At 42.1% G+C, this 280681-nt stretch overlaps 21 protein-coding genes, 1 long non-coding RNA gene and 2 other non-coding genes across 52 annotated transcripts; 12 read left to right on the top strand and 12 right to left on the bottom strand.

Annotated features, from left to right (window-relative positions):
• Positions 1-4558: 4558 nt before the first annotated feature.
• On the bottom strand, positions 4559-5925 carry dpm3 (dolichyl-phosphate mannosyltransferase subunit 3, regulatory). Its single transcript, XM_037094140.1, has 2 exons — positions 5831-5925; positions 4559-5600 (listed from the first exon to the last, which is right to left on the bottom strand). Exons 1-2 carry the CDS (start codon positions 5907-5909, stop codon positions 5284-5286), a joined length of 396 nt encoding a protein of 131 aa, XP_036950035.1. The 5' UTR covers positions 5910-5925; the 3' UTR covers positions 4559-5283.
• Positions 5926-19663: 13738 nt separating this feature from the next.
• On the bottom strand, positions 19664-35660 carry trim46b (tripartite motif containing 46b). Of its 5 annotated transcripts, none has more exons than XM_037093643.1 (12): positions 35251-35660; positions 31100-31361; positions 30711-30900; positions 30074-30272; positions 28659-28805; positions 28211-28306; positions 26713-26966; positions 25083-25204; positions 24526-24864; positions 22330-22559; positions 21798-21865; positions 19664-21141 (listed from the first exon to the last, which is right to left on the bottom strand). In XM_037093643.1, the coding sequence occupies exons 1-12, from the start codon at positions 35359-35361 to the stop codon at positions 20697-20699; spliced, it is 2463 nt and encodes an 820-aa protein (XP_036949538.1). In that variant the 5' UTR covers positions 35362-35660; the 3' UTR covers positions 19664-20696. The 5 variants fall into 5 exon arrangements, 4 of the variants coding, with proteins under 4 accessions (XP_036949538.1, XP_036949539.1, XP_036949540.1 ...); XM_037093644.1 differs by having other exon boundaries at positions 35263-35660; XM_037093645.1 differs by lacking the exon at positions 35251-35660 and adding an exon at positions 34335-35095.
• A 31-nt stretch (positions 35661-35691) lies between these two features.
• LOC119017165 (ictacalcin-like) lies at positions 35692-39844 on the top strand. Of its 2 annotated transcripts, none has more exons than XM_037093648.1 (4): positions 35692-35735; positions 37786-37833; positions 38507-38648; positions 38858-39844. In XM_037093648.1, the coding sequence occupies exons 1-4, from the start codon at positions 35716-35718 to the stop codon at positions 38990-38992; spliced, it is 345 nt and encodes a 114-aa protein (XP_036949543.1). In that variant the 5' UTR covers positions 35692-35715; the 3' UTR covers positions 38993-39844. The 2 variants fall into 2 exon arrangements, 1 of the variants encoding a protein (XP_036949543.1); XR_005074352.1 differs by having other exon boundaries at positions 35694-37283.
• A 6131-nt stretch (positions 39845-45975) lies between these two features.
• s100a10a (S100 calcium binding protein A10a) lies at positions 45976-47768 on the top strand. Of its 3 annotated transcripts, XM_037093650.1 has the most exons (4): positions 46013-46126; positions 46999-47163; positions 47249-47411; positions 47516-47768. In XM_037093650.1, exons 3-4 carry the CDS (start codon positions 47271-47273, stop codon positions 47675-47677), a joined length of 303 nt encoding a protein of 100 aa, XP_036949545.1. In that variant the 5' UTR covers positions 46013-46126; positions 46999-47163; positions 47249-47270; the 3' UTR covers positions 47678-47768. The 3 variants fall into 3 exon arrangements, with proteins under 3 accessions (XP_036949544.1, XP_036949545.1, XP_036949546.1); XM_037093649.1 differs by lacking the exon at positions 46999-47163 and having other exon boundaries at positions 45976-46126; XM_037093651.1 differs by lacking the exon at positions 46999-47163 and having other exon boundaries at positions 46115-46139.
• Positions 47769-51443: 3675 nt separating this feature from the next.
• On the top strand, positions 51444-53540 carry LOC119016708 (ictacalcin-like). The gene is made up of 3 exons (XM_037092853.1): positions 51444-51596; positions 52873-53018; positions 53262-53540. Exons 2-3 carry the CDS (start codon positions 52881-52883, stop codon positions 53403-53405), a joined length of 282 nt encoding a protein of 93 aa, XP_036948748.1. The 5' UTR covers positions 51444-51596; positions 52873-52880; the 3' UTR covers positions 53406-53540.
• Positions 53541-55709: 2169 nt separating this feature from the next.
• On the top strand, positions 55710-70700 carry snx27a (sorting nexin 27a). 2 transcript variants are annotated; one of them, XM_037092852.1, is made up of 13 exons: positions 55710-56188; positions 58806-59031; positions 59198-59390; positions 59735-59799; positions 60528-60632; positions 60829-60907; positions 61190-61353; positions 62781-62870; positions 63635-63784; positions 64765-64893; positions 65080-65139; positions 65321-65369; positions 65782-66174. In XM_037092852.1, exons 1-13 carry the CDS (start codon positions 55878-55880, stop codon positions 65802-65804), a joined length of 1644 nt encoding a protein of 547 aa, XP_036948747.1. In that variant the 5' UTR covers positions 55710-55877; the 3' UTR covers positions 65805-66174. The 2 variants fall into 2 exon arrangements, with proteins under 2 accessions (XP_036948747.1, XP_036948746.1); XM_037092851.1 differs by lacking the exon at positions 65782-66174 and adding an exon at positions 66855-70700 and having other exon boundaries at positions 55713-56188.
• Positions 70701-77082: 6382 nt separating this feature from the next.
• Positions 77083-96100, bottom strand: chrna11 (cholinergic receptor, nicotinic, alpha 11). The gene is made up of 10 exons (XM_037092659.1): positions 96041-96100; positions 94071-94210; positions 93657-93701; positions 92449-92558; positions 92275-92354; positions 89934-90101; positions 89661-89855; positions 86533-86619; positions 84851-84960; positions 77083-82138 (listed from the first exon to the last, which is right to left on the bottom strand). Exons 1-10 carry the CDS (start codon positions 96090-96092, stop codon positions 81404-81406), a joined length of 1722 nt encoding a protein of 573 aa, XP_036948554.1. The 5' UTR covers positions 96093-96100; the 3' UTR covers positions 77083-81403.
• A 2227-nt stretch (positions 96101-98327) lies between these two features.
• LOC119016629 (small conductance calcium-activated potassium channel protein 1-like) lies at positions 98328-109089 on the top strand. Of its 2 annotated transcripts, none has more exons than XM_037092657.1 (10): positions 98328-98456; positions 101641-102532; positions 103092-103187; positions 104607-104906; positions 105505-105626; positions 105918-106059; positions 106144-106254; positions 106621-106748; positions 108209-108278; positions 108430-109089. In XM_037092657.1, the coding sequence occupies exons 1-10, from the start codon at positions 98392-98394 to the stop codon at positions 108655-108657; spliced, it is 2154 nt and encodes a 717-aa protein (XP_036948552.1). In that variant the 5' UTR covers positions 98328-98391; the 3' UTR covers positions 108658-109089. The 2 variants fall into 2 exon arrangements, with proteins under 2 accessions (XP_036948552.1, XP_036948551.1); XM_037092656.1 differs by having other exon boundaries at positions 98330-98456; positions 108209-108287.
• Positions 109090-109141: 52 nt separating this feature from the next.
• Positions 109142-109271, bottom strand: LOC119017482. Its single transcript, XR_005074446.1, has one exon. It is a non-coding gene; the product is annotated as a small nucleolar RNA SNORA35 (small nucleolar RNA).
• A 168-nt stretch (positions 109272-109439) lies between these two features.
• On the bottom strand, positions 109440-112019 carry rps27.1 (ribosomal protein S27). The gene is made up of 4 exons (XM_037092668.1): positions 111877-112019; positions 111129-111237; positions 110902-111012; positions 109440-109695 (listed from the first exon to the last, which is right to left on the bottom strand). The coding sequence occupies exons 1-4, from the start codon at positions 111880-111882 to the stop codon at positions 109667-109669; spliced, it is 255 nt and encodes an 84-aa protein (XP_036948563.1). The 5' UTR covers positions 111883-112019; the 3' UTR covers positions 109440-109666.
• LOC119017481 lies at positions 110010-110139 on the bottom strand. Its single transcript, XR_005074445.1, has one exon. It is a non-coding gene; the product is annotated as a small nucleolar RNA SNORA35 (small nucleolar RNA).
• A 701-nt stretch (positions 112020-112720) lies between the features above and the next one.
• lrrc71 (leucine rich repeat containing 71) lies at positions 112721-120035 on the bottom strand. 7 transcript variants are annotated; one of them, XM_037092660.1, is made up of 16 exons: positions 119847-120034; positions 118757-118795; positions 118552-118686; positions 118194-118310; positions 117937-118012; positions 117751-117825; positions 116822-116890; positions 116506-116665; positions 116340-116423; positions 116137-116211; positions 115941-116060; positions 115782-115841; positions 115177-115203; positions 114975-115086; positions 114520-114611; positions 112721-113755 (listed from the first exon to the last, which is right to left on the bottom strand). In XM_037092660.1, exons 1-16 carry the CDS (start codon positions 119920-119922, stop codon positions 113639-113641), a joined length of 1434 nt encoding a protein of 477 aa, XP_036948555.1. In that variant the 5' UTR covers positions 119923-120034; the 3' UTR covers positions 112721-113638. The 7 variants fall into 7 exon arrangements, with proteins under 7 accessions (XP_036948555.1, XP_036948556.1, XP_036948560.1 ...); XM_037092661.1 differs by having other exon boundaries at positions 114975-115083; XM_037092665.1 differs by lacking the exon at positions 116137-116211 and having other exon boundaries at positions 119847-120035.
• Positions 120036-120904: 869 nt separating this feature from the next.
• ash1l (ash1 (absent, small, or homeotic)-like (Drosophila)) lies at positions 120905-152145 on the bottom strand. Of its 3 annotated transcripts, none has more exons than XM_037090325.1 (27): positions 151696-152145; positions 150634-150730; positions 146979-147780; positions 141787-146197; positions 138254-138920; positions 137960-138133; positions 137764-137858; positions 137218-137291; positions 137030-137075; positions 136661-136769; positions 136247-136453; positions 135913-136059; positions 132361-132469; positions 132101-132250; positions 131614-131681; positions 131124-131290; positions 130776-130928; positions 130205-130259; positions 129739-129871; positions 127843-128118; positions 127444-127530; positions 127224-127314; positions 126639-126777; positions 126366-126538; positions 125989-126155; positions 124854-125340; positions 120905-123340 (listed from the first exon to the last, which is right to left on the bottom strand). In XM_037090325.1, the coding sequence occupies exons 3-27, from the start codon at positions 147585-147587 to the stop codon at positions 123249-123251; spliced, it is 8886 nt and encodes a 2961-aa protein (XP_036946220.1). In that variant the 5' UTR covers positions 147588-147780; positions 150634-150730; positions 151696-152145; the 3' UTR covers positions 120905-123248. The 3 variants fall into 3 exon arrangements, with proteins under 3 accessions (XP_036946220.1, XP_036946212.1, XP_036946228.1); XM_037090317.1 differs by having other exon boundaries at positions 151791-152145; XM_037090333.1 differs by having other exon boundaries at positions 124881-125340; positions 151791-152145.
• A 458-nt stretch (positions 152146-152603) lies between these two features.
• si:ch211-81a5.1 (E3 ubiquitin-protein ligase RNF115) lies at positions 152604-161871 on the bottom strand. 4 transcript variants are annotated; one of them, XM_037090355.1, is made up of 9 exons: positions 161486-161856; positions 159010-159068; positions 158862-158922; positions 158583-158767; positions 157228-157296; positions 157033-157111; positions 156747-156840; positions 154657-154772; positions 152604-154438 (listed from the first exon to the last, which is right to left on the bottom strand). In XM_037090355.1, exons 1-9 carry the CDS (start codon positions 161606-161608, stop codon positions 154316-154318), a joined length of 909 nt encoding a protein of 302 aa, XP_036946250.1. In that variant the 5' UTR covers positions 161609-161856; the 3' UTR covers positions 152604-154315. The 4 variants fall into 4 exon arrangements, with proteins under 4 accessions (XP_036946250.1, XP_036946249.1, XP_036946247.1 ...); XM_037090354.1 differs by having other exon boundaries at positions 158556-158758; XM_037090352.1 differs by having other exon boundaries at positions 158556-158767; positions 161486-161846.
• Positions 161872-162004: 133 nt separating this feature from the next.
• Positions 162005-170851, bottom strand: scamp3 (secretory carrier membrane protein 3). The gene is made up of 9 exons (XM_037090356.1): positions 170364-170851; positions 169982-170062; positions 168068-168178; positions 167298-167418; positions 167053-167181; positions 164716-164875; positions 164525-164626; positions 164224-164341; positions 162005-162980 (listed from the first exon to the last, which is right to left on the bottom strand). The coding sequence occupies exons 1-9, from the start codon at positions 170415-170417 to the stop codon at positions 162831-162833; spliced, it is 1026 nt and encodes a 341-aa protein (XP_036946251.1). The 5' UTR covers positions 170418-170851; the 3' UTR covers positions 162005-162830.
• A 4826-nt stretch (positions 170852-175677) lies between these two features.
• On the bottom strand, positions 175678-180226 carry crabp2b (cellular retinoic acid binding protein 2, b). Its single transcript, XM_037090683.1, has 4 exons — positions 179576-180226; positions 176643-176821; positions 176221-176337; positions 175678-176044 (listed from the first exon to the last, which is right to left on the bottom strand). The coding sequence occupies exons 1-4, from the start codon at positions 179805-179807 to the stop codon at positions 175994-175996; spliced, it is 579 nt and encodes a 192-aa protein (XP_036946578.1). The 5' UTR covers positions 179808-180226; the 3' UTR covers positions 175678-175993.
• A 118-nt stretch (positions 180227-180344) lies between these two features.
• Positions 180345-183432, bottom strand: LOC119017453. 2 transcript variants are annotated; one of them, XR_005074427.1, is made up of 3 exons: positions 182962-183432; positions 182712-182862; positions 180345-182604 (listed from the first exon to the last, which is right to left on the bottom strand). It is a non-coding gene; the product is annotated as an uncharacterized LOC119017453 (long non-coding RNA). The 2 variants fall into 2 exon arrangements; XR_005074428.1 differs by having other exon boundaries at positions 182489-182601; positions 182962-183431.
• A 24-nt stretch (positions 183433-183456) lies between these two features.
• Positions 183457-185166, top strand: mrps21 (mitochondrial ribosomal protein S21). The gene is made up of 2 exons (XM_037094185.1): positions 183457-183599; positions 184671-185166. Exons 1-2 carry the CDS (start codon positions 183517-183519, stop codon positions 184849-184851), a joined length of 264 nt encoding a protein of 87 aa, XP_036950080.1. The 5' UTR covers positions 183457-183516; the 3' UTR covers positions 184852-185166.
• Positions 185167-188959: 3793 nt separating this feature from the next.
• On the top strand, positions 188960-194972 carry ciarta (circadian associated repressor of transcription a). Of its 2 annotated transcripts, none has more exons than XM_037093791.1 (6): positions 188960-189187; positions 190800-191129; positions 191223-191298; positions 191433-191511; positions 191604-191760; positions 192231-194972. In XM_037093791.1, exons 2-6 carry the CDS (start codon positions 190800-190802, stop codon positions 192594-192596), a joined length of 1008 nt encoding a protein of 335 aa, XP_036949686.1. In that variant the 5' UTR covers positions 188960-189187; the 3' UTR covers positions 192597-194972. The 2 variants fall into 2 exon arrangements, with proteins under 2 accessions (XP_036949686.1, XP_036949687.1); XM_037093792.1 differs by lacking the exon at positions 188960-189187 and adding an exon at positions 189366-189573.
• An 827-nt stretch (positions 194973-195799) lies between these two features.
• On the top strand, positions 195800-212389 carry rprd2a (regulation of nuclear pre-mRNA domain containing 2a). 3 transcript variants are annotated; one of them, XR_005074256.1, is made up of 12 exons: positions 195801-196289; positions 201688-201817; positions 202020-202171; positions 202441-202493; positions 203051-203177; positions 203270-203445; positions 203941-204283; positions 204897-205094; positions 205252-205434; positions 205549-207601; positions 211864-212017; positions 212180-212389. XR_005074256.1 is itself a non-coding variant. In XM_037093055.1 (11 exons), the coding sequence occupies exons 1-11, from the start codon at positions 196115-196117 to the stop codon at positions 207276-207278; spliced, it is 3183 nt and encodes a 1060-aa protein (XP_036948950.1). In that variant the 5' UTR covers positions 195800-196114; the 3' UTR covers positions 207279-208214. The 3 variants fall into 3 exon arrangements, 2 of the variants coding, with proteins under 2 accessions (XP_036948950.1, XP_036948949.1); XM_037093055.1 differs by lacking the exons at positions 211864-212017; positions 212180-212389 and having other exon boundaries at positions 195800-196289; positions 205549-205608; positions 205693-208214; XM_037093054.1 differs by lacking the exons at positions 211864-212017; positions 212180-212389 and having other exon boundaries at positions 205549-208214.
• A 5944-nt stretch (positions 212390-218333) lies between these two features.
• Positions 218334-250822, top strand: celf3a (cugbp, Elav-like family member 3a). Of its 4 annotated transcripts, XR_005074422.1 has the most exons (15): positions 218334-218845; positions 219885-220037; positions 223389-223471; positions 235542-235590; positions 237349-237477; positions 239157-239236; positions 240461-240604; positions 241979-242123; positions 243360-243509; positions 243749-243808; positions 244970-245074; positions 246746-246889; positions 246978-247110; positions 247564-247638; positions 249907-250822. XR_005074422.1 is itself a non-coding variant. In XM_037094133.1 (14 exons), exons 2-13 carry the CDS (start codon positions 219893-219895, stop codon positions 247103-247105), a joined length of 1362 nt encoding a protein of 453 aa, XP_036950028.1. In that variant the 5' UTR covers positions 218334-218845; positions 219885-219892; the 3' UTR covers positions 247106-247110; positions 247564-247639. The 4 variants fall into 4 exon arrangements, 3 of the variants coding, with proteins under 3 accessions (XP_036950028.1, XP_036950029.1, XP_036950027.1); XM_037094133.1 differs by lacking the exon at positions 249907-250822 and having other exon boundaries at positions 247564-247639; XM_037094134.1 differs by lacking the exon at positions 247564-247638 and having other exon boundaries at positions 218335-218845; positions 237352-237477.
• A 2143-nt stretch (positions 250823-252965) lies between these two features.
• Positions 252966-267174, top strand: cers2a (ceramide synthase 2a). The gene is made up of 11 exons (XM_037094135.1): positions 252966-253394; positions 259820-259993; positions 260122-260239; positions 260459-260577; positions 262235-262292; positions 262690-262740; positions 262957-263049; positions 263857-263985; positions 264192-264298; positions 265214-265367; positions 265489-267174. Exons 2-11 carry the CDS (start codon positions 259821-259823, stop codon positions 265633-265635), a joined length of 1149 nt encoding a protein of 382 aa, XP_036950030.1. The 5' UTR covers positions 252966-253394; position 259820; the 3' UTR covers positions 265636-267174.
• Positions 267175-271588: 4414 nt separating this feature from the next.
• LOC119017419 (histone-lysine N-methyltransferase SETDB1-B-like) lies at positions 271589-275535 on the top strand. 2 transcript variants are annotated; one of them, XM_037094137.1, is made up of 8 exons: positions 271589-271877; positions 272218-272319; positions 272442-272678; positions 272813-272986; positions 273233-273434; positions 273752-273825; positions 274168-274358; positions 274472-275535. In XM_037094137.1, the coding sequence occupies exons 2-8, from the start codon at positions 272220-272222 to the stop codon at positions 274577-274579; spliced, it is 1086 nt and encodes a 361-aa protein (XP_036950032.1). In that variant the 5' UTR covers positions 271589-271877; positions 272218-272219; the 3' UTR covers positions 274580-275535. The 2 variants fall into 2 exon arrangements, with proteins under 2 accessions (XP_036950032.1, XP_036950031.1); XM_037094136.1 differs by having other exon boundaries at positions 271591-271877; positions 272442-272708.
• A 392-nt stretch (positions 275536-275927) lies between these two features.
• Positions 275928-280286, top strand: LOC119017420 (histone-lysine N-methyltransferase SETDB1-B-like). Its single transcript, XM_037094138.1, has 6 exons — positions 275928-276249; positions 277499-278014; positions 278487-278688; positions 278843-278916; positions 279037-279227; positions 279307-280286. Exons 2-6 carry the CDS (start codon positions 277504-277506, stop codon positions 279412-279414), a joined length of 1086 nt encoding a protein of 361 aa, XP_036950033.1. The 5' UTR covers positions 275928-276249; positions 277499-277503; the 3' UTR covers positions 279415-280286.
• The last annotated feature ends 395 nt before the right edge of the window (positions 280287-280681 follow it).

Here is a 280681-nt window from a genome sequence, read left to right as displayed (position 1 = left end):
GCAGGAAAATGATAACCTATCATTTTTCAGTCTTGGTTCTCAGCCTGTCGAGATGGATCCGCTCCAAGCGGTGTCACTGAGTGTCTCTAGAACAGTTTTTTTTATAGCGTCTCAAGGTCTCAGAGGGGCCATGCTGCAGGCACAACCCCGTGACCTGACTCTCTCGCTGTCTCAGTGCCCATTAAGATTTGCTTCTCAGCTCATCTCCCAATTTTTTACGATGCCCTGACCTTGAGACTTTGGAACAGAAGGTAAAGAACGTTCTGTGCACATTTGTCATCTTTCCCACAAACCCCAAGAATTCCTGCACAAAAACTGAAGCTACCACTCGATGTTTTCATCAAGGAGATTTCAGATTACAGACGAGCAATTGCACAGACTTGATTACTTTGTGATACAAGAATGAGTGAAAATAATTTGGGTAATTCATGAAAAATAGCCTCCATTCTCCATTGCGAAAAGCAAATGATTGTCAACTCTGGATTTGTGTTATTTGTGGTCAAGTCTAGGTCATGAGTGATGAGTGAATGAATGAATGAATGAATAAATAAATAAATAAATAAGACTGGTCATACCGATCATTTCTATGTGACAAAAATACATCTTCTGAGCATGTAAAAAGATGCACAATGAAAGTATAACTTCTCCTTAAAAACATGATTATGCTGTAAACCGTAGATCAACTATTTTGAAATGATTGTTTTTTTTTTATATCTGTCAAAATTCTGACGGTTTGTTCAGGATTCTGATGGTAGAATTCCTTCAGTATTGTATTGTATGCGCCCAGCGTCCTGTACCGCCCCAATATAAGCTTGCTAGCATTAGCAACATTGATGTTGGCTGGCGTTATAAGTGTTACTGTTTGCTAGCTGGCATGAGCAAGGTTAGCTAGTCTTAGCAACACTAGCTTGAGGGGGGAAGATGATTCAAGCAATGGGGGTGCTGTGACCTGAATGCTACTGTATAGAAGAGTCAATAACACTTTTAAATGCACCAAAAATAATACAGATACTAAATGTATCCATCAATTATTATATGTGACATAAATCGATGTTTCCGCTCTAATTTGCTTGTATTTGATTATTGATTTCTGATTGTGTGTTTCCAGCTTTGAACTCAAAGTGACCTGCTGCAGTCAATGATCTGATGAACGGACTGTGGAAAAGTTTGATTCCCACAGCTACAGTGCTCAGCGTAAATGAGTACACCCCCTTCGAAAAGTAATATTTTAAACAATATCTCAATGCACACAAAAACAATTTCAAAAATGTTGACAAGACTAAGTTTTATATAACATCTGTTTAACATATAACATGAAAGTAAGGTTAATAATATAACTTAGAGAACAAAATTTCCAGTTTTTCTCAAACTAGGATGATGTAAAAATGAGTACACCCTACTGAGAGTCTCTGGAGCAAGGCTAAATTTTAGACTACAAATGTCTAATTTAACAATAATCAAACACAGGTGAGTCTAATTATTCATTAGTCAGGTGTCCAGCAGACAGTTGACTATAAAAGGGGGTAGAAAACCCTCTTCCCATTTCATGTTGTTAGCAATGGCACCACATGGAAGAGAAATGTCTCAAGACCTGAGACCTTTTTTACACTGCACCCGCACACCCATGCTGATAAAGACTGGGACTCTATACTTTGGAGTGATGAGACAAAGATAAATGTTTTTGGAACTGATGGCTTCAAAACTGTATGGCATTGTAACGGTGAGGAATACAAAGAAAAATGCATGGTGCCTACAGTGAAACATTGTGGTGGCAGTGTCCTTATGTGGGGTTGCATGAGTGCTGCTGGTGTCGGGGAAGCTGTGTTTCATTGCTGGCATCATGAATTCACAGATGTATTGCTCTATACTGAAAGAGAAGGTGCTGCCACCACTCCGTGCCCTTGGTCGTCATGCAGTTTTCCAACATGACAATGATCCCAAACGCACATCTAAGGCCACTGTTGGATTTCTGAAGAACAGGGTGAAAGTGATTCAGTGGCCAAGTATGTCTCCTGATCTGAACCCAGTTGAACGCCTATTGGCAATTCTGAAGAGACAAGTTGAGCATTACTCTCCGTCCAGCATCCAGTGCTCTAAAAGAGATCATTTTGAACAATGGAAAAAGACTGATGAAGCAAAATGTTTCCAACTTGTTCATTCCATTCATAAAAGACTTGGTGCTGTCTTTAAAAATCACGGAGGCCATACAAAGTACTAGATACAGTAGTTTTTGTTGTGGGGTGTACACATTTTTTTTTTTATTTGAGTAAAACTGAAAAATGTGTAATCTAAGTCATGTTACTGACCTTACTTTCATGTTACTACTTTAACAGATGTCATATTAAACTTGAATATATTCAACATGTTGGAAATTGTTTTGTGCTCATTGAGATATCATTTAAATTCTAACTTTTCGAAGGGGGTGTGCTCATTTATGCTGAGCACTTTATGGATGAAAGCTAATCTCCACTAGACAAAAATAAAAAATACTCAAGTAACGCCCCAGTCTTGATCAAGGCCGCAGAGATACTGAATTACGGCACAGTTGTAATTATGGCTTTGGCTCAGCGCTCAGGTGCGTCCTGTGGATACTGCCACTGTCACCGCACGGCAGTTGCGATGCTCGTCTCAGGGTTTGCTGCAGATGAAATGCACGGGGATGTAAAAAGAGAGAGAACAGAGTTGTTTTTAGAGCTTATTTGTGATGTAACAGCTTCAGTTACGTCACTGTCTGTGCATCAGATTACTCTTACTCACAACTGCGTCATGAACATGTGGAGGGTTTAGTTTGGGATGAAGCTATAGTATTGTATGTTTGAAGTAAGGGATTAAAAGGGAACATATATGTACTCAGGGAAATCTGATTTGTACTTCTGTCTGGTTGCCTGCAGAAAAAAAAGAACAGATGGATGTCTTCAAAGTTTGATTTAGGGAGAATGATGACAAAGAAAAGTGATTAACTAGTTCACATGTGGCTGCGAGTGAAAACATAACTGCCTACCAACGGTAGCCTTTAGTGTAATTGCCAAAGTGGAAGATTTTTTTTTTTTTCTGGTAAATAACAGGTTGCCTTTCATCCAGTCTGCTCATGCAACAGCTTGCAGACATTAATATGGGGGTGTGGGGGGGGGGTGACGTTGTAAGGCATGATGGGGTCGCAGCCAAACAGCACAACAGGCAGAGCGACGCACACAGAGAACTGTCGACTCTCGCGCATTTGTTCTGAAGTTAGGGGAGCTTTTTGAAACCCTGTAATGATGCCTTTGGCCGGGCTGTGCTTTGTTTATGCACAGCGGGGGGAATCACTGAAAATGAGCAGAGGCAGCCTTTTGAGGCTCACACACAAAGGAACTGTTCTTGCCACCGTCAAGATTACTCCAACGCTCCGTGCTTTGCTTACATTCTCTGATGGGGGAAAAAAAAAAAACTCTATGGAGGGGAGAAAGAAAATGCTGAAAATGCTGTATTATGTATATTTTATATCTCGTTAAAAGATAAGTTCACCCAAACATTTTAATTCAGTCATTATCTGCTTACCCTCGTGCCGATGGAAGCTTCACAGCTAAACAGCATTCTCATAAACAATTGAAGTATGTGCCGACTTGTGTTAATGCGTAAATAACAACCCCCCCCAAAAAAAAAACATGAAATGGCTCCAGCATGCTTTAAGTCACTGGAAGCCACGAGATCACAAACCGTTTTCAAAAGACGGTATTTGCGCCAGTTTTAGGCCAAAGTCTTCAATGAAGTTACTAAGCTAAAAGTGTTAGCGTGCCCCCTTTGTGAAGTGCTTTACCATGGATTGAGGGTGTAAACAACGCAGCATTCATGTCTTTTCAGAACTAAAAACACATAGTTTTTTTTCCGACAGGTAAAATTCTGTCATGTCAGAACAACAACTCGGAGAGTCTGAAAACCTTTTGGTGTTCAAGTTGCTGCGCTGACGTCATATGACACAGAAAAAGTCATGTATTGTGTGGTATTGTACAATTTCCTACAGCTGTCAACGTGTGGTTTACACGTTCTGAGCGATAAAATGGAAACCACTTCCATTTGGCCTCCAAAAATCTGACGTGATGCACATGAACACACCAAAGTCGGAAGAACGACTTCCAAACTAGTGAAGGGAGACGATCCGATGAGTGAGTAAATGCAGCATCAGTTTTTTCAAACCACTTTCAGGGTTCCTGGAGACTTGGATCCTGCCAGACAAGCTGTTTGGAGCCATCTTGGGTTATCAACTTATCTATTTAAAGTTTTTAGGAGAATGCTGCTGTGCTCTGAAGCACCATAAATTATTTTACAATTCTGAGTAGATACTGACTGCATTTTCAATTTCTGGGTGAACTTGCCCTTTAACGACAAAGTGAGACAGAAGAGATCTGTCTCCTTCACAGAGGGAACCATTGAGATATAAAGCCCTCAGGCCATGTGAGTGATGCTTGGAGAAGGAATGCATCACATATGCAGGCACTCGTGCATATACTCGCCCACCTCCTGGCCACTATCTGAAACCCCCTACAACCCACAAGGACAAACTCACATTTGTAGGCAGAAAAAACTGAAGAAAAATAGAATCCTGTTTAATTAAGTCCCAACATCAGCCACGGGCCACATGTCTGAACAATGGAATGTACACTTCATTCAGATACAATCTAGTCCGTCTCTATTGACAAGCAACGATCTCCAGACACACACACACACACACACACAACAGGGTTCACACTGTGCGGAGATGACGCAGATTGAAAGAATTCTCAGAGGAAACACTTCTATAGTCAGACGGCTCCAGTGTGACCTCTGGGGTTCATTTGCTGGCGTTTGAGTGATTGGCAACTGGTTACAGATGATAATTTTGCATACCAGTGACTCCCATGGGTGATTTTTAAGTGCATGTAGCTTGCAACCAAAGACAACACCATGTGTCTTGATCTTTCATCAGTAAAACCACCTGCTACAAACAGACAGATTATAAGTATCATTCAGTAACTTTACAGACGAGGTCTTTAGATGGTGAGAATGTAAACTAACCAAGAAAATCATCCACTGGGTCGTTCATTTTTAATTTCCTGATGCATGTCTGATCATTATCTAATCTGAAAAGACATGTCACTGTGTTAAAACAAACTGATGGACTATTCGCCTAAAGTCTCCTAGAAACAAAACAATTCAAATCCAAAACAAGAGACCCTCAGTTTTTGACAAGTGCAGACACTTGGTTGTGTGTGAAAGTGGTCCATGCCTCCCTCTCAGCCTCTAAAGTTTCTACACAGTCTTCAAGTTCTACATCTTTAATCCCTTTTTCCTCAAGTCCTCTTTGGCTTCCTTTATCTGCTCCTGCAGCTCTCTCGCTGCCTCGTCGCAGTCATTGAACGTGGCCACTCTGTACCCCACCGTGGCCAGGGAGTAGCAGCCAAAGGACACCAGCAGGTACAGGGGCATCGGCCAGGCGACCTCCCTGTACGTCTGCGGCAGGCTCAGGTCCAACAGGTCGAACGTGACCAGAGCCCAGACTGCGCCCACCAGCGACACGCCGAACAGCCACTCCAGAAGTTTGGTCATGGTGAGGGAGGACTTCAGGTGAGCAGCCGGGAAACAACCTGAAACAGAACCGAGCGGTTAACGGGCTATTCAGTCGGTTAGCTTAGCTTTAGCTCACCGGGGTAGCACCGTGTTAGCTGTCACGTTACAACACACGAAGAAGACAAACAGCAAGTGAGTGACTGAAGTACAACAGTCGTAAAGCAACGTGTTTAATGAAATGAGTCGCTGGTTTATGTCGCATTTCGTTCAATAATAGGTTTAACAAGTAATAATCCGACGTGTTTACCTCCTCTCGAACGCCACCTCAGCTCTGCGCGGATGAATGACGTCAAACACCGCGACGCCTTATAGGAAATGTAGTTCATGTTGCGTTACTACAGAAATCACAACAAATCAGCTGATTTAATTGTCAATTTGTCCTCTTAGTTTTTAGGAATTATATCTAAATTACAGTCTAACGCAAAAAACCCGAATATAGTCTTTAAGATCAATATAACATACTTTTAACGTGTTTTGCTAGTCATTTTTGTACTACTAAAGCCTGAGCTATGTGTATTATTTCATGACATCACTATAGTTTTTACATAATGGTGAACTGAATTCATATAATATTCTATATTTCTAGTCTTGTTGCAGTTATTCGCCCCTCATTTGTATGAGAAGAGCGTATGTTTATGTATGTATATACAAACAGTATGTATGAGTGTGAACACTGTATGTTTATTTCAGGATTTTTTTTTTGTACGTCGCACATTTACATGAGCATTTCACAGGTATGCAAACGGATCCAACAGGTGTTTGTGTCTATTTTCTATGTATATTCTATTCTACTTTATCTATTTATTTGAGGATATTTTTATTTTATTCTATTTGTTGTCTTTCTTAAGCAATTCCTACCTCTCGCTGCGCCTTTCTGTATTGTTTTTACACACTGTTTGATCCCTTGCTGCCGTGACAAATTGAATTTCTCCTGCGGGGCACCAATAAAGGTACATCTTATCTTATCTCATCTTATCTTATTTAACGATCCCCATTAGAAGCACTTTGATGTTGCGCCTCTAGTCTTTCTTGGGTCTCGAACACAAAAACACAATGCAGACATGCAGTAAGAAACTATATACAGATTGAACACATTCAGACGAGCTATGCAGACACACAAACATGAGAAATTAAGGACGGCGTGATAGGAGCGTACAAGCAGGCTGTATAGAATCAGAATAAACAGGGGAAAAAACACTTAACATATGTGATATATATAACTATGAACGAAACTAAAGCAAGCAAAACAAACACACCAACAACAATAAGGCGTAGGGCATTTAGCGGTTGCTTATCCTGTTATTTGGCAGGATATTTCTTGATGTGTTTCTTGAAAATGAATTTGTTATTTACTCGTGAGAAGACAGTGGCCAGAGAGATTAATTACTACATTTCCTCCGGGTTGTTTAAACTTCTCAATAAATCTCAATGTTGTAACTGTCTGTGTTTTTCATTAGAAGCCTGCCCTGGACTGTTTTCTGATATATTAACAACACCAGCACCGTGTCGGCTGAGAGAGAGAAAACAATTTATTTCAACTGAGTCTTTAATGAGCCCCCCAGTCAGACGCACATTAGACCCTGTAACTGTTTCTCACAGTCATCCTCTTAATTTAGAAAAGCCATTTTGAAAATTAGATTACCATTAGCAGGGGCTGAAAGCTATCCATAAATACAAATGTTATTCAAGGAATCCAACAACAATTTCATCAGGGGCCGCTGGGAGAAAACGCTGGTGCTTGATCTCAGTGGCTCTTTAGGTGCTGTGGGGCACATCCGCGCATTCAGAGGGGTGAACTGTCCAGGTGCAGAGGGCACAGAGCCCCCCCAGGGTGACATCAGGGGGAGTGGGAGACGTAAACATCATTCAATTAGCTGGAGATGGGGGTCGCAGTAAGGAGCCACTGAGAACTAAACATCATTCTTTAGGGGGGAAAAGGCTGAGTTATTCTTAGGATGGTGGTGTTTATGTTTGTCTGCACCAGTGTTAGTAGTGAAAGTGACGGTGTGTGTTGCCTGCAAGAGCGGTAAACTCCTCTGTTTATGGAGCGACTGGAAGATGGTCAAGGTTTTATTTCTGTTTGCTGAGAGTGCAGATCTTTAAATCCTGACATCAACAATTACCATTCCAAGTTCGCAGCGTACTTTGCGTTTACTGTATCCATGTATGTACTTTGAGGCTTTGTAAAACAGCCATGAGATATACTTTCTCTTTAAATGTCTGTCACAGTTTGCTGCATTTGATTTTCCTGACAGGGCGCTGCAGAACAAGAAGAAATAAACATTGTGACAATGAGTTTTTAAGCTTCCATCATTTAAAGGAACGTCATTTGTTGATTCTGGCAGCCCCCGTCGACAAAAGCAGTACATGCACCATCACCCTGTGTCTGAAGGTCTAATGGATCCATTTGTGCATGTAAGATTAGTAACTGTAATACGACAATAGTGAAACAAAGACAATACTTTTCATTGTATGACTTATCTGGCCCTGGTGAAGTTGGAATCCGACCCTGTGACGGGCATTAAAGGGGAATTCTGGTATTTCTAAACCTGGGCACAATAGTTACATATTTTCATGCGCTAATGATTCACACTTACTGAAAGTTTTAGAGTTGTCCATAAGATCACCTCTCTGCTCATCCCATGTTCTCTTTGTTACAAGAAACATAAGTCACACATTGAAATCTCAGGGCAGTGAGCTGTCGCAGGAAGACGAGGGTGGAAATGTGAGTAAGAGGTGGAGAGGGGAGGTCAGAGCTGCCCAAAGTGGAGCCTGCGGGCTGAAGTTGGCCCGCCATGAGGTTAGATTTGGCTTGCCAGAGTCTAGCAATGAATAAATAATTCAATAAAAGTTAAATTGGCAAAATCATAGTCATTGTTTATGTTTTCTTGATACGCTGCTCTTTAAATATGTAGGATCGTTGAGTGACACTTTGCACAGGTTATCACTCAATTTTTTGCCTTTCAGTTTCAGTTTCAGCCCTCCGAGTTAAAAAGTCTGGGCACCTCTGACCTGGAGCGACTGCCAGTGAGAATGTATTTCCAAAGTCATGGGTGGCTCTTTAACTGCTTTTGAGTTGAGGCAACAACAGTAACGACTCACCTCTTGTAAAGTTTCAGAGTGAAACTTGTGGTCCTGTTTACACAAAGGATTTTAATATTTAACAAAAAAGTTTGTCTCCGTAGGAATCATTGCAGGAATGTTGTCGGACAGTTGGAATAACAACTTCAGCCTGTCAGTGGAAAAAAACAAGCACTTTTAGAGGAAGTAACTTTGACGGTTGCAGCGTTTGCTGCCAGCTGAGGCAATCTACTCGATCAATTCCAAAATGGTTGGCTGTCATTTACACGGCAAAACATGCACATAAAGGGTCAAAGTTCAAAAGTATCAGAATTCCCCATTAAGATTGACTGTAAAGAATAAGCCCATCTTCCTGCTGATGGTGTAATTTTCTTATGTGGGTCATTTAGAGGCATCAGTATGAAATGGAGATTTCTTCATAACAAGTTTAAAAACTTCTTGTAGTATATTTAATAATTTAGGCTGTACACTCTCAGAAAATAAGAAAATATGCCCATTCCCACCAGACCAGCATCTTCACATTCACAAAAATCCAAAGCTATTGACTTTAAAGTGATGCGTAACAGAGAAAAGCATCAGACCCTAACATTTGTTGTTGTTGTTCGAGTTGAAACCAGTAAATGTTTGTCCTACTTTTCCTTGACAGATGATTTTATTAATTAATTATCAGACTGTGGAGGTCAGCTCACTCCGCTGCATCGATAGAACGACCTGAAACCGGTTGGGATTCCCCGTTACATCCTGCATCATGACATATATCACAGTGCGCGCTGTGTCCCGTGGGCGCCGCGCCGCCGTGAGCGGCACTGTGAGCGTGTGTGACGCTCAGTGGGAACAGTGGAGCTGGCTTTTCTCAGTGTGTCTCTCTGCCAGCTCCTGTTCCGTTCCAGTACTCAGGAAACCTGCGCTCCAACCGAGAGGGCCCTGGCAGACACAACACAACAGCCTGCGAGCGGGAGGGGGGACCTGAAACAAGAGAGAACGACAGAGAGACACCAAGAAAAGGCAGAGAGAGAGAAAGAGAGGGAGAGAAGGGGACATGCAGAGGGAGATAAAACAGGAGACAGGCATGCAGGGAACCAGAGTGGGAGAAAAGGGGTGAAGCGGTGGCAGCAGTTACTTTTGATAAAGAACCAGAAAAGAGGGAGAGAGAGAGCAGGGAGGAGGAGGAGGGGATTTCATAGCTGACAGGGCAAGAGAGAGAAAGCTGAGAGGGCCAGGAGTGAAAAGAAAAGGGGTGACCGAGTATGTGGAGGAAAGAGGAGAGGGCAACAGAGAGAAGAGGAGGGGAGGGGAAGGGAGAGCGCAGACAGGGGAAAGAGGTTTAGACAAGGGGGTGAAATCAGGGGATTTGCAGGTGCAGCTTGAACAACCAATGACCTTAATGGTGCATTAAATCCAGCTGTTGCTTATCCAGACTTTCCTTCAATCCCCCCCCCCCCACTAACACCTTCGAGTGCGCAACAGAACTGCATGAAGCACCTTCGTTCCCACAGCGAGTGCAGAGCGAGTGCAGCGGCCGGCAGAGGGAGGGAGGGAGGGGGCGAGGGAGGAGAGGGGAGAAAAGAAAATAAGCCCAAAGACAGTGTGTGTGAGAGGGACTGGTAAGAGACAGAGCGATGGTGGAGGAGATACTCGATCCTCAAGTGCACAAATAGGAGTGACTCTGTGACTCCATCCAGAGAGCAGAGATAAGGGGCGTAGATGAAACAGGAAAAGTGGTAATGGAGAGTTGTGTTGACTCGATCTCCCAGGCTTTGTCAATATTAGCAGAATGAACGGTCCAGATAAGAATGTGTGCTACTAAAGAGCTATAAGGGGGAATCGAGATTTGGCACGATAATAATTGTGTAATATCTCGAGTGTGTGAAGCGGACCGAGGTAGCGAGAGAGAAAGAGAAAGAGAGAGAGAGAGAGAGAGAGAGAGCGTGTACTATGAAAACTGCTGTTTAAGATAACAATAGAGCTCGGACTCAAAAACAGGAACCCTCTGTTTCCTGAGCTCAGGACCAGAGCTGTGTGTTGTGTTGTCATTAGATGTGCATGTAGATGTGTGCGGGAAAAAAGGAAAGGGTGACTAAAAGTGCGTCACAATGTCATGGTTTCTGGGATATCATTGGCGAGAGTCGATATGAGGTTCATGCCTTGGATTTCTGGAAGCGAAATCGCAGACCAATCAGCGAAGCCACATGAGGAACGATGAGGCAACGTCTCGAGGCTCACTGACCTTGTCAAAACCTGTTGAACCTAGACGTTGTTGCTAAAAAAAATATATTTTGCAACACTGTGGCCTATTTCGTACCTCAAACTTAATCAGAGACGGATTCTACTTGGTTCAGGAGAAATTTCAACAATGTAGCCACAAGAAATCCCATGATTGTCTTGTTGGAAAATCTGAAAAGAATGGTAATAGAGCTCTTTTGGGGCAAGTCCAATTAAGTATTCCTGGAAATGTATGTAAAATTATCCTAAAATGTCCATCCCAGCCTAGCCTGGAGTAAATCCAAATCCATTTTTTCAAACCATTTGGATTATTGCCCTGATTTTGGGCTCTTTTGAAAAGTTATAAGCTGGGTTTCTTTCCCAAGCTGTCAGCAACTCTGTAAAAACTGGCTGTTGTAGGCTCTAGGGCGGGCACAGTAACTCCTATCTGCTCAAATGAGCTGTCAATCAGCTGCCATCGCAGGCTCTCCATAGAGGGATGATGGCATCTGCTGTGAAATGAGTGTCTTTTACAGATAAAAGCATGAAAAAGCATCTGTGATCGAACTCTTTTGTCATTTTGTCATCATCAAATCATAGAATACCGTGTTGTTCTTCACCAGGGAGAATTTATTGTAATAAACAGACATATATATGGTACTCTATATAGATGATACACAAGAAGAAGACATTATTCCATCACACAAAGAAACTGCAAACAAACATAAAGAAAAACAACCGTCACAGTGTTATTAAATATCAATACCATGAACAAAAAGAAGGCAAGTCAAGGCCAGAGCAATTTAATCAGGTCTCTGAAAGCTGGCCGTGAAAATGACACAGCGTTTGAACACTTTTCCCTTCAGAGCTGCTTTTTAATAAGCTGAGAATGCAGAGGACTAATATTAGCCCACGCATAATTGCGTGTATTCATCTTGCAATATTAAATATGCATGTGTGGGTAAGCCAGGTCCGCTGCTTTTACCACGTCAATACTTGAGACTTGAATGTGTCGCCCTTGTCTAGTCAGGTCTGTGAGGAGTGTCTGACTCCGATAAGTCTCAAGTGATTTATTTTTGTGACTTCGGTCCGACAGACTTGAGTCGGGCTGGACACGTCGTTCATCCTCTCATTCTGCCCTTTCAAGATGGAAGTATCGAGAAGTGCTTCTGTTCAAGGGGATGACACAAACCTCAAAAGGACTGTTTGCCTGGAAATCAAAAACACACACTGTTGCTCTTGCAATGTAGTGCCATTTATACTGAGTTTTTTAAATGATGTTTTTTAGTTTGAAAATGTAATAAGTTGACTTGAAAACAGATAACACTATTAAATACCGCAACATTTCAAAATAAAACGCTTAAAATGATATACGATTTAGAATAAGTTTTGTCGTGACTGAAGTATTTTTGCTTTAGCCGGCTACATGGTCCATGCATGATACGTGGGCATAGAGCATACGCTGTGACACGTTTAGAGTGGAGAGGGGACACTTCACCGCATTTTGGCCACTGGAGCCTTAGAAGGCACCGTGTCATGTTTCATCTACCGTAGAGACATCCAAGGGGGCATTTCCGTGCCATTTTCCTGTCCTCAGTCCATCAGTGACTTAAGCAGTGCAGAAGTGTCCCCAGCAACTGCTAATGTTTGGGTTTGGCAGAAACACTGCTTTAAATGGATACATATCACAACAGGACAGAGGAAAACATGTGTTTTTGATATCGGACTAAACTGTGCCTTTAAGGGTGAGGTTTGTCGTCTCCTTGAACAAGGCGGCACTCCTCGATCCATCTTAAAACGGCACCGGCCCCTCGCGGTGCTCTGTTGTGCCCGCACGGACCGCATCGAGCGAGCGCAGAGTTTCAGGATGACTTTGCAAGTTTAACGCTCCTCAGACAGGTGAGGTGACCACGAATCAAAGTGGATGCATCAGGGTGGAGAGCCCCCGTGATGCAGCTCATCAGGGGTCCCCGCACTCAAAGCGGGGCGGCTGAGCGTTTTGACGTTGATAAGCAGACTGCTTGCAAAGTATCCTTGAGCCAAGATCACCCACAGACGGGGAGAGTCTGTATTAAATTGCCGAGATAATACTTGTGAGACCCCCGAGCCACTTAGGGCCCTCTTGATGAAGTCTCGGGCTGCTCAGCTGGGTGTAAGGTCAGAGTGTGGTCAAGTGTGACCAGTCTGAACCATGTGAGAGTAGCACTTGTCTTGCCCTCGGCGCCCTGAGTAAAGACACACACCTGTTTCAGCTGCTGCTGTGACGGCCGCGGTGAAACAGCGGAGGAATGCCCCCCCATCTTCCCCCTCCCTCCCTCCCTCCTTCCCCCTCTGCCTCCCTCTCCACACTCTCAACGCTGTCCTAATGAATCTCATCACACGGCCTGTGTTTGTCCCACTAGTGCTTTGTTTGTTGACCTTTATAAGACGTCATTACTTATTATCTTCACGGCTTGTGTAATTCTGCCCCATAACACAACCCCCTCAACATCCACGGGCCCACAGTGTGTGTGTGTATGTGTGTGTGTATCTGTGTGTGTGTGTGTCTGATCAAATGCTTCTTGTCAGTGTAACAGCCATTAACAATGAACAACGGGCATAAGCTTGATGATGTCTCCCTCCTCTCTCCCTCGATCCTCTCCCTCTCACCCCGGAACACAATGTCCTTTAGCATTACCATTATTGACAGTGGAGCTAATTGGCACATGGTTATGAAAGTTCCCCCCCGAGGCCATTTTAAATTGGACTGCACAATTTCCTCCGACGTCTGATAGGGCGAGTCCGCTCACGGGACCCGAGGAGGTATCGATTATAAATGTATTAATGTGGGTCAGCGCTGAGCACACAGCACGGGGCGGATGATGTGCGACTACACGTCTAGACTGGAATAAACTGACCACATCTTATGTTTACATAATGGATGATAATGGGAAGCGGAGGGGAAATCTGTCCTGTAGTTTTATATCTGCTTGCTGCATCGTTTCCGTCCCCTTTGATAGATCTGTGAGGTCTGAAGGGATAGAAGTAGCTACGGTGGAGGTGAATTTGTATCCGCCAGGAAGACAACATATCTGCCACTGTTTGCGGATTGATTTTGGGCCCGGCAGCGCAAACGCATCGACTCATTTCACTGATCTAATGAAGAGGCTCTGGAGAAACTGGGGCATGCGTCCAACAGCCAACCTGAACATGACAGTACATACGAAAACTCATTAAATCCGGCCCCGCTGCTCGATACAAGACATAGCCTTTGGTCCCTCATTACATAGACGATGTCCAGTCTTGCTCCATCGGATTGTGTCCGTTGTTCAGGGCTGAGGTCACGTCGCTCTGCATGTTCAGGGGAATCACGTGGGTTCATCCATCCGGGTGCGTCAATACGCCGCCGATTGACTCTGCAGACTAATTACAGGGCGGTCTGCATCTGAACAAGCTACTGAGTTTAATTACGCTGCAGTATGTCACATGTAGTCAATAAGTGTCCCGCGAAAGGCACTGCTACTTATTTATTTCACATTACAGATCCGTTTTGGAATTGAAATCACACAAATGCGGCGGACATTTGTCGATGCCACTGTGACTGTCATCGACTTTATGCCGAAAATGCAAAAGGTCAAGGATTCAAGGATAATGGATTTGCGGTGCACAGCGGGTAATACCCTGAAAGCTGATTGCGGACGCGGGCGTGGCTGTCCGTCATTACCCGTAAATGAAGTTGATCATGTGAGACTGCTGCTCTGTGGTCCTGTCTATCTCCCTCTCTGGACACTAGCCATATTGTCCACCCCCCCACCATCACCACCACCACTCCGCTGAGCTCATTCCACCCAAAGACTGCGACTGCTCGACCTCTCAGAAATCTGACCCCCTGACTCTTGGCTGCTCCCCCCCCAGGCACCTGCCAACCTCTCACCCCGTCACTGGGTGAGCATCTGGAAGGTGAGGAGGGACAGACGAGGAGGCCGGGGGTGGGCTGTTGTCAAGTATTGACATGGTAACAGATATCACTGTGGAGCCGTCCAACTCCAGAGAGATCAAACACCAACTTTGCTCCTCCCTCCGCCTCATATTCTGACTGTCCGTGTCTGTTGTGTCCGTCTCTTTTTCTGTTTTTAGTTCAGTCTTTTCCTCTGTCCGTTTTTTTTTTTTTTTTATTTCCCTCTTTAACTGTACACACGGATCATGCAGGCTGTGATGTATGCACAGCTGGTCCTTGACAGAGCCGTCCAGGAAACGTGTGGTTTACAGATCCCCTGTTGACACACACTGATTTGACTTGCCTTTCACTTTTCAGAGACCTGGAATTTTAACTGTGCAGGGCCTATTGAGGTTCGACTCAGCATGTTTGACCACGGTGGGGAAAAAAAAAACGCTCAGAATGTGCTGTGTCCTGCCTGACTGACTGACTCGCTGAGTGGATGTGTCACGTAATACGTAAAGCTCAATCAACCGTCGTGGGTTTCCAACCGCACGTGCAGCGGCCCCACACCTGCTCACACCATTTGTTACAAAGAATTCCGTGTCATTAGTCTCGCTAAAATGCTATTCCACACATTCGATTTTATGGAAACAATAATGTCCCCGCCGTAAAGTTACAGACAGAGTGTGAGGACGTATATCTGAAGCTCCGCCAACCTTAAAGTTACACCTCAGGGCCAAAAGCGGCGTAATATAGTTTGGTCCACTTCACGCAGGTGATCCGAGAGACAGAATTTTAATGGTTCACACCAGTGAACTGTTACTTTGGGTTCAGAATGAATGGCTGTTTTCTGCTTTGTTTTGAACCCTTTAAAGTGTTTTTCTTATTTCTTTTTTTTTCACCCCCACTTAGAGAACGTGGAAACAAGTTGTGAATATTGACATATTATCACCTCTTAATGCGGGGAAAAAAACAGCTGCTAATTTATACATCCGACAGTTAAAGGACAACACCATCCTTCATTTGGAGTGGCGTGGCGGGCCGCTGGATGACTTTAAAGGTGCAATTTGTAGAAAATGGAAAGAATTCAAGCGCAACACATCACCAGAGATACAGAGGACCTCTGCTCTTTGCTAACGTAGCTGTGAGACCGATGGCGCTAAAGTCTGTCTGGACCGAGACTTCGGATCACAGGAGGAGTCAGTGAGGTAAATAAGCTAGTCTTAGTTTGGTAGAAGAGATAAACTAGAATTCAGAAGGTGTATGGTTGTATTTTTCCATTTAGAAAATAGACATTAGACATTTTAGAGATTATTTTGTTCATCCTTTAAAGCTAAACTACGTGAGGCTAGGCTTCTGGGGCTAGCTGGTTAGCATGATCTCCCGCAACACAGTACTCAGTGACTTTTGCGTAACGTCAGCTCTGCTGTTTCTTCACGCTCCATTGTTAATGTCAGTTCATTTTTTGAATGAAAACTTTAAAATCCTTGCTATGTCGTTTTAGCTCTGTTGTGGGGGAAAATACCTTTCAATGCGTAAAGTCCCGAGAGCAAGTTGCTAATTATACCCGTCTGCTGTTTGGTAGTGCGCAGGCGGTGTACAGCAGGTTTAAGCCGCAAACATCCGCCCATTGCAGCTGAAGTCAACACAGTGAGAGCAGAGAAAGTGAACCAAAACACTCGTTAGACAATGAGCTAAAACTGGTCATAAAGCTCAGTAAAGCCGAGAGGAGCAGCTAATTCAGGGGATGATTGAAAATGAGAATGAATCCATTGTTAAAGGACAGAGAAACGGCCTCAGATATAACTAAAACTTGTGGTATTTTCCACTTTGGTCCCTGTACCCAGAGTCAGTCTTCTCACCAAACTCTCGGCAAGAAATCGAATAAGCGTATATACCCCAAAACGTCTAATGACTCCTGTAATGTAGCGTTTGATGTCACAGGGCTCTCTGCCCAATTGTTCGCAGTATGCCATTACATTTTTGCAATTATTACACAGCAGTTACATAATACCCGTTGCATCATTAAACAGGGAAAACAAAGTAGCCTTCACAAATCCAGTAGAGTAGAACCTGTCCGTGAAGTGTAAATGTTTAACTGAATTAGCCCTTTTGCCTTCTCTCACAACCCCAGTGCACTGGGTTACAATATGTGGCCATATGGGCTCTATCTAGCATTACTGTCACCCCTCATTTATTATAGTGAGAGAAGATGGCCCCGCCATGCCCCTCAAATCCTCTTAGCCAACATTTGGCTGATTGATTTTTTTCCCCTTCTTCCTCTGTTCAGATTATCAATGCGATAAAAAGCAGGAAGTCGTATATTATTAATGCTATTCAGCCTCATGGGTGGAAGCATTGGACGAGAAGGAAGAAACATAAATGTTTCAGCAGTGGCCACGTCTGGAAGAATAATATCAACGCAGCGTTATTGAATTTAAAGGCAGAGCAAAGTTAGTGGAAAAAAAGAAATGAGTGATGTGCGTGCGATTCGATGCCCTCAGCAAAGCACCTGTTACACGCGGAGAGGGAGTGGATGATGAGTGAAATTAGAGTCCTCACCTCTGGTTCTTATGAAGATGAATAATTAATCTGCTCCTTTAATCAAATGAAAACTCCACAGCTATAAAGCGCATGTAGCTGCAGTCAGATACGGAGCACAAACACATATGTCCATGCCTTTTTTAAAACATTTTTAAACTATCATTTATTTAAGGATTTAAATGTTGCAGGATTCTCCTAAACAACTGAAGTAGATCTAATCCCCATTCCCAGAACTCCAAAGATCCCAAAACTACAGTATTTAAAACCTCAGTGTGCGGTACAGCATGTGCTTTTAGCTAAGCGGCTACTGTAAGGATTTCGGTTTTCAGTTTTTATACGTGAAAATAATGTTTTGGGGTTTTTTTCAGGTGAATTTGTCAACCCGGTGCTTACAAAGTCTTGGATTATGCAAGAAAAGCTGTATGGAGCCATTAAATGTTGTTTTTAGCATTTCTGCATTCACCTGAACAACAGATGTAGATTGGGACTTGTTTTATAATGTCAGACAAATAAAATCAGAAAAGCCTCATACGGCTTTATTGGTGAATCCAAGCCTCAGGAAGCCCTGAAGTCCCCAATTAAAAAAAAACATGCTAATGTGCATGCTAATGCATTTAGCTTGAACATGTGGTCCAGCTCCATGTTGTTGAAGACAGTTGGGGTGGCGGATTCAAACAGCCTCGGCCCCTATGTGTTCTCCAGATGGCACTGCACACTGTCTCTCACAGATTGTATACGGCTCTGAGATCCTTCATACGTTCCGATGAGTCCCCCCCCCCCAGTGCATCCTCTCCCTCTGAACTATCCTAAATGATGATTGTGGAGATTATGTATTAGTAATTCCTGCCAGGTCTTTAAAAGAATGCCCATGCTGTGTGCTTAATACTCAGCGGAGGGATTATGCAGACCCCTACATGTGGTGTTGTGGCTGCATACCTCCAGTCAGACTAAACCCAATCTGTTACAGATTTGGACTAAAGAAGAGAGGTGCAGTAAGCACAAAAGGGAGGGGGGGGGCAGAGGGCGGTGTGGTGCTCATGCTTTGCAGTACATTCCACTTCTTCTATATCATGGGGGATCAGAGCTAAACCTCCCTTTAGAGGCAGTATTTTTATTTTTTTACGTTAAGAAAGAATCTTGGCTCGTGTTGAGGCTGTGCGCTTTATTATTTCTTCTTTCTCGATTCTCCCCTTTTTTCAAGGATTTTTATTTTCCCTTTGTGGTCGAGGCAAACCCAAATCCCCCTACAGTTTCCCCTTGAATGTGGGTCCAATTAAACACACATGTGGATTTTCATATCGATGCTCATAAAAGGTAAACTCCAGCGATTTACATTACATTTACATAAGGAATGCTAAGTACCTACACATGTGAGGTGTTAATATCTCTATCAAAAGCAGATGGTGATCACTATTCATTATTCTCCCTCTAGGTGTTTCATTGAGCAAGAATCTCACAGTCAGGCAGGATTTTTGATTCGTGTAAGTCCCATAACGATATCCTTTCACATCAGGAAAGGATGGATTTTATGCATTTGGAGTTTTTTGACAGATCTGTCGAGTCTGATTTCTGTTTTAAACGTGGTTAGCCGATAGGTGGAGCACTTTAAAGAGCTAAACTGATGTTCATGCAGGACTGAAGGCCACAGATTTTACATCTGTTATTATGTGAACTTTTTGTTCCACGTGTGTAAACATTAAAGTTTGATTTACTCGTGAAATCCATACATAAATATCGGAGGAGCATTTGGCAGTAAAGGTTTTCTGTGGGGTTCAAAACCTGGCATGAGTTGCCTTGTTTCACTTTATAATGGTTGTCAGCCAACATGCGTAAAGGTCCGTGCGCTGTAACATGATCATCAGCGATCAATCAAAGCGTGTTGCTGCATAAATGAATGGTTATTCATAAAAGGGAAGTAGGCAAAGCCAGGAACGGTGCTGTAAATTGGGAACATAACAACTGAAAAAGCAGGTGATCTATATATATTTATATTTCAAAGATCCATAAAAAAGCAAATCTGTAGTTTTGGGAAGGAGAATTCGAAAACGATGCCAGTTTGAGCAGTTTCCAATATTTAACAGCGCATTTCAAAACTGCATGTATGCCAATCCTATAAAGAAGGAGCATTTGTATGGAGAATGGGTCCAATTAGTCTCCTTTCCAAAAAGAAAAAAAAAGAACTGCGGTGTGTTTAGACGGGTGTCCTGCTATGTTTTGCTGCCCCCTAGTGGTGAAACGACAGTAAAGCGTCATCATCACAGTGACTTATGAACAGTAGACAAAATGGAAAAAAAAGCAACAAACAAAAGGAAACAGAAGGTGCTTTTCTTTTTGGTAATTTAAACAAGTTGCTTTTATTCAGTGTTTATTTCCTTAATCCATTTTTTTTTTTATTTCTTTTGCAAACATTCTGCCAGCAGGTGAAGTTTACATGAATCTAATCTGCTAATCGTCTCATAAGAAGCTCATTAACTTACAATCAGGCGAGGTTAAAAACAATTAAAAACTGGTGTTTGCCAGAAAACAACTTTGTACCGTCAGCCAATGAATGAATGAATGAATGAATGATGTTATCAGTCAAACAACACACATACCCATGCGTGTAGGGAGGGGAGGCAAACACACACACACACACACACACACACACACACACACACACACACACACTCGCTTGTGTATTTGAAATACAAAACAGCAATGCACAAACAGAACCGCGGAAACTAGTGATTAGCTGTGCGGCAGAGGTATAATTGGAGCTTCTAATTACAGTATGCCTCATTGTTCTCCTCTACCTCATAATTTACCACATTTACATCCCAGAAAAACAATAACTTTGGTTGTGGGATCGTAACGGGTGAATGACTAGAAAGGAAATCTTAAGTTACAGATAAAACAATATAGTCGAGGCCTTTTCTTTTTTTTATTCACATAATCTCCACATCTCTAAAAACATATGCTCAAGCTTTTAATGTTGAGGACGTGAAATGACAGTAAAAGCTTCTACGGGAGGGGAGAGACATTGTGTGGTGCTGTATCTACATTAGCTTTATAAACGTATGCAATATGGCCTGGCTACAAGTTGCAAGCATTGAAGATTATAATTACATATTAAGTGCTGGAGGTACCAAACACTACTTAAGCAATAGTTCCTGCGAAAAACTGCATGTAACAAAAATGTAAAAAAAAAAAAAAAAAAAAAACTTAATTACATTGCATATTCGTTGCTATAGAAACATTTTCTTATACAAAGAAAATTAAATACAAAACGAAACTTCGCTGAGATGTCTAACTTTTTGCTCTAGCTGAGTAAATACTTCACAATTACCAATTACATTCCAAATATGACCACATGACCTCAGATCAGCTGTCAGTTGTTGTTTAAATTAGAGACCCGGGTTTGGATGGTTACCCTTCTGACCGGGGTCTGATCCGCGTTACGATTGGCTACCAGCTCCTGCAGCTGCAGCGACCCCCCGCCGATGAAACAGAAAGCCGGGCACACGGGGCCGGAGCAATCCACGTGACCTTCCCACAGAGGTCGGAGAGAGTGGGCGTCATAGAAGGTGACGCGACCCTTCTCAAAGTCAAGGGACACACCGAGCCGGGGCGGCAGCGGGTAGGTGAGGCCTGTGGGCGAGGAGGGGCCGTTGCTGATGGGGTCGCGGGCGCCGTTCCCGTGGTTACTGTGGTGGTGGTGGTGGTTGTGTTGGGGCAGGTAGATCTTACCCATCCCCATAGTGAGGAAGCAGAAAGGTGGAGCAGAGTCCAGGGCGTCCTCCGCCCCGCTGTCATGACCGCTGTCTGGGTCGTAGCTGCAGAGGGAGAAAGTTTGATGAATGAGGATGTAAACAACCACTATGATGAGTCATCTCCTCACTTCATTCCTTATTTCCATCCATTATAACATTGAGTGCTGGATGAAATATTCAGATCCTTTGCTTAAGTAAAAGTACCAATACTACAATGTCAAAATACTCCAGACAAAGAAAAAGTGCTTGTTCTGCAGAAGAGTTGTCCCTGTGAGTCATACAGCACATCATTATATAAGACATTATTTGATACTACTGATGCATCAATGTGTAAGCACCTTGTTGTAGCAAGTCAAGCGGCTGTTTTGAACTAATTCCTACAGTACTGCAGTGTTTCCCAACCTGGGGTTCAAGCCCCTTTGAAGGGTCACAAGACAAATCTTAGAGGTTGTGAGACGATCATCAAGGTACGATAAAGAAACGATAAAGAAACAGAAAATAGACAAATTGATATTCCCCTTTTTTCCCTGTGGATGAGATAAATTAGTTATTCAAAGGCCCGTCTTAAAAGTGTAGCTGGAAATGAATGTTTGGTGGAACTGCTAACAACTCTGTTTTTCGTGAGGTGTCACTTTGAATTATTACATGAATTATTGAGTGTGTCTGTGTGTATACAGTACACAGTACAGTGTACAGTATACATATCCTCAGCTACTCACCGGGGACTGGCCATGTCTTGTGGAAGGTGAAACCACTCCTGCAGTTTTGATTCCAGACCAACTCCCACCTGTTCAAAAAAAAAAAATTAATCATCTTTTAAAATTTACTCAACATTACTCTGGTAGTAAATCTTAACATCTCATTATTCAGCAAGGAATCTCTCTTTCCGTCCATCCGATCTACTTCACACTTTGTAGATCTGTTTCAAGGAGGTGCAGTGTCAAATTTGGTGCTATCTGGACATGCAACATGTGAAGACATTTGAAGTTAGCTACACGGGCCTAAGCCAAAAAGCTAATGGTAGCTAAAGTCATGGATGCATAAAAAGAATACAGTTAGCAGCAGTTAGCAGCTACTCTGGTGATATACTGCCCCACATTGGTTAGAAGTATGAATTGAAGTTGGCCGATTATTTTGCATTGCGCCTTTAAAGCAAGAACATTGACTAGCATCAAGAAAAACTCATTGACTTCCTCCACCAATAGCATGTAGTATCCACTACATAAAGTGCTACAACTACAACTATGTTACCTTCACCAGGTATGACCCAGGCTCTACTGAGCATGCCCAGTAGTGTCGTCCCTGTGTAATAGCCACATCTCCCACCAGGAGGTCCGAGGTCAGGTGACAGGAAGTGAGAGCGTGGTCGGCGGCCTGCAGCAGAGAGAGACCGGGGACGCTGCGAGCCCCCCGTTGTTCTTTACTGACCACCAGGCGGTCGGCATGGAGACCCCAGCGAGAGTCCAGGTAGAAGTTGAGCACTGGAGGTGGGGGGGGAGACAAGGAGAGAGGGCACGGCAGAAAAAAAGGAAAGAGAGGGAGGGGAGGAGAAGAAGACGTGAGGGTAGAGGGAACACAAAGGCTCAGGTGCATTCAAAGATGATATAAAGGGTTTTTTTTTTATATGCGACAGCAGAAGTTTGGGAGGCGACAAAGGGAAGGCGTTACAGATTTACAGTAAGAGAAAGGAGAATACGAAGCAATAGAGAGGAGCGACTGGGGAGAAAGGAACAGAGAGCAGGCATGCACCTCCTCCCACCAGCACTGTAAGAGAACAGGACACTGATCTATAAATTGATGACTCGGGGAGTTAAATACAGAAGGTAGCACAAAGACGCTCTGGCTGTGGGGAGTACAGACTTTTTTTTCCAAAGGAAGTACAATTTACAGAGGGAACATACGCAATAAGCAGGAGGGAGAAACACCCGACGGGGAAACGAGGAATTCACCATTCACTCAAATCGACCATTAAAAAGCCCAGGATCTGAATCCGATCCATGTTGTTAAGCCTCACGCCTTAACAAACTGCAAACCTCATCGGCGCTCAGACAGATCTTGCTATAGAGCGGGAGGCAGAGGGGTGAGTGGGTGTCTCTAAATGGGGTGGGGGGTGGAAGAACAGAGGATGCATGGGATGGACCACAAAGAGAAAGAGGAGACGAGATAATCATGTCGCATGGGATGCAGAGGGGGTGGTCAAGAGACATGAGTGCACTTCTTACGTTCCATACGAGGCACGGAGGTTGGCGGCACGGAAGGAGCGCAGGAGAGGGTGACAAGTACAAAGCTGTGAAATGGAGATCACACACACAAGAGAAAGATGGAGAAATAAAAATGGCAAGAGGGAAGTGAGGATGTGTTGAAAGTGGAGAAAGTGGTGGGAAAAAAAAACAATTGGAAAAAGAAAAAAGATGGGGATGGGCAGAAAGGAAGAAGAATGAATTATTAACTTCTCACAGTGGTCACCATCCTAACGCTGTCATTGTGCCAGGACATAATAGTCGGTGTGAGGAGATGAATGTGCTCCTGGATGACAGCAGCTGCAGCTTGATGTAGGGATATAAGGAGATTTTTTTTTTTTTTTTGTGCGGCTGTCGTACACTTGTCCCTGATTAAAGTGGCTATGAGTCATTAACCAAAAATTGTAGAGAGCCTCTTGGGCTTGCTGGGTGGAGAAAACAAAAACAAATGTATAAATGAGACACTTGATGCAGGTTCGGGAGGATCCCTCTGACATTCTGTTCAAGGATTATCCCAGTTGAGCGTACTGACTGTATGTAACCACAATTAGTGGTTAAACAAAATTCTGTGCCAGTTCTGTGGCTCTGGTGTCAGTCTTACCATGTGGACAACAGGAACGTTCCCCCCTGCCAGTAGTTCTGGAGGACAGAATCATTCAATATTCAAGCAAAATTCTACTCTTGTCTTTGGAATAAAATGCCATGTATTTCAGATACGCGCTCAGAGACAACCAATTCAGGCATTCTGTGCCAGCATTTTATCAGCTGATAGGGATGGGTCTCGAAGGCTCACACCCATGAGTCGACAGTTTAGACATGGATAAGGCCATACTTCAAATTTTGCCCGGTGGCACGTTGCCGTATTGTACTCAAAAATTTCCTCTGCAGCCCAAAAAGCGTTTTCTCCACAGGGCAACATTATCAAGAGATGTCTGTAAACTGCAAACAAGGTAGTTTATGACTCTTAACATTATGGATTTTTAATTCGTGGAGGTTTTATACCTGTAAAACTTTCCTTGGGCCAGGAAAAGAGATTTAAAAAGCCTTGACGTGTTAATTGTATAGTGTAGTGTATTATTAACACAGCAGCAAGCACAAGAAGTGGTTTTTGCAAGTATAATTAACTCTAATATTTGGATCGGTTTGTGTGTGTGTGTGTGTGTGTGTGTGTGTGTGTGTGTGTGTGTGTGTGTGCACGTGCTCTCACCTGGTGCCGGTGGGGTGTGCAGGTACACCTCCTCGCTATACTCCCCGTAGCCCGCCTTGTTGCAGCCTCTCACCCGCAGCACGTACACGCTGTCCATCTCTAACCTGTCGATCACTGCGCTGCTCCCGCTCACTTCATCCAATCGCTGCCAGCCCCAGCGGGCTGCAGCCAGGCCGCCTCTGATCCCGCCTCTAGACGCTCCCCCTGGTACCACGCCCCGGCGGCGGTACTCGACGGAGAAGTGCCAGGCGGGGGCGGACTCTTGGGGCAGTCGCCAGCACAGGAAGAGCTGGTCGTAGGCCAGGGTGCGCTGGGTATCAATCACTGGAGCCAGGGGAGCTGTGAAAAATATTTGGTTTAATGTGGAGTTCTGGTGAATATTTCAAGTTGTACATGTTATAGTTGTGCTGCTAACTATATTTCTTGTCTTTATGCTTCATGAGACAGTATACATGAGATAAGAAAGACATAAATAAGCCCCTGTCTTCCACTTTCTCCATCCCCACCCTTTTTTTCCATTCCCCCCCCCCCCTTCCTCTCATCACTCCTCTCCTCACCCTGGATGAAGTTCAACTCTGTGAGGAGTTTGAGTTCTTTGGAGACGTCCAGCTGAAAGTGTCTGAAGGATGGGTCGGCGGCCAAAGTGAAATGCTGGAGATTCTCGATGGCTTTGCTCAACCTGGTGCGGCAAAAACAAAGCAGGGAGAGCAGCGTTGGAGGAATAGAGCGTTCACATGATGCTTCCATCCAGATGGGTGTGAGGGTGGGACAGATTGATGAGGAGGGAGGGTGTATGATTATTTTTAAAAAGATAAGGCTGGCAGCATTCTGTGTTTATCTTATTGTCAGCAAATCCTATGAAGGGAACCAAACCAGTAATACATTGGTCTCTCAGTACCTTCCCTACTGTCAGAGACTGTTCAATTCCAGTGAAGACAGACTAAAAAAATATTGTTAAATGATTAGTCATTTCCCCAAACAGCTGGGAATTACAGCCTCAACTGAACAAAAGAAGCAAATTCATATTACTCCAGTGCTTAAATCTCTTGTTTGAGTCACAGTACAAAACAGAATCACCTCTAAAATCCTATTAATACTTTGTTAAGTCCCCTAATGACACATCTCTGACTGTTAACAATATGATACGACATGATACCAAACAATATGATACAATATGATACGATACGTTACGATACATTACGTTACGTTACGATAAGAAAAGATATACTTTATTGTCCCCATAGGGAAATTTGTCTTGGACTCAAATGCTGCACACACAAATGCTTCCAAATTATGGTAAAATAAACTACAGAAAACAAAACCGCACCAGCTGTGTCAGTCACAACCATAAATTGCTCATAACAAATGTTGCACCCACCCCCATAATAAATAAATAAAGAACACCATGAGACCATTGCACAGTCCCTTCAGCCTCAAGCAGCTTTGTTTAAAAGTTTGATAGCGGTAGCCGCAAAATGAATTTTTAAAACAATCGAGCACAGTGGTGGGGGGGCTCTGTATCGTCTGCCACTGGCTTAAAGATTATGACCAGATCAGGCCTCTCAGGTCATCAGGTGGTGGTCTGCTAGCTGTATCTTGGATTAGATCTGCAATCTTACCTGCAGTATCTGGTCTTTATAAAGAGAAAACTCAATGTATTGGTCACAGCCAGGCCGGTAATGGATTTGTGGGGCTGATGTCAATACTTACATCACAAATTGTGATATTGAGCTATCCTTATGTACACAGAGCATTTACATGAACACACATCAGTGCACTGAAACAGTAATCATCTATCTATCTATCTATCTATCTATCTATCTATCTATCTATCTATCTATCTATCTATCTGACCTATTTCAGGCTTTGGAAATGTAGATAATACATGTCAGTTGGATCAACTCACTGCTGCTTTGGATCTTTTTTATTGGGATTTATTGGCAATAATACAAATATAGAATATCATCATCTAACGTTCTCTGGGACGAAACAATAAACTTACAGGAAACGAATATATTGAACTTTTCTATTTCGAGCTTGTTTTGTTTTCTGCAGAAACTTGACGCGTGAGCGAAACCTCTTCGAACAATGTAGGAAATGAATAAACAGCGACAGACAGGACTAATCTCAGGTCTGCTCGCTCAAAATGATGCGAGAGTGATGCCAGTGAAAAACAAATGAAAAAACCTGTTATGGGTCTGGCGAGAAGCCTGCACGAAGCACGGCTGGTCCGTTTCTTTCAGCAGCTCCTGGGTGAACGCCATGAGCCCCGCGTGTTCCATCAAGCTGCGTCTCTCCGCCACTTGAGCAGCCAGCGCCTCCCCTCGTTTCTGCCGCGCCGCCTCCAGAGCCTGGGTGAGCGAAGCGTGGCGCTCCGCCAGAGCGGCCGTCAGATCCCTGATGCTCTGAGCCAGCTGCTCTCTGGCAGACACGCTGTTTACCTGGTGGTGAGTAACACAACCAACAAGTTTTAGCATCTGGAAAGAACCAGTTGATGCTAGTTGACAACGCTGTTACGTTACGTTGAGTCATGGGGTCTTTCATAGAAAAAGCAAAGCACACACAAAAAACATCTAATCTAGTCGTGTTGTGCAAGGGGAAACATTTCAAGTTGATTTCCTATTTCATGTTGAAAGCTTATCTTCACGTGTGTCACGTTTTACTTTCCACTTCCTGTCTCTGTCTGTTTTCCCACCCTTTCTCCTGCTCACCTGTGTTCCCAGTGTTCTGTAGCCATCTTGTGTTCCTGCGCTCCTCCCCCGCCTTCCCACAACACCTGTCTCGCATCCGCCTCATCAGCCCTGCCCGGTTCCTGGTGTTTTTCCTGCTCCCCCTGCTTTCCTCGACTCATTACCTTCACCTGTCTTTCTCCACCTCTCTCCACCACCTGCATCTCACCCCCTTGTTGGTTTAGTTTGTATTTAAGTCTATCATTTGTTGAGTTTTGGTTGGTTGGTTGGTCCTGGCCCTGTTTGCTCCCCATGTTTTACCTGTGTTCCTGGCGTCATCCTGGCTTTTCTACTTCATCTAGTTTTGCAGTAGCTGTTTGTTCACAACCCTGTCATTGCCTTCCTGTGTCATTTGGCACACAGCTTTAGTTCATTAAAGCTCGCTCTTACCAGAGCAATCTGGTATTTTTATTCAAGGTAACAGTGCATCCGTTTGGTTGCGTGAGGCAACACATCAGAGAGTGACCCTCACATTAATATTATGTTGTAAGTCATGTTAATAGATCTTCGTCAGCAGAGGCATTTTTCTAACTATGAATCCAACAACATCCAGCGTTTTACACTATTTACATATTTTGCTTTGTTTTAATTGAGACACTACACGTCTAAAAACGGCGGTTGTCCTTGTGTGGAGTCAAATATAATCAAACGTTATTACAGCTGTGTTATACTGTTAATCATTCCTTATGGATGCCTCATAGCCTAACTGTTGTTAATGATAGCATTACAGAATTAAAAATGTCCTTAAATCTGCTTATGACCACGTTACAGTGTGTTATAAACATTGTATTATTCATGTTTATAGCATTTAGCAATGGTAAAGGGGGATCAGGGAGATCACAAAGGAAAGTGTGCACAGACACAAGTTGGCTGTCGGTCAAAGAAGCTGTTAGCTGGGTGGCGTTAATTCTGCTGGTATGTCCGGCAACATTTTGTCATCCCAAAGTATTAATCACCTCGGTCTGAGTGATGGAACTCTCCAGCTGGGTAATCTGATCCAGAACTGTGTCCTGGTTGGACAGAATGTAGTTCATCTCCTTCGTAATCTTCTCCTGTCAAACAAACGACAAAAAAACAACATAGAGACGACGAACACACACCAGGCAGCTTAACTGTTACACACAGCTTCACTGTGCATTAACTCTGCATTAGCTTGTGTATTGGACTGTTCTATACTGCGGTATGTGGCTTATCTCTGATATACTGAAAGCTTCTTTTCACCTTTTCAAGCTGCATAAAATATTCATTCGCTCAGTGATTAAACTTGAAATGGTAGGGAAGCAACTATCAGGCGTGCATTCTGTTGAGTAAGCATAATCTTAGATATGGTCCGCCACTGCTTATGTTTATTTAAATGTTTTACATTTTCAGAACCATCCCATGCATTGATCCCTAGAGTCGTACCTTCAGGGCCTGGTATGCATGGGCCACTGGCAGGATCTTGTGTCCGGTGTGGACCCGGCGCAGTTTGCAGAGAGGACAGAGCAGCCGCTGACAGGATCTACAATAGAACTGTAGTTTCTCCTGGTCATGCTCCGGACAGGTCAGAACCTGAGGATAAGAGTGGATTTAAATTGAAATTGTACTTATCTGAAGCACATTTTAGCTGAAGCGAGAAAAAGCAGATCTTTGAATTGTGTGCATGAAACACACAGGTGCCACAGGGCCAGTTTCCATCAGGCAAAGAATAAAGCGTGTAAAGCTGCATTTATAATTAAATGTATACACACATATTTTGTTCCTGTTGTTACAGATAACAGATCTGAAACAACAGTGGCCCAAATCTTTATTCTAAAGTAGGCTACAACACGTTCTTTCACACTGTAAGATCTGTGTCATCACACAAAAATATAATTTAGACAGACTTTGCTCGTTTTACAAACAACGCTTGGTCGTACTTTTTTAATAATGCAGTGCTTGTAAGGGCTTTGCGGATTTTTACTAATGGGTTTATTCTGTTAAAGGCATATTTCCTGAAGGTTTCTTAATCAGTCTATAAGCTGATATGGCTGCTTTTGGGTTGGCAGGTTGTGAAAAGAATCATCCTCCCTCGGGACTGGCTAGATTTCTAAATTATTTTGAATTATTATAGAAACGTACAACCTTTTATGACAGCAGGAGAAATCCATGAGTATTTATTAAAGGTCCAGTTTGTAGGATTTAGGGGGATTATGTTTTCATTGTAATCACCCGAAACCACGAGTTGTTGTGTTTTCGGTACCTCAGAATGAGCCTTACATTTCTACAGCGGGAGCAGGTCCTGCTCTGTGGAACACGCCATTTTACACCGCCGTGTTTCTACAGTAGCCCATGACGGACAAACCAAACACTGACTAGAGAGAAGCCCGTTTTTTATCGGCCAACGAAGACGAGGCTGAGATAAATTGTTGCAATCTGCAACTTCACCTAAAGCGTACACACATTATCATAAACACATAGTTCGGATCACAGCACCAATCAAAGATCATTTTATTTCACAACCTACTAACCCCAAAAATCATTTTGTGAATGACTTATAACTGATCTTAGCTAAGGATAAATTAACCTATGATGAAGACATTAGTTACCACTTTAACATTTACTTTATAAAGGGTGCTGTGTCATAAAGCTCTACTAAATGTTCTGACGTTTTGATTCTTAGAATAACTGGTTCCAACTCTGTAAACACAGTGCACAACTACACTGAATGATCATCTTTGATTCACATGCCATTAGTTAAGAAATTGCAAGGGCATTACTATGCAATTAATCACCTGTAAATTAAAGTGTTACCCATTAAATTACATACTATAAATGAATTTCGTATCCTGATGTCTCACCTTCGGTCTGAAGTTGAGTGTGGGTTGGATGTGTTCGTGCTGTGCTCGTGGCGTCCCCCAAGGGTGATACAGCTTAAAGCACTCATTACAGAAGTTGGCCCTGCAGTCGGCGCAGCCTTTGGTGGCCTCCAGAGCCTGAGGAGGCTTACAGAACTGGCACATCACCGCCACACTGCCCAGACTCACTGTGTGTCTGTACCTGGTGGTGGTAGGGTGGAGGGGGAGCAGGAAGAAACAGAAAGACTGTTTTAGCTTACAACTTTTTAGGGATGAGAGCGATCTGCTGCGGGAAAAAAACAAAGCCAAAGCAAGGTTGTGAAAAACTGATAGAGTGAGACAAACAGCACTGAAGGGGAAATAATGTGGCCATAAAGCAACCAGACAAAGGAAGCACACAGTCAGCCGTGGTGGCTACAGTGTGTTGCAGTGCACACTCTGCAGGACTCAACAGCTCTGCTGCTGCTGAATAATTACACTCAGCAGTGGACGTGTTCACACACCTTCTGTTTTCAGGGCCAAGTCATCTATTCATGCATCGGGCCCCAAACATCAGAATCACTCTGCAGGTTGTTTTTTTTTTGCATATCGCTGCATTTCCTTTATCGAACATATGTGCTTGTGTGGGTAGGCGGCCTACCTCTCTACTATGCGCTCCAAAGTGAGGTTGCGCAGGCAGTCAGTAAGGCCTTTCTCTCCCAGCTCCACATCTCTGCCGCAGGGGACACAGGGAAACATCATCACCAGGGGTGGGCCCTCCTTACGACGTCGCCCTGGATACGTCCCGTAGCCCGGAGATCGAGGCATGGATGGTGAAGGCGGATGGGGACCTCAAATCAAGAAGGAAAGCCAGTTATGAGCAGAGGGAGACAGAAAACGACAGGAGAGGATTTCTCTATCCAACGTAAATATTGCATATTAATCAGGGAAATAAAGGGAGAGGGTTTTAATCCACACGAGACATACAGTAGACATCCCCCCTCTCTCCCAGCTCATCAGATCACATTGATATGAAGAGGTAATCCAAACCTGCCCGCAGAACGCGGTCGATAGGTCGCTGCTCAGCTTTAGGCGTAGGCCTGCGGGCCTGGCGGGGCGAGCGGGTGTTGGGTGTGGAGGCTGGGGAGTTGGGCTCCGGGGGAAGCTCTGGAAGCGGGTAGCCGCTCGCGACTAAGACCTCCGAGGCACACATGAGGCAGACGCTGTGCTGGCATGGCAGGACCACGGGCTGTTTGACGATGTCCTTACACACAGGACAGTGCAGCTCACGCTCCAGGCTCTTCATGTTAGACTGTCGGGGGCAAAGAAACGAGGGGTTATGATCTGCAGAGGTGGCTCAACATTACTTTACTATTCTTACAAAGTATCCAAAGATATCGCAGTTAGTTGAAAATTATAGAACAACAACAGAAGGAAAAAAAAACAGAGAATCTGGCGCAGCTCATCCAGGGAAATGCAAGTCCAATCCCTGAGGTCTCAGGGGAATTTGAAAAGATGTTGACTCGCAAGTCAAGCTTGTGCACCTACTTTCATATGCTAAATATTTTAGCATAGCAGCTACAGGGAAGTTTAAGTTCTCTGGGCTTCGATTTGACTTGCTCGACAACATTTGAGCTGTATGGGGCCATATTATATATTTTTTGGTTTGGTCTTGATCATTTTAAAACAAGTCTCCATCTACTTCAGTTGTCTGGGGGAATGATGCAACGCTGTGAGCCTCAGGAAATGTTAGGACTACAAAACTTCCCCCGACATTACCTAGATTACCTATTTTTTTTCTCTTTTGGGGGGTGAACTGCTCCTTTAAAGCATTTAAAGAAAGGTCAGACTTGCCGGTAAGGTTCAGTATCTTTGACTAAGTAAACTAGATCTTTACCAGTGCTCCAGTGTAAAACTGAGGAGCGACAGCATCACTGACCATTAAGAGACTGAATTTAGAGAGAGGCAGGGAAATAGTGAAGAGCTGTCAGAGTCCCAGACAAGCGACAGAGGCCATCATTCTTGTTAAATATGGATAAAGACCAGGCATTAATTATTCAATCACTGCAACCAGAGTGCATCCCTTATATTGCAGCTCTGCATATGAACATGCTCTTTAGCCAGAGAGATAGTCCAGCGTCGCTCTGAATGTATTTGTGCGCAGCACTCGGGGTGTCACACTTCTCCAAATCTGTGGCTCGATACGACCTGTCAGCACTAAAAGCTATCACAGTGTGAGACTGTCTTGATTTGTGAAGATCAACACATTGTTGGTCTTATGCAAATGTATTTCATATAATCCAATTAGGCTACATGGAGTCAAGTGTGGTACAACTGCCCAGGGCTGGACAATATGTATAATATCATATTGTTTTCATGATACGAGACCATATATAGTCTGAGATTTTGGATATTGTTATATCATGATACTGCCAAAGTGTCCGTCTTTCTACTGGTTTTAATGGCGGCATTACAGTAACATGATGTTCTGAACTTATGAGACTGTTCTACTGGTTCTGATACTTGCCTTTGCCCGGTTAGTCAGATGGACATTATTAAAGAACATTTAGCAAAAATCTCACATGTTAGGAATTTGTGAACGGCACCAACAGAACTTCCTACAACACCGATATCGAAGTAGGGCTTATTTTGTAAAGATTATTGTGATGTTTGATTTGATCTCCTTGTCTGTGCTTTTAAGGAAATTTCAACACATAAAGATATATATCGCGTATCACGGCCTAAAAAAATATTATTATTATTATTGTTGTTGTTGTTGTTTCTCTGGAATGTAGCACCCTAAGGCCATGTCGCCAAATGTAATCATCTATGTAAAAGTGTTTAGGTTTTTGTTGTCGCTTCGTTTTTCTTTGGACGCGTGCCGGACCTGCTCAAGTAGGCGAGCGTGGGGAGAAATAAAACACTGGGAGAAGAACGGATCCTGCTTTTGTTTTCGATAATTGGCATCAAATGCTCAAATTCAGAATTGCAATCGTGACGGCCCTCCTCAACACCATGAGAAGTACATAGTGAGCCATGGCACAGTCGACAAACGGGACACAATTATATGCAAAGACATAAGAAAACAATTATATTTTGTTTGGGGTTTTTTGGGTCATTCACTACATGATGCACACAGCTACGTTCAGTCTACGTAACCACAGTGGACAGTGGTGTGTCACGGTCCAGCTCAAGGACATGGATTCGACAGAAAAGGACACAGGCTGTTGCAGAAACCTGTGACCTCACAGCTACAGTCTGTCCAACCACATGGCCACCCTGCCTCATAAATTATGAGAGGGGAGAGGGACTTGTTCCTTCATCCTTCTCCCTTCGCTGTGATAACTACTCAGAGTCGGTATGTGTTGTCACAGCGCGTTTTCAGTCAGGATAGCCTGATTCTGTTTGCCTCATTGATGCCCTTGACGCACAACCTCAACCTGCAGCCGAAAAAACTGCTGCCGGGCCAGCGGCAGAACATCCTCGTCACTGACGCTGCGAGTTAACCTCAAAACCAGGACAACTGACTGACTGTGCTGCATCGGGGGTTTGGGGATTTTGTCACTGTGGTGTAATGTGATGCAGCATGGGGGACACGCCAAAGCCCACTGTTGAAATCACTGATTCTAGGCCACGCGGACGCAGAATCACATGCATGCTGGGTAAACCCCTCTGCACACCTCGCTTTCACTGAAATGGCCTGACATTTCTCGAGGTGCTCGACGCGCACGTGCTCTCCAATCTGGAGAGCGAGATTAGTAGGCCAGGAGATCTCTGCAGCACCTCACCACTTCATGATGATGCTGCTTTTTTCCACACCTGTCACCTTTTAAATCAATAAATGCATCATCTGTAATATGGATAGTCCACTTCATTTGTTTGTTTGTTTTCTCTTCAGCTCACTGTGCAGCCCTGAAATAAAACAATGCAGCTCCAGACACGTTGCCTGGATGAGACAGAAATAGGCTGCTCGACCCAAACTGAAGCGTTGAAATTGGAATAACTGGATTAATCAACCTACTTTCTCTCTCAGTCCACCCCAGTCTCTCTCTGTGTCTTTCTCCAATGTCAACCCCGGCCTGCCCCTCTCTCCTCCTCCTCTAGCAATTAGCCCCTCGCAATTTCAGGCTTCTTTTTTTAATTTGCGCGTCCACCCGGCCACATATGCACCGCGATGGCTTGTGGGCCTGCCGTAATCCGCCGCTAACGAGCCCAGTGCGCTCTGCTAACGCCGAGCCCGGCGCGCTGAAGGCGTGAAGCAGGCGCTGCGACAGCGCATCCTTACCTTCACCTGGAATCTAGGCGCCATGGCAGGAGGAGACTACGTGTGTGTTTCCAGTCCGGCATCAATACGGCGCTGAATCCTGAAATGAGGGGAGGGGTTTGAGGGGCATCGCAGGAGCCCGACGCGCCGGTGGGATGTGATCCGAGGTGGCTGATATCGTAGAGCACCAAAAGACGTTGTTTCACAGTCCATTCAAAGCATCCCTGCAGGTCACTTCTATATTTTAACCCATTAACGCCGGTGCTACAAGCAGCACACACACACACACACACACACACACACACACACACACACACACACACACACACACACTGCCCCCCTGCATCATCAGCAGCCGCAGCCGAAAGGGTCCTGCATCTCGTCTCCATGGAAACGAGCATCCCGTGAGCTCCCCCCGAAAAAATAGAAGAACAAACGTGTCGTGTCGATCTGTGCACACACTGTTTGGTCTTTTTTTATGATGCCTGACAAGTATGATCAAAGAAAGAGCGTGTTTTTTCTCTCCGGTTCTGAGGAGGGGGGGGCGGGGGGATTCAGCTGGAGTCAGGCATTTTGGGACCTCCAGGAAAAGACAGCGAACCACGGGGCTATGGATTTTCCACAGCAAATGTCGAGTAAAGTCTATGCTTTTTATCGGCTACAGGCAATTTCAACAATTTTATTTCAACAGCCTGCGATTTGGGTGTCGAATGTGAAGGCCCGTTTGAGTGAAACGGTCCGGCAGGTGAAACATGGAGACGTGCCATCCGAGCGGAGACGCGGTCCGCCTCTCTACGGTGTGTAGCTGCCATGAAAATGAGTACGATAAGAATGACGATATTAATAACAATAATTTAAAAAAAAACAAAAAAAAAACACCCTAATTTTATGAGCCATACATCCAGCGACGACACAAACAAACAGACAATATACTCACACTGATACGAACCAGCGCTTCCATCGTTGATGTGGCTGTTTTTAAATCCATCTCCATGTTCAGAAAAGGCTTCCCCCTCTTCCCATCATCTGGATATAAATCGCGATGCATCAAAGCCAAACACCAAACGGTGCATGCCAAAAACTCAAATGTGTAGCCAGTAGTATCTCAAATTCTGCGATTTAAAAAAAAAAAAAGTATTTATTTTGGGTTTTATTTTAAAAAGACACTCGATCTGGACATTTTTACGCACGCAGAGAGCAAAAAAAGGAGCGAGATAGAGCTGCACCACCTTTAAGAGGAAGCTAATAAAAACACACCCAAAAAAATGAAGACATCGATTTCTGAATTTGTTGTGATCGTCAATGTATATCCACGCCGAAGACTAACAGATGCCTGTGGCTTTTATTCCTCACGCAGACATCCCGCCCCCCACCCTTCCCATCCCGCACCGGATGCCTTCAAATGATGTGGCACACAGCAGGGTGAGAGCCTGATGTCACAGGAGGGGAAATTAGTTCCAGTCCTCCATTATAAAACAAACACGGATCTGTGATCAAGCCGTACTGTTGGCCAACATATGTTTAATGCGTCCCCACACTGCTGATAGTTAAAAATGTCCCAGGTGAAAAAAAAATGGCCACTATGCTGCTCAGTGCCTTGGACTTAAAGGGGCACTGTGCAAGATATGGCCAGAATTTGAGTTTAAAACATTCATAAGCTTTTCTTGTTCCAGGAAATGTATGTAAAATTATCCTTAAATGAACTGAATTATTTTTGTTTTTCTTGCCAATTTTTTTTTAAGAAGTCGTATACTGCTAATTTATGGGTTCATACTTTTTACTTATACTTGGGGGACTTAGAGGAATAGATTAACATACTTTAATTTTTTTTTAAAAACACATTATTCTCATGAGCATTACCCAACAGACAGGATGTATCCAATCAGAGGCAGAGTGGGGTGGGTCATGCCTAGTAAGGTAGTGTGATCTAAAATAAGGCAGCTACAGCATTAGCGACTGTTTGTCTGCTGACTGACTGAAGTGTATATATTTTATAATAAATAGATGAAAATAATTATTTACATAGCACCTGTTATACAGCGACGCACATAAGTTATATAAGTAAAGGCTCGACTCCAAACCCGGCACTTCAGGCAGTGCAGGAGCAGTGTTTTCTGTGAGAGAGAGAGTAACTCCCTTTGGTGTGGACTCTGGGTTTTTCATTTTGCAGACCTTTTACATGCACACAAATGCTACATAACACAATAAAGGAAAGGCAAAGACAAAAAAAACCATAGTATGACCTTTTTAATACAAAAATAAGCCTGCAAATGACCTGCTACTGCCCCTCTTCATTGGAAAACACAGTGGGCTCAAAGTTCAAATTAGACAACAATATCACTGAAAATGAACAATGAACACATCTGTCTCTAAGGAAATAAGCTTCAGCTACCCCTGCTTGAGAGTAACTGGCAAAAAATATTGTTCTTTATTTCCTTATTTACACTATCTTTAGCATATAACAGCTGACTGAAAGAGCGAGTCACATTAAACTATACAAACTGGCATAATTTCCAGTTTTGTAGCTGTAAAAATGAATAAACTATAAACAAGTGGATTTGAAATCTCACTGGCTACAAGATGCATCAGTGATCTGCAGGTTGGTGCGAGAGTTGGTCACAAGAAAAGAGAAAGAAGAAAGAGTCGCTTCACTAAATGATCACCCTTTGGCTGTTGTAGGACCTAGGGCAGTCATATATTCTCATATCTGCTCAAATGAGCTGTCAATCAAACGGCTGCCATGTCAGGATCTCCGGTGTTGAGGGGAAAATGTAACTGTGACTGCGGGTTTTCTTCTGTTTTGTCACCATTTATGTAGGGAATCCTTACATTTACATTTAGGGCATTTAGCAGAATACTGTGTTGTGGACTAAATGTTTTACTGAAATCGAACGAGTGGACATTTGGGAATAAGACGAGACAGTCTTGTTGGAGTTTATTGCACTACTGAAACACCCAGACACTTCACTGGTGAGTTATATGTTTGTCTGTTTGTTGATTGCACCTTTCTCATGTGGTTTAATCTTGAGATGGAGAGATTTTTTTTTAATGATGTAAGTCATGACAATGCGCTTAAACTGAGGCATTACCCGGTTCGCTTTGTTGTGCTTCTATTGTTTGGAAAACTAGCCAGTGGTTCATGTAGGATAAACTGAACTAACATTACAAAGACAGCATGAGGGAACAATATGGTTGACATTGTGTCAAAGACATCATGCATTGTGTTGCAGAGGTGTCTGCTGAGATTAGATGCCGTGCAGTCAAGGCTGCACAGCATGTACAAACTTGAGGAAAGTACTGTGTGGATGGAGTGCAAAAGAAAAACCTGTCAGTCTAGTGGTGTAACCCAGTCAAATCAGATTTGATTGGCTGCGACACAAAACCATTTAAAAAAAAATTTAAAAAAATGGAGAGGGTTAAAGGTGTGGAGGTGTATAAAGCATTGTTTTCATCCATTGCTCCGTCACTGCAGCTCTTCCAAGACTGACGCTCACCTGATAACCTCCTCAAGTCACCTTTGGTGAGTAGAGAATCTGAACAACAGTGATCTGTTTGTTGTTTCTTGTCATTTAATGGTTTTAACAATGCACCAAAACTTTTTCCGAAGGAAAATTATTTGAAATCCTAAAACTCGAGAAAAGAAAAAAAAAAGTTTAACTTTTAGATAAATGGTAAATATAATGAGTATTATCTGTGTAAAACACAGCTGTTAAGTTACCAGCTCTGTCTGTGTTTTGTGTCTCTGAGCCAGCTGCGACTTTGCTGGAATGATTGTGAAACCTGGAGTTGCAACAGACGTCGCTCATTTTGGCAAACTTCAGTCTGGAATGTCCTTTTACTGATTCTGAAAACATTCAGAATTTAGCACCAAAACTTAATTTTTACTTATCTTTTACAATCATGTGACGCATGTTTCGTGCTCTCTTCCTCCCTCCACATTCCTTCTGACAACAATTACATGACTGTAGGCATTCAGATTGTGTGCAGACTTATAGCCTGAGTGTTGAATTTGATTGTTCAGTCTTCCAGTGGTGACCACACTGTCACATGATCTGTTGCACTGTGCACCAGTCAAGTTAACAGACTTAGACTTTTGACAGCTGATAACAATCACCAATGCAGGACATGAGGGAAAATTCATGCATCAACAGACTATTTAACTCTTTTTTTGTCTTTCTGTCCTCTTAAACCAGCCATCATCATGACCTAAAAGGGGCTTTGAAAACTGTTAAGGACTTCTTCTATAAATATGCCAACCAGGACGGGGATGCACACAGCATTACCAAGAAAGAGCTGAAAGTGCTGTTTCAGCAGGAACTTAAAATGGAGCTGGAGGTAAGTGACCTCTGACCTCTCTCTCTCACAGTCCTGCACAACCAACACGATGAACACTGGCTTACTGTACACGTGTGCTGTGGTGCATTCAGACATTTAATAGTCAGTGATGCTGAACACTAAACTATGACTCATGACTCAAGAGATTCACATACAAAGAGGAACAATGTGTGTGTCTGAATGTTTGCTGAGACTTTTCTCACCCACAGGGTTGTGAAGGTAAAGAAAAACTGGACAACATCTTCAAGGATCTGGACGACAACAAGGACAACGTCGTGGACTTCAATGAGTTTTGTGACCTTTTTGTGATGATCCTGAAGATCAGTCATTTCTGGCTTATGTGAAACTAGGCGTGCAAGCGCCACAGAGGGTCGGCATAGAGCGCTGTCTTCCCATGACAGGTGCCAACAAGAAATTGAAATGTAACGCTCCCTGAAATAAGCCTCTTTTCCTGTGAGACCCTTGTGCCGCTTGTGTGTTACGGGAGGTCATGGGAACGATGTTTGTGACACTGCTGACTTACAGCTGCATTAACCTCAGGAAATAAAACCTTTTTTTCCTCAGACACCAAAAGTGGTAATCGTCTTGGGCCTCAATATTATTTTTTTAACTAATACAATGAGAGAAAGATGGACCGGTATCAACAAAAACAGACACATTGCCAAACGTCAGATACTCTGCTATTCCTTGCAATTTTCATTTGTCGTTGTCCGAGATTCGGGGAACTCTGCGGTCTGCCTGAACATGCAAGCACTAGGAGTGGCTCAGCCGGGTGTGTTTGTCGTGAATATCCATTTGAAAAACTGGTTGTGCTAGGCTGTCAAAAACAACCAAACTGCCAAATTGCCAAACCTCACACATGTAGTTTATGGCACAACACAGACGGGATCCAAAAAAAATGTTTTAGTTTCTCTCCATTCACTGTCGTACACTTCTGAATTAAAGTCCCTAAATTGAAACTAGAAGGGGCGTGACTCCTCAGGGGCGCCACCGATGAGGAACGACGTCTGAGCTGTCATTAACTATTGTTGTTTAGCGAGTAGAAATAAAAGATTTGTTAGAAAGTGTTTTTTGTGTTTCCTAGAAGTTTTGCACTTCATCCACGCTGCACTTTCTTCTTGGAGTTTCTACATGCTGTGCAGCCGGACCCTGATGTGATTTAATAAAACAACCAAGGCAACGTGTCCTACAGATGTCTTTGTTTTCATCAGTCTGCTGTTGCTCGGTTGGATTTGTCCCTTTCATGCTAACTGTGTCTCGCGCATCAGATCATGAAAACAAATAGAAAACATTAATTATTTTCATTATCAGTAGCTGCTAATGTCCTCCTTCTGGATGCAGTCCTTGCCACCGTAACATTACATATATACAGACTGCCTATTTTTGCATTTTCACTCAATTTACCTCTCATTTTGATTTGAACTTTACAATAAAGCTCCAAATTGTAGCTACAGTTGAATGACTGTTAAAAAGCAGTTACATCTGTAGCCACACACAATGTGCTGATGTAGAAATGTCAGTGTTCACCACTTGTCTCCATGATAAATACTTGCTAGACAGCATACCTCAAACACCAGAGTGTGGGAGTGCCAGCAAGTGTCTTTAAGATATAAACTCAACATTTGAGATCTAAGATCGTTTTAGGTTCATTTTTATGGTAAATTCAGTTAGTCTACATTCCTGTTCTCCATCCTCTTCCCCTCATTATAATCATAATGACAATTTGTTATTGACGTCGGTATTATCTGTCCAAACCTGTACACATTTTAGAATTGGACAACCAAAGTTGTTTGGAAAATATCCACCACTTTTGCATACTGGAGGACTTGACTCCAGCTGGCTAGGAGGGAGCCCTGTGTCTTTTAAGGGTGCATTGTGGTGTTAGATAGTATAGCAACTTGAAACTAAGCTTCTTATTGACTGGGCACTTTTCTTTTTCTTCCAAAGAGATGGACATATTAACATGGCAACAAAGGAAAACATTGTACTACTGATCGTGTCAGTATCTTATTTGACTGTAACTTCTAGGTTTAAATGCAAATATGTTTAACCACCGTCAAGGAATGCATTCTTTTAATGTGCACATGCTATGTTTAAGAAATAAGGTGTACACCTGTCATTAGTACAATCCTGCAGCAGGCTAGAACTGGACCTGCTCCCAGACAATTTTCAAGCAATGCAGTTTAGCATCCAGCCTTTAGTGAACAATGCAAGTCGTCAGCCTGCAGCCATGTTTTGCTCCCCTTGTCTCTTTTCTACCTTTCAGACTATTCATACTCCTTTCAACCTTCTGCTGGAAACTCCACTCAGAATGCTGTTGCTGTTCTTGCTTTGCATATTAGCGCAGGTGTCATTTACACTGGGGACGCTTCAGAAAATGTCCCCATCTCTTTTTGAAATGGCCTGTTTTGTTCCCGATTGCTTCTTTCGAAGCCAAAATTGTCACAGATGATCGATAATGCTATCTAACGAGAATGGATGCTTCGTTCTCCATCGGCACCTGCAGCTGAAACCGGCTGCTGTCGATTCGAGGGTAAACTAAAATTTGTACCCAGGGCAAAATATTTAAAGTTGCTAGGATGGGATAAGCGAGAGTCTGCAACAACTGCAGGAAAACAGTTATTGTTCACTGAATAAAAGATGTGACCAGCTCTGTATTATATTCACATACATACTCTAACAAGTCTGGGCTGTAATTATCTCCTCTGACCACATACCATCTCTTCATGACATTGCCTCAAAAAATGAGGGTTTTTTTTCCTTCAGCACTTTTATGTCCCCCGGACGTTTCAACACAAAGTGACACCCTCGTGTATCTGGATCGACTGGTCGGTGTCTGAACCTCCTCCCCACCTTTGGGTATAAAAGCCCGTCAACAGAGATCATCGACACAGCTTCACCTGAGACCTCACTGCGTCTCCTCGGCACCTGACCGACCCGGACAACACCTCTGCTGCATCTGACGTTACTGAACTCAGGTACCATGCAATCTTACACTTCCGCTGCTGCTGACTGGTTCAATCTTGTAACCGTCTGTAAGATTGTTTTGTTACACTGCTCTTTGAGTCTAAATTCATTCTTTTTCCCCAAAATCTGTTATCTCAGTGGGAGAATAACTAGCATGTTGCTCAGTTAGTTCATTTTCATTTGCACCATAAATTCCAAATTTGTTTTAATGTTACATGGTGCAGGCTTATAAAGCATCTTTTCTACAGAGTCCTCTGTCACTAGAGCTCCTCTTAGACCGACTTGTACTCTCTAATGTCCTTAAAGCACCTTTTTGGTAAGTAGAACATTTCAACAATGTTGATTTTTGACTGCAGCTTTGACTGAGAGCATCATCCTGGAGTAACTTCTCCAGTTTGTTTTTCAGTAATCTGGAGATATGAAGGGGAAAATATTGGTTTAGTCTGATCTGACCTCATTTCACCACAATGTATAAACACCCTGAGGACAACCAATGCAGGGCATGAGGAAAAAGTCCTTGCATTAAAATTTGCATCTCTTTCTGTCCTCTGAAACCAGCCGTCATCATGCCTGATCTTATGACTCTTATGGGCAGCATTGTCGAATGCTACAACGGCTACGCTGGCATGGACGGAGACGCCGGCTCCCTGACTATGAAAGAGATGTCAGATCTGTTTGTGAGGGAACTTCTTCCATGGATGGAGGTGAGTGTCCTCTGACTTCCCTCTGTCTCAGTCCTGCACAACATACAGGATGAACACTGGCTTACCGCACATGCATACCGTGGTGCACTCATAGAGAGAGGATGATGGATGTTCTTGAGCACCTGCCCTGTGGCTTCTCCTCCCTGTTTTATGATCACTAATGCTGAAAACTAAACTCCAAGTAATGACACATAACTAAAGCTGTGTGTCTGAAAGTTGCGTGTTACCAGTCTGCATTTTGGCTAAGACTTTTTTTTCATCTGCAGAGTCTCAAGGACCAGACAGAAGTGAACATGATCTTAGAATCCTTCGGTGACGACATTGAAGCCGGTATGAACTTCACGAAGTTTGGCAAACTGCTCATTGACTTCGCTAATGTAATGCAGAAGACGTCCAGCAAGGACAAATGAGCCACCTTGGGGAGAGCTGCCCTCTTGTGAAGAGGAAAGGGTGTCCACGACTGCTGTTATGAAGATCAAAAACAGATATTGTTGCATGTGTTGAAATAAACCTCTTTTCCCGTGAGACCCCTGTGTACTTTGTGTGTTTCTGTACTGCAGGGGAACAATATTCGTGACAAAACTGGCTCTCGCCCTGTAACACTTACAGCCGGATTAACTAAAGGAGGGGAACAATACTACTGCAGGTTATTCCAGGTGTGTTTCTTGTATCGTGGAGGTGGAGAAACCACAGCTCATTCTCAAAAGAGGGACACACTCGAAAGGAGAAGGTAGTGGATTAGAATTCAATTGAATGCCATAATGGTTGTTTGACTTACGAAGAAACAATAAGTAGGAATAATAAAGTAAAGTAAGAGAAAGATTGTACTGAGGAGCAGTACTTGAGTAAATTGAACCCAGGTTTTTTCATACCTGGTTGTTCGATGTTTTGACACAAAGACTGTCATTATTACCGCAAACGAATATCCTTCCCCAAATGTCCGTTTTCAGTCGCCTTGATTTCAAATAATCTGCATCGGTGTCTCCCCTGAAAAAGCCATGTCGGTGGGTAATTTTTCTTACAACCTTTTACTTTTACTCCCTTCATTTTCAAAACAGGCTTGTAACTTTAGTTTTTAAAGCATATGGGGGGAATTATCGATAATCAATAAAACTGATTCCACCTTTAAGTTTTACAGTCGATGAATGAGATTAATATGCCACAAGGTTCAGTTTACTTTGCACAAAAATGGCTGGATGGATACTTTTTACTTTTGTACTTTAAGGGCATCTCCCCGTCTTTTACACATAAGCATCTTTACTTCTCCTTGAGTAAGTAATGTGTGAACTTTTGCTTCAAATTAAATCACACACTATAACATCGGAGTCAGGCTGCACAGTACGCAGAAACTAAAATTTACATTTACATTTTAGGGCATCTAGCAGAGGCTTTTGTCCAAAGCCGCTTACAGTAATTCATACACTCACACACTGATGGCGGTGGCTGCCATGGAAGGTGCCAACCAGCACATCAGGAGCAGTTTGGGGTTCAGTATCTGTGAGTGAGAGAGTCCACACAGGGTGGACTTTCATCTAGAAGGCCACTCTCTGACCTGTTCAGATCCACGTCTGTGAGTGAATTGAAAAAAAAGAAGAAAAAAATCTCTTGCCTTGTTTAGTTTTGCATTTTTTTTTCCTTGATACAGCATAAAGACGTCGAACGTTGCACTCACAGCTGTTCACAAACGATTGGGACGGTTAATACTAACACCAAGAACAATTATCAACACCGTCACAATATCATCACAGCTTTGGCTTTTAATGTGCGTGTTTATTTTAACATACAAAGTCAGTTTCCCCCGGTGACACAGTGTTGGTTTGTAATATCAACGTTTGACCACAAGAGGACCCACTTACCAAACAGACCAAACTGCATTATACAATGAAGGAAGTTCTCAGATCTTTCACTTCAGTAAACTTATGTACTCAAGTATGAGCAGCAATATTTTGATATATTTTTAGTATACATTTCTCTTAGATTATATATATTTAAATCTGGAAAAGCAAAGGTACTCCTTTTGTAACCTATCTCAGAATATTGTATATCATATATATTATATCATGGATTATGAGAACTGATGCATTAATGGGTTCATCACTATTATTTCTGCTGGTAAGCGTGGAGCCAATTTTCATCTATTTTTACATATGCTGGCTGTCTTGTGAATTCTCCCATGGGAATCAATTAAGTGTCATTGATATAGTAACATCATCATGTATTTGTTTTGGTTTTTTTTTGTTTTTTTACGGCATCTGTATCTGGACAGTGATTAGTAACGACTATTATCAAATGAATACAGTGAAGTAAATGTTAATTCATTATAAGGGAGGAAGAGGAGGGGGGCTGGAAATGACGTGTATTTTGTTCAGTTACAGTCTGCATTCCCTGGTCCTGTTAGAGATACAGCATTACTAAAGCAGTCCCCATATGGAAGACAACACTGTAAAGTCAGTACTAACTGCTGTGCACTTTGTCATTTTAGCCTAGATACAATCACTTGTGTCAGTCACTGATATCAATCACTGAGATCAGTGACTTTGTCTTGCATGGTGATTGGCTTTGCTGCTGATTACGCTGAGCCCTGTTCATTAACTTCATCAAGTTTTGTTTCTCAGTCGTCCAGCAGCCTCTCTTCATTGGCTGTAAATCGTCTACCTATCCTGTGTGTGTTTCTTTCCCTTAATGATGTCATTCAGCATAGTCTTCAAAGACTGCACAAACAGCTGCAGGGACTGGTCTTGTCTTGCAGCATACCAGCAGCGTCAAAGCTGGCAGAAACTGACATATGGCACACAGGATCATTTAGTTTGATATGATAATTAATTATCTAGCATGTTATTGTCACATGTTCTGCTCTGCAGCCTGTCAGTTATTATTAGGCTAGCCCAGGAGTGGGTAGTAACGCTTAACAAGTAACCTACATGGGTAAAAAAGTGTTGTTGTTTGTTGTATTTTTAGGAACAAATACTTTTCATGTTCCTTTTTGTAAACTGTAGCCTACTCAATTGAAAGTAAAAAATATATATATATAGTTAATAAACTCGGGTATTTAACTTTAATTTAACTTTAATTAATTGTTGATTAAGTCAACTTATCGTGTAACAATACTTAATTCATCAGTTTGCTTATCTTGTAGTCATATACTTTATCAATTATTAATCAAGTTTACCTATCTTGTAGTTATATACTCCATTAAGTATTAAGTAAGTTAACTTATCTTGTAGCTATATACTTAATTAATTATTAAGTTTACCTATCCAGTAGCCATATACTTGATTAAGTTAACTTGTAGCTATATACTTGATTGATTATTACATTAACTTCTGTTTTGCAGCTACATACGTAATAAATGACTAGTTGGGTTGATTGATAAGATTAATCAATGTCGATAATTGATAAGTAGCCTAGGCTAGGCTACTTTTACTTGTTGTCCTGCAGTTTGTCAGTACTCCCACCGCTGGTCTCTAGGCTCTTTGTACATCACACTGACAGCTATTAGGAAACTGTTTAACATGTTGTGCATTTTATTAACTATTCATGTTGTAAATGATATGTGTCGTGTGCTTTACTTGTTTGGCTCATTATTAAAGAAGGAACAGAAGTGGTCTTAACTCCCAAACCTAATGTGAGGTTTATATCATGAATCACAGTCTGTCCAGCCCAGCTTGCAGGGTCCATGGTCCATATCGCAGCTTGACTCATCATACACAGCAGCCAGGGCGGCGCCTGACTATAAAACCTCTGCTGCCCTTATTCCTCTGAACATTCCCACTCTTCCTCTGCAGACCACGTCACAGCCCTGCAACGGTAAGAACTAACGGTACTGCTCCTCTTCAACTTTGTCAGGAATTTTAAAAGCCTAACAACAACCCGCAGACACAGCTGGTTGGAAGTGTGGAAGGATTACATTGCATTATTTACTTTTATCATCCATTCAAAACTTTTCTGAGGGGAGGCATGTGGGTGGTTAAAGATTTCTTTAAAGCAGCCTATTGTACGGGAAGTTCCTCTGCTGTTAGATATGTATACATCTGTTGTGTAAGAACGCAGTGTGTTGTTTTCATATGATTGTCCTCTTTTTGAACTCACACTTTCACAGCTTTTACCAAAGTAGAACTAACTCTATTCAACAGGTATTTTAAGATTAATGACACAGTGTTCTAATAATAAATACTACTAATAAGAAATACTATATTTTGCTCTTTTCAGGACCCTCTATCTTCTATTGTTAACACAGTTGAGTCCACTTAACCTATAGATACACTACAGAGGGTGTGGTTGGTTGATGGGCATGTACACACTTGTGCTCTGCTGCTTTAGTGCCCCCCCCCCCACACATTTGCTGAATAGAATTCTACCATTTGCCTGGGACACATTTTTTCCATCATTCAAGATTTTCCGTTCCCTCTTACACACATAACACACAACCCCTTATTTTCCCTCTCGCTTCTCTTTTTTGTTTGAGCTGCTGCAACTCTGCAGCCACCAGGGCACAGTGTGACTAGCATTGTCTGAGCTCTGTGATTGTTTTAACTACCTAATTGCAGGCTGTCTCTCACTTCTCATGAGCATTACTCATCAGTGGGAAGGGCGTCGGAGCAAAGAGCCAAGTGTTGCTTCCCCTTCAGTGGGGGACACCAAATCCTTTTCAAATACAGTGGATCTCCCCTCTATTGCAGGATACAATCTTACTTTTATTTTACCCAAAACATGGAGCACTTGGTGGCAGATTGTTGATACATCAATCCAGCATTTGATTCATGCGAGGAGAGGCTACTGTTCACGCTGAGAGGATCAGCTCCGGCTTTTGAGCTCCCACATGCCCCATCAGATCCTTAAAGAAGGTCACCAGTAGAACATGTTCTTTATACAATGGGGCTAAACTGTGTGATTTAACAAATTCCCATCTATTTGAACTTTGTTTTCCAGCCTAAAAAACACCTCAGCAACCATGCCTTCGGAACTGGAGACAGCCATGGAGTCGCTCATCAAGGTGTTCCATCGTTACGCCTCCAAGGAAGGCAAGACCGGCACGCTCAACCGGCGAGAGCTCAGGGAGTTGATGGAGAACGAGCTGTCCAACTTCCTCAAGGTGAGTTGAGACCTGGGCAAACATGCGAAGTGCATTATCACAGTGTCCAGAATTACATTACTTAACCCGAAGCTTTCCTCTCGGTGCCCCTTTCTTTGACACAGTCCCAGAAGGACCCCGCCGCCGTTGACAAGATCATGAAGGACCTGGACACCAATGGCGATGGCCAGGTGGACTTCGAGGAGTTTGTCTCTCTGGTTGTTGGACTTTCCATTGCCTGTGAGCAGTGCTATCAGATGCACATGAAGAAGGCCTGCAAGAAGTAAAAGATAGAGGCGGAGACTTGAAGAAACCCCAAAGCTTTTTCATTTTTTGTAAAGTTAGTTGTGTCCATTAAATACGCTGAAGAAATTGAAACCTGTTGTGTCTAGTTGTTATTCTGCATGCTGTCACACATTTACTCTCATTTAAATATAAAGGCACATCTGCCTCTTTGAGATTTTGCTTGTGTAAAGGTGGCACCACATCATAGCCTTTTCCTGGCCTTTGGTTTGCGCTAATTTCACACCCCGGCAAAGCCCATTCCAAGGGATCACGGTGTGCGAACTCCCCCGGCAACCGCACCGGCGTTAGAATGAGGTGTGATGATGTAATTCCCACCTGTATTTTATGCATCAAAGGGTGTGAAAGGGCAGATGAACCGCTCCCTCTCTGCTTGATAAAGCGCTTATCACTCATCCGAGGAATCTGCAGAATGTTCCGGGACCAAACACACCTCCCTGTGAATCTCGTGCTGCAACCATCTAAATTCATGAACAGATAAATCGAGTCACAGGGTGCTCTGCGATGGAGTCAGGTTTGTTGCGCTCAGGTCGACTTGATTTCATTTAGCAAGCGATAACGAGGAGGGCCTGATTTCACAAGGGCACAATGGATCAGGTCAACACTGCTTTTCCATGAAATTCTTTTCATTGTGTTTCACGTCTGGCAAAAGCTGGCCAACGCCACTGAGACTGAACAGGATAACCCCCTCCTCCTGACTCTCCCTGAACAGAAAAGAGACTCCTTTTTGAGTCTCTCAGGCAGCACCTCTTCCCCGCTACTGACAAGCTCTATCAGTCAAATGTTTTAGTCGTAAATAACATAGGAGCTCAATGTAGTTTACACCACAGCTGCGGTGAGGGTGTGCCAATCCTTAGGAAGTAGGCAGAACTTTTAATGCTTAAAGTAGGCCTGCCTGGAAGGCTAGACTGAGGGAAAACATGCCTCATGAGCCCTGCACACTCCTCCTCGGGCAGGGTGGTGCTCTGTGGCCTACCAATGTCCATGGTTACTGGGCAAACACTCAAGTTGCTAGGTTACGAATCTCTGGCGGAGTGTGTATGTGTGTGTGTGTGTGTGTGTGTGTGTGTGTGTGTGTGTGGTTCATATTCGCCCCTCAGGTTACACAACCACCACGCCCATGTGACCCACAGCTGAGTTTACTGCCGGGAATTCCTCCTTTCCTCCTGACTGTTTTCTCAATCTCACAGAGTAGATGCACAAATGCATCATGTGGTCCAAAACAATACAGTCATTATCTGTGAGGGCGGTTAACTCTCCAAGTATGAAGCAACAAACCAGATCTGTGAGGTCAATGAGCGGGCCAACGCTTGATCCCTCAGCGTAAGGGACCTTCATCGCGATTTCTGTGACGAACTGTGTCGTCAGCTGGAAGGATCGTGAATACTCTCAGAGTTTTCAGATGCCTGAGTTGCAACACAGCGAAGGTGTGTGTCGGTGTGACTTCAGACCCATGCTCACTAATGCATGCCGCACCTTCACTGTACACACACACACAGCAGGCAGAACAGCACCTCTCTGTGGAGGAGGACAAAGTTGTGAACCTCTCAACCCTTCCAACATCCGGTTTGGAGCTGTTGCCATGGAGAAATGAAATCAGACTGCTGTGATCTTTGTATAGCCGATGATGCAACTTGTAAAAATGTTGAAGTGCTTCATTTCTGTTTCCTTTTTACCACTGGCATGTCACAGTTGGAATTCCCTTTAGTTACTTCAGTTTCAGGTTCCCTGCTCCGATTCCTAATGCGTTTGAATCATTGTTCTAAAGTGTTTTAAAACTGAAGACAAAAGTAAAGGAAAGTTCTCAGTTCAAACAAACAGTGTTATTATCTGGCAATGAATGTACTTATGTATCAAAAGTACAAGTAACAGTAAATTACACATATATTTACATGTGTATACTGTAAACTCAGTGTCAGCTGATTATTGGCTCTGATGTTCAATAATGTTCTGATGATCAGAAATAGTGTTTTATAGGTTAATCAGTTAAGTCATTGCAGTACTTTGGCTCTAATAACAGATAACTTGGTTTACCAGGCGTACATTTTTGTACAAATGTGTCCTGAAATACAGTACCTTAGTAAATGTACTTGCCAACACTGTGTTCATTAGGTTTACGTGTTGGTGGTGGTAGCTCGGGGCATTTGGGTTTCACTTGGGGAAAGGAAAGGGAACACTCTGCTTCTTTGTTTTTTTTCTCCAATGTACTTCGGTTTGACCACTAGATGGCACAATAGAATAACTGCTATCATAATGTTTGCCATGAGCATTTGATTTGAAGTCAATAATGTGACCGCTCCATCTCTATTGCAAATCATTTCTATGAGTCATGGGCTCCATGGATACTCCTGCAACCAATCTGTAGGATCTGGGTGAGAGAGCTCAAGAAGACAGATCTTTGACTAATGGTTTCCATACAGTGAAAAACAGACTCAGATCTCAGAAAACAAACGTATTTTTGACCGTTTTCATCATAAAATCAGCCGAAGAGCACATGAATGTTGGAGACAATGACATGACGTCTAACCTATGATCTGTACTTCACCAGCCTTTGACTGAAGTTGTTAATTAGAGACTAAAACAATTATACCCTCGAAGAGGAGAGACAGGAAAAGACCTTTGATACCTAAGTCAAAGTCATATGGACCACACACACACACACACACACACACACAAACAAATGCACAGAATTGCCACAGTGCTGATTATTTCAATGGCTCTGATTCTGGGTCTCTGCAGTATGAGTCATGAGCTTCAGGGACATGACTCTGAGTCACAGCCTCCACCACCACAAAATTGCAAAGAAGAGAGGACCCACTCAGGACCATAACAATCGACGCTCAGTGAGTCGCTGTGCCCAACGTCTTCGTTTAAGCATCATGTGCATCTCAAACAAGTAAATGAAAATAGAAAAAGGGTCAATTATATACACATAAAAACAGAAATGAGTTGGTACAATATGCAATCATGGGGTCCTCTGATGCACGCTTGGCTTAAACAAAATGCAAGCCTAAAACATACTGTACGTGACTGTAGTCTTGGATCATTCCAGGCAGTAGTGACGCCACATTTGGTGCAAATGTATACGGGATCTGTTGCATGGAAGCACACACAGCAGGACAAAACTCAAAAAGAGAGAAGAAAGAGGGACTGAGATTCAAAACGCACATGCACAAATGTGGATTAAAGTTAGTATTATGGGCGGGGGGGGCAACTTAAAACTTCTTTAAAAACAGATTTTTTTGGAAGTGTATGACATAACTGTGTGTGATTCAGAGCATGTAATAATCCCTCCCTTCCTCTTCCTCTTCCTGCAGACCAACATCTTCAGTGAACGAGAGAAATGCAAATAAATGCGGTTTCAGAAGTTTCTCCAAACAATTTCCTTTAAAGTTGATATACTTTGAACAGAAGAAACAAGGGAAGCAACAGCTAACTTAATGTCCTCAGATATAGTACATCAGAGAGTGGGAAGGGGGGGTGAAAGACTGTTGCATGACTAGGTTGGATAAATCATTATTTAGCTGTAACAAGCATGAAGAGGAATAAAATGTCCACTTATTGTTTTGAGAAAGGACTCTTAAAGTCACAGCACACTACTTCAACTCTTTTTTTTCTTGCAACCAGTATGAAAAATGGTCAGCGGCTGATGATTTTCTAGATAACAATACATAAATACAGTGCTTTTTAAAAAAAAACTTTTACCAAGAGTGATTTGAGAAAAAAAAAGTGAGAAGACACCGGGGGGGAGGAGTAGAAGCAGTTCGAGATGAAGGGAGCATTATGGAAGGAGGGATAAAGGGTGTGGTGGTGTATAAAGCATCCTTTGCATCCATTTCTCCGTCACTGCAGCTCCTCCACGTCTGACTTTCACTGTGTGGTCTCCTTAAATCTCCACTTTTGGTGAGTGCAAAATCTAAACATTGTTGACTTGTTTGTTGTCTGAATTTCTAACTTGAAAATGTGTGCCAAAACTTTGTCCCATAGGAGATTTTGACTTTTTGAGTGCCATTTTCAATGAGTTTTACCTGTGTTGGAAAAAAAAAAACAAGAACAAAAAAAAAAAACAGCTGTTGAGTTACCAGCTCTGTGTGTGTGCATTCTGTGTTTCTGAGCCAACTGTGGCTTCTCTTCACTGTTTGTGAGAGCTGCATCAGCCGTTTTGCAGTTGCAGTTTCTCATTCGGGAATCTCCCTCCACTGACGCATTGCACATTCAGGAGTTAGCATCTTCAAGCTTTCATCCTCATTTTTCAGTTACAACCAAATCAAACAGTGGTAAAACAGTGATATGGTTTTAATTTTGTGCCATCTTCCTCCCAAAACTACCATCTGTTTACACCCCCCCAGTTTCCTCAGCTTACCTCACCCCAGGGAGCAGCAGCCTGACTCTCTTGGGTTCATGGTGTCAGTGGAAAAAAAAACACTTTTCAGACACACAGCATTGAGAGAACAGACTTTCCACGTCACTACTGGGACTGGAATCAAGTCTTGACCTGCTTCTTTATCTAGTTCGACTGAGTTACCTGGAGAGATTACACTGTTGCCATAACGATGTCCTGTTTCACTCGGCAGAGATGCTGCGTTAGAGACCGGTGACAGGGGGAAAACTGAGCGGCCGGGCCCTGGTGGAAACCCAGGGTGTATTTATATCTCCAGCTCCACAGGAAACTCTGAGAAAAACACGGGCAGGGGAAAAAAGCAAAGATGCCTCTGCTTAGGAGACTTTAATGAATGCAATGGACACATTTTACCAATATATTGTTTTTATAATTACAATAAATGAATATACAAGTCACAGATTTTTAAAGATCCGTTACTCAGATTTGTCTTCCCTTTCCTTCGATGGAACCCACGCCCTCAAGTTGCGGATATAAATGCTGTCCTTTGCTGACATTCACTCTGACCACATGCCCCATGATCCATTTAAGTGTGCACTGCTGCGAGCCAACAGACCTGGACTCTGCCTCTAGATGGAGCTACAGCAGTGCTGACCTAGAGCATGATCCTCCATCCTTTTCTTCTGAAAGTATAAAGAACAAACAGGGGGACAGTCTGACCTGGACAGTTTCCACCACGCTATATAAAAACTCACTGATGGCAACCAACACAGAGACATGGGGAAAAGTTGTGTCAATATTTAACTCTTTTTTCTCTCTCTCTCCGTCCTCTTTAAACAGCTATCACCATGTCTGACATGCAGAAGGCGATATCCCTCGTCATCGCGACCTTTTGTAAATACTCTGGCAGGGAGGGGGACCCGACCACCCTGACTAAGGCAGAGCTGAAAGAGTTGCTGCAGAATGAACTTGGAGAACTGGTGGGGGTGAGTGACCTCTGACCTTTCTGTCTCAGCCCTGCACAACCAACAGGATCTCCACACTGGCTTACTGTGCGTCTGTTTTGTGGTGCACTGTATGGAGAGGAGGGTGAACGTTCTCGATAGACAGTTGATTTCTTGGTTCATGATCAATGAGAACTAAACAACAAAAAAGATGGCCCTAAAATAATCACGTACAAAACAGAATAATGTGTGTTTACTGAGACTTTTCACTCTTCTGGCATGCAGAAAGCCCCTGACAAGGCAGCAGTGGACCGCATCTTCAGCGACCTGGACACTAACCAGGACAACCTTGTGGACTTCGCTGAGTTTGGCAGGATGTTCATCTGCCTCACTACGACGTGCCACGAGTTCTTCACCAAGAAAAAATAGGAATCCAAGCGCAAGCTTGGGGAGCGCCCTATGACCACTGCTCTGAAGAAGGAATGACTAATTACTACGTACTAAATTAACATGAGGTCACAACAGATATATTGTAACGCACAATGAAATAAACTTTAAACCACACTTGACTTGTGCACTTTGAGTGTTATTGCATTGTCGGGGGGGAAATATTTGTCACGACAGCAGGTGGTTGCGCATAACTGTCAGGGTCATAGTCTAAGTAAGTCTCAGTAATGCTGACCCAAAACAATTGAAGTGGTTAAGGTGGTTAAGGGAAATGATAATTATTGCATCACAGTTTTCATTTTCACTGACAAAACATATGTCATGATGATGATGTGACATTTACTGGAGTTTGTATCCAACAAACATTTTTTCTTCTGGATCTGGTGAATAAGTCGTGTGTGCCAGGGTGTCATATTTGTGATTTATCGATAACATTTTTATTAACTGTGCAGCCCTACGCATATTTTTCAAGGCTAAAATCATCAAAAAGTCCTCCTCAGACTGTCCACTTCACTGGCATTTAAGTATATCGACAACAACGTTTGGGTACTTACAAGACAATGGGTGGGGGTTGTGGACTCACGTGGCTCAATCAGGCCACACCGCAGACGGTCAACAGAAGGCTAAAATCAGGAAATGAAAAATATAACTGCAGGTTACAGCACATTTTAAAAGTGCTCTATTTGGAGCACGACTGAATAACTTCTGAAGGGAAGTAATAACATGATCTTTCCCTCAAAATGAAATTTTAAATCCATCGGCTGGCCAGGACTTTTATAGCTCGTGCTTTCCTCTGTGCAGCTTCCTGTGCAGCTCCCATGGGTGCCCCACTACGCCAGCACAGACCCAAGACACGCAGGTGACATGAACTGTAAACTGTAGATGGCCTTTAGGTGTGACTGTGGATGCAGCTGTCTGTGTGTGTTAGCCCTGCGATAGGCTGGCGATCTGACCTGGCCGCCCTGCCTTTCCCTCTGTGTATGTCAGGCTGCCATGATGAGGGGTCACAGAAATTGTTAGCATTTATATAGATACATTCCTCAATGAATTACCACAAGCAATAAAGCAGTTTATGCTGTTGCTCACAGTATGAACAACTCGATACTTTAATTTGTTCTAGTTTCTTTAATCTAAATGACTTTTTTGGACTCCAGTCCATGACAACCCGTACCATTAATATTCTTTTCACGTCATACATTTTTTTGCCTGTAATGAGTAATCATCATCATGTGCCTCTGGGACTTGGCAGCCTGTGAGTTTTCATTCCATACAAACACTGCAGCAGGTGACTTGACAGATCAGCTCTCGCTCCCTGTTTGAGACTCAATAATCAGCACCTCCATTGCACATGATTGCCCGTCCCTGCCTCGCTAAATTACACAAGATAACAGGAGGCAAAGCGCAGAAATATCAGTGTTAAGTGTCACTTTTTAAACTCACAACAAGGCGGTGGGGAAATGAGAAACAGAGACCAAGAGAGAAAGGGGAAGGACGACTATAGCAGCAAAGTGGAAAACCTCTTGGGCAATCTCCACCTGGGACTCTTCTTTTTTTCTTTGTTGCTTTAGAATAAAATATTTTATACCGTTAAAAGCCCCCAAGCACACAGAAGATCATTTGGTAATACCGGCTGCTGAGTTTGTGAAAAGATAGAGACAGTGAGTCTCAGGGCTTATACAATATGCTGCAGAAAACGATTTTATAAAAGGTATTATGTTGTTATATGCTGGAAATAAAAACATTGAACAATAGTTAACAGAACAGTTAATATGTATTTTAAAAGACAGACATGGAATAAGGTTGTGTTTTCTAAAATGTAACTGTTTTGTTTAATTGTGTTGTGTTTTGTGAAATGTTGGTGTGCTTTGTGTCCTTGCGCCTTCCTAAAGTTGTTGAGTTTTCTAGAATGCGATGTTTTTTCCTAATGTTGAAGTGTTTTGTGAAATATCTTTTTGTGAAATGTTGTGAAATGTGAAGTGTACCTTGTGTAAAGCTGAAATGTCATCCCGTCTTCCAAAATGTCTTGAGTTTTGTCTATATTTACGTTGTGTTTTGGTAAACGTTCTTGCGTTATGACCCTCTGGGCCACTGTACCTGTCTCTTTAAAAACATTTCTATACACATTTGTATGAAACTCTGGACGGTTAAAGTGTATGACAGTAAACAATATAAATCATTCAGGCATATTTTCACGAAGTAACTGGTGTGAAGATGGAATGATAAACGGGTTCGCGTTGTTCAGTCACGTATCATACAACACAGAGCCTCAGACTTTCGGTGACGCCTCCGGGAGGTCACGTTGTGTGGCTGTGTCTCGTGACGCTACCGAGGGGCGGGTTATCAACAACAGAGTCGGTCTGTGGAGCTAACGTTACGGAGGGACAGAGCTCGAGTGTTGTTTTGAATTTGCTAGAAGGCACCGACTGGAAAGGGGGGCCAGGGCCTGTGGATAAGATGGCGGATGTGGAAGGCGATGAAACTCGGGCGACTCTCCCTTCGGCATCCCGTAACGGTCCGGTTGTGGCTTCGTCCGCGAGCACCGCGGGCCAGAACGCGACCATGGTAACGTCGGGTCCGCGGATGGTGAGGATAGTCAAGTCGGAGTCGGGCTACGGGTTCAATGTTCGCGGTCAAGTCAGCGAAGGGGGACAGCTTCGGAGCATCAACGGGGAACTGTACGCTCCTCTTCAGCATGTCAGCGCTGTTTTGCCCGGAGGCGCGGCGGACCGAGCCGGGATAGCAAAAGGCGACAGGATCCTGGAGGTGTAAGTCAGCTCCTGTTCCGTTCAACTGAGCCAGGTTGTTAGCAAGAACGGCTAGCTAGCCAGTTTAGCCCGTGTTGATCTAATTTCAAGCAAACATGAACCTTCTTCAAGGTAGCCACTTCTTTGATAAAAAGTAGCTGTTTACTTAACCAAGTATTTACGAATTCAGGCTACGGTCATTTGCACCTCTTGTGTGCATTTGGTAATGTAGCTACATCAAGCTAACGCTAGTGAGTTAGCCGTAACTAGAAAGCTAACCAGCTTACATAAGTTGGACAACAGGCTGTGCATGTTGATTAGCTTTGGCTAGCTAGCGAGCCAGGTAGCTAACGTGTTGTTCAGCTAGCCCTTTGCACAGTGACTGCTCCAGCAGGACTGTGAGGACAGAATCTAATTGACATTGCATTGTCATGTGGATCAAGGTAGGGATGTCTATTTTGACCCCTGGCCGGAGACAGTGGATGGCAGTGTTGTCACTCAAATTCACTGTCATATGTGACTGTGTTCGCTTCTGGACTTGCTTGACAGACTAACATTCACAACAACGGTTTACATGGGACAGTTTTAGGCTCTGTCCATTGTTTTTGCCTATGATCCTAATCAGTATATGTGAATGATGTTGATATACATGGCCTGATACCGGAGACACCCTGTAGGAGTGATTTTCTGTTCAGTCAAACTCTTGCTGTCATGCCAGGAAAAGTCAGCTGGCCTTTCCCTAGGGGCGACTTTAATGGAAATCACCCAATAGTTTCTATAACCCATTCATTTTTAGCAACTATGTAATAGTCAACTCTGAAGAGAAGGGAGGTCCCCACAGGGTTTAAGCTCGCAGGTATGTAGGTTTCTGATAATGACATCAATCTCCTACCATAGTCATGGGCCTGAGCTCTAATAAAGGCTACATACTGGAACCACAGAGAGGGAACCACATTTTTTGATATAGTAAATGATAATATACATCTTCTAAAAGTTGATTATTTTTGGCCTGGCCTTATTATCAGGATTTGAGGAGTTAAGATGTTCGTGTGTTGCTGTGAACTCGATTATAGGCTAAAGTTAGACTAAGTGAGAAGAGAAACAGAAAACAGGGAACACTTCTCTACTTCCACTTGCTGAGGCAACAAAAACAGATTTTACCTAATCTGTGTTTTTTTCCCCCCCCATTTTTACTGCTAAATGTCTCCCTGGTCATATGACAGGACCAGTGCTTGTCATGTGACTTATTAACCAGCTTGACCATTTCGCAAAAACCTGAAAACAAGAATCATCATGTTTACTATGTCATATGTCAGCACTTTTGCGTAGTTTTATGAACAAGGACAGGGAACAATGTTGCTTCATTGGTGATAAACAGCTGACAGACTCTACTGACTGCTACCTGTGTGTAGTTTGTGTGAAACATCATATTTTAGTGGACAAATAGTGGACAGACCGTTGCTTGCACTCTTGCTTGTTCCCTCCTCTCCTGTGTGTCCTGCTGTCTCTCATAGGAAGATTAGCAGAGACACCTGATGCTGGTGCCATCTGGCCTCGGCAAAGCCAGGAAGGGAGGTGTCTCACAGCACCAAAGGAAAGGGAGACGTTAGAGAGATGACCTGGTTACTCAGCACCATCAACACTGTGTTTATCAGTAAAAGACTAAATGCACTGACATTACCACACGCCAATAAAGGAAAATGAACATTTGCGGCAGTTGGTTAACATTTCATATTTATTTTTACCAACTGGACCAATCCACCTGAAATATACTTTATGTGTCAGAGTCATTATGATATTCAGTGTTTAGCTGCATTTATTCAGTCACAGCGTGCCGTCGACTCAACTGTTATGGTTGCCAGGTTGGGATCAGCAACCATATTGAGAAATTGGCAACAAATTCTTGGCTTTGGCAACAATTTTGTCAACATATGAAAAAAAGGGAAGGGAAAAAAATGACGTAAATCCAAAACTGTATATTCTTTAAGTATATGTTGCATTTATTTACACATTGCTGTCACAGTCATAACAGGAATCAAACAACACTGGTGCATTTACTCACGTGTGTACAGACACTGAAATTAGTATTCAGACAGTTTTAAATATTAAGAATTGTTATGTCTTGAGATTTTGATATATTTGACACCACTGAAAAGTATTAGATAAAACATAAACTGCAAAGAATTTGGCTGTTTGATCACTGTCATGAAGCTTTCAGACATTCTTGAATGTCACATTTTCATTATTAAGCTGTTGTATAATGGCGTAGTATCTTATTCATTAAGAATATAAGGTAATGAATGAATGGCAACCATATGTTCTGTTTTGGTAACCAAAAGCCTGGTATTTGATGCTGTGAGATACCCTGAGTTTAAGTATTGGAATACATAGTTGGAATGGAGCCTTATTATTTAAACCAGAAATCATTTTACTGAACTATGCTACACTTATTTGACACCATAGTAGCCTGATATAGGTAAAGGTAGTGCCAAATGCTTGGTCTGTTCCCTTCTTTGTGTTGATCATTTGCCATGTTGAAATATAAAGTGATTATGTGTAAAACAGCGGGAATAGAGGATTTTTAAAACTCCTCGCTGACTTTCTTTCTGTCTCTCACACCACTTTACTTTCCCTCCAGTAATGGGGTCAGTGTGGAAGGTGCCACCCATAAGCAGGTGGTGGATCTGATCCGTGCAGGGGAGAAAGAGCTGGTTCTGGCTGTGCTGTCTGTCCCAGCTCAGGAGGCCGATGGGTTGGAAGGAGGAGAGGAAGTCCAACCCAACTACGACTACAGCGACAAGCAGGCTGTGCCCATTTCAATTCCCACATACAAACATGTAGAGCAGCACTCCGAGAGGTTTGTGGTGAGTGCTGGTTTGAGTCATTGCCTTATATATCTTCCGCTCAAGCAGGTAGAAAACGTGTTTTTTCCTATGGCAGTATTAAAAGAATGTATAATTCCTGATTGTAAACATGAATTCCCTCTACTTTAGTCCACTACAGTCTGTCTGTCCTGTCTTTGTCTCACAGGTGTACAACGTGTACATGTCAGGTAGACAGCTGTGCTCAAAGCGCTACCGCGAGTTCGCCATCCTGCACCAGAACCTAAAGAGGGAGTTTTCCAACTTCAACTTCCCAAAGCTTCCTGGTAAATGGCCCTTCTCCCTGTCTGAACAGCAGCTGGATGCTCGCCGCAGAGGCCTGGAGGAATATCTCGAGCGAGGTAGGCTGATTCAGAAAGGTCTCCGGCTATAAACCCCTTTTCTATGTTGATTTTCAACATGGGCAAAGATGAAAGGCTGTTTTTTTTTATTTCAAGAAAAGTAAAGCATTTAGACCCATCAAAATCCATAATAACCACACATACCAAGACAAGGAATAATTACATTTTTACATCCAGAAATCATGTTTTAATTGGGATAGAAAATGGGGCAAGCACTGGCTTTGCTAATACATTAAATCTGATCACAAGACATAGCCAAAGTGACATTTTCCCGTCCTCCTTTATTTGATTTACTTTGGCCTCTCTCTCTTCCTCTCCACCTTTCTCTGTCTCTATATCTCTAGTTTGCTCTGTGCGGGTGATAGGCGAGAGTGACATCATGCAGGAGTTTCTCTCTGAATCAGATGAGGTATGCATCCCAATTTATTGTTGTTCTGATATGGACTGTACTAGAGTGTGGCTCCTTTTGATTCTGAGCTGAGTGGGAGAAAGTTTTTCTGCATCTCTTTCGAAACTTTCTCCAATGTACAACATGAGTCTCGTCAAACAGGGAATGTGCACGGCATCACAGTACCTTCTTGCTTTTCAGTTAGATTTAGCTTTTTTGCTAATTCATATTAGGGCTATGTTTGTCTTTAACTTTTAGATATTGTATAGTGGGCCTTTTGAGAGGATTTGAGGTATATAAAAATGTGTGATAAAGTAATGACTACATGTTTAACTCCCCTTTAGTCTTTCAGTAAAATAATTCTCCTAAACAACTGATGTAGATGGGGACCTGTTTTAAAACATGAGGCTGAGTAAATAAAGACTTGATAATCATGAATAATAATTTTTTGGTGAACTTTTCCTTTAATTGCGTTCCCTGTCTAGTGCTTTGAGGAATATTAGTAGCAGAGACAAATGCAATTCTACTTAATTAATCCAGCGCTCCAGAAGGATTAGGATTTCTAACAGATAGGAGGTCTGGTTTAGATATGTCTTGTTTGTTTGTTTGTTTAATCAAAAAGGACTTACCAATAATTCTGAACCAACACACGTTTGCACCCTCATACAAGATGACACACACCCTTGTTAATCCACACAAGTTAGTGCAGCTCTGCAGCTGTTCTCATTATGTGTTGCTTCACTGTGCAGAACTACAATGGAGTAACAGATGTAGAACTGCGGATAGCCCTGCCAGACAAGACCACCATCTCTGTCAGAGTCCGCAAGAACAGCACCACAGATCAGGTGTACCAGGTGAGAACACGTGACATCTGGGTTGAGGCTCTCACACAGCTATATTGTACAGTTTATTGCCCTGCTGTTTGTATCCATCTGGAATTGTAATACGTGTATTAAGTGTGCAGACACAGTGACTACATTTTAGTGGCAATAGAAATTCAAAGACCAGTGTTTTTCTTACATAACTAACTCTATGTTGCTCTTCCTCTAGGCATTAGTGTTAAAGGTTGGAATGGACAGTATTATGGCGAGCTACTTTGCCCTTTTTGAAGTCATCAACCACTCCTTTGGTAAGAGCTCTGCGTGTATTTGATGCTTATGAGTGTAATGAATGAATTTAAAAGCACCCTCTTGTGTGTCTTCAACGCATGACCACTAGTTTTCTAAAGAAAGACCTGTGCCCTCCCATCGGTGTGTTTAATCCATTTAGCCTAGGGTTATGGCTGAGTTTTTTGACAGCAAGGGCAGGTAATTGGGTCCAGGCTAGATTTTTTTTTTTTTAATGACTAAACAGACTTCCCCTCTTCCTTTTTAACTCCTTCCTAATCTCTCTCCTTTTTTATTTGTTGCAGTGAGGAAGCTGGCACCTAATGAGTTTCCCCACAAGCTTTATGTGCAGAATTACACGTCGGCTGTGCCGGGGACCTGCTTGGCGCTCCGCAAATGGTTGTTCAGCTTCCAGGAGGAGGAGTTGCTAAGAGACAACCCACTGGCACTGCATTACTGCTTCCACCAGGTAATAACAATAATTGAATCCCACTTGCTATGGACTTTGGGAAACTCAGCACTTTTATTTCTTCTTCAAGAAATAAACAAAATCAGGGAATTTTACTTTATTACTCTATTGTTTTGCTTGTAAGCACTTCTACTGGTCGAAGAATCATTCAGTACTTTGTGTATTATCCTGACTTTCAAACTCATTAGAGGAAAGTTGTAACAATTTTAAAGTAGTCTTGTCTTCTGAAAGGCTTCCCAACAGGCTTTGGCATTAAAACAACCAAAACTAAGCATAGTGGTAGTTGAAATCCTGCCAGCTGGGCCTCTTGGAAAATTCACTGTGACAGTCCGGGACCAAAGTTATACTTGCAGCTGACATCCTAAGTCAGGTCACATCTTATACAAAATATCAGGCTGTATCAATCACAAAGTCCTACAAATGTCATCCTAAATTGAAAATGAATAATCTGGTGCTTCAAAATGTATGAACATCTCCAGTAAACCAGAGAACTTTGATTTTCTGCAAGCCAGTTAAACTTTTCCACAGTTTCTGAAGTATGAAGTGGGAACTTGACAAAGTAATCCTCTGATGCAAATGCACTAAAAATAGCCATAGCAGCAGCAGCAGTAGCCTGCAGGCTGTCTACTGACCCAACTAAGGTCACCACCTGAAGCATTTTATGCATGTGAGGTTTAGCAGTGACTCATTAAAATAATTTCTGTGAGTGAAGTCAGCACGGTGTTTGCACTCTTGAAAACAAATGTACCCAGAATACTTAAACCTGCAATAACTGACTTTTTTGGGCCACTCCTTTGACAGCATTGACATATCATCAAATTTAGATTTGAAATATCAAACTTTTTTTTAGCAAAAGTTGCATTTGCTTGTCTGGCAGTTATTATCATTCATTTCAAGCCCTTTTAGCTGTTTTTGTCTCCTCCATCTCCTGAGGAAAATATCTGCCTCTTTAGCTATAAATTGCTCCACTATGTTCACCAGCTAGTCACTAACTGTGTCTGTCTAGTGCTGGCTGCTGAGTGTCCAGTTGGTTATGAAGCTTTCTGGACAAAAACAGCCACCTGAGAGAGTGAATCAAAACAGTGAATTTTAGTCAAATAGCTAAACAACCAGCTGAAACTGATATTAAAGCTCTAAGAAGCCTAGCAGAGCTACAGATTTAGGTTCTAATTCTCTGGAGGTTCATCATTATGAGTTGACGCCTTTACATAGTCATAGTGCTATTTCATACATTGTTATATGTAAAGTGTAAATTATGGAGAGCTGAAGGGTTGTTATTGGTTGAACTCAATAGTGTGAGCCAGAATATCTTTCTCAATGTTTTTAATGACTAATCATTTTTGTGCAGTGAACCACAAATGATAAACGGTGTTGTATCTCTTCATGCCACCTCAACCCCCCACCCACCCCGCCCCCTGTTTGTCTAGGCACTGGAAGATGTGAAGAAGGGATTCATAAAAACAGAGGACAAATCCTACCAGCTGCAGAAGCTGGCAGAGCAGCGCAAGATGGCCACGGTCAGTCCCACAGACCACTCTTTGTTCGGGGAGGGCATTGGGATGACTACACTTTTTGCCTGCTGACCAGAGCCATCACCAAAACGTTACCAAATGAAAATGGACAGAAAAGCCAGAACCCCTTTCACACTGTGGAATACAGCCCTCTGTGGTGTTCAGAGATCCAGCCATTGAGTTTATATTGATGTTTGTAAAACATTAACTGAAAGTGGCATGTGTGACTGTGGGGGTTTCTCTGTGTGAACTCCATTTGCAACTGTGTAGCTCTCAGCACAGCATTTCCAAACTCTTAAAGGGCAACCTTTTAGATAAATGAATGTGAAAACAAAACAATAGTTTACATTGTTCCGAATGTGAGGCAGCATGTGATATCACAACTGCTCTTACAAATAGGAAACCTGCTTCACTGTTTGGGACCAGGGACTGAAGCGAACCAGATGTAGAAACTAAAATATTTGGTTAGCGTACACACTTAATGTTATCGTTTTCACAGCTTGACAAGTGCCCATTTACTCTGCACTCTCCTCCCAAGGAATATGAGCTCATGAAACAAGTTTCTCATAAACCAAAATACTCTAAGATGTCGTTATTGGGACAGTAATGTATATGAGGGTAGGCGAGAACTCTGGTCACAGCTTGTTAACAGGGTTTTTTAGAGTAACTGGATTAAGGAAAAAGAAGTAAACTTAATCTTGTTTGCCATAACCTTGTTACTTATAGTATTAGCAACTGATGTATGTGCTCTATAATACTTCGTCTGTTAGTACCTGAGTCTGCTGCGGACATGTGAGGGCTACAATGAGGTGGCGTTCCCCCACTGCGCCTGTGATTCCAGGAGGAAGGGACACGTCATCACAGCTATCAGCATCCATCACTTCAAGCTGCACGCTTGTACTGAGGATGGCACGCTGGAGGTGAGTGAGTGTTCGGGCTTTTTCTAAAATGTGTAAATACAGTACAAGTAGAAGGTTCGGGGGGGAGAGGGGGGCATTCAATCATTGCTGAGAGTCGCTCATGTGCATTTCTCAACAGACAGGATGTAACCAGTAAGAGGCAGAGTAGGGTGGGTCAAGCTGAGCAAGATAGTGTGATCTAAAATTGCGCTGCTACAGCATTAGCAACTGTAAAATATATACACTATATATATTTTGCAATAGATATATGTAATTTTTATATTTATATAATGCCTGTTACATGACGCACATAATTTACAGAGGTAAAGGCTCAACTCCAAACCAGGCATTGCAGACAGTGCAGGAACAGTGTTTCTCTGTGGAAAAGAGAAGCTGCCTTTGGTGTGGTTTTTCACTGTGCAGACCTTAAACATGCACAAAAATGCTACAAAAATATAATGAAGGACAGACAAAAACCTCCAAAGCATGATTTGACCTCTTTGATATTCCGTAGCTCTAATAAATGTGTTAAAACTCATCAAATTGTTTCCTTCCTCTGTGAGCCCTTCTGGAATATACTTTGAAAATGACTATGTGCTTGCCTCTAAAACTGTAAAATAAATGAATAAATAAATAAATAAAAATCCACACTGGTGGTCGATGACATGTTTGGTTCTCTAGTCACCACTCAGTGGTTCTACCTAGGTGCTGCAGTTTGACATTATGTGCACAATAGGCTGCACCTCTTGTTCTTTCTTCTTGTTTTATGTATATTAGCGGGTCACAAACCAACTTTAAAGAAAGCAATTTGGCTGCATAATGTTGACCCTATTTATCAGCCAGAAAGGCTACTCATAAATGGCCAATAATACAAAGTTCCCAAAACAATAAGAGTAAATATTTGGCCTGATACTTGTCGTGTGTCACTGAATCAAACCAATAAACATTTGCATTCCTGTGAACACACGGGGCTCACCTCCTGTAAACTGTCTCTTCTTCAGAACCAGGTGATAGCTTTTGAGTGGGGGGAGATGCAGCGCTGGGACACTGACGAGGAGGGCATGGCCTTCTGCTTTGAGTACGCTAGAGGAGAGAAGAAACCTCGCTGGGTCAAGATCTTCACTCCATACGTGAGTATTAACACACCTCCACTGCAGTTTTACTGTGTTTATTTATTCACTTGATTGGACTTTGAGTGGCTGTAAGATTACACAAGCACTTTCCTTTACATGTAGTAAGAAGAAAGAAAAAAAACACCTCATGAAAACTTGCAGGCAGAAGTCTGAATTACAATCCTGTTCCCTTTTTCCTCCCAGTTTAACTACATGCATGAGTGCTTTGAGCGCGTCTTTTGTGAGCTGAAGTGGAGGAAACAGGTAAGGACCACTCCTTTCCTCTTTCTTTCTGGGAAGCATATGACTCCGTGCCAAGTTTGAAATTCTAAACTTAGCTTATTATTTGAAGTTTCTTGCCAAATACAATACACCACTAAGACGTTTTCTTCAGGCTGCTGTTTTATATGCCATGATTCATTTTATACGTTTTTCCTGGTGTCAGGTTGAGGAAGAGGCATCTGACAAAGACAACAAAAACTGCAGCAACAATGGTGAGCAGCAAGCATGTTTTGACATACTCTATTTGTCCTAAATACAAAGCAGTAATATTGTTTGAGACACACATAGCACAGCACAACGAAGGCACCGGTACAAAGGGTGAGGGGCTAGATTTTATCTAGGGTGAATCATGAAGATATATGTATTCAGATGTGGTATTGAGAGGTGCTTTGAATGACAACACCCATCAAACAACATGAATTATGCAAAACTTCCTTATCTGCCAAAAATCTGAAAGGGCAAGAGCAGGACAAGGACTTGGAGTATGCTACCTGCATTTATTTGTGTGTGTGTTAAAGGCAAAAGCTATACCTGAGTAGCTTCACTTTAGTGACATTAAATTACACTCGCCTAAAAATGCACATCCAGATACGCTTTCAGTGTTTTATTATCTCTTTTGTGCAGCTCCCATGGCATATATAAGCTGAACAAAATAAAGAGGCGTTGACAAAAAAAGCTGCATAAGCGCTGGTAAATAGTCCATAAAATGAAGCCGAGTATGGAGAGAGAAATTCTCTTCCAGTGCTGTCAGATTGCTGTGAAAAGAAGCATAAAGAAACTATTCCCAAACTTCAGAAAAAGATCTTCTGTGGCCTCCTCAAACTTTTAATCACAACTGCGACAAACACACTAGACTTAAATGCAGTTGTTCCCAAAGTTCATTTGATGTCATTAACAGAACATTCAATGTGATCTTGTGATAAATGAATAAACTCGTCTTTAAACTAAACTTGGATGTTGTGTTGAAGTCCGTTCCCTGGCCACATCCAAACGCCTGGACTTTCCTACTCTAGCAGACTTGCAGATTTTTAATAATGCTCTCCTTTCCTGCATTGCCACCAAATGGTGATGGTTAAGGTCATTAGGCGGCACACATCAGTTAAATGAAGAATAACATGTCCCATAGCGTCCTTGATTCATCAGTTCTGTTTTTTAATGTAAATGTGTAATCATACATATTTTACAATAATTTTGAGTAATAAATACAGAATTGACATTCATTTTTTCATGGGTTTTCTGGTAAATTATCTTTCATGTCTCAAGTGCATTACCTTGGGCTTTGCCCCCGATATAGACAAGAGTGTCGCTGCACGTGTAGACACGTGACCTGTTATCAGAGCCATCTCCAAAAGGCCAACACAAGGGGAAGTTGAAACTATTTGTCCCATGTGAGACGGCACGAGGCCAGTAACACAAGTATGTGGACCAGCAACTGAAAGGCATGAGGATGAGGAAGGAAGTTTCATAGAACAGAGACACCTGACGAGAGGCTCGGATGGTTCAGGCTACAGAGGATCATAATCATTAATTGAAGCACATAATCAGTGCAGGGAAGTTTCTCAGGGACACTGTTGCTGAGACAGACTGAGCTGTGTTGTGTTGTAGCAGCATTTTTTGTAAGTCACATGACATGCAGGAAAATAAAAAAAGCCCATCATTCAGACCTGTTTCCTGAACCGTCTCTCTGTGTTCCACAGAGTATCTGCCTCCACTGGAGACACAGCAGAAGGGATGGCGCCACCTAGGGGGGGAGATCGCAACATCCTAAAACCATTTGTCATCAACCCTAACTAGAACTGGTCCACTTGCATCTTCACAACCACCCCAGAGAGCGCCCATTGACAAACACAGGACTGAGCGACAGACTGAGGGGATCCATGCCCCGAAAAAACAAACTGGAAGTGAGCTATTTGGGAAATTGGACTAGTCACACTTAACCGACCCCAGGGATACACACAGCAAGAGGAGCAATGAAGGAGAATAAACAAAAGCCAACTTTCATGTCATTTACTAGATCTCCATAGCGTTTCTGTTGTTATCCCCCATGCATCCGCCCTGTGATGTGGGGCAGGACACGAGCAGAGTCTCGCCAACCGGCCGACACGTAACACACAAATGCAGCGCGTGACTGGCCAGGGTCCGACAGTGCCGAGGGGAGCACCTCGATGAATCGTTGGAGCTGACGTGACGGTCAGTTCTCCCAAGCACGACCAACTCGGTCCGAAGCCTTCAGCATGGCCCTCGTCTGCTGAACAGAGCTGATGGAGGAGTTAGTCTTTAACAGTTAGTGATGAAGAAAGAAAGCATAATCGTGCTTTACACCGATGATGGACATTAACACAAAAATTATGTTTTCTATCTGTGAGTCAGAGATGTACTGTCTCTGTCAGAAGACATAGGCGACAGAAATGTTACTAACTGCAAACAGATGTGAGAGGACGTGTTCGTAATAATGTTGTATGTTTAACAATCTTACTTCTGATAAAACATAGATTAATATAAGAGCTATAATAATTGGTTTCTTGATCTAACACAATGAAACACTAACTGAATTACGTCCAAGCTGCTCTGACTAATCCCCATTTTCCACCTCGTCTTCTGGTCCAACCCACGCTACCTGAGACCGACATCTGTTGGCCGGCTGCCATTAAAATGTGTGTATGTGGGTATATGTGTAATGTTAATATCCCCCCCCCCGCCAGTGTTTTTATTGTGATTTTTCGGAGCTTTGATGAGACTCTCATTCCCAGCTCTGTGCAGGGAGGGTGTTTTTGAACTAAAGGTTGAAGGGCCAAAGTGTGGATGTCTTCGTGGGGGAGTCTGTCTGTCTGACCGGTTGTGAAAACACAGGACAGATAAGACTGTTCGGCTGCAGTTTTCTGAGCGGGCAGCAGAGAGCAGCAGAGCGTAAGAAAGATTCAGTCGTAGGTTTTGAGCAGGAATAGAAATCTTCTCAGAGCTTCTTTAGGAGTGATCCCTCGGGCTCTGAAACTCACCCAAAAGTATCACTCCGCTGCAGTTTGTGCATTAACCACATCAGGAGGACAGGTGGCCTGTGTGTGTGCGCGTGCATGTATTTTTGTGTGTTGCACGGAGAGTAGATGGTGCATTCTGTTGTTTGTCTGCAAACCATCAGCATACATAGCAATGCAGGCAGCTGTCCGCCTCTTACTGATCTAAATGAGTACAGTATTAGTTGTGTGTGTCTGCATATGATATGTATGACAGTTACAACTGACATATGACACCGATAACTATTTTTGTTTTAGAGCAGCATTAAGTTCTCACATGAAAACGATAAAATGTTTTTCCTTTTTTTCTCTCCGTAGATGTTCAGTTTAAAACACTGTGTCTCACTTTGATTGTGTAGAGAGCACGTTTACGTTTGGACAAAAGAAGATGCTTTTTGTGTGGAAATGTATTGACTTCACCTGAGTGCGGTGAGTGAGTTATGTTTATCCCACTAAGGGCTAATAGTTTCATCCCGGCCGGTTCATTCGTGCGCTTCACTCGCCTTCTGGCAAGCGACCAAAAACCCGACAGCTGAAACCGGGAGCGATGCTGGTTTATCTTTTATTCACACTGACTTTGAGAGCACAAGTTCAAGTTTCAGATTGTTAGAAAATGATTCCTTTTATTTTACAGTTGAGCTTAGCTTCGGCTTCAATAAACTGCTAAATTTGCTTTCAGTCAGTTACCTTGGAGCATGCTTTTGTGAGTGTGCGTGTGCTTTTGTGTGTGTGTGTGTGTGTGTGTGTCCTCTGTGTTTATCACTGACATTGCTGATAAGCTTTTAGGCTGTGATTGGACGTCTCTGATGAGCTGTCGGTGTGAGAGCCGGCAAATGAAGATGGGGTTTTTTTTGTATCTGTACGACAGCTGAGACGCCAGACAGATGGAGACAAATGGGAGGCGTCTCCTATTGTCTAGCTAACATTCACGGCTCCTCACATGCTTTTCCAGCACACACACACACACACACACACACACACACACACACACGGCTCTTTCTCCCTGCTACTCTGATTATCATTTAGCGGAACATCGCGGGATATTTTTGCTCTTTGTCATCCAGTTGTTGCCTCTGTTACACATCAGTCTATAGCAATACATGCCATATTGTTGTAGCATATTGTGTGTTTTACACACACACACATGCACACACCATTGGTAGCTGGATTGAGAAAGAGACTGCAGATTGCTGGATGGTCATTTTGACAGCTGAAGTAATAGCCAATTCAAAGATGGATGACATTAGAATTGGAGCTGTTCAACCATGATGTTTCTTTTTTTTTTTTTTTCCTTCATTTTAAAGATGCAGAGGGAGAGGCAGACGGAGGTGGTGTGATTTGTGTGTGTGTTGGCTTTCCTGTCCTCTGCTCTCATTCTCCAGGTTGGTCTCCCCATCATCACTGGGGGATGCGGTTGCCGTGGCAGCACCACGTTGGCTCCACACGCTCAGTGCAGCCTCTGTTCCTTTTATTCCTGTCAGCCAACTGACTCACTCCTCCCAGTAATGTATTCAAAGCAGTGTTGTTTTTTGTTTTTTTTTTACTGTTTGATGTTTGTTCTCTGTCCCCTTGGCTCATGCTGCTGTGAATAGGCTTTTAGAGAAGCTACTGTTTTTAAAAAAAAAAAAAAAAAAAAAGAATATTTTGATGTTTTCGGTTGGTCTCAGCCAGGTGCCATGTCAGTCTCAGTCGCGGGCAGGTGCGAGTCCTGTTGTTTGTAGTCCGTTTTTTTCGCCATCAGTGAGTTGAACGTCACAGTAACAGTGTTCGGGGTGAAAGCGGAAGAGATGGCAGGAATGTTAAGATGCACGTCTGTCTAAGGTCGGCCGGTGTTCGTCCGTCAGTGTGCGCTGTGCTGTGGGCCACCTGTGTTTGTGTCTTGCGATGCTGGACAGTCTTTGCTTGTAGGATTTGAATTTCCTGACAGGACTGAATAGATACTACAAATGTTGGACGACACAGCAGACGTGGTGTGGGTGAAATATAAAAGTGGAACGTGCATCGAAGGCACAGAAAGTTTGTGTTGAAACGATGCTGTTGCTATAGTAACGCATCGTTTTTTTTCTGAACCTCGTGCCAAAACCAGCACTGATTTCCATAACATCACTGGGCGGCCGATGTGTTTAGATCTCGTCTGTTCGCTCAGAGTCCGGCGTTCAGAGGCAGCTCAGTCGCTCTCCTCCCTTCTGACGCTGTTGGTTCAGCCAACAGTTCAGCCGCAACGTTTGTCTCATCTTCAGCGCTTCTGTGTAGACTTCGTCGACCTCGGGACACGGATCTGGCTCGGAGGGCATTAGCTGCCAGCTTTCCCCATTTCAGCTGACATGTCCTACCCATAATTATTAATGTGAGGGGTGGATGTATGTGTTTGTTTTGAAGAAGGAAAAAAAAAAATGTTAGCCTTTGTGTAATTAATTTCCGTCTTTGCTTTGAAACACGGGTCTTTTTCCCACAGCAAGTAGTCAGTGTGACATTAATTAAAAACCTTAGCCTTGTTTGTCTGTCTTCAGCATAACCTGTAAATAATTGTTTTAAAAAGAAAAGAAAAAGAGAGAATATCTCTTCGACAAAATGCACTCTTGTTTCTCCAACTCCAAAAACTTTTTATTTATTTAAACAGAAATTATTAAAGATTGGGGGAAATGATAGTGTACAGCGCAAGAGCCACCGTCGATCATTATGTTTGTGCGTGGGGCAGAAAACGGCTGTATGGAGGAATGGCGAAACCACGCCATGAAATAAGCTGTTAAAAAAGAGACATCAATTAACACCTGATGCAAAACTACGCCACAAAATGGAGAGTTTTTATATCTTTAAAAAAGAAAAGAAAAGAAACACACACATGAAGGTTTACTAACCAATATAAGAAAAAGGAAAAAAAAAGGTTTGAAAATGTTGTGTAGAGTAATAAATTGTAACAATATTTTAAATAAAGTTATATATTGGGAAAAAAAAACTGCCGTCTGTTTGAATTTATTTACTGACATAAATTGGATCCAGTGGCCAGGTAATGGTGATAGCAGTTTATATTTCTGCAAACCACAGATACGTTGACATCCGTAGCAAGTGCGGCATATCACGTTACCACGCCCTCTGCCACCAGGAGGCGGCGGCGTGATTACAAGCCCAAGAGTTGTACATGACGAGTTTTTGAAGTGATAAAAAAGGAGCTGTAGGACATTTCCAGATTTTCATGGGAAACCAAAACCGGCTGTTTTTCACAGCAAGTAAAATCGTCTCCATCCATTTTTGTGGCGTCAGCCCTGGGGACAAATTTTTAGTCTTTTTTCTTCTCCTAACCAAGTGGTTTCTGTGCGTAAACCTAACTGAAGCATGAGCACGGTGTCACGCAGGACAGGGGAAAAAAACACAACGTGTCAACATAAAGGCACGGTTGGTCCCAAGTAATCTGTGGTTTTGCAGAAATGTGCTTGGCTAACATTTATTCCAGCGACTGGGTTTAATAATGATGAGAAAAAAAAGAATGTTGATGTTTGAAAATGTTGTTAGGAGTAATAAATTTGAAATATTTTAAATAAAGATGTATATTACAGGGAAAATGCTGTTGTTCTTAATCGCTCTCTCCGGGACATAAAATGAAGCCGAGATTCATTTTCTTTATGTTGGCGGTAATTTGAATTCACTTGTGGGGGGGGGGGGGCTTTTATACCCGCTGTTAAATAGAACCTGCGTTGTGTTTATTAACGTATGGATTTTCTTCCTTTCCAGAGGGACCTGGGCAACGTCAAGTCTGTCCTCCTGACATATGGTGATAAACCAACAGCAGTGCTCATCTGGGACCAATTAAGTTCTTAAAGGGGAAAGACGAGTGTTCCTACCAAGCTTTTAACGTCCTTTTATATAAGAATTTGTCAAAACGTTACAGCAGTCACTTTGATAAATGGTGCTTTTGTGAGCTGCCAAGCGAGGTGACGTGCGGCCCGCGTGCGCTTCGTTCAATATCGAGATTCTGCTTTTTCGCCGCTTCTCATTCAGGTTGAGACGAGTCCTGCCATGTGTGCGCATGTGTGGGAGGGATTTATGCAAATGTGGCTCATATTCCGTCGCTGGTGGGTAAATAATCAGTTGAGGGGCAAAATCATCTGGCGCAGAATGACTGAGCCAAGGGGGCTGAAGTGGACTTGACAGCTGATTTTTTTATTTTTTTTGTTATTGTTCCTCTCTACACTTCTAGCTGCGGTGTTAAAGCCCCCCCTCCCCGTGCTCGCGCGCGCTGGATAAAAAGTGAGGGAGGGCCGATCATGACGAGGAACAGATGTGACAGTTTGCTGGCGGGAAACATTTCAGTGTCCCTCATCCCCGTCTCAGTGGCTTAAAGAGGTTTCAGATGAATAGAAATGCAATGTCCAAAGAAAAAGGCTGCTTCTTCAATAGCAGATATGCACAAATTCTAAATAACTGCACATTTCCTGCCTTGAAGACATCCACAGGACCTCAGGAAAAACCAAGTAGTGCTGTACAGTACATAACGGGGAGCATGGCTGCTAATAAAAAGGTCCAGAGGCACATTATTCTGGCAGAGCAACGGCCGCGGTGACATTTTGATGGCCGCACGCCGTGCAGATCTTTATGCTGTTCGCCGTGCTCAACAGGAGCGGTCGCAGCCGGTGAGGAGGAGGAGGAGGAGGAGGTAGCAGTGGCAGCGCCGAGGTGGATCATTATTCAAAAACAAAAAAAAACAACAAAAAAAAAAAAGATGCAGGGATTCTTAATGCACCCCGTGGAACCGAGCCCATAAAATGTTGTGTGCTTTGGCACCACTGAGGTGAAAATCCTCATCTCATTACAGCCGTCTCACGTGGGTGCTATATGCTGACTGCAGGCTGCCACCTCGGCTTTTCACCACCTGCCCCTCACTTTTCAATTTTTCCTCACGTCCAACTCGGGAGAGAAAGGTGGAATTTGAACTCATCATCTCATCAGAACGCGGCTACTGACTTATGAGCGGTAGCGCTAGTCATTCAGCAACCGCTCAAACCCGCAGCGCCCTCTTCCTTCTGACCCCAGGGATCAACTTTGTATTTGTCGTAAAGCTGCTGTAAGACGGCTGAAGAGCCCACTGGTTGAACATCTTTTTTGAGTGCATGCAGCGGAGAGGAGGGGAGAAAGTGAACACTCGACTGATTTTAACTGTCAGCTTAGACTAATGTCCTCAGAGTGGCTCTTAAACCGGAGTCACACCTGAGGGGGAAAAAAAAATGTCCTCTCAACATCCACTTGTGTCGAGACGTCGTTGGCGACAACAGCGTGGGAGTCTCTCCAACACGCCGTTCTCAGTCTGACAGCAGAGGCGGCTGTCGTCGCCTTTAGCTGTTGGGTTTTTTTTTTTTCCTCCTGTGTATTTATCCATCTCGCCAGGCAAATTGCTTTTTTTGTGTGTGTCTGTTCCTTGTCTGCGTCTCCAAATAGAGGGACGGATCTGGAATCTCAAATATCGTTACGTAACAAACAAACTTGTAGAATTATGTAATGTGTATAATTAAAAGGCCTAACGGTTGGGGGGGGGGTTTAATTCAAGACTCTTAAACACCCTTCACGCATAGGAGTCCTGGATTATCCCTGTTTGTTTTGCCTCACTTCAGTAAACCCATTAAGAGTTGCACTGAATTGCAACATTCTCCTGAGAGGGGGGGCCGCCGAAGACGGGTTCACTGCATGAGACGCAAACGTGGCCCGCCGACTGCAGCGGCACGTCTCGAGATTTAGAAACAATGGGGTGTGTTTTAATTTAAAAAGGGAGTTTTAATCTCCGGCGTAGCACTGACTCACACCTCCTTTCTCTCATGTTCTAGTTCTTAAGTTCCAGGTATCTGATGTGAGTCACTTTAGCTGAGGAAATGTCTAAAATACTGTCTGACAAGAGACTGCACGACGACATTCGTATTCGCGTGTTCAGATTCTTTGATTGGAACTAGGAACTCTTTAAAGGGCCACTCCACCACTTTTACGCGTGAGGTTTAGTGTTGGCGACATGTAGGGTTCTGCTCAGCCTGAAGAAACTGAGGGGTGGCTGTGGGCTCTCAGGGTGTAGAAGCCAGCGTCTTGTTGTCTGAAGGTTGCTGGTTCGATTCCCCTTGTCTGCGTGTCGAGGTGTCCCTGGGGCAAGAAACTGCTCCTGATGCACTGATTGGCAAGTCGCTTTTGACAAAAGTATCTGCTAAATGCCGTATATGTAAAAAAAACAGTTGTTAACACCCTCTGTGGCTCCGGGGGAAGTTTCTAGAGGTCTTTAAACCCTCGTCCCTTCAATAATATCCTTTTTTTTCTTGATGATCTGAATGCAGAGAGAGGCTGTTTTCACATTCATTGCTGAAGGTGAATGTCTCTCTGCTCACTGATTCTGATTTCAAAGGAGCACCGTCTAGCATTGGACGAGCTTCGCTGACTGACTCTGTTTTGATCACAGAATAAACAAACTGACTTTAAAGGACAACACAATCTCATACCGTAGTACTTTGTTTATATGCGGCGGACCCCGCCACCTTTCTAGTTCCAAACAGCTCTGTTTGACCAGCTTTTCAGAAACCTGCGGGTGACGTCACAAAGACTACATCCACGTTTTGACCAGTCTGTGTTTTGTTAGCCCCTCAATTTTATGAAATACCAGATTACGTGAGTGCCTCCTTAAAACAAATCGATGAACAGATGAGTCTCTGTTCATTATTCACTGTGTAAGTGACGGAGATAAAACTTCATCGATTTCCTCGGCCTGGAAAATGAGTAACGTCCTTTTGCCAAAAATGCTTGTGAAGGGTCCCTGAGCCTAAATTTGAAGTTGGAGTTATCTGTAGCTTACCTTGACTTGTTGAATGTGTTAATATCTCCCACCGGTCAAGTGAGAAACCTGAATGAATCCACAGAGTACGACAGTCAGATAGCCTGCGCTACACGGAGAGCAGCTAGTCTCCCTTGACTTATGTGTGAGGAGGCCCTTGTTCCTCGGGGCGGACACCTCGCGTCCACTTAACCCTGTGACCACGACGGCCCGGGCTGGTTAAACAGCGGTCTGTAAAGTGAGTGAATGTGGCTTGGCAGGATTAATCAAGCCTAACGACACATCTGTAGGTAGGCTCACCGGGGGAGGAGCGAGCATCAATCACCGTCTGGAGCATCTCGGCCTCCCTTCCCCTCTCTCCCTCTCCCTCTCCCTCTCTCTGCTTCTCGTCAGCTGTATCGACCAGCGCTTTGGGCCCTTGGTAATTAAAAGGCATTGATCGGCCTCAGCCGCAAGATGTTGGGATGCGCTCATGCAGCAGAGCACACTGGGACCCGACGAGAGAACAGGTGTGATGCACGTAATTAGTATGTTGCTGTTGTGTAATTTTTAATTTTTTTATTTTTTGTACGCTTTGCAACGATTGCATCTTTTTTTTCTTCTTTTTTTTCCCTCTTAACCACTCCATTTATACACTCACAGGGATGTATGAGGTCTAATGTGCCTCCAGTGAGGTTCAGCTGAATTACCAGTCTGGTTAAATATCTGTGGCCTGAGAGAGAGGAAAAAAAACAACAACAACTGATTGATTCGATGCATACACACAAGCTCATCTTCTGCCACACACACACAGTCCTCGTTCTCTCCCCTTCTTTTATTCCATCTGAGTGAGCACAGTAAATCTAAGTGCTGCTAGATTGCTAGCGCTGCACATTTTTCAACATCAGAGGGGGGGAGAGAAGAGTTAGCCCCCGTCTAACAGGGAGTCCTGACTGGGGCTGAATAAGGGCCTGAACACGGCTATAAATACAACCCCGGACTCTTTGCTCGGTCTGACACACTGACTGAGTGACACAGTGGGGTTTTCACACACCAATCACACGTAAAGCTTGCATGAAAATATGTCTCTAATTTCTGTTTATTTCTGCCGGTGCGGTATATTTTCCCTCGCGGTGTGATTTACTGCAGTGGCCTTTCATCTGATGCCTGTGACTGAGTTATGCTTGTCTGAGCGCCCATCTCCCCTGCCTCTGTCCCTCATAAATCCGATGAATTACCCAGTGCACCCCCCCCCCTTCTTTCCTCCATTAACCCTCCCCTCCTCTTCCCTCCCATTTCCCCCCTCCCTCCCCCTTTCTGAACGAGTGATCAATTAAGGCCCTGTCCGGCTCTCACAGCGTGTCAGCACTTTCTCTCCTCCTCTTATCCCCTCGCTCTGTCATTTTTCCCTTCTTTTTTTGGGGGGGGGGGGTGTCGGGCCAGCCACTGTCAACACGGGAGAGAGATAGGAAGCAGACCAAAGGTGGTAGAAAAAAAAAACAAATGAGAGAATCCTTTATTTTTCAAGATGAGAAAAATGCTCTGTACAGACGTTGAGTGTTTTCTGGTTGTCAGCATGTGCTGAAGGAGGACATCCTTCTGCGAAAAAAAAAACCCCATCGGCGGGAAGTTTACCTTCCTGCCTGATGGGAGACTTGACTTATTTTTTTTTAGAGAGAGAGGAAGAGAGAGAAGACAGAAGATGAAGAGAGAGGTACAGAGATAAAGTATTTGCACAGCCGTCACAGTGAAAGAATGCTTGTAGTCGAGACAGTGTCGGTCAGGAATGTAAACTTATTTGTCCAACAGAAAGCAGGAACATTTCTTTTTTTGGGGGATAGATTCCTTAAAAGACAAAAGCAGCCAATACTCAGCTTTTCTTACTGTCAACAAAAAAACATGTATCCTACTCACACACTGCCTGATGAAGCTTATTCCTCTGTGCCACAGATCTCCATCGCTTTTCATCAACTATCAAGCGGATACATGAGGCGCACGCTGATGCACTTATCAAAATATTCCTTCATTATGATACACTTGCACTGTAGTTTATTTAGGCCATTGCTGCGGTATTCACACGCTATGGCAGCGAATGTGTATTAATCTGCACCTGAATAAATAGTCGCAACAAATGCTCTATTTACGCCTGTCTGCTTAAAAAAAAACTGCAGCGCGCAGCAGACTGTTTGGGCGACAGTGGGTTTCTTGGGGTTTTTTTTCCATGGGATTTGTTGACAATAACTAAAAAAAAAAAAAAAAAATACAGAGCAACTCCACGCCTTATCCTTTAAAGGGCTGCTCGGTTTTCAGAGGAATCTCTCCTTCCACAGTCAGGCTAACCTCGCTTACACTTGATCGTATGGTTGAGTAATGAGCACGGTTTAGATTGCTCAATCACAGGTGTCGGCGGCTCAGGGTGCAGGGCGAACACATTTTATCCAGGGTTTAATACAAAAAACATCTGTTCTCGCCAGGGGTGCGTGACATTGGTATCGGCTGATAAAGGCTCTAAAAAATGAAATATGCTAGCTGACCTGGTGGAGCAGACCCATTCAACTGGCAGCCCCGGGGCCCTTTAATCATTCTGCCAGAGGAGTCATTCGCCCGTTCATTAGCTGGATGTGTTGCTAAGCACAAAAATACTCTTCTTCATTAGATCGATTTAACCCAGGCTGGGTACAAATACTTTGTTGATTTTTCAGCTATCATTTACACGAGTATTTATTTCTCTGACAACATTTTACTTTCTGCTCCTTACATTAACATAAAAAAGGCTTGCGACTTTAGTTTAAATGCGATTTGAGGGGAATTGTTGATTATTTCCATTTTGCACACTGTCTTCCCAACATCAGAACACTGATTTTACTGATTTATCAGCGCCTATCACACGGCAGATGTAACATGATGAGGGAGACTCAAATGGGGAGAAAAGCTGTGTTTGTTTCTGTTTCTAAGTTTCTAAGTGGATTTTCTTATTTTCTCAGTTGTTTGTTTTACTACTCATGGGACTTTTCCAGCGCAACATGTTGATATTTGACGCCCTGAGAATTAGACTCAACGATCAGCTATCTTTCTGTTGCATTTACAAACAGCTCGGACAAATCCTGCTGATTCCACCTTTAAGTTTAAAGTCTGAATTAGATCAAAATGATGAATCAGTACGTCTTCTGTTACCAGAGTCTGTACTTGTACTTGAGTAAAGAATGTGTGAGCCTTCGCCACCTGATGAATAAAAAGTGCATCCTTTAAACACATTCAAATGAGGTTTTACAGGTCAGGGAATGTAAAAGTCTGGCTCCTTGGCAATTTTTTGTGAAGCAGGCCTGTGGTGGATTGAGAGCTATCCGAAAAATAGAGGCTAAAGGCCCGAACAATAATATAAAATGAAATATCCGCACTGCCCAAAATGAGCACATTTGAAAAGCATTGTGTGTTTGCATCTGTCTGTGGGCTGTCACAATAAGACTAGACACAACAACATATTATCTTCACTACAGGAGAGGTTGTGTGACTATGTCGGCATCTGCAACAGATCAAAACGAGCCAAAAAATAGCATCGTATCAGCACAAATCCAGTACGGTGCTTCCCTTAGTTTTCACCAGTTACGTTCCTTTCTGACAAAAAGAACAATGACACAATAAACAATATTCACTACTATTCTTTGACAAATAGAGAAAATCCCCAGAGCTGAAGCTGTTTTTCCTGACAATTCTATATTTGTTATCGGTGGCTGTGCGTCATAGCTGCATCCACATGGAAACTAGCACTGAGGAGAAAGTGACACCATCTCCGAAGCAGTGAACCGTCGGGAGACTCAGCAATTATCCGCGCTGAACTGAGCCATTAAAGGTACACTGACTGTGTTGCTTCTAGCTATTTTGAATGACTCATCTGTCTCTTATAATCTTGGGTCGTGTCCAGAATCACTCGCTCATTAACTCTTTCACTATTCCCCTTATAATAGACACTCGATCGTTTGCTGTATAGTGAGCCGTAAATTGAGGTTTGGGACACGTATGAATCATCATCCCAGACGGGTTTAGTGTCACGAAAAGGTAATTTTCACCAGCCCCGTCGTGAGGATATGTCAGCAGTTAATGTTTCTGCAAGACACAGATATGTCCGAGTTTGTAAGTAGCATACATTAGTACAAATTTTCCCGTATCATGTTCACGTTACGTGTTTATTACCTGACCTTCAATATTGGACTGCAGTCGAATTAATCGGTCGGTCTGCAGTTGACCATAGCGCGTAAGTTCGAATTTGTTCGAACCTGTGGACACTCAAGAGTGCGGATCTACTGGATTTTTTTTGCTGAAGGTGCACATTGTTTCAACATTTGTAAGCGTGGCACCACCACATATTTCTGGGGGCCCTGGGGACAATTTCCAGCTGTGTGTGGCAACAAAATCGGATCTATTTCAGGGGAAGTCAGGCCATTTCTGTGTTTGTGGCAACCAAAACAGGTACTTTCAGCCAAACCATGATGTTTTTCTAACCATTACCACATGATCTGTGTGCCTTAACCTAACCAGAGAATAAGCACATATTGTGACAGAGAGAAATAGACAATTTAACCAAAAGAAATGTAAAGTTTGAACTTAGCTAAATACACTTCTGCAAACCTAACATTTATTTTGGTGGCTGGGTTGTTTTCATGTGTATAATATGACATCCCACTATAGGAATTTTTAAGGGTATTATACTGCATAAATTCCCCATTATTTAGTTTTGAACAGTCGTAGTAAGAACAAAAGAAGGAGATCGTAAATTTGATCTTATCGAATTTTCTGTAAATTGCTTAAATGCATAACAAAACATGTACTTTTGTCAGGTCAGACAGCAATCCTCTGAGAATTTTAACATGTGAACCCACTGACATCTATGAAATGAGCTAAGCTAGGCTAACATTGCATTCAGCCTACATTCAAACTGCTAGCAGAGACACAAAAAAGTCATTTATGTTTGTTTGACCTCTCCAACCAAAGTAATTCAAGACATATTCCGTTCATTTGACACCAATTTCCTGAAGCTTCTCTCTGGCTGAAGGTCGTACTTCAACATCTAAACCTTTTTAAATCACCACTTTAGCAACTGGAGCCAAATTCATGAATGTATCTCTATTAAAATCCCATCACTTATTTCAGATCGATGTGAAATCGCTCATGATGAAGCTGTAAAGCCCCGAAGGGATCCGGCAGAAATTTGATGGGTTGTTGCTTCTCCATGTAAATTTTGGTAATCTGAATGATCTTATCCCTTCTCTGTGCCTCTCTCTTCTTTTAAAAGACCTGACCGCCCGTTTCAGTTTTTAAAACCTTTCATATAAAATCCAATGAGATCCGCTGGCCTATTAGGACCTGTCAGATGCAGTTAGGTAACCACCTCATGACTTATTAGTGGTTTATAAGCCTCCACTCTGGTGGAGCCACCGGCCACTGCTGTCGCTGATGACCGTTTAATCTAGTTCCCCGGTCATGATAGGCGCTGCAAACTGTGCCCGCTGCTGAGGAGCTTTTGATCTCTGCTGATTGTTGCAGATTGGCAATCGTCTCAAACAGATAAGGCTTTGGAAATTTAAAGTGGTTTGCGAGCAGAGAGGGGACTTCATCTTTTAAAAGCTTATTAGTCTCAAAGATTATCTAAGGTCTTTCAATTTGACGGTCATTAGATGGATGTGATTGAATAATAGATGAGATCCTCCTCTGTTCCTCTCGGCCGCAGCGATCTTTAGATCTTCAGTCCAGTTTTGTATATCCGAGCATCAGGACGCTCGTTCTGCCAGCGTCACGAGGGACGTGGTCTGGTTCCTTCTCGGCCGCTCTCTGTTGCCCGTCCTTGTAGAAGTCTGTTTCTCGTCTCCCCGCCCTCTCCTCCTCACATCACTTTAAAGGATGCAGTCTTTTCTCAACATGTGGGAGTGAAGGACTGTCTTTACTCCTCGAGAAAATAAAACAGCCAACTGTCTGTCTTATTTATCTGTCCCCCTCTAAAGCCTGTCTTTTTTCCCCTCTTGCTCTCTCAATCTCCCCCTGCTTTAAAAGCTTTCTTACTTGAGTTTGCTTCTGAATGATAATCTTCTCTTTCCTTTTCCCTTTCTCCTGATTTTGGGGGAAAGTCTTTGACAGAGAAGAATCCATTTCACCTTGTCAAGGATCTGATAAAGCACCCTGCTCACCCTAATCTCATTCTAAGTTCACGCTGCTACCCCCGTCCTCATCTGTTTTCTTCTTATATTTCAGTTACAAAACAGAATCTATTGCAAAGAAAACCATTTGTTGTTGTTTTTTTGTTTTTTTTTCTATTTCCCAGTTCCTCGCAATCACAAATCACAGAGCGTACAGTCAGCTGGAAATTGTATTTCCTTGGATCCAGGCCCACTTCATCCTTCATTCTGTATTTAATTCCCCTCATCCATTTCTTCACGCTTCCCCTCCTCTTTTTTTTTCCCCTTTGCTTTCAAACGAAGTCCTTTGAAATAGCCTCCACAAAGTTGGGGGCAGACATGAGGATGGAGATGGTGCATATGATGTTGAAAACGCTGAAGGCCACCAGACACAGGCGGTCGATCACAGCGCCTGCGAATTTCCACTGGTCACTCACGCTCTCGGCCTCGTCCTGCTCCCGGAAGCGGTCCGCCATGTACCGCACCTCCTCCAGGATAGCCTGTAGCTGGGGGTCTCCTATCCCCGCAGTCGAGCACCCTCCGAGCCCTCCAGTTCCAACTCCGAAGCCCCCGCCACTGGAGACAGTGCTGGGGCAGCCTGTATCCATGTTGGGGGTCGGAGGTGGAGGGGAGCTGCAGAATTGAGATGGCAGGTGCGGAGGCGGGCTTCCTGCTACTCTCGGAGGCCCCGTGGAGATGTTATTCCTCTGGACAGCCTCCGAGAGCATCGAAGGGTCCTCTATGCTCTGGAAGCCCATGTAAAGAAGGTTCCCATTGTTGTTGGCGCTGGACTGGGCGTGGAGGTGAGGGTGCCCCGCGTGGAGGGGCCCTGTTTGGAGCGGGGCCAGGTTCTGTGGGTGCAGCGGATGGAGGGTGGGGTCCTGAGGGTTCGGGATGCTGCCGCTCTGGGAACCCGAGGAGCAGCGCCGCAAGTGGGGGGCGCAGGGGGGCCGCTCTGGGTCGTCATTCTCTCCCGGTCGCTTCATACGCAGGAACCAGGCGACCCACTGCAGCAGGACGAGCTGCACCTGTAGAGAGAAACAGAGCTCAGTTCAGTTCCAGGCAATAGCAGAGTGACAGGGAAAGCTACCGATTCCAGCGTTCCCGGTGACAGTTAATACTACCAAACCCAGGACTCTCACCTTAGAGACCGGGATTCGTATCCCGATCTGAACGATTTCTTATACTGTTGACTTGTTATTTTCACACTAACTTATCAGTTTCTTCTATTATCAGTTTTCTGTTTGGTTTAGGGAACAAGAATATTTAGGTTAAAGGATAAAGTTGCAAAGCGAGGACATGACAAAAATGTGATCAGTTTCAGTGATGAAACTGGGGCCACATCATCGTGTTCCAGAAGCAACACCAACCCGGCAATATCAGATTGTGCAAAATGAGATAATGAAATAGATGAATCAACCAAAATGACACATATGTACACACACTGTATATATCGCTGTATATTATCTTATAAGCCATTAAAAAAAGAAAGCTGATAGAAGTGCCGACAGGAGTATGAAAGAAGTATTTCTTTTCTTTCTGCCCTTGTCATGGCTTTATTAGACATGACAGGTGGAGCGTGACAGGAAACAGGGTTGAGAGAGAGAGAGAGAGAGAGAGAGAGAGAGAGAGAGAGAGAGAGAGAGAGAGAGGGGAAGTCATGCAGCAAAGAGCCACAGGTCGGATTTGAACTCCAGGTCGCTGCAGTAAGGACGCAGCCTCTGTACACGATGCACACGCTCTTCTAACTGAGCTCCTGGGGCGCCCCAGTACAAGTATATTTTAGAAATTAATCTACTCTTTTCTCTTTTGACAGGAAGTGATATACTTGGCAGCCAGCACTGTCAGACTTCGGATTTTTTTAATCAAATTTTGTGGAGAATTTCTCCCTTATAATTTTTGTAATTTTTACACTCTGTAAGAAAATGTGATCATCACAGTGACAGCCGTGAACATTCAGGTCCGCTTGTGTCTGTCTTCTTCCTGCCTGAAGTCACATAGAGGTGAGAGCAAAGCACAAGTTCACAAAAGCATATATGTCGAGAAAAGGAAATATTATATATGTTGAAAGCCGTGGGCACTGAAAACCACCCACCCATCCTGATCATCACACAACAAGCTGGATGAATAACCTCATTTGATATGGACTGGTGTTGGTGTTGCTTTCAGCCTTGAATCCTGCTTCAAGTGCAGCTTGTTTAGGTAGAAGTATGAGACGTTCACCAGGGAGGCCCACTTAGAGTGCCTGAGGCAAAAAGGGTTTTTTCAGCTTGAACTGTATTTCAAGCAGAGGGGATACTTACAAAGACAGCATTAAACTGAAACTGTGGAATCACTTAGATCGACTATTATATTACTGTTTTGTCACTACAACAAGCTTGTAATAATGTTCTCAATGAATATCAGCATCTACTTTCAAGTACATTTTAGCCGTGTTCTTTTCTATTTTTCTATTTTCCTCTCTGCTCGCTTTGTCCCCTCTCTTCTCCACTTCCATGAAAACCAAAACTGCCTCAAAAAAAAAAAGAAAAAAAAGAAAGACCACACGTCCCCTGAAAGGGCATATTGGCCCAACAGCATCCAGATGGGTGTCTGGCATCTAATGAGAAGCTAATGTCCAGATGACTGCTCAATTAGCCCCCACCGATAGCGTTTACTGGCCAGGTAACAGTCCCCGCTGCCGCTGCTGTTGATGTTGTTTTTTTGCGGGCTGCAATTATGAACGGCGCTGGTTCGATGCGCTCATCTGAACCACATCAATTAGCTTGTTAATTGGCCATCGGACTGTCTGAGCGGGCCATTCATCAAGAGAAGGTCCTTGCAATGTATTGATAAATGCAGCATCTGCACTCCCATTCGATCGAGCTCATTGTACATGTATCGATAAATGGAGACCTGTCAATTTTTTTTCTTGCGGTCAAAACATAAATCAAAACAATACCCCTCCTATATTTATATGTTGATTTATAACTAGAATGGCACTCAAATGAGCTTGATTTTTTTTAAAGATCTTACTATTCCCTGAAAATTGAGAGAAAGTGTTTTATCTCACAATGTGAAAGAAAGTAAGAAAAAAATCTTAGATCTGTCTCTTTATCTGGATCCATATTGAAAGTTAATGGGGGCTATTCTGGGCCGTGACCCATCCCCCATCCAAGTTTTGTGGAAATCCGTTGAGTAGTTTTTGTGTAATCCCGCTGACAAACCAACCAACCAACAAACATAACCTCCTCAGCTGACGCAATAAGAAAATGTTCCAGTTTCAGCCATTCCGCAAACCAAGTGAACATTTTTGATATATTCGCATTATAACAAAACTTTTTTGGAAAAGGCCTGATGTATTTTTTAGCATCGAACAGAAGGCACGAAAAATAAGACAAGGGAGTAAGAAGAGAGAATGAGTCAAATCGATTCCGCCCACATATCCAGAGCGCTTTGAAAAGCACTCCAGCTGAAGTCTGCGGCGAGGCATTTGATGAACACGCTCAGGCAGACTGACACTGCCGGATGAGTCACAGACGAAGAAGTCGGAGAAAAAAAAAAAAAGAGAGAATGCAGACGAGCACAGGTAGGCAGCACTGACGGATGAGTGAAATGTTTCTGAAGATGGCAGAGAACAGGAGTGATACTGATAATGAAATAGAGATTAATAAAAGCAATGACTCAACCACCTACAGCATGATGTATGTAGGTGATGATGCTTTTTGAGTATGTGACGAAGAGTTCGAGCTCCGACTCACCCATTTCGGCATGTTTCCCCCGTTTGGATCGTGGTGATGATACTGCAGAACGACCACTGTGGCGATGACCGACATCCCAACGATGATCATTATACTTGCGAAGTACTGACCTGGCCGGAGTAGAAGTTAGAACAGCGTTATGTCTTTTTTCACACACTGTGATTTTCACTTCTGACTATTTTCACTTTCATGTTATTCACCAGCGTCCTCTGCATACGGATGCAAAAAGACATAATTTCAGTGGTTGTTTCATTAAAAGTGTGAGGAAAAAAATACTGAAGCATAATATGAATTTTCTCAGTTTTTTTTCCTCGCTTCTAAGTCTATCCTCTGCCTTCTTGTAAACGACCGTGTTTGTTAAATAAACGAACAGACAAAGACTGCACCGGGGTAGTTACTTCCACTAAAAGAATAAATGCTGAAGGCAGCACACTGGTGATTATGACTCCATCCTGTTTTTTTTCTTTTTCTTTTTATGATGAAGATTTGTGGCTTTAGGCAGAGACGTCCATGCATCTGTCCCCGGCTGCAATCTTAGCTCACTAAACATAATTTCCGGCAGTGTGCCTGCAATCAATTAAGGCAATTAAGTTTTAACACCAGCAGATGGTTAAATAAATTCTGTTTTTCTATTTTTTTAAATCTGCAATTCAGAAGCTCTACTGTCTAGTAACATGTTGTCATCTTTCTTTATTTTGTGCATTTTTTTTTTTTACCCATCCAAAATCACTCTTGGATCAAGTGAGCGGCGTCTCACCAAACTGATTAAGCTGGCTTAACTAGGCAGTGTGGACAAATTATAAACCAAGAGTCTGTCGCTACACTTCTTGTTTCAAGGCCAAAATGTTTTCAGAACACGCTCTAAAAAAATATTTGTGTCTTTCTGCTGCATCGACAGACCAATTGAATGCAGTCGCCATTTTTCCAGAGGTGAAATACTTCTTCAAGTAAAAGATGTGAGAGCTTTTTCCATGACTGTCACTCAGGCCGCCACTTCAGACTGAAATATCTCGACAGCTTCTGGACGCACTGCCATGAAATTATCCATGGTGCTCAGAGGATGAATCATAACGACTTTGATGATCCTGACATTTTCTGTAGTGGCACCACGAGGTTGACCCCCCCCCCCCCCCCAAGTCTTAACAAGTTTTGCTGTTAGATTTGGTTCAGACATTTCGGAAGACTTATAATAACTTTGAAACTTTTCATCTAGAGCCGTCATCAGGACAGCGTTGTTCCAGTCCTTTAGTTTATGTGGAACTATCTGCTAATGACTTTCCCATCAGAGCTCAGCTGTACTTTAAATTTAGTGCTAACACACTTAACTAGGATGACAAACGTGGTAAATATCATACCATATTAGCACGCTGACGTTAGCATTTAGCTCAATGCAACGCTTTGCCTTAAGGGTTGTGCTTATGGTTGGATTTAGGCACAACAGACAGTGGTTTGCAGAAAAGGTTGGCTGCCAAAAACGTTATCCTGGCAGTGTTAATGCAAGCTGCTTCCTCCTGCACGCCGCAGGGAATTACTGCTGAAACAAATGAACACGGGAGACCAAATATTGATTGTCACTGTCAGTTAGAAACTTGACGCAGCGTCCCGGATGAGGAAAACATATTCATCCTGTCAGTCACGAAATCTTTGTGAACACACACGCACCAACACTGTCACTCACATACCTATGAGAGGGACGGAGTCAGATGTGGCTGGCATGATCTCCGCAACCAGCAACATGAAAACAGTCAGAGACAGCAAGACAGTGATACCTGTAGATAGATAGATAGATAGATAGATAGATAGATAGATAGATAGATAGATAGATAGATAGATAGATAGATGAACTTTGTTAAGTAATCCACATTGTGTTCTTTGGCGGTGCCTCTTGAGACTCTCCATAAGTGTGTTTGGTATTTTGATGAATGGCCACACTCAGGATGAGCCCAGGTTCGATTTATGTAAATAAGTGGCTAATGCTCATACAGTGAATTACGTTTTGACATTCTCTACTTCTACAGCAAAAAAAAAAAAAAAAAAAAAAAAGAACTTCCGAACAGCAAACAGCCATTTTTTAAAGTTGTCCAAACCTCGCCCGCGTGCACATGAACACACACTCCTGCACTGAAAACCCATCTCCATCTTCATTTATCCACCTCCACACTACTCACCTCTCAAGCAGATAGAATTTAGGGAGTGCTTTGCTGGCATAACTGTCCCCATTCGGCGGCACTCAATTAAACTCCTCGGCCCGAGAGATAAAATATGAACGCCCTTTCAGGATATTAAGAAAATTAAAAACGCTTCTTTTATGTTTCCTTTCTCCTTAAAAAATGACAATTGTTCTTTTTAAAAGCATGGCCCTCTGACCCTGAGGGCCCAGCCACTTGGTCCCCGCGTCTCCTCCATCAAGACGAATGACAGAGTATTTTCCTGGAAGGCAGTGTATAAGCTCTCTCCCCCAAATCAATTCACTAGCCTTAATTACATCAATAGGTTAATTGGCCGTGTGTGTAGGGCTTGGCATTTTTTTTCTCCTGCAGAGAAATGCTGCGTAATGCATCCTGTATTGAGGTTAAGGATATGCTTTGACAGTGCTGTCGCTGCTTGCCTGTGAGATTCCTCCCACTCAGACATGAGCCACAAACACAGACGCATTTATCTGAATGATCTGTTCTGTGGAATGAATATTGATTAAACTGCTGCTTACTTTCAGGATTGATTGATCAATCATTTAGTCTATAAGGTGTCAAAAAAAGAAAGTGAAATATGCTAATGACATTTCCCAAAAGTTACATCATCACATTGCTTCTTTTGTCCGGCAAACTGTCCGTGGGCTAAATACTCTTTATTTACTATCAATAATGACAACAACAAAAAAATTTCTGATATTTAACAAGCTGGAACCAGCAAATGTTTGACATTGTTGCCTGAAAACTTACTGATAATGAAACAATTATCAAAACACCTCGCAATTAATTTTCTCAAAATCAACTTTTGATGATTAACTAACTAATCTTTGCAGCTCTGAATGTAATAATCCAATGTCAAAAACAGGGTTGCAGTTTATATTTTTCATTGAATTAATCTGCAGACTATTTTCCAATTAATCAACATTAAACATTTTTGTCTATTAATAAATGAATATAAATATAAATGTCAGAAATGTGTGGGTAATACTTGTATGACTCCACAGAGCCCGAGATGACGTATGTAACTAGAACAACTGGAATGGCACATGAAACATTTGGGGAGATTGAGGCAGATGATTTGCTCAGGAAATGGCTCAAATAAATAATCGACCCAAAAAGTTGCCAATGAATCATTACGACAAGCATCTATTTGATTAATCGACCTATCCTCTCAGCTCCAGTGAGAGAGGTCAGATAATCTGGAGTCTTTATCGTCCTGATGAGGTGAACATCATCCATCTTGTGCTCTAAACAGGCTGAAGCATTTATTAAAATGTATCTGCAGCACAGCTTCCTCCCTTTCAGCCTATTAGAACATGATTTCTCCCACCTTTCCCTCCTCATCAGTCCTCCCTCTCGCTTTTGTGCTGTCCTCTCTCATCCTCTTCGAATTCTTCTCCTGTCTCTGTTCCCCTTTCGCTTCCCTTCCCACATCCATCCATCTCTGTTCCTCCTCTTCGCATTTCTCATCTTTCTATTTCATCCTGTAATCCCTCTCCACTCCCAGCTCCACGCCCTCTCCCTGTGCCTCTTTCATCCCGCCCCATACTCCTCAGTGGCACTCCTTTTATTTATTTATTTTTTTGCCTTTATTCTATGAAGGTTTGTTGTGAACACTCAGGAGGTTGGATTGTGAGGGAAGGGGGAGTGTTGTTGCCTTTACAGCGTACATTTCCCAGCTGGTCCTTGATGTAAATCTATCAAAATGAAAATGCATCGCTCGATTTTTTATCTGGTACTCTATGTTTAATTCACCTCTCCAAACTTTTTAAGGGTGGTGTGTCAGGTAGTTCTTCTTCATATCATCTATTGGTCAGTGATGTGATTTACACAGTCAGTCCCCCTAGTTATGAAGAAAGCAAAGCAATATTGTTTTTTCATTTTGCAAATCTGACTTGTGAAAAGTTTAAAACCTGCATCCAAATCCAGTTTTTGGCTGGACAGCAGTAAAGTGAGACCAGCCCTATCAACACGTCTGTCCCTGACTTACTGAGTGAGTGATGGAGTAAAACCATTGGTCAGTCATGAGTCGTAGTCAGAGTTTTTCTCTGGCGTGGACAGCGGACAGTCACGCCCTCTTGAGCACATTGACCGTACATGATGAAAGCTTAAAAAAACTCTACAAAATGTTTTTCTGATTGTGCTGTTTTGTATACCCAGTATACTTTAATGATCTAGTCACATGACTGACCGCATAGAGGGATGAAGAGATGCCGTATTTTTGCAGGAAAAGAGATTATAGCTGTAACTGCAACATTAAAGATATATACAGTAGTTTAACACGGTGGTCTGAACTATCTAATGTTTCTGCTGTGCTCAGTTTACATACTGTGTTGCTTTGCGAGCGTGTTTATTATCTGTATCTGTGTTATTGTACACAAAAATTGTGATTTGTTCTGTAGCGAGACAACCCGAGACAACCTCAGACACCACCGGTGTTTTCTTTTTGATGAAATATCTCACAGTGGTCTGCACCCTGCTGTGTGAGCCTTCCCGAAACTAAAAACTAAGAGATTAAACTAACAAGCCCTTTTTCCTCATTTCTTATATTTTCTTTTTCCCTCTGTAGCTGCTTTCTGTCCATCTATTTCTTCCATCATAGCTCTTTTTGATCCACTCACCCAGTGAGATCTTCTCCCCGGAGTCAGCTGGCAACACAAAGATGAGCAGGGTCATCGAGGACAGCAGCACACAGGGGATGAGCAGGTTCAGGGCGTAGTACAGAGTCCGCCGGCGTATCGTCACAACAAACGTCACGTCAGGGTAAGGCTCCTTACAACAGTCATAGAAGGCCTCGTTTCTGGTGCCAGGAACTCCTGGAAGAACAGGACGGAGAAACATCGACTTTATTGTTCCGTGACAAGATGTTCTCGATGATGTTTCACCTTACTCACCGATTAGGTCCCACTCTCCATTGGCCATGTAGCCTGAGATGTCCGCGTCGTTCATCTGGAGATCGAGCAGCCAGCCATCGTACGTCCAAGAGCCGAACTTCAGCTCACACCTCTGGATGTCAAAAGGGAACCAGCGAACGTCCACGTTGCACGTGCTCATAAAGATTCCTGAGGGAAAGGCAACGCGGCGGCCGGGAGTTAAAGCTCAATCAATTGACTAAATGACAGCATTGAGCCCTGCATGCGCAGAGGTGACAAGGGAAAGATGTATCAGAGGACCACTTGGGCTGTGCCGAAAGCCCGTCCTGAATAGAAAGGTACTTGTCAGAATGAGTCATTCATTCATTTCATATCCAGCCAGCTCTACAGACTGAGCTCTTACCTCAACCACCTCACATTTCCTATACAGAAAGGCTGAGAGTGCACACTGCAATAGGCTTTTCATGAACAGAACGTATGCTGTTTTAAAATGGAGCTTGGGGGACGGAAAAGCAAAGCAAAGACTAGATGCAAAACAACTTCCCATCGAAGAAACTGGCAGCAGTGCGTCACTCACAAGTTCCAAATGTTCTACAGCCTCAGCAATGGAGGGAAGCATCGCCAGTGACACTGAAAAATGAGATCATGCACATTGACCTAATCAGATTACCGCTTTTATTATGCAAAATAAACACCCTCGCATCCATATGCATGGGCACAGGCGAGCAGGAAATCAGAGCGACACGCTTTCACGCTGGTATCTACCCACCAGAAACAACAAAGAATCACAATGTTCCTCATAGTGGTCGCTGGGCAAAGTCCAGCCTTTAAAGTAATTACTGAAATAAACGAATCGAGCCTGTTGAGACGTTTCCGACGCACACAGAACCAAAATGCCAATGAAGCCTTACAGCCCTTCAAAGGCATTCATTATGGGGCTGTCGACATGCAAATCAGTCTTCAGAGCAGAAAGAGAGCAGAGTTAAGAGAAGGTTAGCATGCTTAATGCTGGATTCAAAGTGGAGGCCGATCACAAAAATGACACGGGATTAAGTAGTAGCTATAAATTGTCTTTTTACACACTCCCTGCTCTCTGAAATGAAGCTACTAACACCAAGGTCTTACAAGTGATCACCTTTGCTCCACGGGGAGAATGTCTTTATAATTACCCCCATTAAATTATGTAAAAGCAGTCAACTGTTCTGTGCACCTTCATGTGCAGTGTATTTTTGCCAGCCGCCTCTCACAGAGCTCCCGTAACCTTGAAGCAGCGCTCACAAACACGACACCTGGATTTTTCTGCAGCTCGCAGCCACGTCTCTCTCCCGTTCGCAGCACAGCTCCCAAAATAAAACTCCATCATCGCTCTGAAAATCACTTTCCTGGAAGACATTACCAGGCCCACAGACGAGATTCCCTGCTTGCAAATGTCACCTCATCATTGAGACATGAGCTTAAAACGTGTTCCACCTTATCTCCCGTTTTACGATTAAAACCCCAACACCTTTATCTCTGTGCCTACGAGAGGTATTCGTCAAATTATGGTGTGAAGCAGACACCTGGGATCCTCCGCCTTTGAATTATTTACCGTTTCAAGCTCCTGCGCCGTGCCTGACACCCGCGGACCTGTTGCCTTTTATTTACCAGCAGTAACAGCCCCGAAAAGACCTTTGAAATTGCAACCAGGTTTCTGTGAGGGAAAAACTGCTCATTTTTTCCCTTTTGTCTCAATTTCCTGCTCTCTGTCTCATCGTGTTTTTTTTTTGTGGTAAAACCTCTTCCTCCTCCTCTTCCTCCTCCTCTTCTGCTCTATCTTTTTTTTAAAATTCTTTTCCCTAATTGGCGCGGATCCAGATCGCATCATTAAGGGGCTGTATTTACATTCAGCAGCAGCCTATTAATAAACATGGCCGCTGAACAGAATTGGTTGGCTTTCTGAGCTTCACTTTGACTTTTACTTCAGAGGGCCATTTCAACCCAGCCCCCCCCCCACCACCACCCCCGAGTAACACCAGGGATTCAGCCTCAGCCCTGCTGTAATCTGCTGTACAAAGAAAACGGCAGAGGAAATACAAAGTAAAGACCTGTGGAGACCCAGGGGAAGCATTACTTTCACAGGCTTGCACGGGTCTTGCGTCTGAGTTTAGACAGGAAGCCAGTGTCGCCTATTTATAGGTGCTACTCACAGCGCTGGGAACGTGTAACCAGCGAGTAACCGGGGAGGCTGTTTTAGTCTAAATAAAATATTAATGTCAAGTGTACAAACAGGGGAGACATGCAGAGAGTGCAGAATGAGATGCTGCCGTTGCACCGCAGGGAGATGAGGATATGATGGGAGAGACAGGAAAGGGATAAGGCTCACCTGGAGGCAGGTACTCGGCGTAGCCACTGGAGTTCACCAGAACATTGGTCTTAAAGGTGGAGTCAAAGTCGTCATCTGCACTGAGGAAGGACAGATGGAGAAGTGACACGACTTGTTGAAATATGATGGTTGCGTGTGTGTGTGTGTGTGTGAAGGTGTTTATGCGTGTTTTACCTGTTGTAGAGCAGGATGTCTGGCGTCCACACCTGGTCTGTGGTGAAGCGGAGGTTTTTCACTCCGGGGTGCTCGCTCTGGTTCCACTGGAGATAGTGGTCGAACCAACTCTTTAACACACACACAGATACAGTCCGTATCTAATTGGACTACAGGAAAGCAGTTCAGAATTCATAAATAACCTAATACTGCTCTGTATATTGTGTAAATCTGTACATAGTGTTCTTTGGACTCTATTTTCTTTTTTCTTTTATCTTTCCTGATGGTTTATTACCGCTGCCGTGTCCATTTCTTGGTTGGTTTGTCAGCAGGATTACACAGAAACTACTGAGTGGATTCCCACCAAACTTTGATGGAGGATGTGTCTCCGCCGAGAATAGACCCCATTAACTTTCCAGATAAAGGTGCGGATTACGTGAAGGTTCCCTTCTTCTTACTTTCTTTACTCTCAATTAACAGTGAGTTGTTTTTTTTTATTTACGTTGTCATTCATTTCTCAGGAAGCAATGCATGGATTTAGCTGACTGGATCGAGCAGATTTACATGCTGGATTTAAAATGTATCAGGCTTGCTTGAATTAAAGGGCCTTGGCAGTGGTATTCGCTCTATTCAGTGCCATTCTAGTGAATAATTATGATTCATTGTTACCAAACGATATTGGACAATCTATCCATATGCTGTCAGATAGGTGCTGAGATAAAAGCTTGTTTTTATATAACGCAGAAAATGATGCTTGGGGGTAATTTAGAATTAGTAAATCACAAGTTAAGATACTGTTCGAGTGCACTCATGTCATTTTGGACAAGTTCACTGTTAAACTGATAAATATCCTGCCTCTATCACATACGTATGGTAGTCACACTTGTTTGATCACCACATTTGAGGAATCATCGCCAAAAATGTGTGTTTATATTGGCCAGTATATATCAACATCATAACTTTTTAAAAACTTCTATATTGGTATCAGCGTTGGACTTAAATCCAGCATCTAGTCTGTGCAAATAAACACTTTGGCTTTGATACTTAAAGCCAAATATCACTTTCATGTATTTCTTTACTGTGAAAAAGGTGAGCTGCAAAACAGCGTGCAGGTGACGACCTTCATTTACATGTCAAAGACTGAGTGGACTGGATCAAATAGAAATCACTTTGATGCATAATAGCCGCAAATTCATTATCACCCCAGGCCGACTCCCAGGACTCCTTACCATCCGCAGCCAGATGTTAGTGGTGAGCACCTGGTTCTTCTCATCCTGAAAAAACATTTAAAATATTTTTAGCACGTCTCTTCTCTCAGAAATCATTTGCATCCTTAATAAAGATTAAAATATTGTTAGTTATGTGTACCTCTAAACACACGTTTGCTTTTTTTAAACACACCTACTGTTATTACCATTATTAGTAGTAGTAGTAGTGGTAATATCAATGCACACTTGGCACCAAATCATAATCAAATTTTTCTTTTTAAGTCTAATTTCCATTTTAATGATCAAAACAAAACTAGAGGCGGCAAAAGATTCAGCACACTTATTGACAAGATCTCCATACACATTAATATGAGAAATATATTTTGTAACATTCTATGGTGAACGTGAAAGTGGCTAAGTGGGGCAGACACCCACCACGTCCATGATCTGTATCAAACTGAGGGAGAAGACGACGGTGAGAGGGTGGGAGTCATTGCCCACCGGCCGCTCCATCCGGTTGTAGTCCTTCAGGAGGTTTTTCAACAGGTTCCTCTGGTGAGGACCCTGTAAGGACACTGGAGAGGCGGAAAGACATGAGAGGATTTAGATAAAACCTCCGGATGTTAAAATCTGTATCACCTGCAGAGCCCCTCGTGACAGAGAAGTGTCCGAGAGGTGAATAAAAATGACACCGATCTTCAAGGGAAACTTGAGGATCGGTGTCTCACACGGCTTTGGGGTAAGAGTTGAGTCCGAATAAGCAAAGGAGAAGAAATCATAGGATCAGCTGATCATATCAGAAGATTGACCCCCTTAGGAACTGAACCTCCTTATCTATAAATACATCCAGAGGACTAAAATGAATTTGAAGAGGAGGATTTAACGATGATGAAACTGTCCGAAATACAAACTGATCGTTAATCGCCGCTGCACGTATCTTGACTTTTATGGTTGACGCTTTGCAAAGGAATATGGAGAGTCTGAGTCCTACATACAGAAGGAAATCAAACGGGAGAACAAATCAGAGGGAGGGAGCAATCAGTTAACAAATTGTAATCTAATTAGAAAAAAAATGGGAAACCGTACGAAGACATAATTGACTCTAATGAATGTATAATTAGGTTAGTTTGTCATGCTCAGAGTAATAGACATACATTTTTTAGATGGAGCCGTCTGTGGATTTAACAAATAAATTGAATGGACTTGGAGGAAGCGTAAGCACAAATGTAAAATGTAAAAGGATGCTCCATTACTGTAGCTCCCTCTGTGTTTCTTGGATCCATCATACGCAGCCAAGCTTTATCCAAACTCATAGATTTTAATTTGTATTGCGGTTAATATCCCGAGGTCTCTAAATCTATTATTCATAACATATACCACCAAGTACAAAGAATTGAATTTTAAATACTCCTCAGAACATCGAGGATTTTTCCCGTTGGTGCGATCGTGTTAGCAATCAAAAAATTAGGTCTTGGATTTTGAAATATACCACCCAATTTGGTGTTATATAACCTCAATTAAGTGCTTGAGAAGCAGACACAGGACATACAGTATGTGAGACACTGTGGGACAGTATGGAGAGACTGTATCTGACTTTGAAGCTTGCAGCATTTATGGTGTGGATGTTTCCCTTTAATCTACTATTCTTGAAACTCTGCAGAAACACAGTCTAGAAACTTTTGCCTTATCTGTCCTCTTGTCTCTTCTCAACCCTGTTCTCAAAGGCACAAACAAACAGAAAAGGCTGCTGGTGCTTCTTCTGCCTGTGGGGATAAGTTCACCCGCTTCCCTCTCAGCCCCGTCATCCACTGTCAGCCTTTATAGTCGGCTATGGCTTCTGCTGCTCCGAGACCCATCAGCTCGGCTGCGGTAACACATCCACGACAGGGCGGCGGGATGGAAAGAGCCGATCTATACGTGCAGTTCAATTGATCTGTGACCTTTTTTTTTTCTGTGGGAGTAAAGACCTTCTGACATGCACGCAGATTTGAAGATAAAAACGGAAGAGAGGCGAAGATATTAGGTGGACTACTCTGATTCTTCTACACACTGTGTCTCTCATCTGGACGTCAATCTGCCTGTTAAAGCTTCTCATGTAGAGGCATCAGCCCCCGTCAGGTCAACTCATGCATCTATAGGAAGAGAGGGAACATAGTTATGGAAAAATCCCGGCGACGTGAACAGGCAAGCAAACAGGTGAGCCAGATTCTCACTTTTCCTCCCCTGAAGTCTTGTTCGTCCTACTTTAAATTCTTATTCCAAGCAACACTTTACAGAGCTAGCATCAATGCCGCCGACTCCAATTCCTATAAAATCACACACTTTGACACTAAAGTGCCGCTGCTGCAATCTGATTCCTGCAAACAGAATGAGAGACAGAGAGAGCGCGAGGCAGTCAGGCTCACCGTGGATCAAAGCAGAGAATCCAGACAGGAGCAGAGCCACCGAGTGCCACATCCTGGTGGTGAGGAGCAGGAGGACAGAGGAGGCAGAAGAGGAGAAGCTCCGGGTGTTCAAGAAGGAGGAGGAGGAGGAGGTGGAGGAGGAATGAGGAGGTGGAGGAGGAGGAGGGGAGGGAGGAGAGGGAGGACAGACTCAGGATGCTGCTGGAAATCCCTCGGTCTGCATCCAGCCGGCATCGGAGGGAAGGAGTGTGAGCGTGTGCTGGAAGAGAGGGGAGCAGAGAGAGGAAGAGGAGGAAGAAGAGAGAAGGAGGAGGAGGAGGAGGAGGAGATGGGGGCTGTGAGCGCTCCCTCTCTCTCTCTCTCTCTGTCTCTCTTTCTCTCTGGGAGGTGGGACTAAAATGGAGAAAGCACGAGAGAGACTAATGTCAGAGATGGGGGGTTGAGAAGGCTGACGATAGAGCGGGAGGTGGGAGAGAGAGAGGCTTTAATTGGTCCGAGCACCACGAGTTGACCTTATTAAAGACAACAGAAACAGGTGATGCACAAGGTTTTAAATGATCTGAACACTAATGGAGAACAGATTTAACAGAGGTTGGGGAAAAAAGTGTAGAAGAAGTGTTTTAGACATGTTTAATTTGCGCACAGAAACTGGTACTAAGACGAACACAAAAAACATGAAAATGATTTTTTTAGCCGCTATGGCTGGAAAAAATACTGGGAATACTTTCTGCATCTTCTTTCCTTCCTTCCTGTGTGTGTGTGTGTGTGTGTGTGTGTGTGTGTGTGTGTGTGTGTGTGTGTGTGTTATGGCTGGTGTTAACAAGTGTTGCAAGACATGTGTCATAAATACATGGCAGCTGCTGGTTACACATACGATAATACACCACGGCGGTTACGGTCATGCACTGCTAGACTGGAACTGTGTGTGTGTCTACGTGTGTGTGTGTGTGTGTGTGTGTGTGTGTAAGCTACCCCCCAGTCAGCGGGGGGTGAGCTTTGAATCATGGGGGCAGATGGACTCCAGTTTAATTGAGAAAGTGCTGGGCTCTGCAGGAGGGCAACGGGAATGTGCATAGTTAAACTCTACTTCTCATTTGTCCTCACGAAATGCTGATGCAAGGGCAGAGGCAGCGAGAAAACCGTAAGACAGAGAGAGAAAGAGAGAGGGGGGGGGGGAGAGAGGGAGAGTAGGAGGAGCAGGGAGGAGGGAGGAGGAAGAAAGAGTTGGACTGTATAATAGATTACCCTATTACTTCTACTGCCCTTCGGAATTACCCCTATCCTAGGCAGCCTGTCACACATCCAAGAGCGCTCCCAAGCTACAGATTCATGCTCGGCTGCACACAGAGGATGGAGAGTGGCCCTCGGAGGCGAAGAGAAGGATGGCGAAGTCACCGGCTGAACCAGACAAAACTGCACCAGGCGCGGGGCGAGGACACACAGCGCGCCTCAGCAATGTATCATCAGAGAAGAAGCATCCTGTTGCTGCTGCAATATTACTGCTTAAATGTGTGCAAAATTGACTCGGAGTTCATCTAATAATAAAATTAAATTAAATTAAAAAAAAAAAAAAGCTCCTTGCGCTGTTATGCACCAAGCACCAGTGTGACACAGTGCCAAAAACAAAATTCATTGCGCTTCATAAAAAAAATTAAAAAAAAAATACACATTTGGAGGGCGCTGAGGCGTGGGTGACATCTGGTGGTTCGTTTTACAACTGCATGCTGGCTGCAGCTCAGCAACTAGCAGCAGTTTTTTTTTTCTTTTTTTTTTTTTCCTTCGGAGTGAGGTGAAGGTGTTAATTAACGAGGAACAAAATGGAGCTAAATGAAACGAGAAGATGATGAGAGCCAATGCTATAAAGAGAGAGGCTAATTAGGAAACAATGCAGGCAGATGAATAAAAAAAACACTGAGCAGGTTGTGGAATAAAGCCACGGCGCGGCTAACTGTGATAGTTAGAGAAGGAGGGTGAGGATCATGAAGACCATGAGGATAATAACGCGGTGCTAACGGTGCCACAAATCACTGTCTATGCGTGATCAAATTGTTGATCCAGATCGTGGTTGTAATTGCGCAGCGGCAGAGGTGGCCACGGCCCTGACCTGGCAGGACTACAGCTCATCCCTCTCTTTGCTAAATGCTGAATGCCGCCCCTGACTATGCAGCCATCAGGGCTGCTGTGCTGTGTGTTTTTAATTACTCTGCTGATTGGATTAGGCCCTCTCCTACGCTGACACGTCCCCTCCACTTAATAGGGTGTTATCGACAAAAGGAGCACACACATCCACTTGCTGTGACGTCTGATTTGTCAGAGTGGCCTTTTTTTTTGTCTTGAATGGAGTTCAGTAGATGAAGTTCTCTTCTAATAGACAGCTACATCCTGCCTCAGGCAGCCACAGAGCAGCTGGACAAAGGTAGACTGTAATCCAATAAAATGGTGTGGCGTGAAATCTTACAAGAGCACTCCACCAATTTAGCTCTGCACTTAAATAACACTGTCAGGCAATAGAAAGAGTGACAGAACCAGATAGTCTGTAGTCTTTTTCAAAAAAGACCATTTGAGTTGAATGCAATGCAACTCAACTCGGTCAGAGATTGTAGATGTAACCTCAAGCTTACTTGCCAACATTGAGACCTCAAATGGATGATGTGAAGTCTGGAGGTCTTCCCCCAGAAAAACTCGTTAGCAGCAACTGTGTTTCCTGCTTTTTGGTGACATGCAGAAAATTAAAATACCTGCAACTGCATTTATGCTTAAAAATTTCTCAGGAACAAATAATTTGCCCCTCTGGCATTTATTCTTTAGTTTTTGTTTGCCCCTTAGAGAGGTTGTGTATGCCACTGCCCTCTCACTGGTGACTGACATCAGTGCAATGGGAGACAAGTTGCAAGTTGTTATCCTAATTTTGAAGGACACTGCATGGAGGCATTCACTGTGTGTGCATCCTTCAAGGAAGAAACTATAGCTTCAGATTCAAAAGTTGTTTGGTTTTCTCAACATGGCACAGACCCTCTCAACAGAATCCTGTTTTCTGAACTACCAAAAAGAATTTGAAATTGGTTATCCAAGTTACGACAAAAAAAACTAAAATAATCTAGGCTGCATTTTCATGCAAATAACTGAAACTTGGATTTAATGCGTGTGGGGCCCAAATATAAAAACTGCTGCCAATTTCCTCACCAAGACTTGGCAAGAAAGCAGCTATGCATATTTCATAAAATGTCCAACTATTCCTTTAACATTTAATGTGACCTTTGTCCTGTAAAACACAGAAAAATTACATACTGCTGGTTGTGTCCTCATGGGACCTCTCTATCTCTTGACCGTTGCATCCCTACAGATCAGACTGAAGCAATTAATATCGTGACCAGAAGATGAACTGTCACTCACTAAAGATTCAGGGCATGAGGCAGATTTACCATTTACCAGCCACAGCAATTAGTGGACTCAAAATATCCCGGTTTAATTTCACTTTCTTAGCAGCCATAGGATGATTTGCAATGGAGAAGACTAATTGAAGACACACTGGCTACCGGCCACAGGGGAAAGACAAATTGACATACTTAGCTGCCTGCTACAGCAGTCAGGATTTACAAGCCCTTGGCTGGAGGCTTGAATTAATTTGAAGCCTTGCAGATGTTCATATATCCTTTCAGCATCCTGTTATTAAAAGGACAACATCATTCAGGAGGATTCGTCGTCACCACAGCTGAGTGAACTGAGTCTATTTCAGCAAAGTATTAGGATCCAGTTCTCAGCCAGGCTTTGAGATATCAATGAGATACCATCGATATTTGCCAGATACTACCCACCAGGGTTTGTTGTTGACAGTAACGCACTGAGGCACAGACAGTTGAGAGCTCCCTGTCTACAGAGTGTATCAAAACACACAAAAAAAAATCCAGACAGCAGCATCTGGCTAAGTCTCAGAGAAGAACCGAGTAGTTTTATAATTAATCTATTTTCACATCTGGAGGGACGTCTGAGGAAGTAACAATGCCTTCAGACCAACATGTTTGTGCTGTCCCACCTGCGCACAGTCACGACCCTCCTTGTCCCTCCATCTCTCTTTAAATACATGTTGTCTTCAGATTAGATAATGCTTTTCTTTATCCTGCTACTATCCGGATGCGCTCCGCCCACCCTTTTGCTCCTTAGGTCTTTCCATTTGGAGGGAGCTCTATTATCTGTCGACCCATCTGTCACGAGGATTTAGATAACTAAAGGATGCTGAATGTCATTGTAGCGACTTTAATGCTTAATACTCCGCCTCGCTCTGTGCATATTGTTCCGTTAAGGGGTGACATATTTGATATTTCATAATCTATGAGATAAGTATGAGATCTCCGTCTCACTTGATTAATCTGCAATACTAATCTGCTGAATTGATTTCAAAGCACCGTTATTCTCTTTTGAAGATTAGATTTATTCATTAAAAAAAAAAAAGTTTTTACAGCCAACTTGGAACTCTCCCATGACGGTAATGGCACAGATTGATAAAATAACAAAATGAAAAGTGATATAATAGCATTTCTAATGCGACTATAAGAATAGTTTAAGGCTGATTTTTGACACCAGGGCACACATGTAAGCAGATATTCCTCCCTCCCCAACACACACACACACATAGCGAGAAGGAAATCCGCCAATCCTGGCAAAAAAACAAAACAAAAAAAAACCAGATGACTCATTCTTTGCATTTGCTCCATGCAACATCTGCAGCATAGAGTCTTTGTGTTTATTAAGCCCCTCCAGCTTTAAGGAAGATGTACGAATAATGGACAACCGGAAAGCAGGAAACACGGACAAACAAGGGAATAAATGCCTGAGAATGTAATGGATATCAACGGGTATTTATCTATTATGTCGTCATACACAGGATAAGTTCGTAACATCTGCTTGAATCGATGGGAGGGGCTCTGGGATGCTGAGGCTGCTGATGGATTGCTGGAAAGTTTGATACACGCAGAGCAAAGGACATGTGGAATATCTCGATCTGATCACGCTGGAGCTCATTGCTGTTGTAGTTTGATTCGTTTTTACTGTTTTACTTTGCATGTCTTCTCAATGAAACAGAGCGCAAGCGGAGTCCAATTTGCAGTAGGATTTTATTTGGAGGATCTCTGCATGGTTCAGGCAGATGTGACCTTCAGGGCCATAAGAAGATTGAATACTAAAATACTTGGGGGAAATTACCAGATAAAGTAGTCGTCACAAGAGTTAAGGCTTTTTTCTTCCTCGTAGATAGGAAAACCTGGCTTAAAAGGTAAGAATAAAAAAGCTGCGTGAGAAAAGACTTTAAAATTCCAGCTTACGAAGTTTGTGACTATATTTTGATTACAGCACATTGAGACGAACATTTGTTATTGGGCTGAATTATTGTAGAGACTACTTTGTTGTTCTTTACATTTTACATTAATTTGCTAATTGACAGATAAATATAAAACAATAAATTAAAGATGAGATTGAACGAGATGAGAAGACTTCTTGAAATCTTCTCTGGTGACTGATCTAGTGAACTTTCCTGTAATTTCACGATGCTTGTCTGACATTGTCTTCTGTCTCCCTTGCGTTTTCTGTACAAACCTCTTGAAAAGATCCGGTGAATCACCTACTATAAAGCCTCTCACCATGGATCACTCCCCCTCTATGAATCTGTCAGTGGTGGATGGAGACGAGGTGGAGGACCAGCGACCCCTCCTTCCGCCGAGGACAATCCCTCAGCCTCAAGCCTGCTCCCCACATTGTGGGATACACCAAAACATCCAAACATCAGCCGATCAGACTGTGTGGATAGACAGGACCCAGGCCATGGCCACCACACCTTTGTACAATGGGCACCTTTATGTCACCCCTTCACCTCACTCCAAAAGGAGGGGAGACAAAGGCAAAGAGAAGAAATGTGAGAAAAGGTCAGGGGGGAGTAGACAAAACCAAGCACAAAGGGAGCGTAACCACCAGTGCAAAGCCAGAAATGCAGGCGCTCACAGACTCCAGGAGAAAGTCACCTCTTTCACTGACGTCCCCATTTCTTCCTGCAGTTCCCCCTTTAAGAGCCCCTGCAGGTCACACTTGGACATCAAGGATGTCGAGGGCAGAGGGCGGCGCAAGTCAGGGAACGTCTCTTTGGAGATGCATGAACACCAGAGTCTCCCTGAGATCATCATCACCAGCAAAGATGATGACCTTCAGCCACATAATGAGGCGCCACAGTATCGCCAGGACCTGTCTGAGGCCAAAGGCATGCTGCCCGGAGCCGGGCATCCAAGTCTGAGCCATTCTTCAGGTCCCCTGCCCAACCCAAAAGATAAAGACGATGACAAGGACGACACATACTGGAAGACACACAACATCGGCTGGCGGCTGGTCCACAGGAGGGCTCTGTTTTTGAGGAGGCAGAGGCTGAATGACTGTGCCCTGGCTGTTGGGATATTTGGGGTGGTGATGATGGTGATGGAGACAGAACTCTCCTGGAGCGTCTACAGCAAGGTCAGAAAGAGAGAAATCCTTGGACAGACGTTAACATGATTACTGGCTGTAAAAGTTTGGCAACAGTTTAAAAAAGGAGTTTTAAAGAAATCAAGCTACACAAACCCAGCTATTATCTTTTCTGAAAAGAGACACTCACTCGTTGGTCAAAATCTGATTTTGAGTATCAATATTGCACACCTTTCACTTAATTTATCATTTTATTTCATATTCAGAGAATCTCTCAGTAAAAAGTTCATTCCTGTCCTTGTCCTCCATACATTTATCCACAATTATAATCTTTATTACTGGGCTGTATATGAAAATCTGTTGAGTGTAAGTATTTAAGAATTGATCTCCCAGCAGCTGCAGGGAAATGCACAGTCTGCCCCTAAGATCACATTCATTCTATCAATGGATTATCTAAATGTACGTAAGATTAGAAGGTTAATCAGGATCACTGGCTGCCATTTGATAGATTGAGCTTTGTAATGACACACAGTCATCAGCTGACAATGATGTAATGTTTGTGTGTGTGTGTGTGTGTGTGTGTGTGTGTGTGTGTGTGTGTGTTTCACAGAGCTCCATCTACTCCCTCGCACTCAAGTCCGTGATCAGTTTCTCTACGATCATCCTGCTGGGCCTCATCATAGCATACCACTGCTGTGAGGTCCAGGTAACTAATCTCTTCATGATAACAAGATCAGGGATTTTTTTGGGCTCTCCTCCACGTAAATTGATTATCATGTCATATCCTTATTAGCAATTAACCTTAGCCAGAAGCAATTAAAAAAAGTTTTCTTGGACAGTGAATGTAAATGAATTTCAAGGATCTTCCTCACACAGTGATTCCCCATCATAAAATGGAGCAAAGTCATCTTATGATCACTCATAAAAAGTTACTGCAGTGTTAGAAGTTCAACCAAAGAGTGATTTTTCCCTATAAAGCTGCTTCTAGTACAATACTTAATAAATGTACTTAGTCTTGCTCTATCGCTGTCTATAACCTCGCACACCTATAACACATTCTTGTTCATTTTCAGAACATGGCACCTACCGTGGAATATAAATATAAATATATATATATATATATATATATATATATATATATATATATATATATATATAGAGAGAGAGAGAGAGAGAGAGAGAGAGAGAGAGAGAGAGAGAGAGAGAGAGAGGAATATTTATGCTAATTTTGAGATGAAAATGAAAAGAAACAGAGTAGTGTAGCTATGAAGTATTCTTGTAGGCTTACCTGGAAGTTAGCATTGCCCTGGTTCAATTTGTGTTAATTGATCAATCTACATGTTGTAAAGTTAGAGTTTAAAAAGATTGTAACTGAAGTCTACCTGTAACGACATAATAGTGATCTTTTAATGCCACGTAAGTGATTTTTAATGAAATTGTGGGACGTTTCACAATGTTGATTGTGTCTTGGAACCAAACATGTAAATATATTAAGCCACAGACCTTATTTAAGGCATTTAACTGAAAACCAATTTAAAAAACTAATTGACTTTGAGACTAGAACCATTTGCGAAAAATGCTAGCGCATTTCCTGTAGAAATACTTCAAACTACATATATCTACATATCATATATAAATTATCATAGATGCTAAGAAATATTTGTAACACAGAAACATGCACATGAAACTTTAATTTCACTGCAGTATAACATCTTCTGTTTCAAAACATGGCGCCTACCTTACCCATAATGCAAGTCGACGGCCGACCGTTAGATCACACATTCGGCTCCTTAGAGCCAGCCGTTGTATGCTAGTAGCTGCTAGCTAGTAGCCTCAACAACTAGCTTAAAGTTGAAGTGGTAATCTAGTTAATTTCGCTCTTACTCGTACTCTTTTCTCTTTCTTTCTTTCTTTCTTTCTTTCTTTCTTAAACTTTTAAACTCTTAAGTCCTAACAGCTAATGACTCGTGATGTAATTGAGGCAGTTTTTGCAAAGCTCTTTTAAGGCCAACACCTTTCTTTCAAGTTAAAAAGATCTCATATGTAAAATCAACAGTGTACTCATTTACTATTCCTTAATCCTCAAGTTAGAGGCTAACTGTTGCTCTCAACACCCCTACTGTAGCTGTACGCTCACGACATCGGTGCCGAGGATTGGCGCATTGCCCTGACCACCGACCGTGTGGCCCTGGTCGCCCTGGAGCTGGCAACGGTGGCCATCCACCCCTATCCAGTGGGGCTGCTGGAGTACTTCCAGCAGACCTTCCGTCACACCAAAAGCCGCCTGTCGCTGTCGGAGACGGAGCTGGAGATCGTCCTGGCCCTGCCCATGTTCCTCAGGCTCTACCTGCTGGGCCGGGCCATGATGCTGCACAGCCGCCTCTTCACAGACACCGCGTCCCGGAGCATCGGAGCGCTCAATAAGGTGGGAGGTCAACTCCTCGGGCCGCCCCTCACAGTCTGGCTTTGGATAGTACTGTGATGAGATCGTGACACTTCGCACATGCTTTGCGTTGTCAATGTTGGTATGATTTTGAAAGCTTAGGCAGTGGGACAGCAGCCTTCATGGGTCTGTACTTGGGATTTGGTCTGGGCTTCCTCTATGGACATTTCATCATCTGTTTATGTCTCATGTCTAGGTGGGCCGAGAGGTCTGTAGAGGTGTGAATCTTGAGGTGTGACTATCACGGTTTCGCTGCCATGAATCCCTGTGCTTCCACATGCCGATTATGTCCCCTGCTCGTTCTCCTTCGCTTCTCTGCTTTGATAATATCCTCCAGGCTAATCCCCCTTCCCTCATGAATGCTATTTAAGAGTGGCAAAAATGACCTTTGTCTCCCCTCTGCGATGCCAAACCCACTATCCATGTATCAAGCCAGATTGAGAACAAGTTTTTTTTTTTATCCCTCATCTCCTCTGCATTAGATAATCATAATCTGACAGGTGCTATCCCAAATAGTCTGGCTAAGTGTGCCCCTGCCGTCATAAATGTGACGTAAATGCATCTCATGTTTGATCTCCAGATACACTTCAACACCCGGTTTGTGGGGAAAACACTGATGACCAGCTACCCAGGCACTGTGCTGATGATTTTCAGTGTCTCTCTCTGGATTGTGGCAGCGTGGGGCTTACATGTTTGTGAGAGGTATGTGATGATGAGAGACCAGCCTTTCTCTGAACACTTCAAAAAAAAAAAAAAAGTTCATTACTCTGTCCCCTTTAATCTGAATCCACACCAAAAGTTAATGGGGTCAGCTCTGGTCCATCTAAGTTTTTAAAACATCGGTTCAGTAGTTTTGGTGAGATCCTGCTCCCAACCAACCAACAAGCAAAAACATACATGAATGTAAACATAAGCCACATGAAAATATTGTGATGATCCAAAATGTCAGCTGAAACAATGTCAGGAAGAAACTGACCCTCTTCTTTCCCACAGACATCACAACTACAGAGATCTGAGTAGCAACTACATGGAGGCGTTGTGGATGGTGTCAGTCACCTTCTTGTCCATCGGTTACGGAGATGTGGTGCCTCACACCTACTGTGGCCGCAGCATCTGCCTCCTCACTGGAATAATGGTGGGACAGCGGCTCGACGCTTGACCTCCTGGTCGGATTAATTCAGATTCTGGCAGTTGACGTGTCTATTTGTGACTCTCGCAGGGGGCCGGCTGCACCGTCCTGGTGGTGGCGGTGGTCGCCAGGAAGCTGGAGCTGACCAGAGCAGAGAAACATGTCCACAACTTCATGATGGACTCCCACATCTCCAAGAGGGTGAATAGCAATATGTTCCTCAGCATGGCTTTTATTTTAGTTAATTTAGTAGGCTCAAAGTTAGAGCACATATTGATGTCTCGTTTTTTTTCATTGACCTGTTGTAAGATATTGACATTATTTTTTAGAAAAAGCCTAAAACAAAGTATTTTGTAGTTGAAAACAGCAACATTATATATTTTCTTCACTTGCTTTACGAAAAAACAAGTTTGAAAGTTAGGTACACAGTAAAATGGCTGTAGTACGCTGTGTTATCTGAATTATGTTGGTATTATTCAGCATGTGCAGTAAATAACAGCACTTTCAGGTTATTTGCATAGACATAAAATAACTCTGCCGGGTGATTTTCTCACATCTTTTCCCCAGATAAAAATTGCCGCAGCAAATGTGCTGAGAGAGACCTGGCTTATCTACAAACACACTAAGCTGTCAAGGGAAAGAGACCACACCAGAGTCCGCATGCATCAGAGGAAGCTGCTTCTGGCCATCCACCAGTAAGACACTTAACTCTTAATATAAAGATGGCTTGTCCTCATTTCCCTTGCTCCTCACCTTTCACTTTGTGAAAGTGTTTTCTAAAGGATTTGTGGTGTTGAATGATCCATCTCAACATTATCGCCTAACCTAACACCCAATTTCAACATGAATCAACTGCATTTTTGTATTAACAATCATTTTTTGCCCAATAATCTGACACGAAGACAAAATTAGGGGCATTTCTTGATGAGATTGAATGACCACCAGTTCACCACTTTACCTAGTGTGTAACAGATTGTTTAATGTCCTGACTTCTTGAGATTTTTAAAAGGGTTAAGGTAGACTGCATAACTTCTGAAAGAACAAGTAACACATTCCTTCAATTACAAAAGAAAAGCTGAACTCATAATAAAACACGCAGCTGCTCAGGTCGGCACACTCGCAAGGCCCAAAATCCATACTACATACCAGTTCTATACAGTGTGTGTATGTGTTTCTTGACAGTAAAATAATAATAATAGTAAAATAAAATTAATATGAATGTACTATAACCACTGTACTGGAACAGGAAATGATATGGCCTATCCCCATCTCTGATTAATTGTATTATTCTAAATATGCAAGGTTTTTAATCATACACCGAACATTATTAAATCACTAGCTACTAACAAAAGTGATTTCCTATGTAAACCACTGAGTTTTGTTTTGAGTGCATTTATTCATTCATTTTCCAGCTGTTAATCGTCCCTGCATGTCCTTTTTGCAATGCATTGTAGGAGAATAGCGTCAACAAGCGGCACACTCAAAATTTAAACGCTAGATCCATTGTTCCTGTAATTAAACAACAGCCTAGTACAATAGAGATCATTCAAAATTAGTGGGAAAATGTTATCAGTTTTTTCCAGAAATGTGCTGGTTATTCTCCACAATCAGCAAATTCCCTGCGAGCAGTTTTTTATGCCTCTGCGCTGGCAATGTCTGTGGCAGGAGGCATTATGTTTTCAGGTTTTGGGTTCTTGTGAGAGTGATTTCACAAGAACGCATTGAGGGTATTCCTTCAAATTTGAATGAATGATTTACATTTTTTTTTTTTTCTTTTTTTAGAATCAGATTTGGGACTTAGCGTTGGTCTGGCATGACCAGTAGTATATGGTGGTTAATGTTCACTCTACATTGCAGCATTCACCAGTGTTTCTTGTGGCTTATGCAGAGCAACAGTTGCATACTGTATGCTTACTACACCTCAGTGTCATCCTCAATACAAGAGAGATGATTGTAGATTGTTTGAAAATTGACATTTGAGAACCTAAATGCAAGTGTTTTCAGTTTCCCCAAAACCTCACTGTCAGCAGTTTTGCATTTGAACTATATCCAACCAAACACAATCTCTATAAAAACTATTTAATGTGTCGTGTTTTTTGGTAATGTGGAACAACTGGCCCTTTGAATTTCCCCTCACAACTTCATGTGTCTCCAGGCTGCGGCGAGTTAAGATGGAGAAGAGGATCCTCGCAGATCAAGGCAACACACTTGTAGACCTCTGCAAGGTGAGAGAGGCAAGTAAAGGCGTCATTTTAAACTTCCCATCCACTGACAACCTCAACAAGGTAGCATCTGATATGCCCTGATGCGTTTCCTTTTGCTCTCTCTTATCTGTGTGGGCCCACATGCACCGACGCGGACGTCAACACCATCCAGATGCAGAACCTGATGTATGACGTGCTGTCGGAGGTGCAGGGCTGCAGGGGGGAGCTGGACACACACATCCACAGCCTGGAGAAGCACGTGGAGGAGCTGCGGGAGGGCTTCAGGAGCCTGATGCCGCTCCTGTCCAACACCCTGTCCACGCAGAACTCCTCCATCCGCCACCTGCTCAGGGAGAGGGAGGTGAAGACGGAGGCTGCTAGTTCTAATGTGGACAGGTAGAGAGAGGCTGATGGAGCGGGGAAATAAAAGCTTCTCAAGTGCTATGGAAGGAGTTATTAGTCTATAACCCTAAAACAATCGTGTCAGGACTTTTCTCAGAGTCGGACAGATGGGTGTTAAGTTGAAGGCTGTACTAAAGTATGTAAAATTGTATTAAATATAAGTAGTAGGAATTCTGTGTAGCAGAAATACCAAAATGTAGAAAGAATATTTTTTCTGATGTTTTAGACCAACTGATGAAAGGAAAGTTAATTCAGTGATAATTGAAGTTGTTAGTCACAGCCCTTATCAATACGTTAACTGAACCAAAAAAATAGCCGGCTTTGGAGGGCTGTTAGCACTCCCATGTCATGAACTATCTTTACCTGTAAACACTTCACTTTTCTCATTATGTAGTACTTTGTAATAAAAATGATGGGACTACTGACTTTGTATTGAAGGTTTTATTTAAAGAGCTGTACTGTACAGTAGATGGAGGGTGGATATTTGTTCTCAGCCTTCGAAAGGGGGGAGCCAGTGGTCTAGCTCAACCCTTCTGCAAACTGAGGTTGATCTGGCACTGGAATGACATTGGAAGACCACGATATAGGAAGTCCAGTCACTTAGCAGTGCGGCTCACAACTCAAACACACAGGAGGAACATTCTCCTTTTCAGTATCCAAAGCACTAGCCAAATGCCAGTAATGGGATGACTATTAATATATTACTGGTTAATTACTTCCTTTGTATTGAATGTCTTATTAGCATTTCTTGAAAAACAGAAAACAACCACGCAGAAACCATTCCTTTAGCCAAAACAATATTTTATTAAGAGAGACAGGGTTGGAGGGTGGAGTTACAGCAACAACTGATCTGCCGACATGAACAGTAGAAATCCATCTGCTGTCCAGTCCGACTTCAGGTCTCGTATCAGATCAGACCACCGGGTCTGCTGCCGTCTCGCGAAGCAGAAGACGCTGATATCAACCGGTCCATCCCCTCCTCTCCCTTTCAGCTCCAGGGAGAGTAGCTAGTGCTGCTTCCTCCTGAATGAGCACCCTGCCAGAGGAGACAATGACAGTCAGAGCAATGCTGACAAAAGAGAAGCCTTACAGTTCAGAAAAACTGCAGGCTGTGCACACTGCTATTGTACTACACTGTGCTGATACAAGAGTCATCGTTTGCCCCCATCGTGTGACTGATTACATCAACATCTCTTCCCGCTACCTCCTTACTTTACATTGTGCAACATCAGGCTTAAAAGTGAAAGCTTTGACCGAACTGGCTAATATAATAGATTAATCAGGCTACACAACACTAACTACACCACCAGCAGCATCAGAGCTGTACTGTACAGTAGATGGAGGGTGGATATTTGTTCTCAGCCTTCGAAAGGGGGGAGCCAGTGGTCTAGCTCAACCCTTCTGCAAACTGAGGTTGATCTGGCACTGGAATGAGATTGGAAGACCACGATATAGGAAGTCCAGTCACTTAGCAGTGCGGCTACAACTTCCAATAAACGCACGCAGGAATATTCTCCTTTTCAATATCCAAAGCACTAACCACATGCCAGTAATAGGTCAATTATGAGTACATTAATAGTCAGGGTCCTGATTTGCCATAAGGTTGTAGCACCTAGAATTGATTACATTATGTCTCTGCAACAGATTGTTGTACATAGAAAAGCAAGTTATAGTCCCATTATGCTACACAAGAAGAAAATATTTTTTATAGTGGAGTATGGGGGATGAGTTTAAGAGTTTCATTCTGAGGAATAAAGCTGCTTAATCTGGTGGTACGGCAGCAGGCGCCTCTGCATCTTTTAACAGAAGGCAGCAGGGCAAACAGACTGTGGCTGGTGTCACCTTTCATATCAGTTGATACTTAAATCGCAATGCACGTTTGTGGCCACTGAATGATGGATTTCAAAATTTAAAAAATAGGGACATTTCAGATAAGGTAGCCAGAATAGTTCTCAGCGCTAAAGACCATGCAATAAAAGGTAGATGCAGATTTTTTTTTGGTCTATTTCGCACTGTTTTGAAAAAACAAAACTGAGCCAATTTAGGACAACACAATGGCAACATACATATCTGGACAGTTTTCACATTTTAGGTTATGTTGCTGTTGAACGACCCTTAGCAGACGCTTGCATAAATTAATTAACACACTCTGCAATAACTGAACTCTGGGTTTAAGTAAGAGACCCGCGCTGTGGAACCAGCAGTCAGATTGTTAAGATGAATACTGTAGGTTCATACTGACCCTCTGTGAGACGTGCTTTGCCTCCAGTGGGCTGACACAGGACTGTTGAACAGCCAACACACAGCACAACTGTCTGAGCGTGGCTGAACACTGTCGTGATCTTGTAGCATCCTGAAAAGAAAAAAAAAAAAGAAAAAATCAGAACATTACCTCACAAGCTCAAATGGATAAGCACAAACTGTCTGACAGTAGTTGATGAGGACAATCCACATGTAGAAAAACTGTACCTGGACACTTCACGTCCATAAAGTAAGAGTTGGGACTCTGAACAAGACGCTTCTTCTTGTGCCTCCTCTTCTCCTCCTCAGGGGATGGGTGCAACAAGTCTTTTGCGAGCTGAAAAGATGAGCAAATGAACAAAAGGATTGTGAATATCATAAAGTCACCTCGGGGATCGATCAGCTACAACTACGATTAATGATACCGCGCGGGTCATCCTTGTGGAAATGTAAGCCACTTGATTGCGGTCATGTAAATATATTACTTTCTTAGAAATCCATATTATTTAACAGGACTCGTTTTGTCCAGCTAAGTGAACGCTACGTTTCTACGTTCAGGCTTCTCGGCTGGCCTACATTTCTTGGATTAGATAACGCAAGCTACGCATTTTGGTCACTCGCTGCCTCGTCCTAAAATATGTATGTGAAGTTAGTACATCGTCAGCGCCACGACATAAATCGAGAAGAAATTGTCAATTGTTGGGTTTTCTGTTCTATCAGCCCGCTCAGATCCTCCGTTGAACTGGCTCCATGTTTGCGGTGTGTGCGCGGCCATCTTGTGTCACAATGCGCTCGCAATGCGCTCAAACGTGCACAATTATTTATGTAAAACTGGGACCGAAACTCAGCGAAAGCGTCTGAAACTGACGGCAGCCGAGTCGGTAAGGTTTTAGGTAAATATTGAGCCGTGTGTTGGCCCTTCAACACGCGATTAAATGGTGTAAATGTCATTTTCTGAAGGCCTCCGGATACTCACTGGCATGTTGGCGAGGAAATAGCCGCTGCCGAAAAGGAGGCATTACCGGAAGCGAGGGGTTCATATCGGTTGTTCCTTTGAGCACGAGCCGGACGTGACGAATTTAACAGGACGTGGCCGCCATGTTGGTGAGGTCGAGACTCCACCCTGCTGTCTCCACTGAAGTCCCTCTACCAAGATAACTTTTAAATATCGACGGGAGATTAAATTAATTTAATTAATATGTTGGCAAAATATTATGGCCACAAATTGGCAAGACTAAAACAATTATCCTACTTTCATACTTTGCAAAGATACCGATTTAAAAACATATTTGACGTCTATTCCCTCCCAAAATATTGGTTATTACATTTTTACTCCAGTTGTTTAACCGAATTTTTTCGTTTACGTTTTATGTTCTTTGTTCCTTGCTGTTCTTACGTTTTCTTATATATTGTGCAACTTTATAAATTTACTGGGGTTTTTTTATGTTTGTTTATTTTTTATTTCTGTTGTTTATTGTTTGGAATACCGCAGCCTTTATGGCGAAAAACTGTTTCCTGTACTCCTTGTATTTAATTTATAAAATGAACTATTCCAATAAAGTGTAAAAAAGAAACATTTTATGTTTTGTGTCCCCAAATGTTCAAATATGCACAACGAAAATGATTGTTTTGACCAAAATAAAAAGTATGCAATGTCTTTCTTTTGAAAATCTGAGTAAAATAAACTACTCAAAATAAATCGAGATATTTGGATATGGGTGCATATATGCATGTGAATGGATATGTAATAAAAGACCAATTAAATGTCACATCATTGCTTTAAATAAAAAATCAGTTATGTCACAGAATAAACGATCAAGTAATTCACTAAAATATCTCTTAATTTATTCTGAGTATTGCAAATATACACACAGTGCATTTTGAAAATAGAATACAATAACTTTAAAATACATTTTTCCTAATATTATTATTGGAACCCCAACTCAAAAAATCTATTATTGCTCACCTACTTGTTGGACTATACACTCTTTCAATCAGTGAAAGGGTTCATATTTTCATTTACTTTGAGAGCCACCTGGTGGCACTTCAGGGCAAGTAGCTGACACACCATCCTCATCATCAGACATGCAAGTGTTCAGTTCCTTCTTATAAAATACCATCATTAAGTTTTCTGTTTCATTGTGATTCTTCCTCCTGTTAACACTCCAATGTAAGAGACAGGAGACACACATTTCTATAATTCAGCTAAAGCTAATATCAGACTTCCGTATCCAGGAATTGACAAATCAGTTACCTTCACTGTCATGGTTATTTATGTGTGAAATTATCTCTTTGTGTTGATTCCTCTACTGCAGTTTAGAAAGGAGACCCCATGTAAACACAAAGAAGTGATTTCATAAGGAAAAGACAGTAACTTTAACACACTGGGGGAGTGTCTCACACTGGCTCACAACTTCGATGTGACAGCAATGGTTCATCTATATCAAGTACTGTCTGACTGTTTATGTCCTTGGTGTAAATTCTACCCATGAGCAAAACAGAGCAGTAGAATTGATCTGTAAACAGTCCTGATTGTTGTCCTGCACAAAGTATCTGGATTTTAATGTGCCAAACTGTCCTCATGTTATTTCTGCACCACGAGACATCAACTGTTAAAACTTCCATTTGTTCATCTCATGTGTTACAAAGCCGCAACAGAAGACACGGTAGAGATGTACATAGAAACCTTATTAAACTATACATTAACTGTGTAGAAGTCAAGATCAGTTCTCTCAGCACTATGCGCCCTGTCCCTCCTCTTCTGTCGGTTCGGTGTTTTTGTTGAGTGGATCTCTGAGCGCCATCAGCTCCTTTATCTTCACATAAATCTCACAATCCGGTGGGAAGCGGTTTCTCTGAAAGAGAGATTAGAAATCATCTTCGTGTTTCTCTGTTACACCTCAGATTTCATCAATACAGAGGGAGCTTAAATTAAATCTTGACCAATTAAGTTAAAAGGTTTTCCTCCAGTAGAAGTACAAATACAAGAAAGCTCTATAGAACTAAGAGTGGTTCCATGGGTGAAATTTACTAAAGTCAACTTAAAATAATTGGTGGTACAAAGTGTACTTTATTAGATCAAAAATCCAAATTCAAAGTAGCCAGACATAAGTCATTTGGTCAAAGTCGCAAGGAAGATATTTTTTTTCCCACCCAAGATTCGGCATTCTCACCTGCAGAATCCAAATAAGGTTTAGTGACTATCTAGTTATTACATTATTATCTATTTTATCTTACCTGTTCATAAAGTACATTGGTTAACTCAATTGTTAGCATTCAGTTAAATAGATTGAATATTACAAAAGTAACTTACAGTTTATTTATTTCTAAATTATTTACAATCCACAAATAATCTCTCCCTATCAGTTTAAAATACTGACAGCCAAACAACAACAATCTAACTGAAAACATGAAATGAACACAGACATGTCATTAGAGTCTCATGTCTCAAGTGATTTATATTCTGTCAAGCTAAGTTGACTCAAGTCCAGGTCACAATGTTAAATCAACTAAAAGCACACAAATATAAGGACAGCGGTCGTAGTAGAAAGTTATTTGTAGAGGTAAATTATTGTTCTTCCTTTCATGATTCACTGGTCGCTGTGTGAGTGAAGCACACCTGCAGGCAGAGACGCAGCAGGCCTCCTTCATCGCCCTGCATCTCCACTGACTTCAGGAACAGAGGCAACGACTTCTCTGTAATTCTGTTTCCTACACACACAAACACACACACACACGCACACACACACACACACACACACACACACACACACACACACACACACACGCACACACATGCACACACACACACACAAAGCCATTCTAATTTTAATTAACTCCTCAAATGGCCTTTACAAGGTTTCATTATTTATTTTGCACAGAGCCCTGAGGAAGGAGCTGCTAATTAGTGTCCGGCTTGTACAAAACAAATTAAGGATTTCATTAGTCCAGCGTGACCTGTAAATAATACACCTCCTATCTCTGACTTCTTCTGTGGGTTTTTTTTTCTAAACAAATGACAAAAAGGGATGAATTCATATATAAGGCTGAGATGAACACGCCACATTTACTGACCTGCCAGATTGAGGGAGGTGAGAGTTGCGTTTCCAGGCAGAATAAGCTCACCATCCCTGCGTTGCACCGACTGGTCCAGCAGGGGGTTCACTATCTCCACCGCCTCCACCTGCTGGTTGAGAGAGGGGAGAAGTAAACAAGTGCATGACAGCGTATAATCAAATCATATCCATCATTGTAAATAGAACTGTATTAAACAAACCTCAGTTATGGAAGTATTTGATTTATCCTACAGAAAAAAGAAAGTAAAACTCTGGATTAATATCACATACACACTGCACCTTCAAGTTTTAGTCTGACTCATTTAAAGCCCAAGTCAATTTTACTTTGAATTCAGAGAAAACCTCAGGAAGTGAAGTTGTTTTGATTCAAGAAGACACACATGGATGTTTTTGACTTGGATGTTAATTTTTGTCTACATCTGACCCTTTCTAAGGAAGCTATAACTGTTGATTAGAATATTATCATCATTTAGCGACCATGTACAGTTGTCCAATCATAACAGGGGACACTGAAACAATAGTGAGTTTTATTAGTCTCTTTTATCATCCATTGAAGGTGAGCAACTTGTTGAGCTTGGCTATAACCATTGCCTGCTGGCCCTGTGAAAGAAGAAACTCCATGGGTTTCCTTGATGAATCAATGCTGTAAAGTGTGACTGGTTAAATAATCAAATACATTATAAAAGCTTATTAAGCTTTTATAAAGTGTTTATTGCTGCTAACAGTAGAAGAAACTACCAACTAAAGTCTGATCTACTATAAATCTACAATTTATTAATGATGTTATTATGAAGTGTGAACTCACACACAGATTACTTTTCTTGTTAGACTTGGCAGGTGGTTTCTCTTCTTTTTTCAATGGTTCCTGTGCCGTCAAACATCTCAAGATCATTTGTCACAAGATTTGTAAGCCACAAATGGAATCAGAACTGGGACTATACAACACTTTCAATTTGTTGTCTACCTTGCACATGATGTTTTTCTTGCCTCTGCCCTCTCCTTTACTGACACTTAGTGAGGTGCTGCTGGGCACTGAGGGAAGCTGGCTAGCAGGCGAAGGGTTAGAATCAACCCTTGTAGACAGCTGCGAAAACAGAATGAGAAAATCTGAAATGTGTTTGAAAGACAGTGAGGGTATTGAGTGACATTTCTGCACTTACAGACTGCGTTCTCTCCAGAAGCAGCTTCCTCCTTTCCACAACTTCTTCATGAGTGAGAGCAAACTCACCAAGTATCTTAAAATGGAAAGGGCCAGATGCTTATTAAATCACATAATATAAGGCAATAAGCAGAATATGATTAACTTCCCCACTGATTTAAATGCTTTATCTCCAAGGTTTAAGTCTTTCATGTAAATGGATACCGCAGCCAGATGAGCAGCTCCTGCATCTCCGATCTGATTGTTGGAGAGTGAGAGAATGAGCAGAGCACAGTTCAGCCGCAGACCCTGAGAGACACAACAGGATGAACACTTCAGCGGCCATGAAGGAAACATATGCAGTGAATATGGTGTCAGTTATAGGTTTTACCTGTGCAATATATTCAGCACCTGCATCACCAATAGAATTGAATGCCAGGTTGAGTGACAAGAGGCTCTTGTTGGCAGAACTGAGTGTTGAAAGAGCCGACCCAATCAGACGAGCGCCCTCGTCTCCGATCTGGTTATTTCTCAGGGACAAGTGAGTAAGCCTGGATTAAAATAAACATAAACATGTATCAGGCATGCTACTAGCTGTGGTTACATAGACAATATTTGTTAAGTCCCGCTCTGAGGGTCCATGTGAACACGCCACACCAACAAGTTTTTTACTACTATGTGAGATATGTAACTTCATGGCAACTCACATGCTATTTTCCGAGAGAAGAATATGGAAGCTCCGCTCTGGGAGAGGGTTGCCCTCCACTGTTACAGTTCTTACATGAAAACAAAGAGGAGGGGAAGGATCAGTTACCTTCGGGGGTTTGACTCATGATGTTCAATACACAGTGATGTAGTTTTCTCTGCAACACTCACTTTCCAACTTGCACTCAAATTTAGAAGCTGTTCAGACCTGGTAACAACCTGCATCCTGAGTGATGCAATCACAAATGGAGAGCTCTTAGTACAAATGTGAGGACGTATTCAAGATCTGATCACTCAGACTACATTCTGAGGTGATCTGGGCCACAGGTGACCACAGGTTTTACGCACGTGTATCCAAAATGGATTACACGCTGTCTGAGTTCTATGTGATTTACTATACTGTACGCCACATGTTTTGGGCTCTCTGAACCTGCCAATGTTCCCAGCAGATGTTTGTGAAGACACTGTCTGATTAAATCTTTCGACCTGTCTTACCTGTCAACATTTAGCGGCCGTTTGAGAACATTTTTTTCAGGTGACTTCATCAAACATGTAAAATTTTGAGGGTACAGTAAACAGTAACCAATACAGGAAACTTCTTTGATGCCAGTGGAGAAAGTGACCAGACTCCTTTAAAAAAGTTGTGAGTTGAGGAATAAGGAAACTTGTATTAAATGTGCGCAACACTTTCTACAACAAATTATGAACTATTTGGGGCTTTCTTCTAAATTTGGTTTATGTTAGACATGAAGAAATTTCTGATCTGATCACAAGTGGTCTAGTTATTGTCAAAAACTGTCCACTTTTGATCAGATTACTGAGGAAAGACGGTCCCACCGGGTCTGAATTCTCTCATAGTTTCACATCCTTCCACACAGACTGTGATACAGGTAGCTACAAACAACAGCGTGAATGAGTAGAATCCACTCACCTGAGGTTGGAGCACAGTGATATTGTGAGGGCGAGGGATATTATCATTTGATCTGTCAGTCCCGCCTGCCAAAAACTGCACCACAGTGGACAATTTTACATAAACAAACAAGAATAAAAACAGTGACAGCTGTAACCCTGTTCCCTGTAACAGGAGTGCACCAGCTCCCGTCAGCTCAATACTCACTGGAGGCTCTGCAGCTTGTTCAAGGAGGGAAGCATCTTCTGCAGCACTCTGGCAGTCAACTCATCCACCTTCCATCCTGTGTATTTTTAAATCAGATGATGTTTTATCCAACATTCAGCAGAAATACTGAACGATACTAATAACAGAGGAGCAATATTGGGCACAGACAACTCAGGGTGTCAAATCTAAAAAGACATAAATGTTAAACCAAAGACAAAAATGGCTTTAAATATTTATCTGTGATGATGTTTTCTCACCAGAAACCTTCAAGCTCTTGGCGCTGATGGGGTCTTCATTCTCCAGCTCCACTTGGAGGCATGGCTTTAACCAGGAAGATACAGCATCTATCTGTGACTCGCTTTCCTCTGAAGGCACTATTGTGATAAGTGTAAGTGAAGTACAGCTAAGACTATAAATAACAATTACTATACATTCAAACTTCTTATATAATGATGTCTACAGTATAGTAAAGTACATCTCCAGTTAATGAATGTTCCTCTGCCTTTATATTTTCTTCGGTTTACGTTTTTAAATCAGACGGTCAGTTGGCATACAGAAAGACATTAGTGTAGTTTTATGTGTCTGTCTGTCCCTTGGTCCATGATCCTTGTTTACCTGTGACCCCTCCTTCAGATTCAGTGGTAGAGGAGGCTGGTTGCTTGGTGCTGACAGCTGGAAGATCCTTCATGTCCAGAAGAGCACAAAGCCCAGGGAAGTCAATCTCCACATTGCCTGAGCACTGATATTCATCTGTAGGATAAAGGGTTTTAGCCATATAACCCTCCTCTGTTACTGAAGACAGCACGATGATGTTACTTACCAAAGGTCATAGCTGGACATTTTTCATTTGGAGTCTGTCCTAAAAACAACAGATAGGCCATTGTTAATAAAAGTGACAATGAGTTATCGTATCATGCCCCTTACAAAAACAATGAAGCTAGTGAATGAGAAAGGGCATTTCATCCCTGACATCTATTAAGATTCTTAAAATGCTTAAATCCAGGGTTTTCCTGTTTCCCTGCCATCTGTCCTGCATATGGTGGGTTATAGTAAGGTCCAGTCTGCTCTTGCAATATTATGTGAACATTTTTTGAATGTGTGAATGAACTACTACTACAACTACTACTCTACTACTAGAACCTACTTACGCAATTGAAAAGTACATGCACTTCAGTACATATTTGTCAGGGAAAAACTGTACTTTTTAACTTTGGATTCTTCTATGTAAGTACTTTTTCTTGGTCAGATAGTACATGTAAATATTAATGAATGTTGGGCTTTAACTTAAGAGGGGAGTTTGTTCTTCATATTGTGGTCCTGGCAAACTACTACTACTACTACTTTAATCATCCCACTGCTTATTTAAAAACCTGTGTATTTAAGCCTGAAACAAATCCCACAACTAAGCTCGGTTTAATATTTGCAGTCAGACATTCATAATGACAGAAATGGCAATATAATGCTCTTGTCTAATCATTATGTTATCATTTGAAGCCTACATAATTTTTAAAAGCTATTTTAACAGTCCCAGTGAACCGCCCTGAAGTTAGTTTTCAGTTTTATGAATATTTATGATGCAAATTCAGCATTTCTTTACAATAGCCTCCATGTTTGACATGGAAGCTATTGAGAAAAGTTCAGAATAATTATTAATATAAATACATAACACATCAAAATAAGCTTGTTCCATGAACTCAGTTTAGTATTGTTGTTTATCATAATTTCTACTAATATGAGTATGGTCGGTGGGTGAAGCTGAGAAAGAGCGGTGGGTGTCTCTGGAGAGAATGTCTGTCGAATATCCAACTTTAAAACTGACTTCACTTCGGTGCCTAGTGAAGGGGCTGCAAAGCTAACGCCAACTGAAGTTCATCTCCGAGTTGCCGATGAAATACTCATCTTTAACTAACCTGTATTTCTCGAGACCTCGTCCTCAGCATTCGCCTTTTTCTTTTCTTTTGGTCTCCTTCTAGACATTGTTGTCATAAGTCGAAATATACCAGTTAGTGAACGTAAAATCTTCAGATAAATGAGCTGACGCCGTTGTACTGTTAGCTAGATGAGGTGACGCTGACGTCGCTATGGTAACCAACTCCCCCAGTCCAACCTGTGGTTTCTCGCGAGACTTCTGGCAATGTACTTGCTTTGAGCTTTCCCCTTTGCTCTTAGTATATTTTAAAGTTGTGGTTTATAAAGAGTTGCTGGAAGATATTTAAGTAGCTCATGCTGTGTTCGAGTTGCTATCAGTGCCAAGAATATCAATATTACTGTAGGCTGTCTAATTGAACTCGTCTATCAATCACATTCCTGTAATATTGCGAGTTTTCAAATGACCGTTTGGTGCCAAAATGGCTACAAAATCTATGCGAAGTTTGTCTTTTAAGCCTCCAGCCTCTAATTTTGAGGGTTCTGTAATTAAAATTCATGTTGACTTTTAATTGTGGTCTATGTTTACACCACCTGAAGTTGCTCTTAGACAAGGAATTTGATGTTTAAAGCAGCCATGACAGCTTGTTGATTGTGAAGGGAGAAGTTCACTCATTTATAACTGTGAAGATCAGGTTTCCATTTCAGATAATACAGTTATGAACTTTCAGTAAAGCAAACACAGCACAAATCACCTGCACTAATTGTGAAAGGACTGGAATGTAGTATTACTGGCAAAAAGGCTCTATCAGCCAAAATACCAGTTCATCATGAAATGAAATCTGTCTCTTGAAAGACATTTGTGCTGCAACATATGAAAAGAAGATTAATGAATTTTGAGGGCATTGATGATAAGCCTCTCTAAATTTTTGTCCACATCTCTATAATTTTTTTAGCAACAGCAAAGTGACGATATTCGCCAATAAGTTTCATTCCGCAATGCTCACTGGAATCAGATCGATAACATTTCCAAGAAGATATACTGTATTCTTGTCATAACTTTACTGGATAACTTGGGAAGACTCAAAGCATAACAACAAAGTGTATTCACAATAATGTAGTGCTTTTTATTAAAAAAACAAACAAACAAAAAAAACAAATATAAAACAAAAAAGTAAAAACCAACAGCATTTTTCATGACTTAAGAATCATAATTACAAACTTTTAACGAGTGGAAGAAGTTTTTTTTGACAAACTGTACACATCACAAAATGTCCGCCAGTCTGCCATTTACAATGCTTGCATCTTATTTTGTGATTGTCTAAAAATAACTAAACGAATCACACAAAAACACACAAATACAAGTACAAGCATCATACAATGACTTCTATCACAAAACGGAACCATTTCCTATTTGAAAGAAAAGCAAAAAATAATAACATGATATCGGGCTGACAGCTTTACTTTTGCTTCTGTCACTGTTTAAAAATATCATAACATTTTTATGTTGGTTTGTTTTTTTAGTGTTCAACACTTTGCAGCAAAAAACAAGGAGTACATTTCTCCTTAAAAGTAATATTATTAACAATATTCAGTGACAAAGATGTCGTTGCTGAGTCACTGTCATGTCCCAATGCCTTCTGTGTCCGTCTGACATTCTTCTCGCTCATGCAGTACATAGATGAATTTCATTTATAGGCAACGAAAAACTCAGCTTAAGTTTTTATGTCGTCAGGACAGTTAAGGTGAGATTTTATGGACATTTAAAAAAATCATTTTCCTCCGAGCTTAAGTGTCTTCATTATAGTAATACAAACGGAAGAAATTATAATATTATCATTATTATAATAATCATAATACATTTAGGGCTGAGTCCTGTACAGTACAATAATAAACAAAATCCTTTTTCAAGATATTGCTTTTGGAGACACTCTTCAATGTAAAGTGTGTATATTTACATAACTTGGCACTGTACAGCTTCCCGTTCGCTCTCTCTAAATCCGTCAGTGTCTCATTCTTGTCACTTCTCTGTCAGTTAACCGCACAGGGACATTGCAGGCTGTCCCTTTTTAGCAGAGGCATTTGGGGGAAAAAAATCTCATCAAATATCACAATTTCTTTTTAAAACATTCTCCATGGCAATCAGGAACATAGTTTTAAAGACAAAAAAAGATCTTAAGTCCCTTCCCCTCCCCCTATACAGTATACACCGCCCCACCCGTCTCACAGAATATAAGAAAATATGACCATCACGATACATTTCATGTTAAGTATTGTTTTCCATAGTTTTCTTAAAACTGTTAATTGCCATCGAGCCCTTAATTTTTTTTTCAATTTTTTTTTTAAAAAGGTATATCTTCAAGAAATCTGGCAGAGTACAGACACACAATAAGTGTGCACGCACGCACACACTTGCACACAAGGCAGTCGGAGAGCACGGCTGTGTAAGGCGTTAAAGCCGGTGTCCGCCCCGTTCGCCTGATTTAGTTAAGCTGGTGAATCAAGTTACTTCAAAATAGAGGGGCGAAGCTGACTGCCTCACAAGAAAATTAAAAAATCAAAACCTCAACAAGACACTTTGACTGACAAAAAAAGCGCACACTCAATCCTCCCCTCCCCGCCCATTAACTCTAAAAACAAACACACCCCAAGCCTCTTCTGTTCCTACATAAGTAACTACAGTATAACAGGAAAAAAGATAATAGACTTTTTAACTTGCTTTTTTTTCAGACTGCATCATCCAATACTGTGAGAGTGTTAGTGTGTTTTCATTATAGATACATTACACAGAGCTTCACAATATCCATGGTACCAAAAGTGCAGTTCACCGCCCTCGTTCTCTCTTTCTAATGAGCAGCATCTGAGCACACTGCTCAACTTACATTTCTCCTATGCCATTTTCCCACCACGGTCTCGGCGCAACTCTTCACTCATCTGATATATTTTGTCATTGCAGCTAGGTCCCACCAGGGGGAACAATTCTCCAGCATTCACATCCCCATCTACTGAAACGTGTCCCTCCATCCATCCCCATTCAGTACCATCATTTCTGATGCTTGCTAGTGGAATTCATCTACCCATGTCTGTAATATTCAATGCATTTAAGTGCATGGGGTTTTCTCCTATGTTCATTAAAAAAAAGACAGGTTTTGCATCATACTACTTAAATAAGCAAGAAGTCTCGGTCAGCTCTCTCCTCGTGCTCCTTGAGAACTCTTGAAAAGCTGAAATTACCATGGAGTCAGCGCTTCCAAACCCCCTCCACCCTCTCAGAGTTGAGATGACAGTTTTGGAAGAGGTAAACTGGAAGAGGCCCCCAGGGACGCATTGTTGTCCTTAATGGTCGGACAACCGACAATGCTCATTTCCCTTTCTTGCTGTCTCTCCATTTTCTGCCTCCTGGCTCACAAGTGAAAGGCAGTGTGCTTGACAGGCACGTATCGACATTATTTTCTGCCCACGAAATCACCAAATCCAAGTGTCCGTCGCCGTAGCCGCCGCCCTGCGCCTTCCTCCAGGAGATAAGTGACATCTATGGCTGTTGGAAGAGCACAAAGGGAGAAGGCGGATTAGGAGCTTAGACAGAAACAGCTGACACAGGGTATGATATCAGAAAAACTAGAAAGGCATCCTCTGTCTCTGATGAAGGTTAAAAGTGTTCAAAAAGTCTGACAGAGTTGGCAACTTCCTTTATAACAGTGAGTCTGGGAGGCAGGGTGTGTAGCTCTCTGAAACCAAGAAATGGACTTTTGACAGGTGCGTTTCAGTGTCATTTCAAACGCATCATTCTAAGTTTTGGTATACCTCTATGGTACACTGATATACTTATCTGTACAAGTAATCCACAAATAAAAACTCAAACTTGTTTGTTTTCCTGTCTGTCATGCTTTGTCTGCAAATGCTCCCTAATTACCTCCTGCAGATGCTTTACTTTTGAAGGCAGAGTATGGTGGTGCCTTTTAGAAGGATGTTAGAGTGACACAGAAGGCTTTAGTCTACATTTTTGTTATCATCAACTAATCCAACTGAAAGACCAAAACAATCTTTTACTCTGTTGCTCAATACTGGAAAAGAAGTTTGTCGCTTTAGCCTCAACTGATTAGAAACACCCCTAGGCTTTTGACTTTGTGAATTTTCAGTGGTGTAACAGTGAAACTGCATCTTGTATTATAGAAATACATCTTAAGATTATGTTTATTTTAGAAATATCAGATCCTTTCCCTGCAATGCAAAGCTCCACTTTCACCGCAGCTCAGTCACTGTGACTTCACTGTTTATTATTACTTGTGACGTTAGCCAATCGAATAGTGGTTTGAGCAGGGCACTGAACACAGTGGTAACTACAGACACAGAGCGAGAGAGAAATTAATGAATCTGCATTCATCAACATTATGTATCTGATGTGTGTACCAAACCCCTCTGTTGTTTTATTGGGTCTGGAATAAATGTGTTGAAAAAACCTTTGCATGAATTCTGGACAGCCAATCTGTGTGCCACAGGATATTTTCATAAACACGCTAACTGACTGATGAAGTAGATTTGATTTATTTATAGCTAGAAAAAAAAGAAAAAAATCAGTCGTATTTGTTTGACTGATATCTTTCAGTGAGTACAAAGCAGGGCTGTTAAGCGTTGGCAGAGGTATGCGCTACATTCTACTTTTTCAAGTTTTTGTCTCAATACTGCTCCATGCGCATACAAACCAGTCTGAGATTAGCAACTGAGACAGCCATCTTCAAAGTTGGTCTAGCTTTAGATACTTTTAAGGAGTGTTAATCAGCAGATTGAAGAAATAAAACAACAGACTGGAACACTACATGGGAGGAGACTATGACAAAAAAGCAGATCTGAAAACTGAAGTTCCAATCTGCTAGATGAATGAAACAGAGTTTTAAAAAGTTTGTTTTTAAAATGTGTGAAGGACAGTTTCTTGCCACAACTTTGAGCTTGGCCACTCAGAAGTAGAATACAAATGTTACATCCAACATACTTGAATGATGTGTCACAACAGGTGATCAGAAAAGTTCACCCATATTTATCTGTTGACCTACCCCCCTGCTTTGTTCCCGGTCCCTCACCATTCTTGCTGGGAGTTCTGTGCAGCAGATCCAGCAGGATTTTATTGAGCCGTTCCCTCTGGGCCTCCCTCCTGCCTAACACTGGGTGGTGTAGTGGCGAGGATGCAGAGGACGACGGGAGTTCAAGCATCTCCCCTATCCTCTCCGCGGCACTGTCCTCCAGCTCTTTGCGCTCCTCAGCATCCTGCCCATCCTCTTCATCCTCCTCATCGTCTTCATCATCGTCACCATCACCATCCCGTTCCGCTCTTCTGGGCTTGGCTGAGAGAAGTTCTGGATCCTCTGAAGCCATGTCCATGTCGTCCTCCACTCCTCTCCCATCTTCGCCCTCAGGCGGGAAGTCGTCACCTCGGTCACAAGAAGAGCCATCGTCATCGCAGCCCCCGACTCCTTTGGGTCGTTCACTCTTCCAGGCAGAGCGGCCGCCGTTCCTCTTGTAGTTGTCGGGAACATAGTGAGGCTGCAAAAATGTCACAGTTAGACCCTTGTAAAATTGTGTATGCAAATACTTTTGTTTGGCTTTGCAAATGGGAAAAAAAAATATCAGTGCAACATGGTTACAAGTAAAGTCATCTAAGTTTTTATGATGAACACAACTGACTGAAATCTGAACTAATTTAATATGAAGAAATTAATCCATCTGGTCCTTTATGGAGATAAAATAAACAAAACTAAGCAGAAATTTATACAAAAAAGCTAAAAAATAAATAAATAAGAAAATAAACAAGAAAAGCCCAAAAACTGATTTAAAATGTGCATGGGAAACAGTTATCACTCTCCAATTTACTCTGGGAACAATTAACCACAACAACAAATAGTTGTCAATGAGCTGAAACCAAACCCCAGTTTACAAATCACAAATACGTATGTGGTTCACTTCAGAGGATGTGGTTTTTGCAGGTGCAGTTTCTCTCATTTGTTTCTCTTCACCTTCAGCCGCACCTTCACCTGTGATTCTGCCACAGGCTGTCTCAACACCGCTGACACAAAATGTGCCTTGGGCTGTAATATTAGCTCCTCTCTTAAAATATCTTTCAGTGCTTATAAATCAGTAATAGATCCCAGTACGGCAGCAGCCCCAACCGGTCAGGACCCCCATTACCCTCACCGAGAAGTCTCTTTTGGGAGTGAGCCGCTTGGGGAAGTGGTTGAAGGCGTACAGCTTGGTGCAGACCGGATAGCGGTTGCGATGGATCTTGTAGAACAGGTGTGCCGACTTGTCCAAACGGTAATCACAGATGTATACGTCCTGCTCCTTTACATTCTTCGGCCGTCCTGTAGGAAGGAACAAACTCTGCATTAGCCAGCCACAATTTTGAGTCAAAATAAAGGAAACTTGCTGTCTGTCAAGGGTTATCATAGCGCCAAAGACATTATTAACCTTATTTATCAGCACTGTTCTGTTTTATATAGAAATTTACATTCACACCCGGCAGCTGTATTTTCTACAAAATGCTGTAATCCAGCATGTGTGTTTCCTCTCACCTTTGCAGTAAGTGTAGAGATCGAGAACACAGCAGGTTGCCACCACTGCCTCCAGGGGGATGATCTCGTAGAGCGGCATGCGGAACAACTCGTTCTGGTAGAATCGCCGTGATGGAGAATGATGAGTCTCGTGAGGACGAAAGTAATGGTGGCCAAAGGCAAACCTCTCACCCCTTTAGAGATTAAGTGGACACAGAAAAAGCCAGCAAATCAAACAATGTAATGGAACACTCTACTGATAGCTGTTCAGAGCACTACTTCTGATTCACTTACTTCTCATTCTTCCAGAGTTTCTCAATTCGGAAGATGTCGAGTTTGTCTCGATTGATGTGTGACAAGAGACGGTACGACTGTCTGAGAGGCTGGCCCTCAGGTGTGCGTCTGCTATCTCTCATCAGATACACACAGTCACCTGCACACAAGACAAAGACACTGACAGGTTCAAGGTCTGCAATAGTACAGTTTCCAAGAAACTGAAGCTTGATAAGAGTATCAAATCTCAGTGCAGTAAAATGTCTTTGCTTAAATTTTGGAGAGTTTGGCAATTTTGGCAAGTCCAATCTTTCAAAGACAACAAGATCACACACCAGACTACATTATATTAACTTCGCTTGACATCTGGCCTATGTAACAATAACATTCACTTGACTAAATTTTTAAAACCACAGCATGAAGACTAACTTCAAGGTTCCCTGTTTCTGGCCTAAAATAGTATTAGGACCTTCACACAGGTGATGCGATACAAAGTCCTTCAGAAAAAAAGATCTTCAATGGGTTTAATTTGCTCTAAATGTGCAGAAACTGGAGCTTTCCAAGCATTTATGAGCACAGGATAGCAACTTTTTGTTGCTTATGTACCTTGATGTAGCAGCAGGTCATCTCTAAGAAGGCAGATGTAGTAGACAGAGCCAGCCTGGGCGTAGCTAGGCTGGGGTATCATGGGAACTTCCTGTAACAACAACAACATATGGGTGAGATTAGATGAAAGATGATAATTTGAGTCCAGAGTGGGACAAAGGTGACATAAACCTTAATTTAGGAAGAAATAAAGCTGTTTTAAGTTCAGTATTAGACGTACCCTGTCTACAGGCCGAGGGTCACACTGCTCACACAGGTAGTGCTCCACCTCAGTCTCCAGCCGCATGCAGTCAAAGTGCTGCCACACCTGCAGTAACAAAACAAGAGTTGAATCACATGAAAGCATAATACCCGTTGGAACAGACTGTTACTATCAAAAGACAAACAGATTTGTAACATTCTCCTTAATTCATAACTGTGAAAGACACAATCAATATTGTTTCATTTCTCATAGTCTAAAAATACACAAATGATTCTCCACTGAGAAACTTCCCAGACAATGTACTCCTTGGTAAGGTGAAATCTCAGGGGAAAGCCCTCATGAAAGCAGGTGCTCATAAAAACATAGATTTTTCACACACATTTTTCAGTTGTTTATGTTGAGCAGCGCGCCTCTTACCATGCACTTTTCACATTGGATCATCAGGCCTTCGTCCTTGTACATTCCACAGATGCAACGAATGACATCGTCATCCTTGTCATGGGAGCCCGGCCCTCCTGCTCCATGCTGGGGGTGGCCATGGTCACGCTCCAGCGAATCCGAGCTGTCGGCCTCACTGGCAGTCTCACCCACGATCTCATCGATCTGGACGGCGGCTTCGTGACGAGCACTGTAGTAGGCTTTCCGCAGCCGACAGACATCCCTGCCGACCGGTGACTTCCTGCCGTAATATTTCTAGAGGGAAAACAAGACAGTTGTAAATGCACATTTGACCCTAGAATTATACCCTCATTATTCAGTCACTCAGACAAGACTCGCTGAGCTGATCTACCCACATGTTGATGGTCACTTCCTGCAGGTCACTGACAGGGAAAGATGCATTCAACACTGCCTTTGCAGCTGCAATCAGTGCTCCACCCCACAGCTTTCATTGAACAACAAACCACTTCCCTTCACGCTTTTTTTTCAGCCGGGCAAAAAGGATCTTGGGACCAATGCGGGAATCTAATTTACACGTCCTCTTCAAACTCCTCTGACGGGAGGAGTAAGCTCCTCTGAGAGGTTTCAAGTGGCACTTGTTTAAACTGCTAAGCTATACAGATGTAAATCAACAGAGCCTGCAACGCGTGCACAGAGGATCAGCAGTCATGAAGTTATATCCCGTTTGGGAGATGTTTCTGTGTAAGACAGGACGAATGAAATGAGTGGGAGTAAGAATGTGTTGGGGCTGCACAATAATGGCGTAAATGATCATTTTGATGAGGCTTTTTGATATTGAGGTGTATTAAATGACAAAGAATAGATGCTGCAGCAGTCTCAACCTTCTTGCAATCTTTATAACGGGGATACAAAATGATGCATGATGATCTATTTGACTAATATTATGATGTTAGCACAAATTAATTCAAAATCAGTTCTGACTCTTCTTTTTCAGTAAGTTTAACCTTGAGCACCAGCTTAAAGGCCGTTTCCACCATAGGAACGTCTGAGGAACTCAGTATCTAAACCTGTGTATAGAGGAGAGAGAGTCTACATTTTTGGAATTTACAATACTTCCAGGTGTAACAAACCTGTCCGTTCTCTAGATGTAGTACTTTCAGGCACAGATGCCATGGCATCAACTTGTGTCAGCTTCCTTAACAAGGGAAATTTCAGCACAGGGCTAGATTTGATGTTGTTCTTTATTAATGTTAAAAAAAACTGCAAGATAAAGGGGCGGCACATTCGACCAATTCCCCTCATCTTTACAGTTCTTCAGATGCGGTGGAAACACAAACAGGAATGCTCACCAGGAGTTTTGATTCCTTGGAGGCTCCTCTATACACATGCACCGGCTCGGCTTTACTCAGTTAGACTTGGCACATCAGCCCAGCGCAGCAGGGATTTGCATTTCCATGACAACAGAGCTTCCTGCTTGAAGGCGTGCCTTTAACTAATGATGCACTTGTCTTGATTAGTGGTCAAGAGCTGCTCTAAACACTCGTCACACTGCAGTATTATTGATGAATAGCAGCTCAGATTATTCAATATTTAACACATTTAATTTCCTACAAAATCTTACCAATAAAATTCCCCCCTTATTTGGCTATGTAAAAGCTTTCATTATAAAGCAGTGGAACCTCAACAACAGAGATTCAGGTACAAGTTCTATAGTACTGAGAGTTGAACACACTTTAAAAAAAATGTCTTTCTCTCTGGTCTGCGGCACAGACTTGAGTCTAGCAATCACGAAACACACTTGTTTGCTTAGGCACAAAAACAATCAATGAAGATCTTTCTCTTCTGATAAAAATGTATGATGCAAAACTACATACCACACTTTTCATGTCAACAACTGATGGGACCCCTGCCTACCTCAGCATTGCGGAACACCTTGAGCATGTCTGTATCAAACGCTTCAACGGTCTTGTAGTGGCCGGTGAGGATTTGCTTCTCGATGGTGCTCAGATCCAGAGGGTCAGTCACCTTCTCATAGTACTGGCTGTTCCTGTTGGCATACAAACACAGAAGGATTAGTCCTGGCAAAATATCTAAAACCATGTGCCACCCAGCAGAAACCATAAGCCTGACCATGACAGTGACTCATGTAGCCAAAGAAAAATAATGAGCTGTTATTGTTTTTACACAGAGTGATTACTATCAAGACTGGACGAGAATCAAAGCACAGGCTGTCACAGCTGAAATGTACGGCACAAGATAAAACTGTTACACTATGTGGGTGCTGTACACTGACAGACTGATAATACTGCTGTCTGGAAAACAGTCAAACATTATGAATAAAGCAGAATAGATGCGGGTTTGCACTTTTACACACTCTCACCTCTTCCTGGATGGGAGGTTCACCAACGGAGCAGCGAGTGTCTGGCCAGCTGAATCTGAAGTAAAACAAAAGAATGACATGCCTGTCATCAATTCTCAATCACAGAGCCTTATCATTCAGCAAATATTATATATTACTATAAAGGCACTGACAGATGTGTTTTAAATCCTGATCAGACCTCAGATCGGGCTAGAGGTCATACAAATGAATATCACTACAAGTGGCTACAAATGCTGTGGTGCAGCAACGAACAATTACTTTCACTGTCGATCAATCTGTGTATTATTTTTTCCATTAATCAATTTGCTGTTTGGTCTATAACATGGTGAAAAAAGTAAATCAAGCTTGAGATGGCATCCTCAGAACCAGTGTTAATCAGTTTACTACCATTGAGGAGCAAAGAAACCAAAAAGATTCATATCAAAGAAGCTGGAATCAGATCATTTTGTCTTTTTTCTTAATTGTTTGAAAGAATTAATGCTTTTTAAAATAGATGGAGATTAATTTAATAGTTGACAACATATCCACTATCGTAGTTTGAACTGTATATATCTCAACATAAGACACTAACCCTTGTAGCTGGTGATCATGTCACAAATCTCCTTGAAGATGTGTGCAAGGCGAGCAGTGCGTGTGACTTCTGTATTTTCCTCAGCCGCGGCGAGTCGCCGTGTGCGAACCGACCGCGACGTCTGCAGAGCCGAGAACTGCGTCAGGAACACATCTGTAGGGCACAAGCATTTCATTTTTACATGATTTACTTAAAAGAAATTCACAAGTTAAATCTACAAGTCATGAAACATTCAAGGTTTTGCCTTAACCAACATGTTAATCAATTGTAGCCACTTAAACAGGCTTTTTCTCAAGTGTTTTCAATTCGTATTACTTTCTCTTTACGCCTTACAGCTCACACACTCACCTGACTTAATGTTGCCGTCGTCACGGATGACTCCTCCCCAGCGCGTGTATATGGACAGGCTGTTGGCGTCTCTGTCTCTCTCGCCCTCTCTCTTCAGCAGCTCCTGTTTCTCCCTCATCTTCTCCCAGTTCCTTAGGAGAAACACTCTGTGCTTCAGCACAAAGTTCCTGATGATGGACGGAGAGGAGAGGAGTGTAAAGATGGTATATGTCTCAACATGCCAAATGAGAGTTCTTATTAACAGAAAATCTCATCAAATCTCTTTATTTGACACTAATTTAAATTCTGTACTCTCCACAAATGTTGTTTTAAACTGAAATATTTCAACAACAAAGTTTACATCAAAATGACAGATTGTAGATACACCGGTGTGTAAGCATACCACCTAATATTAGTTAATAGCAATGCACCTGAAGAATTCAGAACAGAACCTGTTTTGCACCCTCAAAGATGTTATCTGGTATCAGCCAATAAATTAATAAATATTTACCTCTCCCTGTTGGACATGGGCTTCATGAGATGAGGGTAAAACTTGTTGCTGTCACTTGACTCTTCCTCCTGAAGATTATAAAAGTTGTATTAAAACAAGACACTATGTAAAAAAAACCCTTAGCTTCATGAAATGATGTGTTCCTCCAGTTTTCATTGCAAGCTTTCAGGATTTCAGGAAAAAAAAGATACATATTTATACCCATGATGTTACTGACATTGCTGAAAGCCTTCCTTGATATGGTGTAAATTTTAGGTCATACCATTCATTAATTCAAAAGTATACCCTTCAAGGTATTGTGAACTACATTTTTAGACACCTTGTGGCCCACTAAAAGCACCTCTGAGACACATACAAATCCATGCCCTACATAGACAATGTACCTGATATTTGATCAGACACTGCCAGACAATGGCTAGATAACATAAGGCTATGATTTTTTGTCAAAAGTCTTCAGCAAAACATAAAGGTAACATTCGTCACTCACTCGTTTTTTGAGCTGGTGTTTGGACTTCCTCTTCTCCTTGAGTCGACCGAGCCTCCGAGTCCCTCCCGTCTTTCCAGGCAGTCCGTTAATACGCTGGCTTTTCCCTCCAATGATGCCCCGGCAGCTCTCTGACCCACACTTACACACTTGCTGTCGAGAAAACAAAGTGCATAAAAAGCAATGAGTTGTGGAAGTGACTGATACAGAAATGCCAGCGTATGTGTTATTCAATGAGGTCAAAGACATGGCTGGTGCTTCACCTGTTCTTCTGTATTGAAGGAATGGAAGTTGTAGTCATAGGTGAGCTCAGTGCCACTGGTGATCTCCTTGAGAGCAAAGAGACCGATTCTGTACACCCCGTTCACTGACCTGGGAAAAATAGATGTGACAGGGAAGTCCACTGAGTGGGTGCAGCAATTACATGATGCCTTTTACTTTTAATTATAAAGCATGAGGAAGTACACAAGGCCTCGGGGGTGTTTCAAAATGTCAGGAGGTTACTGGATATTACAGTCATTGTTTAGAGTAGTAGTTTACTGATAAGTTCTCCAAATGAGATCATATTGAAGTAAAAATATTAAAATAATGTTATATTTCAACAAACTTTAGTTTGAAGTGAGGTTTCTACCTTGATTTAAAAAATGCTAAACTAGCTCTGGAAAAATGACAATTAAATTAAGGCATAAAAGAGGATGGTCCTTGTTTCCATTTGCTCCATTTGGCAACTGCTCAACATGTTATCATCCTTATGTTTCCCTGAAGCAGTGCTGCAGCTTTTCAACAACCTTCAAAGAATAAAGCGCACTTTTCTGTTTGCCAGCCGCCTGATAATTTATTCCTTCTATAGGGGTAAAAAGCTGGTTCAGCGCATTGTCTTCAGGCACTACAGCTGTATCTAAGGCCCGGCTGCATGTAATCTCTCTTCTGTGACAAGATGAATGACTCGTCAGGCTTTGTCCTGAAAATCCTCCATCCTTGTGGAGTTTTTTTATTTCAGCCCAGCCACTCATACACACATACACCAACCAGTGCCCTAGATTAGGAGTTGGTCTATTCTGAAGGGCAGGGGGTACAGTTTGATAGTCGACTCTCATAAGTTTGTTAGTTGTCAACAGTCAAACCCTCTGAGACTTAAATCTGTGATGACACATGCTGCAGATCCTGCTATATAAAGGAAAACCACATCTAAAGAAAAATCCACACAGGTTTCAGTTGTAAAAGTCTGGCGCAGGCAGGCCTGCTCAGCCAGGTCTCCGATTGCAGTGGATTTAGCCATGCTGTGAGAACAATCCCTCAGGCAACGAGTGAATTGTTTTGGCGTGGTGCGAGGCCGTTAAGCCATTTAGGTCCTGAACATTGGCAGAGACTGACTGAGGTGATCTCATCAGATTACCACCGCGCAACCACATTAATAAGGTTGGGGTTTCGAAGCAGAGCTTTCTCATTTACAATGAAGCGCACCTGCTACACGTGTCCCTTTAAGAGCTTGTGTAAGATACCCAAACTAGGGCAACACGATACTGCCAAACACTGTGACCACATAAATCTAAATAGAACTAATCATTTCTGCCATAATTTCTCCAATACAAAGAATCCTGTACTTGCATGCATTACAGTAAAGAATCACTGTAACATGAGCGAGGAGAAAGAATAAATTGCCATAGCAGGACTTTGTGGCTTTCCACCATAACGATTATTTCTATGTTGAATATCTCCCTCTGTTTTGATACTTTGACTATTCTCAGTTTGCCCCTTACAGAGTGAGTAAGAAATTACCCAGATCACTCGAATCATCAGGCACACAGACAGCAATTAACTGAAACTATTATGGTAATAGGCTGGTATTTTCCAGTTCGTTAACCATAAATGACGGAGGCATTCAGAAAACAAAATACTGAATTATCAAGCTGGAACATTTTCCAATCAGCACCTCCCACTCACAACAATCCTGCGAGATTCTCAGCTTCACTTGTTTAACACTGTCAACTTTTAATAATATGTTCTGTGAATGTCGCTGTACCTGACAGTCCTCACAGGTTCCCTGAGGAGTGTGACAGGACACACGACACAACACAACACACACTCCTACCAACAGCATTACATCATACCATTGATCTATAGGTAGTGTTAAACAGCAAGATATGCTGCAACATGTCAACAAAGATAAGGACTAAGAAGACTGAAAGCCAATGAACAATGATGTAAACAAAGTTGGATTTTAAATACTTTATTTAAATTAAATAGCCTTTTATGCCTGCTATAGCATACCTCCGCTCTGTCAATCACTTGTTCTGTGATCTTCTTCAAGAAAACAAAAGCTTTCCAATTTTTTGGTTTCATAATGTTACCCCCAGAATACCATTCTTGTATCTTATCTGTCTACATGAATGGAGATTAGGGCTGCAACAAGCAAAATAGGACAACATTTTTTCATCAGTGATCATTCTGCCAAGTACTTTCTTTATTCTTTAGTCTATCAAATGCCAAGAAGATGTGAAAAATGTTTGTCATGATTTCTCAAAGCCCAAAGTCACATCTTCTTGCATTTTATCCAACCACCAGTCCAAAATCCAAAGACTTTTCATTTACTGCCAAATTCTAGGCAACATTATCTAGAAACACGCACACGCACACACACTTTCTGTGCAACATCACTGTTGTAAATACAGATCCCAGGTCTGTAACAATTTGTCAGTGTTAACCTAGATGCTGATGAGAATCAAAACTCATTACATCATAGCAATGTATGTGTTATGTTGAAAACTGGTATAATGAAACATGCAGTGTTTTCCATACATAGGCTCCACTCAAGCAGCCTGCCCAGGTAAATAAAATCCAATTTCATTTTTTTTCAATCAAGAATGTAATCTTACAGCACATACAGACCATCAATGCTCCAGCCCCACCAACCTCACCACACACATCACACAGCATGCATCAGCTTGAGGAGAACATTTTTCCCATAAGCTAACATTGTGAAAGATGCATCGGCATGGTGGATAATCGTTTTTGAAATGACTCAATGTAGTCACAATTTAGGCCATTCATTCCAATAAGTCAGCAGGGCGCTAAATCGGGCGTTAGCCAGCTCAATCAGCGGAAGTCTCGAGTGCACTTGCTCTATGCCTTCTAGCTAAAGTATCCTTAAAATTCAGCGTACAAGCATCATCACACATCATGCATCTTGGCTCCAAACATTCCCTGGGGGACAGCGCACTTCTCACATAAGTTTGCAGTGAATAACTAATTAGCTGCTCAGCTGCAGCACATTCAACTGCATCATATCATTCCTCTAAATGTCACTATTAATACCACTTAAGCCACACTGTATGCCCCTGACATGTAGCTTCAGTTTGATGACTTTGTCTCTTGCTCCCGAAAGACAGACACTCTGGCAGACTGCCTGCTGCTGTCAGTCAAACAGACACACCCCTCCAGTTGGCTAGGATGTACAGAGCATTTCTAATATCTCCTTTTTAAGACCTAAATTGATCCTAAAAATCCTCTCACTGATAAAAGAAAATGATTAACAAAACATAGACAATATTTGAGAGTGCCAAATGAAGGATACTGAAATGTGATCAGTTGGACTTTTACACACAATGCTTTTGCTTATGTTAAGTGAACACCGTGAGGTTTTCTTTTGTCATCATAATCAAATAAATGCTGTTAAAGTCGGGTCTGGTTCAATTATCTGTCTTTAACAACTTGTGGCAACCGCTCACTGCTAAAAAGGCTCAGGCTTTATTGAGAACCCCAAAGAACAACAAGGACATTAAAGGGAACTGGTTTAAAGCTGTCGTGACACCCACCACTTCTGCATCTCACAGTTGGGTTCACAGCTGTGGTTTATGAACCGTGCCTCATTGCCCATTCGGTAGCTGTCAATCACCATGCCACTATCCAGATTCAGACAGTACTGGCCACTATGGGAGTAGTACTGCTCCATCATACGGCTCCTGAAAAACAGTAGAAGAGGGGGTGGAAGATTAAAAGAGAGGCTTCCATTAATTTCCATGTCAAGACAAATTAAGTCCCGAAATGAGGGAGTAACAGACAGATGCAGGACATCCTAAATCTTCTGCCAACCTTAGATCTGGCACCCAACAAGAATTTATTGCAAAACACACAACCCAGTTAGCTCACCTAAACTCCTGTTCGCTAACCACCTCTCCCAGGTACTCGATGATAAACTGTCCGGCACGAAGTGACTCCTTGGTGCGGATGCCCCAGCCTTTTCCCTCAGCACGGAATCGCTCCAGACACTGGACCCATTCGTGTCTCTGGATGCGCTGGTTGTCACACCGATCAGAACATGGACAAGTGCTGGGAGAGCACTCGGCAAAACTCATTCTAGGGAAATAGGCAATTAACACAATGCAAAATGAGACTAAAGTTGCAATTCTCTTGAGTTGACATTAAGTGTACCCTGAATTCATGTTTGTTTCATTACAAAAAAACCAAAACATTTAAGCAATGTTTCTACACAAACAAATGACTGAAGTACTCATAGTAGACATAGTAGAAGATTGTGTTCTACAATGGGGAACCTTTCTTTACCTATTTAGGCATTCATCCAGGCAGCCCTTTTCAGATGAGACCTCATGAGGTCTACAGTTGCATGTAGTTGTTTCATAACCAGAGAGAGGTTTCACGTCCACATAGACATCTGTGACAGACAGGGGGTTTACCAGTCTAGATTTACAGTTGCTAACACTCTCATGAGGTGTGAACAGCAGTGAGAATATCAAATGTTTTTTTTAATTCCTTTTATGGGAACAAACAATGCAAATCATTTATCACATGGACTACATAAGTTAAAGCAACCACCGCAACCAAAGTAGTGCAACAAAGAAATGTAAGCACATGCATTGATCAGGCTACAAATTACATTACGGTTGAATCACTGGATCAAAGCTGGATACTCACTTGATCTGATCTTCTTATAAAGGGGGACATCAGGCCTCTTGTAAAGCTGAAACACAAACAGGATGGTACACATAAAGAGGTTTAAAGACAGAGGCAAATACTTAAGAGGCTTTCAAAGTACCCATCAGTAATTTATGGTGAGCATGAAAAATCCCTAAAAACACTAAGTGCTCAATATGATTGATCACCTGATCATGTTTCCACAGCCATAAAATGTCGTAAGGCAACTGGAAATCAATGCGCTTCTGTCTCAGGTACTTCCCTGAAAAAACAAAGCAAGCAAAAAAGCAAAGCAAGCAAAAAAAAGGAAGTTATTTTTAACCATATATATTCACAAACTTTATGTAAATGAAAAGTTTAACCTCTTAAAGAAAAATGTTGTGTTTCTCATCTCATCATAGCTGGAAATATAGAGAAAAGGGAGGGTCTTGTTCCTAGACATAGGTTAACCAAGTTATCTGGAAACTGATGAGTCAACCCAGAAACTCTCTAAATCTGACTCTTGTACAAACAGTGGTTATGCCTTTAACTCAGAAACACTCTGATTAATCCAGCTTCATGAGACAGGCTGGTAGAAACTTGACTGATGACTCTTTCACAGCATCATAATGAACTCAGATTGTTGTGTCTTTTAATAAACTGGTGATTTAATTTGTAGGAATTACATTTGTGGATCTTGTGTCATATAAATATAAAGTGCAGAACAAAAGAAAGAGATCTAATTAAAGACTCACCAACATGTATAGGCGCTGGAAACAATCCATAATCATGTTCCCCCGGTATGTATTCTAGCTTCTCTTTCTTTAGCTGCAGAAGCTGACTCCGGGGGCTATAAAGGCACAGAAAAAGTCAAATGTAAAGGTAGTCAACAAACACTAAACATCAGCATTAGAAGCACAACAAAAAGATTTTGTTTTCTTTGGTACTCACTCTTCAGTCTTGTACACGTCAGAGTAAAGTCCCGCCTTCTGGAACTTCTTCTTTGGAGGTCTAGCTGGTCTCTTTTCTCGTTGGCTTGCTACGGGCATGGGCGGAGCTTGTTCCCTGGAGACGGTGCCTGGGCGTTCTGGGGAGCAGTGGCCATCTGGCTTGCTTTCCACTGAGCTAAAAATAGAACCATGACTTGGTTTCTAGTGACTTGACAAATCTTTATGTATCAGCATTGAATCTTAACATTTGTACTCCAAGGGTTAATATTCAACAGTGTGGTGCAAATCTCCTTACCCACGAAAGTGCTGGAGCTCGTCCTGGGTGAGCCAGCTTCTTCCTGTCCCAGTCCTTGACCTTGCCACCAGGTTGCCCAGGTTCTCCTCTCTGTCTGGCAAACGCTCCTCAGGCTCTTCTACCTCCCCGTCCTCTTCTTCCTCGTCCTCTTCCTCTTCTCCATCTCTGTCCCAATGCTTCCTCTTTTGACCTTTTCTACGCTGGCCCTGGACTACTGACTCAATAGCATCTGTCACAGTGTCCCCCTCCCAACCCCTGGCTCCTGCTGGCCGCTCTCCCGCTCGGTCCCTATGCCGGGTCTGATTCAGCTCAACCACTGGAGGTGGAGATGGTGGTGGGGAGGGTAATGGGTGTTTTCTCGGACGCCCAGGGCCCCTCTTCTTCACCACATTGTTTCCTGTACGAGCCTGTCTCTGTAGCTTCTTGGCACGCAGGATCTTGTTGACGTGGTGCAGGCTGTGTTTGGATGGCTGTGTCCGATGGGAGTGGTGGGGCATGGAGGCATCCAGGCAACAGTCCTGAGAGGGGGAGAGGCGGGAAGAGGAAGCTGAGCCGTGGGAGTGAAACAGAGAAGGTTGGTGATGGTGCTGCTGTCGGTGGTGCAGGGATCCCTCGGGCCCTTCAGAGGTCGAGAGGGCAACACCTCTTGTCTGGATACCTGATGACCCTATCAGACAAAGAAATAATTAGTGCCATGTATGTAAAAAAATAAAAAAGTGAACACTCTTCTGTGACACTCAAAACTATGCAGCACGATGGGCAATGTCCCTCAAAAAGAGTTTGAGGTTTGGTAAGATGAGAGGACATGTGAACCTGGTGGGGTTTTTTGTGCTATTCATGGCTTACATTCAGCTGAATGATCAAGCAATTCATGACTCGTTTATTTATAATAATTCATCTTTTCACTCTCTATTAGCGACTCATTTTCTCAGACTACCCTCGAAGTTTTCCCTCCAACAGTTAAGTCTGTGACCACAACAGTGTTACAGAGTACAGCATGCTTTTTTCTTCCTTTTTTTTTTTTTTTTTTTTTAACAAGAAAAGCCCCTTATTATCTGTGGAGCACTGTGTTAATTTACTGCTAAGGCAAACCAAACATTTCCTGCAGCTGCAGCTTTACATTAAAAGCACTTATCTGGAAAAATGTGAGTTGACTTTTATTTTGAAGTAACTTAGTCACAGGAAATGCACTTAACGCGATCATTTATCAAAAATGCATCTGCAGAGCAAAACAACCGTCATTTTGGCATTTTTTGACAGCAAATCAGTTTAAATTATGTCAGAGCTTTTTCTTTCGTCATTTACATTATTCTTAAACTTACTTGTGTTTCACCTTTGACTTCCATACTTACCCTAAAATCCTATTCTTTAAAAAAAACACAAAACTTGCCACAAATTTTACCATCTCTTCTTTTCTATCCTTTTTCCCTCATTAGAGTCATCCTGTGCCTCTCTCACTCCTTTCTTTGGCCTGTCTGACTTTAGAAAACCCTTCGTCACTCTATATTTAAGTCCAGTGGGCCGGTGAAATAGGGTTGCCCCATATTCAATGACCCCTACAGACTGGCCACAGATATAGGAGCCCACATATGAAAATCGAGTCACCAGGTAAGACAGGGTCAAAGTTGGACTGATTACCTAGCTTATCAGATTGGACAACATTTTTAACCATTGCCTGGTCCCAAGTAGGCATTATGTGAACATGATTTATTCAACAGCTGTTGATTGAAAAAAAGAGTAATTAGCATTTGCTTTTGTGACTTGGAAATTTCAGAAAATCTGACAATTTGAATAAAAACAAACCATTAGTCATACACCTTAGCTTGGGCCTTACAGTCCCTTTCCACACATCACTCTCTACTCCTCTGTCAGTACGCATCTACCTACGTCCATCATTCCCCACTTGTCTTGTGTGTCAGTCGAGTCCCCACCCATGGCCTCCTCTACCTTCACAGTGCAGTCTACGACCGCTGTTTGACCCCAAAGTCCTGAGCTCTAATCCAGGATTACCCTGGCATGGTTTGAACTGCACCATGCTGCCTTAACAGAGACCCTACAGCTTCACATCTCATGTAAAAACATGCACATAAACATTAGGTAGTATTCACATAAAAACACCCCTCCTTACCACTATTAACACGCACAAACAAACATCAGTCCTAGTCAGGGGGCATTCTGAGTCACAGGGACAAAGCAAAACCATTGCTGAGGAACTATGTCTTACATCAGCAACATTAGCCCAGCCCAGGTGCTGGGTGTACTAAAGCATAGGACGAGGCCTTACATTGTGGGCTTTTGAGGGAAATGTCTACTAAATATAGCATGTTAACAAAACACTCCACCCCTCTAGCTCCAGCAGGAATGCTATATCAGCTGCGGCCAACTGCGGCCATCCACACTCACAAAGGAGCTAGTTTAAGTCATTACATATCCTTTTTTGCCAAGCCCATAACCACTAGTAAGAACTACCAAATGTTAGATGATGAACGAAAACGGGATGTCACTGTGTCTTTCAAAGAGCCTTTTTTGACTATAACAACCCAGCCAACACTACTTGGTAATTTCTTTGTATGGCTGAGGAGAGTGGAGAAAGGTACAGAGAGAGAACAGATTATTTTCCGGTGTAGTTTGATCTAAACACGACTAAGATGTGGTTGGCACTATGAGCACTCTGAAGGATTTTCCAGAGATACACAGGCTTCACTGAGCAGAGATCAAGCACGATTTGACAGTCTCCTTGCTGTGCCATATGTCAGTGTCTGACATGGTTATTGCCCAAATGCATAGTCCTGGCAAAAGTGCTGGATCTAACTGATTGCTCACTGTGCCAAATTCACCATAGTTGTTTGAGGCCATAATTCTCATCAGACATCAGTCAAACATATTCAGTCACAACTATTCTTCTTCTAACTGTTTTTGCAAAATTAATTTGGTGCACAATTGTCTCTTATAATCTTTGACAATGGGTCAAAAGCTTGTGTGTGCTGAAAAGCTCATCAAACTCAAAAGCTTGTAGTGCTCCATGATTGATGCAGGATTCAATTCAGTGAATGTAGGGCTGCACAATAATGTAAACAAAAATTATATGGGATTATTTTTACATTTACTGTGAATGTGATGTATTTCTGCAAATTATGATTTCATAAAATTATGATGATGTGACATCTGCTGTGGTCTGTACCAAACCAACATGTTTTCTACCGTCTGGAAAATATGACTTGAGTCCAGGGGGTAAGATAATGCTGCTTTGTCACACATTTTACCACATTAAAAAAACTGCAGCTACTGCATTTTGGATATTGCACTTGGTTGTTTTGGGATTTTGATAACATTTCGATTAATTGTGCAAGCCTAAGGGAATGGAATATCCGAGAACAAATAAATGCAAATTGCTCCCTGTTGCTATCATAACTAGTTACAGAGCTACACAGTCTTCACTTTATCTTAAATGAGCTACACAGATGCTGTTACAACCTGCACATCAGTTGGCAGCCCATTCATAAAGAAACATTTAACACAACAATTAGACTTACCTAACTCTCTCCTCTCTGCTGATGTTGAACGGTCCTTCCTCATAGGTCGGTCCATGCGGGAGAAGCTGGGGCTCTCTGTGACAACATCAGTCTTTCTGCTCCTGCTCCCCTTCAGTGTAGTGCGGGTGAGAGCCGAGGCAAACAAATTTGTAAGGTTTGGAGAATCATGGGCTCCAGCCTCTACTTCCTCTGTGGGGGTGAGAGGCTCCTCATCCTCACTGTCCGAGCAGCCTGCTGGATCTTCAGCCCGTCCATCTGAGAAGGGACCCTGGCCAGGTGCCACATGACTCCGTGAAAGCTTAGAGTAGTCTGCCTTAGAGCTGCCCATCCTGAACCAGGACTCTACTGGGTGGTGGCCTTTTGAGGTGCTACCCAGTGCAAGCCTGGAGGGACCTAGACAGGACATGGTGCTCTCTTTGCGCTTGTACCTTTCTGCAGATGAGGATGAAGAAGAAGAAGGCGAGTTGGCAGAAGTGGCAGCTTGCTTGTTGGCACCGATGCTGGAGGTGTCGCGTCCAAAGCGGCATCGTTGTAAAGACTCTGCCATCCCTAAACTGCCAACTCTCTCTCCTTTCCCTGATGCTCCTCCATCAGAAATCCCTGCACTAGCCCGGCTTTCTGATCCTCCTCTTGCAGCTTCCTCCCTCTCCTCATCAGCACAGCGCTCTCTGTGTTTGTGTCTGTGTTTGTGTTTGTGATGCCAGTTGAAGGAGAGCTCAGAAGACATGGGTGGGTACAGGACAGGGGACCTCCCTCCTCCCAGGTACTCCTGCCTAAGCAGCTTGTGTTTTTTCTTGTGAAATTTAGAGGGGTTCAGCAGGAGATGTGAAGGGTGGTGGTGATGCATGTAAGATGTGGGGGGAGGAGGGGGGAAAGACGCTGAGTGGTGAGAGTGGTGGGATGGAGCTGTGTGGGGTGACTGATGATGTGGGTGGGGATACAGAGCGCTAGCTGGAGGATAGCCTCTGTAATAGCCCAACCCCAGGGGCCCAGAGGAGTAGGGAACACTGTAGGAGGGGTGGTAGAAGCCTCCACTGGAGAGCGGAAATCCAAGCCCGGGTACAAAGGGAACCTCAGACATGGACTCTCTCAGTTTGGGAGGTCGTCCACGTTTCTTCTTCATGTCTGGTTTACGAACATAGTGCAATGGATCACAGGAGTATGCCGGGTGGGAGTAGTAGCTGCCAAAGTTAACCCTGAAGATCGTAGGCAGGAGGTCCCTGTGGACATAATGATGTGGAGGAGGGCCAGCTGTGCCACCTATGCCAGTGCTAGCCCTGCTTCCCACTCCTGGCACTCTACTTGTTCCCGCTGCTATGCCTATTCCGCTGCCGAGTCGGTGCCCTGTTGTACGGTGCGCTATCCGTATTTCACTCAATCTCACAACTATCTCATCCAACTCAGCCAAAAAGTCAGGGTCATGCCGCCGAGAGCGCAGCTGTAAGTATTTCTTCTTGCGTTTCCTTTTCTGTCTCTTTAGCTTATCATAGCCAGGGCAACCATGGCTGCGGCGTTTACACTTGTGCTTGTGTTTCTCCTTGTGTCCCAGTAAGGAGGAGGCGGGAGCTGCTGGGTGGGGTCTCCTGGGATCAGGAGATGACCTTGCCCCATGAGGTGATGGAGAGGGTGAGGGATGTTCCATGAGCACAGTGGAGTGACGCCGCCTGCCTCTGGAATTGAGGCCCACCCCTGGACCCATTGCTGAACCCATGACCCCTGGCATTAATAATCCACTGCTCATCCCAGGTGGCAACCCAATACCACTCAAGCCACCCGCCCCTCCAGCTTTCTCACCACGATCTGAGGTGCTGTTATTGTCTGTTCCTATGCCACTGTCACTGGGCACTGTCTCCTCACTGTGTGACTCACTAACTGGTGAAGGAGTGGCTTCTTTTAGCTCACTAAGAGGGGCAGGGGAGGTGGGATGGAGCGGCCTGGGAGGGGAAAGCTTATGGTAATGGTAGTGCTGCCTGTAATGATGGTGGTGGTGATGGTATCCACGACAAGATGACTTTTTCTGGGAGGCTGCTGTGCCCATAGATGACGTTGAGCCCAGTCCTGGGTTGCGAGGATTAGGGGCTGAAAAGGTTGGGGGAGGAAAGGAGAAGGTGTTGTGGCTATGATGGGGATTAGAATAGTGTGAGTGACTCGAAAAGTGCACAGAGCCTGGCTCAACAAAGCTGGCATCACTGATGGGACTGTGACCTCCACTAGACTGTGAGAGGGAAGGGGAAGGAAACACCTCAGAAGAGGAGAGCTGGTGCTGTTGCTGAGACTGTGATTGATGGTGATGAAGAGGGGAGGTGGTGTTTGGGGATAGGAAGGGTTCTGGTGGTGTTGTACCTGCGGCATTAGTCACTGCTTTTGGTTTACGGCCTCTCCTCTTACCCATGTATATTGTGCCCTTTTTACTGACATTGATTTGTGGCCCTAGTTTTCCCCCAAAAGAAGCAGCCAGGGAGGACAGTGATTGGGTTGCAGCTTCCACAGATCCAACTACTCCACTGGTCGCGCCTTTAGGGGATTCATCCTGTCTTGGGCCTAATAAGATTTGACTAAGAATACGCTTTCGTTTCATACTTTTCATCTTATTGATTTTGCCTATAATAGTTTTCATTATTAGCTGCCCATTTCCTTTGCTGCGGAATCGTTTGTCTCCCATGTCCCCTGACTCTGGAGCCAACGTGGGAGGCTGACCCTCTTGGGGCAAAGTAGGAGGAAGGCGCTTGGGACGTCCACGTTTTCTAGGCATAGGTTTAGGGGGGTTCAGATCCACCTCTGGGTGAAGAACAGGGGGGTCCTGCTCTTCTTTGGACTTCATTAAAGACGAAAAGACCTTAGAGGGGGCCAACTTGTTAGGAAGGCACCCACGGGCTGGGGCGTCAAGTGTTGGCATTTTAGTCTTTGGCCTCCCCCTTTTCTTAGGCTGAGGTGGGAAGAGCTGTGACCCTGGACCTTGCGGCACAGGATTTGGTTTTACCTTATTTGGGTTGGGGGGCCTACCCACGGGTCTCTTTACCGGTGGTGATGGTATTTCCAAGCTTGAAGACAAAGGCAAGGTGGTTTTGCTCTGGTCAAAGGGACTGTCCTGACCTGCTCTGTGACCCTGCACCTTGTTCATAACACGGGACCAGCGTGGTTTCCGTCCTCTGCGTTTTTTAAGGGGTTTGCTGTCCTGCTCTGCTGGAGAGTCTCCAGATGAATCAGGAGAATCATCTCTAAGAGGCGTTTGTGGGCCTTCTTCCCCATCCGGCTCTGATGACGAAGGTGCCCTTTGTCTTACAGGCTCAGGGGGACTGCAAGTCCGACCCAGTCGGCTACTATCCCTATTGGGACTGCGCTTACTTGGACTTGAGCTTTTACCCCTCTCAACTCGAAGTGACTGATTACCAGTCCCCTTGTCTTTCCCTTCTGCCTTTCCTGTTCCTGTTGGAGGGCACTTGGTTAAGTCTCTGGGCCTGTCCCTGTCCTGCCCCATCTCACTTGTACTGCTTTCCTCTGCCAAGGCAGGACTCTCTTGTGCATGGTGACCTTGTGAGGGTGCAGGGGAGCCCAGGTGGCTCACTGCACTCACTGTCCTCTGCTCAGCTGAGATGGTGGAAGACGATGAAATGGGACAAGATGGTGAAGAGGTGGTATGGGATGAACAGTGAGCTGGACGTGACTGTGGCTTAGAAATGCTACTGTTGTCGCTGTTGCTGTCCTTTGACATGGCTGATAGGCGGCTATTACCATAGGTGAGTGCTGGGCTGCTGCTGCGACTACTGCTGTTGCTGTTGCTGCTGATATTGTTGCTGCTGTTGCTACTAGCTTTCCCAGACCCTTCTATATCCTCCTTCCTCAGTGGTGTTAGGCTGGGTGAATTTTCCATAACATTGTCTTTGTTCCTCGAACCATAGGGACGACCAGGCGGTCTTGATACAGGAGGTGGCGGTGAAAGGTGTACCATTCGAGAATATGTGTTCCTATTGGCCATAGCCCTGTCTCGTTGCTTGGCTGTGGGGGCCATAAATCCCGAGCTTGGGAGAGGAGGACCGGGGTCAGTCTTTGCGGGTTTGGCTGGTTTAGGGGTCTTTGATGGCGGGCAAGTTGCTATGAGTTGAGCCAACTTCTCAGTGACTGTGGGTGCTCCCCAATTCTGAGCACCCTTGTCCTTGTCTTTCTGACTTTCAGTGCTGTAGGTGTATAGAGCAGGTTTAACTCCTTCAAAGCTGGATTCTTTTGATGCAGGTAGTGGTGGAGAAGGTGACGATGTCCTGGGGTTGGTTTGTGGAGTTGGTGTTTTCTTCCCAGAGGGATGCGTTTTGCTGTCTGGTGGAGGGCGGTGAAGGTTAAGGGGCCTCTCAGATGTGGTGGTGGCTGCTTTCGTGTCTGACTTCGCATCAGACTTGCAGTCCATCTTTGGTGAACCCTGCAATAAAAAAATCAAAGAATTAATTAGAACGTATAGGTGGTAATGGAAGGATATTTTTTACATTTAAGAAATACAGCGTCCAATTCTTTAATTACACTGATGTACACAACACTTGATGAACTTTTCAAGTAAAAAACTTTAATCATATGCCGATATAACAAATTGGAGAGGAATGTAAAAAAAGCAATGATGGTAATGTCACTGAACCAGTTAAATGTAAAAACTATCAATCAATCAGAAATTGGTTTCTATAACTCCTTTAAAATTTTCAATTCATTGATAGCGTTTTTTGTCCGGTGCTTCTGCTTCACGGGAATGCCCACGGGGGAAGTTGCACTCAACTCAATAACACTTATCAGGGTCAGATTGGGGACAGAGAGCGAGAGCTAGACAGAGGGGTCATGCAGGGGAGGGGGGGTGGTGAGGACATGGCCAGGCAGAAACAGATGATAGACAACACAGACGGAGGGAGGTTGGAGGGGGCGGTGCATGATGAATAGAGATGGGCCAGCATAAAGCACAAAGAAAACTAAAGGACAATTTATGCTCTGCTCTTTATCTGTGCAATAACATGGTGATTACTGGGCTAACCTTATCATAGCCTACTGCATTACTGATGAACGATAACATTTTAAGGAAGGGTTAGGTAAGGTAAGGTAAGGTAAACATATATAAGTGCATACACTGAAAAGATGGACATGCTCGCTATCAATACTGCATACATGTTTAGAAGAGTGTGAATCAAAATGCATAAAATGACTATGTTCTCTCATCTTACCCTTTTTGCTGGAGCACTCCCATTGACCTGGGACGGGGACAGGGTAGTAGTGCTGGCGGGAGGAGGAGCAGGAGGAGGTGGTGTGGGAGCTTTAGCAGAGGGTGTGGATGAAGATGATGTGGCTGGTCTGTTGACACTGGGACTCTTCTCTCTCTCCTTTTCCCTGCCTTGCGAAGGACTCTGGCTCTTACTGCCTGACCCATCACTTGTAGTCCCTGCACGGTTTCCACGAGCACCACCACCTCCACGTCCCGTGTGCCTCACAGTTGCCCTGAAGGCTGGTCGGCACACATAATTCTCCAAGATCTTGGGGGGCTTCTTCATGCGTTTAGCTTGAAGGCCAATCTTAAGTTTGACATTGCCCTCGGACAGACTGCTCTCTTTGATGGAGAAATGGGACTGGTCACCACCGGCACCACCTGGCCCACTTGCTCCCGCCCCTCCTGTACCAGCAGAGGCATTGGCAGCTCCCTCTTTCTCTCTGTCTCTCTTCTTGTCCTCCTCTTCTTCTTTCTTTCCACCCCCTCCCTCCTTCTCTCGCTCCCCTGTAGGAGCACCTGAGAGAAGAGGGGGTGGAGTTGCAGTCCCCCCCTGAGTCTTCTGATCCATCAGAACTTAAGGGTGTGTGCAAATGTACTAAGGAAGGGATACTGTGGATACCAGGAAGAGTTTTTGTCAGGGGATGGGACAGGGGCAAAGGGGGAAAGGGGGGAGGGGATAACGGTGAGGGTGAAGCTCCCCTTGTTTTTAGGTGGCTTCTATCCCTTCCTCGGCTGTCCAGCCCTCTTTCTCCGTCCTTCAACTGTAGAAGTAAAGACAAATAGGGCAGGGAGAGAGAATGAAAGCGAGGGTGAGGGGGGAGGAATTTGACATTAGCCATCGCAAACACAGAACATCAACCAAACATTGACAGTTTTAAACAGTGCCCTGCAACTAAATATAAAAATGTCTTTTAATGAATGATAGTGGATAGCAGATGGAGGGCAACCATTTTTATCAGCTATTTAGTTAGAGGCTGTCCTTCATCCTGTCTGGGTGACTTTTTATGGCTTGTTCGTCCTCACGTCTAATAACAATGTGTGACCTATTTACACAGCCGAAACTACTTGAGAAATTTCACCTCAGGCTCAAGGACTCTGGATTGTCCACCTGAGAACTACAAAGCCCTCAAAGTCCAGAATCAATAGTTAATCCCCCAGTGCTGCCACATCCTTCCGAGTTGTTACACGATAAGATGCCAAATGAGCAATCCCTTAAGTTGCCTCATTAGCTGCAATGAAAACGGGTGCCTGTGATACAGCTCATACCCTACGTTAGGACAGCAGCAGCAGAGAGCAGCATGTTTCTTAATTGTGTTCCTTAGAGGGCAGCCCAATTCAATGAAGTTGTCTACAGCTCCCCGTGGCCACTGAGTGATTTAATGCGGATTCGCCCCCAAGCAGGTGCTTTCTCTGGGTGAAGTCATTTGGAGGCAATTCAGAACTGTGACCTCAGCACATCGGGCCCTCCGGGACTAGACAGAGGATCCGGCCGCCTTTCCCAGCCTTCTCCAGCAGCAACTGAGGGGTGAGTGATAGAGCGTCAACGTGCCGGCGGTTTCTCTGCGGCCTACATTAGCTGAGAGCACTAAAAGAGCCACTTAATGGAGCCTCAGGAAAGTCATACAAGTCGTCACATCAGTAAAGTGTCACAGGAAGAGAAGAAAAAAAGAATCTGCCCTACACAGAGCCCTAGACTGTGTTTGTTTTGGATTGTTTTGGATTATGACTGTGGAAAACAGTAGTAGAGATTTTTTTGTTCTGTGTTGAACCACACAGTAAACGCAGCCGATTTTTGGAGTCTGGCCTGTAGTTCCCCCACGCCCTCTTTTCTGTGTTTACTTCAATTACTCACTCCATTTCGCCTCTAAAACTGCAGACTCCCCCTCGCTACACATACCACACTCAAATCACACCTCCCTCCTTTCTTTAACACTCCATCAATCTCTGTGTTCTTTCACCGTTTTCTTTATGCTTTTCCATCCTCTTCCTGACTCGATTTCGCAAACTTGGAAAGCAGTAGTAACAGCACACACAAACTGAAGTCACTGTGTTCTTACTTAAATCAAAAACACATTGCAACCCCCGCCCCAACTCCGCTCCCCCTGTCCTTCTCTCACAGAGTGACAAATGCTCTCCTTCATTCTTTTATTCTAAACATTCACGGGGATACAAGCTGCTTCCGCTGCCTGACAGCAGCTTTGCCAAAAATAAGTCAGTATAGTACCTCACTCTGTGAGAGGCTACTGACGTAAAGTCTAGAGAAAAGCCTGCCAGAGAGTCAAAACATTCTTCTCACCTCTAAGCCAGTTCATTTACTGGCACTTGTTCTCCTGTAAAAGATCTGATACTGAGCAAAATTGCTTTCTAATATGTGACTGATATGCCTCAACATGAAAGTGGATCATTTTCATGTTCGGCATCTAGGTACTTTTGGATTTACAAAGCGGACATCATTTTGTTTCTTACACTCATACAGCAAAACAGAAGAATAAAAGCCCTACTGGTTTAGACGACAGATATCAGTCATGCCTGTCTGCTTCTACTTTCAGAGCAATAACCAGGAGTTAACACAGAAATACAAGGCATACTAAACAAGAACGCATGCCAGATATTCAAATGAAAAACAGAGAATCAATAATCAATATCAGGCCAACAACCTAAGAAATGGCAGAGCAGGCAGGAACGTAGTAAACAACTTCCCGCGCCCCCTCCCACTTCTTTCCCCTTACTCCCTCCCTCCTTTCACTCCCTCCTCACTTTTGCACACGTTGTTCATAACTGCTGATTTCCCTCTGGCCGTGGCAATAGTATCCAGCCCGCCCACCCCCCCACATCACTCACTTGAGGGATGGCGTCTGCCCTCAGAGCGCCGTGTCATTTCCAGGGCTTTTACTCGATCGGTATTAGACCAGAGCCGTGCTCGGGAGGGGATAGCTGCCAAATTCCTTTACTACTACGATTCGTTTATATCATCTAACAAGGGGAAGGGATCGAACACGGTTGTAAAACAAGAAAAGAAGCGGCTGCAATGTTTAACCCTCGGGGACAAACAGACCATTCGGACCGGAATGACAGGTGTCAAACGTGCTCAGTACGTAGCAGCAAAGCGGGAGTTCATCCCGTTTTATCATCTAGCTCTTATTGTGCGTAACATTTGTAGCACATTTTAGCACTGAAATCAACTGCACTTTCAAACGTGGTGGATCAGCGCACGACCGAACAAAAACCAAATAACGTTATCTGCTTTCGGTTTCCTGTGCAGTCAACGCTGCCCCTCAGGGGAACAACTCTCGAGCCTTAATTTCACTGAAAGTGCTCATATTCAGTCAGCAAATTCATCCCCGTTAGTCATACTCATAATTACTGCCTCAATCGAAAAGGAAATCCGGCCTCAGAGGCATGCTCTTGCAGTTTGTGAAAAGGCGTAAAGGTGACACTGCAATGCACGCAGTCGAGAAATCATTTTGCACATCTACACTCGTGGGTAAACACTAGAGTACTGAAACACTCAGCAATCTGACTCAGTGCCCTTACACTGCTATGTCAACAGCAAAAAAAATAAATCTGCAAATCGACTCAAAATGAATATTATTCACCTAATAATATTCACTCACCTCTGTAATTGTCCAGAAACGGCGTTCACATTATTTGGCTCTCTCTCCTCCCTTCGTGTGTATCAACGTGGTGGCCACATATTGTATCTTCCAAGTGCTGAATTACCAAAACCACAAGATCGAGAAAAAAAAAGAAAAGAAAAAGAAATGTCAGAATTTGGGCTTTAATGGTGTTTTAACACATGCACCGTGAGCTGAAATGAGTAGCCTGTCCCTAGTATTCAAGCTACAATTGCATAACACATGTTTGTGTTGTTTCTGGAGGTGCCAAATACCTTATAACGAGGTAATAATCTCCAACAAATGAAATCTTAATCAATGCAGGCTGCTCTCGACCACAAACAATAATGTGATTATTAACCTCGCCACCTCCAAAACACAAAGTTACGATGGTGTAAAGCTGAGTGCCATCGTGTAGCGTTCAAGCAATCCCCCCGCAAAAAAATTAAATAAATAAAAATATTTCCATAATATTTAGGATAATAACAATCGCGGCGCCAGAGTACTAAGGATGGCGTGACCACTTGGCGCTTAACGTAACACATGTATTGTAGAAAGGTTTGTGTTTATTTTGTAACAAGCTAGTAGCTACCATCCGTCCAATAATAGACAGCCCGTGCTACATTTTGTATCAATGGCACTGGCAGCGGCTAACTAGCCATCTATCAGCAGCCTGTTTGAAGACGATTTACGCTAATTTCGCCCGGCACAGCTTCAACTTAAAATGTATGTAGGCTGCAAATGAGTCGCAAACGCCCACGGCTTTCAAACTATTTGTGTAAACCGAGCGAATGTGACACAACCGCGGACAAGTGATGCACATAATCTTACATCTCCGTCACATTCTCGTAGGCACTCGTGTTACTACATCTCAGCTACGTCGGCTAACGATGCACTAGCAAGTCAGCTATAGCAGAAAAATCTCCCGACGTTGCCTCAAAGACGAGCATACATTTTAAAATCGACTCAAATACACACGCAGGAAAAAAACGCTCTGAATGATATCCCGGCGGTGTGAAATAACAAATGCAGCGCCATGTAGGTTATTAAAAAAACACTAACTGTCAACAAAATGGCGGCTGCGTTGAATCAACAGAGACCCGAAATGGATCTCCCTCTATTCCTTCTTCCCCGCTGTTAAAATCCTTTTCCCTTACAGCGACTGGTATCCGTAAAATCTCCCGCGATGCTCCAAAAATTCACTCCGACGCGCCGTTAGCTAGGCCTGGATGTGTCAGCACGGGCCTCTCTCGTTAGTCGGGCCTCCATGTCTGCTCAGCCCGTATCGCTACTGTGTCAGTACAGCACGGGCATTCTCAGTCCCAGAGAGGAGGGAGGGGAGGGGAGGACGGACCGAGGAGGGCGGAAGGGAGAAGAGGAGAGGAGAGGAGAGGGGTGGAAAGGAGGGAGAGCAAATGTCGGTCGTACGCGGTTCCTGCGGTCCGCTGGTCATTGAGAAAAATGTCTGCGTTCCATTATTTTGTGCGATCGTTGAAAGCTGTGTGTCGGGGCTGGTCGAGGGTGTGTTTACTGGTATGCAACAATCAACTGTCAAAGTGAGGGTGTCTGGTCTCAGCTGCTGCCCAGTGTCAACACAACGTTACAGCGTATAAACAGGAGCCACTGAGCCTATAAATAAAACATCCTGTCAGTGCTTCGTCTCCGTTAGAACTGAAATGAGTGGTCGACTAATCGATAAGCCGAAAGTCGATCGGCGTTAAATTCACTGGCAACATTTTTTTTTTTCTTAATGATTGATTTATGGTAATTTATTCTACTAAAAAAATTGCAGTATGTCAAATGTGTTTATTGATGATAAATTGCTTTTGTTAGTTGTTTATGTTCCACCATGAGCTGTAAACACAGTAGAGTAGGGGAGCATCCAGTTATCGGCATCTGTGATTTTTCCATCAGATGGCCAATAAAATGAGCATATTTCAAAATGTGCTACTTTGACTTCCTCTCTCATGTCTAAGTCACAGCCTTATCTGATTATTGTTGCTGACTGTACAATTATTAGCCTATAAACACTGAATCATATACATTTAATATATCAAAATCAAAAGGTGTAGTAGAGTGACAGTATAAAGTAGCAGAAAATGGAAATACTCATGTAAAGTAGCTCTAAAAAGTACTCGAGTTGCAAATGAATATCGGTCCCAAATATTGTTTTTCAGCCTCCTTGATTTCTAATAATAGGCACCGTAATCAGCTCTGGAAAAACCATATCAGTTGACACCTCGTGACCAGCAACACTTGATCACCGTCATTAACAAACAGTGCATTTATTATTAACATTGACTTAATATCCCACTGTTAACAATAAAATGCTTTGTAAACCAATTGAAAATGTTTAGAAGCACGTGTTGTCCGTCCAAACTGCTTATAGATGAACTACACAGTGTTTACAAACCACTCACAAAGTATTAGCCTATAAACATAAGCTGCACCTTTATAAATGGTTTGTATGAAATGACAAGGGGTAGAATTAACTAATTGCATGTACTCAAATTATTGGAATTAACTCATTTTTAATGCAGTAATGCATTAAACATCAGTGGTTAAAAAGAAACCAATACTTTTAGTAGCATTTGAGAAAAATAATCTTAACTTTTACTTAAGTATTATTTCAATAACAGTAGTTTTGAGTAATCTTACAGTAATGTAACTGCAGTTGTAGTACTTACGTAGTGTTACCAAGTACACTATTCTACTCGTTTCGGGCTGCAACTGCTTATTTTTCTCACAGGTTATCCAAGGTGCGCAATGTCAAAAACCCCAAAATGTCCAATTTACAATGATACAAATCAGAGAGAAGCAGCACATACATGCATTTGATAAGCTGCATACAAATGTTTATCACTTTTTCCTTAATGACTAGCGGTAAATCGACTATCACAGTTGGGCACTATTAATGTTCGGTGATTGACTTTTTAATTGACTTCCTTATTTCAGCACTATGCTGCCATTTTCAAGGGAACATTTGTATTGCAGGTCTATTTGAGATCTAAAATCTGACATCTGCAAAGCAGGTCGTACAGCACTGGACCTCAGAATGCAAAAGACACAGAAAAGCCTCAAATATGCAAAACTGCCATGTAAACCCAACTCATTATCAAACACATTTGGTTGGCAGGCCAATAAAACGCCTGCAATATGGCTGCGAATATGTGCCTGGGATTCTCTCATGATTAGCGAGATGAAAGACGGTGCAGGGGGTGAGGATCACAGGGGTTAGGCTTTAATAACAGCCTCAACTAGAGAGGGGATCAATGCTGAATCAGACCCGGGTGGAAAAAAAGTCAGCAAAATAAAAGCCTTAATGAAAATGTTACTCCATAACTGTGAATTCCCATCATTTTGACGACCACTGGCAGCTCGGCATGGTGATTAGTTCATGATGTCAAAGTCAGTCATTCAAAAATACACCTCAGAAGGCAGCGCAGTGAGGACACCTCCACATCTTTCCAGCAAACTGCAGGCTCTCTATGTGTTTGTAGTGTGGTGAAGATGTTGGGAGTAGAAAACATGAAGGTCCTTAAGTGAGAGCTGAAGCTGTGAGTTATGACTGTGATGCACGTATTTTATTTGAAAGCAGTCGGCATGCGAAGGCGGAAGGTCTGAGGTGAGGAGTGGGTCTCTCGAAAACAGTGAAGGAGGTAGCGTTGCTCGGCCCCGTGTCTCAGCTCGCCTGCCTCTCCTGTTGCTCCATCCTGACGGAGCGGGCTTCTGGGGGCTGTGCTGTGGGCGGGAGGCTGTTGTCCACACCGTCAAGGCTTTTTCTGCACACCGGGCAGGTATCGTGCTGTGACAGGGAGAGAATAAAAAACATATTCATCTGCAGACGAAAAAATGTCAGAGGTATAACAGCGGTCCACTTTTTTTTTTGCAAGAGGTTTCTGTGTTGTCGTGGCAGCCCTCGATTTCAGGATGAGTGATGCACCGTTAAAACCTCCGTGACAAATCTAAGAGAGCAATTCAAACCCATCAGCCTGCTGACCACATCCACTCCCCCGTCCTTACCAGCTCCAGCCAAGGCACTATACAGTCACTGTGGAAGTAATGGAGGCAGGGTAGCTTCCTGACAGATTCCCCTAATGAATACTCCTCCCTACAAACTGGACACTCCAGTCTGCAGTCTGAGAGAGAAAAAAAAACAAGAAAAACAGAAAAACAGAAAACAGGGCTATGAGTGTGTGCATGGGGAAGAGAGAGAGAGAGAGTAAAAACACAGTCATAAAACGTGTAATGATTCATTACACCTCAAATGTGCGAGACAGGTCGAGGCCCTTACAGTGTGACACAGTGATGCATGTGTAATGCAGTCCTCTGGCAAGCCATGTAGTCAACCAAGTTTAATAATACGTGAAAAAAGATTTAGTAGCTTTCATACGAATTTAGAATCATTTTTCTGGAACCTTTTTCTTGCTCAGGTTTTTTTTAATGGTCAATAGAACAGTGTTCATTTGCATGCAATTAACAGGTAGATGTATGTCCATGGAAACTTTCTGTATCTTTATGTAGCTCTATAACCAGAAGCACCGCGATGAAGCATAAAAAGGCCAAAACTATGGTGTTCATAAGTGGTAATGATAGAAGAGAAGGGATGTAAAGGGGAGATACAAAATAAGCGATAGCAAGAAGGAAGGAAAGGTGAGAGGGAGGAAGAAAGGTGAAGGACGGAAGGAAGGAAAGAGGGAGAGATAGCAGGAGAGGTTAAGCAATGGGAAATTCAAGAAGAACAGAAGGAGAATATAACACAAGTGAGGCGGTAAGAAAAGTTATGTAGGGCTGTGGATGGGAAGGGAGAGAAGGAAAGGAAAGAGGGGAGGAGGGAAGGAGAGATGGAAAGGAAGGAATTACTGGGAGGGAATATTTCAGTTATGAGGTGAGAAGGATTAAAGAAAATATATTGTGGGAAGTAAAGAAAAGACAAGACAAGGCAAGAAGAGACAGGAATAGAAAAGGAAAGGTAGTTAGGAAGTGAGGAAAAATGGAGGACAATAAAATGTAGGAGGTAAAACGAGGATAGCAGAAGGAAAGGAATGATAAGAAGATGAAAAGAAATAGAGGAGGAAAGGAAAGAAACAAGGAGAAGAGGGAGGGAGGGAAGCCATAACAGGAGGAATGGAAAGATAAGTTGAGCAATGGAGACGTAATAAGGAAGGAAAGATAAAGAGGAGAAAGTTTAGTCATGAGAGGGCAAGGACAACAGGTGGATGTTAAAAAAGGGGGAGAAAGATAGGAAGAGGGAAAGACAGACAGGGGGATGGATGGAAGCAAAACTAGGAGGAAAGGAGGCACAAGAGGGAGGGGGAGAGAGGGGAAGGAAAGAGAGAATGAGGACATAAGGAGGAGAGGAAGAAAGGAAAGAGGGGTGCAAGAAAAAGGAGACGAAAGACAGGGTAAGAGATGGAAAGAAGGGGTAAGAGGGGGAGAAAAGGAAATAAGATGATAAAGTTATGTCGCGAGAAGTTAAGGTATAATAGAAGGAGCAAAGTAAATATTCTAGGCAGGAAAGGTAAGAAAGGAAAATATAGGAAAAGTTCTGAGGAGTTAAGGAAAAAGCAGAGGGAGGGATCGGAAGGAGGAGGAAAGGAAAAGTTGAACAAGGCAAGAAATTAGTGACGAGATAAAGAAATGGATGGGAACACAAGACAATGGCAGCGGTAAAATAACGATAGGAGAAGGAAAACGTAAGTTGGAGGAAGGACAGGAGGAAAGCCAGGCAAAAGAGAGGGGAGGAAGGAGGGGTGCAAGGAAAAGAATGATGAGGAAAGGAAAGACAGGAGGAAGGCGGAAAAGCTAGGGAATGATGGGGGGGTGAGGAGGAAAGGGAAGGTGGAACAAGGCAAGGAGAGAAAGGACAAGCAAAAGGAAGTAGTGAAGAAGTAAAAAAAACACAGATGGTGTGAAATAACGATGGTGGAAGGAAGTGGAATGATAGAAGGAGGAAAGACAGATGATGGAAAGAAAGGAAAGAGGGATGCAACAAAAACTAGCAGGACGAAAGGAAGGATAAGAAGAGGAAAGGAAACAAGGAATGCAATCCCCTTGACGTATACTGGGGCTGATCGTGTGTGTGCAGGAATGCCAGGTGGTGGGTCTGCTACCTGTCTGTTCCTCAGAGATGCAAACTCTTGGCAGGGATGAGATCATGTCCCTCTCTGCGGGGGGAGGACCCGTGCTCTCCAGCTGTCCTAACAGCTACAGGTGAGGGGGAGAAGAAACACAGTAAGTGTGGGAAAAAAATGAGGGACGTGGGTGTCAAAACTGGAACAGGAGATGTGAAAGTAGACTTCAAGTTTCGATGTAAAAGGTTAAAAGAGAAGGGAAGCGTGAGAAAACTGACAAACGGGGCGAGAGCGCTTAGAAATCAATACCTCTGATACCACTGACCTCTGTTATGACAGTGTCCAGGCCTCCCTGACCCCACGCGTAATCTCCAGGGTTTGCGTACAGCTGTAGCATGCTGGATCTGAGCGACGGACGGAAAGAGGACAGGAGAGAGAAGAAAGAGGGAGGGGGCGTCAGACAAACGCCAGAGGAAATCAGAAAGCGAAGGAGGCGAATCGAAGATCGGAAAGTGCTTACAGTGCAGCCGGTGCAGCACCGTGGTTTCCGTTGCCGGCGAACAGGCCGGCCAAGAACTGCTGCACCATCCTTGAGAGGGGGCAAAAAATCAGACAGGAGAGACATCTTGCTTCAGTGTGCTTTCAAACACATACGCTTTACTTTTTACATGTTTTTTTTTTCATAAGTCAACTGTTGAATGCAGCTGCAGCCAGACGGACTAGGAGTGTCACGCAAGGTGGTGCGCACTCTGGCACTGAGACAAAAGATTCCCATGACTGCGCTTCTGGAGCAAGATAAGCAAGAATGATTCCGAGGAGTTCCCTATCACATTATTACATCAGGATCGTTTGGAATGAAAACTTAATGAAAATGTAATGGGGGAAAAAAAAAACGGAATCACATCATTATCAGGTGAGGTATGAGTGGGAGAAAATCCCATTTAAAAAGAAATAGTCAAATACGTCCCCTCCCGAACACTGATTGCCAGTCTTTATATCTGTAATAGAGTTTGAGGTTGTGCTTTGGTGCCTTTCTTCTTTTCAACCCATATTCATTGGACCTACGCTGTAATAAGGGAGCTTTCTTGCACAGTTTCAATGCTGTGTCCTGATAGCAGTGTTCCTAAAAAGTGACAGCCATTACCTCAGCATGAGCGGAAGACAAAATGTATAAAGTGACATGTAAAAATAGGATTACGGACTATTTGACCACTGAACGTCCTTTTAATGAACACTGGTAAATGTGTTGTCTGGATGAAATGTGCTGATTGTTTTTCCAATTGGAGCTATTTTCACGGCTTCATCCATAAAAGCCTATCGTTTTTGTTCCCCAGCAACAATAACACTTACGCAGTGACGAAATGGGCTCTATTTTACAATTTGTGGCAGCTTACATGTACTAATCACTTATTTTTATGGCTGTATGGGAGCCGATTATAACATGACAGAAAAATTAAACCTTCCACGTTTTTCTCAGTTGTCTAGTGGATGATTTGTTAAAGTTCATTTGTGCTGGATTGTCTTTGTGAAGGACTCGAGTCAGCTTTTCGTGGTGTGATTTCATGCACCTTCTTGAGTCGTCTTCACTTTAAACTTTAATAATGTCCAAGTTGATGTAGCTGCCCAGTCAAGAGTTTTCATAGATATCACGAATATACTTACCAAAATACAAATACCCACTTGTTTCTGTATCTAAACTGTATGTTGGAGGGTGCTGGTACTACATGTGCATCTTTTCTTTCCTTGTATTGACCATCACAAGACATAAAAAAAGGAACAAATATATGATAACTGGCATACGAAATGATTTAAACACTGTCAGAGTTTCTGTGTACCATTCCCACACACCCTTCCACTGCAGGTCTTTGCTCAGACCTGGGGGACCTCTCCTCTCCAGGCTGCGACGGAGACTCTGGTTCTCGGGCCTCGGCGGCGCCTGGCGACACCGGAGACGGACGGCTCTGACCCGCAGATACCTGCTCGCCGTCGTCTGGGTCGGACTCCGAGGACGGCGGATGCGACAGCAGAGCAGAGCGCTCCATAAACAGCAGCTGCCATAGCTCAGAGAGAGACCAGAGAGGCAAAAGTGTCAAACAAAGCCACAGAGACGGAGGAGAGTTCTTCAATCCAGCACTGCTTGCTGTAAGGACGTACCTCCGAGAACAAAGAGTCCGACTCCTCACTGGACGATGATGTGCTGCTGTCCTGCAGAAGACTAGACAGCAAAATAAAAAAAAATGGGTGTGAAACAGTTTTTTTTAGAAGCCAGAAAGGAAGTTTCCCAACCAAAACAGAGCTGTACCTGGAGTCTTCTGACACCTCCTCAATGAAACCGGAGTCACACCTGGGACAGACCAAGTCCTTGAAGAGAAAAAAAACAACAACAACTTATAACTATATAACTCTGCAGGCCAAAAAAATGTGGACACTCAAACATCTCATCTCATTGCAAACTGCGAGGATGAATTCAATTTTGGGACTTTACTGCAGATACAGATACGGATACAGTTGAGGCTTGTTTTTATTCGAGAGTGACGGTTTAGATAGAGGCAGGGTAGGTGGAGAGTACGACATCCCAGTTTCTCAGAGTCAAGCGTGATCACTTGCACGTTAAAATGTGCTGACAGGTCTTGGGGAGTACTACTGCATGTGTGAAAAAGAAGTATAAAGCCTTTGTGGCTCCAGAGGATGCTGTAAATAATCTAATAAATTGCCTCCAGTGATGTCACTCGGTGGCTGTGGCTGCATTGTGGGTAATGTAGGCACCATCTTTGGTGGAGTAACCCCTTAAATGTCTCGTTTTGTCAGTCCCAAACACAAATATAATCAGAGAACAGAACGAAAAAACAAAAAACAGAGGATCTCTATATCCGAAAGGCTGAAAGGGCTATTTGGGGATTAATTTGACAATTAAATATCATTCAAATAGTTGGAAATTATTGTTCTGTCTCGTGACTGCTCGTTGCAGCTCTTTCCACGAGGATCACATCAGGATGCCTAGGCTCACCAACGTCACGCTGACAGAAAAGGACCTTTCCTCTTTTACGAACTGCTGACACAAAGTTGGAAGCACACCGTTGTCTGGAATATCATTGTATGCTGCCATAGCAACCTGAGTTACCTTAATTAGAAGTGAACAAAATCACAAAAACAAAACAGCCCCATGACCATACGTACGGACCAAATGACACATCATCCCCTTTATCCTCTCCCCACGTCTTCTGTCTGTCTCTACGACTGCTGTCGAAAAATTATCTTTAAAAGTGCCCCATTTACTTTTAAGGAAGAAATTTAAAGGTGCGTTGTGCAACTTTTTTTTTTTAAAGGCCTATAAACAGAGCTCAGGGAATAACAGTTTGCAAGGGCTAACATAAGTTTCAGGTACACTTAAGAGCCTTGCGTTTACATTTTGCTCTCAAACATCAGAGCAAAACCAGCATGCATTTTGAGTTATGGTGAGGTGAGAAGCAAAATACCACAGTATCGTTCTTAAGCACAAGTTTTAGGTATTTTTACGTGAACATTTCCTTTTTTCTGCTACTTCGTGCTTCCACTCCACTACATTTAATTGACACGTTAAGTAATTAGTTACTTTGCAGATTCAGATTATTCAGTGTTTATAGGCTATTTATTGTGACCTGTTACAATTCAGATAACACTGAAGGCAAAACACAGTGTGAGAGGATGAAAAATGCTTAATATCAGCCCCAATAATCAGCCATGGATGATAACTGGTCTACCCCTAAGCCTCACAGTTCAAGAAAGTAGGACTACATAACCAAAATGTTACTAAAAGAAGTATAGTGCACCTTTAACTAGGAAGAGAAAACCTAAATTGATTGATTTTCATGACTGAGTAAACAAACAAAAGCGCAATTTGTCATAATATGTATAACTGCAACACAGTTCCCTCTGAGGACAGCTTGTTTATTCCGTTATGGAAATATATTCATGAAATACATATTTCTGAGTTTGTATTATTGCTTTCATCAATATCTTTTTTTTTTTAACTACTTTTCTGTTTGGAAACTACAGAGTGCACACTTACATGATTGCACCTATTAATTCAACCCCTCTCTCTCTGTCTTTCTCACACACACACACACACACACACACACACACACACACACACACACACACACAAACAAACAAACGTTTTGCTCCATCGTACTATGAGCGCGTAATCGTGCTCTGCGAAGTGACTGAACCATTAGAAGAAGAAATTAATCTCCAGCAAAGTCAGTTCAAGTGACATTGTTTGGGCAGCTGAGACTACAGGAGCGCAAAAACAAATGTGGCTGCAGCCTGAAGGCGCCTATTTGCGTCTCGAACAGTCTGGAGAGCCATGTACCCAAAGTTGGTGCATGTGGTGACACCCGGCCAGCTCCTCTTACGTCTCTCGCAGGCAGTTGACAGTAGACAACTGGACAAAGTCGCCAACAGTGGTGCTTCTAAATATGGCAGCGTGAATCACCAGATTTGACTCCCTCTCTCTCCCCCCCTCTCCTTTCTCATGTAAGATCTATGCGCACGCTTTACGCACACAAACAACCACCAAAGCAAACAGGCCGTCGCACTGCAGGCGATCCCAGTGAGTATTATTCAAGAGCCGGCTGTTAACAAATCGATCCGTTCGGTTTGCACGTTCAAAAGCGAGAAAATAGCTTCTCCAAAAAAAAGAATCCCAAATCCCTCCCTCCCTCTTTCCATGTGCGCCTGGATGATTCACAGAGCAGCGTGTGGAATAGAGAAAAAAAAACTCTCCAAACGTGACTCACCGGGAGTTTAGGGTTAGTTTCACATTTACAGCAGTGACAGAAAAACCGGTGTTGTGGTGCCTCCGCAGCCTCCGCCATCTTCACGGTGAGAGCGCAGCGCCTGACGTCGCAGCGGCAGCCCATAAAAGTCTCCGAGCAGTCCTGGAGGGTCAGACCGGCTGCAGATGGCACAGTCCAGTCATCAGTCAGCAGGCAGCGCACTCCTGACTGCTCGTGTTTGGTTGTTGTTGTTGTTAAAGATGTTTAGAATGGTTTCATGATCAACCTTTCTTTTTCTTTTTTAAAGTAATAAAGTTTGAGTAGCGCTAATAACCCGTGGCTTTATGATCTGACTCCCAAAAGAAAAAAGAAAAAAAACAACAACAGACAGAGCTCAAAAAGCAACAAGTTGTCAGGGTGACATCACGGCTGCAGTTTCCTTCCAGTGTGTTGGGTGTCGCCAGAGAATTAAAAAAAAATGTTTTGGTAAATAACTGGGAGCAGACTGTGTAAGCATGACAATATATAGATATGTATATATATATTTTTTCTTTTATTAAAACAAAGACAATGCCTTGTAATAATAAGAACCACGAGCAAAAAACACCAAGGGAACAGTGACAGATATATTTGTAAACTGGGAAAACAACACATGTTCATAATCTTTTACAGTATGAGAGCTTTTGGCAATAAAAGGTAAATAGGCATTCTCGTTTTTGAAATAATGGCAAAACGACTTGTTAGTTCACACGTAAGCAATGAAAGAAATAGTGTTGGCCAAAGTCGAGCCGCTCAGTTTATGGATCAAATGTTAGAATGGCAGCATTTCAGTGTTTCAACTCACGTCTCAAAACATCTCTCCTCTTCAACACGACGTACATCAAAAGTCATTTTTCTAAATGGCAGAAAAATCCAGGCTACAACCGTCTCCGCTTGGCACACAGCTTGTTTTTTTTTGTTTTGTTTTTTTGTTCTCCATACAAGAAATCATTTTTCCCTGCGTTTACTGACACTCGGTACAACTGTGACACATTTGATACAGCTTCACATCTTGTCTTTGAATCAACGCCTTAATTTTTTTTGCCGACTCCTGGTTTGGCCGTGTAGCTAACTTGTCCTGTACACCTTTAAGAAATCAGACGACCCCACCTCTGTCTCATGCACGTGACCCTGAAGTTCAGATGCTCAGGGGTAATTATACAGACGCACTCCCCCACCCCCCCTCCCTCACCTCCCGCACCTGCCATCAAATTCTAATCACCTGTGGGGAAATAAATACCAAACTGATCCCCTGTCAAGCTGACAGGGCCTCCTCCTCCTCTTCTTCCAACATGCATCTCACCCTCCCGACCCCTCTCGTCCCTCTCTATCGAGGAGCGGTGAAGGCCCCCTGGGCGGCGCTGGCGGCGGCGGTGGTGGCCGCCTGGCGCACGGCTTGATTGGCCATGACTCCGGTGGCGAACTCGGCCTGGGCCTTCTGGAAGCTGGCGTCGGTTTGCCTGTACAGACTGTGGATCTGAAGAGGGGGAAGAGCAGAGCACGCTGACACCCGATACGCACAGCAGTTCATCATCATATCATGCACATTGTGAGGGGTGAAAATGATACGAAGAACCTGATATCGGGCTATTATTCAGACTGGTTTGTTATCTACGCACTGCTTCATGGCAGGTGCACCACCTGGGCGCAGGTGACTGCCAGCAAGTGCGGATGCAGCTTAACAATTTGGATTCGGCTGTCTTCAGGAGACGCGATCGCGTCGCTCATGTCACAGTATCTCCTTATTCGTTCTTTGCCTTATGGAAAGTATTTACAAGCAGGGTGCACAATAAGTATTAATTATTCAAGAACTCTTGGACTTGGAGCGAGCAGTCCTACATTTAAATGAGTACGAACATGGACAAACAATCATTTTTCTGCCCTTTCATGTGATTTCCTGCACTTGAAATCTAACATTTCCATTTTTTCCTCGACTTTTTTGAGCTATTCGTTTGTGTCAACATGCTTACTGGCATCCCACTAAACAGTTTATCATGTAACCATCATAAAAAAGCAATAACAACAGTTAAACCAGGCTTATGTAAAGGATATTGTGTTTCATAAAGGAAGTAATCCATCCAGATTGCTCTGGTCCATTAACTTTTTTTTTTTTTTTTTTACCTTAATGACTTATCAATTTCATATATGAACTCGATACTGACCGTTGTGTTTACATGCATGTTTGTATACACGATGCCATACTGTGTAATTTCAAGGGGCTGTTGATTCGCATGTTACGGCTCTGTCACTACCTCTGCTGGCAGATCAGAGGCAGAACAAAACTTTTTTTATTTAGGACATTTTGATATTTTTTCACATTCCAAGGTCTGACTGATAGGAAATAAAAGTGGATTGCTCTTTGAAAGGGGGTACTTGCATTAATATGCCATCATATCATATCTATCGTTCTGTCACTATATCAACAGCATAAAATGGTATTTTTCACCATTTATCGCAATTAGATCTGGAAATAAACATCATACGACAAAAAGTAGTTATCATGACAGGCCTGCCCTCTCCTCCTCAATGTGAACTTGTTAAAAACGAAAATTGTCATGGGACATGAATACTGTTATGACCACGTTTGTACTCTTAAACCTGCTTAAGAAAGGCTCGCACTTTGTCCAGTTTGCTAAAGACTATCCTGCTGACCCAACCTTAATTTGAGTCACTACCCAGGAATTTTCCCCTGCCAATAATCAAATTTATTCAGTTTTCACCCTTTTCAGCATGACGACCCCCATGGCGGTTTGGGCAGTAAAGAGGATGGCGTTCATCATCATGATCGCGCCGACAGGGACGCTGGTCTTTAGGGCAGCCAGGCTCACGATCCACCCACTGAGGGAAAGATACAGAAAGTAAACAGATTGAAAACAAGAGTCAAGTAATAGTTGTATTTGCACCTGGACTTAAAAGCAATGTGTTTGTCCTTATCCTTTTATGAGGTTTAACATGAAACACATGGCCTGCAAAGAGTAATCCATCCATCTTTCACAGAGACTACTTGTTAATTAGTCGTACCTGAAACCCCATCCAGGGATACCAATAGTCATGATGACGTAGACAACGACTTGGGCAAAGAAAATGAAGAAGAAGGCGAAGAAGTTGAAGGAGCTGTCACTCCTGGAGAGGAGAGAAAAAACAAGCAAGTGAAGGACAAACATTTAATCCAATACATCGTTGGCTGGCGGACTTCTTTTGGTGGTACCCACCTGAAGGCTTTGTACACAGGTCGGTACCAACAGACGAAGGAGCAGGGGGTGAAGAGGAGGGCCCAGAGGATGGCGAGGCCCAGGCCGACACCTCCTGTGGAGTCCACGCAGAACATGGCCAGGGAGGAGATCAGGTTCAAGAGCAGCGTGCAAGTGCCGACTGGACAAAAATTAAGATAAAGAGGAGTCAGGTTGAGTAATGCAGTATGGTGGATGAGAGTGGTGCAGCACAAATCCAACCAACCCTCCCCCAGACTGAAGAAAAAGACAACTTGTAAAGATTTGGCTGATGCAATATTACGCAACGTATTACGTCCCTTTGCCTGCTGCTAGATTTAGAGTCGGTTTTGTTCATTATTCTGAGGTCAGGACTCGAGGCACTCAGGTTTTGTTTGAGGACACATGTCCATCATGGTCATATTAGAATAAGTAGAAGGCGTATGTGTTCATAGGCTTGTGCATTTCTATGCATTTTATCATATTTTTTTGTTTTTAACAAGCAAATTTCCACAGTGAAGGTTCAATAAATCTTCATGATACTGTCTCATATCCTATCCTGACTTATGTCTATGGAACTTAAGCTACAAGAATAATGATCACTGTTTCAAACACTTCTTATAACCCATCTTTTATTGCCTCTAAATGATGGAGCGTTATGTGTAGCTGAAACACTATGATAAATGGAAAGTCTATCAGACGTGTAGACAGAAATAAGAGAAAAACTGGGTTATCCCAAAAAGTAATAAGGAACAAAACATAAAGCAGAGCTCACAATGTTGACAGGAGCCATGACAATAACCGTCAATTTAATGTTTTTATTCCACAGTTTTACAGGCCAGAGGGTCCTGGACTGTCGCCTGGCCTCGGAACATTTGCTATGGTTCTGCAAATAGGCGGAAAAAGCAGAATTATCTAACTTTGTTGGCTTTTACTCTATAGGATTGTAATTACGTATAAGTAGGTCATGAATGAAAGTGGGTCCTAAGTATTAAAGGTTACCAGTCCATCATTACGGCTTTTTTCAGCATTCAGCAGTAAAAATAAACTATAAAGTGAAAAAAAGTAAAGTAAGCGAACCTCCACTTTCTCTTCCTCTTTCGATTTCAGTCATTTTAAAAATCAATATCAAGGTTCCTTTTTTGTGTGTGCCGTCGGTTAGTAAGGACAACTTCTCGCATAAATGAAGACCAATGAACTGAACCTTCAACTGATTTTATAGGAGAATAGAATGACTTTATCATCCAGCCGGAGCAGGAAGATTGTCTCTCGTCTTTTTAGTTGCCGAAGTCCTCGATCTGGCAGTCAAGTGTCAAGTCTTTGCACAAACATTCCAGCTCGGACTCCAGACAGTAAGGCAGAAGTCACGCAGGCGTGAGTCAGCTCCACGTTCAATTCCTTACATGATTCTTTCATTTATAAACACCACAGCCTTCTGATACTTCTAATCTTATGTGTTAACAAGTGGAGATTTGGATGCTTGTCTACACTCCCACTGTCTCCTGCCACAACACCACCCAAGCCCATGTTATCAGATTACAGAAGAAAGAGGTAACTATAATCAGACTAGATTTAATTTGATAATGTGTAGTTAATTTGCAGTTACACTATCAGGGATTATTTTGAAATTAGGAACATAGATATGAATATGCAAAACATGTTGTACTGTATATCAAAGTCATTTAAATCAAATTAATTTAAAGAGTCACTCCACCACTTTTACACATGGAGAGTACTCTGCGTATGTGATAAAGCTAGTATAACACATTGTGTGGCTACAGAGGAAGCAGCATGTAATCTGATAAATTGCCTCCAGTGGTGTCGTCTGTTGACTAAATTGCATTGTGGGTAATGTAGGCACCGTGTTTTGAAAAGCAGCGCACTGGTGAAGCAATGCACTGCCAAAACAATGTTGCATAATTTGTAAACAAATCGCCTTTTTTTGTTCCACACATTCTTCTTTCTTTATAAAACCTGATGCCTACATCGCCCACAATGCAAATTGGCCACCGAGTGACATCACTGGAGGTAATCTATCAAATTGCATGCAGCTTCCGCTTTTTTCACATATGCAGTAGTGCTCCCCAAGGCCACAGTTACCCTTTAAATGCCCCCCCCCCATGGTGATAATGGAATTTTTCAACTGTTATATACATTGAAAAACAAAGTGCTCCTCTTGAGATACAAGAGTAAATCCTCCTTAGATTAAAAAACAGATCCAACAAAAAATGATGTCATTTGTATTAGGTAACTGACTACATTTTAAGCTAACCTGACCCGACCCTGAATGTTTGCTGGGAATTCACACAACAGCTCATAGTAAGAGTTACAGGAACTCACACATCCAGAAGTAGTACATGATGGTGACAGTGCGCTGGAAGCGCTGAGTGATCTCCACGTTGATGTCCTGGTAGAAGCAGGGGCCCACGGGGCAGAACGAAGGCAGCGGGGGCCAATTGTTCTGACGGGCTGATGAAGACAACAAAATGTCATTGAATCAATAATACATTTAGGAATTCATTTATTATTCAGTCAATTTTTGTCATGTTTTAGCTCATGGCCCATTTATTTTCTTCCTCTCTTACAGGCTCCAGGTCCCAGGCTGTGTGACTCCAGTTCCCGCTCTCTCCTCTCCAGCTCCCGGGCTTTCTTCTCCAGCTCCTCCTGCTTCCTCAGGAGCTCCGCTGTGGTGGCATTCACTGCAGTCTAATTCAGGAAGACACGGGGTAAATGATGCATCAGAGCTGCATGCCAACTTTCAAAGAGACAGGCTGTGTTCATGTCTTAAATAATAGAAAGGATTATGTAAAAAAATAAAAAACTGGTATCATAAGAGAGAAGCAGGGGAGATACTTTCAAGGCACGCATGTATAATTTGTGACATTTAGGTCACGCTTTAAGTGTTGGAATGTCAGCCATTTTCCATGAAGCAGAGCTTATCAGAAAACAGGAAACATGGGAGCAGTTAAACTGAGTAAAGTGTACGATTTAAGCACTTTCCAGATACCTAAACTGCAAACTTCCAGACTTTCAAAAGCTTTATCATTATTGTAGCTGTAACTATAAATGTAATGCCCTGTATTCCCACAGAAATCAATAGAAATCAACCATTTGTGTATTCTACCAGCCATTCACATTAACATTGATTTCTCCAATTACCAATTATCTACACGTGACACTTCTGTGGGTTTAACCATAAAAACAGCCACTATGACCACGAAGGACAAACTTTGTCCTCAGAGCAAAATTCTAATTTACAAGATCCGAGAAACCACGTGAGCACCGTCCCATTTCTGTGCATCTGAATATGCTGACATTAAGATCAACAAGTGTCCTCATGTTACAGCTCGTGTACCTGGGAGTTGTAGGAGCCGTAGTTGCGAGGCTCCGTGGGTGTTGTCCTGCTGGGTGGAGTCTGTGCAGGCACAGATGGAGGAGCAGAGGGAGAGGCGGCTTCATGCTGAGGCTGAAACATATAAGTTAAAAAAACAAAACAAATCACAACTTTAAAACGTCTTACAGTCCGATGTTTTATCAGTTAAGGCCACAACAACATGTATGAATCACAAACAAAACAATCAATTGATCGGGTTTTGGAGAAAATACAACCTTTCAGGATCAAATCTTGGGGTTTGGGAAATACTGATTCACTGAAGACTTCATTTTACATGAAAGAAAACATTCTAACATGAGTGAATAGCCTTCCTATTTCATCCTACATCACATCACATTAGATTAGAACTTTTCCCAACTCGTTTATCATCAGTCATTTGGCTGTCATGGTCCACAACGTAATGGTTTATTAAAGAACAGCGCCAGCACCACACCGAGACCGGAGTGAGTCTGCGTTACGTCAAACCCAGGGTGTGTCCCGCCATTAACTGTGAATAATTGTTGTAATGGACATGGGGCCTGATGAATCTTCACCGACGAGCTCAGTTTCAATTGTCTCAGTGTAGTTCCTGTTGCTGCAGTATGTGCTAATATCAACCGCTGAAAGGAAGTACACATGTGAACCCGAGCTGTTTCCTAGCAACAGCAAATAAAAAACAACCAAAAAAAAAAACTCTATAAGATGAAACTGAAGCGATGGCTCAGCTCCCTTGTGTGAGTGTGTGCTGTCCACTTGCACTGCAACAGGTCTCAACAGTTTTTACTGACATTTTAAGAAACAAACAGCTGACTCTAACCTGAGCTCCAGCAGCTCCAGCATTTAACTCGTTTGGGCTGTTTCGATCTACAGATTTGGTCAGTTGATCTTTTATCTTCTTACACTAGTTGCACTAATGCACCTCACCTTTTCATTTGGCCACACTCAATAACACATTTCAATTCATTCTCTTAACATATGATGTCAATGATTGCTAGAAAGTACAGAGGTGCAGATATTTTTTTTTTATTCATTTAAATTAAAGCACACTCAATATTTTTTTGTGCTGATGTTTAAGTTGCTTGAGAGACACTCATATAAATAAATCACTCTCATTTAAAAGAAATTTTTTTAAACACATCTGCAGAATTTTGGGCACAGGAGTGGAAATGCTTGATTGAATGACTTTTTGTGAAATAATTTGCTTTACCTTTGTTAGTTTACAGGGCTGCAAACTAACCTTTTACATTGGTTGCACTGGTGCGCCTAACGTTTTGATTTAGGTGCACCAGCACATAATTCAAGTGCACCCACTGATACATTTCATTTTCAATTTTTTGATTGTCATCAGGAACATATTTGTTCAAAAGATGTTCAAGTGGTTTTTTTTTAATGTGACCTGCCTAATATCAGGCGCACCGATGTGGCAGATGAAAATGTTAAGCTGCACTTCACAGATTGCAGCCAAAATAGCTGCTTGCCCAGAGAGCTGGTCGATGCATTTGTTTTTCACAGCAGGTAATCTCCCTTAACTTGCGGCTTTCTCTGCAAGCAGACTAATTGACACTGTAAAGAGAATATCCTGGATTGAACATTTAACCGAATGACAGTTCAGTCTGGCCTTCCAGCTACATCACCGAAGCCTGGTGCTTCCATTTTGCGTAATAATGTATCAGCTCCAACTCATTCAAACGCTCACACATTTTTCATCTGAAAAACTGCACAAAAACAAACAGACAGATGGGAGAATTGATGTGTGACAGACCCCAGACCCCCTGTTTGGTCCTTTGCAGTAGAAAATGGAAAAAAGGAAACTGTTGTGTTTGACACTGTCTGGACAGTAAATGATCAACAATTGATCTTCTATAATCTGACAGGTAAGGAGGAAATACTGCTCACCCCAGTCGTGTTATCAAATGGATTGTACAGGTCCAGGGTGGCATATCCTGTGTTGCTGCTGTGTTGAGTCACTGCAGGATCCTAGCAGACAAAAACAAAGGGTTAAATCTAATTAGCTCAGGGATAATAATAATAATTCTGACTTGCAGGAACACGAATCCTCATTTGACAAAACCGGTCTGGTCTTTTAATTGATGTTTTCTTTGTTGATAAGAGCTACAAGTGGGCAAAGATTAAGGGAGGCCTTGAAAAAAAAAAAGCCACACACGTCACATGAGCAACAACACGCCTGCTATTACACAGAGCCAAGATCAGTGACACCCATACATCACACACAAGCCTGGCACCGGCCAACATTAGCTCGATGTGCCATTTCGCTCACCTGGAAAGGGTTCTGGTCCTCCATCGGCTCTGGAAAGCTGGTGTATTTTGACATGTCAGTGGTTGCTCAATGCGGCGAACGAGAGCTAACGTCAAGCAGCCACCACTTGCTGCTGATGTTATCGTTAGTCAGGGAGTGTTGAAAGCACAAGCTGCCCCCCTTCTAGCACATAAAACGTTGCGTTTGTTTTATTTTCAATTTCGGCACTGAGGGCGGTGCAGTCGGTTATATCCAGTCAACTAGCTACCCGCCCCGCCGATGATCATCTCTCCGCAGGTAAGATAACAGAAAACGGTTTGACGTTTAACGGACAGGTCGGTGGTTGTGCTCCCCGGCGTTTTTATTTCTCCTCCAGTCCTGGCTGTCAGGGTCTGGCCTGCAGCTACGCGGTGCCGCCAGAGAAGCGATAGTGGTCCGTTAATTTGTCCCGCAGGAAAAACAACCGCTGTACAGGAAGTAAGCAGCCGAGGGCCCGGTCATGTGACTGCTGCTGCGGCAGAGCGGCACGTGGGAACACCAGGGGGCGGGGCCGAACGCGCGCGAGGAAACAAAAGGAAAGGAAAGGAAAGGAAGAAAACAACAAAAAAGTAAAGGAAAAGAAAGGACAAAAGAAAGGGAGAGGAAAGGAAAGGACAAAAGGAAAGGAAAGGAAAGGAAAGGACAAATGGAAAGGAAAGGAAAGAAAAGGAAAGACCAAAAGGAAAGGAAAGGAAAGGAAAGGAAAGGAAAGGGGAAAAAAATGAAAAATGAATTAAGGAAATGAAAGAGAAGAGAAGAGGAGGAATAGGGGGAAATAAAGGAAAGAAAAAAAAGGAAAGGAAAAGAAAAGGGAAGAAAAGAAAGAGGGAAAAACAGGGAAAACAGCAAAGAAAGAGAAAACAAAATGGAAAAACAAAAGACAAAATGAAGAGGTCAAGAAAAAGAAAAGACAAAAAAGAAAGAAAGAAAGAAAAGGTGATGTTTGAGAGAAAGGCAAATATTTTCAGGGCCAATACTTTTCAGGTTTTTTCAGGTTACAAGCAGGCCAACACCACTGACATTAGAATCATCATCATGTTGTTCAAAAATCTTTATTATTCTTGTAAACCAATGTTAAACCTTCAACAGTTTCAACCTAGATGAAAAACAGGGAAATGATTTGATCTTGGAAGGGATATGAGATGTGTAAAGTCCAGAAAGACTGTGTTAGATATTATAACTGTTCCTAATTATAGAATTGTCAAACATGCGTTTTCTGACATATGCCTGTTTGATCTCTGTATTGTCCTGCTGCTGTGCAGCGCTGTGCATGTTCATGTTCTGAGTGACACCCTCCTTCTCTTCCAGTAGATGTCAGTCTTGTGCCTTGAAGGAATAATTTCACGGGACTTCTCTGGTCTCAGCTGACTGTGAATCTCAGGACCAGTGTGAGATTCTAGCATCAGGTAACCCTTAAGGTGTAAGCCCTGTCCTTTATTCGTATCATCTTTGAATTTGATTGTCATATGCGTGCTCCATCACGCCTTCAAAATGAATTCAGAGTGAATCACCGTTGTTCCAAAAATGTTATCTTCAGAGATAATTTTTGCTTTGCCCACACGAGTTATCAGATGTGAGTCTTTCAGAGTAAATATTGTGGCAACGTGACAAGGTCCCTGCTTGGATGAGGGGCCTCTTCACTCATGTATATATGCACGTCATGGCTTAATGCCCTGGTACAATCCATCCAGATCCCTTCTCATTCTCTGCTCCTAGAAGTCACATGGGGTCACATGGGTGAAGGCGGTCATATGATTTCACTGGGAATACAGAGGTCACACGATCTGTCAGGGATGCATACAGTACATATGATCCTATTCATACATAGACTACTGTACATTACCTGTTGTTGGACTCCTCATTATCATCTTCACACTGATGGTAACTGAACTGATTTAGCATCCTGTACTCTTTAATTTCCCCTTTAAGTATCACATCATTCTTCATAATTCAAGCAGTTCATGTTGACTTTAATCTTCAGACCCTAGGTTTTATGGCCAGGCCATTTCATTGAGGGGAAATGTTCTGCATCACTCATCCTGACACATTCAGTATCTGTGGAAAGTTCTCATCTAGAATTTGAAATAGGGCAATGTTTGGATTTTATGGGTTTGAACAATGTTTGACTTGCCCAGCATGAGATTGTATGACTGTCTACAAGTGATTCCAGGATAATACAAGAGGAGTTGTGGGTGATTTAATGGGACTGAAAAAAGGCGGGAAAATATGTTTAACTTTAAATTTACTTACTTTTTACTTTTGCGGGCAAAATAATCTTAAAGTTGCTCTCATAACTCACATATGCAAACTGTGTCAAGGGGTCAAAAGATGACAACAAAAAAATAATAGATGGCCATTTTCCTCAGACGTCACAGTCAAGGTGAGCTTGAAAGGTAGGATAAGGTTACGATGCTGTGTCACCAGTTGCAAGTCATTTAGCCTTAAAGTAGGGAATCTGACAAAGTATCACTATTTCACTGCTGACTGATCAGTGAGCAACTACAAAGGTGATGGATAGTGAAAATTTGGAGGGACATTGAGCCGATTTCAGAATTAACGATATCTTAGCTAACATTAGCTTTTAACTACCTCCTAGATAACATTAGGGTTTGATTCCATCATTATAATTTTGAGGTTTCAGATAGAAATCGATAGATAATTCATTAAATCATCAATAGGTTGATGATGAGGACCATTTTTTTCATCATGTGGCCGAAGCCTATTGGTGTAATTGGATGTCAAATTGGAAGTTATAGATCATATCTGCTGTGAATTCAATTTGTTATGGATGCTATGAAGAAACAGAGTGCACATGGAGAAGCTTAAGGTGGAAATGGATGTGGCTTTGTTTACAAAGCCTGAGCAGCCATTATTACAGCCATTGGGCGCAAAAGCAGCAGTGACGAAAGCTTCTGCGTCTGCCTAAACCTGCTCACAGATTTCACTTTGCCTTTACGCCCTCCTCTAGCTGGCTCTGTTCGTCAGCTGACTCCTGTGACTCATCTTTTCCTCTGATTGCCCAGTTTTGATTGGTCCAGATGGCCCCGATACAGACACTGGGTGCATCCCAGTCCCGAAAACCGCAGCATTCCTTCAGCCAATCGAGCGATGCAACGCTCCATGACATCACTGCCTGAGGAATGAACTGGCATAACAGTGGTGTGTGTAAAGTGACCCGGCTAACAGGGAACGACTGGGTGGTTTAGACTATGAGGCTAACAACAGTCATGTAGGGGTCATGTAGACAGAATCAGGCATCTCATATATGTTGATGTGTGTGTCTGAATGTGTGTGTGTGTTTGTGTGTGTGTGTGTGTGTGTGTGTGTGTGTGTGTGTGTGTGTGTGTGTGTGTGTGTGTGTGTGTGTGCAAACGGCAGGGAACTTTCCGTCCTCTCCAGAGTGTTAAAGCGCTGTGGTTTTGATGAGCTCTGACACAATGGCAAGAGTTTCACTGAGGACTTGAAAACATACTTTAAGCCTGTGAGACATAAAACCACAAAGATTAATGAGTGAAGTTGTGTAATAAGTACATACTTGGTCACGCAGGATTGTTTTCACTCTATTTCTTTTATGGAGTAAAAGTAACAAAGAGTGTTTGCCCAGAAACTAGAGGCAAATTTTGCACTTACTGCGCTACATGTATCTAACAGCTGTCTTTACAAATTGATTTACAGATCAAGATTATGCTTAGACTAGAGGAATGCCTTAATTATGACAATGGTTCGGGAGGAACCAGACCTTGTGGAGGAATAAACAACTGGAGTCACATCACATTCTACTCTGATCCCAACCCGTTTAAGAAGGAGGAGTGCTCAGAGATTACATTTTAACTTTTAGAATCATTCCCATTCATCAATCTGACTGCAACAGCGATCAGTGGAGGTGACCTCCATTTATAGGTGTTTATGTACTGAGGGGGAAATGTTCTTTACTTCATGAACGTAACGTCACAGAGAGGAGAGGGGGAAAAGAAAAACGAGAACCTAGTGAGTCTCTAGTGAAGCTAGTGAACGTTGACCTGAGTTCGATGTACAGTAATCTGGCTGTGTGGGGAGAATGAACACTCCTGAGGTAATGGGAAGAGACAGAAATGCCGAATCCTGTCGTCAACTTCCTTTTAAACAACACACACCCTACCATTAAACCAATGCTGATGAAAACCCATCAGATGTGTTCATGACGAGGAATGTTTTGGGTTTTTTTACACACTTTTTATCATGTTTGCCGACTTCCTTCTCATGAAACGCACGGCTAACTTCCGTAAACTTGGATTTCTCTGGGTTTGAACAATGTTGGAAACACTTGTAAGTACACAACTCCACAACACAGGTCGAGGCGCTATCAGACACTGTCATGCAGAACTTACATATGGCATCTTTACCAGTCTTATATTAAAATATAATTTATACTGTTATTCAGAACAAATGCTCTTTATTGTTACTTGCTGTTACTTTTACTTGAGAACTTCCTCCCCTGCTGATGCAAACACACGCACACTTACCCACAGAGGTTATTGAGAACATTGGAGGAGGCCCAGTCCTCCGTCTGCTTGCTCAGCACAGTGTGTTTAAACTGGGAAGCACTTCAGACGAGCGCTTGCCAGCGCACAGTTTCAAGACCTGGAAAAACCATCAGGGCCTGTGAACCATAGCAGCACTCTCCTCAGGAAGTGCCAGAGAGACCCCGACGGTCCATTTTTCACAGCAAGGTGAAGTCCGCCTCAGACTGGACTGTGTAGCTGAGTAAAAGACATACTTCTCCCTGGTCCTCTCAAGCCTTCTTGTTTATTTTGTCCACATCGTTTGTGTTGAAAAATTGGGTTTTGAGAGGGGAACAGCTCTGGATCTGCCTGCACTGCCTGGTGGAAGCCAGGAAACACTTTGTACCTGGGTGCAAAGCCAGAGCAAATGGGTGGGGGAATTTTTATTGAGCTCATTCTGTAAGTAGCTACAGCTGGGAAAAAAGGGGTGGGGGGCATATGAAGTATAACCTCTCCTGATGCTATGAAATAATTTTCTCATGACCGCCACTCATTTTCCCTCTCCACTCCCTGTTTCCCCTCTCGGCTTTGTCAAAACGTCTCTCAAGGCTGATTTAATAAAGCATGAGCTGTCTTTGGGAGTTTTTTTTAACTAACTGACAGCACATTGTAGTGAGCTATGATGACACAGAGCACACGAAGGACAAGGTGCTGGAAAGATGGAGGTGGGAATGAGTGTGAAATAATCAGGAGAGTTCGAATAGTTGACCGTGATGTAAAGTGATATGCAGACAGGGGAATGGGAGGAGGCCACATAAAGAAACTCATATAAAACAGTTTATTAACATCTCGACAAAAAAAAAGGATTCAGATGTCGCGATACAGCTTTTTTTTTAAGGAATGTGTGACATTTCAACGTATATAATACATACAGAGTTAGTTTGCGCTTTGGCGTGATAAAAGCGTACATTCGTGTATACCAAAACCTTTTTTTTTCCTACACAGTGCACCGTTTGAGTACAATCTGACCAACATCTGACTGGCTGGGAGGAAGAGAACGAGGTGAGTTAAATGTAAACCATAAACGAGGCACAAAACAGGAGTATTGTGTGGCAAAAAAAAAAAAAGTCCTCATTCCCTCTCGTAAACTCTGGTGCAGACAACGTCCCCGGCAGTCATCGTCTGAAAGGAAAGAGCAACAATGTGAACTTTAGTGTTGTTTTACTATCTGGGAACTGAAACAACGCATGTGTCAATGTATGATTCATGTAACGCAGTAGTGAGTTGATACCCTAAAGATCAATCTGATACCTTCTCTATATAAGGTCGTGCATTGGTGCCTCACACAAAATAGTTACCAGTATCAGTTCTCCGTCGTTGGTCACCTCTCGTGTCCACGACGTCTTCGGCCCGTCGCCTTTCTGTAAGGTCTGCTCACAGCTGATCTTTGTGTCTGTCTCCCATTTCGGAAAACTCTGCAGGGAAGAGAAAAATATATTCATAACCCACACCGTCTTTTATCATAACTGGAACTCAGTATCGAACATTTTTCATTGCTTGTCAGAATCCATGTCCGTCACCACTCCCTCAGCATGAAGGGGTGAAGGACAGATCCAGTGTTTCATCACCAGCACCGACTCTGGAGGCTCCACTGAAATGATTTCCACATGTCTCTCTACCCTGCAGAGCTCTGGCAGCTTGTGCTGTCCTTGGCTAAATGCTGGTATGCGTGTATCGACATTATACAGGAATGTTTCATGGGAAGTTAGGAGATGTGTACCGTGCAGTGCCGTCCATCCACCGTGGCCTCGGTGAAGGACTGACCCACGGTGAAGGAGATGTGGGTCATACGGATGCTGGTGGACGTCTTGATGGACAGAGTCTCTCCCTGCTGGGTGATTTCCACGGCCGGGCTGGAAGCCGCCGTCACCGCAATCTTTCTCAGGAACACATTCACACCTGTTGACGGACAAACAGAGCTGGTATCATATGAAGTTTTAGTCTTTGGTTTGGGTTCATTCAGCACACAGATACTGTATTGTGATTTTACTTTAGATAATGCCTGCTATGTGGTAATTTAGCTGCGAGCGGGGGATTTTTTTTTTGAGTCTTTTTCCTCTGCTTGGAGCTCTGTGAAACTAGGACCATGTCATCCGATATCTGGGAGTCAAAAACGCCAAACAGCAGCTTTTTATGACACGAGCGACAACCAAACTCGTGTCCTTCTTTTCGCCATGTGTGCTTTTGTGCGCACTGTTTGTCTTTTGGGCCTGATGTCACTTTAACGACGCTGCTGATGCATTGCCGCACAATAACATGGCTTTGAATTACGGTACACGTTAAAAAATGGTTGCCTGTAATGAGACGCATACGTGATTTACATTTGATGGGTTTCAGCATGAGAAGCCACTTGTATGTTTTTTTAATTACTGTGACATCGTTAAAGATATAAGTCACCCTAGCAGCTGAAAGACTCCTCCCAAAAGAAACTGGACGAGCCAAAAAAGAACTTTACTACTCTCTCTGCCTAACATGGAGGTGAGGAGACGAATGGTGAGGAAGCATTAAGAGACAGCTGTTGCATATGTCTGTCTGTCTGTGTCTGTCTGTGTCTATGCCTCTGTCTGTCTCTTTGTAGTAGTTATCAATCTTTTGTGGTAATTGTGTGTGTTTCTTTGTGGTCGTTGTATGTTTGGGATTGGTTTACATCTATTTGTGGTAATTTTAAATCTCTTTGTGAACATTTTGAATCTCTTTGTGGCCATTTTGTGTCTCTCTGTGATTGTTTTACATGTCTTTGAGGTCATTTTGTGTCTCTTTGTGGTCATTCTGAAGCCATTTTACATTACTTTGTAGACATATTGCATCTCTTTCAGTTGCTTTGAGTCATTTTGTGGTCATTTGCTTGACTTTCCAAGAGGAAATGTTACCAGTCACTTCAAACAAGAGGCTCGGGCCCACGGGCCTCTGCCTGGTATAAGTCGATTCCGAAATTCATCGGCGGAGTTATGCGGCAAGAGAAATATAACAGGATTTTCCACAGAGAGGTCTAAACCTGCAGGACTGCAGAGCTGGACCAATGTGCCAAGTGGAGGTGAGATGAGAGAATGGATTCCTTATATCAACATTTAATGCGGCGGGGCGGTAAAGACGTGACGCCACGGCGAACTGATGGGAAACAAATGTAAACCGCCTCATGTGAGATGGACCAGCGTCAGAAAGCTCAAGGCTACAAATCTGATACAGTTCAGACCATATTTGCTCATGGAGTGGTACTAACACATACACACACACACACTGCACGAAAAGAGAGAGAGGCCCAGGGAAGTGAAGGAAAGTCAGTCTGAGAGCTGACCGGCTGCTGGGGCCCATGTCAAGGCTTAGTTCCGTTTACACTGACTCTAATTACAACCGCATGAGGAGGACCCTGCTTCAGATGAGTCTAATCTAGCATTCCTCCACAGGCTATTTGTCTTCAGATTTTCAATGGATGCCACAGGCTGGCCCGGGCCTGATCTCTCTCTGTCTCTCCTGCTTTCTCTTATACCTGGTCCAATTGAGTCCATATCACCTCGTATAGCTTAAAAAGCCCAGTATTCCCAGGAAACATGGCGTAACCTGGCGGGGGTAAACCAGAGAGAGCCACTTCAAACCACTTTGGTCCTCCAGCTGACCTCTAAGCTGAGTGGATTTCCACTTGATAATGCCACTGTCAATGTGATTGACAGGTCTTTGTGCAGGAGATGCTTCCCTTTCCCTTTCTTTCTCTCTCTCTCTTTTTTTTTTTTTGCATTTTAACAATAGAGGTGAGTGGTTGATGATAAACCAGATTAACAATAGAGCTCCATGATACTCGATTTCCAGGGGTCGATTCCAGCACCGACATCAGGAAGTGAAAAATTCAAGTATCGATTATATCCGCCGATACGTGGGGCTCCAGGCTGCAACTATTTTCAGCACCAACTCTGTGGTTCAAATTTTATTTTATAATATCTGGTTTAAGGAGCCCACAATCCCAGTGACTTTATCTTACAGCTTTACTTTACTCTGCGACATTTTCCTTTAAAATTAAAGAGAACATTTTTATTTCTTGTAAACTGTGAAGGATTTATTGGTAGACAGTATGAATCCTTTGCAGGGCACAACGATTGAAGTGATTCCTGAATTGCAGGCTTTTGCTCCTAAAAGTCTCACCAGGGAGCAACAGTGCTGCTAGTGGAAAAAAAGTTACTATTGAGCCCTGATAGACAGACTTGTAGGCAATGATTCCTTAAGTGTATTCAAGTGTATTGATCTGATGAAGATAGTTATGCAATGTAGGGAAGATATTTTACAGTTTAACAACAAGCTTTAACTCTAAAAGTGACATTAGTGCACTGAAACAACACATTTAATGAATTTAAATGCTCGGACACATCTTCTGAACTGGAATCTCTACAAAGTAAGAGTTCACACCGCTGCCAATAATATCCGCTCTAATTAACAATATCCTGCTTGACTCTAAACTGGCACTACAGTTTGAAAAGCTTTTGCAGGCAAAGTTTTTACTATTAAGAGTGAAAAAAACCCCCGCATTCAACCTTGTCTTCTGTGACTTTTCTTTTTCTTCCTTTTCTTAGCACGGATACACAGCTTTGTTGCACTTTTCTTATGTGGGCCAATTTAAAAAGTGAATGTGTGATGCGTGTCCCCAGAATGAATTCCCTCACTCACCCAGCGCTTTCAAAAGTTCCTCGAAGTTCTCCGACGACTTCATCTTCCATTTCCCTGAGAAATCTGCGACTTTCTTCTCCATGTCGGCGCAGGTCGCAGTCGCAGAGATGGTTTTGTGCAGATTGGAAGCCGACTGTGACTGCGGGCTCTCCGGGTCTGTCCCCCCCACCTCTGTTAACCCGGCTTGTGAAGCCCGTCTCTCCTCTCTGCCCGCATCAGCGCCCCCGCTCATTGGCTGACAGCTCGCCTGGATCTGATGCCGGTCCAGCCAATGCAGAGGCTGGTGGCGGGGAGGGACTTTCCCCCCCGATGATTTCTAACTAAATGTGGCCTCCACTTCTGTCGGCATGGTGAAAGATTTGGATACGAGCTGGAAAATGCACTTCCAGTAAGAGCTCTGATGTTGATGAGCAGTCCGCTCGGATATTGAAGGAAGGTGTTAATTGTTTTTTGTTTTTTCAAAGTTGGTCTCATGTTATTCCAAAGAAGAAGTCCAGATCATAATGGAGTAACCGATGAAACGAAGCTATGCCAGACATTTTGTCCCTATACTGGATCCAACGTTCAGCTGTGTGTTAAAGGGAAGGTTCGCCCAAAAATAAAAATAAATCCTATTATCTGCTTACTCTCCAGTTGAAAGTCAGGCGAGGCTTCATAGTTCACAAAACATTCCAGAAGCTTCACAGCAAAAGAGCGCTGCAGCATTCTCCTAAACAACTGAAGTAGATGGGGACTTGTTTCATATTTCCAAAAAAAAAAAAAAAAAAAGAACAACAACAACAACAACAACTTAAATTGGCTCTGGACAGACTGAGGTGAAATGCGAAGTGTTCGATTTACCAGTCTATCTACGTTCCACCCCTCACCTGTGGTCACAAGCTGTGCAACCGAAAGAATGAGATTGCGGATACAAGCGGCCTAAATGAGTTCCCTCCCAAGGCTGGCTTGACTCAACCTGAGGACCTTGGACATCCGGAGGGAGCTCGCAGTAGAGCTTCCTGTGTCGTAAGGAGCCAGTTCTGATCAGGATGCCTGCTGGGTGTCTTTTGAGGTTTTCTGGGCACATTCAACTCGGAGAAGAACTGGATGGGTAGACCCAGAACATATCTCATCTGGAGGAGCTGGAGAGGGACATCTGGAACACTCAACTGAGCCTGCTGCCACAGCGACCCAATCTCAGATGAGCGGGTGAAAATGGATAGATGGATGGATTTGGGGCTACAGTCCTAAGGATGGTTTTAGTTAACGTTAGTTTAGAAATGGAGTCCATGGACATAAACCAATAACTGACTTAAAGTACGACACTGAAGTTCTAATGAGCCCCTTAAAAGAGGTTGTAAGGACTTAGATTACACTGGACAAGTCGCATTGAGCCATTTTTAAAAAGTCCCCATCTACTCGAGAGTGTTGCAAGGCCATTTTGCTGTGAAGCTCCAGAAATGTTTCGTGAACCACAAACTTCCCATCAACATGAGGGCAAGTAGATAATCTACCAACTTCTCAATTTTGGGTGAACTTATCCTTTAAGTTCTTGAGCTCTGGAATGTGAAATCAGATACCAGGGTTAATGTTTTCGGCTCCAGAGGGGTTGGCATAGAGCTGGTAATGAAAGAGCAGAAGATAAGACATACAGCTGGAGGCAACCCATCCAGGAAGGTGCCATCACACTTCAGTTAGAATGTGAGACAAAGAGAGACGCCAGTCAGGTTTATTCATTCTGATCAAACAGCACACGTGTTGAGGATATCAGTTTCACTTCCTGACACCGTCTCATCCTGTCTGTCTGAACTGGACAGTGGTGGGTTACATGGCCTTAGGGCTGCATCTTATTTTGTAAACAAACAAACAAAGAAATGCTTCTCCGTGAGTTTAACGTCAGCTGCTAACGTTGAGAGCCTTCGATTCCAACACACCTCAATCATTTGTATAGGTTAATGTTTTTATTTATCACATAAATCAATCAATACTGTATATTGTGGATCCAATAACACAATTACAAATTCTTGTAAGATTGATGTGTGTAAGAAATGACTAATGTTCTGTATACAAATAGGATCAAAAGTTGGCCTAATCGGTATCTCCTGTTAGAGAATGATGGTGTTAAAACTGAAAAGATACCTAGCACATCTACTTTATGAGCAAAGAGTCGACCAAAAGTTGCAAACAAACTCATGCATATTGTCTAACTTGCATTATTATATGCATTTATTTGTGATGCTTTTAGTTCTAGATCTTCATTCGGTTTCAAGGCTAGCAGCTTGTTCTAAGTGAGATCTTAAATAGGGGTGAAATATGAAGACATAACTAACAATTTCCCGTATGAAAGTAAATATCCAATATCAAACACAGAGCTATAGAGAAGCAAAATACTAAAAGCAGCAACAAGCAAAAATGTACACCAACATCTTGTCATTAATCAGTAAATGCATGTAAAGTGGGTGCTTAAAGTCCCCAAGGTCAAACTGCAATTACAGACAAGAACAGTGAATAAATATGAAGCTTCATAACAAATATACCGTCTCACAAAATAGATAAACATCAGTGTACTGCATGCATATACCAAATAACAGCAATCTAATTTTCCTCCACTTTATTCAGCCTAAATCCATTTACAGGGACCAAAACAGAAGGTATTGATGCTGTTTTTCACCGTCCTCTTCTGTAATTGCAGTTTAGCCCTGGGGACTTTGGGCATCTACCTTATTTGAATTTACCAACAATGTGGGGAGCTTTTATGTTTGTTACTGTGTATAGCATGTTGCTCTGTGGCTCCATGTATGATTTGGGATAATTATTTTCCTATTTGAAATGGACATATGCTATTTATGTCTTTACATTTCATATAGGCAGAAATATATATTGAGATGGCTTCTCATTGTAAAAAAAACAAACAAACAAACAATTTGTCTGATGAAGGTTTCATACCAAGGCGTCAAAAATAAATGTATTTTTGCAAGTAAGAGTCTGCTTGCAGCACTTTTTGGGTACGTCGGCGTAAAAGCAGAGTGGATGTTCACAAAACAACGCTGCTGAAAGCAGAAGGAGCAAAGACAAAAATCATAATTATTACATCAACATCAAAGTTCAGACTTAATTTTCTTTACACTCTTTCTGTCCTTTCTCTCTCCCACTCTACCTGCACACTGCCAAGAATATTTAAGGGGTTGATCAGAAGGGATGCCTCTGGAAACATGATGCAGTGCATTCACCCAACAAAGTGAGTCCCGCTGTCATCTATGTGGGCTGTCTGAGCATTCCTCCTTGTGGCAACATGCAGCCGCTGTGTCCTATAGAGTTACAGCAGCGAGGGAATTAACCTCATCAGGTATTTTATTCAGAGAGAGGACATATAAAAGCACTTTTGGATGCAAATTAGGGTCACCTACCGGGACAGTATTCACCGCTGGCTGACCTCAGACTGAGACACGCAGAGGACAACAGCAGCTCAGGGATGAGAGGGAGAGGAGGAGAATGGCCTTGATGAAAGGATAACACTGGACACCGCTGTCACTGTTGCTATGACAACGCATGTAGTTTCATAAATCTGTGATTAGCCTGAGAGCTAGCACCCTTTATATGAACTATAATTGCTGTTTGGCTCCCTTTTCTCTAAGGACATGGATGTTTTCTCTCTGTGTATTCACTTATTCATATTCAATGTTTCATTTAATGCATTTCTATCATAAATCATCATGAAACATTTCTAAACACCAGATGTTTGAGTAGCTTCGAAGAAAAATCAATATACTTGTTAGGAAATCGTCCCCCTTACTAAAAAGTAACAATTTGAAGTTTACACCATTAAATAAGAGAAAGTCATTCAAATCGAAAGGTTGAGTAAAGCGTCCCCTAGCGTTCATTTACGGGTTCTGTTGTACCCGGAACGCTGTATCGTTACGTGTTTCCAGCCGGTGAGAGTTACAGCGAGCACTGGTCTCATCATGTCGAGGCACCTTCGCTTCATCGCGCGGACCGTGATGGTCGAAGGCGGCAACATTGATGCGGCGTACAATAATTTAAACAGGTAAAACTCCTGATTTAAGAGACAATATCAGGTCACATGTGTTGTTTCCCCAGGCAACGATAAGCTAACGTTAGCTTAGAGACGTTAGCTTAGTTACGCTAGCCTTCCGCTCAATGTCACAGAGCTGCGGCTGCGCAGTAGCGTCACCGCTTACATATCTAACCAAAATGTCGATGTTTTGATGGTTTTAGGGCTTTTTTAAGATACATATAGAGTTATACATGATAAGGTAAACATTCAATTAAAATGGTTTCAAGTCTGCCTGGATCGAATCAGAGTTTATAAGCGTGTTACTACTTTTGTTTGCATTACTACTGACAGCATTTGTCAGTCATAAAATAAATATGGAAATCAGCAGATTGAGTAGTTTCTAAACAAACAGAGCCATATGAAGCCAGATAATATGTGTATTGGTTCAATATTCAGAAAAATGATTGATAGTCTTAATAATATATCATGGCGAACATTTATCTCGACTTTAGTCAAACACAGAGAAACTCCACAGACAGGGTATGACAACAATCTGAACATGAAGGGGCATTATGTAGTTTGGGAAAATAAATTCAAACTCAGATTTTCTTTATTTACAATATTGACACAAACTTGAACATATTAAAACAAAACAAAACAACTGCCACTAGAATTAACCAGTTACCACCTTTTAGCCATACATATCAACAATGGCAAAGTAATTCTGAACGATTTAGCTGCTGCAGTGAGTAAACACACAGACAAACTTTTAAAGACAGCATGCCTGCAGTCAACTAGCAGAGCAGCCACTGTTTGGTTTCTTAATCAGCATCAAAGTGAAGACATGGTGTTAAACCTATCCTAAACCTAAACTTTAATCCTTAGTTTTGATTAGAACTTCTTATAAAGAAAATCTGTAAACCTTGGGGTGGGGGGGGGGGGTTAATCTTTTGATGTGTGCAAAAAACAAAATTGCCTCTTTAATTGTTAATAGATGTAACAAAAAACAAGTGTTTATCCTATCAAAATCCAGCCATTGAAAAGGGCCGCCCCTGTTGGACAAAGTCCCAGTTACTCACACTTTTTCTCTATATTCCCCAGGGTCTTGACCCAGGAAGGGATTATTGATACAGTGAAGCGCAAGCGCTACTACGAGAAGCCCTGCCGAGAGCGCCAGAGGAAGAACTTTGAGAGCTGCAGGCGGATCTACCACATGGAAATGGCTAGAAAACTCGCCTTCATCTCCAGGACGGATAGAAATGATCCCTGGGTGGGCTGCTAGTGAAAGGGATTGTGATGAAAAGGAACGTGAACAATGGACTGGTTGAGTCAGGGCCAGCAAAATGGAAGAAGCTGAGAGCAACACTGTGTCACTGTCGCATCTATACAGTAAAAGGAAGAAAACAGATTTAGACACACTTATATTGTCATGCCAACTATGGACAGTTTTCTTTTTGCTTGTACTTGGATGAAAAGTCGTGGTTGTATCTAACAGGTTCATGGATTTTGGCTGATGACATTTTGTGTTTTGAATTTTCCCACCAAATCTTACTAATGAAGAAGCTAATAAATTGTGACATTTTCTGAAAAAACTTAAGCTGGTGACACAAACTTCTTTTCAAACAACAAAGGCAAACTGGCATCGTCCGTCCTCAGCTCAGCAGCATCTCTCTGTTAATTAAAGGTCACCGCTGCACAGTGTGGTCTTAATGTCCACTTGGCCACCTCCGTAAACTCTCGTTAGTGAGACATGTCAGTCTCAAACATCTGTCCAGACATTTGCGCTTTCACCACAGGCGGCTTCCCTCTGGACAGGGAAAGTTAAACAGTCGCACCAGGCCCCCTTGTCAGAGAGGTGACCCGGTCATGTTGATGCTCTCTCCTGTGGATTCAGTCAACGGGTGGGTGACACTGTAAAGACTGAGGGCAGCAATATGATAGAAAGATAATATTTTATACTGACAGAGATTGACTGTTGTCTTTGTCTTTAAAAGATTAACTCATTTACTTAAAAATAACTTTCCAGCCGTTTACATTGAAGCTACGCTCCAACAAAGACATAGACACCACAACGACTGTTGACTGTGTTCTGTCAGTCATTCAGAATTAAAGAGCCGTTGTTGTTGGTTTTTTTAAAATTGATTTTTTTTTTTTTCCATGCATGAATGTCACAGCAAATTTCCCTTCAGTATTGTGGTGGCAAAGGCATTTATTTGAAGTCACAGGAACATTAAACAATAAAAAAAACCAACTGAATGGCTCAGAACCGAACAGCTTGTTATCGGACAAGTTCACCCAAAAGTGAAAATTCACTCATTATCTTTTCACCCTCATGCCCATGGGAAGTCAGGTAAAGTTTCGTAGTCCACAAAACATTTCTGTCCACCTCATCTGAAGTGGATCTACTGTATGTGCTTGACCCACGTCACGTCATAGTGTGCTCTTGGCAAAAGGGGGGCAAGTCTCTGGAGGAAATTAAACGTCCAAATAGAAAAATGAAAGGGGTGAAATTAGAAAGATTATTGTTATAGTACAGCATAAGGAATAATCAGTAAAAAGCACATTTAAAATGTAAAAAATATGCAATCGCCTAACAAGTTTAATTTCCGTGAGATATAGGGACTTGTTTTTAGACATCACATCTTACTTCGACAAATCTAATCAATCTTATTTTCATGTGTTCCATTGGCAGATTTGCTTTTCAAAAGCAAAAAAAAACAAAACAAAAACAAAACACCTGGTCTGGTTCACTTGCACTGTCTGTTACTTACAGTATGTAGGTTCTGAAGTCATTGCTGATGTGCAGTAATATGAATATGAAATAGTCAATGTGTTTGTTGGCCCCTTTCCAACATGCACACTCAAACACACACACAAACACACTGCCTTCTTTACCTCTGACAAACAGATCTGACGCAGGGTGGGCCAAGTTCCAACACGTCACCGCTCAGATAGCAAAAACGCGGTCACATGAGGTGACAGCAGGGTGGCAGCTCTCTGTCCTCAAACAAATTCTCTGCACATATCAAACAGCTGTTTGGTTCTCTTTCCAACTTCTTTACTCACCGCTGCAAAAGGTGAAGGGATTTATGTGCCAAGCACTCCACGGCTCAATTCTTATCTTAGAAACATGTTTATTTCATTTTAGATATTATCTGCAACAATGTCATCATGCAAACTTGCCAAGCCACCATTGCTACCTTCAAAATGTGACAGTGAAACCAGCCTTCTGGTGTTTGGTGTTCACAGTTCTGTGTGTAGGGTTATTGATTTTATCCACTGCTATTAGCACAATGTGTATCAACTGATAGTACTGACCGATGCTGTTTGCCTTGTGACATTATGTCTGTCACCAAGCCTGCCACCAAGATACCAAGATGTTCTGGACAAGAATTACACAAACACTCTTCCGTAAACAAAACATTAATGACCTTCTGATTTGCACGCAGGCTGGAAATTCAAGGTCTGTGGAGTACTTTCCAACTTTAATTAATTACTTTTGTGACGGTGGCAACTCATCACTATTGTTTGAACTATAATTAAGCTTCATACCAGTCTAAAAAGATGTCTGGCTGCCTGGCTGAGATCCAGAGTGAAAGTGACTCCCTCCTCCACACCCAGAACTGTGGCAGCATCTAGATTGTTTCACGTCATTGGCAGACTACTCATTGTTCATTCAGCCATACCTCCAATGCCTGTCAATGGTTCACCAGTCTAATAAATATTCTCGTCATGTCAGGCTAATCAGCTAGTTTCCTCCGCATCCTCCTGCAGGTAACGCCATCCCATCCCCTCATGCGACAAAAGATTCACTGCTCAGCATACAGCAATCTCATTATGTAACCATGTAAGACTGTATCCCAAGCTTTCTGTCACAGGCTGTAATAGGACTATGATGTCATATCTCATAATCTTGTCTCTGGCTTATCGGCATTCACTTCATCAACAATAAGAAGGTAGAGCTGCTAGCGCACGAACAAAAACACCAAAACCAACACAAAGTCCAATTTGGATCAGTTTGGATCAAGGTGCCAGTCCATTCCTTGTCAGAAAGTTACTTTTATGCTTAAGTACATTTAATATCTGATACTTTAAGATTTTTTCTCAAGTTACATTCATTTTGGTGAATTTATTTGTAGCCTGTCTGTGTGTGGTCATCATTATTGCACCCAATAATTATAAGTACCCAAAAGTCATACTTGAGTAAAAGTAAAGATATTGTGTTAAAATAATACTGAGGGAAAACTGATAGTTTCCATTACCAATATAACTTAAAGGTGCATTATGTTAGATTCTGCCAGCTGTCCTCAAAACCAGAGTAACCACTAACTGCTGCTAACGGTTGCTGCTGTTAGCTGGTTAGTTCAGTTAGCTGTGCAGTTAGTGGTACCGACTGTAATCTTGGATCACTGTGGGAGTGTTAAATCACTAGCAGGACCAGTTTGAACAAGGACGGATGCGGTTGGCTGGTTGGCATGTTACCTAACATCATAGCTCTTATTTTTTTACATCCTGGCTTGGCTGATGATTGGTAATCTTAATAAGTTTTTTTTTAATTGAATTGTTGATATGATTAAATAATTATATACATACTAACGCCGTTACTTTTTAGATAAGTGCATATTCAGTTGAACCAGATCATATATTCTGCATACATGTAAATACATGTATGTAGAACATACTGTATGATACAGGTTGGCTGCTTACCAGCCTGGTTGATAATCAGGTTAGATATTCAACATTTATGGATTCTATGGTGTTTTTTTTTTTTCATGGATTGTTGGTAAAATCAATTGCAGATTGTGCTACACAGGCTCTGATACTGCATGTAAACGGCAAAGTAACTTGTAAAATAGTAGGCGACTAAAAGAGCACATTTTGGGGTGGAATTATACATGAGCAGAAAATGTAAATGTACATTTACTCGAGTACAGTCAGTACTCGAGTAAATGTACTTAGTGACGCTCCATCCCTGGTGGCAGCCAACTTTATATAAACACAAACAGGCAGAACAACAGACAAAAGACAAACCCATGCTGAACAAATAGGGGGCCTGAGTAAAGAGATCTCAGCGTTGTGTTCTGTTCTAACAACGTTATTTTGTGTGTGTATTAATTTGAACCAGATCAGATGTAGCCTCATGTCAGCTGCCGCGTGTGGTTCATCTCGTTCCCAAGTCCTCCAGCCACACCACCCGCACGTGCTCCCGCTGCAGGTGAGGAGGGATCTACGCATATACCAGCCAACCAGCGCCGCGGATGGTCCCCATTGGCCCTGCCCCTGAGCGAATGAGAGACGTTCCAACATTCCCTCGCCAATCGCGGCGCTGTACATACCCCGCACGTGTAGCGCCCGCTGCGCTCTGTGGGCACATTTCAAACAGGTTGGACGGTAAACGGAACACGAGCAGGGACAGAGGAGGGAGGGAGGGACTGAGCAAGAAGTAAGAGGCGGTGCCGGTGTATGTACACATCCATAGTCTCCGAGATAGACGTTAGGTCGGTCGCTTCTACAAGTCTTCATATTATTCAGCGTGTTTGAGAAGCCCGACGTGTTATCAAGCGTTGCTGTTTTTGGTTTTACCCTCGTTGAGCATCCACATCTGCTTCGTCTTGACGGTAAGAGTTCGCGAACTGCTTTTTCTTTTTTCTTTCTTTTTTTTGAAAGTTGGTTGTTTCTCAGGCTCTACTGATAAAATGGTTGTTTTGTTGTTGTTTTTGTTTTTTAATTGTACACAGATTAAGTAATCAATTTTGTTCGTAACTTTGAACGTACATTTCCTCCGTAGTTGACTTCAAGCATCTCTGCGGGAGTTACGTTAAACGCAGTTTATATGCGTGGTCACTGTTTTTCACAACTAAGCTAGCCAACAATTCTACAATATCTCCCCGTAATGCGTGTGTAACATGTGGCCGTGGCCGTGGGAATCGTACCAGTCGTAACGATCGTGGTCAAATCGCAAAGCAGGTGAAAGGTCTGCTGCTGATGTTGGTGGTTACGCGCGGTAAGATAATGTAACGTTACACACATCTGTCCTCAGATGACTTTGCACTGCAGCACAGAGCGCCAGAACACAACACGTACCCTACGAGTCATACGGGGGGTGGTAACGTTAGGTCCTTTTGTTTGCTTTCTTCTTATCAAATAGCTTTTAATGCTGAACGCCTTCCATGTCCGACCCCGTATCGCACACACGAGGAAGACCTCACATAGCCTGGCAACAAGCTCACGCCTCATTTGTGTTGCGTGAGACTGGCTGGAATGTGTTTGGGTTCCCTCGCTCATCATCGACGAGATTTCTGTGCAACCTTTTACTTTGTTGTGTTGAGGCAAAGTCACGAATGTGATACTGTGTGAGAATTTTAATGAATGGTATTTTTGTAGTGACACAGCTTGTATTTCACTTATGTTGAAAGCCTAATGATTAGACAGTTTATATAATATAATTACTACTACTCATCTATGGATCAATAACATCTAAAAAGCTGAAACACTGAGATCTTTCCTCTAGGGGTCGATGATTTGTTTTTATCAGGGCCAGTACCGATTATTAGTAATCATGGAGACTGATAACCAATAATTGGAACTGATATACATTTAGATAAAAAATTGAATTCTTAGTCTTAAATTTCAGAATAACCAGTGATGATATGTCACCAACATGGGGTGGGGACATGGGGTGCGTACTCAAGCACTTCACTTTGCTTCAGTATTTCCATTTTTTGCTACTTAATAGTTTCAATGCAATTCTTCTTTTTTTCTTTTATAATTGTAGCTACTAGTTACTTTGATATTTCAGATTATTCAGGGACACACTTTGAAACGTGCAACTGCTGTAGTATGCCATGTGATTTACAACAGCTTCAAGGTGCTAGAAAGCTTTAAAATGCCACTTGAAAAAACATGAAAAGTGCTTGAATTTGACTACGGAAAAGGTGTAGAAATATGTATGTAGTATATTGATACTGTACTGTAAGTGCAACTTTCTGTTGTGATGCAGTAATCTTACATGTACAGGGCTCCAGATCAACGTTCGACACCAAACTTTTGTTGATTCAGGTGAACCCAATTAAACATTTTACTTTCTTAACACATTATATACATGATTGTGAGCAAGAATAAAGGTGTAGATACAGTCGCACACTGGAGCCCTGCTAGACCGCCTTTGTTTAAAGCCAGTGCTGGTGCTTGAAGTCCTGTTGGGACATGATTATCTCCCTGTCTCCACAGATGAATACATTGGGCAGTTCTTCCAAATGGTCATCTTACGACTCACTACCGTCCACCTCAAGCTTTCTCCTCAGTGAGAGCGAGCAGACTGAGGATGAAGCAGATGTCTTCTCAGAGGGAGAAGGGGACAGTGGAATATCTAAGCCCATCTCATCCGGAAATTACCTCAAATTTCTGAGTCATTCAGATCCGTCACACACGAGGTGTAGGAGCAAGCAGGCTGAAGACTGCCAGGAGGAAGCCAAACATTCCCACTCAGCCACCCCCCTTAGAGCTGTCGCGATAGGCTCATCTTCAGCAACACCAGGGGACTTGGTCTTTGCTCAGAAAGTGAGCACCCTTAAATTGATGCCCAAGTCTTTGATTCAGTATTTTTGTATCTGTTGTTGTGGCTGATAAACTAATCTTTATTGTTTTCCATAGTGTGCAGATTTGCGCAGATTTATCCATCCTTTACTTGGGCTTGTACATGGACTGAAGACTGGGAGATTTGAGAAAGGTGTGTGTGGTGGAGCAATATCAAACATGATTGTGATCTCTCTTAAGTTATAGTGTATCCATCTCATCCTGTAGTGAAACCTGTAGAGTGCCTTTTTTCCTTGACATGTGTTTGTCATATTTTGAACATGGCAGGTTTATCCAGTTTCCAGCAAAGCGTTGCCATCGACAGATTGCAGAGGATCCTTGGAATAATTCAGAGGCCTGACATGGGGTGAGTAATATTATAAATATTATGACAGTAGTGAAGATATATTGTTATCCACACCAAACATTGTCACTAATTCTGGTTCCTTTTTTCTGCAGTGAGAAATACCTTCAGAACCTGCTGCAGATAGAGGTGATGCTCAAAACGTGGTTCCCTCAGCAGGCATTTCAATCTGCAGATACACCAAGACAGACCATCACTCCCAGACAACTACCACCACACTGGCACCAAAATCAGCTCCACATGCCAGTTAAGGTGAGAATCATACTTGATTTAGCCTTTGTTACATTATAACAGTGTTTTTTTTACAACTATTTATTAAGCAAACTTGAGGCCTGGTGACCCAGAGATGTTAAAATAGTTAGATTTTATTCCTCAGTCACCATGTTTTTTCTAACAGCTGAGCATCCATGTGAAATCTATAAACACACTGAGACAAAATAATGTACAACAGGGAAAAAAAACATGAAATGAGATGGGACATTTAATAAGCAACTGTAAAGGTTTACAAACAACAGGTTTAACTGAACAATTGTGTAATAAATGGTTTATTAAGCATATCATTCATTGTTAACAGTAAAATAATTATAAACTTATAAATTAAAATGTGCTGTTTTGGTTATTATAAAGAGTAACCCAAGAGGGTTAAAGATATTAACTGTAGTTCTCCTTTAAGACCTTGGTTTGTCATGGTTGTTATTTTTGGTTTTATTTTCCCATTCCAGAAGAGAAAACTGAGCTGGTCTGACCCTGAGGACTCTGGCAAAGTCCCAAACAAGCATGAGGAAGATCAGCATGGAGAAGGTGGGAAATGCCAGGCTGCAACCTCACTTGACAGCCTTTCCACATGTCTGCCTGGATTGCCTAAAAAACTCAGAGCTCAAGCTGAAGACACAGTTGAACCAGCTCGGGGCAGCTGCATAGTCGGTGTTAAGATTACAGACAGCGCTGGCTCTTTAAGCAGGCCGTCATATTTGTGTTACAAGAGAAAAAGTGAGAACCGGAAGCAACCTGAGAATTCTCCATCCTCCCCTGCACAAGACTGCTCAGTGTCCTCAACTGACACTGTTACTACAACTGACTCACCTTAGCCGGCCTTGCTACCACACAGAGGTGCAACAGCATGCCAGCCAGAGTGAAGACAGAGGGCGGACCTGATTATATAAGCGTAAAGCTGGGCACGAAGCCCTTCTGTGATGTCTGCAAGGCATGTAAAATCCAGAAGAGGAGGAGGAGGAGAATGCAGAGACACTTGTTTAACTCCTAACTGTCCGGTGTGGTTTTGAATTACACCAGGTTTATTGCACTATAATACCACAAATTGTACATTGTGGGAGTGTCCTTGACGTTTTCTAAGTTAAAAGACATACTTCATATGTGAGGTGTTAAATCTATCTGTGCTCCTGTTTTGTATTTTTTCATATCATACCGTTGAATGCAGTCCTAACAGCACCAGTGTAGGATGTCATGCTTTTGACCAGACATCACTTTGCTGAAAGTTATGAAACGAAGAGGGAAGTTGCTGTTATAGCTGAAAGCTGAAACAATTCATCAGCTGTCCATTAAGTATCTTTTGATGCATAAATGCTCAAAACTTGCTGGTCCAGCATTGTGAAGTGTGATGACTTTTTAGCTTTCTTTTCCCACATGTGATCGTAAACTAATCTTTAGGTTTTGCCTTGTGCTGCAGCAACTTTGCGAAGACATTTTTCACTGTTTTCTTACATTTTGTAGACCAAAAATGCAACAAATCAAATCAAATTTCTAGTGACCATATTTGTTGATTTGCAGCCCTTGCACAGTAACAAAGGATATTTTAGTAATTAACCCACATATTATTAAAAATGGCATTCAGGAAGCCTAAAAGATAAGTTAAGCCAAAATTATCTACTCAACTCCTAATTAGATGGAAAGTCAGTTGAAGTTTTGCAGTCCACAAAACTGGCATTGAAGTGTAAAAAAAAAAACTTATTTTCAAATCAGTTCATCATCTCAGGGCTTTGGGAGATGAGCTGTATGGAGCCATTTAATATGTTCTTTTCTCTATCTACTCCAGTTACTGAAAATGGCGCAATGCTGTTTAATTGCAAAATGCCAGAAATGTTATGTGGTCTATAAAAAAATTTCATCTGACTTTATATCTGCATTAGGGTGAGTAGATCATGACAAAATGTTCATTTGTGGCTGAACTGTTCCTTTAAAATTGTACAGCTGATGGTAGAGCAGTAGCCGCTGCCAGAATGTGCCAATCGAAACCATTTTCGCATTATTATCATATCATGCACACATTATTTCACTGTCACTTATTTGTTTTACACTTACAACACATGAAACTATTTTTTTCTATGTAGATAAAAATAGAAGCAGATGCACTTATGGTCAAACAGCAAAAAATACTTCACAGGAAGTCCATGAACCTGACTGATCAATAATCATTGGGATAGTTGAGGGACTATTAGACATTTGGCTCAGTTACTCCTTTAACTAACCAGTGAGTGAACTTGATTTGAAGGGTTATCTTCCTTAATTTTAAATGATTGCTTTGTTGTTGTTTTTTTTTTACATTTTGGAACAGAAATAATATATTTGATTGGAGTAAATTGAAATAGATGTAACCGTACCATGGATAACAATGAGGAAATGTTATGAAATGGAAACATGAAAAAGTTGTGATACTATTTATTAAAGATCTGTTTAATATACTATATGTTTATTATATATAATATAATAAACACCTTGGCAGACTTGTGGAGCCAACATTGTAAAGCCTGTAAAATCAGACTTTGCAGGATATTTACAGTGTTATTTGAAACCTTGTCATCTTGGTAGTGTGGATGGAAGTAGTTGTAAGGGATAAAGATTAAATTTAGTGAACTGCAAGGTTTGCTTTTCCAAAGGCAATGTGTCATCATGATGGTAAAGAGCAACTTCTTTGTCCCTGTTAAAATGGATTAGTGTCACTCAAAGTGCTTTAATCTTAATTATGTAATAAGGATCACGGGGATATGACAGACAAAACTATGTCCATTCTCGAACACATAATTTTTTATGGCATTTGTACCAATTTTTTATTTAAAAATCAGACGTCATTCATGTTGAATGGTGTTTCATCTCTGGTGGTTTGTCACCAGTCAGCCTTACTTATTTGACAAAAAGATAACCGTAAACTTGCCGAAAATTTAAATAATCAGTCACATCATAGTGTATTATTTGACTAACATTGATGAAATCATCATCTCATCACATATGTCATTGCAAACCAAATGTGCTGCTTCGTAGATTTTTCTTCAGCTTCAGCATTAGTCATTTTCATTGTTATGTAAAAAAACAAACTGTAAGCACATGGTGGAGAACAATAGTGTAGCAGTATGTTTCTTGGTTTCTTAGAATGAAATTGTCATTATTTGTGGTTGATTGATAAATGCACATATTTTTATACATTAAATTAATGTTGTGGTTCATCCGAATACAGAATGTGTTCATTGATTTCTGGAATGAAATACACTGACGGTCCAGGCCTCTCCCTTTATAATAATTATCCTGCATTTAATTGATAACTTTAGTTAATTGTCATTTTAAAGATAAAACACTGCATCAGAGCCAGTGCAGTCTTAAATGATTTTGTTTAATCGGCACTAGAATTAAAAAAAAACACTGATTCTGAAAAATCTGGAAAATGCACAATATCAGATTTGATAATGGGTTGGCTCAGTTTACAGCATATGCACATGTTAATATATGTATTATTTACTTGTATCTCTGATAGTCAAGTGTATTTTAATCAAATACTTTCACTTTTACTCAAGTATTACTTGTATTGAGTGACCTTCACTTTTGACTTTTGGTTACTTTCAGCAACATTTTGTATTGCTGCTTTTAAGGTTAAAGGGGCACTAGGTAGTTTTGGAGAAGAAATTCAAAGTCAGAATTTTAGTAGGTACAATATTAACTCAGATATATTTATTATTACCATAACTGAACAAACAAGCTGTTCTCACAGGGAACACAGAACGCTGCTTGAAGCTAGAAAGGCGGCGGGGTCTGCCTAATATAAACAAAGCAAAACAGTATGAAGTTTTGTTGTCCAGTTTGTTTATTTGCTTTATTCAGCCATGAAAACAAAAGGAGTTTATTTATGCATAAAAAAACCGTACTTCTCCCCCCACTAATGCACTTACATTAATTTATAAAACTATATGTACCAATAAAACGCAGCAGGTGGCGCTAACAGATGTTGTCTTCCGTGCCGCTGGGTGGCGCCACACTGATGTCCTGTTTGCGGAACTGAACCCCGTCGCTCCACCAGCAACGAGTAAACAGACATCCAGGATGAATAGGATGTCGTAAGGCGCTAAGTTTTCCATGTTAACCGCCGTAAACGATACGCAGCGACACCGAAACTTGCGGTGGTTATTTCCTAAACGCAGAAAGTGACTGGAAAGGGCGCACTGAACGTCAAAGCGTTTGTAACATTACAATGGCAGCCGAGCAGCTGCGGAATAAGATGATGCCAGAGCTATGTTAAGCTAGCATGCTAAGCTAAATGCTAGCGACGGTCGAGCAAAGTTGGTTTTTGGAATGGTAGTGCGCCGCGCGAGCTCCTCTGGACATGTCAGCCGGAGCAGGAGCCGCTTCAGGCGGCTCTCTAGAGTCAACGTTAGACAGGAAGCTTCAGGGTGTCTCAAACACCATGGAGTCGATTCAAGGACTGTCAACGTGGTGCATCGATAATAAGAAGTACCACAGCCTGATTGTACGACACTGGATGAAGTGCTTGAAGAAATGTAAGTAGTTCTACCTGTTTATTTGACAGTTGCTGCTCTGGCTGTACATTGTGTTGTCGTTTGGATACAGCGATCATAGTCCTCCTATGGTTGAAAGTAACTCTGAGATAATTACTTGTTTTTTTTTTTTTCGGCTCACAAACTGAGAAGTTTGGCCTGATTTGAAACACCGAGCAAATGGAGTTTAATGAACGTGCGCTCCTCCGCCAGTTACTCGTTGGCCAGTGCTAGCTAACTTACGTGGAGACGAACTGTCAGTTGCTCTCAAGTGGCAGTTATTTCTTGAGGAAATTAATTTATTTCTTCTGTACAGTATTTCTGCCTCACTGGTTGGCAGGAAAAGCGAAAAGTTTCTTTACAGGGGAGATGCCAAGTCGGGAATAATGTCCCAGGTGCAATGCGTGAAAGCGTTTATTTTGGCATTTTGATCACGTGTCATAATTTTGTTTGTGAATTTATCACGAGAACCTGACAGACACTCGAGTTTAGTGGGGAAGCCGGTACTAATATTGAGTGGTGGAAAAAAAGTTTCAGATTTAGATTTATCAGCCAATATACATCAAATGTATATAATATTCTGTGAAATGTACTTACCAAACACTTCTAACAAAGATAGAGTACTCAATTAGTTAAAGACATAGGGATGCTAGGACATTTACTGTTTTGGTCCCCAAAAGTAATGCAACATTTTATTGGACTTTTTATTGTATATCCAACCACCTGTAGATATGCACTGATATCCCAAACTAATTTTGAGTAGTGTATGTAACAGAGGCTGTTTTACATCTTATCAAATAATACTATACTCTCTAAAATGACATCTGTGCACTAAAACAGCAAAGTTCACTGGGAGTTTGATGTTTATATATCACTGAAGCATCTTTTTCTGCAGCATAATCTGAAGAAAAAGTTTTCATATTGGCGCATATTGGACAACACATATGCCCATACAGATATATCTGTGGGTGGCCAGTGTAAGGTCCGATAATATTAGCTATCCAAGTATTGGTTGAGCTGTAATTTGCACCGGCGAAGTACTGAAGAAGGACAAGTGGCCCCTTAGACCTGCATTATTATGTTGTCTCGTATAGAGTTCTTCTGTCCAAAAGTAATGGAACGTCTCATTATTTAAGTTTGTATTGTGCTCCCCTTACTAAATTAAGTTGTGTTCCATCAAATAACCTTCAACTCACTGACATCCAGGAAAACCTATTGCCACATATGGCGTCACTATGAAAATGCTAGTTGGTTTCTGGGTCTCTGTGCAAAATATATCAAAGTTCTTGATGGAGACTTGGAGTCAGGAGTGGGCAAAAGCAAATTTGGTTCTCATGTACTACTCTGTTCAGATGAGGAAGATAGCTGTCATGTTGTTTAAGTAATATCATCTTTTGAAACATATTGTGAAGAAAAATTGCTCTGTAGTGCTTTGACTTATGAATTCACCTAAACCATCTTCATATTTTTTCCAGAGCAACAGAAGGTTGGCTCAGTCTTTGCTAATTGAATGTTTTATCTAAAAAAACAAAACTCTTAATAATCTGGCAACCTATGCAAGGCATTTGTCAATTGATAATACAAATAACCTGCAGCACTACTCTTAATGCTTTCCCTGATGTACTGGGCAATAGCAGAGGGGGTGCCAGAGAACCATTAATAGACTTGATATTCACTGAAGCATGAAAATCATCTTGGCAAAGCACTTACACAAATTTAGATGCAAATATTGCCATGGTCCTATTACAGATGTGTATAAATCACAGTCTATCTGAGAATGTAAAGCGCATTTCCTTGACTCTGTATTGTGCTCAATGACAATAAAAATGAATCTGACTTAATCTAAACTAAAGGAAGGAATTGGTCATATCATTGATGGAGCAACCAAATTTGCAAATGTACATTTTCCATTTCCTATCAAATACTGTTTTTTCTCATAACATAATAGCAATCTATAGCTTTCACCAGCATCATACCTTGTATGACATAGTCACTTGAGCTGTTTCTGTTGAATTGTGATCCTGAATCAATTATGTCTTTGTATCTGCTTCTGATCATAGTTCTATGCTTTGTAACTTGAGCTTTGTGGCTTTCTATTTGAGAGCAAAGGGCAAGAGATGACCCTAAGGACTCCTTGTAAAGTTTGACACTGGCATTTAGCTGAGCGAAATACCTAGGCCTATTCTGTCACCCCAACCAGTGTGTGAATGCATTAACAGTAACAGGTGGTGCTTCAGTCTACGGCTGCTGTGTGGTATTCTACAAAGCTGTCTTGTTGTTGGCCTTGCTAGTTGTTTACTAGATTAAATATGTTTGTTTACTCAAAAATGTGTTTCATTAGTTTTTGCTACAACATCTGGCAATATTAACTTGTTAACCTGAATTGTTGGTATATGTTAAAAAGTCGATCAGCTGTGGTATTTAAGAGACCTGGCGCTGGTACAAAACCTTTTTGGTTTCTTTGGTTTCTTTCTTTATGTAAAGCAAAATTTCTTTGATGTCTTGCTGTTTTGATGTTCCAAAACCATTTCTGTGTTGTTCACTTCCCCTGTAGCAGCAGATAAGGGATTTTATTACAGGCGTCTATGCTAAGGCTGGCTGTCTGACTTTGGTTTTACTCCCAAACTCCATGAAAGTGGAGTTTGTCAATACTCGGAGGTGGCCTTACCTCACTATTGTTTGTTTTTCTCTCAGCTTGTGTTTAAAGTTGTGTGTTCAGTCAGTTAAAATGCATTGTGACTGAGACGTTGTTTGCCTTTGTTCAGCTGGATCACACATTTGAACTATCAAATGTCTACGTCATACATAAATGTAACAGTTACCTTACATTAATTTGAAAGGGAAAATCTTTACTGGGGGAAGTATTTTGATGAACTCTTTAAGGACAGGTTCATGCAAAAATGAAAAATCAGTCATCATCTATTCACCCCCGTGCTGGAAAGTTGTGTAGCCCACAAAACATTGCTGGAGCTTCACAACAAAACAGTGTTGCAGCATTCTCCTAAATTACTGAAGTGCATGGGGACTTCTGTAAAACGTAAAAACAAACTGAAACCCCACCTCTAAAATTGGTCCATGCAGCTTGTTCAGTGTAATCCAAGTCTTTGGAAGCCCCAACACCCCAAACTGATTTGAAAAGACGTCATTTACAACCTTTCTAAAGTCAAAATCTTCACTGTAGCTGCTAAGCTAAGAGATTAGCATGCATCCCATCCTATGAGGATGCACAAGCTAAACCATGCATTAAAGGGTTTAGATAACATTGCTATAAATCTGTTCGATCTAAGGACTTCTGGAGACTAGGATTACGCCACATGAGTCATGTGAACTGTATGGAGCCATTTTATTGTTGTTTCTTTCCGTTGTTTCTTAACTTTATAAAACTCCATCTACTTGAGTTGTTTAGGATAAGCCTGGTGAGGTGTGACGTAACAGGAATGTTTTGTTGACTATTTAACTCACCTGACATTTCATCAGCATGAAGTTGGATAGATAATGACTAAATTTTAAATTTTCGGTGAACTTATTTTAAAACAGCTGCGAGGAACTTTCCTTTTTTGTTGATTCTGGTGCCTCCTGTGTCATAAAGATCTTGATCTGGTTAGTGTGTGCAAACCTTTTGGTAGTGAATAGAGAACAGATGTATGTCACTAAATATGTTAAAGGAAAATCTCCTATTGCTTTCTTTTAACTAACATACTACACATGTCTATAACGTACTCAAAATTTGCCTGGTAAAATGCAAAGACTGAATCCTTTGGTCTGCATTCCGTAAATCAAGGAATCTGACCTAATGACAGACATTAAAAATGATTCAATAGAAATAGCCAATCTTCGCACAAGTGGTTGCATTCGCTTGAGTTGGTCAGATGGAGGTATCAGTATTAAAATGAGACTGTTTCATAACCAGTTTAAAACACCTTGTCGTATGTTTAAATGCAAATGACTGACAGTGCATATTGATTTTAGGGCTGACCCAGTAGGATTTACAAATGATCCTTTTATAGTCAACATTTTGCAATTGTTGAAGTCTGCACTTTGTTCAAGATATGTGATCTCTTTCTATCATTTGGAGGATTTATTAAGCAACTAATTGGATTTTTTTTTAAAATGAAAAATGTAATGGTCTGCTCATACAAATTGATTTTGAAGATTTGATTTTTCACTCTTTGATAAAATATTTTCTGACCAGATAGCTGTGTTATGCAATTTAGGTATTTGGTTCTTTGTGTGCATTAATACAAGAGTTTTGTTATGAAAAGTATGTAAACTATAAATAGATATTGATTTTGTGTCTTCACCAGAAAATGGATATCACGTTAGCACCAGTATCAAAAAACATATTCTCTAGTTAGACTCTGTCCTTGTTATTTCGGTCTCCTCTCTGTTGTTATCAGAGAAACATAAATCACTATTTGTGATGATGTTGTAATGTTTTGTTGCAAAATCTGATGTTGGTTAAATGTCAGATATCCATTGACTTTATGTTCTCTTAGATAACAATACTTCATTAATGTGTATTGTTGTATATCTATCAATGTTTAGGTTTACTTTAATTAGTTTATCAATATCTTTACTTATTGAGTAACAATACCAATCCTTTCAGATATACATCTTAAAGAATTCTAAGATTTATTTGCATTTCTCATTTACCATCATTATAAAATTAATATTGTTTGTTTATTCATTGCATGAGTAAAACAACAGCCTTTATTAAACTTATAAAGCATTAGTCTAAAAGTTTGAGAGCAAAATAACAGTATGCATTTAAATGACCGAGGTTGATCTTAAGTGCCTTGGATTGATTGTGAAGGAGACTCACATTTTCTATTTTATATCAAGACTATATTTCCCACATGCAATGAGCCCCTTACAAGACTGAGTAAGCAGGGTGCACTGGAAGTTTCCAAGGAGTACCTGCATGTGCATCTGCATCTTAAAATGTTTCTGTGTCTTGCTGGTAGGCTGACTTATTAGGTTACTAACCTAACTAATTTGTTAAGCTTCTGATGATGACAGCTGGATGCTTGTCTTTTTGACATTTTACAAATGCTTCAGAGCTTCACCCGTTGCCATGGAATTTGGCATCCAAGATAGTATTCGAAGAAAGTAGATATTTGGTTGGCTGCATTCGAAAAAGTGGCAAACACTGACAAAGAGAGCGGGAAATTGAGCTTTTCTGTGGCGTTTTAAGTAGTCAAATAAAACCCAACTATTAAATCAAGCGAGGGAGCATTTTTGCTCCGCATGGACACATTTGATCCCGTGAGCACAGGGCTGTTGGTGCATGCAGTCCCGCTCACTGAAGCTTCAAACCCCCCCAAAATGGGCCTTTTCAGGGTCTCCTCCCTCAGCAGAATCACATAGTCTCTAACATTAATGTCTCTCTTTCCTCTGACAGCTGAATCCCCACACAGGCTCAACCTTATCTACCTGGCCAACGATATCATTCAGAACTGTAAAAGGAAAAATGCCATTGTTTACCGTACGGCATTTGCAGAGGTGCTTCGAGATGCCTTCCAGCTGGTCAAGTAAGTTAGATAGCAAAATGACTGCCTTTCTTAATCCTTTGTCTTTTGCTTTTGTTACTTGCTTTCTCCGTCCCCTCTGTCTTAGCTTTTGTTTTATTCTCTCAAAGAAGTTCCTCACTCATAAATAAATCAAATTCGTTGTTACAACAAAAACATATAAATCTCTTGGTTCACAGCGTAATCCTCTTGTTTTTTTCTCCAGCCTTGATGGTGACCCTAAGGTTATTAAATCAGTGGAGAGGATATTGTCCATCTGGGAGGAGAGGGGAGTGTATTCAGGGACGCTGATTACTGAACTCAAGAGTATCTTGGTCAAAGAGGAGTCACCTCCTGAGACACCCGTGGAGCAAAAAAGTAAGTGTGTTTATTCATTTATTTTCTTAATTTCTTTTTCGTATTTATTACTATCAGTAGCTGTGCGAAGTTCTTGAAACTGATTTCATACAGACTGTGCATCCATAGTTGAAATGTTGTGTAATGAATATTTCATTCTTATGTATTCCTGTTTTTACATTTATGAGAGTTATATGTAGTTTTACAGTCTTTACAGTCTTTTCTTTTATCTAGATCCTTGGCACATTATTTTGATGTGATGTCTAATTTTCATTCTTATCTTCTTGAAGCTCCAGTTGAGTCTAAAGCAGATCTACGGTCCAAGGTTCTTGCAGAGTTTGTGGTAAGCAAGAAATTGAAGTTTTAAGCTGGATGGGACACACTGGATGCTTGTACAGCACTGCTGCGTGGCTTTACCTCTTGCTTTTCATTCAGGCATCCATGTTAACAGGTTAGATCAGATGCAATAGATTGGGTTCTCACGCACGTGCCTGGCATGGCTACTGTGTCACATGATCCAGATTCTTGCCTATTTTTTTCAGAGAACCACAACACTTGCGGGGCTCTCTGCAAAAATAGGCCTGAAAACGACCTGTACACAGTGATATGGACATCATACCATTGTTTTACTACAGTTTTAATGCATGTATCTGTAGAATATTTCACAGACTTAAAAGAAAACTCACACAGTTTACTTTCACTTTTAATTTCCCTCTCTTTCCTCATGCTTTCCTCATGCCTCGCTGCAGCAACAACACACAAATGCAAATGAGCAGCGGCAGCTTGGCAATGTAGCCATTGCGCAGTACACAGGTATCCAGTGTGTCCAGCCTGTTAGTTGTGCTCTTTTCCTCCTTTACTCAAACATCGTGTTGACCTTGCCGTGTGGCTCTGCTTCAGCCTCAGGCACTAATGGATGAACTGTCGAAGTACAAGAGATCTGTGGAGGAGGTTGACATGAGAGAAAAACAACTGGCAGCTATGAGGGTTGACATCTGCAGCTCTGTGGCCCTTAAGAAGCTCAAAGGTACCTGCTTTATTCACCTTCTACCCTGTTGTACTGCAACACACAGATCATCAGTGGTTCTTTTGTCATCCTGACATGCTCACTTCTTACAGATAAGGCCGGAGGAAAGAAGTTTTCCAAGGATTTCGAGGAAGGAAGTGCACAACTACAGGAGTTTGTCAAGTTCCTTGACAAACAATGCAAAGCAGGGCCTCCTCTAATGGAGGCCCTCAGCAACGCAGATATCTTCTACGAGATGCAGTACAAGGAGGTCAAGATTGTTGCCAATGTGAGTGACTAATGTATTTGTAGTCAGATGTTTGTTGTATTACTTACGGTTAATTTCTCAATCATAAGACATTTTTTTTAGCTCCGGCCCTCTATGGGTAAAGGAATCATGTAGAAGTAAGTTGTTGTTTGTAGACAACAGTGGAAAGAATTGAAGAGACGATTTTGAAGTTTACATAGAAGAACTGCCAGCAAGAATTTATTCAAAAGCCATGGCTGACCGTTTTACTAACAGTTCTAACAAATCAACGCGCAAGATTTTAGAGTCAGCTTAGCCAGGAGCTGTTTTGTTTATGTGCTTGTCAGTCTCACTACTTACACATAACATGTAGAGGACCAAGTTGGAGCACTTTTAGCAGTGCATTTATGAAACTGAAATAACAGGAAAAATGAATTCAAATTAAAGTCACCAGATCTGTTGTGTATTGAATAATAAGCAATTGGTTCACCAATTTAACTGTTCATGTACTGACAATTCATTACCTCTCCTCTCTAGGCCTACCAGACATTTGCAAACAGGGTGTCCCACCTTAAGCGCAAGCTGGATGCCCTGAAGGCCAACTTGCCAGACCTGGACGACTCGCCCATCCCCTCACCCTCTGCAGATGCACCGTCTCCAACTGGCTCAGAGTCCCCTTTTCATGGTCTGGGATTGGCTGACCCCGATCCAGATCTTGATGGCTCTGCTATGGAGGATGAGGCAGAGCCACCGGCACCGAGCCCTCTGTCCTCACCAGGAGGATCTCCTAAACGCATGGGGACACTTGGGGAGAATGACAATCGTGAAGTGGAAGACATGGAGCTTTCTGATGAAGAAGTGGACAGCATGGGTATAATTGGTGAGGTTTCTTATAAATGACTAACTGCACAATGAGGACTTTTTTAAAATGCTCTTTGAGATAATTCACACTGAATGAGAAACAACTGCAAAAATAGGCAGGTAAAGACACTGACTCTGCTGTAAACTGAATATTGGCTCAACTACTTTCTGCCATTTTATTGAGAAATGATGGAGAGTGAATCTAAAACACAAGTTTAATTAATTGCTAAGGAAAGTAGTTGTTTCGAGCTTAATCTCCTATTAGAAGGAAAGATCTTCTGTCACTGTAAGGCGAGCATTTAAAAAAGTTCTGTATTTTCACTGCTGTAAAAGAAGAATCTTTTTTTAGCTCCATTTTTTGGATAGTTGACCTGTGTGTCACGATTTTTCACAGACGGCGGGTGAGACTATGTTTCAGTGTTCTTGGCAGCATGTTCCCTAAAAATTTCTTGGCAGTGACTTGTCCGGTTCCAAAAATGATCTGCACTTGTAGAAAATCAATGACAACTGGAATTGTGTTGCATTCTAAAAACAAGTCTAAACTATGCATGTCTTGTTTCATTACAAAAAGTGTATATTTGATGGCGTCCAAACCCTCTCTCATTGCCCTCCCTTACATATTTTCTCCTCAGTCGAAGACCAGATCAAATCCACCAACCTGGAGGTGTCTACTCCACTCCGTGCAAAACCTGAGCCATCAGTGACAACAGAGCAGCCTATCGCACAGGTCACACCTCCTGTAGTACCTTCTGCAGCAGCTTTGGAAAGTGTTGATCTGGCTAAAATTGGTTCAATCCTCAACAGTTTAAGCTCAGTCATGAAGAACACAGGTGAGTGTTTGTGGCCAATTTGAGGATTGAATAACTGGGGACTGAATAATAAACATTGTTTTTGACTACTTTTTTCTGTTATAAATGTGGTTTAAGAGCCATCTTTCACTGTTGTGGTGATTTGTAACTAAGGTGATTGTCTGTCTCGGTCTTGCAGTACCATTAGTGGAGAGTCCACCTGCAGCAGCCCCTGCTTTGTCCTCATTGAAGACCACACCTGCTCCATCTGTGGCTGCTCAGGATCCCAGTTCCCTGGTAAACCTTCTTTCCGAGGTCGATATGAGTCCTGCAGACCTCCTCGGTGCGCTCTCCAAAGTCCAGGGCCAGGGCAGCTTCGATGGTGAGAATAAGGAGTCCTTCACTTATTTTGTGAAAATGAATAGATAAATGAATTCCTTCCACTTATTTAAAGTAGCAAGCTGGCATAAAACACATTCTCCCTTTCTTCACTTAGGCATCGCTTCTCTCCTGAGCAGCCCAGCTACAAATGTCTCCTCAGACTCCTCCAGTACAGGCAAGGTTCCACCTTCTCCCTCATCCACATCTGCATCAGCAGTGCCCTCTCAGAGCCCATCTCTCTCCTCTGTTACACCTTCAGGCAGCTCCACTATGAGGCAGAGCACAAGCTCCCAAAAGACCCCTCAGGCATCCAACCCAGCCTCTGCCCTGGTGCAGGCTCTCCATACAGACATGGAGTTGACAACAGAGCCTGAAACGTCCTTGTCTTCCAAGAGTTTAGAGTCTAAAATCCACAGCTTCCTGCAGGGGAACCCAGCTTTTAGTGCATTTGACTTGGATTTCTCTTCACACCCAGTGCAAGGTGGCGATACCCTCAGTCCAGTAACTGCGGCAGACACGCAGGGTGGGACTCCAGTGCGGGACGAGGGCGGAGGTACACCAACTCAAGATGAGATCATGGACAAGCCTGCTGTAGCTTCGTTGATTTCCAACACAAATCAGTCATCTATTGGAGAAACTTTTGAAACGGCTCCTGTTGCATACCAAAAGAACAGTCAGCAGAACTCCAACAATTCCCAACAGCAAGCTCATCTGCAACCAGATGTGGCTCAGAACGGGCAGGTCTACCAGCCGTACCCATATGGCAAACAGGAAACGTCGGAGCATGGCATCACTGCACCTGTTGCACATTACCAGCAGATTTCTGCAGAAACTGGAGGGCCAGTGCCTGGAGAAAGAGCCCCGGGCATTGCCAATAGCACACAGACAGCTGAAGGCTTTCGGCGGGGTAGAGAAGGGGGTTGGTATGGTGATGTTTACCCAGAGGGGAACTCTCAGCAACCCGGAGGCTTCAATGTGATGGTCCCTGGAGGGGCTGGAGAAAACAAGACATCAGGACTTTATCCATACCAAGTCATGCAACCTCATGAGTTAGGATCCCAGCAGGGCGCCTCTGCACCACCTGATTACTTCAGAAACAACCTCCCCCCTATCCCGAAGTTCCCTCCACCTCCTCATACTTTTAAGGTACCTCCTCCTGTCCCCAGTGGCGCGATGATTCCCCAAGGACAGCAGCCAATGCCCCGTACAAACACAGGGGAGGCGCATGGGTCCGGAGTCAGTAGTGTCATCAGTGGGATGGTGGTCCACGACCATCAACACAAATCCATGTTTCATTCAGATGATCCGCCGTATGACCGACCTCGCCCTCCTCACCCTGAGGATTTTCGCCCTCCTCGCCCTGAGGATTTACGTCATCACCCAGAGAATCTGCATTACCAGGAAGAACCCGAGTTTTACCACGATAACCACCGCCGTCCCGATGCCCCCTTCTTTCAAGAAGAGCCTTACCACCACACAGAGGAACCATATTACAGGCCAGGCAGCCCTCCACAGCACTACCCCAGAGTTCGAGCGCGCCTGACTCCCCCTCTCTCACCCTCAGAGGACCCATACTTCGCACACGACTACCAACGTCACAGCCCCCCTCCTCCACACTATGCTCCACGGAGACCGCCACCTCATCCTGAAATACGTCATCCTGGTATGCGGCCTCCCCTTCGGCCTCCCCACTCTGCACACCACCCACGCCCCATAGGACCCCCACGGGCACCATTTCCTCGGTTCCATGGCCCCGATCCAAGGATGAGAGGCAAACGCCCAGGTCCAAGAGGAGGGGGCCCTATGTTCGCGCCAAAAAGACCATTTCCACCCCCACGATACTGACCAGACATGTAGCTTTGAACTCTTTAAAACACTGTGGATGTCATGAAGGCGGGGGCAGGACTTTAAGACTTGTAATTTCCTCAGCGTTGAGCCCCACACCGGTCATAAAAGTCTGAAATGGAAAATGTGTGTGGTGCAAGGTGGGCATCAGGAGACAAAGTTTGACTGAAGAAGAATTAATTCAGCAGCTGCCAGGAGAAAAACAAACAGCGAAGAGCATGGAGGAGAACTAGAGACAACACCACGAGATGTAAAAGAGGTCGGAGGCTCTGAGAGGGCTGCTGAGCTGAGGAGCGAAGACAGAAGATTAAAGAAAATAAGAGGTGGATATATATAATTCACTTTTTGTGTTATTTGCTCCAGTATGAAGCATTGCATTAAGTATGTAATTTAGTGTCAGTTTTTTAGAGGTCAGAGTGTGTGCATGTTATGCGGGTGAGCATGCGGTCGAGTCTAAATCAACCAGTCCCAGATTTTGGATCCGAAGCTAATTTTTTGCTAAGAGAGCGAGAAAAAGAATGTAGTCGATGCAATGTTTCTGCTGTTATTTAGTTTTTCAGTGAGCAATTTTTCTTCCTCCACGTCAGCAGTGCTATCGCAGTAACTTTTTGCTAAAACGTTAATTTAAATTTCACCTGATAAACAGAGTGTATGTTATAGAATTTATGTTCCTTCTACAATACACGTTTGTTCCAACTCCGAATGTTATATTTGTAAAGCGATACACTCTTTCACGGCGCAAGATCCCTTTCGGCGTTAGATTTCCGTCTCGCAGAGCGGCACAAGTCTAAGCGATGGGAGAAAGACGTGTGAGAGTAATTTTTTTCAGCCTCCAACACCGACGCAGACGAAGCACGTTTTTGGAGGGGATGAAGATACTCGGGCTTCAGTTTCATTTTACTTGTACTGACTAATAAAAATCTGAGTTTGAAAAACTGTGTTGTTTTTTTTTTTTTTTTCCCCTTTCCTCTGATCCTGTTGCACCACTTCCCTTCTGCTCATCTGCTATACAGGCCCAAACTTGTCCATCACCAGAGAAATTAGCATACCTATGTTTCTTTGAAGTCCAGTAAAGTAAGCACAGGTTGCATCACACAGTTTCATGTGTTTTTTAGGATTATGCTACTTGAGGTCAATATTTAATCACTGTTTTAATACTTAAACGTATTTTTTAAAAAGTCTTAAGGAAGTGTTTGATCCACCAAAGTATTCGTAAGCTGGTTGCTATTGCCATGCAACAGTATTCCAGAGAGGGGGAATTAACTGCTGTAAATGAGGCACATTTACTGTATTCGAAACATTAACTAGTTATATTTTTGTAGCGTTTAGATACTGCCTGTTCTGCCAAAAAGACGCAGCAATTTCTGCTAGGTTATAGTGTATTAAACTACTTTGACATGTTGCCTGAAAAGCCTGTGTGCATGTGAGGTCATTTCATAAAATCGAAAGCATTTTCATTGGCTTCCTCAGACTTCAGCTTGCTGACCGTAAATGTCTGTATAGTCACTTGGTGTTGTCAGTCGTAGAAAACGGATGAGTCTCGCGTTGCATCTCTTTTTAGCACAGGTTGGGCCGAGGTCTCAAATTGGCTCGGAAGCAAGAATAGATTTGTACATGTGATTTATTTATGAGGCTCTATTTTCTGTGGAGTTCATTATGTTTAACTCCTCTGCAGATTACATACTAAAGACACTACTTAAAGAATAAGTTCACCCAAGAATGAAAATTCAGTCATTATTCACTCACCCCCACGCCGTTGCATGTTCGGGAGCTTCACAGCAAAACAAGTGTTTTCCTAAACAACTGGTGTAGATGGGGGACTTGTTTTAAAATGTTACAAAACAATCGAGAGCACTCATCCAGTGTTATCCACGTCTCCAGAAGCCCCAAGATGCCAAATTGCTAAAAAAAAAATAAAAAAAAAACCCTTGCTCAAACCCTTGACACCCACCCACTTCAGCCATTGAACCTTTTAGTTTAGCAGCTACAGTGAAGATTTCCGCTTTGTAAAGGGTGTAAATAACTCAATTTGGGATCTCTGTGGAGTTGTATTATGCTAGATGAGCTGTATGGAGACATATTAGTTTGTTTTTTAGGTTTTTAAAACTTTTTAAAGGCACCATCTGCTTCAGTTGTTTAGAGGAATACCACAACGTTGTTTTGCTGTGAAGCTCCAGAGATGTTTTGTGTACTACAAAGCTGTACCTGGCTTTCCAACAGCATGTGGGTGAATGGGTAATGACCAGATCTTTTCATATTTGAGTGAACTCACTGTGCAAGTTAGTCTGAGCCAGCATGTTTTTTTTGGATTGTAGTCTTAACAGTAACAAATCAGCGCATCTTTCAGCACTTAGAAATCAACCACATCTTCATAAGAGTCCATTAGGCCCTACTTTAAATCCTCTGAGTCCCCTTCAATGTTTTCTACTGTGCTGTTGTAGAGATTAGCACATTTCCAATTTAGGGTTCATTGTTTCCCTCTGGAAAACATGTCTGATTCCCTCGTGGCACAGTAGAAGGCCCCCTGACTCCTCTAATGCCTCTTTAATAGAGGAGAGGGCTGCTATGGACTCTTAATCTGAGGCCACACTGACTCCACGTGGAGCTTCAATGTGAAGTTTGAAAGGAAAAAGTCAATAGGATCAATTAGACAGTTACAAAACAAGTATTAAAGTCCTCCTTGATTGATTTTTTTTAGTGAAATCAAATCTTATTGTGCTCAAAAACCGCTCAGTGGCACATTAGATTGCAAGTGTAAAACTTTTGATTTCATGCTCTTGAAATACATAGAAATAAATCTGCTTATGACAGCTATCAAACTATACTTTTACGCTTAGAGTTAATTACGTATTATACCATCAAATTAACCTATTATTTTTAAGTGGTTTTTAGTCTTTCCAAACTTTAAATGATCTCCATTTTGTTAGTGAAGAAGAAGTAAATAATAAATCTAAATTGGTAGCTTTAAACAAGATGTTTTACATTCATACTCACTGTAGCAGAAATGCGCATCCTGATCAGGTTGTACCTGATTAATCTGCCCGGCCTTAATTAACACAATCATTACTGCCTTTGTTTGGGCAAATTAGTTTCGTGTCTTGGAAATAATGGGGAAAACCAGTGAATTCAGTGCATTATAGTTTGTTTGGGTAATAAATCTAAGGCAGGAAGCGGTGTTCAGATTGATTCCTGAAATAAGAAGTACAGCAACGAGCTCGGGGTCCTGTTCCTCATCTGTGGACAACTAAGTTATCCACATTGTAATGTTGATGATTTGACATGGGCTGACATCTGGATTTTTCTGGTCCTACTTTTGATCTGCAACTGTTGTCATGGCAACGTATCCATTAGATAAATCCTACAAAAGTCCAGTCATTGAGATTAAACTGAGAGTTTTTATCTCTCACGGCACCCTGTCTTAGATTTATAATGATGTTGCTGTGATGTGTAACCATCACTATTTAATGTTCACGATGGCGAGCTTCCTTTTACCCAAATACAAAAGAAAATGAAATGTTGTATTTTAAAAAACTGAACACATGACATTAGATATGACATTGAAATACAGAATTTTCAGTTGAACACTAAAAACGTACTTACCTCCCATCACCACTTACATTTACTCCAGTACTGTACTTGTGTTCAGTTTGAGGTACTTCTACTTTACATGAATATTTCCAATTTCTGCTACTTTACATTTCCAATCAGCTACAACTAACGTACTCTTAACTCCATTACATTTATTTGATGGCTTTAGTTAATTGTTACTGCATCTGATTAAAAGCAGCGCATTAATTTAATCGGAAATCAGATTACAAAAAAGATCTCATAATCAGAAAAATGCTAAATATGGGATTCAATAAAGGCCCAGGCTGATAATTGATCGACCCACAGTGTAAAAAAACATGTAAATGTGGATGTAATTTTACATGTACTTAAGACACTTAAATTGATTTAATAACAGATAGTTTAATATTTTTACTCAAGCACTACTCATTTGAGTGTCAATGCATGAACGCACATTATACATGAATCTGTTCCTCCAAAACACCCTAACCCTAATGTAACTGCAATCACATGATCACGGTGTCAACTCTGTCCTCTTTTCGCCTTCATTTCAAAATAAGAGTGCGCTGTTATTCAAGATAATTTCACCAAGGATTACCAAGTCAATCCTCAAAATGGCTTTTCAGAGTACCAAATTAGCTGTCTGCGGATAAAAAGGATTATTTCACATTGAGTTAGCTTGAATTAGTGAAGCCACATTTGAAGAACTGGGGCCAAATGTGCGTTTTTGTGGGTTTTTTTCCCCTCCACTCAGGGTCACTTTCACATTATTAGTCTGATTTGTGAGGTGAACGAGACGATGCAAGAATGGCTACCTTCAGATGACGATGTTGTTTATTGTGCTTCAAGTGTGCCGTAATAAATAATGGTGATAGTTTAGTTATTTATTCTGAGAGAAATATAATGTTTACTTTCCCAAATGTTGCATAAATCCCCCCCCCCCCCCCACCCCCCCACCCAATTGCATTTTAACCTATTTCCTGTTTCATCCCCTCCCTCCTCCTGTTTTCCTCCTCAGGGAGCCAGAGCGACACTTTGATGTGTCTGATGTGATGGGAACCTTTTCCACATGTTAACTCAGGGAAGGTTGACGCGGCGGCGGCTGTCTCCTCTTTGAATCCTGCACCCGCTCCCAGCGAGAAGGCTCTTCACGGTCTGACGTGAGCTGCTGTGTGAGTATGCCAGCTCCAGCTTAATACATCCCAAACTGAGTGGCACCAGCAGGAAATCAAAACAATCAATACTGGGAGGGAGAAAATAAATGTGATGAAATTGTTTCTCTCTGTCTCTCTCTCTCTCTGTGTGTGTGTGCGTGTGTGTGTGTGTGTGTCTAGCCGAGTGTTTGGGAGGAATCACGGGAGAGCAGGGAGGCTGGACGGAGGAGTAAGTACAGACAGGATTATTGAATACTGTTTAAACATTAAATTCTTCCTCTCTTTGTCAGCATCTGTCTGACAGACAGAAATGAACCTCACAGGCATTCACACTCCTCCAATATGTAAAACAAATGTCCTTCTATTAAATGTGTGTTTTTTTGTGAAATAAAGAATTGTTTTTCATATCAGAATAAAACAAGGGTGTGCTGTTTTGTTATTTTCACACAGCTTGTCGTGTCAGCTTCTCACTGAGCTCCGAAATGACTCTGTGAATTCGCCTTTTGTCACATATTCCCGTGGAAGTTTCAATCCTTCTGTTCATCCCAAAAATGCAGAATCATCCAATGTGGAGATCTGTAGATTTCACCAGAAAATATGAAACGAAGACGGCTGGTAACCTCCGTCCAAGTTACAGATCATGCTGCTCGTGGAGTATTTAACCGCTCCCTCATTCATTGATTCATTAAAGCTGGTGGTTTTAGTGAAAATGATGATGACCGTGGTATGAAATATTGATACTGTGTTTATCATACACACGTGATGCTTTAGTGTAAATAATCCAGTGCCTCTTAAATTATTTCTGTTTCTTCATATTGTCATAATAGTTGGCAGGTTTCTGTACAGCAATAATTACAGACCCTCTCTTCACCTCCCTGCACTTGTATTTTGAGTATAATTCATTTGCCACAAAAAAAGAGAGAGGGAGAAAAGATGTATTTGACTGGGCATTTTTCCCCCTCATCATGTTATTTTATTTTGTCGACCCTTGGTCTTCCCCTATGCACCTGTCCATCCACAGGTGTGCAAAACGTTTGTTCTTTGGAGTATTTTCTGAAACCAGGCACATTTTTTGGACAGTGTATGTGAAGAAACTGCTCAGTAGCAACCAATGTTTTCAGTGTTGTTGAGGATTTCAACATCTGAGTAAAAGCTTTTTAACCTTTTTTCCTTGAATCTTCTTTTTACCTTTATGTTCCCTACCAAAGAGCACCTTCATCACATAGTGTTGCACTTCAGAGCACTGCAGACTTTTTGTTTCTTCTTCTTTTCTTCTTTTATTTTAATTTTAATGAACAACCTACGCACAGTGCCGGAACAGAAAATGTCACTGAAGAGACACCAGAACATTATGTCCACCTGTGGGCTGAAACACCTGACTGTAGATCAGATTTTTTGTTCTAGAGCTTTGATACTTTTCACTACTAACAAATGTGAATATCATATCCTTTTAAACACTTGGTCTCAAAAAAGCACTGATGCTTTTGACAGCCTTAAAGGTGCACTACATAGTTTTTAGGAAGACATTTTAATCAGGAGAGACAGGTCTTCACTGATGGATATTTCCTTTCTGTACTCAAACAAATCTTTTTTTTGCATGAATAAACAAACTGACCTTGAAGGTCAACACAATCTCATACTGTTTTACTTTGTTTATATGTGGTGGACCCTGCCACCTTTCGAGCTTCAGATAATGATCAGTGGACCTATAGGTTCCTCTGAGAACCGCTTGTTTATTCCGTTATGGAAAAGATAAATGTGTCTGAGGGTGTTTTATTACCTCATTGATATTGTAATTATGAAAATTCTGAGTTTAAACGTTTTTCTCCAAAACTATACAGTGCCCCATTAATATGAAGTACTTAAAATTAGCTGTTAATCAACAGTAAATAAGAATCCAGTCTATTCTGTGGTGTTTTAGGCTGCTTATATTTAACTGTTTTCTTTCTTTCTTTCTTTCTTTCTTTCTTTCTTTCTTTCTTTCTTTCTTTCTTTCTTTCTTTCTTCTGCTCTGCATACTCCTCCCAGTTCCCATCACACTGAAGTTTTCCTCTTTTGCAAAGTCATATACATTAACACAGCAGCAGCATAAACACGGGTTGCTGTCCGCAGCTCGACGCCAGATGTCGTCGTTGGTTACACTCTCAAATATAAAAAATAAATATATATATAAATACACGTTTTTTAAAAAGCCATCCATTGTTACAGTGACACAAATCACGTTTGATGTTTATCATTCATTTGTGTACCTGATCAGAGGCAGGCTGGACTGAGTGCTGCTCTGCGGGCTGATACTGGGGCAGAAAGGATTTAGTGACTGATGGCAGATGGCGGTCTTAACATTAGAGTCGAGCCGAGGAGAGACTCTGCTGGTGGGAATAAAAAGGATTTAGCGGCGGAGAGAGATGTGATGTGCGCCCGAGGCTTCCTGTGTTGTTTTTAAAATAAACACTGTAATGTTGCTGCCGTGCCGTGCCGATCCGAGCTGAGCCGAGCCGAGCCCGGGTCCAGATCGTGACTCGTTTGAAGTGTGTGTGTGTGTGTGTGTGTGTGTGTGTGTGTGTGTGTGCGTGTGTGTGCGCAGGTCGGGTGTGTGCAGCCCTGCTGTCATGTGGGCTCATTGTTTACATGCTGTCGAGATATCAGAGAGGGCGTGTGCGTGCGTGCGTGCGTGTGGTGCGGTGCGTGTCTCTGTATGTTCGTGTGTGTGTGTGTGTGTGTGTGTGTGTGCGCGCATGTGGATGTGAATCCACGGTCCTTCCATTTACACGCGCTCTTATTGAAATTATGTCTTTTTCCACTCACAGAGGGAAAATTGGAGCCGTGATAATGTGTCACGAGTTTCGAGTGGACCCGTTTCAGCACCGTGGCCAGCTCCACGGCGAGAACAAAAGGCGGATTTGCATCGCTTGATGTCAGGGACCGTCCGCTTTTTACCGCCCACATGAAAAAACGAAGAATAAGTCTATAACACCCCTCCTGACCTCTCTGCATCCCTGTCTTGTTTCTGTCTTTTTACTTTTGACAGACTCGACCGTTCACACCGAGCAGAAATATAGATTTGGTGACGTCTTCACTATTGACACATACATGGTTCAAAATGAAAGACTTTACAATGTAATTTTAAATTCTTTCAGAACATTTTTTTTATGGGGGCTACATTTACTTCGCTTCAGCAAAAGCTACAGGGAGGATTTAAACCCTCGAGCCTCGACCGCTGTATCTTACATGAGACATGCACTTTACCAGGAAGACTGTTTATCAGCTGTAATACAAACCATGTTTTTTCATCAAGTAGGCTGATGTCCCGAGGCTGGATGACCAAATCACAGTCTGATAAATAACTCAACTCGTAAACTGCATGCCAGAGGCTCAAGGTTTCAGTCCACTCTGTTGATTTTGGCCACATAAAGTCAAATTAAGCCATCATAAAACCTTTAATTTTGAACCACAGGAAGCTCCTTAGACGCCTGTAATTAAAGTTGAAAAGAGGTCTAAAATTACATCGTGAAAACTTTTAATGTTGGACCCCGTCAGGATGTCACTCAGATATCCAAGAAAAATTCATTCTGGCTCTCCACTGGACGCCTTTCAGCATCATCAGAAGCGATGAGTGGACGTCTTTTCGATATGTTCTTGCTCACTGGGTTTTATCATTAAGTGACATTGTGTCTAACATGACATCACAACATCTAAACTGGGTGATATTCAGTCTGAACATCTAAGATGTCTTTTTTCAACCTGCCAACATCAGTATCTCACAAAACTGCTGGAAAAAAAATCCATATCGTTGCATCCCTGCTGTATGTATTTGACTCTTAATCACCTCTGTGTCTCATTCTTCTTCTCCGTTTATATCTTCTTTATATCTCGAGTGTGATTTTTTTTTTTCTAGAGGGAACTACTGTAGCACATCCAGTTTCCCCCTTTGGGATAAATAAAATGTCTGATTCCGATTCTGAAAGAGAGACTCTATTGATGCGAGTCATTATCCTCTGGTAGCCAAATGTTGAAGATTTAATTTCATTGCACTTAAGGTTTCATATAAAATGTCATGAATATGGAACTAAACAGGCTGTGAGCTACCAACAAGAAGCCTCCAGGACATCGTAATGGGACTCATTTCATACATTAATAGAAAATACAACACAGAACAAAAGTACAGACAGCATTACAGCTTTGACTACTCAGAACTAGGTTTTAGTGCGTATGCTTGTGTGTGGGACTCGTGCAGAAATGTCCACTGGACGAGGTAATGTGCTTAAGTTTTCTTCACAATGCGTTTAGTCACATTCACGACTTCCTTCCTCACTCAGTATAATCTGATGTTTCCCTGGAAGTTACTATAGCAACAGGCCGACCAAATGAACACACACCATCATCTTGAAGAACATGACACATTTCTCTGGGTTTGAACATTGTCGGAAACATTTGGGATAATTCGTTTGCATTTTAACGCGGGAAAGTGGTACATATTATATCTTTGAGATAAGGTGCCATATATAAACTAGTGGGCCCCATCATGTGTTTCAGCATTATGTGTCTCTGTGGCGTCTGCATGCTCTCTACTCCGTGTGTGGTTTCCTCTGAGTGCACTGTTTTACAGACATTTTGTGAATTGTTGACTCTATATTTGAGTGTAATTGGTGTCTGTGTTCTGACTGGCTACTAAGGGACTCATTTCTGGTACTAAATGTACACAAAGTTACGTATATGACTGACAATACAAACAAATCTGTTTCATTATTTCATTTGGGGACTATTAGCTTGCAACTTGACCTGGGGCGGGAAGGCAACAAACAACCACCAAACAATATCAGTAACACTTAAAAGCACAGTATGTAATTTCTGCTGCTACAAAAGTAGCATGGGATTATGGGAGTTGTTGTCTTTGTTGTTGAAGAACCTCCATTGCTCCATGACCCAGGTACAAATGTTCATGTACAACATAATGTTTGTATTTCTGTTATGTTAAATCTCCTGCGCAGACTTCCCTCCTCACTCTCTGACCCACAATTCATAGCGACAACAAAATGAAACGTAGTGTTACCTTCAATAAATTACAGATTTGAGTCTTTTTTGGACATTTTAATGCAGAAATGTTCCATATTATATCTTTAAGCTCTTGTGACACATAGAGTGGAGTGGCGGTGATGTGTTTCCGTAGGCTGACATGGAAGTTGGCATCACCTTGATTCCCTCGACAAAAAGCTTATAAGATTTTTGAATTGGATTTTTGTACATCGCTGAAAACAATCTCTGCGCTGAACACAAGTTTACGATGCTGGAAGATAATCTTCACAGATGAACACCACCTCCAAGCGTAAATTAAATCACAGAAGTAAAAAGCTAACATCATAAACAGACAACACGGCAGTCGTATGACTTAAAAATCATCAAGTCTAACAGTCTTGCTACACAATTACTACACGTTTTCTGTAAACTGATCAATCTACAAGTTGTAAAGTTATGTATTAGAATAGTTTGTAACTACAGTCGACCTGTAAAGACGGACTAGCGAGTAGATGAATCTCTGTGTCTGATGTGACGACCTTTACTGAACTCGACAACGTCTGTAGTCTCATTGAGCCACTGGCTGGCAACCGCTGTTTTCAAGACACGTAAGCGCTTTTTAATTAAAGATGGTATTTGTAAGAAACGTTGATTTTGTTGCGCCTCATTCCCAACCGGTCCAAAACTGATGGGTGGCAGCTGACCCGTCCTACAGTCCCAAAGCATCAGATTTGGGGGACTTTGGGTGGCGTTTTTTTCTTACAAATAGCACCTATTATTATTTTTTTTAATATATAATTTTAAAAATTTGATTTTTTTTAATAGTAATTCATATACATTCTTACACTGATGGCGTTGGCTGCCATGCAAGGTGCCGACCAGCACATCAGGAGCCGTCCTGGGGACTCTTCGACATGCAGACAAGGGGGAATCAAACCAACGACCTTCCGATGACATTTGTGCCCCTGAGAGTCACAGCCATCAGTGTAGAACAAAAACATGTAAACATCTGAAGCATTTCCTAACCACAGACCTTATTTCGGGCATTGAAATCGACTGGATGGGCAAAAAAAAAATGTTCACAGATGTTCTTTGTTTTAGGACCACGAAAGAAAGAAAAAAAAAACCTAACCTGGTCACAAATACTCATCATCACACTTTACAGTCGTGACTGTGGTTTCTCTCATTCTTTCTCCCTTCCCCTTCCTGTGTCACAGGGCCGGTAGTTTAGCGACGGTCCCCGGCGGCAGACATCACGGCTCGTACAGCCCAGGGGAGGAGGGATGGAGCGGAGATGGACAGGGAGGGAGACACCGGCTTACGACGTCAAAGGAGTACAGACACACACACACAGGGAGAGGGAGAGGACAGGACGAGCTACCAGACTGCCAATTCCCTCCGGGTCCACTGAAGGAAATTCATCTCTCAGCAGCGCTCCTCGTTCAGCACAGCTAGAGGGACATTTGTTTATTTTTATTTAGACATATATATTTTTTTTTTATATATACAGCAGGTTTTGATTTTGAGATTTACGGAGCATCTGTCAGGAAAGAAAGAGGGAGAGGAGAAAAAAAAAAAAACCCACAACAACAAGCAGATCCAGAGGGGGGGAAAAACACGCTCATGCCGAATAAAGGACCGTCGCTGGATGTTACTTGTGTTGTTATAGGGGGGGTGCAGGCCTAACTTGTTACAGGATTCAAAGACGCTCCTCCAGACAAATGAACTGAATAACTGAGATCCAATAACTAAAATAACAAGCGGAGGGGAAGAGGAAGGAAAAAGGCAGCCCAGCGAATACGCCGATTTCTCTGCCCACGGACAGCACCACAGGTATGATTCTTTTCATTTTTATTTTTATTTTTTTTTTAAATTATTTTCATTTTATTGAATTTTGGATCTCTTTGTTGTTGTTGTTGTTGTTGTTGAAATGTCTGGTGAAATGTGTAGCATCATGTTCAGGTCATTGTTGTTGTCAGCCGTGTCTTGACAAAGAGCGCAGGTCTCCAGCTGTGTTGACTGACACACTGTCATGTAAAGGGGCTCGATATTTATGTATATAAATATATAAATAAATAGGCGGCCCAGACCGGATTCAGTGCATGGAGGATTGTGTGTACTATCATTGACACATGTATTATCTTTTTTTATATATATATGTCATTCAGAGGGGATTATATTGTAGATGTGCTGCTATGATTCGTCATCTCTGAGCCCTCTTTCCCATGTACAGCCAAGAATATGGAAGTTACAAGATCATAATTTCATTATTCTGTTTCTTTTCTTTCTTTTTTTTTTTGCAATCTATCTGATTTTAGTGTGTGTGTTGACGCAAGATTGTTCCTTGGGCTTATTCGATCATGTCAACAACACGAAAAATGTGTGTAATTGCATGAAATCATCTGTGAAAAAAAGAAAATCAAATTGTATCACTGTTCCTGTATAATTTATGGCACTATAGCAGCTCTGGCAGTGTATCTGTTGCAGCTTATGGTAGCCTTGGGTTACTTTGTACGAATTTAGTATATTAATATCTTAATCTACATTATAATTAAAGTGGTGCTGATGTGTTTCATTGTAAAACATTTATTATTTTTTTTAATCGGAGATATAGCTCCTGGAATGGGAACACCGTGTCTCCTAGGGTGTAAAAAAAAAACAACTATAATTTCAGCCTCCCATTCCCACTGAGCGCTCCCATCTGCACCTCCATCCCTGGCCTCCTGTTTGCACCTCCTGTGCAGTGTGAATTTAAGCCCGCAGGCTCCTGTCTGCTCCTCCTGACCGCCTCCTCTACTCTCTCTCTGTGTGTGTGTGTGTGTGTGTGTGTGTGTGTGTGTGTGTGTGCGTGTGTGTTATTATTCCTCCCCAGACTTCTCAATGAAGGAGCCTGACGCAATCAAGCTCTTCATCGGGCAGATACCCCGAAACCTGGAGGAGAAGGACCTGAAGCCCATCTTCGAGCAGTTCGGCAAGATCTATGAGTTGACGGTGATCAAGGACAAATACACAGGGATGCACAAAGGTGAGGCTGGTGTTTTTTGTTGTCTCAGGGAGCTCGTATGGGGGGTCAGTACTGTTTATTTAGTATAATCTTGGTGGAAGATTGGTGACGGTCATGGCATTAGTTGCTCTTCAACAGTATGTCCTCCAGTCAGATATTAAAGCCACCAAATGTAACTTCTCGGAGAAAGATCGTCAGATACTGACGCTTTGCAACACAGAGTGTCAGTTTGAGGTTCAGCTACTCCTCATTTTGTCTCCCTGGAGCCTCTTTAAGGTCTCCTGTGGGAGGCCACAGCCTGACGTTTAGCTCCATTGATCTTAAAAAAAAAAGAAGAGAGAAATCCGATTCACAGTTTTCTAAATAATTTACACAAAGACTGACTTAAATATTGATCATCCTTGACTCAAACTGTTAAAAATAAGGCAGCGACTCGTGCTAAACGCTTTTGAATTCAACATAATTCCATTCGCCTCGTTGGAATTGGATTTTTTTGACATCAAGGCAAACCTTTGGAGCAGACCTGGGTAAACTATTTATGTCAGGGCTGCGCAGACGCTCGATTGGGCCCACCAGATGTTTCCAGCCGAATAAATAAACCTGAAAAGGAAAATGTGAATGGCGGTAATGATGTTTTTATTTCCTGTGAGGTAAAAATCCAACCCAAAATCCCCAAATTATTATATATCATTTGTCGGAAGAGTGAGACTTTTTCCAAGGAAGTTTATGGCACCGTTAAGACACATGTTTCACAGATTTGCATTCAAATGACACCTCAAGACAGTGAGAAAATGTTATTTGAAAGTCAACAAAACCAAACAAAGCAAATAAAAAGCTACAGATTTAAAACAAAAAGGTATGAATCTGCTTATTTGAGAGCCACAGTGAACAGTAATGTTTTCAGGAAGTCAGTCGATCAAGGGGAGGGGATCCACGTTGTACAGAAGCCCTGAGAGGCCGCTTCAAAGAAATAAAAACTTTTCCCTTCATCTGTTCTTAAGAGAAAACAATTCTGATGACACCCACAAAAAATGGATCGAGTTTTATTTTGATTTTTGCCTCTCTGGGCTTCCGTATATGGCCCCATTTCCCATCTCAACAACACAATCAGCGTTCGCTTTTGGCCAATGGTTTACGAATACGTTCCCCTCGAAGGGGAAAAGCTTGTGTATCCCTCGTTTATGTAAATCATAACAGGTAGTATCCATTTATAAGGCTCTTTTCAAGAGCCCAGCTTTATCTTTTTAAGCATCCCACCTGACGCAGGCTGTCATTTACCAACACATCATCTTAAACTTAAACTTAAGTGAACAGTTATTTCACTGTTCACATACTATGAAATGCTTTAAAAAAAAGAAAAATTACTAGGCAGCTGATTATTGTAAAGCTGACAGTAAACAGTAAAAACATTGTTCAAACACACATAAAATTGAAATTATGTTCGCGAGACGCCCCGGTGCATGATGGGAGGTTTCCCTTCACGCCTACCGCCAGACCCTACAATTAAAAATCCTTCACTTTAAGAACAAAAAACAAGTCATTAATTGCTGTCGGAATTTAAAAAAAAAAAAATGTCCTTGAGTGAAAAGCAAAGTAAAATTGTCGCACGGCGCTCTCCAGTCTCAAGCGGTCACAGCCAGAAAAGTGGTTGTCTCGGATCAATCTCACAAAAAACTATTTTGTCAGCCCGTAATTGGCTTCATGTGGCGATATCAGTCAATTTGTAGGAGTAAGTGTCACCCCGCTGCTACTACAAGGCTTTCTCATATTTTGGAAGTAGACGTCTCAACACACTCGAAAAATCCCGTTTGACAGATGGACTGAGGCTGGTTAAAGTGATCTGAACCGAACAATGATCTTCGCTGTCGTCTCTAATGCAAATCTGAGCGGCTGAAAACAAAGGCTTTTTATGAATCAGTCATTTGGGAGACGTATAGGCCAGGTGGTATCAGTTCTCTAACACCTATAACACCTATTCTGCATATTTTTACATATTCATGATTTGTGGGGAGCTCTAAAGGTTAATGGAGGCCTTTTCTCTATTATGTGGGGCTGCATACATTTTGCTTGACCAGCACGATATTAAATACCCATTCAGGCTGCTTGTGTCTGAACAGTCTCCAGGTATTATGATTTAATAATCCCAGAGATCTCTATTGGGAGACTATTTGCTTAAATGTTTTTATTTCATTTTCTGCCTCTGTTTCATGCAAATTAACAGTGATGGCCAGATTAAGGAGGGATGTTTTTTTCTTTCTTTTAGAGAGAGATTTTAAATGCATACTGCTGACCCAGAAACAGCTGTCAAACAGAACCTAAGCACAAGAAGGAAATGGCAGATTTTATAACAGGACAATAATCTCCGGACGCATGTTTTCTGTCTGCGGGCCATTCGGGGGACAAATAGCCATTTATGATTGAAGGATAAGTTCAGCCGACGAAACATTTCTGGCACTTCGCAGCGCAACAAAGCTGCAGCATCTTCCTGTTTTACAGAACATAAAATGGCTTCCAAGTGTCTGGAAGCCCTGAGATCCAAAACTGATTTGAGAGGACATTATTTACACGCCTTTTTCTTTAAAAGCTGAAATCTTCACTGTAGCCGCCAAGCTAAAAGCGTTAGCGCGTGCCCTGTTCGAAGTAGGTCCAAGAGCTTGACTGCACATCGAGGGTGTCAGTGACATCTTTTCTGATCATCTCTGGTTGTTTGGGCTTCAAGAGACTTCGATTCATCCAGACTGGCTGTACGGAGCCATTTTTAGTGATTGTTTTTTTAAAACGAGTCTACCGTCTACTCCAGTTGCTTAGGAGAATGCTACAACGCTATTGTGCCGTGAAGCTCCAGAATTTTTTTCGCTATTCAACCACTAGAGGGCGCAACATGGACCGCCACTTTTCATTCGCCGCTCTCTCCAACTCCTGCTCGATTCCCATTCCAGTCTCCTCCCAGCTGTGTTGTGGTAATGAAGTGACATCATGCATAACCTGTCCCTCAAAAGGTCTGTCTATTTTAAACCTTCCTCCTCTCATCCTGTGGTCGTGTCTCGCTGGAACTCTTGCCTACGCTGGTAGCGCTCTGTCGGTCCGTATCCGCATGCTTTCAGAAAATGTGCGGAAATGCGGATGAAATGGAAGGAGAGTGCGGAGCGTGGAAGCATAAATGAGCTTTGAGTCGTTAACGGCTGAATTGAAATTTTTAGGGTGAACTTATCCTTTAATCTTACCTGGCTATTCGTACTGCCTCTTTAGTTTATTGTCCTTTTTTGGGTGAACTTATCCTTTAAGCTTCCGACCTTATACACACACAGCATATGAATCTGACATCGGACACACGTAGACTTCTTGTAACGCTGGTTGTCTTTGTCTTTCCAGGATGCGCCTTCCTCACATACTGCGCGCGTGAGTCCGCCCTCAAAGCCCAGAATGCACTGCACGAGCAGAAGACACTACCGGGGGTGAGTGTGTTGTCTGTCTCCGTTTTTTTTTGTTTTTTTTTCACGAGCTCCTCAACAGCTCATGTGTGTAGATATATATATAAAACGGGAGCCGAATAACTGGCATGCTAGGCCGTCTGAACGCACCACACAGACACACGAGGACACACAGTGACACGGCAACGTTAACCGAGTTTGACATGCGGGCCTGACTTCCCCCTTCAGCTGATATGCTCCAATAAAGGTCAGGGGCTGCTCTCCCTCTTATGTTTCATATGTGATGCATCCAGACATATCCATCCAGTTAAGGCATGAGTCATCTTGCAACATGTCACGGGTCGAAAGAGACAGCTATGAGGCTCGCTGCTGGAGTGACTTTGCCAGTTCTGATTTTCTCTGATGTTTCTCTTCCTTTCTTTGTCTCCGTCATTCTCCCCCCCCACCCCCTTCTCTCTCTCTCTCTCTCTCTCTCTCTCTCTCTCCCCTCCCCTCTTTCCATCCACCTCTCCCTCTGAATTCTAATCAAAGTTAAACCTAGCTTTATTAGCATAGCCAGGCAGCAGGTGTGCTGCCAAATGACATTTCCAGAGCTAAATATGACATGACAGCCGCGTCTCTATAATAACCGACTATATGAGAGACAAGGCGACAAGGCAAGGAATTACTGAGACAGAGTGTGCTCGCAGACTCGCTGCTGCTTCCTCTTTTGTTAACAAGGCTTTACCCCTGTTTCCTTTTGGTTATTTTTGTTGAAATCTACATCATTCACTTCTTTCTTTTTTTTTTTCCAGAGGGTTGAGCAATGAAGGGATGCACCTAAAGATTCCTTTCAGTATCAATCAATCCGTCAGTCGTGTAATTGTTCAGTCTGCGAATAGCAAAAAAAAAAAACAAGCTAGTATTTCATTGACTTTTTTTCTTTTTTTTACCAGCGTTTATTGACAAAAATGTATTGTCATTTTTAAAACAAAGAATTAAAAACATTCTCTGGTTCCAGCTTCTCAAAACCTGCTTTTTTTGTTTCATGTGGTAGAAAAGCAAAATATGTTTGAGTTTCACACTGTTTTTAGGACAAAGGAAGATGGCACCATAAACTGGTAAATCGTGATGGACATATTCACTATTTTTGAACATATTAAGACAACACAATGAAGCTCTTTTCCATCACCAACATGTCCTACAGAACATGCAAAACCAGAAGATATTCAATTAAATAGTGCAGAGGACAAAGAAACCAAACTGATATTCAGACTGGAGAAGCTGGAACTAGATTTTTTTTGGTGACATCCGTTTCTCATGTGTCGGGACACAACACACTGAAGTTCTTTGCTACCACAATGATGTCGGCAAACTGCCTGTTTTTCTACTACCATTTGTCCCAAATCCATATCTATAAATATTCAATATTCAGTTAAATATTATAGAAGACAAAGGAAACAAGCTTATATTTACGCTGGAAGCTGGAACAATACATCTTTTGGCATTTTGCTCATGAAACTATTTCTGATTTTGAAAAAGCAAACAAACATTCTCCGGTTCCAGCTCCTCAAAATGTGCAAATAAGCTGCTTTTCTTTGTGTCATGTGGTAGAAAACTGAATATCTTTGAGTTTTAGGCTGTTTTTTTTTAGGACAAAACAAGATGTTGCCATGGACTTTGGTTAAGCTTGATGGACACTTTTCACCAAATTCTTGACATTTTTAGGCAACACAGTTACAGTCTCAGCTGTGAGCAGTTTGCTTGCTTGTTTTTCTCCTTAACAATCGCCCCAAATCCAAAGATGTTCAATTAAACATTACAGAGGACTAAGAAAACAAGCTAATATTCACACTGGAGATGCTTAAAGTGGATATGTTCTTTGGCATTTTGCTCACAGGGCTATTTTTGATTTTCGAAATGCAAAACATTCTCTGGTTCCAGCCTCTCAAAATGTGAGAATAAGCTGCTTTTACTCGTCTCATGCGGGGGAAAAACAGAATATCTTCGAGTTTCATGCCGTGTTTTTTTTAAAGACAACACAATTAATCTATTACCGAAAATAATCATTAGTGGTAAACTCTAGTGGAAGTGGATACCGGCATCGACCCTTTACATTTTGAGAAGCTTTAGCTGGCAAATATTAGGATTTTCTTTTCATGATAAATGACTGCTTGATTATCAAAACTGGTAGCGCTTGACGTATTGATTGTCTTCGCCACCAGAAGACTGTTGTAAAGGCAGGCAGGGGGTTATTGTGGGACGTGGAGACAGTTTGAAGGGGCAGGCTGGTATTACGGCGGCGACAAAAGAAATCCCATTGTTAGCGTGACAGTAGCGTGACCTTTCCTGACCTCTCGTAGAGGATCAGCAGGGCCCAGTGTCCCGTGGCTAAAGTCCTTCTCCCCCGCCCCATGTTTCTACCCGAGCGGCGCCCCCCCCCCCCCGGCATTACAACCTCTTACCTCTGAGCTGTGTGGAACAAGCTAAACCCTCCTGTGTCCCCTCAATCCTCCCCTCACCCTCCTCCCTCCCCCCCTTGCTAAAAGAAGGAAAAAAAAAAAAGATAAAAACCATCTTATTAGCTCCACACACGCCCACGCGGACGGGAACTGCTTCCCACCCCTGCTGCCAGCTGTGGTGTAATTGTCATCTAATTGCACCTGCACTGCCTAAGAATAATTAACTTTGGCATCTCGTGGCCGGGGTGATACAAAAGAAATAACATGAAAGCAATTATAGGACTGGGGGGAGAAAGCTCGACTGAAAGCGCACCTGAATGTAGAGAAAGCTGAAGGATGTCATTAACACTTTTTTTTACATATATACCATTTCTCTTCTCCTGGTCAGTCTTTTTTTCTTTTCCCCTCGCTATTTCACTGATTTTTCTCTCTAACAATGGAATAGAAGAAAAGAGAAGGAAGTCAGGCCGGGGCGAACAGATGGTTGTTTCAGAGTGGCACCTGGCCTTGTGTTTAATTTCAGGTGAGAGAGTCCGTCTCTAAGCGAGAGGGGGAGGAAGAGTGTCAAAAAGCACATTCAGCCGAAAGCGAGGAAAGAAAAGAAAAAGAAAGTGAGAGAATGGTGGTGGAGTCGGGGAGGGGAAGACGGGAGCATTATGCCAGATTCACGCCAAGAGGACGTGTTGGAAACAGAGGCTGGGTAGAGAAAAATAGTCACTCCTGAGCTGCAGTCACGTTCAATCCCACTTGGACATCTTGTACTCTTGTCCCCTCGGTTCTTATCTCTTTATCTCTGTACTGTCTCGGGCCAGTGTGTCTGGCCAAGTCAGCTGTTGTGAGGCTCGTAGAGACAATAACGGCATGTTAAAAGAAGCCATTTTGCACGGGCGACATCCAAAACTAGATTATTTCTTGACAAAAATAACTGTTAAATGAGCCAAATGATTAAATCTTCGTACTATTTGCCATTAAAATTCATTAGAGCTGGAATTTGACATAATTGATACATGAATCAGAAACTGTTTTCATAATCTCTGATGTGTTCAAGAAGGAAATGGCAGAAATTCACTTGTTCCAGCTCTTTTGTAAGTATATATTCTGGTTTTCTTAGTCTTTTGTTCAACCCAATCACCTGAATAAATGTTTGCTAAGTGGATTTCTGCAAAATTCACAAATAGATTTAAAATTAATGTTTCTTTATGTCCCAGCTTAACATTTGTTTAGGCTGAAATTTCTACTTGTTTCTTGTCACAGTGCTGTTCTTGTGCTTATGTGGTTAGGGTTAGGCACAAAATTGGATAGGTTTAGCAAAACATCTTGTTTTGGCTAAAAATGCCTGTTTTGGTCACCATGAGCAGTTTGGTTTCCACAAAAAATGACTGGAAATATTCCCAAAATCCACTGGTGTGATTCCAACTGCAGTCGGCCGTTTGGCAGCATTGCTGGCTGTGATAATGCCTCCACCATCCTGTTATATCTGTAAAATGTCAACGTGACATGCCACGTTTGCTACAAATGTGAAACTTGGACAAGTCTGTGCTTTGAAGAAATGTTAACTGTTAACGTTATATCCTGGTGACTGAGCTGCTTTTGTGATAGTACACTGATTATCTTGGGCTCTGGGCTCTTTGTGATGGGATTTGCGCTTTGTTCAGTAGTTTTTTGTCCAATCCTGTTTTACGAACCAACAAACCAACACACAAATGGACATGGGTGAAAACATAACCTCTTTAGTGGACATTCAGCATTTTCTTAAATTTGCTTGTCTGCTTACTTGATAAGAGTTAGATGAACAGACTCGTATGTCTGTATGCTAGCTGTTTCCCCCCGTTTCCAGTCCCTATGCTACCCTAAGCTAACTGAATGCAGCTTCTTATTTAGCCTAGCTCTGTCTAAATGTCACAATTTTCTTTACCTACCATCACCTTTAAAGCTTACTAATTAACATTGGATATCTTGTTTGTGTAAGAGCCTTGCTAATGTTAGCTGTTTCCCTTTGTTTACAGTCTTTATGCTAAGCTAAGATAACTGAATGCAGCTATATTTAGCCTTGTCACAAATTCCGCCCGCTATCGCCTTCTAAAGCTTACTATCTAACAATTGATATCTTGTTTGTTTAGAAGCCAGGCTAGCTGTTTCCCTTAGTTTCCAACCACTAAGCTAAGCTAACTGAATGCAGCTTTATATTCAGTCAAGTCACAAATTCCGCCTACCGTGGTCTCTAAAGCTTACTATATGATACTTGATATCTTGTTCGTATGAGAGCCCGGTGAGCCGTTTCCAGTCTTCATGCTAAGCTAAGCTAACAGGCTGCAGACTGTAGCATCCCATTTAACCTACAGACATGAAAGTGGTATCAATCTTCTCATCTAGCTCCTGGCAAGAAAGCAAATTAGCTTGTTTCCCAAAATGTCAGACTCCCGGTTTGATCGATAAGGAAGAAAGATCTGCAGCCCTAAAGCTCATATCTGCTTCTGTAGAGACGCAGTATATCGCCCCTCATCAACGCTCACTTACCTAAATTAATATTTGCAACAGTGACTCACCGTTAATTTTAAATGCAATAAGTACTTAATAACACCACTGTGCCCAAGTGAGAAAGTAGCAGTGTGCGTGTGTGTGTGTGTGTGTGTGCGCGGTGTATTATTTGCATGTGCGGCGGGGGGAAGGGAGGGCAGGTGTTCGCACTAACACAGTTTAATGAAGGGTGTGTGTGCTTTTGTGTGTTAAAGTCTGTTTGCTTTTGTGCCCGTATGTTTCCGCGGAGAGTACACATCGGAAGGGACGGGTGGACGGATGAAGGATGGATGGAAGTTTTCATTATATCCTCCTCTCAGGTTTCTTCATTCACTATCTGCCGTGTGTGTGTGTGTGTGTGTGAGAGAGAGAGTAGAATCTGAGCTGCAAGGCCTTCTGTGTTTAAGCCGCCCATACGAGAGGAAGGAGCCGTCTTTGAGTGGAACATCTGACTAAGCCTGACATTTACTCAGCCATAAGGACTCAGACGGAGCAGACAGAGGGGTTTTATCAATAGTCTGAAATAAATGCATATGCTAAATATAGCCCAGGCTTTTTACGCAGGATATGAGATAGGAAGTTGTAGTGCCACAGTGTTGTGCCCTTAATGTCAGAGCAAACGTTCTGCTGCTGAAACACACTCTGAGAACAGCCTCTTATGTACCTGTTAGCACTGTGGACTTCCCCCTTTTTTTAATATAGTATAACAGACAAACTGACAGTCAGTGGTGAAAAAATACAAATTAGATGCTCAGATATGGTTCAGCGAGGCCCAAGAACAAGGAGCACACGAGATACTTCATGTATCTGACAATAAGCAGATAAACCAGGGCGTCCATATGTAGCCGTGTCTTGATGTCAGTGAGCCGCAGGGATGATGATGATAGCAATTAGCGCGCCTCAGAGCGAATGTGTTCACTTGATGAATATATCTGGAGCTAAGTGTGCATTCATGCATCGATTCATTTACATATGCATGCATATCAATGCGCGATGCAGGACAGGCGGCGGCGACAAATAAAAAAGAAAAAAGAAAAAGGGCCCGTCCTCTGTACGTCACTCTGGGGCCACTGTAATGATGAATGCAGATTGGATTTATAGAGGTGGTAAATGGGTGTGAACTAGAGAGAAATTGGATAAATGAAGGAGGGGGAGGGTGGGGGGAGGGGAGGAAGAGATGAATGAAAGTTTGACATAATGAACAGTGGGGTGGCGGTAAGGGTGGAGGGGGTTGGAGGTGCATTGAGGCAGTGTGTTTATCAGCTTAAATACAGACATCTGTTACTGAGAAATAGTGTGTTTTTTAGGGGGGTAGGGGAGTGTGTGTGCACGTGGCAGTGGAACACACACACATGCGCCCGCACACAAAAGTGGAAAGAGGGCTGTTGTCACAGAACTCATTAGGCTCTTTGAACTGCGCACACACACCGGGCGACGGTGGAGTTAAAGCGTGTACACCGGGCCTGAATTAAAAGTTCTGAGAAAAAAAAGAAAAGAAAAGTAGGACATGGACCCTATCTGTACACACACACACACACACACACACACACAGAAACCGGTCCGTGATTCAGTTCTTTCCCCCCTTCTGCTCCACTGAGTCGAGTCAAACAACACTTGACATGAATATTTAACAGTTAGAAAGACAAAACAATTGAGAGTCAACTTGAGTGTTTTTAGAAATTTACTCTTTGATATTCAGTTTCTCCACTTTGAGGGATTTTTCTTGGCCGTCTGACAAAAAGGGCCGAATGTCAGCGTTGGAGGGGCTGTCAGCTTCGTCTTCTTGACACTGGACAGACTAGTGAACCCTGCAGGAGCCGGAGCCGGCGCAGGGAGGCAGCTTTGACACTGACGACTGGAACATTGATCAGATATTATTGAATTGTACGAGCGTTGCGCCTGTCGGTCTCTTTGTGTTTGATTGATTTAGTGACTGGTCGGATTCAGGGAGAAGGTAGCGCTTCTCTCCCCGCTTTGTGTGCCTGCCCGCCCATGTGTGTGCGCATCTGTGTGTGCATCCACGTGTGGAAACATTAACAGAGCGTACTTGTGCGTCTCTGTTGTTTTGTCCCTGCCTCTGTCGCTTTGTTCCGAGCTCAAAATCATCCGCCTCTATTAATCTCCTCCCCCCCCCCCCCCTTTTTTTTTTGTTTTGCCTTGTGAATATACCAATTTCCACCTGTGCTTGTTCTTTTCCCCCGGGCGGATTCACAAGTGTGTCCCTGTGTATAAGTGCATTTTTGACGAGGAGGTGGATGGAAGCGACAGAGAGAGGAGCAGAGCATGGAGGGGAGGGGGAGGTGGCAGGTTGATTACGGTCGCAGGTCTCGTTGCCTGGAGACGGCGGGGACCAGGGATGCCAGGTTGCTAGGCGACCGGCACGATGCAATGACCAGCGCTGTGTGATGGAGCGGAGGGGAGGCGAAGATGGAAAATTGTCTTTGTGCCCCCCGCCCCACCCACCTACACACACACACCCCCTCACACACACACACACACACACACACACACACACACACACACACACACACACACACACACACACACACACACACACTCTCTCTCCGCCTCCTTGCTGTAAATGCTCTTGAAAGAGCAGGGGAGATGGTCTCTGCCGATATATTTACCATCCAGAGCGGCTGCTTTTCAGGGCAGACAAGCAGAATGGATGGAAATTGGAGAGAAAAACAGGCGACAGAAATGTGTCACCCTCCCAACACAGCAGCTATATAGACTTAACAGGTCATAACGGAGGCGAGAAAACATCATCATCAATATGTTTTACTCACTCCGGCAGTAAAATCCACATTTATGTCACGGCAGTAGATGAAAATGCATCTACGTGGCAGCGAGTGCCACTCCTCTCAGTGTACTGACTTTGATATTTATGTGTGTGTGTTGGGGGGGGTCATGCATTATGGCGAAAGGGGTCGAGCTGTGATTTGATTGGATAATCTATGGATTTAATATCTCATAATCCTCGCGAAAATCCCCCGCGGCATCACGGAGCGACAGAGATTAAATATGTGTAGATGTGCGCTCAGGGGACGGATCCAGAGGGGAAAACCAAGACAAGACGGTGACAGAAACACAGTCTATATGCTGATTTAATCACAGTCACATTTAAGTATATCTGCCCGGAAATGAAGACATTTAACTCAAAAACATGACATCATTGGTGGCACACAAGTAAAGCATTCGATAGTGTGTTCGTGTGGCTGTCGACAGAGACAGAGCCTGTGTGTGTGTGTGCGTGCGTGTGTGCGTGCGTGCGTGCGTGCGTGCGTGCGTGCGTGCGTGTGTGTGTGTGGGAACAATGAATGTGTGTTTAGTCTGAGGATGATTGTATATAATATCTGCGCCGTGTGCTTGGAGATAGAGCACAAACACGCTGGTAAAACGGGCTGTTGGTCATCAGGCAGGTTTTGCCTGTGCGTTGTCTGTGCACAGCATGGGACTGTTTTTGTAAACAAGCCTAAGAGAGAAAGGGGAAGGGAGGGGAGCAACAGGAGGAGGAGGGGAGAGAGCAAATTACTGTAAAGTGTGTATGATAGTGGTTCAGGCTTAGAGAGAGATGATGCTTCTGCATCTGCTCTCGAGGCAGCGCCAACATTCAACAGGCACGAACACTCCCTCCTTTTTTCTTTTTTTTTTTGTTCGGTGTCTCTCATTTTTCCTCCTTCTCCGTCCTCCCCCCTCCTCCGCCACAAATGTAATCCCTTTATCTCTCTACCTAGAAGCACCCTTTGTCCTCCTCGTTTGTTTTTTTTTTTTTTTACCCATCTCTTCCGCATGTCGTTCAGGGCAACCTTGTTTACCTGATGTGGGGCTCTCTCATCACCGGGGTTGCCATGACAATGGCCATGCGAGCGCGGTCTTCATCAGAGCGGCAGGGCCGGTTGCCGTGCCGATGTGAAGTGGCACAGCCTCGATGGCCTCCACTTCTCACTGTTTTCCCTCTTGTATATTCTAATTCCAATCTCCTGAGCCATCTGCTGCGCTTCTCCTTATCACCGCTGCTGCTGCCTGCACTGCTTGTCCTCCTGCACTGAAATATGGGCCAGAGTTTTTTTTGTTTTTTTTTACAGGAGTCATGCAAACACGTCTTCAAACAAAGACGTCACATTAAACTGTTACTACTCTAAGTTTGTAACATCCACTTTGATTGGTGGAAGAATTTTAGTATAACACATTTAAAAATGTAATAAAATGGTCAACAGAATGTCGATATTGTGTTGCACACCATGCCAGCCAGCCCTGTCTAGTAGGTACTTTCTGTACCTAAAGATATTATATATATATATATATATATATATATATATATATATATATATATATATATATATATATATAAAATATCTATATCTATTTTATATATATAAAAATATACACACACACACACACACACACAAAGCCCTCTTTGGTTTCTCTCTCACACTTCATTCAAGCTTGACAGAAACAAAAACTCACCACAGCCGCCTTCGTTTTTCTCTCCCCTGTTCCAACAAACACTAATCCTTTCGACAAAATAAACCACACACAACCTGAACCCTGCGTCTTCATCGTCGTCCTGCTGAGAGTTGTAATCTCTTTCCTCGAACTGGCCTCTGGCGTTCGTTCCCATTCTAGCCATGTTCGCTGGGAGGCCGCTGAGTCATTACTGCCTCGGCCTGCTCTGGTTCGGATTCACTCCCTGCTATCACTCCTCGCCGGTTTCCTGTCCATTCCAGGCCTGAAAAACTGCCTTTTCTACACAGTACAAATTGCCTGTGCCCCTAGTCAGGGCAGAGTCAGATAATAGGACTGCTAGCTGCACCGCTAACTAAGCTAACTGTCCACCAGCAGCTGCATTTAGGGGTTAAATGCTATATATTTGGAGTATGAATCTGACAGGTGGCCAAGTCCTCTATTTTACATCTTAAACTCAACTCAGACTTTTCTTTGTATAAGAAGAATATGACTATTGTAGATGGCCAATATTGTTTTCACCAAAACAATGTATCTATCTATCCTGCTCTCTTCGTGTGAAACATGTACACTACAAAGAACGCAGAGTCTTGTTGTCAGTATTTCATTTTGAAGACGTTTTCCCAAAGATAAATTTTAAATGGCGGCCTATTTTTTGTCTCGCATCCCCCGATGTATATAACCACATCTGAGCATGTATTTCCACAGGGTTGTTAAAAGAAAACCTGTCCCAGTAATCAGTAAAAGCAGCTCTATTTCTTAATATTCAAAGCTTTTCTTCAAAAGCATTAATACTTTCAGTCAAACCCTTAAAGGTGCACTGTCTAGTCTTTTGGAGTCTGATAGGGATGAGGTATGATAATCTTATTATATCATAAATAAAACTGCCCTCAGATGAATATTGGAGGTGTTCGATGTAAAAAATTGCATGGTCCACAAGGTTGTTTACCAAAAGTAGGCCTCCATATTTCATATTGATTCATGGCCACATCAGAGATCATGCGTAAGAACGTTTTACAAGAATTACATGTATTATAAATATGTTTTGTGGATTCATAAACACAGGAAGTGATTGGTATGGTGTTAAACAGCGGACAACAGGCAATGAATGGACCCTTCATCTGGCAACATTAGTGATATATGTTGAGTGCTTTTATCCAAAGCACCTTATTACACCACAAGCACTTCATCTGCACCACAAACAAAAGCACTTTAAATCTCTTTTTTTATGTAAACCCCGACGATAAATTAAACCAGAATTACTATTCACCGACTGCAGAAGCAGAAGCTCAGATTTGCCTGACTGATTGGGAGACGGTTTTGAGACTTTGCCCCTCCATCTATTCAATCATCCAATTAATTGGTGCAATCAATTGGACGCCCGGCGAGGGGACACAGGGGTCCTTTCTGCAGCAGGTGTTGCTGGCAACATCAGCTGGTGGTTTGGTACGGTCGGCCGGCCGGTGGCGTGGAGGCCGACGGTGTTTGTGCATGCGGGTCCGGGCAGGCGGAGCGTGACCCACGGCAACGATCGATGGTTGTCTCCTGGTGACCGATCACAGCGGATCAATCAGTGACACGGGATCAGTGACTGGCTGAAATGTCACCAGCTCCATAATTAAGACCTTCATTAAGCCACAGTTAACAGAGTGTCAGTCTGTTGCTCTCACCTCGACTCCTCACCGGCATCGTCCTCCTCCTCCTCCTCACACACACACGCACATCCCCCCACCTCCATCCTCTCCTCCATATGCTCTCCTCAATCCCTCTCAATCCCACCCTTCTCCCACTTGCCCTCTCTTGTTCGCTCTTTTCTTCATTACATTCAATACCCCTTTTCACCGTTTTTCCTGCTCTATACATTTGAAAGGCGAGGCGGCGAGGCACTGATGTGTGCACAATTTCATATAGGGGGTTTTGTTAAATAGCAAAGAGGACAATGATTGCGGAGAACTAAAGGAAAAAAATGGCATTTTCAGCAGCTTGTCTTTTGATGAATTATGAAAAGGTCGCCTAATCCCTTTCCGCGTCGTGTGCTCTCTCATTCATTGTTTTCTTTTCCCGGATATTATTCGCTTCCCTCTCGAAACCCTGTATTCCCCCTCGTCTCTGTCTCTCTGTCGGGCTCAGAATCTCGCACTACTCTGATGCTGCCTGCTCCTGTAATCCAGATTAGCCGGCGAGTGTGCTTAATCTTATCACTTCCCCAATCCGGCGTGGGTGTGTGCTTTTCCTGGTTTTGTGTGATAGGGGGAGAAGGAACGATAGACGGCAGGATTAGGGCAGATTCTGAGAGAGACTCGGAGAGAGAGAGAGAGAGAGAGAGAGACCGTAATGACACTCTGAACGTAATATCACACATATCGGTGTCAGGCCAGTCAGCTGGAGTGTAGAGGAGAGAAATTAGTGGGAAATCGTAGGAGGTTGGCGCGCAGGCCAAATTCACAAACATCCACATGCGCTCATATGTCACTATTACATCATATTACAGCATTTACAGCTGGGTTACTTTAAGTCAGTACATCAGTTTTTAAAACATTTTTTAAAGCAATTTACAGCACATCATTGCCACATTTACACAGACTTTTCCAGTTTTTCTTGTGTTGATGAGCACCAACCCTGTCCCGTATTTTAAAACCTGACCATCATGTTGGCCTCTGTCTCTCCAGATGAACCGTCCAATCCAAGTGAAGCCAGCGGACAGCGAGAGCAGAGGGGGTAAGAGACACCCGGAAAACACAAACACCTGTTCAAACACACCAAGAAACAACAAGCGTCTTAACAAGCGGTGACGATCTTAAAGTGATACCGCCAGAATCAAGGCCACAAATCAAGGAATCAATTCATCTCAATATGAAAGATTTGATCGTCCTCTCAACAGATTATTGTTTTAAAAAATTCAGGTACTTGTTGAAATGGATGTTAAAATGGATGTTTTCTTGCTGTCAAACTACACCAAAGCTGTTTGTGTCCCACATTGAAGATCCTTCTGTCTCAACATCTACCCAGTCACATTCAGACACTTCTCAGCATGTCATTGAGAATATAAGCTGTTGCCAATGACCTAAAGGATAAGTTCACCCAAAAATTAAAACTTACTGAATTAATTAATTTTAATTTTAATTTTGATTTTTTATTTTTTTAGGTGAACTTACCCTTTAAAGGATTGTGTTTTTGCACATTTCCTCTCATTCACCACGATTCGTACAGGCTGTTCTCTATCGTGGCCCATTTTTCCGAAGCAAACAATAGTTTCACGACTGCTGAAAGGTACGACAATCAATTTGCAAACTCGCTCGAGATATAGAAGTTATTCCATCACGCAGGCTGGAGTTTTTAATCCGTTGTTGCACGCTGACACGTCACAGTAGGAAAAGTGCAGGTGTAAATAATGAAAATGAATGATGGTTGAATTCCATCTAGGGTCCTCAGTGCTGTGCCTGCTGGCTCACTGCCACACTGACATGATTTACTGGGATGGGTAACACCTGTGCTTTTCCTGCTATGGCAAGTCAAAAAAAAAAATCTGTTGACGACCAGCCACCTAACCAGCTCACTGTCAACGTTTTAAGTTTTATTTTTGCCTCTGACAAACACCTGAAGAATTATGTTCTTGCTCTTTTACCCCAGTAAACTTATAATGTTCTTTGTTGTTGTGTTTCAATACATGTCACAGTTTGAGGAGGCTATTTGTCTTCAAACAATCAAATATGCCAGCAGCTCTTTATAGGAGAAATAGCCTAATTTGTATATTATATTTGTTTGGTATTTTGAAACCATAGCTTGTCAAGGATCGTCGGGGGCCCCCTCTAAAATCCAACACATGGCCACACCATGCAAGCTGACTTTTTTTTTTTTTTTACCAAAAACCCACATTTATACGACAATATCACCCAACACAAATGTAACCAAAAGAATAAGGATTAGGACACGTTTACTTGAATCTCAAGCTTTAAGTCTCTTGACTTACTAATCTGAGGAGTGGCACAAATGTTGAGAAAAACCTATGGCCACAATCGATGGATCTGTTTCTGCTTCGAGAATAGTCTGCAGGAATGTGTGTGATTTGTAGTAAGTGGGCTAAAAAACATGCAGAAACGCCGGTCTGATCCTTCACAGACGGGGACAGACGGAGCAGCTTCTCTGACAACACAGAGGGCGACAAACATTTGAGTCACCGCCAGATGCTGTTTGTTTGTTGTGACATTCGCGTTACTGCACTCTGGTGGCACTGTGAGGCATTACAAGCTGATGTCCCCCCGCCTGCCCTGCTTATTATCTTACCACACTGTTGTTGCTCCCTTGTTATTCATGCATGTACGGTGACATGGCACTTCTCCCTTCTCCCCTCCTTTTTTTTTTTTTTCTTCACTGCCTGCATCACCCCCTCCCATGACTACACTTTTCCCTTACTCACATTATCCTCCCATGATCCTGTTCTCTTTCCCCCCATCTTGGTGATATCCTTCCCCTTAGAAGACAGGAAGCTGTTTGTGGGCATGCTAGGAAAGCAGCAGACGGACACCGATGTGAGAAAGATGTTCGAGCCGTTCGGCAGCATAGAGGAGTGCACGGTGCTGCGTGGGCCCGACGGCACCAGCAAAGGTAAACGGAGGATCACGTCTGAGAATACTGGTTTAATCCTACATGCAGAAACACAAAATACCTGACAAAACAACAAATCAAGTCGAATCAGAGCTGTAGCGATAAGTCGATTAATCATTTATTCGACCAATGAACATCAAACAGCAACTGTTTGTATAACTGATTAATCATTTCAGTCATTTTTCAAGCCAAAAGGTCAAATATTTGCTGGTTTCAGTTCCTTAAATGTTAAGATTTGCAGCTTTTCTTTGTCAGTTTTTTGATGATGAGTTTACACCAGTAAAGAGTCTGTAACCTGGCCATTCATGTATTCATATGTATAACTTATTGTCATGATCAGGCATAAAAAGGACACAAACACAAGACACAGAGGCAGGTTAAAAAACAGTCCAGAATCCAAGCAATAAAACAGCTGATGGCAAAAAAAAATATGGCAACAACAAGGCAGACAATATAGAAACCAAGAAAGAGTAACAGAATAAAGGGCAAACCACCAGGAATAGACACAAGAAATGCAGACAAACCAATGATGACTGAAGGAAAAACACAGACTTAAAAACACAAGGGAGGATTAACTAATGAAAAAGACAAAGACAGGAAGTGGAAATTAAAACATATCAAATGAGGATATAATCTACAAAATAAAAAACAAATTGATCTAAAATGTCCAACAGGTGAATGGATGCATTAAGATCTAACCACTGACTGTATAACGTACAGATGGAGCATCCTGAAAAAGTGAAGCCAGTGCGGATGTGCCTTAAACCTGGATCATTCTAATTCCCAGCGGGGGTTTAATTCACTGCTTTAAAAAAGAAGTTAATTGTATGTAAGCTTATGAGAAAATGATCCGACTTCGCCCTTGATTTATTAGCTGAGTTCACAATTTCCTAATGAGTTTATGGTCTCCATCACTGGATTCACAGCTTCGTCAATACAGTGCAGTGCTCATCTTGTAAATCATGGTCCCACTTAGAGTAAAATTGAATAGAGTTGAAGCATGGGTGTGATTGTTGGCACGGCTACTGTAAGATATTGTATCCATCCCTGTCCTCTTCAAATGGCGACGGCCGTAATGCGAGTCGATGTATGACATCTGACACATCGTCTTTATACTGTAATCTGAAGGCCTTAAATCCATATTTGTCCCAGTGAAATGAAATATCAGTGCTGGGACAATTTTTGGTACTTAAGAAAGGAATAATTGAAAATGGAGTCCAGATCAGGGCCATTAAAGTGACGCTGACTGTGTTTAAGTGTTTGTCATTTTTTCCAGCCCTGAGAATTAAGCCTCCTCCAGCACATTAGCGCCACGTGAATGTAAATTACCATTGTTGCTAACAACAATGCTAATGGTATTTGCCGTGTAAATCAAAGTCCGGCGACAGTTCAAACACAGATGCGAGATTTTTCTGCGTTTGTTGCATGAGGCATGACTAATGGTGCAATAGGTTTTATGGGTCATGGCTAATGATGCGTTTGGTGGTTTACGGACTGTGATTGATGAAGCAATGAATGTCTTGTGGACCATGTTTAATGATGCCACCGTAACTGATGAAGCACTAGATGTACAACAGCTCCTAATGTATTTTTAAAGGGAAGCAGTTTCTGTACACCGTGTGTGTGTGTGTGTGTGTGTGTGTCTGAGGCCACGTTTAATGGTGTGTCATTTCATGTAGGGTGTGCATTTGTAAAGTACCAGAGCAACGCAGAGGCCCAGGCTGCCATCAATGCTCTGCATGGGAGTCGTACTTTACCGGTGAGTCGTCCCCCCGATCCCCCCCTTACACACACACACACACGTGCACACACACACACACGCACACACACACACACACACACACACATACACACACATACACACAGGCAGAGAAACACACGTGGTCACACGTGTACTCAAACATTTACACATTTATAGATGCTCCAAATCCAGTCATTTAGACACTCAACGCGGTGACTCAGCTTGTAGTCACCACTTCTCCCTTTTCTGTCCCCCTCCTCCACACACACACACACACACACACACACACACACAAAATCTGGGACAAAATGTTTGTAAAATGTGGTGATCTTTTTTCAGCGGCTCGTCATTTGTACCGGGGATTACTGAAATTTAAAGGGGGCTATTTTTCCTCTTAATTGTAATGCTATTTATCCCTTTTGTTGCTTTGTTTTTTCGGAGATATCAGATGTAGAGATGTCTGCCATCTCTCGAATATATTGGAAATAGATGGCACTCAGCTTGCGGTGCTCAAAGTGCCAACAAAAATAAAAATCAGCAGCGATGTCTCTTCCCAGAAATCATGACGTGGTTACTCAACATTGCTGTACTTGTTGTGAGCAGGAACTATGTTCTTCCTGTATCTGCGCACAGAATAAAAAAATATATATATATATATATCATATAAATTATATATATATATATATATATATATATATATATTTTCGTAACATAATAGTTCTAAAAGCTTGCACACAAAGAAGTGTTTTAAGGAGAGATGTACAAGCAGAAGAAGCTGTATCTATCGATTAATGTTTACACTGTCAGGAGCACAGGTCTCTAATCCACGTTGCGATTTCTCCAAAACTCAACACCAAAACAAGTTGGATGCAGAGCACAACAGATAAGACGAAAAGGTTTTACTTTGAGGGTGAACTGTCCCTTTTTTACAGATTTTTAGGACAATTTATATATATATTTTTTATGTTATTTTTACATTATCTCTGATTGTGTGTTTAAAGCTACATGTTTTTTCATTACAACCTCTTTTCGATTAATTTTGTGTGTTTTTAAGTACTTGCCTGCCTATTTGACGGCAGACAGTATAGAACTGATAAGAAATGAGGGGATCTAAATGGAGGGATGACTTGCAGCAAGGGTCCCCGGTCAGAACGGAAGTGGTAATATTCTGCCTGAGACTGATGTGAAAAGCATCAGGCAGACGGAGTTATGAGTTTGAGTTTTTTCCATTTCCTCCTCCAGGGCGCCTCGTCCAGCCTGGTGGTGAAGTTTGCTGATTCAGAGAAGGAGCGAGGGCTCCGGCGGATGCAGCAGGTGGCCTCTCAGCTGGGAGTCATCAGTCCCATGACCCTGCACCTTGGGGCTTACAACGCCTACACACAGGCCGTGAGTAGCACACTCAGACACACAGACACAGTTTTTAAGCAACACATTCTCACTCTCATCGCAAGGACACTTCACTGGCCGCAGGGGATTGTTGTTTACATGACCCTTTTAAAATGAATGAAAAATAAAAACCCTCGCAGCGAGAGCATTCATTCTTTTCTTTGCACTCGAGCGCTGAGGCTTCTGTCTTCACACTCATCACGTTCTGCATGTGCGATGAAGTCATTACATGACACGACACGCGGTGCAAAAACGTGGCGACAACATGCAGTGACGGATGGGAAGCAGAGAAGCAGGTTGATATCTGTCAGAGAGACAAATGTTAAATCTTTTAGCCGGGGTCGTACAGATTCTAGGGATGTGAATCATTTGAATATGACATCACAATAAGCAGAAATATATATTTGGCCACTGGCGGATGATTTCTTCTGTTATTAATATCAACAATGAAATACTGAGTAGACAGGGTTGTGTTTTTAGCTTTTGTCGATGGTCCGTGAAGAACACTTAGGTGATCGGTGGCTGGTCCACAACAAAACATGCACACAAAAAGTAAGGAAGTCCTGATCGGATTTTACCCTGACGCTGATGTTTCAAGAAGTGAAAAGTATTTTCACTCAAAGTAAGACAAGATTTTTAAAAAATGACTGATACGTTCCACGTGTGTCTAATGGGAGAATTTTCTTGTCACAGCGGCAGTTTTAACTTGAAAAATTGTTATTTACAGTGTTGAGTAAAGCCACATTACTGCCCTCGTCACTGCTAATTGACCGTTTTACTGCAAATGGTTTAAGATTTGGCTCATTTCACAGTTCACAGTTGCTCAATTGGTGGTGCTTAAGAAGGCCTGACAACATCTTTACTCGTGATGGATGCGTTGATTTATTGCCACGATGTGTAAGTCAGTTAAAAAGTTAAAACAAAAACCCAAAACGGAATAGCTTACTGAGAGCGGCAGAGGCTCGATTTAATATAATCATTACCCCGATTTGGCCTCAGTGACTGACTGTGAAGGTCATGACGCGTCTGAACAGGTCCGCTGAGCAAAAAGCGAGTGAGTCACCAAGGACGCCTAGTCTGAGTTACACTGCAGTGTGCAGAGACGTGGCCTTTAACTATATTGACTCCTCATTGAGGTTCAGACTGGAGCCACTGCAATTATATTAAATGAGTTCGATTTTTATGACTGCGTTCTTTGAGCTAGTTAATAATGGAAATCTGAAAGTGTGTCCGTCTACAATTGTGTTTTCGCTTTTCAGTCTTCTGGTGTTTCTCTGCTTACAGGAACACACAATATAAAACACAAAACAGATCTATCTTAACGTACTCACCACACAACCTCTCTCTCTCTCTCTGTCCGTCTCCGTCCTCCAGTTAATGCAGCAGCAGGCCCTGGTGGCGCAGTCGGCCTACCTATCTCCTGTTGCCACGGTGGCGGCGGTTCAGATGCAGCAGCTCGCCGCCCTCAACCCCAGCAGCATCATTGCCACGCCGATCGCATCCATCACCCCCTCCTCAGGTAATGAGAGGCAGAGATGTCTGGACCCGGCCGGCCTTGATTAGATTTCTGCTTGAAATATGAGGACAGATACACAAGGAGCGGTGGACCAAAAAGGGCAAAATAACAAACATCTGTTTTGTAGGTCTTTTCCTTTTCTTATTTCAGTCTGTCACGATGTTAGCTTTTAAATTTAAAAGGCAGAGGAGACGGTGAAACGGTGAGTGAGTAAGAGAAGCTCCATCCTTCAAGCACTTGAATATCTTACAGGCAGGGCGATACTGAGGACTCCGAACATTTGTTTTCATAGTTGAAACAGTTGAAAAAGACTTAGTATTTCTCTCTGTTGTAAAATTATGTAATGTATCTTTGACACTTAACTTACGTAAAAGTAGAGGTACAGGCTCTGAAATGTGCTCAAAGTATAAAAGTAAGAAGACTTTTTTTCTGAAGGACACGTCGACCGTACTTTTCTGTGCAAAGCTAACTGAACCTCACGTCACATTAATATTATTCAAAGACTATTAAACTTAAAGGTAGACTGAGTAAGATTTGTCCAAGCTTTTCATAAGCGCAAAAGAAAGACAGTTAATTGCTGAGTCCCATTCCCAGATTGTCAAGTAACGACATTTTGGGCTGGTAAAGCGTCACAGTATTTCGTCGAGACATTCCCATCGGCCTCATCTGGATTGCGCGTTAGTACTCATCAGCAAATGTTAGCATCTTAAACGGCGAACATTACCGGCTTAAAGGTGCTCTGTAGAGTTTCAGTTCTATTTCAAATGAATGTTCACCACCACATCGAATGGTGTGAGGCCAACTAAAGTGCTGGATGCATTTCCTTCCTTCCTCTCCTTACCCTGTTGCTGCGTTACCACCAGCTGTAGATCAGCGCAATAAAGTGAAACCTTCTAAAGTAAAAGGGGATCCTGTCACCCATATGCACGCGTGCATCATAAATTAATGCTGCTTCCTGTTAATAAGGTCAAAAACCCCTCAGGGTGCCTTTAACATCAGCATGTTAGCATTGTCTTTGTGGGCACATTGTTATCGTGGCATTTAGCTGAAAGCACCGCTGTGCCATTGAGCAGCCTGACAGCGCCATTAGCCAGGCTGCAGACTTTAACTCTTGTAATGTATAAAAGACCGAAGGAGTCACGCTCCAGAAATGGAAAACTGATTGAGGAGTGTGTTAATGTACTTGTCAGTTCAGCACAAAACTGCACGTCGCTCATCTTTGTCTTCAAATGTGTGCAGGTACCAGCACTCCACCCTCCATCACAGCCACACCTGTCCCTGCTCTGCCTCCCCCGCTCACCGTGAACAGCTACGCCTCTGTGCCGGCTCCACCCAACGGCCAGTCGGCGACCGAAGCCCTCTACACCAACGGAGTTCATGCCTATCAAGGTAGCGCCGCACAACATCCCTCAAAGCAGCAGAAAAGAATAAAAGACACAGATTCGTGGGACTTCCTGTTGTTGATGTGCAGCAGCAACAATCTAATTAAGAGGAACTGAAATGAAACTAAAGCACTGGATGTTATTTGGAGCGTGCTCATGTGCCCCAAATAGCATTTTCGGGTTGTGTTTTTTGCATGTGTCTGTGTGCGTTTAGCAGTTAGAGACATTGTGTTTGCTCTGCCACAGCTCAGAGTCCTGTCCTGGACCCCCTGCAGCAAGCATATACAGGCATGCAGCACTACACAGGTGAGCCTCCACCTGTGTTCAGTGTCGTTGATGTAACGCCATAAACTGACAGTTATTTCTAGAAATGAATTGCTGTGTACCGGTGTTACTGCTGCTAATGATAATAATGTGCAATTACTATTTAAAGTGTCTTGTTTCCGTATGGAAGCCCTTAACAGTCATGGGTCAAACATGTTATTCCCTCCGTTTTTCCCTGTGATGACAAGTTTAATTTTATTTGTTTTCTCGAGATCAGTGGCTATTTGTGTCATTATCACAGAATAACAAATGTTGTTGTGCTGCCATAGCACAATCATTTTCTCACCATCTCACGAAAACAAACTTTGTTTATGCCATTATCAGGGAATAACAAATGTTGTTAGCCCGAGATAACAAGTTATTCAATCGTAAGATTCATAAGAATGGACCATAACATAGACTCTGCTCTGTGGGGGGGGTTTCAAATCAAACAATATTCACTTTTTATGATATCTTTTATTTATTTATTTATTTATTTACTCCTTGGCCTGACATTTTCAGCTTAAATCAGTTGCTACACTTTTTTCAGATGAACTTAGGATAACAATGCTTGTTTTCCTGAGAAAAAATGATAATGACATAAATTACTTGTGATCTCGGAGAAAACAAATAAAATATAACTCAATATTGCAGGAAAACTGAGGAAAAAACATGTTCCACCTGTGATTGCCAAGGGCCTCCATAGATTTCAGATATAAATACAAGCACGTAATCTTCTGTATGTTCTTTTTGGGTACATTTTACAGAGAATATGAGCACTTGACCTCGACATTTTAAGCTTTCAGGTTCCTAGAAATCACCTTTCCATCCGTGTAACTAGAATGCAAAACAGTTTTATGTAACGTAATGAAATGCAGCTACATTACCTTTGCTCTCCAACACTGCATGTGTGAAGTAGAAAATGTACATCCCGAGTAAAAACATGCACATACATTACAAATGTAAATAACCCACAGCCCTATAGATATGAGTCACGCATCGCAAAATATATGCAGAACATCTCCCGGTTTTAGCAAATCTGTAGGTGGGAATGCCGCTCCTTCAGATGTTGTTTTGAGGGGAAAAATATCTGATTAGTTTGCAGTCTGTGCCTGCCTCACCGCTGCACTCTGCTCACCTGCTCCTCCTCCTCCTCTCCATCAGCTACCTACCCCGCTGCCTACGGCCTGGTGGGACAGCCGTTCCCCCACCAGCCCACACTGGTGGCCCAGCAGCCGCAGCAGCCGCAGCAGCTGCAGCAGCGAGAAGGTAAGCTCAAAGAGCTCAAAGTGCGATGATCATATCTTACAGGAACATTCCGGTGGTTTAAGCTTACTGATCACAAATCACAATCACTTCACACCGCAGATAACATTTGTGCAAACACGGCAGCCACACTGCAAACTTTCAGAGCTTGAATTACATAATTTATCAGATAGCGTCTGCATTGATCTTCGTTAAAACTAGCCGCAACCGAGGATTGTTTTCATTGCCGACCAGTCTGTTCAGTATTTGTTTGATTTCTCTGTAAATGTCTGACATTTTAGAGGTATCATGATTTTCCAGAGCCCGATTTTCAGTCTTTAAATCTCAGTCTTTAAACATGATATTCGATTTACAATGAAAAGTTGCGTGAAACTTGAGAGAAACAGAAAGTCCTCATATTTGAGTAGCTGTACCCAGACAATATGAAGTTATTCTTTGCTGCAGCTACTTAAATTATCAAATCAACAATCAGAATTGTTGAAGGTAATTGTTTCAGCTCTTGTCAAAACTACATTATTGTACTGCCAACTTTCTCAAGATTGCAGTGCAGACAAATCATCTGTACTTGAACTGCATTACCAAGCAACAATAAAGCAGCGCTGACAAAAATAAAAAGCCTGCGTGATGTTTGCTGTGCAGTCTTAGACAACAGTCTGATAACTGGAACATCCTGAAAGTGCCAAATTAATAATAGTAAAACATTTTCTTTGTGTGTGCCAAACCAGAACTCACTCAGACTTGGACTTAATTCAATCTATTTTAAGACAAATGATATCACTGGTATAGCCAATATGTTGTAACAACTATTCTCCAGTCATTTCATTTTCCTCTCCATCTGGTGAGCCCTGGAAATTAATTCACGACTCTGCGTGGGTCCCGACCTGCAGGTTGAGAGCAAATGCACAAGACAATGGTCAGCAAAAATCTGCAATTAAAACAATTAAGAAACTTTGTAAACAAGCTGGAATGGTCCTTTAAATAGATCTGCGTTCTTGCCCTCAGAATGGCTTAAATATAAATAATGATATGTTATTTTTTTCTGCATTTAAATGTGGAGGTGTTATAGCAATGTTGTTAGCACTGAGCTATGTCTACATACCTTGTGGGAAATATGCATATTTGCTTTTCTTTGCTGAGTGATTGATGAGAATGATGTAAAGATGTAGCTGCAGCAAGTAGCTTAGCTTAGCACAAAGACTGGAAACGGGGGAAACAGCTAGCCTTGCTGTGTCCAAAGGTTGAAAGAATCTACCTTCCTCTTAAACTCACTGATTAGCGCTGGTACACAGTTACTGCATGTTAAATCTGTTTCCCATTTTTATGCTAAGCTAAGCTAACCAGCTGCTGGCTGTTGCTATTAACTGTATAACATGAGAGTGCTATCAATCAAAAACTCAAGAAAAGAACAAAAATATCAAACTTTTGGCTAAAACTGCTTTTAATTTTGGATTTCCTGTCTATACATAAATACTATTATAAATAAAAAAGCATAAAAAGCCCTCTACAAATAATTTACAACAATTGCTGCACATTATGTCACTCACACTAACTCAACTTCAGGTGTTTTGGAGTGTTTCCCTCATCTCTGCAGTTCTCCCTGGTTGCCTAACATGTCTGGTCTTGTCTCGTCACGCCGCCTCCGTGTCGTCGTGGCTCCTCTCTATTTGCACACAGGTCCCGAGGGCTGCAACATCTTCATCTACCACCTGCCACAGGAGTTCACCGACTCTGAGATACTGCAGATGTTCCTGCCCTTTGGAAACGTCATCTCTGCAAAGGTCTTTGTGGACCGTGCCACCAACCAGAGTAAATGCTTTGGTGAGTCGCTGTGATGGTTATTGTCGCCTTGGGAGACTATCTGTCTTCTGTGAGAGATAAGTGACACCATCACCTCTTTCCTCCTCAGGTTTCGTGAGCTTTGACAACCCGTCCAGCGCCCAGACTGCCATCCAAGCCATGAACGGCTTCCAGATCGGCATGAAGAGACTGAAGGTGCAGCTGAAGAGGCCCAAGGATGCCAACAGGCCTTACTGAAGGAGGTGAGTTATCGTGTATTGACCTATTAGAGGAGACGGGGGGAGGGCTTGGGGAGGGCTGATAGACAGCTGGAAATGTGCCTGGAAGTTAAAGAGACAGAGTGGATGTAATTGGGGGCCCAGTGCTTAAATGGCTGTCTTTCATGTGGAACTGAAGAAGTCAATAACCCTACAGTAGATTAACTTCAATGAGGTGGCAGCTCTCTGAAAAAATACCATCAATTTAAAAACATTGTGCAACAGTGTCTCCTTCTGTTCTTTGCTCTCTGTGTGTGTTTGGGGGGGGGGCATTTTTAAAACAGAGAAGTTCAAATATTCTGTCTAACCAGTGTTCTGTCGCAGGGTTGAATGCCAACTACTGCTCGTCATTAATTTTTTGTTTTTACTTTTTATTTATTGTTTTTGTGCTGTGCCATATGCCATTTTTCCTGAAAAAAACATCACACCACTCTCAAGACTGTCCCGTCCGTACATATATCGTGGAGACCTGCGTCGCTAAAAAACCTCCCCCCCTCTCCTTCTCACTGCGTTGTAAGTTAATTGGCCTGTGTTGGTTGCTGTGGCGATATTGCCTGTGATGGTTGCCATTAGCAAATTTTTATTTTTGGGCCGTTGCCTTGATTCACCATGCTCCAACTGCATGGCGGGTTACTGTGGCGACCATGAACTGTGTTTGGTGCGTTGTGAGTTTCCTCTTATTATTTTTGCCCTGGTTTTGAAATCCTTGCAAACACTGATCAATAACTGTCACTTTACCTCAGCATCTGTAAGCAATTGATTATCATGACAAGTCCTCTAAAAAGCTTCAGCACTAAGAGCTAAATTAGCCTTCAGTCCATCAAAACATGGATAAATTAGGACTTTTTTTCTTCCTTTTTAGACCTTTTTGTTTTTTTTGATTAGTTTCCTTTTTGTTGTCTGTCATGATTATCATTCTTACACGTTCCCTTTGTTTAGTTGGTTGGTGTGGTAGTTCTTCGGTGAGTGCGGGTGGGTGCGGTTTTTTCGTTTGGTTGTAACTCAATTTCCAAGTGACTCTGTGCCTGAACTCTGTTTGGTTTTTGTGAGACTGACCACGTGCTGAGTGTGCCCCCTGTAAATGGTCGACATAGTGTTTGTTTGTTTGTTTGTTTGTTTGTTTGTGGGTGGCTGTGCTGGTGTGAGACGACCTGAAGGTGCGTGCGTTCATGTTTGTGAGAGTGTATTGTTTTTAACTAGACGTGTAAAAAAAGGTTCATGTGTAAGTGAATGTGCGTGTGTGTGCGTGGTGTACCAACTGAGACACTAACCTTACTTGAGAAGGTTTTGGGTAAAAGCTGTTTGGTTCCTGTGACACGTGCTGCTGGCTGAGGAACTGCATTCCTCTGTAGGAATTCTGGGACTCCAAAAACATTAAAATAACAATCCAGAAATACTTAAATGATATGTCCACTTGACATTTATAACAACCGAAAACAAATTATATGTATTATCAGGGTATCTGCTAGTCTCAGAGCAAGTTTGGAAAGAAATTAATTTATGTTTAATCATAAAATATAAAGCAGAAAAAAAATGTAAAGGTTGAATTTACTTTCACCTCTAAACTAGATTTCTACCATCTTTCTCTGTAAGATGTTGCTCTCTTAAACTCTCTGTTAACTCTCAGCATGCAACTCCATTAATCTGCGATTGATTGTTCAGAGCTCAAACCCAAACCCTTTGTCATTTACGCTCATAAATGACAAATCAAAGCAGCGAATCCTGACATTTAAGAGGCTGGAGCCAGCAAATGTTTGATATTTTTGCTTAAAAAAAGTTGATGTTTTGTGAAATGTGCGATCATGTGCACATTTATTATCTTGGGAACTTTGATTATCTTAAGTTTATCAGTTAATGACGTACTTATTAACTGTTAACAATGCTTTTTACAGCCACTGGATCTAAAGCGAGAACAACTGTCTTATAATCTAACAATAAATGTGTTTGTTATACAACAATTGACATTATATAGGTCATGTTACCTGAGCATGGTGACCACCCCGACCTACAATCCCTCACCACCAGCATGTGACAAATTGTGAATGGGACTCAAAAATCTACTTTTCTAACAAAGTGGACCGTTAATATAAAGTGTTACCTGTTATGTCAAATCAGAACTGTAATTTATATATTATATTGATGCTTGTAAGGGACGGAAGATCCACATTTACTGCTTCAATACATGATCAGACTTAAATTAAAATTGCCTGGCTTTGTAAAATAAATCTCAAGATCTTGAAAAGATTTTTAATAAATAATAAAATACAGTTTATTCTTGTACCTGCAGATGCCCTGCTTGCATCACAAACAAACTACTTGGTGGCTGATTTGAAATCCTTGCTGAGAAACTTAGTTTTGGTGAGCGACACAGTTCTGAATATATAAATGAAAAATGATCTCTGACTGTTTCCTGAAAGAAAAAAATTGAGAGACTTTTATCCCCCACCAGAATTCCTACTGTGCATGTTCTGAATTAATTTGCCTGCCAAAAGAGATGACAAACTATTTTTCTAAGAACGAGCATACACTTGCAGCAGTATGACTGTCACTATTTGAGTTGCATGGACACTAGTTGATTACCGAGACTCCCCCTGAGGCGTCAGTGCAAGCAGTGTGTATTGCAGACACCACTCCACTTCCAAAGTCTTAAATGTATGTGTTTGATTGCTGTGATTTGGTTTGAAACACTCTGTGCTCTGTCTTCTCTCTCTCTCTCTCTCTCTCTCTCTCTCTCTCTCTCTCTCTCTCTCTCTCTCTCTCTTCTTCTTCTTTTACCTCCAGGAAAAACCTAAGAGTTCAATCAAGAAAACCACTTGGGATGTCCCAGCCTTTTTTGGTTGTTTGACCAACCGTATAGCACAGGAGCAACACTTCACAAAAAGCAGTATCACGTGTATGCGCTTACAAAATCAACAACAACGACAGCAGCAGCAGCAGCAGTTATATCAGCGACAAATACATCGACAGAATCAGCATCCACAATATCAGAAGTGCTCCATATTTCCTATCATTCCACAGCTGGATTCATTTATGTTATGTACATACTCTATTGTCAGCAACAAGATCTACATGTTAAGAAAAAGCATATCACTGATGTTATTCTACTGAACAGGGTTCTACTGTATAGTGTGATTTGTGGTCTATGGCGTTAACAGAAGGCCAGTCTGCACAGTCGGAGGCAAAAAGAAAATACTATTCTGTATGATTACCATTGGTAATATTGTTATGTAGAGTTAGTTTTATTATTTATACGTAAATTAAAAAAAAAACATGGGGTAATTAAGCTGGAAGAGAAATGGATTTCCTCTCACTGTACATACCTTGGTTTTCAAAAAGGGAGTTAAAGGACTTCACGAGTTAAGATTCTCTGCTGCCACTACTTTTCAAATTAAACCAAGCGGAAGGAAGGGCTGGGAATTTTTCTATCTTGATTTTTTACGTTTTAATTTATTTGGTAATCAATTTGATGACGGGGGAGATGTGACGATTTCTTTTTTAATTTCAGAAGAAGAAAAAAAAAGAGGATTCTGCTGGTCTTCAAGACAATGAACACACTTATTATAGAGTTTTTAATTACATAAATGTACTATGGAAGTAAAAAAAAAAAACATAATGTTTCTTTATTTATTCTCTACAATCGCTGTTTTAAAACATATGTCTTTAAAAGAAAATAAAGTACAATTTAGAAAAAAAAATGGATGTGTGTCTGCTTTACTGTTCTGTTGATTTACCAAAACCTGCCATCTTTTCCTGGGCGTGATGAGCCAGATGCAAATGAAAAATGGGGGTAAAAGAAAAAAAAAGCATTTCTTTTGTTTCATTTCTCAGAGTAAGCGATTGATCCAGGGGGGATTGCTGCTCTCTATAGGTCCAGAGCAGTATTAATAAAAGTGGAAAACATCTGGCCTCCAGATTGCATTTGAACCTGTGGCTCATATATATGTATATATTTATTTTTTATTTATTTACAACACCTATATGGAGGAAGTAGCAGAAATACTTAATGTGTTTTTATTGGGGCTGTTAGATTAATTATAATGGGTAGGCTGAGTAGAATTACAAGCCCTCGTGCCCATTATAAAAACACAATAATGTTTACTCATTGATAAGGCCATCATAGCAAGCTCCCACCATGACTTATTGATGACGCTACATGCATAAATATCCAGCTCAGATGTTAGGAGGATGGAAAAAGGCTGAGGTGTGTAGCAGCAGCTGGGGAGTGCAATAAGTCGGCCTGCCACAGGATTTTGGGTTTGGTCAGATGAGTCCAAACACGCCTTGGCTTTCTCCTGCATGCCTGGGTGTATGAGAGGTGATTCATGCCACACAGCCATTGTAGGAAGAGGTGAGGAACTGGGTTATTAATCCCTTCACTGCAATGTCAGGAGAAAAACAGCTGCAAAACACCGCGTCTTGAGAATCTACTATTATAACTTATATTTAAAAATATTAGCCAATGCATAACCATGGCAGGATAAGGAAAGCATTCAATATGTACGCATAAGTGGCTTAAAATACTGCACAACAAAGACCAGGTAAGCAACCAATAAGCAGAAAACAGAGTTAGTGAACAATGCGAAGTGGTTAAGTTAAAAGAACAATGAGTAGGACCTCATGCTTGTTGACAGAGACCTGGAATGTATTGTTATTTAATGATAAGTTGACCTTCATCATAAAAGATATCCGTCTTTATCACTCAGCTGGAATTGCTGTCACAAAGAATGCAGCGTACTGTCCTTTGTTTGCTCCTCTAACCTTGCACCTACTTTCTGAAGAGCCTCAGGAGAGCCACAATTAATATAATGGGACGCAGCTCAACTTGGCCCTGGGCTACAAGTGTTGTGTGTTTGAACATGACCTACAAAAAGCAGGAGAGGTACAACTAAAACGGCAACAGTAAAAGAGGGTGATGTCAGAGGAAAATGGCCCCTGTGTGAATACAGAATATTGACAGGCAAAAAAAATCTGTTATATAAATTTACCACTCAAATATCTAAATCTGAATGACATTTTTATTAAAGAGCTATACTTTTCCTATAAAATGATGAGAAACAAATCGCATATGCATACCAAAATACACTAAACTAAGCACATTTTCAAAGCCATCTGAGCTCTCCAGCCTCACTCATCTGCTTTGCCTAAGGTGGAGCAGACAGGCTGGGTGGTGGAGAAGATCCAGGGCAACCCGGTGGCAGTGGACAGCCGACAGGTATGCTCTACCTAACAAGCCCAGAGACTCTGTGGCTGTGACAGCCGAAGCGCTGGTGTGTTTATCGACAAGGACACACTGCAATGGCCCCACCAATTAACACACCGCCTCTGTCTGCTGTGCCTTAGGTAAAGCAGACAACAGAATGAGGATGAGTGACCCCGACAGGAGAGGCAAAAGAGGTTTGTGAGCTTGATCCATAATAGAGCAGCACAGAAGGAAACCGATGGAAACACGTATTGCAGGGTAACATAACACAAACTGTGAGGGAATGCAAAAGTGGTGCCAGGTAATGCAAAAGTTTGGTGCAAAAGTAGCAAAAATTCTCACCATGTCCCTTAGGGGGCTCCGTCTGTACCACTATATGATGCTTAAAAACAAAATGTTATTTCAAAATGTCATCACAGGTTTTAAGTGTAAAATTTAGCCTTTTCTTAAGCTGTATAATAAATAAATTGCACATTTAACGACGTGTATTAGTTACTTTCCACCACTAATGTCATGAGTGGTATGGCAGCCACTCTATCCACTGTCAGCCTCCCCTCCAGTGGCACTGAGCACACCTCATACAGACCGGCAGCTCACGTCACTTTAAATAGCCTGCTCCCGCCCCGCCCCGCTTCAATTTTAACAGACTGCCATAATTTGCACTATATCCGACCAATTCAACTACCCGGCTCAACGGCAACAAGCCGAGGCCCATTCAAGTTTCTCTCAACAGACGGAAAAGTGAAGAACTGAACATCAGTTTTTCCTCTTTGGGCCACCCACGAGAGAGAGTTTAGAGGAAAAAGTGCGACACAGTTTTTTTTTTTTTTTTTTTTTTTTTTTTTTCCCCTTGCTGAAAATGTGGCAAACCTGAGGTTAGAAGAAAAGAGAGGGGAAGACTGCTGTTCATTGAACGACCAAAAAAAAAAAGTTGGAGTGTTTCATGGCGAGACCTACATGAAATCCCCCCTCAGCCGCAACAGGAACAGAAGAAGAGAAGCAGCAGCAGAAGAGCCGCCGTACATTTTGAGACTACATTACCTGGCTGCACACGGCGAAGTGGCGAGAGGTAAGTTGGCTGCACCGTTACATGATGGACGATGCTGTCGTGTCGGTTAAAAAGGTTGTAAAGGAAAAACCTTCGCTGCGGACTTCTCCTCGGGCACATACACACACCTTCGGCTGCTATATTTAGACAGAAATAGGAGAGTCGTCCTCCTCCCGGGAGGATTTATCTGAAGTTTTTTATCGGGGGGGATACTCGTCGAAGTTTGCTGACGCGCTCGTGCCGAAGCCCTCTCGGGTTCAGCCGTTGGAAAGACGCTCGCGCTTCAAAGTTTCAGATTAGCTGAAGTTTAGATGAGCTAGCTAACAGGCCCGTGCTTGTACTCATGTCGGTAGTGTTTGCCCAGGAACACCGCGATAAGAGAAGGTCATTAAACCACTGAAACACAACCAGCAGAGCCTAACTGCCGCCTGAGAATACAGAAGTTGTTTCCAGACGATAAACGGCCATTTATATCTCCTCTGAGTCAAGTTTATTGATGCGTAAAGAAAGTTTTTTTTTCTAACGTAAGCCGGAGATGTCGCTGAGTAAAGTCATCCCCTGCCTTCTCTCATTTAAGTAAAAACAAACAAAAAAGAATAAGGAATAGATAGGAGTGTACGTGGCCCTGCACAGGCTGAGTTCTGTAGTTTTGGTGTTGGGAAACTTGTTGAAAGCTGCATCTCACTGAGTGAGTCAAACTGCCTGTTCCGCTATGTCCGGGAGACTCCCCGCTTGCGCCATGCATTCAGCCACTCCCTGCACGAGTTTACGCAAAAAGCGTAGACGGCGGCGACAGACACAAGCTGCAGAGCTTCAGTCACTACAGTGGAGATTTTACCACAGCCTTAAGCTTCACATAAGACTAGGCTGTGCTGTGTTAAGTGGCCAAAAGTGAAGATTAAGTGGTTGAAAAATGACTTTAAGTGAAAGGCACCTATACAAGTATATGAATGTACTCAAAGGGGCACTGTGTAGTTTTGGAGAACAATTACATTATGAATTAGGTAATAATACAATCTCAGATGTTTATTTTTTCCTTAACTTATTAAACAAGCTGTTCTCAGAGGAAAACAAGAACAGTGTTTGAATCTAGAAAGGTGGCAAGGTCCGCCATATATAAACAAAGTAATACAGCATGAAATTGTGTTGTTCTTTTAAGGCCGGTTTGTTTATTCAGCCATGAAAGCAAAGACAGTTTGTTTATTTAGTTTGCTCAGTAATAAGATAAAATAAATAATCAATGAAGATCTTTCTCTTCTAACTTGAATGTCTTGCCCTAAAGTACATAGTGTCCCTTTAAAACCTTAGAGTTGAAACTTAACCACAGCATCCAGCTTTACATGAGACTCGGCATTGTTGAATTAAGTAGCCTAAAATCCTATTCGATAATACATTGGCAAAAGTGAAAGTCACCTCTACAACTAGTACTTGAGTAAGAGTCTCAAAGGAAATGTAGTTTTGGAGAAAGAAATTAAAACTGAGACTGTTAATCACAATAATAATGAGGTAATAATACAAACTCAGAAATTTCTATCTATCTATCTATCTATCTATCTATCTATCTATCTATCTATCTGTGCAGAAATTGGAAGTATTCAGTAAAATATAAGTACTTTGAAATCGTACTTGATTAAATGTGCTTAGTTGTAATTAGTTTAATCAGTTTTGACCTCACAAATTGGGCTCCAACAATGTTATAGTCTATATAACGTCCAACAACCTCCGTCCTTCAAGGTTTTAAATGAGGTAAAATACTTTCTATGACATCTATGAATATTGTGTGATTATATCATATTACATTATATTGTATTATTACACTTTATTATGTTGCACAGTGTGTCATATTTAATCATGCGTTTATAGCGCTTCCTTATCAATAAATCACATGTACATACCACTGTGTTATATTGCGCCTTGTTTTATTGCGCTTATCATTAATAACTAAAGCTGCCTACTGAGCATATCTTTACCACGTTGTATCACATGCCACTGCAAGTATTATAAGCTGACCGATCACATGTGGTTTCATGTTTGTGTAATGTTTAGGTGCCACTTTATTCAACGTTTCAGAGCAGAAGGGGTTAGATGTCATGTAACCATGATTCCTTGTAGTTGATTCACCACCCAGTTGGTGTTTTTCACTTTAATTTATTTGAAGATGTTGATTAGAAATTCACATTTAGACCATATTTTATTGGGATTTACAACACTGGCCTTCAACTGATACATTTTGATGTTGTTCTTTAGACAGCGTTTTATAGCAATAAGAAATATAATAGGGAGTCTCCAACAGGCAACCCTCTGAATTTAGCTTCAGTGTTACTTACCAAAGCAAATTTTTTTGTGTATCCTGGATTGTTAACGGAAAAATTAAATGCATTTCTGTCCTCATATAACATTTGCATAGACTACTGTTTACATACATGCTTACTGCCTTGTGGTCTTCTTATTTTAGGCTTTTTGCTGGTTAAGTTGTTGCATTTCTTGGTGCATTGCCACCAGCATGAAACCAATCAAATAGCATTAGATTATAAGCAATGTGTTTTGTGTCAGTCCATGCTGGAGCACAAGCACAAAACAAATTGGAAGTCGGTCTCAAAAACCTTGCACCATAATTATACCAGTGGTCAAAAATTACATGTAATAGATTAAACAGGAAGCCTGCCTTCTAAAATGGGGCAGTGGGGTGTGCTGAGTGATGCAGGATTGAGTCTTAAAACCCGGAAATCAGTTTGCATATGAGACTACAGAGGTTGTCAGGGATGTTAAACACCATTGCACCAAACATGGAGACTCATCTACATAGGCAGACTTAATTGTGAGCTATTCAACTTTACAACTTGTAGACTGATCATTTATTGTAAAGTGTGTGTAGTACTGTGTATCGAAAGCTTAGTGGTGGTGATGTTGTAGGTCGTTTAGCTTTTTATTTCCAACTATGTCATTTACGCTTACAAAATGATGTGGTCTTAATTTACAAGGATTGCCATGCTGAACAAAACATGCAAGTATAGTAAAGTTGCATTTGCCATGGTGCTTATATTCTGCAGCAATTCAAAATCTGATTGAAATATCCAATGAGCTTTTTTGTTGAGGGAAGCAGGATGATCCATACTTCATCCCTGTCACTCTCTCCCTACAAATATCCTTGGGATGTTACTGGTAACTGATGTTACTTAAATGTGTGTTAGTAGTTTTCATTCTTTAGGTTGCTGACCAAGATCTGTTGTGTCCCTGCTTTGGTCAAAAGTATCATAACAGCTAGCAATAAGGTGCATAAGAAGTGGGTCGTTAGCAGGCTGGAGGGATCTAATGAAAAATGCTGCTGAGTTGCATTATGGGAAATGATTGATTTTGTTTTGAGTGGAGCTGGACTTATACTTAAGGTGAAAAGTCAGGATATCTCTGCTGTACAGAATTTGATCTTTTTTATTATTGTCAGTTTGATGTATATTGATCAATATTGAATCATTTAAGTATCCCTTTCCCTGGGTAACAAAAGACAGCAACCTCAAGGAGCAACAAAGGAAGGATCCCTTTTTCTAGCACACCTAGAAATGAAATGATAATATAAAAAATATTGACACAACCATTCATGAAGCATATGAATTGGGCAACTATTTAACACAGAGTTGGAGGAGGCAAGAGTTGTCAGAGTGTCAGACAGTAGTGAGGATAGTACAGCATGACATTGGAGTGAAACTGAAGTCACTCTTCTTGTTACATCTCCAAAAACAACACTCCCATACCAGATAACTAAACCAGTGGTGCCAGAGTGGCACAGTGCACTTTGATCTAACCAAAAACTGTCCTGAAGGTGGAAATGTACAAGCACTTTAGCAGAGTGGGGCTGCTGACACTGGACTGAATGATATGTTAATACCAGATAAAATAAGAACAGATGGAGGATGATACAATAAACCAATACAAACATGTTCAGGAATAGAATCACATACAATGTGGGCACATGGCTGTCATTTTGTGCCTTTTTGAAATCCAAAATGTGATTTATTAAAAAACTTTGAAAGGTCTAATCTAAGCCACTGGTCTCATTGTTTGTTACACTTTGTACCAAATGATTAGTCAGCATAGCTTGGCAAACAAAATTAAATGCAAGTTTATTTTAGCTTGCAGCAGTTGCACATGCTAAGCTGCTGGTGCCTGACCTGTTCCTCTGCCAACATTTGATCTCCTCCCTTCAGTCAGTTAACCGTTGTGGAAATCATACACCATTAATACTGTCACCTGTTGCACATTGACATCTAGAGATAAAGGGAGATAAGATACAAGCCAGTATAGAAATTAATGAATTATAGAAGTGTATATAACACTAAATAAGAATAGAATACAAAATAGCAACTGAATCTACTGGACGTAAACTGTATACTCTTTACTCCTGGTTGTTTTTAATGTCACGTGTTTCGGTAATGCTGCAGAAGAACAACCTGTACTTTGCATTTAAAAGGTGTTCGGTACCCCTGAGAGCTTGTGCAGCCCTAAGGTTGGTTTCCAGTTCCCCCTGTTAGACAGAAAAACCCTCTGTGCATTCACCCAAATCCCATCATTCCCCTCAGGACTGAATAAAAAGGATGCACTCCACAGAAAACCTATTTTCTGTTCTGTTTGAAGCGTTCAAAAGTTTTAATCATTACATCGACACATTGTAAGAAAGTTATAAATGTTTATGTCAATGAGCAAAAATAAGAGTTTATAGATTGCTGACATGCCTGGCATCAAACGGAAGCCAACAGGTTCACTAAAATCCACATACTTATTAACTTTAAAAAAAAAAAAACAGGTTAGTGAATATTTTACACCTGTTGGTACAAGGTGAGGCAGTTTGTTGTCTGTAAAGCTGCCACAGAGATCCTGTTGGGAGTGAAACTCCTCTGCTAACAAAGGCAGCCTTCCCCAGTTACTCTGCATCATAGTAAGCTTACACCGGGTTAAAGTCCACACACATCACAGTCCACGTTGAAGGATCTGTAAGGAAATGTGTGACGACCTGAATTTCCCTCTTCGCTGATTTCCCTCAGATGGATACTTGGAAAAACTTTGACAACAAGCAAGGTGCAGCAGTAAAATGAGGTAACATGATGATCAGCATCTGCTGATATAACATCGTAAAAGTCCACCGGTGACCAAGTGTGATTACAGCAACACTGTCATCCCAGGTTGTTTGAATGCATCCTGTTGTGGTTTTCTGTAATCGAGTAACAAAGAATGTCTTAAGTTTCAAGGTATCCATTTACCCACAAACCAAGCCAGACATGTTGTTTTGTATTTGTTGAGCTCGACATTAAGGCCAAGCAAATATCAGCCTACTATCACTTTAACAAGATTAAAGAGTCGACAGCCGCGCTTAACAGTTCTGTGAGGATGTGCTGATGCTGAAGCAATAAAGTTAGCACTAAATTCACTGAGTACAGCTGAGACTGATGGAAATGTGATAAAGTTTCAGGTATTATGTCATAAAGCAAAGTATTAATGATAGTGAATTCCTGATTAAAGAGCAGGTCATCAAAAAAGTAATTATAAGTAATCTATTGGGGACAACGTCTATCTGTACTTGTTGTTCTAGGCAGTTGAGGTGATCTAATAGATTCAAAACCTTTGGTCAATGTGATCATTTACATACCAAAATATATGGCCCAGGTTTTGAAAAATACACTAATTCCCCTTTCTCCCCTGCTCTGTGAAACATATTTTTAGAGTTGAAAGACTTGTGTTTCAGGCAAACATCCAAAAAATCAAGACACTGCCACCGAACATGTCCATGGCACTTGCACTACTTTCTGTTAACAATTCCACAATCCAATGTTTTGCATTTTACAGGTGCAAAAATGACCTACAGCCTACATCTGGCAGTGGTGATACGAAATGATGATGTCATCTCAGTTTTATGCGGGCTAATCAGTGAACCATAGAGCATCCGTTATGTAATCAGTAGAGAATGAGTGAACTAGGGAGGGATTTCGAGCACAGCCCTTTAGTCTGAGTAAATATATCATCCTATTGCAGAAAAGGATGTTTTTCAGGGGGTGGTAATAATGCCAGAATGAAGTCGAGGTCAGAGCTCTAAATGAATTCCCCTCGGTCTTCTGATTGTATTGTGTGCCACACAACAAAATCCTCCCTCCGTCATTCTCCTTGATCTGGACAGGAAGCGCCCAGAAACGATGCTTGTTGCAGATGCCCTGCGAGATTAATCACTTCCAATCAATACTCATTTCGCTAAACCCATTCTGTTTCCTCTATTTCCTGTCAGGATATTGTCACAGCTGAGTGAGCTGCTAAATTTATGTGTCTAAATTTATGTTTATTTATTTAACGGAAAATCTGAGTGGAGACCACCTAGAAGTTAGATCCTTCTTTTCTCTTAATTTCCATCTGCCTTATACAAAAACCTCTCTCATCTTTTTCTCTCTCTACTTCTCCATCTTTAGGATGTTGTCTCGGCTGAGTGAGATGATATGGGCGGACTGGATTTGGTTTCCTGTGGGCCACGGCTGGGATGACCTGGAGGACCATGATGGCAAAGTGTTTCCTAAACCAAAGGACCTCTGGGCTACCATACCCATCGCTATCTGCTTCCTGGTCATCAGACAAATATTTGAGAGGTGAGTCATCTCCAGCGGTGAATTTTATGTCTTGTCACAGTGACATTTGTCTGTTAACCTGCTTATCTGATTTGCATGTTTTCTTCTGACAAATATGAGATGATGAAACCGTGTTTTCATCTTTCCAGGACTGTAGCGACTCCACTCGCCTCCCTGCTGGGAGTGACTGACAAGAAGCGCATTTGTGCTCCTCCAAATCCTGTCCTGGAGGCCTATTTCTGCAGCACATCAAAGCATCCTACACAGGTAATCATCCTGCATACTCCAGGAAACTAGTGCTGCCTCATACATACTGTGTCCTTTGGCAATAACTTGAGTCTAATCATAGAAGGCAGAGATGTTGGTGTTTATGGTGCAAATGGATGAAAAAGCAAGAAATGCCAAGAGTGAACTACCATCATTTTATGACTCCAATCATTAAAGACAGTTCTGACTCTTCTTTCCTTATCCTGCTTTTGTTGACAGAGCTCCATAGAGAGTTTATGTAAACAGACGGGCTGTTCAGTGCGACAGGTCCAGAGGTGGTTCAGGCAGCGGAGAAACCAGGACCGGCCCAGCAAGCTCAAAAAATTTCAGGAAGCATGGTATCTGTCCTCCAATTTACTTTCTATCTTTAATTGAATATGTTAATACCTGGCATTAATGTGTGTCAGATCTAACTTCACTGGGTTAAATGGAGACAGTGTTTTTTTAACACAAAGCAGGAAATTATTTCAAGTATAACATTTACCAGATTTACAAGAAGCGTTATACAAAGGTAAAGGTTTACTCCTGATTCAGCAACTCACAAGATTTTAAGGGAGTCATACGGTTTGCTTTATTTGCATAATTTGGCATGTTTACAGCCAAAAAATGTCTTCTTTCATAAATCAAGTGTATTTGGTGAAATTAGTTAAAACTGATAGACAGGCTGGTACAGCAATGCTGCTACAAACTGACTCTGCACAAGAAAATGAACAACTTCATGTATTGCATTTGCTGTCAAATTTATGAAAAGGCACAAATTATTTGACATTTTATGAGTTTCTCCTCATTCAACAACTCAAAATTCAGATATTAGACATTTTTTGAGGGACTCGGGCAATGTTGTTGTATTTACTGTGGTTACTAGTTAAATGATGAAATTGGCTGAAACCAGTAGTGTTTTTCACAAACATCTGCCCAGACACATACTTTGCTTTTAAGTTGAATTCTGATGTAATGTAATCCATTTTTCCAGTTGTTGTGGCTTCTTCCTCTTCCTGTTTCACAAAGATATTTCAAACTGTCCGCTTGTGTTAGGATCACCCAAGACACATGTTAACGCCAGGTGTAAACAGACTAATCCTCTGCTCTGAATCATAAACTCTAAGTAAAAGACGTCTTTCACTTGCTTAAAAATGGCATTTCTTTTCAAGGTGTTTTTGGATTGGAAACTGAACCACCAACAGTAATGTCACAAGGATATGGATTTTAATGGTGTTTTACTTTGTAATTAAGTGTAATTTTTTGCTCAAACTGGCTTTTGCAGAAGTCGTGACGTGTGGATCCTTTAAAGCAGCATTTCCCCAGATGGGGGTCAGGACACCTGCAAGGGTTCACTGATTAACTGCATAGGAAACAAAAAAAAATCAGTTTCTGCAATGCAAAAATCATCTATATTTTTTCTACTTCGATGTTATTTTTGCAGTTTTCTGGTGATTTACAAAACTTTTTTACGAAGTAGTTTAATCATCTTAAAGTGGTAGACTAGAAACCTGCTGCCCTTCTTCGTGCATCTGGTGTGAAAGCCACAAATGTTTTGGTGGACCGTTGAATTGAAAGCTGTTGGCAGTAGCTGATACTGCAGAACATCATAAATGATTTAAATCAATTTAAGTGTTCCCTGGTGCACTGCTGGTTCTTTCACTATCACTGTGTTGGCTTCCAACACTGAAACACCCACAATGCATTCCTCAAATTCTGTTGCAAAAACAATCCACATGATAGGAGGCTACATACTGTACACACAAGCAGAAAAATGCTGTGAAAATGTGAAAACACATCGAAGGCAGCAGGTTTTGTCATAATCAGTTTATTTAACCTTTCCTTGTATGACAAAGTCTAAAAAGTTAGCAGATTTTAGACATGATTCTCAGCGCCAACATGAGTGCAGCACACCTTGAACCCAAAATCTGTGTAGAAATGGGCGGTTGTGCTGGCTGCCTGAAATATTGTTTAAGATGAACAGGATTTCTGAGATTGCTGTGTACTCTCTTACAGTTGGAGATTTACCTTTTACCTTCTTGCTTTCTTTGCTGGCCTGGCAGTCCTTGTTGATGTGAGTATTGTATCAGATTCTGGTTGATACTTGTAGCAGATAGATAGATAGATAGATAGATAGATAGATAGATAGATAGATAGATACTTTATTGATCCCGGAGGAAATTCAAGAAATTTGCATTTGCAAAAAGCATTTGTTACAGCAAGCAAAAAAACTCCCAGATATGTCATTTTACTGAATATAACCATGAAATAGTCTTAACTGGAAACATTTACTGATCTGCTGACTTGTTTTTCCTACAGAATAAAGAAGTGCATTCTGTTTGCTACATGTTGCTATGTTGCATGTTGCTACAGAAATGCTTAACAAAAGTAAAAAAATTGAATTATTACATTGTAACCATTGCAGACTCACTGTTTGAGAACACACCTGAACTGTCTTTATCTCACCTCAGAAACCGTGGTTCCATGATATGAAGCTGATGTGGGATGACTTCCCGAAAATGGTATGTCAGCACTTGAACCATAAGTAGCATAATGTCACCTACTTACCAAATGTATGTACCATTTTGTCTGCTGAGATTATGAAACAGTGAAAAAAATATTATTTTTTTCCCCTCTGTCAAATTGAAAGTAATGTAGAACTTTCTGAGTAGCACTTAAAGGTAAAATTATTGTCAGTATGTTATTCTAACAGCTTTTTTCCCTCTCTTTTCTTCCAGCCTCTGTTGCCTTCACAGTACTGGTACTACATGATCGAATTAGGCTTCTATTTGTCGCTAGTTTTTAGCGTAGCATCGGATGTCAAACGTAAGGTAAGTGATACAGACTTGCCTCCTTAACTTCGTTAGCTCAGTACTGTGAAACCCCTCTGAAACCCTCCATCAGGGGAGATCGCCGGCTGAGTGCACAGAATAATGAGAATGATCTGTTGTGTTGGGAGTGTATTTTGAGGTTTAGGCATTGATTTCTCCATTAAGATGTCCTGACTTTATGCACTGTATTGAGTGGAGCTGTCAGCATTCAGAATGCCATTAAAGCTAATGTTCAATTCAAATCATCTCTTCAACGTTGTCAGTTTGGTAAGTCAAAGTGAGTGAAACTGTATTGTCCAGTCAGGGATGTTGCACCTGGAGGTGCCCTGTGAGTTAATGTGTGACCGGAGCTCTGTGGGGGAATCACTGTTTAGAGAGAGATTGACCATGGTGTCTACTGGTCTGAACATTGTTGTGCAAGGTGGCACATATTCAAGCCTTTCAGCAAATTGCGCGGCCTTGGCAGAAGCTTACGGATGCAAGGAACTAAATCTTTTTAACCAAAACAACAGGACTTAACCCAGATGTCCTCTGTGTTGAAATCAGCCTCTAATGTGAGGAATTCTTTCACAGCTTCTTGTAAAGTTCCTTTATTTGCCATTGTTTATGGATTCAGTTCCCTTTTTATAGTGGTAAAGCCGTATAATGTGCTATGTGCCGAGAGTTAATCATTTGTAAAACCAAATTCAGTCTGACACACACTGTCGATGAGTGACCAGTCTTTACAGCCTGATCAATAAGTGACCAAACAATGTTGGATTCTGTTTTTATGCTGTCTTTTTTTTTGTCTCGTGTTTTTCTGCACAGGATTTCAAAGAGCAGATAATTCACCACATAGCCACCATTACTCTCATTGGTTTCTCCTGGCTGGTCAACTACATCCGGGGAGGGACTTTGGTCATGTTGGTGCATGATTCCGCTGACTATCTAATGGAGGTAATAAACATGAGAAAGTGGCAGAAAAAAGGGCACTTCATTGATTTTACAGTCAAAGTAATATTGTCAGCTGTACACAAAAAACTAATATCTTGATGATGTTCAGGTCTGAGCACTGTGCACCTCACACAGTCCCCTGTCTGCCCTCTAGAGGAGAAAACATGAAGAGGTCACACTCTGAAAATATCTCTTTCTTTTTGTTCCAGTCAGCCAAAATGTTCAACTACGCAGGCTGGAGGAAAACCTGCAACTTCATGTTCACCATGTTTGCTGCAGTTTTCATCGTGACCCGCCTTGTTATCCTCCCCTTCTGGTAAAACAAAAAGGATGATGTCATACCATATTATTGAAACTGTAATGAGTCACTAATGTTGATGAGCGCAATGTATTTTTAGCTTGCTTTGCACATATTTGATGAAAGCACAGTAGATTTTTCTTTTACAATCAGGTACTCCCTAACAACATTCAGTTTAAAGACCCATGTTAAAACACACTGGGTAGCACTTTTCTTTTTTCTGTTCTTGTACAACATAAGCACTATATTTTATTGTGAGTCAGTCACAGATACACTGAGCTGAGTATTAACTAATGAATATTAATCCATAGCTGAAAAACAAATGTTAGAAAGTACGCTTACCAGCTGTGTTATCTTAACTTAAAGTTCTTGAAAAAAAAAAAAAATGGTCTTTTCATGGGATTTATTTGCAATAAGAAACATGGAAAATAACACCAGCGTCATCATTTTTTAAAACTGCAGTTTCTGCTTCTGCTACTGTAGATAACAGTTGTGCTGCCATTCACTGCAGCATGCCTCCACTCCAAAAACCAAAATGTAAAATATTACATGTGGGGGAGTTTATACCATCATGTCCCTGGTTGCAGCTGTGTTGTTCAAAAGACAAATCAAAAAACAAATTCATTCAATCACAAAACAAACAAGAATGATATTTTAAGTCGTAAGCAGCGGTGAAATGTCACAAAGCATCATCGGCTTTATTTTAATTTCCTGTTGAATATATTAACACACAGGTAGTTGATGGAGACATTTTGCAGAAATGTCAGGGTTTTTTTTTTTTTGCTGAATTTGCTGAAAACTTGAGCAACAATGTAATAAAGATGTAACAACAGACACATTGTGTACAGTCCTGGCCCCTCTCAATGGGCTTTTGATGGCGACTGTAGGTGGCTCTGACTGGACTCTCTGTTCTGCCTTTGTCCTCTCGTCCAGGATCATACATACGACGTTGGTGTACCCTCTGACACTCTACTCCCCCTTCCTCGGCTTCTACTTCTTCAATGGGCTAATGTTGGTGCTGCAGGTTCTGCACATCTTCTGGGCTGTGCTTATCTTGCGCATGGTCATCAAATTCCTGCCAGGCAACGTATGAACCGCTACTTTCAATTTCCTCCCCATCCGCCACACAGAACATTCATCTCAAGCTGACAACTGTTCACATTTTCTCAATTTCAGTTTTTTTTTCCCCTCTTTTTTTTGCTTGACAGGAAATTGTCGAGGATGAGCGGAGCGACAAAGAGGAGACCGAGTCAGAAGACGAAGGTGCTGATCGCGAGCTGAGGGAAAAATCTAAAAACGGCCACATGCAGAATGGCCACGCAGCCCTCAACAACAACCACAATAAGAGGGACTGATTGGATTGTGAGAGGTGGAGACGAGGCTGACGACGGGCCCTCACGTGCAGCCTTTGCCTGAAAGCCAAAGAACAGAAGCGCGGGATTATGAAAGTGGCAGCACACAGAAACACACACACACACATACCTATAATCTCTTTTTCTGATGACCTGGTAGTTTGACGTGTTTAATTTCACTTCTCTGTGGAGGAAGACTGCGATGGAGAACAACAATGATCTTGTTACACCTTCTCCTCTTTTCTCTTACCAAGATTTTGTGCTGTTGACCAAGTTGCCTCATGCTGAACCTGCCTGCTTGTCGCTTTTGTGTTTTATTAGAAGTGTTTTAGAGAGACTCTGTGGGTAGGACAGGTGTCTTCTTCCTGCACAGTCTGTTAAAACTCTTCTGAATATCACTGCCCTTAAACCTGACTGATTTTTGCTCAAAATAACCACATTTTGAGGAGCACTAAGGCGAATGCGACAACAATGTCTCTCTATGGACCATACCTGATTTACGACTATTTACTGAAGTATTAATTAATACTGAATTTTGTGCAAGTTACTTGCTGCGGCTGCCACTTCGTCTCTTTGGTTCATGCCAGTGGCTTTGCTAAAATATATTTGTTAGAATAGTGTTCCAAACGAAAATAATAAGTGGTGGTAAATAATATTTTTTAACAGTCTGAAAGAGCGTGAGAAGATGCTACATCTGCTACATCTGTTGACATTTGTCTGAAATGCTTTGCCTTTTTCGGAAGAAAACGGCACAGAGCTCGTTTTTAAATGTTTGTTTTGTTTATTGCCTAAAATATTTTAAGTTGTATGATTTTTATTTGTTTTCAGTCCAGTCAACGGTTTAAATTTGGGAGCAATTTGTACGAGTATAGCCCAAACCAATCAGTAACTGTTTGTGAATTCTTTCCGGGCTGGACGGGTCAATAGCATTTCCATTCAGTGTTTTTTGTTTTTTTGCCATCAATCCAAAGATGCACTTTATGGTTTCTACTATGGATCAGCGTTGACTAAATATTTAGTTTAAAAAAAAAAAAGCGTAGTATAAGTGTTTGATTCAAATTCAAACGTGATTTCTTTTTAGTTTAGAGATTTATTGAAATTTAGTTTCATATTTATTCTGATTACCTACCCAAGATCTTCCTCGTTGTCAGTGTTTTGGTTCATTTTGTAAAAAAACTAAACAAAAACAAACGTTTAATGAAATCTTGAGTAAAAATGAAACACCAAAGTATGGTTTACATTTTGTACTACCATGTCATTTGCAAGTGCCTTTATCATTTCAAGCATTGATTGTAAAAAAAAGTATATATATATAATTTGTGTCCCTTTTTGTCTTTACTTCTGTTGTCTTTGTGCCCCAACACATCCGACAGTCAGCGCACTGTAACGCTTTGGGCCTGTAACTTTTCCTCGGCTCAGGACGACCAATCACCTGCAGCTCCCTCTAAAGAGCTTCGCTTCTACACAAAGTGTTTTTACTCTGCATAATATGTTGCTCAGATGTAAAATCATGATGATGATAAAGATAAGTGTGGATAACTATTTTGAGTCCTTTGCAGTTTCTTAATGGTTTTGTGTCAGGTTTTTATTAAGTTATTAGGACAGTGAACTGATTCTAAGGTTTTCCTTCAGCAGAATAACAAATTGCAACTTTTTTTTGATTGTACTTTTTCTTGTGCAGTAATAATATTAAAATGTTTTTGTTGAGGCCGAATTTTAGGACTTCATCTTAAGCTTGATGATTTGGATTTGCTTTTTTACACCAGTTTACCAGTTATTGTGTTAAGAAGGGGACTTTTAGACTGAGCACTGATGCCACAATTATACAAATGTTTGACAAAACTGTCTTTGTTAAATCGACTCACTCAAACTTGTTCAGCACATCTTGAGGCATTCATCACAAAAACACTAAAAGTAGCTGCAGCAGTTTTGCTTTTTTTGAATAATTGTACTATTTTCTAACTCAGAAACTCGGCGCGTTTTTATTTAAAGCTTTTGATTGCCCTGATCCTCCTTGACATTTTGAGGACACAGAGTCTTTGTGCTTCAGATGGAGTGCAAATGATGCAGCCATAATTCAGATAGCTGAAAGGTGTGCCTCAGCGGTGACAATGACATAAAAACACTGCTTCTGAGATATTCTGTCAGTGCTGAAGCAGAGACCTGAGCAACATTCATCAGTTACTGGTTCCACTGGTGTAGCGTAAACCTGAAGGCACCGTGGAGTCATTAGAATATCAGATGGCATAGTGTAGCGGTGACACACTGAGCACGACCTGGCTGCCACACTTTTTGGGGTGCCAGCTGGTTGCCAACAGTGTCTCACATGTTTGCTTAATGATCCTGGAGTGACAGTCGTTCTTCATCCAGTCGGACAGTTTGAGATTGATCGGCGTGGGCTTCTTTTTCATGCGTCTTCAAAAGAAGCCAGTTCTTGTTTCTTCCTCCTTCCGCCTGCCGCTTTCCCCTTTTGCAGTATTTTGGCTGCAGCCTCAAAGGCCTCCTTGTGTAATTGCATATGGAGTGGGATCACTTTACCTCGGTGCCCTGCACTTCAGCCTCCACACTGTGCTTGTCACTGGCAGCCTCACTGTAACAATCTCCATTTTAAAGTGGCAGGGTCAATTTCCACCCTGCTCTCGCATCTGGCAATTTAATTGCTAATGCGTCTCCTGTTTCTCCTGCTCCAACGTCTGTGTTTTCCTGTCCACACCGCCGCAGCCGCCACCCCTCCTCCTCCCTCAGCGTCCAGTCCTCCGAAAAAATCTTTGCCTCCTTCTCCTCCTTCCTGTGTTGCCTTTTAAGTCTTGTATAATGGATAAGCTCATTGTCGCCCGAGGTGCTTGAGTTAATAGAGGTGCGAAGCCTAGTTGGTGACAGCGATGAAGGTCCTTCTGACAGCAGAACAAAAGCTGTGGGGTGTTTGATTCACATGTGAACTGTGTAGACCGTTATTCAATTCCTGCTTAAGTATTAATAAAGGCTTTACACACCAGGGGGAGGCTGCAAGGTGCAAGTGTATGCGTGTGTGTGTGTGTGTGTGTGTGTGTGTGTGTGTGTGTGTGTGTGCGTGCGTACACAGGAGCTAATTTGTGGGCTGCTCATTTTTCCTGTGATGATCATGTGAGGAGGGGGACAGTAAAGCCTTTGGTAACTGATGACGGTCTTATGTAACAGGAGCAAGAAGGGACCTCAGAGGGACACAAGGCGAAGATGCTATGAAGACTCCTCGAAGGCGTGGATGAGTGGTGGACAGGCTCCACAGACGCAAACACCCGGGTCACCGATGACGATGTAGAATGGTGAGTTTGAAATGATTCCTTCAAACTACTTGATCGTGTGCTTCGTCATTTGGTTCTCTGTAAAATCTCGTCTTGTTGTCAACTTTTAAAGGGATTCAAACTGCTTCATCAATCAGTTTTAAACATGTAAAAACAGTGTGACTGACAACTTTGTCTTCTAACAAAGTTTTGACGATTCATTCAGGGAGAGTTTACATATCTATAAGGCTTTGAAATATCTCAGACGATCGTGTTATGGGTGTGTTTACCTTGACAAAAATATATATAATAGTAGAGCTGAAAAGATAAGCTGACTGATCTAATAGTAGGCTTCGGTCAACAGAAACTATTCGCCTAACTTTTTTTGATCTTTCAAGTAAGATTTCAAGCAAAATCATTCAATTCCAGCTTCTACAATATGTAGATCATACAATGTCCAACGAACAACATATCTTTGGGTTTTGGGCTGGTGGTCCATAGAGTGCATCGACTGCCGAGGTCCAGCAGTCCTCTTAAGTTTAATTAAGCCTAATCCATAAAGAAACTCAATCCTGTATCACTCTAAATAATAATAATAATAATAATAATAATAATAATAATAATAATAATAATAATAATAATTGCTTAACCATAATTTAACTTCACCAGAGGGAGTCCGTCCCTTTACCTGGATCCACACCAAAAGTTAAGGGGTCTATTCTAGGACAAGACTCGTCCTCCGTCCAAGTTTTGTAGAAATACATCTTGTAGTTTTTGTGTCATCCTCAAACCAACCAACCAACGAACAAATGGACTTGGGTGAAAAGAAAATCTTCTTGGCAGAGGTAACGAGCAAACTGAAGACAATATCTTGGTTTTTAATTTTACAGACCAAATGATGAAGGATTAAATTCAGGGAATAATTGCTGGGAAATTTGCAAAAGCAGTTTCACAGTTGCAAGATGTTGCTTTTAGTCTGACATGTGGAATTTATTACAGAGGAACTCTATCAACTTTCCACATCATTGTCTGTCACAGATCTTTGGGAGTACTTCTGTATGTGTTGAAAAAAAGAGAAGCCTTTTCTTGGCTCTCGAAGGTCATGAAATCGCCTCATGTAAATTGAGTCGGCTTCAGTTCATTTCAATGAATGCCAATTTGCATGTTTTGGGGGGAAAACTGACTTCATACAGCTTGTTCGGCACTATCCATGAGGTTTTGTTCCCTGGTTTTGTGGACTTCAAAACTTCATCCAACGTTTCATCAGCATGAAGGCGACTAGATAAAGACTGAATTTTCATATTTTGGTGAACTTATCCTTTAAACAATGTCATGTGCTGTTTCTCCACCAAGAAGCTTGCTTTAACCTTTCTAATCTTCATTTGTCTTTTTGTTTCCTGTTTCCTCAATCAAGTCATCCCCGTGATCCCAGCAGCACGTGCACACACCAGCTGAACTGACGAGGAGCAGGAAGAGTTACACCGTGATCAGCTGCCATCGCCATCTGCCACATGGACCGGGCTGCTCTCCCTGCGAGGCCCTTTGAGGTGGACGTGGACCTGGGCTTCGCTCTCTTCTTCCTCTTCCTCTTGTGTTTCTTCCTGCTGGTGACGGTGGTGCGCTGTGCCCAGACCGTGGTAGATCCCTACGGCTCTATCTCCACCTCCACCTACCAGGAAGAGCAGATCACCTGAGAAAGAGGGAAGGGGGGGGAAATAAATTAAATAGAGCTGGGCAGGAAGTTACACTCTTGTCTGTAGAAAATGTGTGTTTTGACCGTGCAGCTTTCAGAATCGGACCACTTCTGAACAAAAGGGAGTCATCATGACACTCTCAGGGACGTCACAAGACATGTATCAGGTTGTGTTTCTGACTGAATGGACCTACTGAGCACACTCCCAGGGGACCATGGCATCAAGAAACCTGACCCAGAGCTTCTGTTTTAACTGCTGACGGCCAGATTTATTTTGTCAAAGAGCTCAGTTGAAAATAATGACGACCTTATCATGTTCAAGTACCTGCCAGTCTCAGGAGCAATTATTTACTGTTTATACTTTATTTTGTCCCAAATAATGCAGCTGTGTCACACTATGGAAAGTGAATTAACGTGTCTGTGAAATGACATGAAACGTCCTTCTCAGTAGATGTCCTCCAAAGCTTTATGGACGAGAAATCTTTCAGATCTGGGGACTGAACTCCTGCTCTTGCATGACACACAAGTTCCATTTTTAATTGTTTAATAATAAAAAAAAAAAGATCCTGGTCTGGCTTTTGGAATGCAAATAATAATGATAATGCTTTGACTGTTCACCCAGATACACCATTTGCGTGTGATGCTGGCTCTGAGTTAGTTTTACATGTACTATTCATACTTAAGCCGCCTACACTGGTCACAAAGTTACATTAATGTTATGAAGCCCTGCTGCAGTATCCCAGGAGACTTGATAGGGAGAATATAACCTCATTTCATGTTTTTATTTGTATTTGTTATTTTATTCTATTATTATTATTATTATTATTATTATTATTATTATTATTTATATTATTATTATTTACTACTATTTTCCTTTCAGTATAAGAATTAGTCAATGTAAATTGGATTCCTGATCCATGCTCCACACCAGTTGGTGGCGGTAGTGTGCCACAATGTCGCCTAACCGCCATAAAAACATGACGAAGAAGAAGGAGACGACTCAATTAAGAAGATAACAGAAGAAGAAGAAAACAGGAAGTTAAAATGGAGGAACACCCGTTTATGCTAATTTATTACGTAGCAGGACAAAACAAAGTAATTGTGCACAATTTCTAACAGCCGTGATAACGAAACAAGACGGCGTGTTCCTCTGAAACCTGACGTATTTTTCGGTGCTAACTTCTGAGCTAGCAGCGGGGGGTTAAATATCATTGACGTTAGCTGACGGAGTGTCACACTGTGGTTAACCGACTTCTGTCGCTTTGAAGCGGATAATCAGGTCACAGAAACAGGTAAGCTGTCAAGTCGTGGTGCAAGTATTAACGCTAATTTTCCAGGTTTAAAACGATAGCTTCTAAACTTTCTAAAAGGTACAAACGAGCTAGCTCCTGTCAAATGATGCTCATAGAACAATAAGTCAGTAAGTTAAACACACCAAAGCTCCTGTGTGTAATATAATAATGACAATTCACTGCTAGAAAAACGAAGCTAAAAACAAACTCGGGCGGGATATTTTCCATTGCGATTAGGTATCTACTAACATTTACTGTGCCTGCACCTGGAGGTAACATACATACATGTAGTATGTGATGGGGTATCACCTGGATTTCAAACCCTTCTTTTACGTTGCAGTGATGGAGGTGGCTGAGACGGAGACGAGTCTGTCTCAGATCCACCAGTCTGGGGAAGACAACAAGAGAAAGACAGAATCTAGAGGAGAAAGAGACGATGATGGTAGGTGTATATAAGTGTGTTAACTGGAAAATAAACACTGGCAAACTTGACTAGAACAGAATCATCTTTGATGAAGGTTTTTCTTTGTTGCAAGTTCCAACAATATTTTTTTTTCTTTGCAGGAAATATGTCTGGTTCCCAGTTTGAGTCTGCACCCTCCACAAGTGCAACTCCCAGCAGCAAAACAAGATTGGAGGACAGTCCTGACGCTCTCGGTGTAATAAAAGAAGCGGTGGTGGTTTTGACCAGACTCCCCGATTATAAGATCAGCGCCCTGCGACCACCAACTCCACCGCAGTTCTACAGCGAAGACGAATCCCTCAGCAGCTCTGATTCTGATATGCAGTGTGAACCAGAGGGTGAAAATTCTTCCCTTGACCTCTATGATGGTGCATACATAATTATTTTCCTGAAAATACTCATGACAAGCTATGTGTATTTTCCAAATCCTCGAGCTCATTAGTTTTAATGAAAACATTTTTTTTTCACACAGTGTCAGAACCAGCCCCAGTCATAGTATCATCAGCTTTTTCCCATTCTTCGAGTGAAACCACAAAGATCCGTCCTAACTTGCCAGAAGAAGAGGTCAACGTGGACATGATTGTCCTGGCTAAGAGGGGGCCCATGAGATGGCAACGGGGAAAAATTGTGGACATAATAACAAAAGGTAAGAACCTTTTTTTTTGGGGGGGGGGGGGATATTGACACAAGTTAAGGAATTGAAGGCTCAACTCCAAACAAGGCTTTTCAGGTGGTGTTCTATGGGAGAGAGTAACTTCCTTTGGCATGGCTTATTCACTATGCAGACCCTTAACATGCACAAAAAAGCAACATAAAACAATAGAGGAAAGGCAAAGTAATGACGCAATGTGGATTTGACCAGTTCCACTTATTGACATTTCTCCATTTGCAGAAGACGGACGATTAAAGTACAAAGTTAGCTTTGAAGAAAAGGGGAGGAGCCTTGTGTCTGGCCACCACATTGCCTTTGACACCACACCGAGGTTGGAGCAGCTGTACGTCGGTGCTCGTGTGGTGGTCAAGTGTCAAGATAACAATTCCCTGTTCCGGCCTGGTGTTTTGGCAGAGCTGCCCAGCAGGAAGAATCGCCTTAGGTGAGCTTCTATCCCTTTGTAGAAAGAATTCTTGTATCAGTGTTCCTCTTAAAATGTAAAATGTTGTTTGTTCTTGACCAGGAGTCAACCCTTACTCATGTGAGTAAGAATAAGTCACTCATTTTCTCAGTGCAAGATGTAAAACAGTTCATCTGTTTCCTGTTAAAGATGCAAAATTCTGCCTCATCAGGGCCACCGTCATTTGTGAACAAACAGACATTTTCTTTGGTGCAGTTTTTAGGATAAAGTAAAATTTCTTACAGAAAATCCAAATATATGCCAGTTTTGAATTGGTAAAACATCTTTTCATTTTCCAGGTTCTTGGTTTTTCAGGATGATCACATGCCGGTTTACGTTGGTTTACCTTCACTTCATCTGGTGTGCAGACCATGTAAGCTGAGCTGTTTTCACACTTGTGTTTCTTTTTCACATCCATGTGTCACCCATGTTCTAGCCAACATGATACCAGAATTACTAGCTGGGTCTTATTTAATGTAATTTACCTATTTTAAAATAGGATGTTTTTAATATTTTTCATATCCCATTTGTTATGTCTGAATATTAAAAATTCAAATATAATTTTCAGAATTTTTAATTTTTTTTAAAAGATTATGATGCTCAAAAGTCTTTCATAATTATATCAGTGGTGTAAAATGGTCGTAGATGGTCTGTGGTCTCTCTGTTTCAGTAAAAAGAACAATGTTCTTCCTCTGTTTTTTTTTTTTTGTGACAGTGGAAAATGTTTTGGATGACGTCGCCAATGCTCGTCACAGCTCTTTTATGAGTCAGTACCTGAGGGATTGGCCATACCCACATTTAACGCATTACATCACGGGACAGAGCCTTAATGCAGAATTAAATGGAGTCATGCAGAGGTGTGAGGTGCAGGTGGTTGACAGCAGCTTGATACAGGTCGTTTTTCAGGTCAGTATCACTTCACACTGCTGTTACTGACGTTTCCTTTTTAAAAGAACAAAACGAAAAAAAAAACATTCGTATATCTGCGTTTTATAATGTAGATTGTATGTCACTCTTAGGAAAATCAACACAGGGAGTGGATCCATCGAGGCTCCATACGACTTGAACACATGGCAAGATTTTTGGAATTGAAAGCACTGCAAGAGTACGAGAGTGACTCTGACTAGAAGCCTACGGACACAGATTTGCACATCATTATTACCTTGAAGCGATGTGCCATTGGATTGTTTTGGGAAACACAGACTAAAGAATTTCAGGACCACAACTTGCTCCGAGGGGTCGGTGATATTTTTGATTAGCTGCAGCTTGCACTGCGTGGGATGTGGTAATGACTAGATTGCGAAAGTCAAGTACAAATTGACATATAACTTGTTTTAAGCTGCTGGCATGAAATTTGCTTTAGTGTTTCACTTCTCACTCTCACAGACTTTTATTTTCTTGCACTATCATGACTGCTTGACCTTTGCTTTAGAGTTTTGCCAACCTGAAATGAAATGAAATGAAATGGGTTGAGTATGCAGGATGCAGGACATAACAAGGCGTGACTCAAAATCAGTGTAGACAGGTTGGAGCCTAAACTTTTCTTTGGTCTTTAACTTACGAATCATGATGAAAAAGTCTGTATCAAAACTCTGAAAGAGTTCTACTTTTGTTTAACTCCCTTTATTACAGAAAACCCCACAAATATCATGTGTCTTTTCCTTAGTTTTTTTGCCCATCTAACCAGTGATTGCCATTTTCTCAACAATACCAAATTTGAAATGTTTATTTGAAAAGCTTTGTATAGTATTAGGTTTGTCCTTTTTCTCTCATTTTGTAAGTAATAGAAGCAGAGCCGGGGGGGTCCTTATGCATCTGTGCCCAGTGGGACAGTAGTTCATAATCCATCAATCTATTAATACAGTTTATAATGTAAAATTACAGTGTGACATTTGTGTCAATAATTGTCAAGCACAGGTGACTTCAGGGTGGTGGGAGTGGGGACCCTCAAAAGGCTTGGGCCGGCTCTGAATAGAAATATAAAATATGTTTTTTCCATTGCACTTGATATAAGCTTGTTATGCGACAGTGTCAGCCTAATTTCTAGAGATGTATTTAAATAAATATGATTTCTCAATTTTCAGATATGTTCTCTTTTCTTCTGTGTGTTCCAACATGTCCAAGTATTGACTCATTGTAGCTTGACTAAACAGTAAATGTTAGTCTCAACTAACTGTTTAGAGTAAGTAACTAAGTTTAGATGTAAAATTGATTGTCTAGCACAGCATAGAAAAAGGTTGGTGACTGGACTTTATAGCTTAAAGCAAGCTGGTAGAACAAGTTTGTACTTCAAAGGAAACTTGCATGACAGATAGCTGTAATAATACACTATATATACACCGTCCTAGGTGAGAAAATAAATCTGTACTTACAGTAATTATTATCTGCACTCCATTTTTTGAGTCCGTTCATACCAGTTGGTGGCGGTATTGCGCCATTTTGTTGTTCCCTGGTCACCATTAATTACACGAAGAGGAAGCCGCAGCAGCATGCAATAAGAGAAGAAGACACAAGCATAACACACGTCCCGTGGAGCTGTGTTTGCTCTAATCTTGTTCAACACACCTGTAGAAGGGAATAATTGCGAGTCATTTTGAATCATTTGCATAACGTTACAGTCGTGGCACAAGCTCAAGTCTGTTGTTTTTCCGGTGCTAGCTAGCTCGCTAGCTGTGTACGTTAGCGGTGCAACCGCTGCTAGCTAGCTTCCGCCAAGACACACTGAGTAGTCAGCCACATTAAATTGTCCTGTGAGCAGAGTTTTGTCCTTCTGAAGCGGATAATCAGGAGACAACAGGTAAGATATCCGTTTTGTCGCCAAAAGCTATGATAAGTAAAGCAACGATTTTAGCTGTCGTTGAAGTTTTAGAGTCGAGCACACTTACCTTACTTAACCTAACAAGTGAGATCAGGTGATATTTGTAGAGTAAAGCCAATCAAAAGAAGTCAAAACACATCAAAGCTCCTTCAGTCTTCACGCCGCAGTGACTGCTGAATACCTGTAAAAGATACAATCGGTCAAGATCCTTATCTTGACAATAAGCTACCTTTTGTACCTTTAAAAATATTGTTACAAAATAACTACATAACACAAGTAACCAAAATAAGTGTGCTACATGAAATCAGTGTAGTATTTTTTTAAATCAGAATTTTCACCAATATCATAGAGTTAATGTAGTATAATGAAACTATAGCAAGTAGTATAATGTTACCATAGTAAGTAGGTAGTGGTTAATGTAAACTGGTAATAATTGCTCTGATGATAAAGAGAATGATCAAGTGTGAAGAAATAATAATGGAAGGTTGACATATATATTATTCTGCACCATTTGATGGAAGATCAAATCACGGTATAGTGATAACATGAAGTGTGAAATGTAACCACAGATTTAAGAATGAAATCATGTAACCAAATATACAATACTTCTATTAGTTTTACATTTACATTTACATTAATGGCATTTAGCAGACGCTTTTGTCCAAACAACTTACAGTAATTCACACATACATACATACATACATACATACATACATACATACATACATACGCAGTTTGGGGCTCAGTATCTTGCCCAAGGACACTTCAACATGCAGACCAGGGGAATCCAACCAGCGACCTTCCGATAACAAAACTCTGGCTCTACCCACCAAAAGCTATTTCTCTGTTTCCTTGGTATTTAAAAAACAAGAAAAAAACAGGTGCTTTCCTCAGAATATACATTAGCTTTTAGTAACTCTGGTCTTAGTTTGAAAAAAAAACAAAAACAAAACTAATTTCCCTTATGATATATCCAATTATGTTGGATTAAGCTATTTACAGCATTTTTTTAAAAAGTGATCATACAGTAATCGCAGTATTTGTCAAAGTAACCATATCATGATTTATTTTTAAAAGATTTTTTTTTTTACCATATCGTGCAGCCCTACCATTCTTCATTTCATCAAAATTGTTTGCCAATTAATGTCTGAGTTGTGCACAGTTATCTCTGCTGTAGGATTTTTGTTGGTTGCGGTCCACAATTTCAACAATGCTTCTTTCTTCACAGAAAATATGTCTGGCTCCCTTTGTGAGTCCGTTCCTTCTACAAATGAACCTCCGAACAAGAAAGTGATGAGGAAAGCAGTGGTGGTCTTGACCAGACTCCCTGAATATAAAGTCAGCGCTTTGCTACCGCCGACGCCGCAGCAGTTCTACATTGAATTTGACTCCCACAGCGGCTCTGATTCAGATATGCAATGGGAGCCAGAGGGTGGTTCAAGTGATTCAGATTTCTCAGTCTCACAGGATAAACGGAAAACTGGAAAACCCACCAAGAGTGAGGCAAAACGAACTCCTGCACCAAAAACGAGTAAAAACAAGGACAATGGTGACACCAGCATTAAGAAGGTGACAGACCCAGCCCCTGTAATAATATCCTCAGCTTTTTCATATGTCTCGAATGAAACCACGAAGACCCGTCCTAGCATGCCACAGGAAGAGGTCAAAGTGGACATGGTGGTCCTAGCACGGCGGAAGCCCATGAGATGGCAACGGGGAAAAATAGTGGAGATATTAACGAGGGGTAAGAAATTTTGGCAGGAAATTGATGGCAAGCACTTTAAAGCATGGGTAAAAACTCAGTATGGACCCAAAACTTGGATTTTAGTCCTATTTTGTTCAAAGAATATTGTACTTTTTGAAAAAAAGACTACAGTGTAATCATTTAGTCTGGAAACATAGCTCAATTCATTGATAATTTATTTTTATTTTGATTGTCTTTTCATTTTTAAAGTTGTTTACCAATGCACAAAAAAAGCATTTGCTGGCTCCAGTTTGTTAAACCTGTGGATTGATTTGTTTTTCTGTTTCTAGATACTTTCTGAATAATTGATAATGATAATTGATTATTTATTCATCAAAAGAAAGACAGACAGACAGAGATTTCCCTGACATGCAGAAATTACAGTGTACAACACTTTTACTTCTGTAATTGATTTCAGGCCACAGTGCACCACAAAATAACAGTCGGGGTTATGCTAATTTCATTCTTGCAGAATGCGGACGTTTGAAGTACAAGGTCAGTTTTGAAGAAAAGGGGAGGAGCCTTGTGTCTGGCCACCACATTGCCTACAACAACACGCCAAAGCTGGAGCAGCTGTACGTCGGCGCTCGTGTGGCGGTCGCGTGTCACGAACATGACAACGTTTTCCGGCCTGGTATTTTGGCAGAGCTGCCCAGCAGAAAGAACCGTTTAAGGTTTGTGTATGATTCAGTGTTCGTCCCCTCATCTATAAACAGGCATCGTTTTTGGCATTTTTAGATGAAAATGATACCTCACAATGTCTGACAGGAAATCTAAATGCTTCAGTAAAGCTGTGGTTTGACGTAAGATATGTTTTGATTTTTACAGGTTCTTGATCTTTCAAGATGATCATGTGCCAGTTTATGTTGGTTTACCTGCTTTTCACCTGGTATGCAAACCATGTAAGTTTGACTGTTTCTGATACTTTTTCGCGCCTGCATTAATTCGGTGAAATGTGAACTGTCTGCAACCACAAAATTCTGCATAAAGAGTAACAGACTCTGTTCTTTGTTTTTTGACAGTGGAAAGTGTTTTAGACGACCTTCCGGACGGTGCTCACAAGTCTTTCATGAATAAGTACCTGACAGACTGGCCGTACCCACATTTAACTCAGTACAGTGTTGGACAGAGCCTAAATGCAGAGTTCGATGGAGTCCAGCAGAAGTGCATGGTGCAAGAAGTTGACAGCAGCTTGATACTGGTCGTTTTTCAGGTCAGTATCATTTAACACCGCTGTTACTGATGTTCTGTTCCCGATTTCTTGGGTGTAATGTTGTTTATTTTACTCTCAGGATAATCAACACGAAGAGTGGATCCATCGAGGCTCCATACGACTTCAACACATGGCAAGATTTTTGGAATTGAAAGAGGCAAAAGAGCGCAAAGATGCTCCTGAGTAAAGCTGGGCTCAGACTCCAGGAGTTTTTGGATGAATTATCGTCAATTCACCCTCCTAACAATCAGAAGAAGTCTAGTCTTGGACCTCAGTTGTTACCGATGGTCAGCCCAGGTTATCTGGTGACGTAACTTACAGATCCAGTCTTAAACCTCCTGAACTGCTCACAGACTCATCAGGGTCGCCTCAGTAAGTTAAAAAATGTGTAATATTTGGGATTTAAAATCTGCATGGTTACATCACTACTTTTGAGCGGGACAACAATAGCCTTTAAGAATCAAGTCTCCAAGGAAACGAAAGCTAACGTAAGCTCTGGAGCAGCTGACGGCGTGCCATGCAACAGAAAGCACAGCTGTTGATAGTTTTCAATGAATGGATGTTCAGTGTTACCTTTTTTTAGTTGTCTCTTTTTGTGTTTTGTCACTGCAAAGCATTATTTCAGCAAGTTGTTGCCTCACTTAAGTGTCCTTTTTTTGTTTTTTACATCTGATTCCTACTGAGATCACATGTCTGACCCTCAGGTACTATAATCTTTATAATATCCTGTTGGGTCTTCTTTTTCTTTCAAATCTAGTTTGTGAACATTTGAGATCGGAGAGAATACATCTGGTAATTTTCTCCTTACGTGGTTGATGCAATATGATTGACAAAATCCTGTATGTATGTATATGTATTAAAAAAAACACATTTTTTTATAGACCCATCATCAGTCATTATCACCGTGGAGTGATGTGCCTTGAGAAACGTTGAAATGAACTGATTTGGCACAAAATAAAGCTTGCGATGAGACAAATTGTGGATTGACTGCTGGTTTGATATACATTTATTTTATTCTTCTGTACAGCACTCTGTCAATAAAATATATTTTACATTATATATATGTATATGTATATATCTATTGGTTTTGTCTTTTGTATATATTGTCCTTTGGCTTCTGGGACAAACACATTTCCCTGTTTAAGGGACATAAAAGGATTTCTGATTGTGAATCTAGTATTAGCTTGTCATTTGCAAGTCTCAGCCTTCCACATGTATGTATCAAAATGTCATTCATCAGTCTTGTTCAACTTTTTTTTTCTGGTTGTCACAAATGCCAATAACACTTCACTCAGGGGCCTGTCGCATAAGAGAAATTAGTGTGAAATGTAACCAAAATTCAATTATTTATGCTTTGTTTTATTAAAAATGTTTTTTTACGTTTTTCCAAAATGCAGTCAGAAAAGAGTCAGAAAAACAATGGAATATATCAAGGAGGAAACTTACAGTTCAAA

Source organism: Acanthopagrus latus, chromosome 3, assembly GCF_904848185.1.
Source record: "Acanthopagrus latus isolate v.2019 chromosome 3, fAcaLat1.1, whole genome shotgun sequence".
Taxonomy (NCBI): Eukaryota; Metazoa; Chordata; class Actinopteri; order Spariformes; family Sparidae; genus Acanthopagrus; species Acanthopagrus latus.
This window is presented reverse-complemented; position numbering and strand designations above follow the sequence as displayed.

Bases quoted from the DNA above. Each gene is read 5' to 3' on its own strand.
- rps27.1 (XM_037092668.1), bottom strand. The intron at 111,013-111,128 runs GTACAGTTTTTC...TTTTCTTTTCAG, and splicing joins TATGGACGTGAAGTGTCCAG to GATGCTACAAGATCACGACA. The intron at 109,696-110,901 runs GTCAGTATGAAC...CTCCTCTGGCAG, and splicing joins CAAAGCACGTCTCACAGAGG to GGTGCTCATTCAGGAGGAAG.
- rprd2a (XM_037093054.1), top strand. From the start codon at position 196,115: ATGTCAGCCGGAGCAGGAGCCGCTTCAGGCGGCTCTCTAGAGTCAACG. The intron at 203,446-203,940 runs GTGAGTGACTAA...TCTCCTCTCTAG, and splicing joins AGGTCAAGATTGTTGCCAAT to GCCTACCAGACATTTGCAAA. The intron at 205,095-205,251 runs GTGAGTGTTTGT...TCGGTCTTGCAG, and splicing joins CTCAGTCATGAAGAACACAG to TACCATTAGTGGAGAGTCCA.
- mrps21 (XM_037094185.1), top strand. From the start codon at position 183,517: ATGTCGAGGCACCTTCGCTTCATCGCGCGGACCGTGATGGTCGAAGGC. The intron at 183,600-184,670 runs GTAAAACTCCTG...TATATTCCCCAG, and splicing joins GCGTACAATAATTTAAACAG to GGTCTTGACCCAGGAAGGGA.
- trim46b (XM_037093643.1), bottom strand. From the start codon at position 35,361: ATGCATCGCGATTTATATCCAGATGATGGGAAGAGGGGGAAGCCTTTT. The intron at 28,307-28,658 runs GTACGACTCTAG...TTTGTTTGACAG, and splicing joins ATGCATACCAGGCCCTGAAG to GAGAAGATTACGAAGGAGAT. The intron at 26,967-28,210 runs GTGATTAATACT...ACTCACCACCAG, and splicing joins GTTCCATCACTCAGACCGAG to GTAAACAGCGTGTCTGCCAG.
- snx27a (XM_037092851.1), top strand. From the start codon at position 55,878: ATGGCGGATGTGGAAGGCGATGAAACTCGGGCGACTCTCCCTTCGGCA. The intron at 59,032-59,197 runs GTGAGTGCTGGT...TTTGTCTCACAG, and splicing joins AGCACTCCGAGAGGTTTGTG to GTGTACAACGTGTACATGTC. The intron at 65,140-65,320 runs GTAAGGACCACT...TCCTGGTGTCAG, and splicing joins AGCTGAAGTGGAGGAAACAG to GTTGAGGAAGAGGCATCTGA.
- scamp3 (XM_037090356.1), bottom strand. From the start codon at position 170,417: ATGTCAAAATACACCAGCTTTCCAGAGCCGATGGAGGACCAGAACCCT. The intron at 167,182-167,297 runs GTAAGAGAGGAA...TGTCTTCATCAG, and splicing joins CAGCCTGGGACCTGGAGCCT to CCCGTCAGAACAATTGGCCC. The intron at 164,627-164,715 runs GTGGGTACCACC...TCTCCTCTCCAG, and splicing joins CCTGTGTACAAAGCCTTCAG to GAGTGACAGCTCCTTCAACT.
- lrrc71 (XM_037092660.1), bottom strand. From the start codon at position 119,922: ATGACAACAATGTCTAGAAGGAGACCAAAAGAAAAGAAAAAGGCGAAT. The intron at 115,842-115,940 runs GTAGACAACAAA...TTGACGGCACAG, and splicing joins AGAAAAACATCATGTGCAAG to GAACCATTGAAAAAAGAAGA. The intron at 115,087-115,176 runs GTTTGTTTAATA...TCTCTCAACCAG, and splicing joins CAAATACTTCCATAACTGAG to CAGGTGGAGGCGGTGGAGAT.
- dpm3 (XM_037094140.1), bottom strand. From the start codon at position 5,909: ATGAACTACATTTCCTATAAGGCGTCGCGGTGTTTGACGTCATTCATC. The intron at 5,601-5,830 runs GTAAACACGTCG...GTTCTGTTTCAG, and splicing joins GAGGTGGCGTTCGAGAGGAG to GTTGTTTCCCGGCTGCTCAC.
- ciarta (XM_037093791.1), top strand. From the start codon at position 190,800: ATGAATACATTGGGCAGTTCTTCCAAATGGTCATCTTACGACTCACTA. The intron at 191,299-191,432 runs GTGTGTGTGGTG...TGAACATGGCAG, and splicing joins GACTGGGAGATTTGAGAAAG to GTTTATCCAGTTTCCAGCAA. The intron at 191,761-192,230 runs GTGAGAATCATA...TTCCCATTCCAG, and splicing joins AGCTCCACATGCCAGTTAAG to AAGAGAAAACTGAGCTGGTC.
- LOC119017420 (XM_037094138.1), top strand. From the start codon at position 277,504: ATGTCTGGCTCCCTTTGTGAGTCCGTTCCTTCTACAAATGAACCTCCG. The intron at 278,689-278,842 runs GTTTGTGTATGA...TGATTTTTACAG, and splicing joins AGCAGAAAGAACCGTTTAAG to GTTCTTGATCTTTCAAGATG. The intron at 279,228-279,306 runs GTCAGTATCATT...TTTTACTCTCAG, and splicing joins TGATACTGGTCGTTTTTCAG to GATAATCAACACGAAGAGTG.
- LOC119016708 (XM_037092853.1), top strand. From the start codon at position 52,881: ATGTCTGACATGCAGAAGGCGATATCCCTCGTCATCGCGACCTTTTGT. The intron at 53,019-53,261 runs GTGAGTGACCTC...TCTGGCATGCAG, and splicing joins AACTTGGAGAACTGGTGGGG to AAAGCCCCTGACAAGGCAGC.
- LOC119017419 (XM_037094136.1), top strand. From the start codon at position 272,220: ATGGAGGTGGCTGAGACGGAGACGAGTCTGTCTCAGATCCACCAGTCT. The intron at 273,435-273,751 runs GTGAGCTTCTAT...TTCATTTTCCAG, and splicing joins AGCAGGAAGAATCGCCTTAG to GTTCTTGGTTTTTCAGGATG. The intron at 273,826-274,167 runs GTAAGCTGAGCT...TTTTTGTGACAG, and splicing joins TCATCTGGTGTGCAGACCAT to TGGAAAATGTTTTGGATGAC.
- ash1l (XM_037090325.1), bottom strand. From the start codon at position 147,587: ATGGATCAGAAGACTCAGGGGGGGACTGCAACTCCACCCCCTCTTCTC. The intron at 129,872-130,204 runs GTGAGAGTGTGT...GTATGCCAACAG, and splicing joins AACCTCCCATCCAGGAAGAG to GAACAGCCAGTACTATGAGA. The intron at 126,778-127,223 runs GTACATAAGCAA...TCTTGTGTGCAG, and splicing joins TGACCTGCTGCTACATCAAG to GTGACTGTGTGTATCTGATG.
- celf3a (XM_037094132.1), top strand. From the start codon at position 219,893: ATGAAGGAGCCTGACGCAATCAAGCTCTTCATCGGGCAGATACCCCGA. The intron at 239,237-240,460 runs GTGAGTCGTCCC...TTCCTCCTCCAG, and splicing joins ATGGGAGTCGTACTTTACCG to GGCGCCTCGTCCAGCCTGGT. The intron at 243,809-244,969 runs GTGAGCCTCCAC...CCTCTCCATCAG, and splicing joins AGGCATGCAGCACTACACAG to CTACCTACCCCGCTGCCTAC.
- LOC119016629 (XM_037092656.1), top strand. From the start codon at position 98,392: ATGAAGTTCTCTTCTAATAGACAGCTACATCCTGCCTCAGGCAGCCAC. The intron at 102,533-103,091 runs GTCAGAAAGAGA...TGTGTTTCACAG, and splicing joins CCTGGAGCGTCTACAGCAAG to AGCTCCATCTACTCCCTCGC. The intron at 106,255-106,620 runs GTGAATAGCAAT...TCTTTTCCCCAG, and splicing joins ACTCCCACATCTCCAAGAGG to ATAAAAATTGCCGCAGCAAA.
- s100a10a (XM_037093649.1), top strand. From the start codon at position 47,271: ATGCCTTCGGAACTGGAGACAGCCATGGAGTCGCTCATCAAGGTGTTC. The intron at 47,412-47,515 runs GTGAGTTGAGAC...TCTTTGACACAG, and splicing joins AGCTGTCCAACTTCCTCAAG to TCCCAGAAGGACCCCGCCGC.
- crabp2b (XM_037090683.1), bottom strand. From the start codon at position 179,807: ATGAGCGGGGGCGCTGATGCGGGCAGAGAGGAGAGACGGGCTTCACAA. The intron at 176,822-179,575 runs GTGAGTGAGGGA...GTCCGTCAACAG, and splicing joins GGAACTTTTGAAAGCGCTGG to GTGTGAATGTGTTCCTGAGA. The intron at 176,338-176,642 runs GTACACATCTCC...TCTTCCCTGCAG, and splicing joins TGGATGGACGGCACTGCACG to AGTTTTCCGAAATGGGAGAC.
- LOC119017165 (XM_037093648.1), top strand. From the start codon at position 35,716: ATGATGTGGCACACAGCAGG. The intron at 37,834-38,506 runs GTGAGTAGAGAA...CTCTTAAACCAG, and splicing joins ACCTCCTCAAGTCACCTTTG to CCATCATCATGACCTAAAAG. The intron at 38,649-38,857 runs GTAAGTGACCTC...TCTCACCCACAG, and splicing joins AACTTAAAATGGAGCTGGAG to GGTTGTGAAGGTAAAGAAAA.
- si:ch211-81a5.1 (XM_037090344.1), bottom strand. From the start codon at position 161,608: ATGGGCTGCCGCTGCGACGTCAGGCGCTGCGCTCTCACCGTGAAGATG. The intron at 159,069-161,485 runs GTGAGTCACGTT...TTTCTCTTCAAG, and splicing joins AAACTAACCCTAAACTCCCG to GACTTGGTCTGTCCCAGGTG. The intron at 158,768-158,861 runs GTACGTCCTTAC...TCTCTCTCTGAG, and splicing joins CGGACTCTTTGTTCTCGGAG to CTATGGCAGCTGCTGTTTAT.
- chrna11 (XM_037092659.1), bottom strand. From the start codon at position 96,092: ATGTGGCACTCGGTGGCTCTGCTCCTGTCTGGATTCTCTGCTTTGATC. The intron at 94,211-96,040 runs GTGAGCCTGACT...CCGCCTCTCCAG, and splicing joins ATTCTCTGCTTTGATCCACG to TGTCCTTACAGGGTCCTCAC. The intron at 92,559-93,656 runs GTAAGGAGTCCT...TGTGTGTTAAAG, and splicing joins CTAACATCTGGCTGCGGATG to AGTTGGTTCGACCACTATCT.
- cers2a (XM_037094135.1), top strand. From the start codon at position 259,821: ATGTTGTCTCGGCTGAGTGAGATGATATGGGCGGACTGGATTTGGTTT. The intron at 260,240-260,458 runs GTAATCATCCTG...TTTTGTTGACAG, and splicing joins CATCAAAGCATCCTACACAG to AGCTCCATAGAGAGTTTATG. The intron at 263,986-264,191 runs GTAATAAACATG...TTTTTGTTCCAG, and splicing joins CCGCTGACTATCTAATGGAG to TCAGCCAAAATGTTCAACTA.